The sequence below is a fragment of the Zootoca vivipara genome, chromosome 2 (genome assembly GCF_965207765.1).
Source record: "Zootoca vivipara chromosome 2, rZooViv2.hap1.1, whole genome shotgun sequence".
NCBI classification, from domain to species: domain Eukaryota; kingdom Metazoa; phylum Chordata; class Lepidosauria; order Squamata; family Lacertidae; genus Zootoca; species Zootoca vivipara.
The window spans coordinates 3148541-3430301 of NC_142584.1; the positions used below are offsets into that span (position 1 = coordinate 3148541).

Genomic DNA, 281761 nt, shown 5'->3' on the forward strand with positions numbered 1-281761 from the left:
TTGTCAGGTTTTGTGTATTCTTTTTAGGTTCTGAGAAACAGAGGAGAAGAGCTCCCAGTTACTTCCAGTACATGCCTACATCGCACCTGTGTGGTATCCTGGCTTCAAAGGTCTATAAACGCCGCCGGGTTGAGGACCCTTGGTTCGTGGAATCTTTGGAAGCCGCTAGAGAGACCAGCGGCCTACTCCAATTGAATATGACACTGGGCAATGTGTTGACCGGAGAAGAATGTCTCTTAATGACAAGACTTGTCAACAGAAGATTTGCTGTTTGAAAATATGCACATACCCCTCTGTAATAATAAAAGCAGAGATTGATTCCTGGTAAGGAAGCAAAATAAACCCGGGTTTTGTTTTGTTTGTTCTTCCTGAAGCATATGGATGTAGTGCAACTAAAATGAATCTTGCTTGTGAAAATTATGATTTCCCCTCCTCCTCCATAGGAAAAAAAGACAACAAAGATCAAGGGTAGTTAAAACGATTAAAAGTAGTCCACAAAGCTTTAGTTTAACTGTTAACATGCAATTCCACCCCCACATGATATTCCTGTGAATCACAGTTTATTTCATACCCTTGTTGTGAGGGCTATTTATATAATCCTGCAGGAACTGAAGCGAGAGAGGCACATCAGCCCAAGGGGGAATATGATGCATAGCAGATTTAAGAGGGTTCTCCTGGTTTGGGGTGGTGGAAGAGAAAGGACTGGTTAGCGGAATGGACATTGCTATGTGCTACTATGTGGACCCAGGTGGCGCTGTGGGTTAAAGCACAGAGTCTAGGGCTTGCTGATCAGAAGGTCGGCGGTTCGAATCCCTGCAACAGGGTGAGCTCCCGTTGCTCGGTCCCAGCTCCTGCCCACCTAGCAGTTTGAAAGCACATCAAAGTGCAAGTAGATAAATAGGGACCGCTCCAGCGGGAAGGTAAACGGCGTTTCCGTGCGCTGCTCTGGTTCGCCAGAAGCAGCTTTGTCATGCTGGCCACATGACCCGGAAGCTGTCTGCGGACAAACGCCGGCTCCCTCGGCCTATAGAGCGAGATGAGTGCCGCAACCCCAGAGTCGGACACGACTGGACCTGATGGACAGGGGCCCCTTTACCTTTACCTTTACTATGTGGGGGGAAACCACTTAAGGTCCATTTGCACAACCGAGTCCCTTACTTACTAGCAACAACAAGCGACACCTGAGAATACTCTAAAAGCAAAGTTTTGATTCTTGCCTGAGCGGAAAACGTTACAGCGAGTGATCAGGGAAGCGATCAGAGGCTGGAACCCAGATCTTTGTTTACACACACTTTTTATAGTCATATGAGTCAGCCGTGCGAGGCATCCAGTGGTATGGTCTAACAGTCACCCTAACCACAAAGACAAGTGTTTCCACGCACAAGCTAGTTGGCAATTTTCCTGCTCATATATCTAAAGTAAACCTTGCATGCTTCTGTAACTTTCCTTTATACACTTCTCTATTCTTTCTTGCTTGTCTCTTAAGCCTGGTTGCACCATGATTACAATAAGAATAAAAATGATTATGTTACACCAAAAGGGTGTTTGATGGGAAGAAATGCATAAATGAAATAAATAACTAATGTGATAAATAAGAACAGGGGAACTCACAGTTGCAGTGCTGGGCATTATTTTGGGAGCATCACATCCACATCCACACATTTTAGGGCATTTGGACATCCAGGCAACACTACAGCACAACAGACTTAACGAGAACCAGAGCATCCACTATATGAAGAGGGTTCATTTGTTAGGGAAAACATTTCCTGATGAGAATGATCAATTGCATCATCATCACTACCATCATTTATTTACCGGTATATGCCACCCATCTGACTTGGTTTCCCCAGCCACTCTGGCCAGCTTCCAACAAATTAATAATGAGCCAGGTTGAAATATGAGGTCCACAAACTTCAAAGGTTTTTCTTCCAAAATGCCAACATTACCCAAATACACAATGCTTACATTTATTTGAATAATTATTATTGTTTAGAGCATTTGTAGTATGTTTCCAGTATCCAAGTAGGGGTGGGGGACTGCCCCCTGTGCTTTCCTTCAGTATAGATGCAGGATCAGGGCCTCAATCAGCAGGGCTTGCTAGTGGAGAATATAATATTCTCTGCTTAAATGATGAGCAGGTCAGAAGACTTAAACAAGAAATTGCTGCTGCTGCTGCTGCTGCTGCTGCTGCTGCTGCTGCTGCTGCTGCTTCGATCACTCGTAGCCGAGTAAGATTGTCTTCCATAAACACGGTTTTAACAATGGGTCCGTAAGTGACTGTGGAGGCCAATTCTGGACCCAAACATCCTTCCACAGTGGGGACATTGGTTTCCGGGCAAGAGTTGATCATGGTATGGATTTGCCAAGTGTGCCTTCCTCTTAGCACGTTTCTCCCTTGCATTCTGAGTTTGAGTGTCTTCAAAGCCCATGGCACATTTGGTAAAGGCTGTTCTCCAATTGGAGCACTCGACGCAAGTGTTTCCCAATTGTTGGTGTTTATACTATTATTATTTTTTGCATTGAGACAGTCTTTAAACCTCTTTTGTTGACCACCAGCATTACACTTTCCATTTTTAAGCTCGGAATGGAGTAGTTGCTTTGGAAGATGATAATCAGGCATCCGTACAACATGACCAGTCCAACAAAGTTGATGTTGAAGAATCATTGCTTCAACACTGGTGATCTTTTCTTCTTCCAGTACACTGGTATTAGTTCGCCTGTTTTCCCAAGTGTATTATAAAACTATGTAGAAAAGGTGTTCTCTTATTTTTCTACTCTCTCATTCTGCCTCCATGGTGTATGGATTGTTTGTAATCTTGACAACCTCTCCAATACTCTTTCCCACTCCATTGCTTCATGGCTAGCTTCATCGTCTAGCCCCATGGCATTTCCTGAGCTGCGTGGTGCTTGTTCTATTGGCTGGACTGAGCGACATGTCACTCAGAAGCCACCTACCTCAACGACTGTTGTAGCAGAACTGGGCCTGTCTTGTTCTCAACCACCCACACTCATCTATGATGGTAGAAGCTGCCAACGCCAGAAGTGGGAGTTGGCAGTAAGTTTTTTAATGGTTGGCATTGACTAATAGAAACAGTTTTTTAAAGGTGCTATTTCTCCCCGCTTTCCTTATTTGATAGTATGTGTTTGTAGAGGGGCGTCATTGCTTTGTTTTTGTTTCATTATGTATTTTGTGTTCTCATTTTGTATTCTTTTGTTGTGAACTGCCTGTGATCTTCAGATGAAGGGCAGTATACAAATATTCATCACCATCATCAATCCAGCTGTTCAGTCCAGTATTCATTGGTATATGTGTGCAAGCCGAGAGGGCCTTTTGACCTGCCCGGCCCTTGTGTGATGGTCCAAAACAGAAATAAGCTGACCTGTCCATCCTTACACCCAAGGGAAGTGTACCCTTGTCATCCAGTGATGGGGAAGCTGCCACAGCACTTTCTGATTTGGAATGAATAGCTATGGGCTGCCATAGCACAAGTAGGAAGTTCATGAATGATGCCATGATACAAAGTGGGGCAGCTAACAGCGATTGTCACCAGTGCATCCTCCTGACATGTTTCCCATTGAGGCATTCTTATCAAAATGAAGAAGGAACATTGTTGGGTTGTTTCACTGCCACTGGAAGGGCCATTCAAACTTTGTTGTTGAGAGAGAGCCTCCGACCATAAGTTTCAGGCAGCACCTGCTCACCCGTCTCTCCCACCCTCTAGATTTATGCTTTCTTTTAATAAACACAGACGACTTGTGGCTTCCTCTTCTCTGCATGTGCTCCCCACTGTCTCTGCTTCCCTTATTGATCCATGGGCCATCTCTTTGGATACAGAAATACTAACATTACTGAAAACAACATATAAAAATTTATTAGAGGGAATTTCTTGCAAAAATTATGCATATTGTGCAAAATTGCATTCAAAAATGTTCTTCCTTGATATATTTTTTTGCAAAAATATTTTTTTCTGCAGACTTGTAATTAAAAAAAACTCACAAACTGGTGCAGAAATGGAGTGAACTGAACTGAAAAATAAGACACTGGACCTGGCAGGCTCATCCCTCCTTGCTTCTAACTACCAGTAGACTTGATTAGAATTACACTGTGAAAAGGTTTGCATGAATCCTGATTCCCCGTGACACACCCCAATGAAATTATATTCAGGTAACCATGTAAACCAAATACTTTCCACCATTAAAATTTTACAGAAACAAAATTAATAATTCCATTTAAATAGCCAGTATTGCAAAGTTGCCTTTTGAAAATCAAAGGGATGAAATTGCTAGCACTGTGCAACTGACTGCCAGAATCCCAAACAGCAAATGAGATTGGGACAACCTGTGTCGATTTGTGCCAGATACAGAATGAATTGCATTGACACAGAATGATCTGTTGCTCTCTGTTGATCAAAACAGTCTCTTGGAAAGCCCATTGTGAGCCCCGTGGAGACCTCTTGCTTGGCAGGGTTGGTCTGGGGGAGGAAGAATGTGACGGGAGGGTTGAACCTGATCTTATGGAGAAGTTGAGTGGCAGGGGAGGTGCTGCTCTGGATGTTGGCAAGGGACGTCACAGAATGTCGAGAGAGCCCTGCCTCAGTGACAGCAACAACCCCAAGTGTGGAGGAGAAGGCATCTGATCTGGCCTCAATCTCACCTCCTAGCAAGGAAGCACCACCTGCCACTAGAGAGGCATTAGGACCTAGGTCAAACAGTGAGCTGGCAATGTTAACTCTGCCTCTTAGAATGTGATGTCAGTTCCACCAATAGAAAAAAAAAACCTCAGCTTGCTCACAGAAGTGCCCACTTGCTTGCCCAGTTCAGTCCTGTGTCTCAGGAGGAACCCCATGCAAATCACTGTGCCCACCCCACTTGCACCCTTGGCAAGGAGCTGTATCAGCACACACCCCAAACACATTCCCTTCTCCTGCAGTTGATCAGGCTGCAAAAGCAGAGATGTGGTGCCACGCCCACATACATCATAGGCCCCATGGTAATTAAAGACACACATGCCTAAATTTTCTGCCTTAACAAAACAAACAAAAACACTTGGGGGCTGTTTCAGGCAGTGGCATAGCAAGGTTAGGTGGTACCCAGTGCAAAAAAATTCTTGTCAACCCCCCCCCCCCACACACACACATTGAAATTATTAAAAGAAGGAAAAAATAAGATACTTACAGTTGTAAGTGTTATTTTCTGGTTTATTTACTTAACATAAGCACTTAAAACCTATTTTTCACGATGGGAATTTCTTATGAATGAAGTTTTTTACTTAAATTTGCCGGTTTGCAGCCTACTGTTGATGTGACTGCAGGAAGCTGAGGTGTTGTGTAAGTACAACTGCAAAAAAAAATAAGCACCAGTGCGGATATGCCCCCACTCTTAAAGAGCTTACCTAGAATAGAAGAAGAGCCAGTGGCAGAGGAAGGGGGGGGGCCGCCCTGGGTGTCATCACTGTGGGGGGTGATAAAATGACAAAAATATAAGGGGTGTTTTTAAATTTTAAAAAAATTGGGCTCACGAAACTTTTTAGTTTAGTCAACAAAGAAAAATGGCTGGCACTGGGCGCCACACTGCGGGGGCCGGCACATATTGTGGGGCCTGCGGCATGCCTGAGCCACGTCTCTCCTGGGCGCCTGCAGGCTCCGTGCTGCCTGAAGCGGCAGTGTGGGGCTTGCATCTGCCCTCCACCTCTCCCTCAGATGCCCTACAGCTGAGTGGGAAGCGGCAGAGAGGCTCCATGCAACGCGCCCCACCCCCATGGGCTACAGGACGCGCGAGCGGCACCCGGCACCCGGCACCCAAGCAGCTAGGTAGGCAGCTGAGGAGAGCCCTGCTGAATCCCATCTAGAACAGAATCCTGTTCTCACAGTGGCCAGCTAGATGCCTATAGGAAACCCTCAAGCATACACCTTCCAATACATATGTTCCCAGCAGAAGGAGCTTGCACCTTCGCTAATGCTATGTACAAACATTTGAAATGCACAATATTATTGCATATAGTGGGCCATTTACGGGGCAGTGCTGGCTTAAACCCAGTGGAGGCCCCTTGGCAGTCAAAATCTGGACAGGAGGCAGGCCTCGTGTGCACACTGGAATAACATTGAACTAAGAAAGCTTGATTGTCGCTTTCTTTCAATATCATATCAATATTATTTTGATCCATTGTCACTGGACCCCTAAAAAGTGTGGGGCCCATAGACCAGTGCCTACTCTGCCTATTTGGTAATCCAGCCCAGCCCCTTTGGTTGCAGGAGAGAAAAGAAACAGAAGTTGAGGGATGCCTTCTGATGTGCTGCAGCTGTTCCCCACAATGAAGTGGAATGTGCAATATTTGGCAGGCACTTTCAGATGCTCAGCAGCCCTGTAGGGGTACAACAACCCTGTAAAGTAGAGAAGAAGAGGAAGAGGAAGAGGAAGAGGAAGAAGAAGAAGAATTTGATATCCCGCTTTATCACTACCCGAAGGAGTCTCAAAGCGGCTAACAATCTCCTTTCCCCTCCTCCCCAAGAGACACCTTGTGAGGTGTGTGGGGCTGAGAGACTTCAGAGAAGTGTGACTAGCCCAAGGTCACCCAGCAGCTGCATGTGGAGGAGCAGGGAAGCGAACCTGGTTCTCCAGATTACAAGTCCACCACTCTTAACCACTACACCACACTGGCCAGTGCTATGCGCTTCCCAAATTGCTGCTGAATCCCTCACAGGTTGGTATCCAACCTCTGCTTAAAAGCCTCCAAGGAAAGAGAGTCCACCACCATCCCAAAGAGTCTTACCATCAGAAAGTTCTTCCTAATGTTTAGTCTGAATCTGGAGCAGCAGAAAACAAGCTTGCTCCCTCTTGCAGCCCTCAGATATTGGAAGATGGCTCTCCCCTCTCCTCTCAGTCTCCTCTTCTCCAGGCTAAACATACCCAGCTGCCTCAACCATCCCTCATGAGGCTTGGTTTCCAACTGCCTCAACTGTTCCTCATGAGGCTTGGTTTCCAGACCCTTCATCATTCTGGTCGCCCTCCTCTGCTCACCTTCCAGCTGCTCAATATCCTTCTTCAACTAGCCTGCACTGACTGGCAGCAGCTCTCCAGGGTTTCATATGAGGGGGGACACATTCCCAGGCTCCCCCCCGCCGAGATGCCGCCCAGGACAGAAGACCCGCATACAAAGCAGATGGTCTAATCCTGCACTATGGAGACTCCTAGCCTGCCTTAAAGGACGTGGGGATGGTCTCCCTTTGGAAATGGGGCGGTAGGAAGAAGGATGTGAAATGCGGACGTGAATCTGCCAAGAGAAGGTGCAGCCCAGCTGCAGGCGGAACAGCAGGTGTCTCCAAGTTCTGACAGAGGAGCATCACCTCTCAGGAGGGGCCAGATCCAGGTGGGAGGGTTGCCACGGTGACAAGGACCTGCCCTCCTTTGTGACATCTCTTGCTTCTCCCTTAAAAGCCACCTACTTGCAGAGGCCATTGTGGGTTAGTAGTGAGGCGAGTGGAGGAGAGAGGAGTTGGTGGTGGTTGGAGAAGATAAGGAGGGGTGTTCATTTGATTATCTGATTTATTACTTTTATTTGATTCATTTGATTTGATTTATTTTTTAAAATTTATTATTTTACTTTTTTATTTTAACACTTTTTATTTTTTAGTTCTTTATTTCGTGCACATTTGGTAAATATTTTGTATATATTCATTTTGTGCATAGAGGAGTAGTTAGGGGTAAGTGTTGGGTTAGGGCGGGGGTTAGGCTTAGACTTAGGGCTGGGGGTGGGGTCAGTTAGGCTTGGGTGGGCATTTTAGAGAGGAGGTGGGGAATTTTTTGTGAACAAAATGTGCAGACTAAGTAGGATTCCTTCCCTTTCTCTTGGTCTCCTGGGGGTGTGGTGTGAGTCCTGGGGGTCTCTCTGGCTCCAAGGAAGACTCCATCACCTTCCTCATGTTCTGCTCCTCTTCTGGGACACCTTGATGCTTGGAGGACCCTCCTAGGGGTCTCCTCCCTCTCCAGGAAGAGCAGAGCAGCCCTTTAACAGCTGGCAATGCTTCTCTTTCCTTTGGGCTGGAGCTCTTGAACCCAGAGCACTTGGGGCCTCCTTTCTGTCTCTGCCAGCCCTTTGTGCCCTGGGCTGCCTCTCTACAGCTCTGGTGATGCCCTTTCAGGTCACTGCACTGCAGAGAGATGGAAGGAATCGGGCCAGACGCCCCTCCTCACACACAAACACCCCTCAAGAATTGGGGCTGCCGGCTTCCGAGTCGCTCTCTCTGCTCGCCTCTTCTCGGTTCAGGTGCTTAAGACACCTGATCAGCTGCAGCAACAGGGTGCCCCCCTGCAAGGCGCGGAGAAGCCCATGGCGTCAGGTGAGCAAGTGGCCCTCCTTTTGGGGACAGAGGAGGGCAGGAATGGGTTAGGGGGCAGCTAATCAAAAGATGCACAGAGCCAGACAGCTGGATCCGGCCCAAGGTCCATCTGGGTCAGCATCTGGAAACCCAGTCCCCACCCCAGCGACCACCCCGTTTTGTGGGGTCCGATGGAGGAAGCAGTGGGCTGGGCTACAGAGCAAGGCGGGATGCGGACGGGAAGATCAGATGCGGCAGTGACGCGTGAGATCCGCGATCTGCCCGTTCTGGCGCTCAAGCTCCGCCTTCGACAGCCTCTCCCTCCCTCCGCAATTGGAGCTCCTCCGCCTTCCGTTTAACCGCTGGGACGATCGCTGCCCGTGAACTCCTCCCCGTCCTCCCCCGCGATTCTTAAACCGCTTTCCGACTCGGTTCTTTTTGTTATATTCTATTTTATTTTGTAAACTGGGGAAGCGGGATGTCAAGTTAAAAGTAGATGGCGCCTCGCCTCCCCCCATAAAAACGAGACCGCCGTCACGAACAGGATTCGAACCTGTGCGGGGAAACCCCATTGGATTTCGAGTCCAACGCCTTAACCACTCGGCCACCGTGACTCTCGGGCCAAGGCTGCGCGGAGCTTCAGCTAGACCGACCCGCCAGGCGGCCTGCACTGCGCCGACCGCGGAAGCGGGAAAGAAGCCCGTCGGCGGAGACCCGAGCGCCGCTTCTCCCCTCCGCCCTCGCCGCCTCACCGCCGCCAGAAAGGACGCCCAACTCCGGCGCCTCCCGTTCGCCTCGCCTCGCCTCCTCCGCTTCGCCATCCCCAAATCCCGGGACCACAGGGCAGCGCCGGCTCCATTTTTAATACGAATATTCCCGATAAATTCAGCCGCCGCCGCTGTTCTCCGCCTCCCCGTCCGCCGCTCGCCTTCCCGCCTCAGGCCGCGCTGCCAGGAAAGCCGCGCGGGTTTCATGCTCCTGAGCATGTGCAGAATTCCCGCCTCCCAAGTTGCCAGTCTTTGAGGAGGCTCCCCGTCGCCTAATGCAGGCTCGCTCGACTGAGGTCACGACACGACACACACGGAATCTTAGCGACTCCCAGCTTGGGACGTAGACCAGCACAAGCCTCTTCCCCAGGGTGGGCTTGTTTGGTTCTTGGGGTTGGACTAGATGACCCTGCGACCCTTTCCGGCTCTATAGTTCTGCGATTCTATGTCCTGCACACCTTCGCTTTGAATCATGGGCCAGCTTTGCCACCAGGTTCCTTTGAGAGCACAGGCAGGAGATATATTCCATAAATAATGAGCCTGGAAATGGGTTCATGGGCATCACCACTAGTTAGTATTTCACATGTTGCAGAGCTAAGTCTTGGTACAGGAAAAAAGTGACCCCCAATCCTTGCACTGTGTTACCTGGACACGTCTGCTGCCACCCCTTGTTGGGTACACAAAATCAGTTGGTATAATATTAATAATAATAATAATCAACAATAATAATTTATTGTTTATACCTCAGCCACTCTGGGCGGCTCCCAACTGAATATTGAAAACAATATGGCCGGCATTAAACATTTAAAACTTCCCTAAACAGATTCTTTTAAAAGTAACATAGTTACAGGTAGGTAGCCGTGTTGGTCTGAGTCGAAACAAAATAAAAAAAATCCTTCAGTAGCACCTTAAAGACCAACTAAGTTTTTATTTTGGTATGAGCTTTTGTGTGCATGCACACTTCTTCAGATACAATGATATCTGATGGGAGGGTATTCCACAGGGCAGGCGCCACTACCAAGAAGACCCTCTGCCTGGTTCCCTGTAACCTCACTTCTCGCAGTGAGGGAACAGCCAGAAAGCCCTCGGAGCTGGACCTCAGTGTCCACTGGCTAACAATGAGGGTGGAGATGCTCCTTCAGGTATACAGGACTGAGGCTGTTTAAGAATCCGCATCTCCTATAGAAGGATGCAGTTAAAAGGCAAGGCCCCTCTTTTCATCTCCCAGTTATGATAAATGGTGGCTAAAGTGTGTTCCGGGGGTAGGGGAGAACTTCCTGCATTAAACAACATGTCCGGCACTCAAGACTGCAAGACTGTCTGATCTGCAAGCTTCATTCCTTTAGATGTGCAAGGAAGACTGACTTTGGCTGCTCACATTCTGCATTCTGCATGAAGCGTCTCTCTCCTTTAGGATTGCTTTAATTGCCTTCTAGTTTGGCCCTTAGAATAACAGAATCATAGAGCTGGAAGGGAGTACAAGGGTCATCTAGTCCAACTCCCTGCAATGCAGGAATCTTTTGCCACACATGGGGCTCGAACACACACCCCTGACAATGCTAATGATACAGTGAGGGGGGAAAGTATTTGATCCCCTGCTAAATTTGCCCTCCCTGTAATGGAAAGGTGAGGCAATATTCCCAAGGGCTTTGGTGCAAAAGAGTGAATAATGCCATGAAGCTCCCTGGGTGACCTTGAGCCAGTCCCCATCTCTTAGCCTAACTAACCTAATTCTCAGGGTTGTGAGGATGAAATGGGGAGGAGAATCCTGAGCTCCTTGGAAGAAAAAGGTGGTATATAAATGTAATAAATAAATATAATGATATAAATGCACTGTATGAAGCTGCTGTTTCTGAGATGTCATGTAATCAGAATAGTTTTAATGTAACAGACCTTAAACAGAAAGATGCTTAGATTATCTGTGGCCCCTCTGAGCACGCACAGGAGCTGTGAAGATTCCTTTGTAATGCATTTCTCAAAATGGCCCCACCTTGTCCTGACTCATGAGCTATTGAGCCCTCTCCTCCCCCCACCCCCTGTCTGAGCCCTCTGTTGTCTCCGGGGAGTGTTGTTCCCTCCCCCCTGTATCTCCATACATTGGCCTCTGCGCACACATCGTGAACATTTTTATGTGCTGTACTAGCTGGCCCGGGCACGCATTGCTGTGCCTGACTCAGGGTCCTTGTTTCCCAGGAATAGGGGAGGGTGTGTCCTTCCCCCCCTGCACTATGTGTTTTTTCCACCCCCACCCCGTTGTTGTGTCTCATCCCTGTGATTACTGTACTCCCATCCTGTAGCGACCCATGAGGTATCCCATCCCCCCACCCTGGGTCAGCCCATGACCTATTCGGGCCCCTCCTCCCACCACCCAGGGATCCACTTGGGATAGTATGTAAAGTATAGCCAAGGTCTAGTCTGTAGGCTATAAAGTAGAGGTAGTATGTAAACCCTGCTGGAGGCGTGGTCTCCGGGGCCTCAGGGATTGTGGGAGTATGTTTGTCCTTATTTTGTTGGATGTCCACTGGATGGCGCAATTTTAAAAAAAACATAAATCCAGGTTTTTACCTGTGCTAGGTGTGTCATCTGGCCAGTGTAAGTGGGTGGTTACACTCCAACATGTGACTCTGATGTTGTGGCCAAATTTGAGGGCGTTCGGGCAAGTGGTTGTGGAGAAATGTGTGGAATACAAACATGCACCTTCTACATATATATATATATATATATATATATATATATATATATAATTTGAAATAAGAACATGAGAAGCAGAAGTTTTTATTGTTTAATTTTATTTTTGGGGTTGTCATTTATTTTGGTGGGTATTGTATGATTTGGGCGTTGTTGTGTGTTTTGTGGTTTTTGTGGTTGTTTGGATTTTTAAAATTTGGAGTAGGTGTTTTGAATGTAGGATGTGGTTGTTTTTTTATTTTGATGTTGGCGATGTTTTATTTCTCTAGTTGGGGTTGTCATTTATTTTGGTGTGTAGTGTATGATTTTGGTGTGGGTGTTTTTTGGTTTTTTATTTTTGGTGTAATTTTTTGGAATGTAGGATGGGATGTATTTTGCTTTTATAATGTGTTGTTTGTAACTTTTTTATTTTTATGGTTTTTATTGTGGGTATAATTGAGGAGCATTTGGTGTTGAGGAAGGTGGGGAGAGGTCCGTTTGGGTAGAGCCCAAAGTCAGGGGGGAGAGGTCCGTTTGGGCAAAGAAAAGGATCGGGGGCGATGATGCGTCCCGGGACCCAGAGAACTACTTTAAAAATCCCAACTGGGGGGGGGGATCAAATAGTGAAGCCCCACAGCCCCGTGGCAACAGAAGGCGCATTCCAAAGCGCCCGAGCTGTTTGGTTCCCAAAAAAAAAAAATCAGGAAGTGGCAAGGGGAACGTAAGGGATTGTAAATCGAGGGGGGGGGTTGGTCACTGCAAATATCCGAGGACTTAAACTGGGGAGAGAAAGTGCATGGTTGTTGTTTTTTTAAAGACGCAGAGACTTGCAGTCATTGTATGAAGCCTAGGTTAAAAGGGGCACGACTGCCCTTACTTAAAATGGCCGCTGGAGTGACACAATGGCCGCTAAATTAAAAAGCTAAAACCCGTCGCCGTGTCCCCAAGTGCGTGTTAGGGTAAATGATGAATGACTACCTAATGCTGCCAGGCGTTTATTAAACAGAAGGCATGTTCCAAATTCAGCCCCCCCCGGCCCCCTACTTCCACTTGGCCTAGTCTGGAAAGTAGCCTAGTCTGCAAAGCCGAGGTGAGATACTGTGGAGAGGGCAGGTTTCATCCCTGTGTCTCCCCCCACCCTGTTCTGACCCATTACCTATCCCTGCCCCCTATTCGCCCCCCCCGGCAGGCCCCTACCTCCACTTAGCGTAGTCTGGAAAGTGGCCTAGTCTGCTGCGGCCTATTCAGTCTGCTGGGCAATGTTGAGCCTTGTTGGTTGCTGTTGGTTGCTGTGGAATTTTGTGATGTCATCTGGTGGTGCGGCTTTGGAGGCAGCAGTGGGCGATCTGCCTTTCTATTGGATGCTGCTGGAGTCTTCAGAGCTTCTGCTGGTGATGTCTAATTTGTGTGTCACCTTTTTGTGTTTAATCATTATTTTAGGTGTGAAAGGTGTGGTTTTTTGATATTTTTTAAATGCTAGATCCCTCCCTGATGGGCAAGGTACGTTGTGCCCAAATTTGTTGCAATGCGGTTCAGCAGTTACGGAGAAAGGCTAGGACATCTGCGCACGCAATACCTACATTTATATATATATATAGATTCACACCCCAGTCCAGCATATGGCTTGAGCCTTGCTTTCTTAATTCTCCCCAAGAGATTCCTTACTTTTACCTTCCTGAATTCCCTGATCCCACTCACACTCAACCCAATTGTTAGCTACAACATTTCGCTTTTTAACCTCTCCCCCCTCCCCCCATTTTCAGCCCTCCTCCTACATTTCCTGAACTGAAGGAAAGAAGGGAATTTATTCTTGGCTACTTTCAGTCTCAACTTCAATTCGTGTCCTTTCCCATCACTAAACAGAGCATTCAGTCCCAAAATATGTATATATTATGTTGCATGGGTGCATACATATTATACACACACACTTGTTTCCGGTGGAAGATGCGTCCCACCCCTTGCCGCTTTCCCCACCCTTCAGCCCCCGCGTCTTGCGGCTCTCCGTCGGCAGGGGGCGCGTCGCATCCAAACCGAGGCACGGCTTTCCCCGCTTCCTCCCTTCCCTCTCTGCCCAGGAGGGGTCGCTGCTCCGGGCCGCCTACGCCGCGCCGCGCGGGGCAGCCGCCGCCAGCAGAGGGCGCTGCGAGGACCCTGGCGGCGGCGGCGCACGGGGAAGGGCGAGCGGCGGCGGCGGCGGCGGCGCGGCCCAGGCCGGCGGCGCTGGGAAAATGGCGGTGCGGAAGAAGGATGGCGGCCCCAACGTCAAGTACTACGAGGCCTCGGACACCGTTAGCCAGTTCGACAGCGCGCGCATCTGGCTCAGCAAGAACTACAAGAAGGTAGCGGCCTTCCCGCCCGGCCTCTCGCCCAGGCCCGGGCCTCCTGCGTCGGCTCCGCGCTACCTACCGCCTGAGGCCGCCCGCGCTGCGGGAGGGAGGGCGAGACCGGGGCGCCCGCCCTCCTCCTCTGCTGCCTCGCCGGCTCCTCTCAGCTGCTTCCTCCGCTCCCTTCCCTCCGCGGGACCCCGCCGCGCGTGCCCCGGGCTGCTCCCCATAAGCGAGAAGGGGTTGGGGGGTGTTGGGGGGGGCGGTGCAGGACCAGAAGGGATAGGAGGAGCTGGCGGGCAGAAGAGGCGCAGCGCTTCCCCCCTCTTTTTCCACAGGGAAGGGGCATCCCAACGACCCCACCCGCACCCCTGAGAGGGTCTCTCTCTCCGGCTGCGATCCGTCTCCACCCTCCTCCGCCGGAGGACAAGGGGGACCCCATTTTGGCATCCCATTGTTTCCCTCCAGGCCGCCCAGGGTTACAGACTCCCTGATCTGACCTCTTGGTGTCTTGTCACCTGCTGCCTCGTGCATGATGCCCCCATTGTCCCTTGACGCATTTCTTCGTAATTTGATTCCAAATGGATTTCTCCCAGTCGTGTCACTGAAAGTTTCATTCACTGACATATTGACTGACCTCCCCTACCCCCTTCTTCTTCCAAACGGTTCACCCTCCCTCCTGAAGCAATCCCCAATTGACTTCAATAAATGCTCTCCCACCTGCTGAAACTGTGCTCTTTGACTTGCAGAAATGTAACAGGGCAGGAAGCATTAGTCTTCTGGAAACGGGGTGCGGTGTACTGTAGTGGTTTTCTTTCCTACCTCCAGGAGAGCTGCTCAGCTGCCCCTTAATCTCTGGGGTACTTTGCTTTGCTTTTTCAGTTTATCTGATCTGTTGTTCTAATGTGGATTCCTGTCAGCAGAAAATGGAAATGCTTTTGTGTGTTGCAGTTTACCTCTCTGCCTCTTCCTTTCATTAACAAAGTCTGCAATAAGATTCCTCTCCTCAGATTACTGAGGCTGTTTGCATGTTGCGGTAGCTTTCCTCTGTGGTCCTCTGATCAGCCAAAGGCCGAGAAGCTGAAATGAATGTTGATGGAATCTCCTCTCCAACACACATGCACAAATGTAATATGTGTGGATGGGCAATTTGAGGAAACGTGCAAGCTGCCTGGTAGTTTTCCTGTTTCAGGGTCTCTGCTGTTGACAGTTGTATCCTTTCTAGCAAGCAGCATGGGTTTTGGTTCCCATGCTGTTTACCTTTGACCTTCCAAGTGAGAATGTCTGAGTCACCAGACAGCTTTCTGTGTTTGGAGTGGCAGATTGTGACCTGATGTTCACCACTTCCCTGCAAGTTCAACTCTTGCCAGCCCTCTTGTCATTTGCAACAACTCAAGGAGCAGCATTGAATGGATTCTCATTCTAACTCCCATAATTTTGCGAACAAGCTAGCAATGTGGAACTTTAAAAAAATGCTGTCTTTAAATGTAGGTGGAATGATCCATGCATGAAACTTTGTTTGCACACTTGGCTGTTACTTGCACACCAGGCAAATCAGGGAGGCTGAGCTTCTGTTGTGTAGGGGTGCTGTTTAGCAAGGGTGGGGTGGGAACCCCCTCATCCCTTTTTGTGGTCAGTTCACTGCTTCACAGTCTGCTGTTTCACACCGTTAAATGAACCTGTGTACTAGATAGTGCATGACAAAGTCTCCAAGCCCAATGCTTAAAGAAATGTGATGGACCTGTGTTGCTAATAATGCTTCATGTATATGCAAGAAAGAGTTATAGTTATAAAAATTGTTATTTATAAGCTTTAAAAGGATTCACAGGAAGTATGCTTTAAAGCTTTAACAGACTTGACTGCAATCCTAGCTACACTTACCTGGGAGTATCTTGGAATACAGTGAGACTTATATCTGAATAATTGCATTGCTAATATTGAGTATGTCCAGACTTTTGCTGAGACTCTTGTCCCAAAATTTGAAATGGTGTCCCTGCTGTTTGCTGAGGGAGAGAGAGAGCAAATATATTCTTCTCCCTCCCACCCCTCATTTCCCCAACTAATGTGCAGAGGATGGAAGCTTAAAAGAATAGGGCAATAGACACAGCAATTAACAGGGAACATATTCTGAATGAACACTGTTACACCATAGCACAAGTCTTCTATGTTTCTGCAATGTTCACACACCGTTTGTTCCATAGAAACATTGTTGTTAGTAATTTCAAATTGTGTAGTTATCTCTTACATGCTGGGTAGTGTTCTCAGCGTTGAGACTTCAACAAACCTATTTTCTTGGGAACACAACTTTGGAGATGTGAAATGTTTGCAATTAAAACTATGAACCAGGTCACATCAGTGGTAGTTGTGTCATACGAAATCTGGAGCAGGGGTGGGGGTGGGTTGTCCACAAGAGTATTGTGATATTTTATGCCTGCAGCAGACTACAGAATGATTTAAGAATATGGTTGATGATACCCTCATCTCTGTGCCACCTGAGTTGATATGAAATGAGCTTCTGTGAAGTCTGCAGTGCACTGCAACTGAAAGACTCATTGCCCACACATGAAAATGGTTATTGTGCCGATTTGAGGCCATGATTATTTGTTTACATAGGACCTAAAATGTCCTCATTATATACTGAATGAATTGAAAATAGTCATTAGTGTTGGGTATTAGTCCAGTCCTTTGCTAGAGATCTCCCGGCATAATATTCAAGATTTCCCATTTTGACGGAAAGTTTTTGGAGGCCAGAACCAGCTTTGTTTAGTGCCCACAGTTCTTTGGGAAACTCTTGTTGCTTGAGAGTGCTGTCCTGTGCCTAGTGGATCTTTCTTATTCCATAGTGTGTAGCTTAGTGTGTAGAACTGGATCTCTTTAGGTGTGCCATTTTTTTCCTTCTGAAAAAGCATCTCTTTCAGTGATACTTGGAATCCACTTTTCATCCTAACCTGCATTGTAACACACATCTTTATCTTTATTTGCTGAACATATCTGTCTGTTTTCCTCTGTTGCCTCTTTCTCTTTTCTCTATGAAAAAATAAAGAAAAAAATTGGTTGTGTCGCTACCAGTGGTAACTCACTTTAGGATAGGGCATGTTGGTCACCATAGCCCAGTAGCTGAAGATGATGAATACTCAGTCTGTTCCTTGCCAAGGTCTCACATGTGCTTGATTGCTGCTTAAAAGAGTGATCTGGATTGGAGTCATCTAAGCCTCGGTCCTTCTTCCCGCAGTACATCCAAGCAGAGCCACCTACCAATAAGTCGTTGTCCAGCCTAGTAGTACAGCTGCTGCAGTTCCAAGAGGAGGTGTTTGGAAAACATGTCAGCAATGCACCACTCACAAAGTTACCGGTGAGTCTCACAACTGTCTTGGTTCAGGTGTGGTAGAGAAAGAAAAGCATCGTCTGCAGAGTAGGTTGCTTCTACAGAGATCTCCTGTCTGTCCGTCTGTCTGTCTGCCTAAGAACAGTTTAGTCTTCTTATACAGAATAAAATGATAGGCTGAGGTACTAGAACAGGGGTAGGCAAACTAAGGCCCAGGGGCCGGATGCGGCCCAATCGCCTTCTAAATCCAGCCCGTGGATGGTCCGGGAATCAGCGTGTTTTTACATGAGTAGAATGTGTGCTATTATTTAAAATGCATCTCTGGGTTATTTGTGGGGCATAGGAATTCGTTCATTCCCCCCCCCCAAATATAATCTGGCCCCCCACATGGTCTGAGGGACGGTGGACCGGCCCACGGCTGAAAAAGGTTGCTGACCCCTGGACTAGAAACTTGCAAAACTTGAATGTTGCAGGGGCAGAATTATTTTTAGTGGTTCCTCATGCAGAAAGCTTAGCTGATTGGACAGAGGACTAGACCAAGTCTTTCTTCCTGATGTGGTCCTTTACTACAGTACCTCAGCCTCCTAGCTCATTCTAGTTCTGAGATTCTGTAATGATAGCAGGAATTGGGCACATAAAGCACAAGCTTTTCTGGGGCTTAGCTATTTGCAGAACTGCATGGTAATTCCCTGTGTAAGCATGCAGTTCAGTGTTGTTGGGATTTTTCAGAGTATTATGCTTGGGAGAGACACATAATAAGCAGCAATTATTGCATTCCCGGAGAAACAATTGTGTCAGGTTTTGATTCAGGCTGGCACTGACGGATATTGCTCTTGCTGCGCTCTTGGTTGTTGTTCTAAGCTTTGCTAGCTTGGAAGTCAGTTTAATTTTTTATGCTGTTTATAAAAATAGAGACGAATAACATAAAACATTTACACTGATATAGATTAACATAAAAACAAATTATACTGACTATATCTACACCACCATACAAAATTCAGTGCAAATATAATTCAAAATCATTTTAAATTTTGAGGCTTATATCTTGTTGCTTTCCATGACTTCCTTGCAGCAGGGTGATTATAATGTTGCTTTGGTTGGTTCCTGAAGGATGGGTTCAATTTTTTATATTCCACTTATTTGGCTTATTGCATTGCTATTCATCCAAGGCATGTATCCCTAACTCAAGTTACTTTGCTGGGCTTTAATCACTCTTGCTTGATAGTCAGTGCTACCCTCTTTGGCCAGAGTTAAGTTCTTTAGTGTTAGCATCAGACACTTTTTCTAAGGTGCTCTGAATTATGTTGTTCTCCACCCTAACAGGTGGAGAGCTCATGAGATTTTCCATTAAGAAGGCAATTTTCTGGAGTAGATGCAGCTCATCTAACTCTGGCTATCTCTGTTATAGATAAAATGCTTCTTAGATTTCAAAGCTGGTGGTGCCCTATGTCACATCCTTGCAGCAGCCTATAAATTCAAGAGTGATCAAGGATGGTAAGCATTTTTACTTTACTATTCTCACCACATTCCATGATAGGGTAGAGGTTTTGGTTGTGTATTCGTAGGGTAGGAGTTCCTGGCTTTGTGCAGAAATGAGTTGACAGATTTAGTGCTTGTAAAAGAGGTCATTTGAATGCATCTGAATGTTGCGAACAACAGTTTCTTTGCCTTCCATCCATTTTTTTCCAGGGAGCATGGGGTTATAGAACAAGGACATTTTAGTTATTTAATTAAATTTGTCTACCTCATCCTGCTAAAAAATATTCTTGAACTTGACACTCCCCCTTTCAGAGACTAACAATGTAAGAATCTGAATATAGTTTGCAAAGTGACTATGGCACTGAGATAGTGTCATTTCACAAGCAATGTTGTGTGTAGGGAGCAACTTGCTGTTGTGGAGTCTTAAGGGCCCATCTGCATTATGCACTTAAAGCTGTATCATATGACTTTGAACAGTCATGGCTTTCCCCAAAGGATCCTGGGATCTATAGTTTGTTAAAGGATTCTGGGAGCTGTTAGGAGACCAATATTCCCCTCACCGAGCTAAAAATTCCCAGAGTTCCCTGTGAAGAGGGATTGATTGTTAAACAACTTTGAGAACTAAAATAAAAAAATTCCTTCAGTAGCATCTTAAAGACCAACTTGCATGCACACGAAAGCTCATACCAAAATAAAAACTTAGTTGGTCTTTAAGGTGCTACTGAAGGATTTTTTTTTTTAATTTTACTTCGACCCAGACCAACACGGCTACCTACCTGTAACCAGAACTCTGAGAACTGTCACTTTGTGAGGAGTCTCATAATAATAACTCTCAGCACTCTGAGCAAACTACAGCTCCCAGGATTCTTTGGGGAAGTCATGAATATTTAAAGTTGTATGATACTGGTTTAAATGTATAGTGTGGATGTGGCTGCTTGGAGGCAGTGATATGAATGAGGAGTACAGCCTTCATGTTACCATTTTTTATATGAATGTATCTATCCCCCATGATGCATTTGGGTTCACAGTACTAAATGCTGCTCTAGCTTTATCATAATCCACATTCAGATTTTCATTGTGTGCCCGTTGTGTTAAACGATAGTTAATGTTTAATTGTGTTTAACTATGCTTTCTTGTGAGTGAAATATCCTGGTGAATATATGAAGTCCCAGCTTTGCTTCTCTTGCAATGCTGACCATACTGTGCTGGGAGCAATAAGCCTTGGGCTCATGGTTTGCTTCCCCCAAAGAAACCACAAGCAATAAGCCAAGAACAAACTTTAGGTAGCACTCATGGTCTGTTTGGGGAGAAATGGACCACAGGCCCAGGTTTTCGATGATGCAATAAGCCAAGGCTTGTGGTTTGTTGCTCCTGGCACAGCCAGGAAGTGGGGGAGGAATGAGGTAGGGATTCCTGAGCAGCACACTGGCCATTTGTACTGAACTGTAGTTTAACATCAACTATAGTGATGTGTGAACCAGGCCAGCTTATTCTGTGGCCCGCTTCCACTCTTCCTCAAAAGTCTAGATTTGTAAAATGGAACATTTAAGATTTTTTTTAAGGTTGCTCTTTTCTTCCAATAAGGCGGCGTTTCGATTTCCAGAATCCATCACGGATGGACCGCAATGTGGAGATGTTCATGACGATCGAAAAATCTCTGGTGCAGGTAAGGTGATTTCCTTCCCTTTCTCTGCCCTTATATGGATTTCTGGCCACCAGGTGCTCATCTGCACTATTTATTTATCTTCCAGGGCTATTGACTGTTAACCAGGGCAATTGACTGTTTGGCTCCAAAGCACCCTCTTCGTTCTCCACGGATCTGAGGGCAATGAAACAATCGCTGAGACGGCTAGAGCGCTGGTGGCGGATAACTCATTCTGAAGCTGACCGGACACGGGTTAGAGCTCAAAGTTGAGCCTACCAAGTGGCAGTAGCGACGGCGAAGAAGACTTTCTTCGCCGCCTCTATTGCATCTGCGGAAAACAGCAGCAGGAGACTCTTTCAGGTGGTTTGCAATTTAGCAGAACCACCTGCTCCATCCGGACCCAGTACGGGCCACATGATCTCCTGCAATGATTTTGCAAAGTTTTTTGCAGATAAAGTCGCTCAGATTCGGGAAGAGGTTGACTCCACCGTGGGAGCAGGGCCGGGGCGGGGGAGTGCTAGAGTCCTGCCTAGTCAAGTTGTGTGGGATCAATTCCTCCAAGGATGTGGACAGGCTGCTTGGACGAGTGAAACCAACCACCTGTCTCCTTGATCCTTGCCCATAAAAGCTAGCCGGGAAGGGCTGGGTGATGGGTTTCGCGCGTTGGTGAATGCTTCTCTCTGTGAGGGAGACTTCCCAGACCCGCTGAAAGAGGCGGTTATTAAAACGCTTCTTAAAAAACCATCCTGAGATGCGGCCAATATGGCCAACTATCGCCCAGTCTCAAATCTTCCATTCCTGGGCAAGGTGATTGAGCGAGTGGTTGCTGAACAACTCCAGGCACTCCTGGAAGAAGTGGACCATTTTTCAGGCCTCATCATGGGACTGAAACTGCCTTGGTCGCACTGGTTGATGATCTCTGGCGGGCTAGGGACAAAGGTGAGAGCTGTTTCCTAGTCCTGCTGGATCTCTCAGCGGCTTTTGACACCATCGACCATAACATCCTTCTGGACCGTCTAGAGGGCTTGGGAGCTGGGGGCACTGTCATACAGTGGTTCCGCTCCTTCCTCTTGGGCCGTGTTCAGAAAGTGGTGGTGGGGGATGTGTGTTAAGACCCCTGGGCTCTCACTTGTGGGGTGCCTCAGGGTTCCGTCCTCTCCCCCATGCTTTTCAACATCTACATGCAGCCGCTGGGAGAGATTATCAGGGGGGTTGAACTGGGTGTTCATCAGTATGCGGATGATACCCAGCTCTACCTCTCTTTCAAATCAGAACCAGTGAAGGCAGTGAAGGTCCTATGTGAGTGCCTGGAGGCGGTTGGAGGATGGATGGCGGCTAACAGATTGAGATTGAATCCCGACAAGACAGAAGTACTGTTTGTGGGGGACAGGAGGCAGGCAGGTGTGGAGGATTCCCTGGTCCTGAATGGGGTAACTGTGCCCCAGAAGGACCAGGTGCGCAGCCTGGGAGTCATTTTGGACTCACAGCTGTCCATGGAGGCGCAGGTCCAGGGCAGCTGTTTATCAGCTCCATCTGGTACGCAGGCTGAGACCCTACCTGCCCGCAGACTGTCTCGCCAGAGTGGTGCATGCTCTAGTTATCTCTCACTTGGACTACTGCAATGCACTCTATGTGGGGTTACCTTTGAAGGTGACCCGGAAACTACAACTAACCCAGAATGTGGCAGCTAGACTGGTGACTGGGAGCGGCCGCCGAGACCACATAACACCGGTCCTGAAAGACCTACATTGGCTCCCAGTACGTTTCCGAGCACAATTCAAAGTGTTGGTGCTGACCTTGAAAGCCCTAAACGGCCTCGGTCCAGTATACACTCGTGTCCTCCCCCATCGTTCTGCCCGGACACTGAGGTCCACCGCCAAGGGCCTTCTGGCGGTTCCCTCGCTACGAGAAGCCAAGTTACAGGGAACCAGGCAGAGGGCCTTCTCGGTAGTGGCACCCGCCCTGTGGAATGCCCTCCCACCAGAGGTCAAAGAGAACAACAATTACCAGACCTTTAGAAGGCATCTCAAGGCAGCCCTGTTTAGGGAAGCTTTTAATGTTTGATGGATTTCTGTATTTTAATATTTTGTTGGAAGCCGCCCAGAGTGGCTGGGGGAACCCGGCCAGATGGGCGGGGTATAAATAATATATTATTATTATTATTATTATTCCAGAACAATTGTCTCTCCCGACCTAACATCTATTTGCATCCAGATGTTGACCCTAAATTGCAGTCCAAGCTGAAAGACATTGTGAAACGGCACCAGGTGGGTGAGATTGCAAAACAGCATTAGCTAGGTATCACAAAAATTTTCAGAGTCATGCATATCTGAAAATGGCTGAGTGTGGTATGCTTGTTTGCTTGGGAATTAAGAATAATATAGCAACACATCTGCTTGTTTGCCACAATGCTGTATGTAAGTTTTCACTTGAATAACCACAAGGCACCATTAAAATATTAAAAGTAGTAAGTCTCTCTCATGGAATGGCACATGATAATTTGGTGACCCCCTTCTACTAGTGAATTTTTGTAAAGAGGGCATTTGAAAGTTGGGAAAATACCACTGAACAATAATGCCCTGATGGTGTGGGTGCTTAAGCAATTCAGCACTCCTATAATGCCTGAGAATTTACAGAGTAATGCAAAACAAAAGGCTCAAGGAGAGAATAGTCTAAATAAGGACACTGCAGGAGATAAACGCAAGGAAAGCAAAAGATGTGTGAGAGCAGTTCCAGTTCCGCATGCATATATTTTGGTTTTGTTGGGGAAGAGAATTAAGGACTTCATGGGGAAAGTGAGTTTTGTGTGGAGAAGAGGTACTGCCATGTAGGACTTCCAAGTGGGAGTCCCTGTCATAAAGAGCTGCAAAGGAGAACAGGTGGTTCAAAGCCAGTACAGGCTGACCAAAGAGAAGGAAGGCCTACCTAAACCGCTTGCAGGGTGAGATGCTTCGCCAAACCTAAGTGGTTTGGATCCAGTGATGAGGTTTTAATAACTGTTTTAACTCTTCATAAGCAAGTTGGGCCTCTTGCTAGTGTAGCATGGCATTGAGGAAGACAGGTTTAATTGCATATAAATAAACTTTTCCAGATAGCTTTCATTCTGTAACCTGCCTCATCATGAGGCATACCCTGCTAGAATTCAGATGTTCTGGTCTTTTGATCTCTTTCCACAGGGAACAGTAACAGAAGATAAGAACAATGCTTCCCATATTGTCTTCCCTGTCCCTGGTAGCCTTGAAGAAGGTAAGGTTTCTGTCTATTTTCATTCAGTTGTAGAATTTTAACTTTCACCTTGCTGTGTGATCACTGGCATAGCTGCCAAGTTATCCCTTTTTTAAAGGGATTTTCCATTATGCTGAATAGGCTTCCTCGCGAGAAAAGGGAAAACTTGGCAGCTATGATCACTGGTTGTTGCATGCTTGATTATCCCACCCTGGGTTGCAGCTAGACATGCTGATAAAACAGTCAGCAAATTGCAGTGCTACTTGCATTTTTTCCAATAGGGGAACGACACGTGTGCAGCTGGAGTGAAAGACCACATTTAAAGCAGCAACAATAGAAAACAGCTCATTAGTAAAGGCCGAGGGGCTGTGGTGGTGGTGAAGGAAAGCGAAACATGATTTACAAATCATTTAAATCTAAAGAAGTAAAATAACACTCATATTTTCTATAGCACCGTCAGTGTTTAAAATACTTTATAGCTTTTACTCTGCATATCCCAGAATGCACCATTCTTAGGCAGGATACTTGGTCCCCATTGCAATTTTATTTCACTTGCTTCCAATATTTGTTAGCTACTTCTCTCCCATTATTTCAGGATATCTCGGCTGTATACAGCAGGCATGACTAATGAGGCATTCTATAATAATATACATTAATATAAAACAATCAATTGAAACAAAGACGTTTTTCAACAGTTAAACAATAGAACAGATTAACAACATAAACCAATACTTAAAATATTCAGGCAAATAAGGGTTATGCCTGGCACAGAAGGTATTGTTGTGTGGCACCACTCATAGGTTGTGGAGAGGATCTTCCACAACTGGGGCTCCATCACAAGGAGGCCTTTCTGCATTACCCTGCAAGAAACAAAACAAAAAACCCAACCCCATATCTGGAGGAAAGCACCTTCCTATGATCTTACAGCACAGGCCGGTTGGGTAAGCTTCCCTGGGGTGGAAATTGCTCCACTGCATGTCTCCAGTCACCACCTGCCTCTGCAGAGGACCTCAACTATTGCAGCTGCAGCCATTCTTTTACCCAACTTCCCTTACAGGGGCTCAAAGCAGATCACTTCTAATCATCCATGTTTACTTTTTCTTGTAGAAGAGTGGGTTCGCCCGATCATGAAGAGAGACAAACAGGTCCTCCTGCACTGGGGCTACTACCCTGACAGGTGAGCAGGAGCAGGGTTAGCATCCTTCCCAGTGTAGGTATAGGAAGCATGTTTTCCCCTTTATATTGTGGTTTATAACTCTGCTATTTTTGTTTTCTCCTAACCAATTCCTGTAAATTTTAAGAATGTGAATCTGGCTGACTCTAAGTTTTTCCTGTTTCTGAAAGTGGGGTATAGATGAACTTGTGCCTTAATTTCTGCACCCATTCCTTGAAACTGGCTACATTGTGCAGGAGAAGTTTTGAATCAACTGCTACCTGCTTTCTTTCATAGCTATGACACCTGGATACCAGCAAGTGAAATTGAGGCCCCCGTGGAGGACGCACCCACACCAGAGAGACCCCGTAAGGTAAAGGATTGCCTTCATTTGATGTTTGAGTACAAAAAGAACTTGAGATTGGGTCACTCAAGGCAGCTGTCACAGAATGTGAGGCTCCTAAATTCATGTTATGTCCACTGGGCCAGAGACATTCCTTTGATCCTTTCCTTGTTGCAGTTTTGGATTGGGAAGTGGTTCATTTCCCTTCTTGCTTCAAGGTGCTCAGTGATGGGTTTATTTTCTCCTCACATCAAGGTTCATGGCAAATGGATCCTGGACACAGACACTTTCAATGAGTGGATGAATGAAGAAGACTACGAAGTAAATGATGAGAAGAGCCCCGTCTCCCGCAGGAAGAAAATCTCTGCCAAGACTCTCACTGATGAGGTACGACGCTTTTAGAGAACTTCCATTTCTTTATCATACTTTTGGGATATCTTGGATATACCTATGTTCTAATGAGAGAAAAACTAAGACCGAGAACAAAACCATCTCTGGCCAAAGCATATATAGGAGCATGATTATAGGATTTCAGACCCACTGTTTCTGTGTCCACTTCTTGTATAATTTTGGTCTTTTAAATAGAGTTCCTCTATGCCCAGCAACGCTTTTTTAAACATACTGTACAAAGTAAGGCTACAGGATCAGAATCTCATAGCGCAGATTCATTTTAAGGCAAAATCAACCTGTGCTGTAAGATTCTGATCCTATAGCCTTGCTTTGTATGATGTTGTATGTAGTGTGATCCTGAATTTTCACACTTGCTCACAAATGTAAGGAGTGCCTTGCTGGATCCAACCAAGTTCCATCTGGTCCAGCTTTCATTGCAATAATTCCAAAAGCCGTCAAGTTCTATATGGTCCACCTGTGTTCCTGTGTCTTATACCTGGCTCATATTCTGGACATGGGACTCCTTTGCTCTGCCTCAATTCCTGTGCTCCACCCCCCACCCCTTTAAACAATTAGACACAGGAAGGAGGCCAAGCCACACTTCCCCCCCCCCGCTGTTTTGAATATGTGGGGAGTTCTCTCATATAAAAAAGCACCCAAGCCCTCAACTGCCATCTGCCTAGCAATAGATGATTTGAGGTTGCTTGTTGTGTATTGTGTCTCAGACTATTGACTTCCTGTGAACTGAGATCTCCCAACTGTAATGGACTTGGTGTAGAATATGAGGAACAGAAGCCTGAGAAATGTCCATTCACTGCTTCCTCAGCAGATGCTGATCATTGCTCCTTCTGTACAGTTGCCTTATTTCATCTTTCTAGGTTAACAGTCCTGACTCAGACCGGCGGGATAAGAAGGGAGGAAACTATAAGAAAAGGAAGCGTTCTCCCTCTCCTTCACCTACTCCAGAAGCAAAAAAGAAGAATGCCAAGAAAGGGTGAGGACAAGCTTTTCCTTTCCCCCCCTTTTGGGTTGACTAGATATCAACCAGCTCAGCCTTGATTTTATTAGTTCTCTTGCATCTCTCCCCCCCTCCCCCAGTTCCATAAATTACATTGTCTTTAAAGAAAGATCGGAACTTGAAGTGTTCTGCAATGAGGCCTCCTAGTACATTCCTGAGGACACAGAGTATTGGCAGATCAGCCCATCATGTCCACTCCATTGACTGATTACACTGCTGACTCCACTTTCTGTGTGCAACTGTGGATTTGTCACATGAGCACATGACACTTTCACCTAATTTTCCTTTCTTGAGAATAAGCATCCAAGTGCCTTCTTACCAGAGCTGACACTCAAGCTGAAAGACAAGCCTTTCTCCTTTTGGACAAAAACATTGATCATAAGTGTTTTCTGTGCACAACCAAGTCTTGATGCTGCCCATACATGATGGAGTCCAGGGTGTTCTGCTTGTATTAGTTTGCTCCAACAAGGCTGATGGATCTCTCTCCTTACTCCTCCCTCCACAGGCCTTCCACTCCCTACACCAAATCCAAGCGTGGCCACCGTGAAGAGGAGCAAGAAGACCTCACTAAAGACATGGATGAGCCTTCTCCTGTCCCTAATGTGGAAGAAGTCACACTACCAAAAACAGGTCAGTATCACAGTATCATAGCTATTGTCCTTTCCTACATTCCATATGTTAGGGTCACTAGGTCAAGATTGTACTAACCAGAGTCTCTCCCCCCAAATGTACTGCTGTTTCATTGATTTGTGAACCAGTTTGATGAATATAACAGTCCCCCCCACACACACTCCCTTTCAATCTCTGTGCCTGTCTGCTCCTTACAGTGCAATAGAGGAATATTTGAATCTTCCAGGAGATGTTTTTTCTTTATGACAGGGCAGGTAGGAAGATCCTTTGAGAATTTTCTCTCAGTAAAGTATTCCTTCCTTGTTCTGTCTTGCATAGTTAACACCAAGAAAGACTCTGAATCAGCTCCTGTGAAGGGTGGCACCATGGCCGATTTGGGTAATATTTTTCCTTTTGTTATCTTGCTCTTTGTATGGGAATAAGTGCATGCTCTTCCGTGTTTGTGGGATATTGGGTAGCAATATTAAACCACAATAAAGGCTCATTGAGTAGCCCCCCCCCACCTTGTTACTGTGAAGAACCACATGTTGGAGGGCATGAAATTCACTTCATGTAAGTATTGAAAACTGGTCACCACTGACTCCTGACTTGCGACTAGTGTCCTGAGATGCTATACTAAGGGCTACTTGAAACGTGACATTTTTGTGGCAGGGTTGTAAAATAAATTTGCATTATGAGTGAAGCCCACATAGGTGTTTGATTTGCCCACGTGTATGCTTCTTTGGAAGAGACTGACTGTTGGAGCTTCCACACAAGCATAAGCCAGGCAGAGTAAAAAGTGGCCTCTGTAGCTCTCTGAAGCAGGTTAAAGTAAGCATGAGTGAGATAATCTGTGTATGTAAGCCAAACTGGGAAATGCAGTAATAGTAGCATGTTATGCCTGAGTAATTCCAGTAGACCCTAAGAGCTGCCAAATTGCAACTGTCAACCAGATGTTCTAGAGAGAGGGTATAAGAAGCCAAAGGCTTATTGGCTGGAATCCAGAGAGCCTCACAGCTTGCTGTCTTAAGCTCAATGGGGCTTTAGACTTGTTTTCATCAAACAACAACCTCCCGTGCCATATGGCGAATTGCTTTTGGAACAGGAGTTCAAAAGAAAGTTTTGATATGTTATGGGAGTCAGCTGTTTAAGGAAAAAAGCAAAAAACTCCCATTTACATGCCTCCTTGTGCGAGCTTAATTAGCAATTTGGACCCCAGCCAATAAATGTATTAGTCTGTATTTAAAAATACTTGTGGGCATGTACAGAATAGATTAGTGCATGCATATGTAATACACACATATATAAAACAGGACATTAAACTCTTCTGCCACTTCCAGTTTCTAGCAGTTTTTAGGAAAAGGTTATATTTATAGCCCCATCTATGCCAAGTGCTCAGAATGAGCTGCAGTGTTTTAGCCAAGATTGATTAATATGCTAATGTGTTGTCAAGAGGGCTCACAAATACAAGCCCCAAGAAAAAAATGGAAGTTTAAACCAACAACAATAATAAATACCGGTTATAAACTCTTAATAATATTTAGAGGGTCAATGAAATGCACAAAAAACCCAAACACCAACCCTTGCTTTCTGCTCACTAAAATACCTTTATAATCTCCTCCACCCTTGTGAAATATGATTAGACACATTTAGGTATCAGCATGTACAGGAATCTCATAAATACTCAACTCAGTGTAATATTCCACATGTGGTGGGAATGCCCCAAAATCCAACTATTCTGGACAACAACCATACGAGAAATATGTAAAATAACCAAGCAAACATTAGAAATAACCCCAGAATTGGCCTTACTAAACATCTTCCAAGACAATAATGCCCACCTACATCACAAAGAACTCATAACCCACTTACTCCCAGCAGCCAGAAACACCATAACCAGACACTGGAGAGACCTGTCAGAAGAAAACATGAACCAATGGTACCAAATAGTGTGGGAAACAGCCTTACTAGAAAAATTAACCAATAAGCTGAAAGTGACACGGGGACAAATAGAAGAAGACGACTCCCCTTTATCACATACACAGCCCAACAAGACAATGACAAAAATCCACCAATAGCATACAGATCAATATGGCTAACCTGATCCAAAATACCCACCCACTCCACTCTCACATGAAACAAGGACCACCACAGCCAACCACAAATGAACAACCATATCCTAGGCCAACCCCAACATCTCTCACCACCAAAGGAACACAAGCGAACAGCAGAGAAGCTACACAAACGACGCTGACAACACACACACCCCGACATATATTAAGTAAAATAGAAACATTGTCACCCACCCCCACCCATCTTTCCCCCATCCACCTCTTTTCCCCTTTTCTTCCCAATGTCTCAACAAATGAAACTGATTTGTAAAAATGATACGAGAGACATTGCACATATTTCTGTAAACCAAGAAAATCGTTAATAACAACAATAATAACAGCAGCAGCAGCAGCAGTAACAACAACAACAACAACTCAGCATAATATTGTCCTTCCCAACTACTGTAGGATGAGTACAAATAGGTCTACATGACTTAGATTGCTTTTGCCATTTTTGCTTTCCAGATGAGCCAGAAGATGAGAACATGGAGACTGCAGGCAAGGTGAGCCAAGTCTGTCTCGACTCACAGAGCAATCCTACCCTTTAGTTATGTCTGGGGATGGGAAGGTGAGGGCTGCCACTATGGTAGCAGAACGGCCGCTGTATCCTCAGCTTGGCAGAGGAATGGAAAAACTCACAACCAGAAAATCCCTAAATGACATAAAAATGGCAGGCATGTTCTGGAAACACCACCAGTGGCAACCAATCAGGGGCTGTGTTGGTGATTCCTCCCAGGCACACAGGGAGCCAATTGAACTTGCATCAACAGGGATGTGTCCTTAGCACACCCATTGCATCACCCCACAGGCAGAATGCAAGATGACACCACAGCTTCTGTTTTTGCCTAGTCTGTTGCTCTTTTCCTCCTAAACAGGCTAATATTCTGGTTCTTCTTTCCTTGCCCTAGTTTGGCCTGGGCAGAAGTGGACACAATTCCATTGCTTCAGTGCTGCAAAGGGCACCTCCTTGGAGGCCTGTGACAGCACCCATAATTATGCTTGTGCCATAGCACTCTCTGAAACTGCAAAGCACCCTTGATTCCTCTCTCATCACCTAGCAATTTGTCTGTACACCTGCCTACTGTCATCCTCTGAGGAGGACTCAGGTTTTCTGAGTGCTGCATGAACAAGCAATTCCACCCTAGGCTCTTAAAATGAAGCTCAAGAACAAAAGTCATAAGAAAACAATGGGGACTCAGGTTGCCTACTGAGGAGCTTTCTGGTTTCAGGATGAAGAGGAGAACAATGCTGGAAACAAAGGAGAGCAGACCAAGAACCCCGACCTACATGAAGACAATGTCACCGAACAGACGCATCACATCATCATTCCCAGCTACGCAGCCTGGTTTGACTATAACAGGTGCTCAAGGGGGGGCTGGCCAGGGCTTTCCTCTCAGTACCTCCAGCCTTCCAGGATGTTCTAATGCTTCCTTTTGATTCTTCCTCAGTGTCCATGCTATTGAGCGGAGAGCCCTCCCAGAATTTTTCAATGGCAAAAACAAGTCAAAGACTCCTGAAATGTAAGATTGCTGTTATAAGCAGTAAGCTCTGTTCTGGGATAGTAAATGTGGCAAACCATTTTCCTCTGGTAAGAGGCGGGCTGGGGGAAGTCTTTTTATTTCCTAGTCCAGGGATTCCCAAACTTTCAGGTTTCATTCAAGTGGTCCATGGCGTGTCTGTAGATTTGTAGTTTGAAGCAGTGAAATGGCACATCGACTGCATTAAATATTTATATTGATTTTTACTTGTATTTTTGTTGCTTCTTTTGTTTTTATGTTGTATGTTATTATACTACAGTTTGAATTCTGTGGAATAATTAAAAAATGCCATATAAATGACAGCAGTAACAAAGTACAATTAAAAAACATACAGCATTTGGCACAGTGCATTACAATTGCTACAATGGACAGAAAAACTATTAAGTGGTCTTCCAAGACCCTCAGCAATTTTCAAGTAGTCAGTGTAAAAAAAAGTTAGGGAACCGTTGTACTTGTCCTTTTGTTGGTCTGAATAAAAGGAAAGGTCCTGAACTGGCCTCTGTAGTATATGAGAGAGAATGGGAAGACTTCACAGGGTGACATGGCTTATAAATAGTGGTTCTGACTGTCATCTTTTTCTTCCTGCTGCACTCTAGCTACTTGGCATACCGCAATTTCATGATTGACACATACCGGCTCAATCCACAGGAATACCTAACCTCGACTGCCTGCCGTCGGAACCTGGCTGGAGATGTGTGTGCCATCATGAGGTATGCTGAGAAACAGAGTAGTTGAGCAAAGCCAGAAGGAATGTATTCAAGACAGAGGCTGCCTCTAGCATTCTAGCTTTCATGCAGCGCTTAATGCAACAGGATTTTTCCTCGTTTCTTAGCTCCCATTGTGTTTAATAGTAAAAATTATTTAAAGGCGATGAAAAGGTTGACTGAACATGCCCTGTTGAAGAAGAAACAGAAGTTTTGCTCGAGAGTCTTCTTGTTTGACAAAATTGATCTTCCTTATCTGGCTGTTTGGCAGATAATTTGTCCTGGGGTGGGAGTCCAGCTCCTGATCCTCTTAATTTGCCACATGGCTGAGCTTCGGGTCCAACTCTGATCCTCTCCTGCAGAGTCCACGCCTTCCTGGAACAATGGGGACTCATTAATTACCAAGTGGATGCAGAGAGCCGGCCGACACCCATGGGACCACCACCTACATCTCATTTCCATGTTCTGGCTGACACCCCTTCGGGATTGGTGCCACTGCAGCCCAAAACACCCCAGGTAGCGTGAGAAGAAATTTATTCAGTTTCATTTAGGTTTTTTCAGTGTTGCTGAAAATCAGCTTGCTGGTTTAAAAATCTTCAAGGAGTAGCTTCCAAAACACATTAAAAGCAAAATGAAATTATACAAGAATCTAGAAACATCTGATAAAATGAATTGGTAGACATATTAATTAGACTTAGAACATCGGAAAATGGGGAGTCTTCTATGGAAGACTCTGCATTTCTTTGTTTCCTATCCTAAAAGATTGATGTACATCAGACTGGGGCTTAGTGCAAAATTGTGCTTATTCTTCAGAGTCGTCAGAGCGATAGTGATACCAAGGCTGGACGAAAGAGCAAGGAGATTGAAGACCTTGTCACTGAGACGGTGAAGGGGAAACCTGAGCTGGTAGGAGAAAGGAGAGCTACTGGAAGGGAACTAGAAATTGTCAGTGTTTCTGGGGTCTAAAAGAGCAGGGCTGCTTGGACTTTGCCCCTTCTTTCCCATCAATTTTTAGGATGCATAAGAGATGAATTGTCACATCTCTCACTTCAGGGGTTTCTTAAATGTTGTTGGTTATAGTTTCCCTTATAGGCTAACTGTAAAGTTTCATTGTCAAAGACCAAGCAAGGCACAAAAAAGAAGGCGCTTGCAGATATTTGCCACTGAAAGTCCAGACCCATCCAAGAAGTGGACAACTTCTATCTTTTCACAACAGAGGTGTATGGTTGCTGTCCAACCATTGCAGTCTGTGTTGTAAATTGGCCACAAATAAAAAGCGGTGGTGGACATGTTTTCTCTCTATGGCTGTGTTTACATCACAGGGAGCTCATTCTTCTCTTTCCCCAGCAAACCACAGCTTCCCAGCAGATGCTGAACTTCCCTGACAAGAGCAAGGAGAAGCCACCAGACATGCAAAACTTTGGGCTTCGCACTGACATGTACACCAAGAAGAATGCTCCTTCCAAGGTAAAGAGTGGGGAGAGGGTGGGTTTGCTCGCATGTGAGATATCTGTTCCCTGGTTGCCTCTGTCCACTGCCTAGATCATGCAGGGACACAGGACTGGGTAAGAGAGAAACAGCCAGCTCCTCTCCAGTTCTGGCCCAAGGCTGAGCCGGAGAGTACAGCTGAAGAACAGAAAGCCCCTCCAAGGCAGGCAGGTCAAAACCTTGCATTGAAAAAGAGAGGCCTCTAAGAACACGTGAAGGTCAGATTATGGGGCTAGAGGCCTCCAGGTAAGTGACCAGGGTTGTGTTCTAATGTGTGGCTTCCCCACAGAGCAAAGCTGCTGCCAGTGCTACTCGTGAGTGGACAGAGCAGGAGACGCTGCTGCTGCTGGAGGTGAGAGGACAGAAACATGATTATCTCCCCACAAAAGTGCCCAAGGCACTTCTTGAGTATTGCTTCCTCTCCCTGCCCCCAATTTGTGCTTAGACCATCCACACATACTGTGTGAACTGAGAAACTGAATAGATTTTCAAAAGTTGTATCTCTGACTCACAAATACATAAAATAGACAACATTTGTAACAACAAGAGCAAATTTCTTATACACCGCCCTTCTGACTGGATTACCCCAGCCACTCTGGGCGGTTTCCAACAAAATATAAAGGAAGAAAACAACATCAAATATTAAAAGCTTCCCGATACGGGCTGCCTTCAGATGTCTATGAAAAGTCATAACATTTTCTTATCTCTTTGACATCTGCTGGGATGGCGTTCCACAGGGCAGGTAGCACTACCAAGAAGACCCTCTGCCTGGTTCCCTGCAACTTCACTTCTTGCATTGAGGGAACCACCAGAAGGCCCTTGGAGTTGGATCTCAGTGTCCGGGCTGAACGATAGGGGTGGAGGTATGCTGGGCTGAAGCCATTTAGGGCTTTAAAGGTCAACACCAAACTTTGAATTGTGCTCAGAAATATGCATTTATTTAGGAACTACACTAAACATGGGCACTGAATGTGAGTCTGGCCTCTGAAAAGCTTCAGGCATGTAGAACATCTATTGTTCTGCTGTTGACTGGCTGTTCACGTCCAATGTGTTGTTTCTCTTCACTGCTTTTTAGGCTCTGGAGATGTACAAGGATGACTGGAACAAAGTTTCTGAGCACGTTGGCAGCCGCACGCAGGATGAGTGCATTCTGCATTTCCTGCGTCTTCCTATCGAGGACCCTTACCTGGAGGACTCTGAGGCCTCTCTTGGGCCTCTGGCCTATCAACCCATTCCCTTCAGCCAGTCGGGCAACCCCGTGATGAGCACCGTGGCCTTCTTGGCTTCTGTTGTGGACCCTCGTGTGGCATCTGCAGCAGCCAAGTCAGCCCTTGGTAATTAACTGGGGCTCTTCAGGACCCCCCCACCACACCACACCCTTAGGGACGGAAAGGCTATTAAGTCTGTAAATGGGTGCAGTTATAGAACAGGCCTAGGACACCATATCACTGTCCAAGAGACTCCTGGAAATTCTGTCCAGCCTTGTCATTTTAAGGGCTGATAGTGCACATATGTTAACAAGCTTTTCTCTACATACTTAAATACTTTTTTGAAAAAGGAAAGCTGTGGGTCTCAGGATGCCAGCATCTGGGCCAGCATCCTGGGAACCAGTAAGGAAATTTTTGCTGTCATTTACGTGATGCTAATACCCAGGCTGAACTTGGGTCAGAGACTCACAGATAAGTCCCCAAACAAGCATCATTCTCACTTCCCTTCCCTCACCTCTTGTTGGTCTGAGATCTCTGAGTTTGCTACTTTCTGAAGGCCTAGCCAATACTTGTTTTACAGTCTCGTCTTGTAGAGGAAATGAGGGTACTTTACACGACTTGGCTCAAGCACAATACAGGTATATGCTGCAGTGACAGCATCCATCGCAGATGGCCATCCAACCTCTGCTTTAAAACCTCCAAAGTAGGGAGACTGTTCCACTGTCAAACAGCTCTTACTGTCAGAAAGATCTTCCTGATGTTTAGTCAGAATCTCCTTTCTTGTAACTTGAAGTCATTGGTTTGGGTCCTACCCTCTGGAGCAGGAGAAAACAAGCTTGCTCCATATTCCATGTGACCCTTTATATTTTTGAAGATGGCATTCATACATGTGATGTTGGACTCAGGTGCTCTCCATAAGGTGTGAAAGTCCTGATATGTGGAAAGTGCATCCACTAGCACTCAGAAAGTGGACTGGGATGTCTTGTTGTTGAAATGAGATGCTAATTGCTGACCGAGCTACTACTCCTGATCAGGTCCAGTTCTTCAGCTCCTGTGTCCCCAGTGGACTCCTGCCCAGCTCTATTTCAGCTGCAACTCTTGGCTATCTCAGCCACTTCCTAGTGGGTAGAAGAGGTGCAATAGGATTTCTTGCTGCCCGCAGCACCTGTACTGCAATGCCCATTTTGTCCCTGTATCCTCGCATGCACCATTTTGCCACCCATTGGTCTTTCAGCTGACCCTGTGCCTCTCTTCTGCAGAGGAGTTCTCCAAGATGAAGGAGGAGGTCCCCACAGCCTTGGTTGAAGCTCATGTCCGCAAGGTGGAGGAAGCTGCCAAGGTGACAGGCAAGGCAGACCCAGCATTTGGCCTGGAGAGCAGCGGAATTGCAGGGACCACATCCGATGAGCTGGAGCGAATAGGTGAGGGGGGCGAGCGGGGCGCCTTCCGCGCTTCATCCCGTGAAGCGCCCTCGATGGACCTCGCCCAGTGTGCGGTGGGGACTAAGAAGGGTGCCGAGACGCAGGAGACCAGAGCCGGCCTGGCTTCCGGCCTGGAGCTCACAATCAATCGCCTGGCACAGGGTAAGGGATTCCCATCGTTACTCTATCTAACCCCCCCCCCTACCCCATCAGACCGGGCAGATCATGGGTTGGGCTGTGTGCCTAAAGCTTTCGCCTCCAGAAGGTTACAGTCTGGCTCAGTGAATGGCTTCTGGGGGATGCCTGGTCTTAAGCTGGAGCTGAGCAATAAGGGAAGGTGGAGGCTGGCATTGGGAGTTCTCCCTCTCTAAGGTCTAAAATACCAGCAACCTGAGAAGGGTTTATTGGGCCTTAGTCTAGTGGGTCCCTCAGCAGTCATTCCTTGTAAAGGTGCTTGAGACAGATTCTCACCCATTCAGATTCCCACTCCCATTCATTATTCCAACCAAACCCCCTTTTTAGTGGGTGGGAGGGAGCATTACTTGCAGCCTTTAATATTGGTATTTTTGTCCTTGTCTCTTTCTCCATTCCTTTGCTCAGAAGAGAGCTGCACAGATGAGAACCGGGCAGAACCTCCATCATCAGAAGAGAAGAAAGAGGTGAAGGTGCGGGAGGGCATGGATGAGCTCTGATACATGTTCAGCAAAAAATGAGTCTCCAAAATTTCCTGCATGGGGCATTCGTAGGTAGGAGAGGGAGGAAAATGAGGAGATGCCTCATAGGATCCCCACAGCATGTTTGCAGCACCAGCTTGCAACTTTTCTAATTAAAGTAAGGCACCATGTTACCCTGCTAACAACTCAGAGTCCTTCACTTCATTAATCTTCTGATCGCAATATACTTATTCTGGTCTACTTTCCTGGCCACTAGAATAATAACTGTCTCCAGTCTGGAGTCTCCAGTTCTGAGACTTTTCCAATTGTGCCTCCTATAATGTGTGTGCATGAGCCCCATGCCACAGCTAGGGGAAGGATTAGGAGGCATTAGGCAGCTGTTGGAATCAAGCCCTTCTCTCAATGCAGGAACCAAGAGAAGGCGCCCTGGAGGAGGAAGTGAAGGAGAAACTTGGAGAGGTGCCCAGGAAAGAGGAGGAGAAAAGCAAAGAGGCTGACAGCGAGAAGGAGATGGACAAGAGTGACGGGGACACCATGGGTGAGCACCACCTTCTGGGTAATGGCAAAGCTCATAAAGTAGCGAGTGAAGTAGGAGCCTGAATGGAGCTGGGATGCTGTGGTCACATGTTATGAAGCAGGGGCTCCCTCTGGATGTTGATCAACTACGTCTCATCTGTAACAATTGAGCACGCTGGTTGGGACTGATGGGAGTTGGAGTCTTAACAAACATCTGGAGGGGTACAGTTTACCCAACCCTGTTCTAAAGTCTCACCCAGAGGTCCTGTTAACTTAAATGCAGTGCAGTATGCCACTTGCCTCCTAGAGGCATAAGAACCTAATGGGAATGGGACGGCTCTGCCATTGGAAAATTGAAAAGCTTGTGGTTAGCGTTGGTTAGAGTGTTGGCTGGAAGATGAGTTAACAGAGCAGTAAAGTAAACATTCCAAGCACAATTCAAAGTGTTGGTGTTGATCTTTAAAGCCCTAAACAGCTTTGGTCTTGTATACCCAAAGGAGCGTCTCCGCCCCCATCCTTCAGCCTGGACACTGAGGTCCATCTCCAAGGGGCTTCTCACTGCAAGAAGTGAAGCTACAGGGAGCCAGGCAGAGGGCCTTCCCAGTAGTTGCACCTGCCCTGTAGAAGAGTTGAACAATCATATGACTTTTTGTAGACATCTGAAGGCAGCCCTGTTTCGGGAAGCTTTTAATTTCTGATGTATTGTGTGTTTTATATTTTGTTGGAAGCTGACCAGAGTGGCTGGGGCACAACAAATTCCCCTTCTTTTTATGATGATGATGATCACTACTACTACAGCAACTAGTACCACAAAGAAAACACCCACTCATTAATTTCTTGCTGTCCCTTCCTTTCTTTCCTCCTCCCTCCCATCCCACCTGTGCCTGATCAGCCTTTTGAGTGCATGAAGAAATGTGCAGTGATAAACTCCGGGCACTGAGGGGTTTTCCACCTCTTTCTAAGCAATAGTAGCCCAGCAGATCACACACACCCCTGCCCATAATTTGTTTTTCTCCTTCTCAGCTGATGGGGAAAAGGAAAAAGAACCCAAGGATGGCAGTGAAGAAGGGCCCAAGGATCTGGCCGAGGCCGAGGCGGAGCGTAAAACCAAAGTGGAGAGGGACATAGGCGAGGGTAATCTTTCTACGGCGGCGGCGGCAGCTTTGGCAGCAGCAGCAGTGAAAGCAAAGGTCAGTGGCCGCAGGCTTCTCCATAGGCCAGATGGACATGTGGGGTTGCCATTTGGATTGAGCTTCTAGGAAGCAAATTGCTTTTATGTAGTCGTGCAGTTGCTAGGCTGCAACCCCATGGGGAAAAAAGTGGGTTACAAATTTTATAAATGGCATGAAGCTAAACAGCAAGCAGAAGCATTAAAAAAAACAAGTCAATACAATGGATACAGTGAGGTCCCTAGTTCAGATCACACCTCAGCTGTGAGTTTCCTTGATCTCTTTAGGAAAGCTACAGAATCTCTTGGCTTCCATCCTTCCTCTGGAATATGAGGGAAATAGTTGCACTGCTATTGTTCGGATTATTGGCATATTGTATGTGACACGTTTTAGGCAGCCAACAAGTTAGCAGGCCAGTAAGTTGGTCACGTTGCCATGCATTCAGGCACTCTGTTTTTGCTGTCTCACTTAGGTGACTCGTGGGTTGGAATTCTGAACCTAGCTTCTAATCTGACAATCTCTCAGTCCTGTTTCAGGCATTAAGGCTTAAGGTGTGGGGTAACTTCTGAAGATGTAGAATGTGGGACAGGGCTATCCTCCTCTGCTGGGAAGTTTTGGTCTCTGGGTTTTTCATGGAGTTTTGTAGGGCATGCCACTTCCAGGGCTTTGATCCACCTTCTCTTCTCTTTCTCTGCAGCACTTGGCAGCTGTGGAAGAGCGTAAGATCAAGTCGCTGGTTGCCTTGCTGGTGGAGACACAGATGAAGAAGCTTGAGATCAAGCTAAGGCACTTCGAGGAGCTGGAGACCATCATGGACCGGGAGCGCGAGGCAGTGAGTACACTTGTGCCCTCTTGACTCCAGCACTGCTTACTCTGCCCAAAGCAGGTTGATCCCCATGCTGGGATGTGACTTAACGTGTGTGTGTGCCCGTGCGCTTCTGGGTTTTGTGGGGACTCCTGTTCTAGGCGCTGCCACAGCCTCTGTTTGTTTTATATCTTCCCTAGTTGATGTGGGAATGTTGTGGATAGTAGGAGAGGATATATTGATTAAATATTATCCTTTCTCACTCACGCTAGTGAGTCATATAGCAGAGCTCATTCCCTTTTACACAGCAGGAAGCTAGTTGGCAGATTCGTTTGAATCTCTTTAGCTAGGCAATCCAAACTGGCATGCCCAGATTGGAGTTTATAGTCCCCTTTTGTTCCCTCTTAAAAAGAAATAAAGACACAACAGTCTTCCTTAAAGTTTACTTACATTAAGTTCACTGTATGATCTCTGAAGGCAGGCTTTAGCTTGTAATTACAGTTCCAGAATGTGGCTTACATCCTTTGTGAGGATGGGTCCTTGTGCTGCTGGCTGAGAGCCAGCAGTGCAGTCCAAGAGAAGAAAGAGTCAAGCAAGTCCAAAAGAGAAAGATGGCTGTGTGAGTGGACCTTTTGTGGGGTCTGCAAGGGTCACACCCACCTACCTGGTTACATGCAGGGGGAGGATGCTCCAGACCAAGTGTAACAGGAAGTTCAACTGGCTGGATCAACATCTCCCTGTCTGTGTCCACTCTAGGCAAACAAAGAATGTTGTATTTGACTGCTACAAGGATATTATCCCACAGTTGACAGCCACAATTCTTCTTACTTGCAGTCAGACAGTGGCCCTTATGGGAAGCCCAGAGAATGCTCTGAAGGCACATGCCACAGTTACATGCTGGAACTAAGTAGATTTAGCTCCTGGGAACATTAGGCTCCGTGTGTAACGAAGCATGTGCAGTGGAGTAAGAATTTGTGGCCATGTTAGGAGGAGGAAAGAAACCAAGGGAAGGGAGAGCAATGCATGAGGGGGTTTAGAATAGCGAACTTGCCCAGCATAACCTGTCCCTGATCTCTCTGTAGCTAGAGTACCAGAGGCAGCAGCTCCTGGCTGACCGACAGGCCTTCCACATGGAGCAGCTCAAGTATGCCGAGATGCGCGCTCGCCAGCAACATTTCCAGCAGATGCACCAACAGCAGCAGCAGCCACCGCCACCGCCTCTCTCTGTGGGCACACAGCCCCTCCCTTCTTCAGGGGCTCCTCTGGCACCAGCCGCACACTCCATGCCCATCGCCCAGGCTTCTGTGCCGGCCACCAGCACCGTAGGGCAGCCCAGCAGTTTGGCTCCAGCAGAACAGATTGGGCAGCCAGTGGCTGCTCAGCCACAGCCCGCAGCTACTGGAGCTCCACAAACAGGGCCAGGTCAGACTGGACAGCCTTCTGCAGGTTCTCATGGTAAGTGGGACCAGCTTTTCGTTTGATCCACCAAGGGCAGAACGAAACAGGGAGAGACTGTGCTCTGCAAGGGCACACAAGCTCATCTCTCATATTGCAAATATCAGGGCTAGGAAGAGTGTGCTAAGGGTTTGCAGAGCTTCTCTAGTCAGAGCAGAAATGCTACAGCTCTGGCTCCTTCGAGGTCAGCTCCAGAGCTAAAGAGACCTGTTCCCTTGGCAAAACCAAAGAGATGCTAGATTCCTTACAGTTCAGAAGCTTGTAGCTCCATTTGTAACAAAAACTTTAAAAAAGAAAATCAGTTGATAATTATGTTCTGAATAAAGTGTATTCTGTGGTAAACCAATTCATACATAATGCACTTTATGTTCCTAAAGTAACAAAGTGGCTTTCAGTATGTAAAAACTTTTATTTTAAATTTTAAAAACGGGGGAAAGCCCAGGGTTTTTTCATGGCTTCAGAACTTCTGGAAATTTGACATCTCTACTCATGATCTAATGGAACAAGCTGCTTACAGAGCCTTTTTGTGTACTTTCCTGCCTTACGAGGCTTTCGAGAGTCTACACTGGCATTGCTGGGAATGTTTTAGGTATTTACAACAAGCCCAAAATGGATGTTTTCAGCTGAATGGTCCTCAGTAGATATTAGCCAATGGCTCTATTTCAGATGCAGTAGATTCCCACTATAAAGTTATGACGACTCCATTCCAAATTGTTTCCTGGAATGAGAATAGTTTGGTGATTGCCATAAAAGTTCATCACATGAATTGGCCAAGAAAATCTCCCATGCTGTACTTCTGGGTCTCTGGTAGAAGATGTCTTACTCCCCTGCAATTCTGACCCCACCATCATCTTTCCCACTGCCCTCCCCCCTTCCAGGGTGGAAGCAAATCACAAATCTGTTGAGAGTTGGGTGGGGATTTATACAAAGACGGACAGCTGTTCTTGCTTTCCAAAGTTCAAGGGGAGAAGGCAGTGATCTCAACTTCATTTCAAATTTGGTTAAATGAAGTGCTACTGTTTATGCTACTCTAACATGGTGGAAATAAAAAAGAGACCAGGAATCGGTGTGGAAAATGAAGACCTGAATTCTTCCAACCTAGAATGATAGCTGTCTTAAGCCCTGTTTATTTACACATTCCCTGAGCAGTAGAGAAGGGAGTTGGACTGTATCCGAATGTTGCCATGCCTAATATATATCGATTGTCATGTGGTGGGAGATCTGTTTTGTACCAACTATAATGGAAGTGAGGTTTGTCATTGGCTGCCACAATGTTATGGGAGTCAGGCGATTCCATATTTGATTGCCTGTCATTGTTTAGTTACTGATATTGCAGTTATAGTGCTGGAAAGACTTGTAATTTGTGATAGCTATAGTGTGATATTATAATGTTTCATGTTCCACTTTGATTTTAATTTATGTAAGCAACCTTACGGAATACCAGTGTTGTTAGAAAGGTGGGGTATACATTTTTATATGAAATACACAGGATTCTTGTTTTCACATGGTCCTGCTGAATGTGTGGGTGTCAAGGGGTGGGGTCACTGGGAATAATGCTGCTTCCCCATTTCATGTTAAGTGTACACATGAGGGGGTTGTATGAAAAAGCTTTAGAGATTGTACAACCCAGTAAATTGTGTGTTTGTGCTTCAGAGGGCAGATCTGGAAGATATGGATCTGGAAGATATGGGTTTAAGATGAGATTGTTAACAGCGGGCTCTTGGTTTTGAGGAATTCTGTGTCTTTTATTCTGTCTGTGAAACAGGGTTAATGCCAGCCTACGCACTTCACAGGAGATTATGGGAACTAATATGAAAGAGTAAACTTCAGTTCATATGCTACTGAAGTGGCATTCAGGCCCACTTCCCTGTGGTCTGATCCGAAGCTACCTTTGCATGAGAAAGTCCTCTGTTGAGTGCAAATGTTACAACCAGACCACAGGTCCTTGTTGGGCTCTAATCTGTGAAATGAGCCAAAGCTGCACATTCACAAGTGTCATAAAAATGTGGAAGCCACAATCATAATGTGTCAGCCTTGCTTATAAAGCCGGACATTTTATTTCTTGGACAAAACTTCCACATTTTTATGGGGTACAGTATTTCTGGTTCTGGTTCCAAATCATCTCAATAAATGTTCATAAAAATGATATATTCCAGCATCAAGTCAGTTTCCTGGGTGGGTGGTTGCTGCACATTTAGCTTCGAATAATAATTTTTGGTTCCCAGTTTGGTATACAGGCTGGGTCAAAGGTGAATGGTGTGTATTTTCCAACCATGGATGCAAATGGGTCATGTTAAGTCATTGCTTGCCTGCTTAACTGTCACACTTAATTAGTTCTTTCTGTCTCTCTCTCCCTCTGAAGCCCAGCCTCCGTTCCCCAGCCAGCAGCCATCCTCCCAGATTCTCCCTGGGGCAGTCCCAGCAACCGTTCACCCTGCCATGGCTGGTAATATCCCCTCGGCTCTGCCTTTCGGAATGCCTGCCTCCATCCCATTTAGCATGGCTAGTAACGTAACAGACTCCATCGGCATTAACTTCCCTGCTAACACGCCCATCCATCCAGTGCATGGTAACCTTGCGTGCAGCATGGCTAATCCGCCCATCGTCAACATCGCTAGCACCCTGCACCCTCCTGCCACCCCACTGCCTCACGGTTCTGCAGCTGCCCAGAGCCCTGCTATCGTGGCAGCCATGCAGGGCAGCCTCCTTTCAAACGCTGGTGCTGGATCAGGTGAGGATTGACCCAGAGATCATGGCGGGGTGGGAGAGGGGAGAGGATTTCACGTACGGAGATGCACGGTGCTGTGCAAGATCATTAGGCTCAGGGCTGCTTTGACAGACACTGTGGAAGCTTCCCTGCCTACGTTGTTGTGGCAAAATAAATGCATTACAATTCACAAGTAAATATGGTGTGCATGTGTGTTACACACACACCCCGAGAACTTGAGGGGAACTTGTGGCCTACCTTTATCTCCCCCTCCCTGCCTTAGACAGAGAAATGATGCCCATGTTTGGAAAGTGTCACATGCAGGTGTGTTAGGAGCGTCCTGGAGTTGAATAAATCAGCCTGAAGTCAAGACATACATGCATTCAATCAACTTCACCACTTTGCCCTAGGAATGTCTTGCACATGGGGAGAAAAAAGAAAGCTATTCCATAGAAAAGGAGTTACAGTTTATGCAGTTACATTCTACATGTGACCATATTTATGTACCTTTTGCTTTTCAAAGCCCAGTGTTACCTAGAGGCAGAATCTTGCCTTATACTTCATTAGTATCCAGGCATGGATTATTTCTTTCACTTTCTGCATCGGGGCAGATGTGCAAGCTATGCATATCTTTATATATTCACTTAATTAGACTTCTTGTTTTAATAGTGACATTTGAGATTTACAGTAGAATTCCATCCTATCATACCTATGCACCTCTGTCTTGGTTGAGTTAGGAAGATGGCTTTTCCATCTAGGATTAAACGTCTCTTCCCACCCCCCAAAAAGCATTCGAGAAAATAGCATGCAATGAGCTAGTGCTTGACATTGCATCTCTTATTTATTGTTTGGCATGGCTTGCTTGTTTTGAGCCATCTTGGTTTATTGAATTATTTCCACTAGAGTCCTAGATAACCATGTCATCAGTTTTGTTGTTTCTTACATTCCATTGGCATTCTGTTGTAAACAGGAATGAGACCTAGGTTCCCCCTCTGGGCAGCAGTAAATTACAGTATGCTTTAATGACAAAACCTTATCATATCTGCTATGTATGGGATGTGACAGTAAGCAGTGCTGCTAACCACTTTCTTCTCTAAACATGCCACAAAGGAAACTGACAGCACATCCAGCAATTCATTTGCTACCTCCTCACCCGTTTTCTCTTTCAGGATCTAAAGTATTTCTAATAAATTGTACTGTAGTGATGCTCTTCAGAATCAGAGGAAAATGCTCCCAAGGGATCTAAACTTTTCTGAAACTGATTTGATAGGCATTAGAGGGGGCAATATGCTCACCTACTGCCTTCCTACTAAGGGGTCTGGGGTACTGAAATATCAGATGATTCTGCAGTCTGATAGGGCATCAGGCTAAAGAGACTGCTTGGCAGTAGGAATAGGGAGGTTGATCCTTTTAAGTCTTTCCAGTGCAATGGATATTGATGTTCCAATTTTCCTCCGTTAGGGTTTTGAAGTAAATAAATGACAGCAGAACACTCATTTTTATCACACAAAAAGTGGCAGCAAGGTAATGCTTGTATTTGCAGCACTGCCAACCTCCTCTAACATCTCACTTCTCTCCCCTTTCAACCCAGATCAAGGGCCTTCACTTCAGCCGGATCCCATCGCTCCCAGTCCCAGCACGGCCACACCAGTCCCACCCACACAGTGAGAAGCTACAAGCGACGCTTCTTGGCGCTTCCTCAGTGAGCCCTGATCACTTGGAAGGACAGGAAAACCCTAAATCGTGTTAAACATGGATTCTATTTGGATGGGTTTTAAAAAGGCTTCGAAACAGTGATCCAAGGAGGAAGAGGATTTGGCTGCATTGACTCCCTTCCCCTGTGTGTCTCTGCCCCGCCTCGTGTCCTCAATGCTTTTTTTGTATCCAGTTGTACCAAGATTTTATTTAACGGTGTTTCTAATTGCGGGGGTGGGGTGGGGGGCAGAAAGAAGAAAATGTCTCCGAACAGCCACTGCTATTTATAGAGGGCTTTGATTTTAAACATGGTTGAAAAGGGAGTTTAACTCCCCCTTGTATGTGTCTGTCTCGCTTTTTTTTAAACAATAAAGAAAAATTAACAGAAATATTCTCTGTCACCTCTGCAGGGAAAACAGCAATCTACTTGAGAGTGGGCATATTTACAGGGAAGAAGCTATTGCAGCCAGAGGGGGACACGGTGTTTGTACCTGAGCAATTTTTTTTAATTCACTGATGCAGGGAAATTTTACTTATGTGTAGTTTATGCATTAAAGAGGCAGTGGTTTTCAGCAGTTTGGGCAGCACTATTTGGTGTCAGTCCCAGCTCCTGCCCACCTACAGTAGCAGTTCGAAAGCACGTCAAAGTGCAAGTAGATAAATAGAAACCGCTCCCGCGGGAAGGTAAACGGAGTTTCCGTGTGCTGCTCTGGTTCGCCAGAAGCGGCTTAGTCATGCTGGCCACCCATGAGAAACTCTTTGTTCCAATGAAGCATGAAAGCACCCTGCAAGATCTCAACATAATTTGAGGAGTGTGGAGAAATTGTTACTCAACGGCTGCAACTTACAATTGCGTATGTTCATTTTACATGTAGTCTTGTTAAGCTATAAATTACTTCCATGCCATTTCCATTGTTTTGGGGATTCCTGTGATTCTTCTCTTTCATTACCCCACAAAATAGGGCTGCCTCTCACAAAAATAACAGCGATGCCTTGGCCTTCAGGAGTGCAATGTTTATCTTTTTCGCTCTCCATCACATGGATTTCTTGCACAGGAAGGGAAGGCGTAAGAGTGGTATTCGTACAGTTGCTCAAGGCAAAAAATGTGTAGCGTTGAAATTCTTTTAAAGCCCTGTTGCTCCAAAGTGGGCTCCTCGCCCTACAAGGAGTAAACCCCTTGCAGGGCTCTGCCTAGGATGGCAAGTAACCCACTCCAGGATAAACTTCATCTGCTGTGTGCACATGGTTAAGTCCACCACTCCTTTCTGTACCTTTGTGCAACTTCAGAAGAGATAATGTTTCCACTTTTGTCGTGCTGCCCTGTATCCAGTACTTGAAACCGCCCAGCCATACCCTGCAGCTTTTTGAAGCACAGAAACCCAGCCTTACTTTGTTTAACCTTAGAGTTTAAAAATAAATCCGTCGGGGGGGGGGGGGAGATATGCAACATGCTAATTTTACTCCAGATAGAAGAACAGGTATGTGTAGGCATAAACATAACCGTTTTCCCCTTCACATCCTATGCAGTGTGGAAATAGTACCCTATATCCAGGGACTGTTACAGGGAACCCTTGTATTTTTCTTTTTTTAAAAAAAAAAACCCTACTGGACCTGTTTGGCCTTACTGCTTGCCTTCTAGACGAGACGTTTCTCCATTTAATAGGTTACATTCATTCATGTAACAGGCCTGACTGGTGCCCTACAGCTGCATACCATGAAAAAGCCACTCTTTCCGGGTTGTCTCTGCCATTACTGTCTGATTGAAGACCCCCAGTCTATTATCACAACTCTTCTTGTCACTTGGCAGTGGCGTCTGCTCTCCTTCCCTTACCACAGGCTTCAAAACCTCCCTATTTTCAAATCCTGCTGTGTAGTGCACATGCCTTGTCCAGTTGCCTTTATTTGGTGCTGCTCCAGGCACCTTTCCATATTAGGCTGCTTACAAAAGTAGGAAACGTGCCCTTCTGTTCAAAGCAGTCACATTTTGACAGCTAGGATTAATTGAGGAAAGGGCCATTGGCAATGGCTCAGGTTTTTGTTTTTCAAATTCCTGCCATTTTAAAATAGTACCCAGAACGCGACAGTAGCACTGTTTCCAAGAATGGTGAAGGAGGGCAGGCTATGGAGACTTCCTTGACAGGGCAAAGCCCACTAATGACATATGTTCTAGGGGAATCAAAGCTGTACTCCATAAATTACTGGGTTTTACTGAGCAGCAAGAAGAGGTTGCAAGAACAAACACATACCACGACCACTTTCACAGAACCTGGAACAGCAACCCAACTTTATTCAGCCGTGTTCATTAATTTCAAAGGGTCTACTCTGAGTAAAACTTCATTGGATACCACTCAGTCTTCTAGATTTATTTTATTTACACCCCACCTTTCCTTTAAGGTGACATTGTTTTCTCCCCATTTCATCCTCACAACTACCCTGTAAGGAAGGTGAGGCGGAGAATGTGTAAACTTCATGGCCAAGTGTCAGGATATGAACACTGGTCTCCCAGGATTTAGTCCAACAGAGCTTTAGCTAAAACTTAGTTCTGTGCTACCAACAGCATTTTTATGTACTGTTCCTGCCAACAGTTCAAACTGGCTCAGATGAGTATAGGTACCAGAATCACAAGAAAAACCCTGTTTGAAGATCTCTGAACTCCAGCAGCTACTTTGGTTTTCAAGAAGTAACACTGCACAGTGTTGGTAAGACATTTTTGGGAATAGTTTATTAAAGCAACCAAGAGGAAATAAGCTGAACACTTCTGGAAATAAAGTGATGCAAGACAAGCCAGCAGTTTGCTTCCCTGCCCTTCAGGAACACCCCCTTCAGACAAATGTTTTTTCTTCCTTTCCTAGCTCCCGCCTCGAGGACTAAACCAAGAGGCTGGAGAAAGAGGGAACCAAAAGTAGTTTCAGACACAGATAAAAAGGCACAAACATTTTAAGGATAAACTGGAAGAGGTTCTTGGGGGAAGCTAGAGGTGATCTTCAGCCGCTCAGAACCATCCGCACCAACTCTGGGAAGAGAAAATAAAGCTGATGTCAGACAGACAGGCACGAACAGAAGACGTAGGGCCAGGCTAAACCTACTTTTTGGGGGGGGGGGGAAGGGACTTGCCAGAACGTGGGGATTCATGGTTAGCAATGACAATGAACAATCTTTCTACTAGATGAGGAGCTTTCCTGCAGCCTTTGGCAACTTGGTGTCCTTCTGCTTTAGGACTACAACTTCCATCAGCCCCCAGGAACACAGTGAGGCTGATCGGAGTTGTACTCCAAAACTTCTGGAAGGCATCAAGGTTGGTGACAGCTGCTGTACTGTACGTTGGAATTATGGAGGAATAGCACAAAGCTAATTATATCGGCTGACAGAAACACTAAAACTGGTGTCCAGTTTCTTTGGATGCATAGATGGCTTTTGGTCACAAAATGAAAAAGGCTAGCAAAGGAAACAAACAAACAAGCACAACCGAGTTTCCTCTCTACTCCCTTCCCAACAGAGTTTTGGTTAACCCCAGTCCCTGCCAGCAGTAGAGGATCACACAAGAAGTCCCACCCCCCCTCTCCAGCACCAATGTCCTGTGGGCTCGCTCTGTGACCCACCCCAGTCCCACTCACATCTGTTAACGAACACTTCTAACAAATAATTCAATCAGGAAAAATAACTAGAGACAAGGAAACAAGAAGGCAACACGGGCAGAAGGAAGTGCGGCCATTTCTAAAACTAGTTGCCAGGCATCAGAATTCTGGAGTTGAACCTATGAGGATGCACTGCTTTCTGCAGAGTGGAGAAAGTTGGAGAGACACTCAGCTACAGCAGAGAAAGGACTCAGCTTTCCAACTGAGCCTACCTAGGCAGAGAAGAGGGGCGGGCAAGGCAGGCAGGCAGGCAGGCAGCCACAGCACAGGCCCTTAAAGAAAGACTGTCCAATTAACCTTCAGTTCAAGTGGAAACACTTCCAAGAGAGGGCAGGATGGGGGCTGAAGAGCTGGAGGGGTTGCCATGCACCCTGCACCCAATGAGAGCAGCTATGTGGAAGATTTTGCCACACCCCCCCCCAAAATGTACTGGATCCCCACCGACAATAAACATTTTACTGCAACTTTTTGTGGCATGCCACAGAACCCAATCTGCTCTTGCATTTAACATTGAAGAAAGGTGCATTTTTTCCTATTTAAGGTTGCATGTATTCTGTACAGACTTGGAAAACCACTGCAATTTGTGCTTTAAAAAATAAAAATAAAGCAAGATTAGACTTCGCTGTTCAATAAGGTGAGGAAAGGGGGCACACTGTTGTTTTTTTACTGGGCCTCCCCTGTTGCTTAGCTGTACATCTCCCTGCTTCAGTCTCCTGTTTTTTGCACTCCCTGCAACCTCAATTCTTGCAGAATTTAAGACAAATCCTTTAAATGCATGCGCTGAGGGAAAGAGCTGCACCACTAGACCAATATCAGACAAACATAAGGATTTATAGTTTTATCATCGTGATCTTGGTTTTTTTATGCTGTTTGCCGTTGAGGACAATGGGGTTTATAGGTTTAGATATAAGGCACCATTCAGAGACTTATATAGCTCTGCTATCTCAGAAAAGTGACTCAAAATACCACCTTCTATTATAAAACCAACACCATGTTGGGGAGAGAAAAGTTTGTAGCAGCACTGTGAACACAATCCGCTCTAGCCTGGAAACCACAAGACTCTGCAGCCAAAGCACCGATCCAGACCCAACTCCCAGCAAACCAAGACGAGTTTGACTAGAAGGCTTAGAGGCAGGGCTCACATCCTCCTCTGCTCCAGTACAAAAGCAGCTCCCAAAAGCCACCCAGCAGTGCCCCACCCACCCAGCTGGCTGAGCACCCCTGGGCCACGTCATTTGCAACGTCTGCTGTTGCCACTTGTGCATGTTCTCTCCCCAAAGAGATGTCGCATACAAAAAGGGGCAAAGGCAGGGCTAGAGTGGCCGGGGCCCCTCCTTTGCTGGAGGTATTCATGCAAAGGCTGGACAAACATCTCTTGGGGAAGTGCTAACTCTACGTCTCCTGTGTCAAGCAAGGAAACAGACCAGACCAGACCCGGGAACCTCTGACCTTCCACATGCTGCTGAACTACAATTCTCATCAGCCTCAGTCAGCATGGCCAAATTCAGCAACTGGTGGGCCAACAGGTTCCCCACACCTGGACCAGAACCTGACCTCCAAGGCCTCTGTCCAGCTTCACTTTTTGAGCAGAAACACAGATTATAAGTCCACAAGCTGAAAATGTCTCCAGTCTCATCTACAGCAGTATGCAAAGCAGCACCTATGTGTTCAGTACACAAGCCCTACCTATGGGCAGGAACAGATGCAGCTGGGCCAAAAGGAGGTTGGGCTGTGCAAAGGCCTTAGCCAATTGTCAGCGCCTGCAAAGTGCGATGCCTTTGTGCAGCTGAATTCAAAGCCTGTGGACCAAAACAGGACACCTGCTCTCATTGTGGTAGGGAAGGTCAAAGGAAAATGACCGCTGGACAGTTAAGTCCAGTCAAAGGCAGTCCTTCAGGCCGAGGGAGCCAGCGTTTGTCCAGACAGCTTTCTGGGTCATATAGCCAGCAGGACTAAACCACTTCTGGCTTAATACAACACTATGACAGAAGCCATAGTGCATGGAAATGCCGTTTACCTTCCCGCCACAGCGATACCTATTTATCTTCTTGCACTGGCGTACTTTCAAACTTCTAGGTTGGCAGGAGCTGGGACAGAGCAAGGGGAGTTCACCCCATCGCACGGATTCAAACCGCCGACCTTCTGATCGGCAAGCCGAAGAAGCTCAGTGGTTTAGACCACAGCGCCACCCGCGTCCCTTCCCCTCACTGTGGTATCACTTGTGAACCACCCTGAGATCTATGGATAAAGTGCAGTATACAAATTTAATAAATAATAAATATAATATCAGGCAAATTGACAGGTGGGAGGGCCCACAGCAAATAGGGAAGGTGAGAATCTGGCCAACCAACCAGATCCAGATCTCCACACCAAACAGAAAGGCATGCCCAGTCAGGGTTCAAAATTCCTCAGGCGCCAGGCATGTTTTGCGACTGGTGTCAGTCTCTGGGTGTGAGATCTGGCTGGCCCCTCCAGCTTTCTTAAGCAGGTAAGCAGAAGAGCTTATTTATTGCATTTGTATCCCACTTTTCTCCAAGGAGTACATGGTTCACCCCCCACCTCACTTAATCGCTACAACAACCCTGTCAAGTAGGTCAAGAGGTTGTGACTGACGCAAAGGTCAGCCAGTGGGCTTCATGACAAGAGTAGGAATTTGAACCCTGATCTCCCAAGGTCCTAGTCCGACACTCTAACCACTACACCACACTAGCTTCCTAGGGTACTTCTCTATGGGGCAGCTATATAAATTAAGCAGGTAAATAAATATTGGAAAAGCAACATATCAGCAAAGGATGTGAAATATTTTCTTTGAAGCTTGAAGTTTATTCTGGATTGTTTTATCTGATGTTTTATTTCTTTAAGAAATAAAGCATTATAACAATGAAAATAAAATATTACTAATTATTATTAATAATAACTCTTAACTGCAAAAAAACGGTGCCTAGACATTCCACTGTGGCAACCGCAACCTAGGTTTAAGGTGCCTTTTGGCAATTAGCTTATATAACTGAGTTTCTAACACTGAGCCTGGGGCTTGCCGATCAGAAGGTCGGCGGTTGAATCCCCGTGACGGGGTGAGCTCCCGTTGCTCGGTCGCAGCTCCTCCCAACCTAGCAGTTCAAAAGCACAGCAAACTGCACGTAGATAAACAGGTACTGCTTCGGTGGGAAGGTAAACGGCGTTTACGTGTGCTGCTCTGGTTCGCCAGAAGCGGCTTTGTCATGCTGGCCACATGACCTGGAAGCTCCCTCGGCCAATAGAGCGAGATGAGCGCTGCAACCCCAGACTCGTCCGTGACTGGACCTAACGGTCAGGGGTACCTTTACCACTGGCCCTAGTACTTGACAACTGAAAAAAACACCCACAGATCCAAGTTTGTGACTCTCACCACTGCCAACAATTAAGCTGCTCTTCCTGCTGCCACCGGCATCCCTACCCCACAACTGTGAGGTTACACAGGCACAGTCTTGCTTTAGCCAATCAGAGCTGCCTCATTTCCCCAGATCCCCTTGCTTAGATTACAGAGTCAGCTACATGCAGAGACATGCTGGAAGATGGGGAGAAACGGAGGAAGATGCTGAACAAGAAGGATGGGAAAAGTAACAATAAAGAGCGCCAACAAAAATCTTCCTTTTTTTTAGGTCAACAAAAAAAGGGAGGCTGTTAAAAATATATAAGGTAGGTTTGGAGGAGGCGTACCCCGTTCGAATTCACCCTGATAAGATGTGTCTCACAAATGCTGTAGAAAGGAAGAAACATCAAAATTGATCAAACAAATGAACAAACAAAACTGGACACATGGACATAAAACACACACACCCCAGCCCATTCGAGGCTCACGTACACAGATCTTGCAGTCTTTGTGAGTTTGAGTCTGCACAACCTGCCTGAAGTGTTCATGCAGTCAAAAGAGCCTTTGCTGCAAAAGACTCGGTCACAGACAACTCACCCCTGCCCCCAAATCACCCCAAAAAGCTAAATGGCACACATCACTCTTTCCGATTCAACAGGTTACCTGAAGATGCCCCATGACAACACAAAGCAATGGGATGCAAGCATGGCAGACGTGAACCCTCCTGAATTACATCGCAGGTGTGGGTGGGTGGATGTGCAAACATATACAGAAATGAGGAAGATGGATGGCTCACTAGACGCATCATAGAATCATAGAGTTGGAAGAGACCACAAGGGCCGTCCAGTCCAACCCCCTGCCAAGCAGGAAACACCATCAATGCATTCCTGACAGAGCAGTAAAGACCTCCACTTGAAGACCTCCAAAGAAGGAGACTCCACCACTCCTTGGCAGCAAGTTCCACTGTCAAACAGCTCTTACTGTCAGGAAGTTCTTCCTAATGTTTAGGTGGAATCTTCTTTCTTGTAGCTTGAATCCATTGCTCCGTGTCCGCTTCTCTGGAGCAGCAGAAAACAACCTTTCTCCCTCCTCTATATGACATCCTTTTATATATTTGAAGATGGCTATCATATCAACCTTCTCTTCTCCAGGCTAAACATACCCAGCTCCCTAAGCCGTTCCTCATAAGGCATCGTTTCCAAGCCTTTGACCATTTTGGTTGCCCTCTTCTGGACACGTTCCAGCTTGTCAGTATCCTTCTTGAACTGTGGTGCCCAGAACTGGACACAGTATTCCAGGTGAGGTCTGACCAGAGCAGAATACAGTGGTACTATTACTTCCCTAGATCTAGACGCTATACTCCTATTAATGCAGCCCAGAATTGCATTGGCTTTTTTAGCTGCTGCATCACATTGCTGACTCATGTCAAGTTTGTGGTCTACCAAGACTCCTAGATCCTTTTGACATGTACTGCTCTCAAGCCAAGTGTCTCCCATCCTGTATTTGTGCCCTTCATTTTTTTATTTTGCCCAAGTGTAGTACTTTACATTTCTCCTTGTTAAAATTCATCTTGTTTGCTTTGGCCCAGTTGTCTAATCTGGTCATTTTGAAGTGTGAGCCTGACCTCTGGGGTATTAGCCACCCCTCCCAATTTGGTGTCGTCTGCAAACTTGCTCAGGATGCCCTCAAGCCCATCATCCAAGTCATTGATAAAGATGTTGAATAAGACTGGGCCCAAGACAGAACCCTGTGGCACCCCACTAGTCACTACTCTCCAGGATGAAGAGGAGCCATTCAGTTTGGTCCGTCAGCCATTTACAAATCCACTGAATGGTAGCATTGTCTAGCCCGCATTTTAATCAAAGGACAGGAGTGCCTGCACAGATGTCAGATACACCCAAGTCAACTGGCCTCCCCAAGTGCATACCTGCATAGTGTTAGATTAGACCAGAGCTCTGTAGGTGATGTTCTCTTCATTGAGACATGAGAAAATGTCTAAGCGAAAGAAGCTCCAGACCAGGTGCCATCTAGTCACACCAACGCTAAGCCCTTCCTCCTCTATCTAGCATGGAGGAAGATGGCAGGGCCCCCTCCTCACAAGACCAGTGCACAGCAACCGAGAAGTCACCACCACCTCTGTCCCTCACCTTCATAGTTAATGCAGCCATTGCTGTCTTCATGGCCGGCCACAAGCATCTCTACTTCTTCCTCGGTCATCTTCTCCCCTGCAGGAAAAGTAGGTTGATCTGAGGAGGTTTGGCTAGGTTGCAAACCCAGGCAAGAAGAAGCAACGCCCTTAACAAAATGGATCACAAGCAACAAGCAGAACACACCCTGGTTTAAAGTGTCACAAAAAGGAAATCTGGGCAAGTGAGTGGGGGAGGAGATGAATTACTGGCCGGCGTAACATTTGTACAAACTATGAATGGAATGGGAATGCAAGTTTGGGAAGACAAGCAAATGTTCCCTGGAACATGCACAGCCGTCTTCTAATACTGTATTGCAGTTAATGGGGAATGCTCAAGCAGCAGCTTACATGCATAAGAGGCCCTGGGGGAAAGACACCTCTGAGGTGGAATGGGAAAACTATTCTCTAGGCGAGGCAGCCCTCTTTGTGCACTCATCCCACTAAAGGAGTCAAGTGACAAGCTCACTTTGGATCAGGGCTTCTCTCCTCTGATGCATGGCCCCAGCAAAAATACTCAACCCAATGCACAGGCACAGAGGGGGAGAGATTGTGGTAATAGCAATATGCTGCTAATAACCCAAGAGCTTTCACCCTGAAACAAGTGGGGCAAGCGATTAAAATGGAACACTAAAATGGAACACCAAGTCTTCTCCATCTATACCTAGGGTGACAAGCACATGGCGTATCTCTGCTCCCATGACCGTCCCGTTGCCCTCCTTGTCGAAGACCCTCAGCCCCTCCACATAATCCTCGAAGCAGCCTTGATCCTTGTTCTTGGCAATGGTTTGCATCATGGGGAGGAACTGCTCAAAGCTCAGTGTCTTTGCATTCATTTCTGTGAAAAGAGCACGGGGGGGGGGGAGAGAAGGCATCGTAGGTGGATTATGGCCGCAGAGGATGGGTGGGGAGTCTATGTTGGGAGACTCATTCCCCGCCTGCAGTCATAGGTTTATTGTGTATCATATGACTGTATGTGTTTTCATTCCACAGAGTGGAAGTGACGTAGACAGGATGTTTGTCTTACTGTGCTCCTAAGTGGGACTGTTGTTCCTTTGTTCTTTCTCTTTGGGGTCTGTGAAGCTAGAGAGGGAGCCATGATGAAGAGCTCCGTGTGTTTATATGTATATAAAGTCGATTAGCCAAGATGCTGTGCTACTGAGTTCTGTTATGCAACTGCGCAACCACTGCACAACCCTAAAGTGTGCTGGTGTCTTCTGGCACCAGTCGCTGTGATGTTCGGGCTGGAGAATGCTTATGAAGCTCCCGAACGATCGCCCAGGAGGGAGGAGAACATGCCAGCTGGGTATGTGTCTCTGCCAGGGTCCTACTCATAAGTAGGCCTTTTCCTGACAGTCTAGACCAGGCATCCCCAAACTGCGGCCCTCCAGATGTTTTGGCCTACAACTCCCATGATCCCTAGCTAACAGGACCAGTGGTCAGGGGAGATGGGAATTGTGGTCCAAAACATCTGGAGAGGGTCTAGACCAGGCATCCCCAAACTTCGGTCCTCCAGATGTTTTGGACTACAATCCCCATAATCCCTGACCACTGGTACTGTTAGCTAGGAATCATGGGAGTTGTAGGCCAAAACATCTGGATGGCTGCAGTTTGGAGATGCCTGGTCTAGACATTTCCCTCTCTCGCTTGCTCCTTTTCTAGGTTGGCCTCTGGCCTTCAGAACAGGTTCAAAGGCTCAGATTAGGTGCATTAAGATTATGAATGCATGGAGTCAGAGAAAGCAGATGGGGAGGTGGACATTTCCCCTCCCTCTCTGATGATACTAGAACTCAGGGCCATCCGAATGAAGCTGAATTCCGGAAGATTCAGGGCAGCCAAAAAGAAACACTACTTCACCCAGCACCAACTTGGATGGCTTGAACAGGGGATTAGACAAATTCATGGAGGATAAGGCTGCCAAGGGCTCCTAGCCACCCAACAGCCATGGGTCTCCCCTGTGGGGAGGCACTTTGCTTTTGTATTCCAACTGCTGGAAGCCACAAGTGGGAACAGGGCCTGCTTGGGTGCTCCTGGGAGTACTGGATGCTGAATGGGCAACTGGCCTAATCCTGCAGGATTCTTCTTATATTCTTGCTTCATCCAGGTGCAGGATCTGTGATAAAGAGTAGCCACATTTTGTGACCTATGTAAGTTCACAAAATTTGCTCATTTTGTTGGCAAAAGTAAACAAAGAGCTGAGGCACCAGTGCCCCCCCCCCTTGCACTGGGAGTCTTGCTCAGCTGTCTCTGAGTTGTGGGCAAATGACCAGGCAGGTTTTTGTCCACACAATTGCTAGCACAGGAAAACTGTTTTTTAAAAAAACTAGCAGCCAGGTTTGTAGTTCTACTATAAAAGCCAAGTGGTCTCTGTTTAAACCAAACCCTGATCAGGGACCCTTCACTCAGGAGAGCACAGAGACCTGTTGCCCACCCCCCAAACTGCTTCCGCAGAAGGGCCCACTCACCATCGCTCTTGGGGTTCCCCAGAACTTTCATGACTTCAGCATTGGTAGGATTCTGGCCCAGGGCTCTCATGACATCGCCACACTGGCTGTACAGGATCTTGCCATCTCCAGTTCTGTCAAAGAGCTGGAAAGCCTCCTTGAACTCTGCAGGGAGTCACAGAAGGTGAAGAGGTAAGACGCAAAAACAATTGGGGGAGGGAGTGGTCAAGACAACCAACCACATATTCCTTTCATATCCTCCACCCCACCCCAGCAAAAACCCCAAAACAAACCTTAAGATATGTATTTTCCTGTTCCTAAAGCTGAGGCCCTATCTTGTCTCTTGTGGTTGCCTCTCCTTTTTTAAAGACAGCCTACTTGCACCCACATATTTTCAGGCTGCAGTAAGATGCCCCTTTCCCTAGGCATGAATTCGAGGGACTCTCCCCTGCCTGCCTGTGCACCAAATGTCACCCCTCCCCTCAGGATGACACCCGGGGTGGGCCGCAGCCCCCTTCCTATGCCACTGCTTCCAGGAGCCTAGAATACAACCTTCCTATTAACCGGGCAACTAGATAATCTTCCATTTAAGACACAGCCTGTTTCTTCACCAAGCAGGATCTAGTTTCTTCAGGCACAAAGAAACTGGAGCCTTAAAAAGTAACAAGATCCGCATAGAAAGACTAAGATAAGAATGATCAGAGAATGGCTATATACCTCAGAAAGACAGACAGACAGACAGACAGACAGGTGGATGGATGGATATTTGAGGGGGGGGGGGAGAAAAGAGAGTCTTGCTAGCAACAAGGGATGCAACTGCCTGGCAGAGCAATCTCTCCTCTTCTCTCTCCACATGCTATTCTGAGGGTCCCGTCCCCCCAAGTCAACTGGGGGTCACGAGGGGAGGGTGGAAAGCACCATCGTGCTAACAAGAGTCCATGCACTGGCTTCTGTTCTGTTGGATCCGGCCTAATTTTATTCTGCTCTAAGAAAATTAACTTCCATAGCCTACAGTACACTTGGGTCAGATGCTGGAAAGGACTGTGCCATTGTACAATTAGTAGAGTTTTAGAAGAAAATGGAATCTGTAGCCCCTGTTGAGTCCACTCAACCATTAATTTGTTTGTATTCCTATTTCATTACATTTGTGTCCATTAGCAGCTTCTGTTATCAAGATCTCATACAGAATATTAATAATTCCATGTGCAGAGGTGAAGGAAGCTGGGTAAGTTTGAGAACATTTCTGGAGCTGCATGAAGTCCAGTTACCATAAGGACAGCTCACGAGCCACCTGAATGATTTTTCACTTTTAAGCCGAGGGGGTGACATGGGAGGGAGAGGGAGATACACATATTATCCAATCAACTGGAGATGTCAAGGACTGGTTTCATAGCCTTTCAGCACTCAGCTAGGGCCTCTCCTAATTCTGGAACACTTTTTCAAAAACTGCAGGCTTACACCTACCTTGAAATAATTCCATGCAACAGTACAACATGAGGCGGTCCTTGAAGACTACAGAAACTACAACAGGTGCAAAAATGCAGCTGCCAGAATGCAAACAAACCAAAACTATTTGACTCATATTACACCAATCTCCACTGATTCGGTTTACACTGCTTCTCTCAGGCCAGCACAGCTCTCAAGAGGGGGGGGCAGGAGTCAATTATGGGTCCACTGCCAATTGTGGGTGGGCAACCACTCTCCCCAAACACTTGAGCACCCCACTGCACCCTGTTCCCCCAGAGCGTACCTTGAGGCCGACAGAGGGTGCCACCCGTCTCTGGCAGAGTGCCTTTTACCATAGAACTAGGAGCACTTTGCTCCTAGAGAAGGGAGAAGTAGCAAGAGAAGGATCCAGAGGCAGCTACAGCTTCTGGAATTCAAATAGGGGAGGCTTGCATATGTGAGTTCCCACAAGACCCCTAACAGTGGAGGATTTTAATGGGGGGGTCCATACTTAATATATAGTTGTATGCAAGGGGACACCAGTGGGGCTTAAGGGGGAGCAAGTCAGGGGGTGGGGAGGAGACAAGAGCCACTCAGGATCAGCTATTAAGATTTTTGCATCCTGCAGTGCCTTGTCTGCCCTTCCCAGATTGAAGACCTGTTTTAGAGAGATTATCCCCATCCGCTTCCAACGATGCTTTTGCCTAGCCACAAATTCCAAAGCAGCTAATTGCTCTGGACGTTCAGCTGAAGATGCTTGCCTGTTTATTACCTCACAGGAAGTGCCAGGGTCATCCCTGCCTTTGGAAGGCTGGCAAGGGAATCAGCCAGGCAATACCACCTTGGCGAGCAGCAGGATCTCATTTGTACCAGACAAGGATTAGCAAAGGGGAAGTGTGTGACCCAGAGAGAACCACAAGTGTTGTCCTCCTTGGCAGAAGGTACCAGAAAGGATAATCACGGCCCAGGTGAAGGGGGTGGGGAAAGCTGCAGCTCAGCTTCTGCCTACAGAAAGCCCCACATTTGAACCCTGCCACCTCCCTGTCCCCTTCCTGAATCCCTGGAGCGTCACTGCCAGTCAGTGTAGGCAATGCTGAGCTAGAAAGACCAATATTCTCACCCAGCATTAAGGCAGTTTCCTATATCACTAGAGTTTCCTATAAGGGTGGCACTGTGGTGTAAACCACTGAGCCTTGTTGGGCTTGCCAATTGGAATGTTGGCGGTTCGAATCCCCACGATGGCGTGAGCTCCTATTTCTTGGTCCCAGCTCCTGCCCACCTAGCAGTTCAAAAGCACATCAAGTGCAAGCAGATAAATAGGTACCACTCCGGCTGGAAGGTAAATGGGGTTTGCGTGCACTGCTCTGGTCCGCCAGAAGCGGCTTAGTCATGCTGGCCACATGACCCAGAAGCTGTCTGCGGACAAACATCGGCTCCCTCGGCCACTAAAGCGAGATGAGCACTGCAACCAGAGTCGTTCGCGACTGGACTTAATTGTCAGGTTTACCTAGAGTTTCCTGTATCACTCAATTTTCTGGAGCCATTTAAGTGATTGTTCACTTTTAAACCAGGAAAGGGCACGAATGCTGTTCTTTGTGGGGGTGCCATCAGGGCAGTCTCGAGCAGTCTCGAGCAGGTTGAGCGCCCTGGCGCTGAGATCACTCCGGCGCCCCCGCACTCGAAGGGCGCAGCATGGCTTCCGCACGGCTGCGCAGCGCCCTGCCTACTGGCCCGGCGCCCTGCGCCAGCGGGACTCTACCTAGAGCCGGCCCTGGGTGCCATTTTATGCTCACCCACCTTCCTTTTTTCTAGTATGTGCAGAGATGGTGTGATGAGAGACACACATGCATCCAAATAACTGAAGTTGTCGAGGGTTGATCTTAGGGCCTTTTACTTGCAAATACTAAGCTACAGCCTCTCTTGATTCCGGAACACTTTTTCCAAAGCTGCAGAATCCAGATGAGACTCCTGCAACATGTAGCACAGAAGGCTGCCCTTGAAGACTGTACACAAACTGCACTAAGTGCAAAATGCAGCAGCCAGAAGGCGAACAAGCCCTCAGTCATTAGAGCCTGAGATTCTCAGGGTTGTGGGTTTGAACCCCATGTTGGGCAAAAAGATTCCCGAATTGCAGGGGTGGACTAGATGACCCTTGTGGTCACTTTCCAACTCCAGAGTTCTATGATGATGATTCTAAGCAAAAGCAATTTGAGTCCTATTACATCAAGCCATCTGAACTGACTTGTGACTTAGTTCCTATCCCTATCCTCTTTATTAAGGAATTAGAATTATAGAATCATAGAGTTGGAAGAGACCACAAGGGCCATCCAGTCCAACCCCCTGCCAAGCAGGAAACACCATCAATTAAATTAAACATTCAAGGAAAGCAGATTATAAATGCTTAGAAATAATAAACAGTGACACAGCCTATAGAAGACATAGATTTTAAATTATTTTAACTGTTATGTTATTAGTTTTGAGTTTTAGTTTTACTGTTCTCAGTTTATTGTACCAAAATGGTATTTCACTGTTGCAAAGCACCTCGGGCAAACACAAGGCAGTAAATAAAACATGTCTACAAATAAAAAAGGAAGTTCAATTTGTAACACACTAAGCTCCTGGAACATCAGGTGCAACTAAACTCCCCTCAAAACTATAAACCAGCATGGAGATGTATTCAGCTTGGATCAAAAATCTCAGAGTAAGTCTAAAATTAGGAAAACCACAGATCCCCTTGCCAGCCTTAGTCTCAAAACATGCACACACAAAACATGCAAGCATCGCTACAACCCTTGGGGGAAGGAAGCCTTGGGCTCAGAGATGCCAGGCAACTCCTCTCCAAATGCTGTGGGCTCAATGCACAACTATATTAACACTAATGGAGCCTCCCCGCTTGCTTCCAATTGGGATGTCAAGTAATACAGCCACAGAGATGCAGCTCCACCTTTAGAGTTGCAAGACTCCCTTGCCAATAGGACTCTCTCCTCATTTGCCTCCTAGCGCCTGGGATCCAGGCTGGAATGTACCAATGCAGCAGCTCCCAGCCCGGCCTGCTCCGAAATGAGTTTCTTGCCCATATAAGGAAACCAAGAGTACAGAATCCCGGCCGGCGCCCATCTTTTGCTGGTCCGCTCCTGCAAACCGGGGAGACAGCAGCGGGGTCAGAGTCTTGCTCTTGCACGGAAAGGCCTGCGGGAAAGATCCCGCTCTGGCTGAAGTCTGGCCGCCTGCCGCGCGGCGTTGGAGAAGGAAGAGCAAGCAGCCATTTCCACCCGCCTTGCTTCTGCGCGACCGGCTCCTCCTGCTTGGGGAACGGGCTGCCAGGGTCAACTCGCGCCCCTCCAGCTCCCCCTCGCCGCGTCTCTCCGGCGCACTGGCGTTTCCCAGATCCCGCCGGCGCGCAAAATTTGGCATTTGCCCCGCGCAACGGCCGGAAGGGGATCTGGGTGGGTCCAGGAAATGCATCGTGCATGAGCCACGAAGCGGGCGGGGGCGCCGAGCTGAAGTCCAAAGAATTCCCATGCAAAAGGGTTGGGCCGGGGTGGGGACAACTTTGCAGAAAGGCTCCATCCGAGCAGCCAGGTTCAGACACAAACACACACACACACAGGCCTAGCTTAACAAAGCTTAAATACAAAACTCCCGGGGGGGGGGGGGAGAGACGCGGAAGGGCGTATTAGCGAGGAGGCCGGGGAAACGTGTTAGTTAACACGGGGCTAGCTTTTGTCCACATACTAACTCACCATTGCGGGGTTGTGATGAAGAGGTGGGTGGGAGGAAGAGAGAGCAGCTAGAAGGAGAGAAAGGGTGGGGGGAAAGAGTCATAAGCCCCCAATCAGGCTCCTAAGCAGATTTAGGGCGCCCTGGTTTAAACCTTAGGATTTCGACATTTAAAAATTAAGCCCTGGCCCGCTGCCACCCTCGGGGCTCCCAAGTGCTGCCCGAAGTGGGAGCGCCCAGAAAGAGATGCGGGCACCTACCTGCGGTCTGATCTTCCGAGAAGTCACACTGCGAAGGAAATCAGAGAAAAGCCGATTACTATTTGCAGCAGCAAATAAGTTCAAGAGGCTCGAGAGAGCGCATTTCTGCTCGCAAGGACCCCCTTGACAACTTCTGGTGCGCACTTGGACTCGCTGCTGTCGGCTCCCCGCCGAGCCTGGCCATCCTCCAAGGTGACCCGCGGGTCCTTGTCTTAGAATAAAAACAGCAGTCCCCGGATCCAGGCACCTTGCTTTCGCTGGATCCTGACCGCGCAGTCTGGGTCGCCCCCCACCCCCGCCCCTCAAATCTATCACAAAGCACCCACCATGATTCCGGCTGCTCGCAGTTCCTCTCGCCTGGCGCTCTGACGCTTCCCTCCTTCCGCCTTGAACGTGTGCAAAGTCTTTCTGCTGGTTGGGCTCTGAGGTCAGCACGCAGGCACTCGCCCCGGATTGGCTGACGAGGAGCAAAAATGGATCGAGTCAGGAGTGGGCGGAGTTCCCCAGATAGGAAAGCACTCGAGCTTTTTTTTGCCTATAGATGGGCTGCTGAGATGACAGTATCGCGGGCCGAGGCTGTTGCCTTAGAGAAGGAGCTGGTGCATTGCATGTTGGGAGATGTAGTTAATTTTTTACCCCCAAAAATAAAAGAAAACATGATGTCTGCCTGTCTGAGCTGTAGCTCTGGGTTATTGGGGATTAAACCAGGCTGGGTAGATGCAAAAAGAGAGCCAGACTCCTGAAGCGTTGTAGAAGAGGAGATTTCTGCAGGTGTCACTCGCATAACTAGCCACACCTGCTGAAATTCTTCCAGACAGCTGTTAAAGGTGCAGAAGCCCTGCCTTCTTTTCCACCTGGCCACCTTATTTAAGTGCAAACTGCACGGTGCTTTGCAGTGTTTGCTTCATCATATTTCCTTACAGGACAGCAATGTGTTATTTATTTTTCTAACTAATACACAATTTAATATGCATCAGTATGGCCAGGCACCTGCCAAGGATCCAAGGACTGAGGACTTGTCACAGGTGGTGTGATGGGCTGGCCCTGCTCACCTGATCTCCAGTCAGTTGCATTGCAGCTGCTTACCAGGAGGGGTGAGCTGGCACAGTGCAAATGCTTGGTTGGAGCCAATCCAGGATTCCTGATGGTGTGTTTGTACCGCACCAACCTCCCTTCTGCCTCAACCCTCTACCTCCTAGTAAACAGCAGAAATGTTACCGCCCAAAGGACAGGTGAGCAGCTGCGCCCCACCGCACTTAGCAGAACTGTTGCCCTTGACAGAGAGGTGCAAAGTGTTTTCTCCCAAGGCTAAGCAGTGCATCCATGGGTATGCTGGAGCTGGAACCCAGCCTAAGGCTGGCTTGATCATAAGGTGGGCTGAAGGTCTCTGTTTTGGGTGGGTGGAGACTCTGAAGTGCAATGCAAGAGGGGATGCATTTGTCTGACTCCGAAATATAGTGCCCTGGGGCCCTAACCCTTCCCTAGTTCTTGCAGTATGCATGTCATGTGACAGAATGAATCCAGGAGCTTTGTAATAACAGGCCATTTAATCAACCTGAATTGTTTGCATTAACCAGTGAGGTGGCTTTTCCTGTCTTAGGGAGAAAGCAGTTCCCCCCACATGATGGAAGCCAAACCAATACAAAAAAGCAGCCTTTTATGGTTTGGATGTTTATGCTCATTCACAAAACTCACCGGTTCAAGAAAGGATATTAATTGCACCCACTCCACTTTGTCACTAGAGAAGTGAAGCGCAATGAAAATGGTTACTGGAGATTTTTGGGGCAGTGAGCTGGAGGTTGGTGGAGGGTAAACAAACAGTGAGATGAGAGTCAAGAAAGCAAGTGGGACTCAACCTTCCCATAAAGGTTAGGTATATCTGGAGTTGCTACTTTCTGAGATGAGAAGCATGGCAACCATGCTGTTTATTTGGGAAAGGATCCGGTTTGATACTGATTTTAAAGTGAACCTAATTCACACTTCCCCAAATGGTACGTGAGCTGTACGCAGCCTTCAAAATTCACAGTTCTGTGGAATTCGCTTTGCAGTCCTCTAACCAACAACTGTTTTAGAAAAAATACATGTATTAACACAAAGGGTGTTGTGACATGGGATTCATGATTTCAGCTCTCTTGACATAATATGCTGGAGATAGTTCTCTAGTAACACTTCTTTATTAAAGCAAACAAGACTAAGCTCTGAGGGGAGGAAAGCTACATTTATAGGGACGGGGGACTAGCTAGAAAGGGATACATTTTGGAGGCAACCAATAAGACAGAGGATCCAAATACAGCAGCTTAAATGAACCAATAGTAGCTGTACCTTCTGGAACCAAAAGGCAGTTACTTTACCCTAATGCAAATACAGACAATAGTAATACAGATATAAAATCCTTTGAATCAATACACAACAAAAGGTGCAAATGCATATACCGGTATCATTAATAATATTAATGATATTAATCATTAATAATATTAATGATATTAATCATTAATAATATTAATGATAATGCAGCCTTCACCAGCTTGGTGCCCTCTAACTCTCTCATCAGCCCTAACCAGCACAGCTATGGAGGGCACCTGGTTGGGGAAGGTTGACCCTAAGGTATGGTACAGGGCCTCCTTGTCGAGCTGTGATTCTGACTGGAACATCAGAGCCTCTCCAGCAGCAAAAGTCAAATCTCCAGGGCACACATGCACTAAATGCAACACATTAATACAGCTCATATATCAGCAGGCCTGGCTGTGTGCTAATGTGTCTCGTCTGCGCTAATGAGTCCAGAGTATTCCCTGATGTGGGAATGGCCTTTTCTTTTTAACCTTCTTGAATTTGACAGCTTGTCGTGAGTCTGGGCAAAGTGCGATTAGATGGTTCTTCTGTCATCACTAGGGGCTGGGGGTCCAAAGAGGGTGACAACACAATGAGTGGATGTTTATTGAGGGGACAGAGAGATATTGCAACCTGCTATAAAAATTCCAAGTCTGGTTGTGACTTTCCGCTTGCAACACTTAGAGGCAAACTGCTTAATGAGAAGTTCCCATGTTCTGAACAGGACTTACCGTGCAAGTCCTGAATGGGGGTGGCTAGGATATATGTCAATGCATCACAGGTGGAGTGGCTACAGATGTGCTGCACACACATCATAAGTCAATGTGTTGACAACTCCTTTGAATCTTGGGCTTAGTGTGGATATTGAATGGCAACAGCCGGACAGATCCAAAGACACATGTTTCTCTTGTGCCACTTTAAATATTTATTCTGGGAAGGGAGAGAGGGTCGGGCAGATAAGTAAGCGCCAATTATATTCATTGCCCTTCCTATGCAGCCATTATACACACTTTTAACATATTATGTGTGTACTAGCTGGCCCTGCCACACATTGCTGTGGCTAATCCCTGTGATTGCCCCCACCCTGTCCCGATCCATGATCTTATCTGTTTGTCCCCCCCCCCCCGTCGGCTTATCCCTGTGAATCCCCCAACTCCCTCTTCCCGGTAACCCCCACCCAGGGGAGGTGTGGTTCCCTGAGTGATCCTGGTATTTGGGGGGGAGGGGAGGATTGAGGAAAGGTGAGGTTCCTTGGCGGGGTCTTTGTATTGGTTGGGGTGGGTATTGTGGGTGGAGGGTCTTGGGGGTAGAGGGTTGTAGTGGGGGGTTGTGGTGGGGTGGGATTCCAAGGGGGTTAGTGTCCATGAGGGTCATGGGTCTTTGATTGTGGAGAGGCGTGTGAAGGGTGTAAGTCCGTGGGGTGTGGGGGTGTGGAGTGGCTTTGTTCGGGGGGATCGCGGGAGTTAGTTTGGAGAGGGTTTGGAGAGGGCTAGGGCTGTTGTGGAGGCGGCCTGGTCCGTGGGGGTGGTGTTATCGGTGGCGGCAGGATCTGTGGGGTGGGGGTGGATTGGTGTGATCTCCAGGGCAGGGGTGGTTCCCGGGAGGCGGTGGGATTGGCGGGGGTGTGATCCGTGGGGTGTGGGGGTATGAAGTGGGGGGAGGGGTCGCTGGAGGTGGCGGGATGGGGGGCGGGATCTGTGGTGTGTGTGTGTGTGTGGTGTGGGCTTGGTCGGGGGGGAGGGGGTCGCTGGTACGTGATCTCCTGGGTGGGCGCGGGTCCCTGGGGAGCAGTAAAAGGTTCCTTCTGCTTTTTTACATTTCCAGCATTTGTTTTCTTGTTTATGATATATCTTAGCAAGTTTTACTGGTGTTAAATACCAACGGTACATCATTTTCATTAGGTTTTCTCTCAAAACATTACACGCAGTAAATTTTATATGCTTCTTCCATAACTTTTCCCAATCCTCAACCATGTTATGTCCCACATCCTTTGCCCATTGAATCATGACAGCTTTTGTCTGTTCATCTTTCGTGTGCCACTCCAGCAATAAGTTCTACATTCTGGAGAGAACTTTGGTTTTAGGTTCTAATAATTCCGTTTCCAACTTGGATTTTTCTAACTGAGAACCAATTTTCCTATCCATTTTGAATAACTCATATATCTGATGATATTGAAGGCAGTCATCGAGCTGATGTTTTACTTGGCCATATGTCTTCATCTTAAACTGGCCTCCTTCTTCTACCAAGATGTCTCTATATTTGACGTTTGATTTCCCTTGCATGTGAAGACAGGCTCTAGTGGATTGGGTGGATGAGATCAAAAGTGCGTACAGTGGACAAGAAGGCAGTTTCTGCCCATGCTGTAGAGGGAAGTGAGGGGTGGATGGGGCTTATCCACCTGGGAAGGCAGCCCATCTAGGAGAAGGGAAACTCTTATTCCTAAACCTCCTCTGCCTCGCGTGATATCTTCAGGAGAAGAAAGGGCTAAGGAGTAAGCCCTACACAAATCCAGAGTGGAGTCCCTAAGAAAGTGGGATGGCATCCTGTCTGCTTCCTGGGGAAGTCACAGTGCTGCTAACGCCATGGTTTGACTTCACCCCCAGAGGCACACTCCATTATCTCTCAAGACAGATGAATGTCGAGCTGCATGATCTCCTACAACGATTGTGCAAAGTTTTTTTGCAGATAAAGTCACTCAGATTCAGGAAGAGGTAGACTCCACCGTGGGAGCAGGGCCGGGGCAGCCCAGCGGACTTTTCCCCGGGAGGCTGGAGGCTCGGCTTGGGAGTCCACTTGGCACCCCCAGAGTGGAACCCAGGGCAGACCTCCCCCATCGCCCCCCCCCATTGTGACGCCCCTGCTTACAGGTTTGACAGTCTGGCCAAATTACCCAGTGAGCTTCATGGCTGAGTGAGAATTTGAACCCTGGTCTCTCTGCTCCTAGTCCAACACTACACCACACTGCATAATGTTTGGTCCTGGGCAGACTTGAAGCATTGTGGAATTAGCATGTGTGGCACAGGCAGCCCACCTGGGAGAAGGGAACCCCATGGCAGCTCCCTTTCGATTTCAGAAATCACTTTGTGGAGTTTTGTTCTAAAGCAGTGAACCAGATTCGGATGTGTGTGCAAATTCACATGTTGTTGACGGATCCTGGCTCTCCTACTTTCCAATATGGTACGGAGCTTTTTGCCTGTCACACAATTCCCTGACAATTTGGCGTTAGGGGGAACCTCCTTGCACAAAGATGCCAAAGATACATTTTTTAATTGTGCATACTCTTTTGATGATTTTACGCTGTGAAGTGCTCTATAAAAATGTGTTTTCATCACCACCACCACACAAACTCAGAGACCAGAAAGAGCTGAAAACCAAAGACTTTATTGTCCAGGGGGTTATATGTATTGTTTTGGGAGAGTTTTTCTCATAGAGGCTGTAGCATTTGATGGTGCCCCCTTCTGGTTCTACAGAGGAACACTCAGTGATGTTCCCACGTTGCAGTATAAATGAAGCATCCTTTGAGGGTTGGGTGGCTGGTTATGTTTATACAAAGGTAGAAAAAGGGGGAAAGTTGGGGAGTGATGGGTTTAGCAGTCCTGCCTGAAGAGTGCAGCTATTCAACCCCACCTTCAGGAACTCTGTAGAGGAAAGAAGATGGTGTGTCCATTACGGTCCATATCAAAGATTGGCAGTTCTTCAAAACAAGAGCTCTGAAGAGAAGGTGAAAATTCTTGGTTCACCAGTTTGGCTACATCAAGCTCTGCAATGCCAGTCTTTGCAAACATCAGCACTAACAAATTATAGCGAACTGACTTTATATCAACAAGCAACAGCAACAATTAACTTTTCCTGGAGTGTGCACACTTGATAATAGTGGGCCTCCACTCAGGGGCAGACTATGGTAATCTTTCACAATATGTCACTGTATGAAGCTAAAAGTTGGTGACCCCAAATGGATCTTCTCAATTTTGCACCTTCACAGCTGCAAGATCCCGCACACAAACGTAAAACTTTCGAAGAGAGCTCAAGGCTCAATACTGAAAGAGGTTACAGGGAAGGAAATGTTATTTCCGGTGGGGTGGAGGAGCAACACACTCCACTCCACAGAATTAACCACACTTATTTCTGAGGCACATACCCACTCTCTTCCTCTCAGACTGCCATGATGTGTTTGACAAAGGCTGTGGGAGAGAAAGCAGAGAGTTGTTAGGAAATTAAAATTGCCTGCCACCACATTCACATGCACAGTATTTGGTCCAGTGAGCCTTTTACACCTGTTCCCCCCCACCATACATTGGTACCTCGGGTTACAAACACTTCGGGTTACAGACTCTGCTAAGCCGGAAGTAGTACCTCAGGTTAAGAACTTAAGAACAGAAATTGCACCACGGCGGCAGCAGGAGGCCCCATTAGCTAAAGTGGTACCTCAGGTTAAGAATGGTTTCAGGTTAAGAACGGACCTCCGGAATGAATGAAATTAGTAACCAGAGGTACCACTGTATATGTTTTCATCATAATATTTTCTTGGGTAACAAGAGTAAATACAGAGCCCCTGTTTCCAAGTCATAGAATCCTTCAAACAAGTCAATGAGACATTACTGTTGTAGGAAATGTGGAGTTGGTGGGAGGAAAGGGGAAGACAGTAGAATTAGTATATGAGCAAAGCTTTTGTGTCAGTGTCACGCACACAGGTACTTTTATTTTTGTTGGCTGTGCGAGAGACCAGAGGGCCCAGGTTGCAGTCGGTTGGTTGCAGTGTATTTTGTCTGTGTGTGCGGCGGGGAGGGGGGGCGTATTGCTGGATCAGGTTAACCATATGCTGTTGTGGGGGGATACACAATGAAGGAGAGCCAAACTGGGTGAAGGCATCCTCCTGTCTTAACTTTCCTAGGAAGGCTGTTTTCCATACAGTTTGGTATTGGTACCAAGTGGCCCATGTTCACTCCCAATAGATGCCTTCAGTGTCTAGCTTTGGCACTCCAGGCAGCTGAGAGTAAGTGGCTTATGAATTCTTTGTCATGCGTGTTACACCTGATATTTTAAGGTAGCAGTCAACCTTTACTGCCTCTTGTCCCTCCCTGACAGATGTTTCATTAGCAAAACTATTGCCTCAGGTGACAACTGGCCCACTTGCTCACTTGCAATCTGTTTTCCTGCCCTCACTTACTTCCCCTTAAATATTAGGAGTTTCCTTTCGGGCATTAGCAGGTCATGAAGTGCCTAACTGCCCCCTAGTTGTAGCATCGAGGCACTAATTGTGGAATGGGCCAGTTGTGGCTTCTGTTTTACTGTATGTTCCTGCGTATAAGACTACTGTACTTTATAACCCAGGAAAATCTTCTCAAAAGTCAGGGGTTGTCTTATATGCCGGGTCGTATTTCTTATACGGCGAGTATATCCCAAACTCTATATTTTAACTGGAAAAGTTGGGGGTTGTCTTATACGCCCAGTCATCTTATACGCCAGAATATACGGTACCAACAGTACTAGGCACTTACCGTAAGTGCCTCATCCACACAGTGTTGCACATTTGTTTGCATATGAAAACTGCGACAAGCAAAGTCCAGCATCCCATGTAACTTAGGAACAGAGGAAGCTGCCTTATACTTAGACGGACCAAGCTTGATACTGTCCACACTGATTGGCTGTGTCTCTCCAGGTTTTTTTTTGGGGGGGGGGATGCCAGGGATTGACCTGAGACTTTTCACATGCAAAGCAGATGCTTTACCACAACTTGTAGATAATGTGTGCAATGTTCTGTACATTACCTGCTTTTTAATATTCATTTGTAAACAGCTTAGAGGTGAGAAATAAATTTAGTTAGTTAATTGCGATATACAAGCTTGCGGGATCTACACTTTTATCACCACATTTCCCCGTGAAACTGGGAAGTGTTGCTGCTTCTCTTGAATCAAACTAAACTGTACACTCTTCTGTTCTAAGTGATCATCCATATTCAGGCTGTATTTTAGGGGGCAGAACTGAGTTATCTGCAACGCAATTGATCAGTTACTTAAGTATTTCTATTTATTTACTTGATTGGAGATGCCCCCCCCCGCCCCCCTGCCGAAGCCATGGGCTCATCCAGACTTTCTTTTGTGCCACACTTTCTAGGCACAGGTCGACGTTTGAAAGCACTCTGCCCAAGCACTCTTTTTAATTTTCCCGCCACTTTCCCTGTGAGAACCTGCTCTTTAACACTGTGTTACCCACAGATTGCCATTTGCTCTGATTCAGTGATAAAGTTTTCTCTGGGAAAGAAAGAAAAGGGGGGGGGAAGAGTGCTTGGATACAGTACTTCAAAGTGTGGCCCTGTGCCTAGGAAGTCTGGATGAGTCCACTATGAGTGTTCTGACACTGGGCCTACCTGCTCATGCAAAAACAGACCCAGTCTCTCACCTTCATAATTGATGCAGCCATTAACATCTTCATGCCCAGCTAATAGAGTGTCTACTTCCTCTTCAGTCATTTTCTCACCTGGAAACAGAAGGAGGAGGAACAGCACATGGAAGAAGGGGGCAGGTTCTTTACATTACCTTCAGTCCCCATAACCCCAGCCAACATGGGAGCAGTAGCTCAGCCCCACCTGGAGCTCACTGCAATACCAAGTACTGTAGTTCAATCTGCATCTTGCGCTGAAATAACTCCTCAAGAATGTGTATGAAGCTATATTGTTTGTTGCACTGAAGGTGGTTTGATGTAAATGGCATCAACAATCAAATCTGATTTTGAGATATTTGTGATAGACCACATTTACCTAACCTTTGTTAAATTATAATCAATTACAGTTGATCTTCAAAACAAAATGTTGGTATGTGTTGTGTGTGTGTATATATAAACAGGCATTTGATTTTGATTTTTTAGAGGGCCATACTTGGCATGGGGAGACCTGGGTTCAAATCCATGGCGTTTGCGATGCTCACAAGGTGACATTTGGTCACTATTTCTCAGTCTGACCCATTTCACAGGATTGTGGAGCAAATTCTATCATATGCCATTGTGAGCTCATTGGAAGGAGCATGGGACACAGCCGTGTAGCTGAGCTAGGATTTGAACTCAGTTTTTCCCAGTTCAAGCCTGATGCTCTAGAGTCTAGTCTATCAGCATGACGAAACCCCCACTTACCTGGGAGTAAGCCACATTGAACTCAATTGCATTATTATAGGCCTAACCCTCTTGCACTGTACATTGAAGAGTAACAGTGATCATGTATCCCTTTACTAAAATAAAATAAAAAGACAAAGGGCAGCAAAAGTATCTCTCCATTTTATAGACTTTTCACTTTTTAAATAGTTCTTTGCAGGCTGTGCACTGCACCTCCCTGGAACAGAAGCGCAAGTCCTTATTTATTAATGCATGCATTCTGTAGTGGATGAGAGGGCAACAACTCCCTACCACAAGGGCACCCAGGGCCGTCTTAAGCGCCCCTGGCGCCGTGGTGCACCGGATCCCTCTGGCGCCCTCCTGCCCCATTTCCCAGCGCGGTGGGCGGCCACAGGCGCTGCTGCGTGGTGGGCGGGCGGGCAGGCGCAGCGCTGTTGCCGTGGGTGCAGCTGCGCGGCGGACCAGCCGGCCAGCGGGTGGGCGCAGCTCGTGGCGCCCTCCTGGCGGGCCGGCGCCGTGGTGCCCTGCGCCACCCAGCCTGCACGTAGGGCCGGCCCTGAGGGCACCCTCTCTATGTAAAGGCCACTCCCCCAAACCTTAAGGGGGAAGAGGTACAATGAGTCTACAGTGGGGCTAGTGTTAGTACCAAGGTAAGGGGAAATCAGGATGCAAAACAGTAGCTGGAGAGACCAGGGCCGGATTGAGGTTTGATGAGGCCCTAAGCTACTGAAGGTAATGGGGCCCTTTATATGTCCAGCTGTCCTTTGTCATCAACAAATTGTTACTGTTTTTTATGTTGAATATATGCTGTATAGTAATTTATGCACCTAATAGGTATCTAAAGCCATTTGCACATAACAAATAGGAGCCTACACAACACAAAATACTGTTGCTGTATGTAGGTTTTATTTTATTTGTTTTTTTAATATTATATTTTGGAAATGTACATCCAGTTTTTTTCCTTTAATTTTTTTTGGGGCCCCCAAGAGGCTGTAGCTTGTGTAGCTTATACATAAATCCAGCACTGGGGGAGACAGTACTTAAGCAACACTAGCTTGCCTAAGGCCATCCAGTTCATTTATGAATGAACAATCATTTCAAACAAGGATTAATTGCAGTGTTGCCCATTGGCTAGTTTAGCACATCCACCCGCACCCAAAGCTGAAATAAGTGAATGGGATGATGGCTGTGTTGAAAATGGGATCCTTCTGGCTCTGGGCTGTAGCATGGCTTCCTCATGTTTGGTGTGCCCCCAAAGCTGCTTGGGCCTTCTGGCAACAAACTGGCGAGAAAGTTTTGCCTTTTCACTTGGCATCACTTACCAAGCGTGGCAAGGACGTGGCGCAGTTCTGCGCCCATGACGGTGCCGTTTCCCTCTTTGTCAAAGACCCTGAGCCCCTCCACGTAGTCTTCGTAGGTTCCCTGATCTTTGCTCTTGGCAATAGTCTGCAACATGGGCAGGAACTCTTCAAACTCCACCCGCTTAGAATTCAGCTCTAGTGGAGGAGGAGGAAGAGGAAAGACTGTCAACAGCAAACTAGTCTCAAGCACTTTGCGTCACAGATTTCATGTGGCACTTCCCAGCCTATACCCTCAGAAATCTGTGTCCATTGATTGTATGCATTCCATGGGGACTGCACTCTTTCATTTAGAATGTGAATCCAAAACTGTATTTGGCATCCTGAAAATTGCTTAGCATATGGTTTTTGGGGAGGATGGAGCACAGGCTCAGAACTGGAAGGAGTTGGTTATAGGTAAACTTCTTTTGCTTCAGTGTTTATACTGGGTTTCTATGTAATACTGTAAAGTGGTCTCCCAGATGCTCTACGGAGTAGCGATATGGGGCATGGATCCAAATGCTAACAAAGCCTTAGAAATAGTGCAGAACAAATTCCTCAGGAAAGTGCTCTCGCTCCCCAAAGGGACCCCAGCTGCTCTTCTCCACATGGAAGCTGACGTGACAACAAGAAGGGCTAGAACTGACTATCTGTGTCTAAACTACAGTATGTGAAAAGACTTCAATCTCTCTCGGAGGAGAGATTCCTCGCTATGTCCCACACAGAACGAGAACAGACCAAATGTTGGAAGGATGGCATCCAATATCAATTGACCCAATATCAATTCAGGTGATCCTGAAGATGGATAAGAGGCACTTAAGAGACTGTCTCTTCAGGTCCAATGCAGAAAGGGATTTAGCCACGATTGCCTCTACCAAAAGTTCACCATGCTTCCCACTTATCAAAACGGAGCACATCCAAGCTAGTTTCTGACAAAGTTCCCACTTGCCATACTAAGAATCACTTTTACAGAATTACGATTCCAATTGACGCCCTCGGCGGTGGTGGATGGTCAGTACGACAAAGTACAGTACAAGGAGAGACTTTGTCTGTGTGGGCAACCTTGCGTAGAAAACCTGTACCACTATTTATTGCAATGCCTGTTATGTATAGAACCAAGAGACCGATTTATAAAAACCCTAGTATAGAACACACTAGAACAGGGTGGAAAGGGTGAAATTGCTGCTGAGTGATACTGATGACTTCATAACTTATAAAGTAGCACTATATGCGATGGCAGCTAAGAAGATCAGGAGAAAAGAACTAGATAAAATAGCGGTCAATTTGCAAAGGTGATTTGGACATCTAAGCTAGCACATCCTACCTGAGAACCCCTTGCTATTCTATTGTATGCAACAAATAATTTTTAGGAGACGTGATTGTGGTTTATTGCATCTTCAGTGCCTGATGTTTTTATGGTCTTTATGGTTATTGTTGTTTTTCTTTTTGTTTCCTAGTGCAATATGGCTAGTGCAATAAAGTTTATGATGATGATGATGTAATGCATACTTAAATTATATAAAGTATGGAAATTATACAGAAGTAAAGAAAGAAAGCATACTATGTTTATGTTTCTACTATTGTCCTATTTTCTTTCCTTATTTTTCTCCTTTAATTGATACGTTATCTCTGTTTCTGATATTCAAGCATGAGTGCCTAGGCTAATGCAGCTAAAAGGGCACATCCATGCACACGGATCTCCTTCTTGCATGCTGGTGGTACCATTTTGGCTACATAAACATCGGCACTCCAGCCTGAATGGTAGAACTAGTAAGAATGCTGAAGCTCTAAATAGATGTCAGCCCCTTCAGGGCTGGTGTGTCCTGCACAGCTTCCCACCCTTTCCCCCATTCCTAACTAAAAATGGACAGACCTCTCAAATTTGTTTTCTCATTTTCCCAATCTTAAATACAGTTCACCATATTTCCACGTCAACTTGCTATTTTTTCTATTTAAAAAAAGTTCTCAAGAAAATTCAGCCTTTTAGCAGCCCTTTCTCCTGATATACACATTTTTGTATGTAGTTTTTGCCTACCGTACATACTGTACACATGCTTGAATTTGGAATCTATTGCCCTCAAGTGGCCATACTGTATGTTTCCCTTTTTACTTGTGAGACAAGGAGCAAGACTCACCATCCGGCTTGGGGTGTCCCAGGACTTTCATGATCTCGGCATTTGTGGGATTCTGTCCCACGGCCCTCATCACATCGCCGCACTGGCCCAACTGGATTTTGCCATCACCAACCCGATCAAAGAGCCCAAAGGCCTCTTTGTAATCTAGGGAGATTAGACCAAAGTTTTAATGTGGTTATTTTGTGATGAGGTCTCAGAACTGGGCAAGCTGCCAGGGACCGGAGGGTTTTTTGGGGGGATAAAGTGTCAAGCTTGTCATGCCAGCTGTCAACTTGATGGTTCACATAATCCCAAGAAACTAGACACCGCTGTCTGCAAGGTCTGTTTAACCTGCCCAGTTTCTATCATTCATCACAGCCAATATGAAGGGAGGGAGGGAGGGAGGGAGGGAGGGAGGTTGCTTCCTAACAAAGGGCAAGCTCTGCTTGGGATGCGTCTAAGAGAAAATGATAGTGGCAATCTTGAAAGGAAAACTCTGGCTAGTCTTTGCTCTAAACGAAAGAAGGATCTCAGGGACTTTCCTTCCAAAGGGGCATCACCTTGATCTTGGGAGGGTTTTAGTTGCCAAGGAATCATTTTTATATTTAGACAGCACCTCTAATCCCATAGCAACCTTGGACAGCACAAAGGCATTGCTAATCAGGCACACCAAGAGGAACGGCATCTCTTAAATACCCAGGTCCCCAGCGCTTCTACTAACTGAGCTAATGAGACATTCCTTCAAGTTGCTAAAGGAGGTTTCAGTGGTAAGGGCAATTGAAAGTGCAAGATAGTTAAATCAGGTACCTATAGGTGATTACAACGTTCTGTTTGTTGGAAATATGTACACTCTTTCTCTCATAATGCTTACGGCAGCTTTTAAAATAATAGAGGGGTGGTTTTGTGAGCATGGTGAGGCTTCCTAAGGACTTGCCTGAATTACAAATGTAAATGTAAAACCACTTCCTAAGTTTATTAATGGTGAAGTCCTGTATGTGTCTATTCAGAAGTAAGCCCCATTGAGTTAAATGGGACTTGTTTCTAGGAAAGTGTGGCAAGGGTTGCAGACTAAACGGTTGCTGCTCCCAGCTAAAGAGCCCACATATATTGTAATCGGCGTCAGGGCTTTTGGGGCAGAAAATCAGTTTATCGATATAAGATTTAAAAATAAGAATTAATGTTAAGTGGTCCTGGAGAAAACCATACCTCCAGAAAAAATATATAATTTATTTTGTGTCATGAGGGAAATTATGAATGCCTTTGAAATAAAAGTTTGTGTGTGCATTTGTGCATGGAGCTGTCAGATCAGAAAGCTGAAACTAAAGGTGTGACGATATTGGGTGAGTTACAAAGGTGCATTGGGGAAGAAAGGACAATTGTAATTATTGTTTGCACGGTCTGTACCTGGAGGACTGGAGTCTATGTGAGGAGGAAGCTAGGGATGGGGTAAATTGTGTGACTGTCCAAGAGGATGGACTAGGCTTCTGTGTTTCGAGTGACTTGAATCCAGCAACTCCCTTCTCCGCTGCTTATGCCATGAGACCAGCAGTAGCTATAACTCCTCTTCTCTCCCACTCCCGGTTATATCTAGTACCACAAAAATTGTGATGTGATCTCATCACCACTTCAGGTTTCCCAGCAGCCAATTAAATGAAGTGGGGGTGGAGGACCTTGCAGAACGCTGGCATCATGTTGTGCTTTTTTGTGTTCTAAATGTTATGGGGAGAGGAGAAGGTGATATGGGGCCATTGCTTTTGATAATAGCTCCCAGTCCTGTGAAATCTATTTCTGGCCTAAGAAACTAAGAGGTTTTAGAAGTAAAAAGCAAACACCAAGATGCACACAAAGCAGTTATCTTGTTTGAGGTGGGCTGTAGAAGTGAATCAAAAAAGTTTTGCCAGGAGGTGAAAGTTCATGCACTTGTGTGCATCCAGGCACACCAACTTGGCCCAGCAACTGTGGGTGCCAGGGGCATGCATGCACATCAGCATGCTGCGGGCCGCATGCCATGTCAGCGCCTCTGCATCTATCTCAGGAAAGCTTGCTCCTGGTGCCTTTGGAGAATCAAATTGGCTTACCTTCCAACTGCTCCTTAGTGAATTCAATCTAGGAAGAGGAAAGAAAGTGGTTGGAGATCATGACAGTCACAGGAAAGGGGCAAAGGTATCGAAGTGAGAGAGAGAGCCTGGGCAAGGTGATAGGAAGGTGGTCAAGCCCAAGTTGTTGATAGAAATGCCAAGTTATAAAAAGGAAGCATTAGGACTCGCAGAAAACTTCTTCAGCCAGAGATAAATGGCCAGAGCAGATGGTAAAGCTCCCAAAGAAAAACTAAAGATGGAACTGGGCAGATATGCTATGTATTTTGTCCATTTTAACATTTGATCATTCAATTTTCATTGGCGAGTAGATGTGTAAAATTCTCAGGACTCTCCCTAGGCCACCCCCTTTCTGCAGACCACGACTCCTCACCAGTCCTGCTCTGTGCCTTCGTCAAACTCTCTAAATGTGATATTGGCTCTTGCTAGCCTGGATATTGAGATGAGTGTAGAAATCTCTGGCTTTATTGTGGCTTGAATCATGAGCGTAGCCGGGGGGGAGATCCCCCCCCAAATCAAGTAAAACAATAGAAATACAGTGGTACCTCTGGTTAAAAACTTAATTCGTTCCGGAGGTCCGTTCTTAACTGGAAACTGGAAACTGTTATTAACTTTAGCTAATGGGGCCTCCTGCTGCCTCTGCACGATTTCTGTTCTCATCCTGAGGTCAAGTTCTTAACCCGAGGGCGTTTGTAACTCGAAGCATTTGTAACCCAAGGTACCACTGTACTTAACTGACCGATCACGGTGGTTCTGCCCCCCTCCAAAAGTCCTGCCCCCCAACCAAGTCCTGCTCCCCCGAACAAAAATCCTTGCTGCACCCATGGCTGGAATGCAACCTCTTGTACAAAGGAAAGAGCCACACCCATTTCTCTGGCCCTGCCTATCACTAGGTGGCCCTCAGAAGTTACCTCATGAGAGAATGCAGCCCTCACACTAAGAAAGGTTTGCCACCTGTGTGTCTATATATCACAAATGTCTCCTCCATGGTCATCTCTGAATGGTTCGTTTTTACTCCCTTTCTCTGTCTCTCTGTTCTCTTCTCCAATTTTCATTTCTCCTCAGATCTCTCTCTCAATCTTCTCAAACAAAGGGTGTTTCCAAGACAAGGAGCTCCTAGAAAGATACAATCTTGGGGTTTTTTTGTGGTAAACCAGAAGTGGAATTGCAATTGCTCTCCCCCAGGACCAGGGGTTTTCTTTTGTCACTCCACATTCTGCCGTGTTCCATTCATATCAGTGGGTGAGACACAGCTGTGTGCGACAGTTCATTCTCCTTCCCCTCCCTCCATTCTGTCACTCTCACCCCAAGACTTTTAAAGAACTTCCAAAATCCATATGAGGGTATACCATTTTTAGTCCAACTAACCTCTCACAAAAAGCATGCAAGCTTCCAAGTTCTCCAAAATTCTTCACCAGGCCAGGTGGTAAACAGTTCTGTGGAACTTGAAAGCTTGCACACTGTTTTGTGTCATTTTGGTTGGCCTCATGAAGGCATTGCCCTAAAATGGGTTTTGGATTTTTCCTTATGAGGCAACCCAGCTACTTTCTACTGTTGTCTAGGTTCTTGGGAGATGGCTGCCTTTCATAGTTGAGCTTATTAAAGGGCAGGAGTGGGGGGGGGGAGGATGGAGAGGCAGAGAGAGAGTCAACAGAGTGCTACAAAGGCAGTGCATGCCAAGGAGATTTCCACGCCCTCCCCTCCTACCCCAGCTCCAAGGTAGCTGGGGAGTTGCAATGTCATCTCTCTGAAGGGAGGCAATGCACCCTGCCCGGCTCCCTGCCCACTCAGCTCCTCTGAAGCCTTGGGCCAAGAGGTCTGCTGCTGACTGACTGGCTGGACTCCCGATGAGAGATCCAGCAGCCTTTCACTTTCTTTCCTGCCACTGAGAAAGGGCAACTTGCTTCCTCAGCCTTATAAAATAAATAAAATAAATACTCGCTCTCCTGCAGTGTTGCACAAGTACTTTGTCATTAAACAAACAAAGAGGCAAACATGTGCTTTCCATTTCTCTGCCTTCCTTCCCAACTGTGGAGAATCAGTTCCCCAGAACTTCTCCAAATTTTCTGCTAAAACCTGAATCCACTGAAGAGTCCAGAGGAGCCAGTGGTCAGGTGAGGTCACTCTCTCTCAACCGACGGTCTCTGCTGAGTCTTCACGTGCTCATTCAGAGTCTCCCAGCGCCTGCTGGATTTCTTCACTTGCCTCTTCATCTGCTAATTCACTTCCTGAGTTCAGTTGCAATGAACCACTTTGAGATTCATAAATGCATTAATGAAAAGGGTATAAGAGTTTTTAAGATAAAATAAATAAAATGAGACTGGCAGCTTTTCTAAGAGTTGTGCAAGGTAAAGCTGTTTACAATGTTACAAACATTTCACAAATTTAAAAATATACAGTTAAAAACCCACATTTTAAAGCAGCACAGAGCAATTAGATAAGATATAGGGGCTTACTGCATGTTCATTTCTAGCATGTTCATTCAAATAAGAAATCAGTGTTTTAAAATATGTGGAATGGTCTTACCAGATACAGAAGTAAGGTATGGGAAGTGGTGGTGGGGGGGGGGCAGAGTGATAGGGCTCATTTCTTGCCCCTCCCCCAATGCCACTGCACGCATAGAAGCCACACCTCTTGCACAAGTTGGAAGAGCATCTATGCCTCTGGAGACTGTGCCTCTCTTCTGGGTTTAAAATTATAATAATGAATTCTATGAATTAGGGGGAAAGTCATGAGAAAACACAAATGGATGCTGCTGCTTGTGGGCCCCTGTAAAATGTCAGTGAAGAAGGCAGGTCAATTCCAGTTTCAATGCCTCATGAAGAAGATGCAGACCAAGGTGTGGAATTGCCACTCTCCATACACTTATTTTTTACAGGACATGCATATGACACCACTGTCCTTTAATGTCTGTTCTGTCTTCCCTGCATTAGATATGCCCTTCCCCCCAAATCAAATAAAGTCTTTGCTTTTTCAGAAGTACAGAAGAGTAGAGCACTCTCTGTAGCTGCAGATTCCCTTAGCACTATCTGTTAAAGGGCAGAGTTTTCATGTGGGCAGTGACCAACTACTCAGGTGAATCTCTCACAGCTTTGCACTTTTGCACTTTCACTATAAACTTTACAATGGGTGTTATTTTATGACATTTATTCATTTTTAAATTGATCCTTTTAATTGGGCTAATATGTGTTTCTGATTTTTTTTTTAATTCATCAATTTTTTTGCTTAAAAACTGAAGAAAATGTAGCCAGAAAAGTGTCATATGCTAAAAAGATCAGTGGGGAAAAGGAGCAGGGTGATAAAAAAAGTGTTGCCCACCACAAAGGTGTGCTGAGCTTCAAATGGTGAATTGTCACTCACAGGAGCTCAACCCTGGCTTCTGCTCATCTTGCTTCCCACAGGCTTGGGAGTCGATCCTGGAGAAAGGAACTGTTTTCGCCAAGGCTACGCATACGGTAGGTGGCCATGTATGGCTGGAGATGGGACCCACCCTAAGGCTGGCTGTCTCATGGGGAGGCTTCCTTATGGGAGACTTTGGAGCACAGGGCAGGAGTGGAGGGAAACCAGGGTTTTGTGATATGTGACCCTGCAGATATTCATATTGCATTTCCTGTGGATCTGCACATTTTACAGGTACTGTACTCTTTTTTTGGTTGTTCTGTGGCCCATGGACAGTGCAAATGAGCCCTGCATATTACGTAGGACCAAGAACGGTTCTTCGCCACACATGCAGGTGCTGCTGTGGCAAGGCCTGGAACTGCTAGGCCAGACTGCCTCTTCCTGCATCAGAGGCAGGCTTCTCGCTGGCTCTTTCAGCCTTGTGACCAGCAAAGACAGGATGATACAGAGGAGATGCTTAAGGCGCCAGGGAGGCCAGTTCAGCAGGAGGTTTCTAGGACTGGAATCTACAGTGGGTTTAAATAAGGGCTCGCTTTCCCCTCTCTGTGATCACTCTCCTTATTGAAGCCCCTACCTCACTGTTTCAGGAATCCTGCAGCATTACGAGGACATGGCTGTTGACTGAATGCCCCAATCCTCCCGCAACTTGATCCTCCCAGTCTCAGAAGGTGGCATCCCAGCAAAGGGATAGAGGTAGGATTGAAATAACTGTTCCCTGTAAAAAGCGAGGAATATGCTAAGTTCCCTCCCCCTGCTGGGGGCCACCTGTCCCTGGCCGGGCTTTCGGAGAATGCAGGCCAAATACCAGGCTTTTGCGCCTGCTGTTCGGACCTGTCGTTAAAATAACAGGAGCCCTTTCAATTGCTAAATTTATCTTGCCCCTCTAACCCGCTAACCTTAGCTTCCCACTCACCATTGTCTGTTGAGATGGGGGAAATGGCTTTCTTTCCTGGCTGCCTAGAAGCAGCACTGAGACAGGGTTGCCATACTCCAAAAAGTGAAAATCCGGACACAAAGGTTGTTGAGCTGCTTTTTGAAAAATCTTGTTAAGGGAAAAAGAAAATTCGAAAAAACTACACTTCTGGATTTCCCCAGACATTTCAGCACTTTCTGCCTGGACGCTGCTTCCGAAGGCCTAATCCCGGTTATTTCCAGATGTATGGCAGCCCTACACTAAGAACAGAAGAAGCAGCTCCAGCTTTCCATGAACCCTAAAGGCCTTGAGGTCTGGTGTGGTGCAGAGATCAAGGAACTTCCTTTAAATACTGTATGAAAGACCCAGACTCAACTCTATTCTTAGCTACCTAAGTGTAGTGCAGCTTTGCGTAGGCTGATAGTCTTCAGCTTTTCAGATGTTTCACCCACTTTTAGACTAAACATGTATTAAGAGACCCATTTCTTAATTTTGTTACCCTTTATTTGTAGCCTTACCCAGCTGCATGGCAGACCAAAATCCAGCAGGTACAGCTTTCCCCCAGCACAGAGAGATAGTGATGGGGAAGCAGCACCTGTTGATTTTGTGCCTGCAAAAAGCTTGTGTCAGAAAAAAAAGATAAACCTAGATTAAGGATCTTTAAATATGAGGATATAACTATATTTATATCTCGTATGTATCATAAAACTAAATTCAAACTGGGAAAATTCACTGAATGTCAGCACAAAAGTTGGAGAACAAGGGCAATCGAATTCAACATTCTGTTCCCAATAGCAGTCAGCAATAATTCTTTGGAAGCACACAGCAGGATATTGTGCTCAAGATCCTTTCTGGTTGCATGCCCCCAGCATTTGGAACCCCAAAATATGCTGCCTCTTGACATGGGGGCTAATTATTTATCATGACTAAAAGTCCAGAGTGTGGTCAAGTGGCCAACTTAGCTTCACACAAATCCACACCTTGCACAGTCATTGTCCTGCCTTTTCTTTCTTTCTTTTTAAAACGAGAATTCATTATCAGCCTTGAAGGCACACAGTGAACTCAGAATGGACTGAGAAAGAAACATGCCTGATTTTAGACATTCTCATTTCCCATATGGAGCTCCAGTTCCCAACACAGTATCATTTAGTCCAACAGATAGTGTTAGTCTTGAACCAAGGAGACTTGGATTCAAATCCTTGCTGATGTACAATTCACTAGAGCACTTTAACCAAGCATCTGTGCTCCTTAGCTGCCTCTCTGAAAAACATGGAACAATAGCTGTGAGGGCAAATGAAACAAATCATTTTAAAGAGCAGCAAAACTCCAGCTGCCTCATCTGGAGACAACAAAATAAGTTGCAATTAAATCCTACAGTAGTTCATTCCATTTTATTTTTTGTTGCTTCCGACCCAGTGCTGACTACTTCCAATAAGAGAGGCCAGATTTCTCATGTTTTGATTCCAGCCAGAGTTAGCTAGGCAAATTTAAACACACATTTTTGCAAAATGTAAAACTGAATATGGGGACTCAGTAAAAAGGAATGAAAATAAACAGATCAGATAAGAGTTATGCATGCCATTAGCACCTTTCAATTGACACCCAGCTGAAACCTACTTGGTCCCTTGCTGTTCATGAGAGGGGCTGTTGAGCTTGGAGATGGAGATAATGTAGTAGGGTCTTGCCAGCTATTTGGGTATCCCATAGGAATGGGGTTGTCTGGTGGCCAGCTTTATAGGCAATGTGTGTGCATAAGCACACACTGCTCCATCTTTATCGAGCTGCCAATTCAGTTTTACTTTGACTTTAACTCATTCTGATCTTTCTGCCAGGGGGAAACACCTGACTGCTTTGTTGGAAAGTAGTTTACAGAAGTCTGGAAGTCTAGAGCCTGACAAGTTTTTCAGAGAATTGGTGGTCTGAACCAAGAATATCTTTTCATGGTATGTTGTTCATTCATCCCACCATTTGCCTCAAATAAAGTGGCTTTGTATTGTTTCAAAAACCTGTTTGATAAGAAAAACAGACAAATGAAACATGTGTACCATGAGAAGTGAAGCCTCTTTCAAATCTCTTTCAATTCTGCTAAAAACTATTGTCTGTCTCTGCCCAGGCTGAGGATAATATTCAAGCCCAAATGTATCTAATACTCCAAACACCTTCTGTGCAGTCGGGCTGGGTGGGTGTTTGTGAGTGGAACAGGGCTAGGCTAGGCTTCTAAAATGGTGGTGGTAGCTGCCTTAATTTATTTAGCCCCCTCTTTGCACCCACTAATACATATTAAAAAGGTAAAGGGACCCCTGACCGTTAGGTCCAGTCGTGACCGACTCTGGGGTTGCGGCACTCATCTCGCATTATTGGCCGAGGGAGCCAGTGTACAGCTTCCAGGTCATGTGGCCAGCATGACAAAGCCGCTTCTGGCAAACCAGAGCAGCGCACGGAAACGCCGTTTACCTTCCCGCTGGAGCGGTACCTATTTATTTACTTGCACTTTGATGTGCTTTCAAACTGCTAGGTTGGCAGTTCATATTAGGGTGCTCCTAATTAATTATTGTAACCTGTAACCCCCCTTTATCTACTTGTAATGCCCTGCTGCAACACTTCTCAAATTAGTTACCTCTTACAATAATATCATCCCACAAAGCACTCTGTCTATTTAGTAAAAGGATAGAAAACACTTTAGATCCAGATAAAATAGCCTCAGATCCTGGCCACAACCCCTCCTGCTGCTGCTGCTGACTTTAACCGGCTTCCTTCCCAAGGAGAAAAGGGTTCCCGCAGGTGTCCTGTCCCTTTAACCACGTCTTACTCACCACAACTTTGGAGAGGTCAATTGGAGGATCCTTGGGCTTTGCTGGTACTGCTGGTGCTGCAGGAGCTGTTTCTGGTGCTTTGCCTTTAGCTGCCGGGGTTCCTGGCTTTGCTAGAGCTGGCTTAGCTGCTGGCTTGGCAGGCGGGGGTACTGGCCGTTTCACTGGGGCATCCTTCTTTGGGGGCATGTTCACTCTGTGTCTCCTGCTGGGAGTGAAGCAGAGGGGAAGTCAGCAGGTGTAGGCAGGATCCTCAGCTCAGGCTAGCTCTGCCCTGCTGCAGTTTAAATAGCTCTGTGGATACTGTGATGTCAGCCCAAGAGGACTAGCTGGGTATGGAGTGGGAATGCATCTAAAAATGGGAGCATCAGTCACCTTCAGCAATGCTAGTTCCTCCCTCCATTCAAGACAGAGATATCTCAAAGGGCTTTGCTACAGCTAAGCATCCTTTCTGAATAGCCAGGCCTTGGACGTGCCTTTGTGGCACCAAGCCAGCCAGCTCACACAGCAAATCCTCTGGCTCTCTCTCTGCACCAGTCATATGGCCTAGCAGAAGGCAAAGGGGGGTAGGATTCACTTTCTATTAACATTGCGTCCAGCCTGGCTTAACTGCTCTTCTAAGTAAACTGCAGCAGCATAGGACCTAATCTATTGTGGGGAGGGTGCAATTAGGGCACAATTATATAGGAGCTTCTCCAGTGTGGAGTATGTTGATTCTTCTAGTTGCACTGATCTCTTCAACCTTACCCCCACCCCTTTTCTTGGCAACTCAGAATGCAGGGGCTGCACACATCACAATACAGTACAGACCCTGGGAAAAGCAATAACTTGTTTAGCTAGAGGCTGTTTTAGAATCATTGCAGCCTGATTGGCACAATAAACACAATGCTTTTCGCTCTGCAAAATATTCGGTTTGGGTTGGATGGAAATTGGAGATACAGTACTTAGACATGGATGCAGGGCCGGATTGAGGTCTGATGAGGCCCTAAGCTGCTGAAGGTAATGGGGCCCTTTATATGTCCAGCTGTCCTTAGTCAACAACAAATTGTCACTGTTTTTTGTGTTGAATATATGCTATATGGTAATAGATGTCTAAATCCATTTGGACATAACAAAATATCTATTTTATCAAAGTAATTGTTGAACTGAAATACAATTTACAGTATATTAATAGTGAAATGCAATTAATAAGAAGTAAATTAATAGTGAAATAATTATTAAGCTCTAACTGTATGTAGGTTTTATTTTATTTGTTTTCTATCTTATATTTTGGAAATGTACATCCAGTTTTCCCCCCTTTAAATTTTTGTGGGGGGCCCAAGAGAGTGGGGCCCTAAGCTATAGCTTATTTAGCTTATACGTAAAACTGGCACTGCATGGATGTAAAGAATACTTCACATGAATTAGTTGCACAGTCTTGTGATCCTGGCCTCTGTCTGTAAGAAGTGTTTTATTTGGGTGGGTTTCCCTCTGTGTGCAAATATCAACAGAGGTAAAAGCTTGAGACAGACATTCATCATAGTCCTCTGTTTCCCTTAAAGGTTGGACTAAGACCGCTTCCAAGTTTAATGAGCATTTATCCCAATTTGTTTATGGTGAGATTAAACAACACTCTATCAAGTAAGTGTTATCCCAGAGCATTTCCCCTTCACCTTCTTTATTGCAAAATAGCTGATCTTTGGAGTTTGTTTTGCAAGAGTCCTAAATGAGCTTTAATTGTGCTGCCTGAATTTGCCAGGGTGCGACTGAATCCCACCCCAAAATAGTGACAGTCTGAAAGTGCCCCAAATTCCTGGCAGCAAATGTATCTGCCTTTGTGTACATACATCTGTTTCTGGCTCTGACTCTCCCCTTCCTCTGTTTTCTCTCTCTCCCTGTTGCAATTTTAGAGTTTGAGCAGCTTGGGGCAGGCACCGACCAGTTTCACTTCCCCATGAAGGGCATTGTTGGCACACATAATAATTAGAATTAATACCTATGGTCAGGGTAATTAGTAAGAGGGTGGAGTAATGGGGGTTGTCATAGGCTCTTCCTTTCTATAAAATCTAACGCTTTCAGGAAGTGTGTGTTCTGTTGCGCTCATTGTGCCATGACTCAGCAATGGATGAGGATTAAATATTTTGGAATTACAGTACAGTATTTAATAGCTAAAAAATTAAAACTTTTAATATAAAAAAATTAACTTATGGAAGTAGCGAGACCCAGCATCTATTTAAGGTGCATTGTTTCACAATATAGCTAGTTATTTCAATGAGTTTTTTTATTTATCATGATTTAAAGTCACAGTTGCATTAAGACGAAGACAACAAGCAAGTATTATTTTGTGCCTACTTGAAACTGGCAATTCCATAACTTTTTTAAGCACGTGAAATAATTACAATTTCTTAATACATTAATTCAACAGAGTACTGTAGTGATTTCTTGTATTATCTAGTACTGTATTGATTTATTGTATTATCCAGTACTGTATTGATCTTTGTACTGTATTGAAGTACTCTGTCCTCATTATTAAGTGTGGAGTCCTATGCTCAAGATGCAGCAACGGAGGGGCTCTAAAATATTGCAGATGTTGCTCTGATGTAAATGCCTCCCCTCCCATAAATGGACTGTACGATTTTTCATGCGTTGTTTTGAAACGGGCTGGCTGCCCAACTTCCCACTGAGCTATGCAATACTGTATACAGCAGCTGAGAGCAGCCCCCTGTTATCTGTGGACTGTATATTATATTATCCTGCTGTGAATTTATTATTATGCAGATGATGTCATTACAATTTGTGCTTTTGCATCTGTTAAATTGTGATACTGATTTAGTAAAACATTAGACATTGCAATGCCACCTCCCAGTATGTTTCCGAGCACAATTCAAAGTGTTGGTGCTGACCTGTAAAACCCTAAATGGCCTTCAACCCAGTATACCTGAAGGAATGTCTCCACCCCATCGTTCAGCCCGGACACAGAGGTCCAGCTCCAAGGGCCTTCTGGTGGTTCCCTCGCTGCGAGAAGCCAGGTTACAGGGAACCAGGCAGAGGGCCTTCTCGGTAGTGGCACCCGTCCTGTGGAACACCCTCCCACCAGAGTGGCTGGGGGAACCCAGCCAGATGGGCGGGGTATAAATAACAACAACAAATTATAATTATAATAATTATTATAATAATAATTATAATAATTATAATTATTATTTATAGTATTTATGTTTATCTCCACTGCCTTGTGGCTATACTCATTCATGAGAAAGGCTTTGGGAGTAAACTCCAAGGAAAAAACTGTACCCGCTGCCTACCGGCGGAGGAAAAGGGGTGCGGTAGGTGCGGCCCACCCTGAGGGGGGTGACATTGCCGTGGCACCCCCATGGCTGGCTAGCCCCACCCTGGGTGCACAGCATGTGTGCCGCTCCAGGTGTCGGAGCAGCTAGCTCCACCCCTGCCGCTGCCTTGCAGGACATCTTCAAGAGAAGAAAAGGCTAGGGAGTAAACCCTGCACAAATCCAGAGTGGAGCCCCTAAGACAGTTGGATGGCGCCTTGAACGCCTCCTTCCAGCAGCTCCTGCAGCCCAGCTGGTGCCAGACATCTTGCTCTGCTTTCCTTTGGACCACATCAGTGAGTCTTGTCATCTGGGAAGTCACTTCTGTGCTGCTAACGCAGCAAAAACAACATGGCAGGCAGCAGTTATGAGTTACTGGTCTCTGCAGCCACAGCAGGGCTGTGATTCTCCAGCAGTGTGACTTCACCTCCTGACGTGCACTCCATTGTCTCTTCGACAACAAGCTCAATGAGATCTTTCTGGAATGCAGAAGCCACAGCTGTGCAACCCCGATAAGCTACGCTTTGGTGGGGGAGCATGACACAGAGTGCATGCCACTGGGTGACACCTTCATATTTTGCCTCATTCGGTGAAACAGGATGGACAACCACTGTTGATTGTTATTTAAGGTGGTTCTGCACCCATGAGCACTCGTTGTCTTCTCATCTTCTGTCCTGGTAGCTAGGCAGAAGCAATTTGGGTCTAAGCTGAGATTCTTGATTCTGAAGGGCTTGTACTAGAAGGAGTCACGCGAACTTTTTCATAGGCATAGTATGAAGAGACAAAGTCAGAAAAGCTAAAGCACAGAATGAACTCAGGCTTGCTAGAGAGGTTAAAAGCAACAAAAAGGGCTTTTATGGGTATGTCCGTAGCAAAAGGAAGAACAAGGAAACAGTGGGGTCACTTAGAGGAGAAGATGATGAAATGCGAACAGGGGACAGAGAAAGGGCAGAACTCCTCAATGCCTTCTTTGCCTCGGTCTTCTCCGAAAAAGAAAACAATGCCTGACCTGAAGAATATGGAGCCGATCATTCAGCAGGGGAAACACAGCCCAGAATAAGTAAGGAGGTAGTACAAGAATACTTGGCTAGTTTAGATGTATTCAAGTCTCCAGGGCCAGATGAACTACATCTAAGAATATTAAAAGAACTGGCAGAGGTGATTTCAGAACCACTGGCAATAATCTTTGAAAATTCCTGGAGAACAGGCGAAGTTTCAGCAGACTGGAGGAGGGCAAATGTTGTCCCTATTTTCAAAAAGGGGGAAAGAGAGGACCCAAACAATTACTGCCCAGTCAGCCTGACATCAATACCAGGAAAGATTCTAGAGCAGATCATTAAGCAAACAGTCTGTGAGCACCTAGAAAGAAACTCTGTGATCACTAAAAGTCAGCATGGGTTTCTGAAAAATAAGTCATGTCAGACTAATCTGATCTCATTTTTTGACAGAATTACAAGCCTGGTAGATGAAGGGAATGCTGTGGATATAGCCTATCTTGATTTCAGCAAGGCCTTTGACAAGGTGCTCCATGATATTCTTGTAAAGAAGCTGGTAAAATGCGGGCTAGACAATGCTACCATTCAGTGGATTTGTAACTGGCTGACTGACTGAACCCAAAGGGTGCTCATCAATGGCTCCTTCTCATCCTGGAGAGAAGTGACTAGTGGGGTGCTACAGGGTTCTGTCTTGGGCCCAGTCTTATTCAACATCTTTATCAATGACTTGGATGATGGGTTTGAGGGCATCCTGAGCAAGTTTGCAGATGACACCAAATTGGGAGGGGTGGCTAACACCCCAGAGGACAGGATCACACTTCAGAATGACCTTAACAGATTAGACAACTGGGCCAAAGCAAACAAGATGAATTTTAACAAGGAGAAATGTAAAGTACTACACTTGGGCAAAAAACAACAACGAAAGGCACAAATACAGGATGGGTGACACCTGGCTTGAGAGCAGTACATGTGAAAAGGATCTAGGAGTCTTGGTAGACCACAAACTTGACATGAGTCAGCAGTGTGATGCAGCAGCTAAAAAAGCCAATGCAATTCTGTGCTGCATCAATAGGAGTATAACATCTAGATCAAGGGAAGTAATAGTACCACTGTATTCTGCTCTGGTCAGACCTCACCTGGAGTCCTGTGTCCAGTTCTGGGCACCACAGTTCAAGAAGGATACCGACAAGCTGGAATGTGTCCAGAGGAGGGCAACCAAAATGGTCAAAGACCTGGAAACAATGCCTTATGAGGATTCAAACTACAAGAAAGAAGATTCCACCTAAACATTAGGAAGAACTTCCTGACAGTAACAGCTGTTCGACAGTGGAATTTGCTGCCAAGGAGTGTGGTGGAGTCTCCTTATTTGGAGGTCTTTAAGCGGAGGCTTGACAGGCATATGTCAAGAATGCTTTGATGGTGTTTCCTGCTTGGCAGGGGGTTGGACTGGATGGCCCTTGCGGTCTCTTCCAACTCTATGATTCTATGAAAAAGTTCCCGTGACTCCTTCTAGTACAAGCCCTTCAGAATGTCATCCTTCCTTTCTTTTCCCCCATCTGTTGTGGCATCAGTAGATATAGGGGTTGGAATGCTGGTTTCTATTATTGATTGATCCAAAGCAAATTATGTCAAAGAAGAAAAAAAACTTACATCTTTTGCATTCAGGTGGTATGGGCCATGTGAGTGAGCCTCTATACATATCAACAGCATGCATAGAAGATCATTAATGTGGCCTATACAAAGGTCTGACAGAGCTGGCCAGGATTTTGCTGGGGGGGGGGGGATGAGCAGCTATGATGCAGCACAGTGCTCATCTATCAAGCCATCAGGCTCAATATTTATTCTGTGGTTCAGTTCGCTGATGCTAAAGGCCAACTTCAAAGCAGGCTCTCATCTCAGTTTGTTAACTTACTTTTGTTCTCATTTTGTTTTTATCCACTGGACGTAAGCAGGTACCACATCCCTCTCCTGGAGGTGCTTGCAGGAAGTGGCAAAAGCACAGGTGCAAGCGTTTGGGGAGATTGAGGCCAACTAGGCTCCTCCTTAGTTGATTCTAGGATTTTTTTTTTTTAAAAAAATGTTGCCATTAAAATTCCACACAGCAGACACCTACCTTGGCAACTGACTCGTTTTACTCCTAGGACTTTGGTGGGAAGGTTATGAATAGGAGAAACAGGTTGCTGGCAGAACTACATGTAGGCTTGCAGTTCCACATCAGTTTAGGGAAACTGCAGAATATGGTAGGGGCTGCAGAATCCAGATCTCTCTATCCATTTAAATAAATAATGTTTCTAGCCATTATAGTGGTGAAGATACACTTGAAACTGTGCTTGAGCAATGCTTGCTGATGCAGGAGAGGTGTCTTAACAAGAGATCTAGTGAGTGTGGGCGGGGGTAATGCACCCACACAGAATAGCTCCCCCTGCCCCTCAATGACTAGCAAAGCCAGAGCAAATTTAGAGGGGGGGAAAAGGTTTTAAAAATGCAGAATAAATGGAGCCTGTAGAATTGAGTTTTTCTTGGGGCAGGATTTGCATTTTAGTTGTAACAGGGAGAATCCCCAGCCTTGAGCGTTAGCTGCTCCTACTGTAACTTAAAATGAGACAAGCCCAGGTGCGCGCAGTGCAGGGCAGTGGTGGCTAAGAGGCTGAGCTATTGACCTGGGAGTCCCTGCTTCCAGCTTATTCTCGCCCTTCTTTCACTGGATGGCCTTAGGCAAGCCACTGTTCTGTCAGCCTTAGCTTCAGCCATGCTAACACACACAACACAATCTGTAATCGAGGAATGATTGTAGCGACCTATTACACAGGCCATTTGTAAGGATTGTTGTGATAAGCCAGCTGAAGTGCTCGGAATAGCAGAAACATGCTTAAACAATTGCTATTGTATTAAGAGCAAATGCAGCCCATTGCCAAAAAAAAGCAGGGGGACCTGAGGAGCTGCCAATGGAGAGACCCTCCAGAATGCCACCCTGCAGCTGTGTCTCGTGCATGGATAGCTGGCCCACCCCAGATGTAGCTGCATCTGCTTGGTGCTCAGAAACAACTGGAAGCCAGCACTGGCTAAAAGAAGCCATTAATTCCCCACGAATGTGTTGATTTTCTGTCCAAGAGGCTTGGGGAATGCCCTTTGCAACTCCCAGATGCCCACTCCAGAACGGACACATTATCCTATAACCGCTAACAAAAGAGATGAGGAGTGACAGGGCAGCTGAGAAGCACAAGGCAAGCCTGCTGGCGGAGTGCTAAGGAGGATTGGATTGATGGCTCCAGTTGTCGTGCCAAAACTCCCCCCTCTGCACATTCCAGATACAACTTTATTAAAGGAGGTTTTAGGCTGGTGCAGAACCTCTCAACCGCCTTCCCTTTAATCAGATTTGTGTGTTTGTGTGCAGGCATGCATGCTAATTATCGCCATCCTTTAGGCTGGCTAAGATCCTAGCAGGGTTTTTTGACAGGTGACAAAGCCAATGGCAGTGCAGGCATTTCTCAGCCTGGCTGAAAGACATTACTGTATAGGCACCAAAGGAGGGTGAACTTTGAAAAGCCTCCCCTTTTGTGGCCCTGCTGGTTATCTGCAGTAACATAGCCTGCTGTTTCTTATGTGTGGTTCAGCAACTGGGGAGGCAAGACTCTGCCCCATGGACATTTCCGGCTGATTCCTGGAAATGCTGCTCTGCACAGGCCTGGGAAATCCTCCCTCCCTCCCTCCCTCCCTTAGTGGGTTGCATCTGGCTTCAGGATTGTTGGGCCAAAAATAATGGGGCCCTGCGAACTTGAGGGTTCTGGTGGCTTCGGATCCCATTGCTCATACTGGTTGTTCCACGCAAAATGAGAATACCAATGGTGTTTGGAGCGTGGATCCTTTGTTGAACTTGGACCCCAGGCAACCTGCCCACAACACATTCGAGAGCTGGCCTTGTCTGGTGAGGAAGGGAAAGGAGACATAGGCGACTAGAAAAAATATCCACCTACACTGGTTTAAGGGATGCAGGTGGCGCTGTGGGTTAAACCACAGAGCCTAGGGCTTGCTGATCAGAAGGTTGGCGGTTCGAATCCCTGCGACAGGGTGAGCTCCCGTTGCTCAGTCCCAGCTCCTGCCAACCTAGCAGTTCGAAAGCACATCAAAGTGCAAGTAGATAAATAGGTATCTATTTCCGGCGGGAAGGTAAACGGCATTTCCGTGCACTGCTCTGGTTTGCCAGAAGCGGCTTTGTCATGCTGGCCACATGACGTGGAAGCTATATGCTGGCTCCCTCAGCCAGTAAAGCAAGATGAGCGCCGCAACCCCAGAGTCATCCGTGACTGGACCTAATGGTCAGGGGTCCCTTTACCTTTACCTTGGTTTAGGGAACAGAACGACCACAAATCTCAAAACAGTAGGTGGCTTTTAAAATGCTGGTGAATTTGAGACAAGTCAGCTAAAAACAAGTCATGGGTTGACGTGTGTGTGTGTGTGTGTGTGTGTGTGTGTCACTTTTGCACAACAGATCCACTTTTAATGGTATTTTGTGGTAAGAAAGTGACTGGAAAATGGAAAGTGTGAGATAATTTCTGTTTGACGGTGATGTTGTATAACCTCCACTCAAATCTGTGAAAACAATTTCCTTGCTCAGTAAATGCTTTGTCTGGAAGTGAACCCAGATACAAAGCTGCCTTGCCAGATCTGGGGGTGGGAAGCCTGTTCCTTTTTGCCACTTAATTTTGATGAAGTCACCAATAAGAGGTGACTGCAGGAGCACAGAACACACAAATTATATTGTAGCTCAAGGCTGGAAAGAGAAGTAGATTCCAAGAGATGGAGCTTGGCTACTAGTTAAGTGATGGGATGACATGAGAAATGGTGGTGATTCTTCAGGGGTAAAGTAATTGTCCAGTAGTAGTGGGGTCTGTCTCTCTCTTTGAAGGGCAGTCCTCTTCTTTCCTTCCAGAACAGGAATCAAGTCACCTGCTTTGACTTCATGCCAGCAGAAAAGAATGCATGTGTTATCTGCTATGCCCTACATATGAGAGCTTGTCACACTCCCAGCTTGCTAAAGCACAGACATACTGTTCCCACAGGGAAATCGTTACATACTATTTTGAACTGTATCAAAGATACACTGTATATTTAAAAGTCCAGATTGTTCCCCAAGTGTGGGACAAATGGGCATGTTTAAGAAAGTGCAGCAATTGTAGCTTCAGTGTCTCTGGCCCTATTCCTCCACAATTCAGAACCACCGACTTCACCCATGCAAAATTTATACCAGCTGATTTGATGGTGCCATGCTAGTCTCACTGTCAGAATGGAGAGTCAGATACTGCAAGCTTCGGATGTGAAGACTTCAGCATGCAGGTGAACTGGAGAAGTGAGCTTCATGTGTTATTGGCTATAAAACACGCTGAGAGTGGCACAAGCTCAATATCAAGAAACAAGTTTGAAATTTAGCAAGGGATCATGGTGGTTTTTTCAAGCCATTTGAACTGCAATAACTCTTACTGAACAATGTGCAGCACTTGTGAAGGCCGTAGATTGAATCAGCTCTACTGTGCCAGTTTTGTTATTTTAAAAAGTGAAATTTTAATATCAAGCAGCACGCTTCAGGTGGGGTTGCAGGAGATGCACTGCCCTAATGGTAGTGGCAGGTCAAGCCTCACCCTATTTGCTGCCTAACACGCTTTCAGTGTGCAGTTGGTCCTCTGATTCCAGCTCCACACTGAAAAGCTACCTAGAATGGCATTAGATGCCTATGCAAGCTGTGTGGGATGCACACAGGGTGGGTGGGTGGATGGGGTCTTGTGTAAGAACCAGCCTGAAGAGATTTTAAGACATCAGCACTAGGAGGTAGCGCACCCCCAAAATACACTGGTTAAGCATGTTTCAAAATGTGAATAATGTCAGTTGCTCTTTGGACTTCATTGTCCTAATGTGCGTGCAAACTCTCAAATCTTGTGCGTGCACAAGATTTGCGTGCAAACTCTCAAATCTTGAAGACACATCTTGAAGACATGTGCGTGCAAACTCTCAAATCTTGAAGACACACTTTGAGCACTGAAATTGCAGGACCTCAAACTGATTGCATGCATAAAATCAATTTTCCTACCAAGCTTTTGATTGGTAGTGCTTGGGTAATGGCAGCGGCGGCAGCAGAAGAGTAAATAAAAACTAAAGCAAAGTCACATATTCCTCCTCTCTTTATTTGCTACAACAAATTACAGTGGCGGCTACAAGAGGCACAGGTGCCAGAAAGAAGAAGTGTGCATGCACACGAAAGCTCATACCAAAATAAAAACTTAGTTGGTCTTTAAGGTGCTACTGAAGGAATTTTTTTATTTTACTTCGACCCAGACCAACACGGCTACCTACCTGTAACCAGGTGCCAGATACACACTCGTGCAGTAAAGCCGTGCTTTCGGGAGCTTTGATTTGGCATGGAAGGCAACAAGTGATTGAGCTCTTTACAGGCACACTCAGCCACCCCCACCCCCAACCCCAAATCTTTCAACATGCTCTTGGGGGGAAGCAGGGAAGATTCAACAAGGCGCTTTTGCTGTGTCAAACACATTCACTACGGTCATACGTGTAGAAACAAGCAATTTAAAAAACTCTTCATAAATAGACCACAATTAATGGTTTTGGCTTCTTCAGAGACGAAGAGTGAGTGCACATGCGTGGAAAGGAATTGGGGGCTAGGACTTGAGAGTTCCATGTTGGTAGCTCCCTGTTGTGAAGGGAAGGAACAGTAGGAACAAGGTGAGCAAAGAGGCAAGAGTGCTCAGCAGTGGAGCTTCAGACAGAGCAGCAAATACAGTGCTCCCCCTCCCTCCATATTTTGGAGAGGCTAGAAACACGCCCTGCCGCCTAGCTGCTCTGCCGCTATGATCCTGCCCACCTGGCCCAGATTACAGGGTCTGCGGAGGCGGAATAAATCTAGCCACTTTGAGGCATCTATCAAGATTTAGCTTCCTGTGGATTTAGCTTAAATCGCCAAAGCGGTTTGATTCTTTCTCATAGCAACACTGCAGACAACAAACCTCCACAAAAGCAAACAAGAACAACCCCAAGTGCAGCTGCTGAAGAGCTCCATGAGGGGAAATCCATCCCGCCCTCAAGCCCTCTGGAAGGGGCCTCCGCCAAGCCCAGCTCAAGCGAGAATAGCCTGGGGATACGGGAAAGGCAAAGAATAAATGGAGGCCCAACCATTGGGGTCTATTTTTTTAAAAGAGCAATCAAGCCGTTTCCCCACCACTATAGTAGGACAGCACTGAAATTTACAAGCAGTGATTTATTGCTCTGAAAAAGGAGGGGGTGTCTAAGGGCCCTTTAGTCTTCATGTGTGCAATGGTCCTAAAAGCTCAGCTCTAAAAAATTTCATGCTAGCAGAGGAAACCTTAAAATCATGCATGCGGTGTATGTCAAGAGAGGCACCCTCTGTGTCCTTTTGATTCTTGAAGCAAATCTCCTTTCCAGCGCCAAAGCCTTCATGCCCGTCCTTCCTTGCAAATATATTTTCAAAGTCAGTCAGAAAATGCAAATATTGCAAGTTAATTCTGTGTACAGGTAGATAGATAAATTCTGCATATCTGTATATCTGATTTGGAGCATGGAATATGAATTTCCTGCTACAGAATACACACGGACCTAGAACTTGGTGTGGGAGGCTGGGGTGAAGGAGGTTTGACACTCCACACACCGATTCCAGGACTGGAGTGCAAGAAGGCACCAAACAACATTCGTTTTTTTAAAATAGCAACGTGAGTGGTACAAATAACAATACTTCAGGAAAGCTGTCGGTCCATTTGGACTAGCAGCATAAAGCTGGGTGGGACAAGAAGCCAAAAACAAACTGATTCAGTTCAAAGGAGCCAGAATCAGACAGAGCAGGTGACGTTTGGCAAGGTTAGCATGAACTGCTACCAGGAGGTTGTGGGTCTGCACACCACATCACTTGACAGGCATCAGCTAAATGCATAGAGGTCACGGCCATGGATTCCCCACAATGGGGAAAGAATGATAAAAAGGCAAAAAAGAAAAGAAAAAAGGCTTGGCCACTGCACTCTCCACCCCTCAAATCCTGTCACTCAAAACGACTGAATTCCATTTGAAAAGTGTTTTAGCAGGACAACTGAATTCAAGTTGCTTTTCCCAGCCAAACAAACCCAGGACGAGGGTTGTTGCAGAATGTTCCCTTTCTAGATAAAAGATCTGATGTGGAGCCCTTTGTTCCAAAGGAGGTTATTTGCCCAAGTGTTATTCCGGGGGAATATTTGGTACCTCCATGCGGATCTGCTAGTACCTCTCTAGCTAACCTCCCAGGCTCCATTCGCTCCTGGCCCTTTTAGCTTCTTCTCCAGTGGCTGCTGAAAAAGCATCGGCCTACGGTATCTGTAGAGCCTGTAAGGAACTTCATCCTCACAGAAGGATGAAAAAGGTCCACTTCTTTGGTCAATAAAAAAAAGGCAGCATGCGGTATGCAGTGTTGAGAGAATGCAGGATGCGAATCCCTCACCGCCTCAAAAACCCACCCTGGAGTCACTTCTTGGTGAAAAAGAAGATTCTAAGAACACGACACTATGATTGCTTAAAAACCAGATACAACTGAAGAGTCTGTCCAGCAGGTGGGTGAGCTTTGAATCCTCCAGCGAAAGGTGACGGTGGTAGCAGTCTCAATGGCAGCTCTTTAACTCCCTGGATGGTGAAGTTTCAAGACAGGAGGCACCGTGGAGATTAGGAGCTGGTTTTGTCATCTTTCAAATCATACCTGCAAGATAAGGAGAGCCTTTGCTGTCCTTCTGGCACAAAACCACCTCAAAGGAATGGTTCTCAGGCTATTAAGGCACTCTGAAACCCTCCAAATCACTACAATAAGGGAAACCACATCTCATACCACTTTGGGGGAGGCTGAAGGATGTAAATCCTGGCATTTGTAAGTCACTGAATGCACCCTAAAAAGAACCATGGGAGCTCACATTCCTCCAAGCTCCTTTCCTTGTCATTGGATTTACACATCAATAGACTGGGCAGCATCTGTTGCCCTTGTAATACACAGAGGACTCTCAAGAATGCCTAATTATGGCAGTGGAAGTCTGAGGGAATTTGGTACAACATCTCCTGTTCCAAATCTTCCAGCTACCCTCCTTTTTCCCACCAGAAGAAATGCCCCCATCCTGCTAGAGGGTTGTGTGCAAGGTTGTCCCCTACACAGGCTTGCACGGCAATGTTTGAAGGAGAGGGTGAATCAGGAGGTCCCAGCTTGCCAGCCTGGGTAGGTGCCTGGGTAGTCATGCAATTTGCATCACTCTGTTCCAATCACAGAATTAATGCTCAATGTGATTTTGTGACAACTGTGGCTTTACTCTAGAGATCTCAGCATCTGTGGGCTTTGGGTGTTCACAAATGGATTCTATTTACAAGAAAGGAAATTCTGACATCAGGAAGACCTTTCTGATGGTAAGAGCTGTTTGACAGTGGAACAGACTTCCTTGGGAGATTGTGGACTCCCTTCCTTGGAGGTTTTTAAGCAGAGGTTGGATGGTCATCTGTCATGGATGATTTAAGTGAGGTTCCTGCACTGCAGGGAAGTTGGACTAAATGACTCTCAGTGTCTCTTCCAACTCTACAATTCTATGATTTTTTATGAATGATTGTATATGTACTTGCAGCCTAGGCTCCAAGTTCAAGGAGAGAGTTTTACGAAAGAGCCACATTCCAGGTCGGATGGAGGGGAAAGGGATGGGTGAGTGAGGAAAAAGGAAAATAGTGGACAGTGCCTCCAGGACTAGGGTCCAATCCATATTAGCTCTGCACATTTTTGTTCAGGACTCTGGTTTCTTTTGCTCATGAGACCACCAGTACTTCTCCCCCCCCCAATGAATTCCAGACTCCTTCAGGACCTCTTTTAGCTATTGCATGATTCTTTCACTGAGTACTTTCACATAAAACAGCTGCATGTTGTTTATTATCAACAGGCGTGGCTTCACAGAACTAGTTTGGCACCCACCCCCCAACCTTCCTCCCTTGCTCCATCTTTAATACTTAACCTTGTGGGGGGGGCGTTTTATCCTCCCATTTTTCTCTGACTGGATGGACATCACAGGGTTGTGTTTTGTTTTGTTTTGTATGCTGCTCCTTTTAAAGTGCACTTGTGCAACTGTGGTTACCTTTAAAAGCCCTTTCCCCCCAAATCTTCAGTGTGAGTAGGAATGTAACGGTGGTGGTAGCTGCATTCACTCTGCAGCTGTTTCTGGGGTGCATCCTCTTGCCCCCCCATGCAAGTTCATTGAGAGTGTGACCCCCTCCATTGACATTCACAGTAGGGGAGAAAGAGGCTGGATCTCAAGAAACAGCTGCTGAGGGTGGTGCAAATCCCACCTCCTCAGCAAGGGCCCTGTCATTGCAAAGTCCTTGGTGGCAGTGGACATCTCCTCCCACCAGCCGTTTTTCAGAATTCAGCTTCTTCTTCCTCCCAGTGCAACTTGCATAAGGGAAAGAAATAAGAGGACAGAACCCCAGAAATCTTACCTCTCCTCCAACAGGGATCCTTGCGGTAAACAGGGTCTTTGCTGGGTAAGTGAAGTCCCCCCCCCCCCGATTCTTCTAGGAAGCTAGCCTCTCCTTTCCTCCTATGCAAGTCAATGGAGGGATTGCTCCATTACCTTGCTCTAACGCTCCAAGCAGGTGGGAAGACAAGGGAGGTACAATGTTGTATTCCATAGAATGTGCCCAATGAGCAGCAACTGCATTGGTGAAAACTGCAAGTGCCACAGTGGCTTGCAAGCAAAGGGGCTTCAGTGTGGATTCCACCTGGAATACTTCACTGTCCCTCAGACAGAGAAAGACCTTTATGGGACAAAAGACTAAATTTTAGAATCGAGACTCATGGAATTGTAGAGTTGGGCGGCACCACAAGGGTCTTATAGTTGAACCCCCGGCAACGCAGGAATCTTTTGCTCAACGTGGGACTCGAACCCACAACCCTGAGATAGAGTCTCATGCTCTACCAACGAAGCTATCCCAGGTCCATCCTCAGTGGCATGGCATACGGAACAATCTGTTTTCCTACCCTAGTCCCAAGAATGAGAGGATCCCTCCTTCAAACCACGTTTTGCATCCTCTATGAAAACGACGGCCCAGGTAGCAGGACCTCCTCTGCCTGCCCACTGATACTGGATACGCTAAGGGGCAATTGCCCCTCCTGCTGTACTCACCACTGGGGAGCACCATGCGACAGGTCCTTCTGCGAGAGATCGATGTGCACCTGGGAGGGGAAAGCACAGAGGAAGCAGTCACATGCCGGTTCCTCTCCAATGAGGAGCCTGAAATGACAGCTCCTCCCGAGTTCCATACCTTTCCTATCGGCTCCCCTCGGGACATGAAAGACACGCTGTTTTTGATGTAGGCCTCCAGCTTCCTCCGCTGGGCATCATCCAACGTCAGATCCCATTCAAACCTGTTGAAAGGGCAAGTGAGTATCAAGGCCTATTTAACATAGATTACCCCACAAATTTTAATTGCCCCTTTTGGTCAACAGAAGAGTTACTTAATGGTAAAGCTGTGAATCCCAACCCTCCCACTGACCAAACACACTTGATACAAATGCATACATAGCATTGGAGCAGGGAATCTAATCTGTGTTAGTGACTGCAAGTAGGGAAGCAGGGAGTAATAGTTAGCACTGAGTTAAATAACCCAAAATAAAATTATCTGATGTCACGGATAGACCCTTTCAGACACCCACCCACCCTCACACAATGGCATCCTCCCTTACTTCTCATTGAACTCAGGATTGTGGGTCTTCTTCCGCACAGTTGTCTTTCTCTTGGTGACACGGGATTTGTCAGGCAGTAGGATCAGGGAGACATAGGGGTCGGGTGTATCCTTGGTACCTGACTTAAGGTTTCTGAAATGAAGGCAGAGAGAGGTGGGTGGGTGGGAACATTCAGTGCCCCCAAATGAAATGCAAGGAGGGATTTGAAGAAGCTAATGACACATTGGGCCAGATTCAATGAAGTATGGGAGCTGGTTCAGCAGGACTTTCCCTTCCTCTCAGTCAGTTGGGGGTCAGGGTCCATACCGGTAGAATCCCCAGAACAGTGTGGGGAGAGGAGAAGGGAGATTGTTCCACCTGTCAGGCAGAAATGTTTGTTCTGATGCAACAATCAAACTAGCATGGAATTGAAATCCTCTCTAGGGGTTGTACCCAGTGCTGGTCCTTTCTCAGAGAAGACACACTGAAGTTAGTCATGTCAATTCATTGCAATGGGTCTGTTCTGAGAAGGGCTAGGATTAGATACAACTCTATGCAAACTATATGATTAGCAATCACGTTGGGATGTCTTTTATTAATTAGTATTCCAACCATGTACCAGGAAATTCAGGTTGCACAATTATAGCTGGTCTGGTGCAGCAAGCCAACTTCCCCAAAGATCAGACTTATAGCAATTAGGAAAGTGACGGGAAAATGTTCTGGAAAGTGTGGGATAATGCTTGTTTTGATGCAGCAGCATCTACATAACATCTTTGCAACTAGATCAGAATGCATGCTCATCAAGTAACCGATGTTGTCTGATCCCTCTGCAAATGAATTGGGATGAGTGCTCAATAATCAGGTCACCTGGGAGTGCCCTTACAGTCCTTTTTTTTTTACTGCCACTTGGTGTAGAAACCAAGAGTCAAAGCATACATAAAGTAAAAACCCTCTGGGTGGTAGCATGTACCCATTTTCTATGTGCAGTTAAGAAAATCTCTTTTTGGGGGCTCATGCCAAAGCCACCTCTTTGCACCCTCCAGCCCTCCAGCCCTTACCTGCAGGCGTGTATGATGACAATGAGTTTTCGTGCATCCATGTTGTACCAGACAGTGAGGCTCATCTGACCCAGGGGCGAGTTTGACAGCTCCAGGTTACTGCAGAGCAGAAAGACACAAGCACAGCTGATTATTAGGGGAATCGTGGTAGTACCAGGGGCTGGGATGAGGAAAGGGCAAGACGTTTTGACACTTTTTTGGCAGCACGTGCAGCTGGAGGAAGGAAATGTGATGGTAAAAGCCTCGTCCATGTTGTCCCCACAGATGCTAAGGGAGCAGAATGAGCGATGAGTATGTTTAGGTAGTTGGAGCTACACAATACAGCGGTGAGGGAGGGCTGGAGAAGCAGGGTGGCTAAAGATTTTCCTGCGGCTCTTATTGCTGCAGGGGGGTGGGGTGGGGGGAAGCAGACTTGCTGGTGTTCCCAAAGCCCAAATGAGAACCGTGCTGCAAGACATGGAGCAGAGTAGTGCTCCCATCTTTTAAAGTATTAAATATATTACGTACATAAACAGCAAGCGTTGTTGTTCCCTTTCTGGCAAAAAGCTCCAAGGCCACTCAGCCGATCTGCATCAACAAGATGTTATTCAAAAGCCCACAGTGTACTGGCTTTGATTTCACAAGTTGACCCTGGACCCTCAGAATTCAGACTCTAAAGCAGAAGTGGGGAACCTTCTTCGGGGCAAAGGCTGCGTTACCCTGGTGGGGGGACCCATTCCAGTAGCAAGCAGGGCCAGACCCACACACAGCCACACACAATCACACAACACAAGTTACTTCCAATGGAAACACAGGTCTATGTTTAACTCTTAGTAACTCCATGCAAGTTTCACCTGGTATTTACTCCCATAAACTTTTTTTAAAAAAACAAAGACTGTAATACATATAAACACCCTTGATCTGTCTTAACTGTGAAAGAGGCAAAAGGAACTCAGTATTCCCAGTAGAATGATGCAGATAACACCAATAAATAGATGGAAAACAAGTCCTGCATTAGAGCTATCCAAAGCGTCAAACTTCAATAAATATTTGCATCCCCCAAACTGTATACTGCTTTGGACCTATAGAGCCTTGCCCAGCTTGGTAGTCAAACACCTCAAGTGCCATCTTCCCCCATATAAACTTACTCAAGCTCAGAGATTAACATCTGAGGCTCTCCTCTGCAGTCCATCTCCAAAAGATGTTGGAGGGTGAGAACAAGCCTTTCCTGTGCCTCGCTTGAGGAATGTTCTCCCCAGGGAAGCTTTCCTGGCGCTGACTTTGCCTTCCTTCTGATGCCAGGAAAAGACCTTCCAGGCATTTGGACAGCTGTAATGACCTGGCTTTTGGCTGTTGTGGGTGGGGCACTTATTTTGTGTAGGGTGGCTTTTGTGGATGAGTACTTTTTAGTATAGATTTAGTTTTAATCTATTTTTATTACATATTTGTATCTTATTGTCTCTGCGAACCACTTCTGGTGATGTGAAACAATGCATACAATGAACTGAGACAAATTTTGGAACACAAGTCTACCTCTCTGCCAGGGCCAATGATGTGGGGCAGCCCACTCTGATACTGCTCCCTGTCTCCTTCCTCCCCCTGCTACCTCCATCTCTTCTTCACTATCATTGTTTGGCTGCTGCATTAGCAGCGGTCTAATACCCTCCCTCTGAAGAAGGGGCCCTTATTTAGAGAGAGGCATTCTAGCTGAGGATGCACCCAATACCACCTGCACGGTTGCAAATTCTGCCACAGTACTTTAAACTGTATTTGCTGCCGTCATGGCAATGCCTGGGGTGGAGACCACCTGCGCCGATGCCACGTTGCAGGCAGCTGATCAAGTGGGTGGCTGCAGCAGCTGTGGCAGGAATGAAAGTGTGAGTAAAGTAGCAGCAGCTATCAGTTGTGGCATTGGCCAACCCTGTGGCAGCACAATCCTCTTCCCCTCCCAATGCACTGCCTGGGCCACGTGGCTCAGCATGGCTCACGGTGTCTGGCCAGAGCTGTTCTCCACTTTGATCTTCTTGCTGAGGAAAGAGCTGCAATTGTGAAGTTTGTGTTGGGAATTCAGTTCCACCTTAAGGAAGCTGTGCACTTCCGTTGTATATTGCTTTTGTTCTCTACTGTGCTGATGTAGAAGGAGGGATGCGTTGTTTTTCTCTCTCCTGAGATATGATGAATAAACGCCTGTAAATATGCCAACACGTCTCTCTCTCTCTCTGTGTGTGTGTGGACGCTCAAGCTACGTGGACTCTGCAAAAGTGTATCTAGTCTCTTAGAGTCGATACCAGCTGGCTGCACCGGAGGGTTGAGACACCCAGCAGCCCGGGGGGTGGTGGTGGTGGTGACGGAGCCCTGGCGTGTATGGTGTCTGCCAACAGTTTGCATGACAGGGCTGAATGAAATCTGACAGCCTGCGAGCCAGGGCTCCCCATCCTTGTTCAAAAGTTGCCTCCCTCTAAACAGGCCTCTGGGAGATCAGCGAAGACAGGCCAATAGCAGCCATAATGGCTGTGACCCCCACCAACACCCCTCCTGCCAGTGGGACGGCAGAGCAGATCAGCCAAACATGTCAAGAAAAGTGGGCCCAAGCAAAGAAGACAGAGAGTGAGAGTCAGGTGATCAGAGAGACTGTCAGGAAAGGGATCTAATGACCCTCAGCCTCTCTTACTGATGCATCAGAAAATGCGGTATCCTTGCAGCAGAGGCACTAAGATAAAGGGCAGTGTATTTACCCTCCACAAGGAGCTAAGGCAGGGATAGAGAACGTGTGGCCCTCTTGATGTTGTTAGCCTGGATAGCCAATGATAGGAGTTGTAGTCCAATAACCCCTGGAGGACAATCCCTGGACTGAGGAGCTCAATTTTATTGTGCAAGAACAAGATCAAATTGTTTGCTGGGTTCCATACCCCACAGGGTCACCCTTCTTTACCTGTTGGCCTGTGGCAGGCGCTGGCGCAGCTCTTGAGTAGAACCAGAGTCTCCATCCTCCCGGATGTACAGCTCCGTCTCAGATCCCTTCTGGGAGCCCTCCTCATTCTCTTCTCCTGCCACAGCATGAAGGGCCTCCACACCTGAGTGCTGAGAGATCAGAACCTGTGGGACGAGGCAAACAAACATGGAAGATGATTTCCTAGGACAGTGGTACGGATTCATCCTGTGGTCAAGAACTGGGACCTCAACACCAGCTTCACCAGAACTTTGCTGGAGAGACCCGATAGGTGAAGATAAAACGACACATTCCACCTACATATTATGAAAATAAGAACAATGGCACAAAAGGTAGCATTAAGTACCAGATGAACCAGACCAGACCTGACTTCTCTGTGTTGGAATTTTTTACATATTGTTACGTACGAAAAATGATTAAAAAGAGGAAATAATCCGTAGGAAAACAGGTCAGAGTCTGTTAGACTGTTCAGAGCTGCTGTTCCCCACATGACCACTTACCCCCAGCTGCACTCGCATCAGGACCTGGATGGCAGGACCAGAGTTGCTGAGTTGGAACCAGCGGTCAAGGACAAGCCCCTCTGCTGAGAGCAGCTGCTCAAGTGGGAGTGACAGGGTACCCAGAGTATGCCCATCATCTTTCACCTGTGAGAACGACAGACAGGTGAGGACCAATCAAAATTTCACAGGTGAAGTAGGCAGGAAGGATGAGGGTCACATATGGTGTTCATTGGAATAACCCCTTTCGTACCCTACAATCTTTGATGAAACTATCAAGGGACAGCCTGGTAAAGGGTCCTCTGGTAGGAATTGGGTTCAGAGGACATGCAAAATCTCCAAGGCTTCTTCTCCCTTCCCTGCCCTGCAAGGACGTAGCTCACAGAAGAAGGAAGGGTTGAAAGGAAGCAAGTTGCAAGCCATTGGTCCCTGTCCTGGGTTGCCAGGAGCTCACACATACCCCCTGTGCTCTTGGGTTCCCTGGTAGCAAACCTGCATGGGATCTCCTGCTGAAACTCAAATGAAAAAAACTTTCATTCCTTGCAAGGTATTTGAAGTCCTGACATCAGGACTTCAAAACACCTTGCACATGATAGAATGAAAGCCACACCCACCTCTCAAATTTGGCCTGCAAACATGCTCCTGTTAAGGATCTGGCCCGTGGAGCCAAAAAGGTTCCCTGCTCTGATATACTGCATGTTAATAGTCCATTAGAATGTGTGGGGCACTGCCCCACCAAGCTTAGTCTCTCCCCAGCCAGCCCCCACCTGCCTGCCTTCTTACTTATGACAATTGGGGGCGGCTCTGCCTGTCATCAGCTCCACCTACTGTTGGCCTCCCTTGCCTTCCGCCCTACAAGTCCCAAAGGGCACCAGCTACCACTGGTTCAGAGTTCAGGGCAAGTCACCTATATTATCTCAGCAATCCTTAAAAGTACCCAGTAGGAGGGCTAAGGCTCAGAGTATAGGGACTTGTTTGTGTAACTCCATCCAGTGAGTTTTGGCTGAAGCACAGAAATCCACTCTTGCAGTATGAAGTGGTCAGCTCCCAGAACGGTTTTGACTTTCTCACCTGATGTTGTGTGAATTAGGCCATAAGCATATCTCTTGTGGCTTTTGCTGCTTCCAGATTGCCCCACTGTAGCAGGGGAGACCAGATGTTCTCCCCAACAAGGAGGACAGGCATTTTGGGCCCAGCTGACTTGGTAAACGGCTCGCTTTAGAAGAGATAGTGGCACCCAGGAGAAAGGACAGATTGACTTCAGGGGGGGGAAGAGAGGGGGAGGGAGAATGAGAAAGCGCTACCTGCAACTCCAAAGATTCTGCATGGGGCCTCTTGATAAGGAAGGAGAAAGCTTCATCCCACACTGGCTCTGCAGTCTGAGAGGAGACCTGAGGGTAGAGACACAAGGCCGTGATAAAATCTCTCAGCATTTAGAAAATACAAAAGGGAAGAAAATATCACAATTTGAGGTTAACCAGCTGTTTATAAGACAGTATCAAACAAATCCCACTAAGAATGAAGGGAAAGGAAAACTAGTTCAAACCATATTTAGATGACTGCCTTGAGATTAAGTTACAAGAATAGTTGATTGATGAAGCTATTCTTTCCCCTTGTTACAGCAATTTAACTAAACACTAGTACTTGAATTTATTTATTTTCTCACCCTCCCTTCTGAACTTTTGTGACATGTTGTTCTGGGAGCCTTTTTTGGCTGAAGAGCCAAGTAAAAATGCTTAAGATGCTCTGCTCCACCTGTGGGCTAATCCATTTATATCAACACTTCTCTATAACTGAAGGAGAGCTATCTATAGCTCAGGAAGCGTTTCCAAATACTTATTGACAAATCAAGTGCTCTTTTTTAAATTAATATTTTATTAAGATATTTTCATTTGTAAAAAGATAGAGTGAGGAAAAAGAAAGAAAAAAAAGTGAGTGAGAATAAACACACACACACACACACACACACACACTTACCCCAGCTATGCCACTGCCCTCTAATATCATGGCTTTGTCTTTTCACTCTCAACCCTCCACCTCACCCTCTATGCCCGTTTCCTTAGACTGCTTGTGTGCCACCTACCCACATCCTGCCCCAAAGCAATTCTTTACTATTCACTCCAGCACAACCCTTTCCCTATTAAAACAACCACCACCACATCTTCTCCCATGCCTTTACCTTGGTCTTGTAGGAGACCCCACGGACAGAGAGACTGGCGTAAGGACTTGGGGGTTTTGAACCCTTCCGCAGCTGGGAAAGAGAAAACGGTCGACAGTTTCTAGGATGCACGGTTATAAGTAGACATTGTGTGTATTTTAAGCATGTCTAAGCACATAAAACAGGCCAACAATTTGCTCAAGTGGGAAGCCCTATATTCTGTTTTCGAATGTGCTTCATGTATTCTCTTAATGACTGTAAAGCACCTCTCTACACTATTGATTTCACACAGGTGGAGGAAACAAGTGGCTTTCCCAAGGCCATGCAAGCGGGGGGGGGGGGGGGGGACACAGCAGTGCACAATTTTTTTTAATCCTTGTGCCTTCCCTGTTCATTTGTACAATGGAGATGGAACGAGTCTGTTTTTCGTAGCCCCCCTTCCCCAGCCTTATCTTGCTACGCCCTGTCTGGCTTTAATCAATTTCCTACCCTTCTGGCTGGTTTCCTGTATTGGAGCTAGGATGGGGGTGGGGGGATGGCTTAGGTAAGACAGGAAAAGGACTGCCTTTTGCTCCCTCCTCTAGAACCAGGAGTGGTTTGCTGGGTGGAACAGAGCTGTGGCAATACCCTCCCAGCAGCAGCAGCATCACTGTTGCTGACCAGGAGGGGGAGGAGTGAGGAAGCAGAGAGGTCTGGGCCGTGCAGGTGCTCAGGCCAATCCCATCCAGCATTGCCACTGGTAGGGCCACACAACCCCAACCTTGCTCCTTCTGGGCAGCAGCATCAGTGCCATTGCTGTGACTCTGCCCCACTGAGTGAGCCATTCAGGGCTTGCTTTTAATTTAATATGCAGTGCAGACTGCAGCAGAAGGGAGAGGGAGGCCTAACTGCACAATTGTAGAAATGTTGCTTTAAGTCTGCAATGCTGCATTTTATTTTGCATTATTATACGCTGCTTTCACGGCTTCTGGCTGTGAAGTGGTTTATAAATTTGCAAAAAAACCTGAAAACCCTGCCCTCCCCAGCCACGATCCCAGTGAAAATCACCCCGCCCCCCACCAGCATAGCAATGAGACTTAGGCTAAGAAAACACTTCCAGATTGCACCCAGTGTGTGTGTGTGGGGGGGTGATTTTAAACCATCTCAGTGCACACTGGTGCCCCCTGCTTAGTATTAAAAGAGGAACGGAATCACAAATAAAGCTGTACATTATATGTTTAATTAGGCCTGGAGTGTGCAGCTGAGCTGGGACTTAGTTAAGGTCCAATACAATATTCCACATTGGTCCTCTGCTAGACTTGAAGGAGAGAGAGCTCTTTAGGATGTCCAAGGAGTGATTGGCAGCTTCCCAGCTCTCTTGGCCTGTGAAAGGAGCTCAGAGCCCCAGCAGGGAGAGGGGATCTGTATTGCCACTCACCGGCAGGTCAGTTGCCCTGTCAAGGAAGACAGACAGCAGGGCGGATGACAGCTCCTCGCTCTTTGGTGTCTGGATCAAGCTATTCACCATCAATACCTGTGAAAAATGACACACATTAAGGTATCAATAAGATTAGACACAGCATCCTTCAAAACTATGATTGTCACATGATTGTTTGGTAATCTGCACTCATCATGTGAGCAACTCATCACAAGATGGCCTTCTCGCATCAAAGAGAGGCAATTGTCGGTGGGAAGATCCCTGGCAATGGTCACATGAATTGGCCTTGTTCTTCTAACTCTGACCCAGCCTTCCTCAACCTCATGCCTTCCAGGTGTCATTGGACTCCAGCTGCCATTAGCCTCTGTCAGCATGGCCAAGGATGGGGGGAGTTGTAGCCCAAAAACATATGGAGGCGCACCAGGTCAGGAAAAACAGCTCTGGCCTGACACACAGACACTTTGAAAACCTACCAAGCAAACAAGAGTTTGTTAAAAGGGAGATATTAAAAGCACAACTTCAGGCAATACCAATGAGACGGAAACATGGAAGGTGCCTAAAGAAGCCAGGCTGGCTATCTAAAGAACTTTTGACTGAGTTAAGATTTAAAAGGGATATGTACAAAAAATGGAAAAGGGGGGAAATCTCCAGAGAGGAATTCAAACATATAGCCAGCACGTGTAGAGACAAAGCCAGAAAAGCTAAAGCACAGAATGAACTCAGGCTCGCTAGAGAGGTTAAAAGCAACAAAAAGGGCTTTTATGGGTATGTCCGTAGCAAAAGGAAAAACAAGGAAACAGTGGGGTCACTCAGAGGAGAAGATGGTGAAATGCAAACAGGGGACAGAGAAAGGGCAGAACTCCTCAATGCCTTCTTTGCCTCAGTCTTCTCCAAGAAAGAAAACAACGCCCGACCTGAAGAATATGGAGCAGATGATTCAGCAGGGGAAACACAGCCCAGAATAAGTAAGGAGGTAGTACAAGAATACTTGGCTAGTTTAGATGTATTCAAGTCTCCAGGGCCAGATGAACTACATCCAAGAGTATTAAAAGAACTGGCAGAGGTGATTTCAGAAACACTGGCAATAATCTTTGAAAATTCCTGGAGAACAGGCGAAGTTCCAGCAGACTGGAGGAGGGCAAATGTTGTCCCTATTTTCAAAAAGGGGAAAAGAGAGGACCCAAACAATTACCGCCCAGTCAGCCTGACATCAATACCAGGAAAGATTCTAGAGCAGATCATTAAGCAAACAGTCTGTGAGCACCTAGAAAGAAACTCTGTGATCACTAAAAGTCAGCATGGGTTCCTGAAAAATAAGTCATGTCAGACTAATCTGATCTCATTTTTTGACAGAATTACAAGCCTGGTAGATGAAGGGAACGCTGTGGATGTAGCCTATCTTGATTTCAGCAAGGCCTTTGACAAGGTGCCCCATGATATTCTTGTAAAGAAGCTGGTAAAATGCGGGCTAGACAATGCTACCATTCAGTGGATTTGTAACTGGCTGACTGACCGAACCCAAAGGGTGCTCATCAATGGCTCCTCCTCATCCTGGAGAGTAGTGACTAGTGGGGTGCCACAGGGTTCTGTCTTGGGCCCAGTCTTGTTCAACATCTTTATCAATGACTTGGATGATGGGCTTGAGGGCATCCTGAGCAAGTTTGCAGATGACACCAAATTGGGAGGGGTGGCTAACACCCCAGAGGACAGGATCACACTTCAGAATGACCTTAACAGATTAGACAACTGGGCCAAGCAAACAAGATGAATTTTAACAAGGAGAAATGTAAAGTACTACACTTGGGCAAAAGAAATGAAAGGCACAAATACAGGATGGGAGACACCTGGCTTGAGAGCAGTACATGTGAAAAGGATCTAGGAGTCTTGGTAGACCACAAACTTGACATGAGTCAGCAGTGTGATGCAGCAGCTAAAAAAGCCAATGCAATTCTGGGCTGCATCAATAGGAGTATAGCATCTAGATCAAGGGAAGTAATAGTACCACTGTATTCTGCTCTGGTCAGACCTCACCTGGAGTACTGTGTCCAGTTCTGGGCACCACAGTTCAAGAAGGATACTGATAAGCTGGAACGTGTCCAGAAGAGGGCAACCAAAATGGTCAAAGGCCTGGAAACGATGCCTTATGAGGAACGGCTTAGGGAGCTGGGTATGTTTAGCCTGGAGAAGAGAAGGTTAAGGGGTGATATGATAACCATGTTCAAATATATAAAAGGATGTCATATAGAGGAGGGAGAAAGGTTGTTTTCTGCTGCTCCAGAGAAGCGGACACGGAGCAACGGATTCAAACTACAAGAAAGAAAATTCCACCTAAACATTAGGAAGAACTTCCTGACAGTAAGAGCTGTTCGGCAGTGGAATTTGCTGCCAAGGAGTGTGGTGGAGTCTCCTTCTTTGGAGGTCTTTAAGCAGAGGCTTGACAGCCATCTGTCAGGAATGCTTTGATGGTGTTTCCTGCTTGGCAGGGGGTTGGACTGGATGGCCCTTGTGGTCTCTTCCAACTCTATGATTCTATGATTCTATGATTCTATACCACCTGTGGCTGCCCCATGTTCCCTCTCCCAGCTCTAATATCCTTGGGGCTGGACCGACGCACAGTTTCCAAATGCCTGAGCTAACAGAAAGGGTACTTTCATTTATGCCTCTATGAGGGTATTGGGAGAAAACATGATTTTGCTTAAGCACACCCATCTGTTTTTTGAGGAAGGTTGTTGTGCTTAACATGGGGATGGAACAAGTTGCAGGACTCTTCACTGTTGGGATGGACAGGGCTTCCTGGAGTGACATGTGATCATGCAACTTTACATGGTTACTCCAGGAAGCTCTGTGAGACAGGAATTTTGTGCTCAAATAACCCCGAACTGCAATGAGCAAGAGAGAGGCCTTCCTAAAGCCGAAAACAAACTCTTAAAACATTAGAAAAAGCCCACATTCCCTCACAGTGGCACGGTGCTCCATCCTGGCAAGGCTTTCTGAAGTGACCATGAGACATGGCGTACTCTCACGGTACGTACTCTCAAGGCCCTGAAAGGAGCCCTATGTTCCCAAGGTAAGAGCACACATCCTGCCCTGTCCTTCAGTTGTTATTATTTTGCAAAGTCCTCCTACTTCTTGTGCAAGAAGTGAAAAGAGTACTTCTTTCACTGGAAGTGAAGTATTCTTTGAAAAACCAGCAGGGCTCAGGCCCAGCATTGGTTCCTCTAGAGGGGCAATCTGAGGAGAAGCTCTCCTTTCAGAGTGGAGTAGCCTAGCCTTAGTTTGAAAGCCCGTGGGAGGACTTGTGCTCTGCTTTTAATGCTTGTATAGTTTTTAGTAGTGTTAAGCTGCCATAGAAATTTAACAACCCCAACCTCCATCGCTGTAGGGGCGGTTTTCTCAATGCTCCTCCCTCCTTTCTCCAATTACCTGCTCCAGCTCAGCAGCACTGGGCGTGGGGGGCAAGCACTCCAGCTTCACATGGAGCCGTCCTGACTTCACATCCTCTAGGGGGAGCCACTGAAACCAAGAGCAGGGGGTAAGACCAGCACAGCTGCTGAACATTGGTATCTCCTGCCCGGCCTCTCCAGCGCCATTGGTACCACTGACTTACCTCGTCAACAAACTTTTGGCTTAGCACTCGCCTCAGAGGGATCTTACACCTGAAAGGGGATGGAGGAGGAAGAGGTGAGTGAGAAGAACAAATGGCTTTCTTTCTGTCACAGGTCCTACAAAACTGAATTAACGCCATGATCCATGTGACACGAAGCACAGGGCCTCATCCTAGTTTGCAATCCATGCACAGGTTACCAGGAATTACTAAACGTTGGCAGAAGGTGTAAACTTGCAGTCTGGCAACATGGACCACTGCCTTGTTGTGGTGAAGGGGCTTGAATAACTCAGAGAAGCTATGAGCTATGCCATGCAGGGCCACCCAAGACGGACAGGTCATAGTGGAGAGTTTTGTCTAAATGTGATCCACCTGGAGCAGGAACTGGCAAGACACTCCAGTATCCCTGCCAAGAAAACTCCATGGACAAAAGAAGACAGGAGTGCCTGGCATGCTCTGGACATGGGGTCAAGAAGAGTTGGACACAACTAAACGACTAAACAACTAAACAACAACAACAACATCATCATCATCATAGGAAACTGCCTTAAACTGAGCGAGACAATCGCTCCATATACTGTTTAGCTGCAGCTCTCAAGGATTTCAGGCAGCCTGATTCACAAAGGTGAAAGAGTGGTTTGATGCAGGGATACGAAAGAAGGATGTAAAAAAATGCCAGAGTGTTCAATTCTAGTGCTTTCTTGGAAGCGTAAACTTACAACCCAGTCTGCAAAGCCTCACATTCAGAGCCCTGGGTCCTCCAATTCTAGTATGGTGTGGAGGGCAGAGCTTTTTTCAGTCAAAACACTCTGGAACTTAGTTCCGGAACCTTCCCTGAGCATTCTGGCAGATCCTGGATGGACTGGGATTTGGCGTGGCATGCATTTTCAGCGCTTTTAAGGTTGTCGATACAGCACATGTTTTCAGTGGCTCCCTAAAACATACTCAACAACCTTGGCGCCCCCTAAAAATGAGCCCAGATCCACTGGGAGTGGGGCCTATGGAGATATCTAGGGTCCCACCTTGAATGTTCAGCTTTCTTTAAGAAAGCTAGAAGTCTAGTTGTTAAGCTAATGAAGATACAGTGGTGCCTCGACTTACGAATTTAATCCGTTCCGAAGGCACCTTCACAGGTCGAAAAATTCGTAAGTCAAAAAACGCCATTGGAAACGCAATTTCCCATAGGAATGCATTGGAAATGGAAAAATTCGTAAGTCAAAGCAACCCCATCAAAAAAAATTCTAAAAAGTTGAAAAATTTGGTTGTCAAGTTGTTCGTAAGTCGAGGTACCACTGTACAAGGACAAATGTGGAGGCAGTATTCTACCCCAGGTCTGTGTAAGGAGCAAAATCCACTCCCAATTAATGCCAATGCATAGAGATGATTGAAAAGTAGCTGAATTTTACCTATAAAGCTGTAAATTAATAAATAACTATGGGTGCATCCAGATGGGGTCTTAGTATTGCAAAGGAATGGTTCACATTTTGAAAGCAAGCCATTGGCAACGTTTTTCTTACATTTTCTGAGGAAAGTATAAATCAAGATTGGCATATTGATGCCAATGACATCATGTGGATGCTGCAAAAAACTCTGAATGCATGAAGAGCACCGATCCCACAACAAACACCCACCTGGAAGCACTTGCCTTCTTCACTCTGATTTACTAAAGCTCACCAGAATAAATTCTGTGGCTGTGGGACTGAAGACATCTATAGGAAGGGAGTGGAGTGCTTTTCTCCCTCCTCCCATCTCATGGGGGGTACTCAGGCAACCCACACACCTTCCTCCACTCCCGACTCAAAGGAAGAGAGGTGAGTGTGTTTCTGGCTTGTCCAATTTTTCATTTTGCTCCAGACTTACCTTCCCAGGAAGTCATCCTTGTCAACATCTTTGTCATATAAATCAAACTCCACCTCCTGCCCTGGGACGTTACTCACAACGACCTGGAGGATATAGCAAAGTGGGTCACAATACAGAGCCTCACAAACCACCAGCAGCAGAAATTTAGGGGACTTTAGTAGATTAAGAGTGAAAGCCAAGGTTGGTTCTGATCTTGGCTCTGGAAAGCAAACATACTCATTAGGGCAGCAATGGAAGGGGGGGGGACCTGGTCTCCTGGATTCTGTCCCCCACCACTTCGAAAGGGCCTAGGTAGGGTTCCATGTTTGGCCAAATAATTGGTTAGATTAGCCAACCAAACATTGGACAGCACTATGATGTGAATCAATTAATTAAAAAAGACCGGACAGCAGATTTTTATGAATATTTTTAAACCACAGCTTTTATGTCTTTGATGGGCCAAGTTTGTGAAACTAGGTTCATACACTAAAGAGGCTGGGTGTTAACCAAGAGCGAGAGTGAGCAATGCTTTATTGATCTGTTGCCTATTTTATCTTGCTGATTTTTTTGGAGACAATTCTCTGCTGACATCTACCTTAGACTTTTTGGCAATGGCTGTCTGTGCATGATTCAGTAAATGAATGTGTTGTATTGTGTGTATGTATAAATAACATTTTAACATTCCTGGTGACAGATCTATATCCTTTAGGGAACAAAAGATGAAGGGCATATACTTGGGACTATTGGTTTCTATCTTTGGCTCCAGCAAGAAGTAGGATTTGGCAGGAATTCATACAGAAGCTCAGTGCAAAAATATTTTACTTCAGGCTACCAGTGGCACGATGCAGATGGAAGCTGCATGCATAAGAAAGTTTGAAAATCTCTGAAGACATATCCAAGTTGATCTTTCAGATGATTTTATTATTTTGGAGGAGGGAGTTAAGAGGCAAGACACGTTGCTGTACAATGCATCCTTTAGGTGGTATGACATTTCTGAGTATTTTGGGTCTTTGTGGCATTTATACAGCACTGAGAATCCTCTATGGTAAGCTGAGATTGAAACACTGCATTTAGGCTTTATGGCCTTCCATTCTGGGGCCGTTTGTGTGTGTGTCCCCCAAATGCTCCACCCAGCTGTGAGTGAGCACCACCTGTTGATGTGGAAACCTCTATATGTAAAGAACTTCCATGCACATAATTGCTAGGCAGAAGTAAAAAAATGTTGAAACTGACTGACAGACACTCTAGACAGGGGTTGGGAGTCCAGATGCAGGTGGACTCCACCATCCCTGTCCATACTGAGTGGGGCTGATGTGAGTCCAAAAACCTCTAAACAGCCATCCTTGCTCTGTATAGAACCAAGGTAAAAACCTGAACAGGCTTCATTTGGGTTTTCTTATTCTCAGGTGTGTGTCCAAATCAGAAATATGCAAAGCTCTATTGCGTGCTTTCCTTTCATCCATCTGATTACAAGGAAGACATCTCAGGACACTATGAGTTATCAGGTACTGTATCGGTTCTGTTTCAGTTAAAACAATCTGACTCTGTTGCAGAACAATTCCCCATTAAACCCACCCTCCTCCACCACCAGCCAAGGCTGGAAGGTTTGGCAGATCCAAACTTGACATATGTGCGTGCATTCTCACCTCATAGATCTCGCTCCAACGGGGGTTGAGATCCTCTTTGATGACGCGGCTACGGAACTTCTGGCCCCCCAAGCGCACTTTGACATAAGGGTCTGATTTGCCCTTGATCATCCCACCCATGAAGTTATCCTTGGCAATCAGGTTCTCAGCTTCCAGCAGGTGAATGCGAATCACACTCTGAGGGGAGGATGAGAGAAAAAGAAGAAGAATTTGCCTGAGGGAACCGCAATCATCATCCTGCAAAGCGGCGGGTCTCTTATCTTGCTTTTCTGGGGTCCCCAAACCATCCTAGGTTTTTATGAGAGCAACACAATAATTTTCATCCCAGTAGCTGGAGGGGGCAGAAATCAACTAAGATTAGAGGTTGGAGCACCTAGCTTCTGTAATACAATTATTTTTGCTGTAATCAATTAAAATTTCATCAAAACTCAAAAAAAGCCAAGCTAAATATGAAGAGGAAAATCCATAATTTATGCAATTTATATTTGATATCTTTCATATATTTAAAATATATAAATAAAGAACATAAAACTGGTGATTTAGAAGGGTCCTCCAACTTTGTACTGTTATTTTTACTGAAGAAGCTGAACTGTTAACTGATGAGACTGTCTATAGCATTATTATTCAGCATTATTGTTTGTGACTGGTATCTTTGTTTTAGATATTTCTGTCTGCTCCTGCTGATTTTATGAACTTTTCTGTAGTTTGTTATTCTTCTGTGGTTTTATATATAACCCATCCTGGGATTGTAAAATCAATGAAGGGCAGGATGGACATATGTAAATACAGACATTATATCATGCTCAGGAAACATCAACTCTCTCAAGGAGACAACCTTTACCTCAGTGCCAAACTCAGCATCTGGGCTGGCCTGGGTGGGGCGAGGAGGCCTGTCAACACTGCTTCCAACGTAGGTACCCTCAGTGACATTCAGATTTCCTGGGGGGCATGGCCGGGGGTTGAGGCAAACCTCAGGGGCATCCAGATACAAGATCTACAGAAATATTGGCATACAGTGAAACATGAGGTTAGGAAGCAGAGTCAAAATAGTTAGGAAGCATCGGCCTGTTGAAGGAAGAGGACAAAACGTAACTGCAGGACCAGATAACATAAACACTAACACTGGATAATCAGTGAAGAAGGGGAAAGGATAGCTCAGGGGGCAAGGGACCCTCTCTCAAACAGCTGGTTTTCAAAAAAGAAAACGCAGTTGGAGATTCACTCATAGATCTCCAAAGTTTTGCCCTTAGACTCCACTTGTGTTTAATGCTCAATGCTTAGTAGCCCCATACTATATTCTGGGTCCTTTTTCCACTCCTTTGTGGCCCTGTATCACATGTCCATAAGGCAGGGGTGGTGGGCTTCTAGATATTCCTGGGCTACAACTCTCATCATCCTTGCTCTGGCTGATGGGAGTTGAACTACATCTGGAGAGCCACAGATTCCCCATCCATGGTTCCATCTCAGGGAGAAGGGAAGGAGATAAAAAGTCTCACAAGCAAGACCTAACAGTAACAGCCACTCAGAAAGCCACCTGGCCTCTACCTGCAGTCAAAATACATCCTGTGGAGCAGGCTTCCTCAAACTCGGCCCTCCAGATGTTTTTGGCCTACAACTCCCATGATCCCTAGCTAGCAGGACCAGTGGTCAGGGATGATGGGAATTGCAGTCTCAAAACATCTGGAGGGCCAAGTTTGAAGAAGCCTGCTGTAGATTACAATGGTGCCTCGATTTACAAATTTAATCCGTTCCGAAGGCACTTTCGTAGGTCGAAAAATTCGTAAGTTGAAAAGCGCCATTGGAAACACGATTTCCCATAGGAAAGCGCTGGAAATGGAAAAATTTGTAAGTCAAAGCAACCCCATCTAAAAATTTGTAAGTCGAAAAAACTGCCGCGGTTTCTGTTCAGATGTTGAGAAATTTGTAAGCATGCGACCATTTGCCCCATTCGTAAGTCTAAAAATTCGGTTGTTGAGTCATTCGTAAGTCGAGGTACCACTGTATATCGTTCCCTTCCCCACTCTTGAAGAAGAAGTTCAAAATGCTGTTTGTTTGTTGCATTTTTATATAAAGGACATTGAGCAGTAATTGTTGAGCTGGCATGGAAGGATGAATAGGTGAATCATCAGAGCCACAAGAAGACTTTGAAGTCCCCAATTTTCAAGTGTTTTACCCGCATAACGAGTTTCATGTAGATGCGGCTGTTGAGTCCAGAGTTCTCCAGCTGGAACCATTGGTCAAGAACCAGATTGTCGGCACTCAAAAGGCGGGACAGATGGATTGTGAGGGAGCCCAGGGTGGTCTGACGGTTGTCGTCTTTGACCTGCAGGAGGATGAAAACAGAGGTTTTGCATTTCTGTGCAGGCAGAACTATGGGAAGCATTTGGAAAAGGTGGGAGAGCCTACCTGTATATCAATGTCCTGTGTGGTTGGGTCTTGCAAGAAGAAACGGAAAGCATCATCCCAGACAGGAGAAGAAGTGTTATAGACAACCTGGTGGTGTGACGGGGAGAATGACAGTGAAGAGGTAAGAAACAGAAATATCACCAATTTCTGCGGAACATCAGTCCTTCATGCAGCAGTCAAAAGGAGCAGGAGGAGCAGCCAGGAGCCCATGTCCTGACCCAACTCCACCAGAGAACCCCTCCAGTAAGCAATTGTCACTCTGTTTGTGGCAATTAAAGTGCTGGTCTAGGTGCTGGGGAACCAGGGCTCACATCCCCTCTGAGGGATTAAGCTTCCTGGGTAACACTTTCAGCCTATCCCTGATCACAGGGTTGTTGTGGGGATAAAATGCAGAGGGGGCAGGGGAGACACTGTAGGCCAGCTTGATCTCCTTGGAGAAAAGGTGGGAAATAAACACAATAAAGAAATAAGGGTCTTACTTGTTATTTAATGATAATTATTAAGTGGAGGTTATAGCTAGAACTTCCCTGCACCATCCATCCTGGCCTGTGATACAGTGCACCATGCAACAAGACCTGGATTATCATGGGATGTTAACAAACGGAGGGAAGGGGAGCTAAAACCTGCCAGGCACCTTAAGCTTGCCACCTCCGTTGTGACTGTTGCATACACCCCAGCACCAGCACCCCAAGTGGTTACACCTGGAGGTGTCCAGTGAGCAATAACTAAAGACAAGAATGAATGAATTAAACCAAACCCTTACCTTGCTCTCACGGGTGACATCTTGAACGGAGAGCTGTACCATCGGGTTGGGCTCCTTACTGGGTTTTTTCAGCTACGTACAGGATGAGGTGAGAGAAATAATGGACACAGAACTTTTCCATTAACTATACAGCCCTTAACAGGTTTATCCCAACATATCTAAGAGACCCCCCTTCCCCCCCCTTCTTGGCCTAAGATGGGGCTCAATGGAACATCCAGTTCCTTGGTTAAATTGTGCCAGGTGGCAACAGGGGACCCATTGCCCGCTCCCCATATTGCTGGACTACAGGCCCAATAATGGTGGCATGCTGGCTAGGGCTCACAGGAACTGGTGTCCCACAACATTTAAAGGGTTGCAGAGTAAGAGCTGAAGGGCCACCAGCACCAGCTCCACCCTCTTGCATGAGCTGACATACAAGCAAAGGGCTCTTTCACCTTCGCAGCACCAACAAAACAAGTTAGTTTGGCAAAGTCCTTCCCTTCCTTCCTTCACTCTGAGAAAGTGCTCCTTGTTATCTCCCCACATGAACAGAAACACAGGCTCTGTCACGAGTTCTTCCCTTACGAAACTTGGCTGCTGATTTCTGAGCTCAAGTAAATGGAAGTGAACAGCACTGCTGTGTAACAAGGGGCCGGCTCTGCCCAAGCCTCTACAGTGGAACCTCGGTTTATGAACACCTCGGTTTATGAATTTTCGGTTTATGAACGCCGCGGACCTATCTGGAACGGATTAATTCACTTTCCATTACTTTCAATGGGAAAGTTCGCTTCAGTTTATGTTTTTTTTTAAAATATATTTTTATTAATTTTTCCAATTAAAACCAATTACCGTATATTCCGGCGTATAAGACGACTGGGCGTATAAGACGTCCCCCAACTTTTCCAGTAAAAATATAGCGTTTGGGATATACTCGCCGTATAAGAAATACAACCTGGCGTATAAGACGACCCCTGACTTTTGAGAAGATTTTCCTGGGTTAAAAAGTAGTCTTATACGCAGGAATATACAGTATATCACATTCATTATTTCAAATTATACACATATATATCAATCAAACCGAATGTTATGCCAAATCATCTAGAAAAAATTTTTTGGGGTTCCCATGCTTCAAGAAATTGGGGGTTCCTCGCAACCGTCCACTGCCGTCTTTTTTCTAAAGTTCAAATCGTCTCTCCGAGTTCATAATAATCCAGATCTTTCCCTTACAGTCACATAGATGTTTTCCTCTTTCAACCGATTATTTCCCAGCTGCTGAGATAAATGTCAAACAAAGTTTCACAAATGTTCTTTCTCCTGTGTGAGTTAATCAGTCCAGCCTCCCCATAAATCTTCTTGGTCTGGAGCGTCCCTATTGCGTCGACTCTCAACACGAAGCAGCGCCATCTTAAAAAAACTCAAATCACTTTCGTTTTCTCTCATAGATTAACGATCTTTATAAAATTTACAGCTTTTCCAGGCAGAAGAACCAGACCTCACACCATGCATAGACTCTTGGTAAATTAATGGATCTCCTTGCCCTATAGCTGAACTTAGCTTCAGGTCGCTGCTCCAATTCAAAGTGCGTCACAACTCATAAATCCTCCGAACGCGTCCAGGCACTCCTCCCATCCAACTAGAGGGGGGCTTTTCTCGTCAACAACTCCTCATCTTCAAAAAATATGCTCAATAACAACAGTTTATAAAGTTCAACTCACACAGTCTTTTGCTTCTCTTTCACTCCAAACAAGCCAGGACATCACGTCTGGGAAGGTACGAAGTAACTCATATGAAAAAAAATAAAAAAGACTCGCTTCCCTTATCGCTCCGTCCCCATCAATTCTTCTTCCAGATGAAATACAGCCTTTAACTCCTCACCCTCAGCAGCATAGATTTCTCGGCAGTAAACAGCGCTTCTGCCCCTCCTTCTGAAGTATGTCCATAGATTTAAGCCTAATTATCTTCTTTAATCATGGAAATCCCCGCCATGCAGATTAGCGTCCGGGAGTCCTGGCCCTCGTAAGTGCTTCAGCCCAAGCTCCCCCCACTCCATAAACAGTCGGAGTGGGTCTGGGGGCATCGCGGGCCAGCGGCCCCTCTCCGTAACCCCCGAAGAGGGTAGGGGGTTGCCATTTACTCCCCTAGCAACCGCCAAATTCCTTACGAAGGTCAGAGGGATGGAAAACAGGTCCGCCATTCCTGCAGGCGGAAACCGGAACCTCAGTTTATGAACGCTTCAGTTTATGAACAGACTTCCGGAACCAATTACACCCATGTTTCAGTTTATGAACGCTTCAGTTTAAGTACTCCGCGGACCCGTCTGGAACGGTTTAATCCACTTTCCATTACTTTCAATGGGAAAGTTCGCTTCAGTTTATGAACAGTTACTCCGCGGACCGTCTGGAACGGATTAATCCACTTTCCATTACTTTCAATGGGAAAGTTCGCTTCAGTTTATGAACGCTTCAGTTTATGAACAGACTTCCGGAACCAATTGTGTTCATAAACCGAGGTACCACTGTACTGCTACTTACACCGGGGAGGAGGGTTATTTTAAAGAGCCATTTGCCCGTGTCTCAGCTTGCATGGAAATGCCAGTTTGCACATTCCAGGCCACCAGATGCGAAGCCCACCAGTTGTTATTCTGGTGCTGCCTAATAAGAAGCCCCTAAAAACTGCCATCTGTTTATGAAGCTGGACAGCAAGAGCACACAGAAGCACATTTTTGGTGGCCCCCTCACGATGATGCAATGCTGTCTGCCAAACCCCAAATATCTAAAAGCAGGTTAAATAGGGCTGCCAAGGAACTGGAGACTTGGGACTGCTTCTCTTAAGTATAAGATGGATTACAATTTAATAAACAACAAGCTCCCACTTTTGCTGAAGGGAAAGGGCCAACTTTAATATTTTGTTCTTCATCAAATTTGGGAGTACATATGTGGTAGTCTTTTCTTTAGCTGTGCACCAAGTTGGGAGGTGGGAAAAACCTATTAATACAGTAGCATTTTCAACGTATATTATTTGGAACAGGGAATGGGAATCTGTGGTCCTTCAGATGTTGCTGGACTACAGCTCCCATCATTCCTGACTATGGGAGCTGGAGTCCAACAATGAAGCACCAATGGTTCCTCATTCCTAATCAAGAAGAATATTGCAATACTTTTTTTTAACCCCACCTATATCTGTTTTGGGATATGACAAAGTAAGACATTTAAATACACAACCAATCCACTCCAACCAGCCCCAACTAGAAGAGATCAGGAAGCCCATTACCATCGGAGTTTCTGACTACTCACTGGGAGTTCTTGTGCCCTGTCAAGATAGACAACCAAGATTGCTGCTGATGGTGGTTCTGGTTTGGAGGAGATAGTTTTGTTCCACTGGAGAACCTTTAAACGGCACGCAAGAAGCAAAACAAGCATAAAGTCAGCTCCACCATTTCTTCCTAAGATACCTTGCTATCTTTCACCTTGAAGGACATCTCCCCCCACGCCATCCCAAAAAAACAAACAAACTGGGGAGACACAAACAATAGGAGACACAGATTTTGCCAAAGGATATCTTTTTATTTCCATCTCTCTTTTACTGATTTGTTCATCTGAGCCCAGACCACACAAGAGGTCCAACTATTGATTCTGCCCCTAGGTCTTCCAAGCCAGTTTCCCACATAATCTGACCTGCCTCATGGAAACAGAGTCCCGATTTCCCTGCTGTAGTTACTATATATATGACTTGGGAGTCTGAATTTGGAATCCTCCATCCAGGGTCATTGCCCAATCCTCACATATTGCCCATTTCTGAGGAAACTCTTCTTCAAGGAAATACCTCATAGGAAAAAATGGGGGGGGGGCCTCTAGACTTGCTCAACCAACCCAAAGCATCGCCTGTTTTAAAAGGGTTCAGGATTGAAGGGGGTGGGGAGAACTTTGCCTGAGACCTTGGAAAGCTGCTGCCAATCAGAGTAGACAATACTGGGCATCTTCCTGCTTTGTCAGAAAAGAACAGCAACTCAGGCCCAGCCAACTCCAGACACATCCCCTGAGCTGAATTGGCCTCCAGGTCAAATTAGATCAAGGTTACACTCACCTGTTCCAGCTTAGAGACATCTGACATGAGGGTGTGCCACTCCAGGCGCAGGTTCACACGAGCCCGACCACCATCTTGCAGAGGGAACCACTGCCAGGTGGGAGAAAGAGGGAGAGGATTAGGAGCACAGGGACAGAGTCTGAATCTGAGGTACCATCACACTTACAGCCAATGGACTCTCCCCTCTAACTATTTTGCCCAGCTCTACATGATATGGCCCACTCTGTCTCCCCCTTCCCACCATTCTTTTCATGAGAGACTTTAACACCACCTCTTTACCAATCTATGATGAAACACTATTCTTCATTCTTCCCCACAGATCCGGTATCAAACTCAAAGGCTATCCTATCCTGTTGTCTGGCACCATGTATGAAGCAAGCCCTGTCCCCTCTTCTGCTCTCACCTCCTCTAGCACACGAGCCTTGAACACCTCCCCAAAGTCCAGCTTCATCCTGAGGAAGAAAAGAAGGTGGTGACATTTGCATAAACACTGTCTCCTTGCTTTCAAGCCCAAGGTACAGCAGATCAAGTGACCCTCATCCATAGAGATCCCATCTCCCGCCACAAAGAAAACCTAACTTCCAGAGCTGGAGATGAAACCAATGACTCCTGAACTGGCCCTGCCTAACTCTGTAGCCCCCCAAGTCCTCTCAGCATCAGGAAAAAGAGCAGAGTAGCTCCAGTTCCTCCCCTCCCCTCAGCTACTCACCCAACTAGGTCTCACTCCCCTGAAGGAGCTGGGAACAGAGCCCAGCCAGCCTCTCACCTGCCCAAGAAGTCATCCTGATCGGGGTCCTTGTCAAACAGCTCCACCTCCAGTTCCTGCCCCGGGACCTCGTGTACAATGAACTGTGGGGATAGTGAGGTGGGGGGTCAGAGCAGACACACCTATTGTGCAGGCCGGAGGGGCCCTCTTCAGACAGAGAAAGGAAAGGAATGACAGTTGTGTTGCGTGAAGAGGAAAAGCTAAGCCAGGGAGGGAGGGAGGGAGGGAGGGAGGGAGGGAGGGAGGGAGGGAGGGAGGGAGGGAGAAGAAAGAAAGAAAGAAAGAAAGAAAGAAAGAAAGAAAGAAAGAAAGAAAGAAAGAAAGAGAAGGGGCTGAGCACCCCCCTAAAATTTTGCACTCAATTTTGCCACCTCAGTTGGCAGCCAATTACCTCATACATCTCATTCCACTTTGGGTTGAGGTCTTCATCAATGACTTTGCTGGTGAAGACCTGGGTTCCCACACGCACAACGGCGTATGGGTCTGACTTGCCCTCAATCATCCCCTTGATGTACTTATCCTTGGACTGCAGGTCCTTGGCCTCCCTCAGAAAGACACGGACGACACCCTGGAGGGGAGAGGCATGCATCAGGTGCAGGGCTCTGGCCCACCCACAAGGATAAGACCCTCTCCTTCCCCCAGTGTCTGCCTTACCCTGGGAATTGGGGAGCGTAGCTGAGCCGCTTCGTGGAGATCGGGGACCAGCGGGATGAGCAGGCGGTTGGGGAGAACCAAGAAAGAGGCAATGGAGTCCATGATCATTGTGTCAGACATTGAGCTGCAGAGAAAAGCCTTCTGTTTTAACGCAGTATACACCACCCTGCCCTGCCTCTTGCCCATCGCCACTGTGGAGACTCCCCAGCAAATCCTCTGCTGCCACCATGCATCCTCTCCAATCTCCCAGAAGACCTTTCTGTCTCACTGCACCCCAGAAAGCTCTTCTCCTTCAAGACCCAGTTCTCCCACCAACCAATTTCTTCTCAAATGTTCTCACCTGTTTTCCATTGCACTTCTCACCAGTCCTATTGACTTCAGTGCAGCCAACCCCACTGGGTTTAGGATTGAAGTGTCCCCCCTTTAGCCCTCTTGCACACACACTCACTCTGGTTATCTCCAAGAGAAAAAGCACCTTGGACAGCAAACTTGAGAACACAGGAGGCTCATTCTTTTACCAGAGCAGTAAATTTTGATGGAGGAAGCAAACAAGACAACACCTTCTCCGACCTCCTACAAGAGCTGTAGTCCATAGGCCAGAGGTTCCCCATCTCTGGTTTTATAGTCAATCATCAAGCATTTACCTCAGTCCAGGAATGTCCAAGAGGTTGGTCATTCCAGTCCAGTTAATGTCCAGAGTCTGGGAAAGAAGGGAGAGGTGTGATTTAGAACCAGTTACAGAAATACTGGATACGGGGGTGAGATTTGGGTGGGGGGTTGGGAAGAAGCAATCAGGACTGAAGATATTCAGGTTCAAATCTCCATTCAGCCTTGAAGCCCACTGCGTGACCTCAGGCCCCTCGCCATCTCTTTCAGCCTAACCTACCTCACAAGATTATTGTGAGAGAGAGCATTGCTAAGCCACTCAGAGCTCCTTGGACAAATAAATAAATTCAATTAATAACAATTCCTGTGGGGTTTGTCAAAATTACTTGGGAGATCTCACAGCTGCAAAAAAGCATGAATCCTCCCGTACTTCATTTTAATAAGAGACTTTGCCAGTTGCAAACCAAGACTTCTCCTCAAGTGCATCACTTCTGCACTGGAATGACCGGCCCCTTGAATGTAGGAACTGATTCCCCTGCATGTTTTTAGGGAGACAGCATGAAAATTCTCCCTATGGTATTGTTACCTGCGACTGTAAAAGCTTTCATTAAAGTGGGAGTAGGCAAGTTTCTAGCTTTTGTGGTCTCAAGAGAAACGCTGAAAACTTACCGGACGGCGGATGAAGAACATGGTGAGTGCCCCGACAATTGGGACATCCCCAATGAGGGGCTCCAAGATGACCCGCAGCATGCCGTGCAGCTGAGAGAAAAAGAGAAGGTTGAGGTCGGATGCTCAGTCAATGCTGCTTTAGTCGTTTATCATAGTCCTGTGCTCTAATACAAATGATGAACCTACCATGCCAGCCGCTAATGCAGGTTGACAAGCAGCAGGGGCAGCCTGTCACAAATCACAGCCCCACGGCAAGATGCACCCTTAAATTCAGGGGTTGTGGGAGGCAGGGTTGCCTCCACATGTGGCTTCTTGAAGGGAAGGGGCGCCCAAAGATTTCTGCTTTTAATTACCAGGAGCTGCAGTGCTTTTCAAATAGTAGCTCAAAGGAATTAAGGAACTGGGTGGAAGTGATACCGTTTCAAGGAAGCCCATGGATAAGAAGGAAGGCCTGCGGTTGCTGGGAGGTTGGACTGATCCCGTGTCATGGCAAAGTAGAAGTTCCTTGGGTTATAAAAAAAAGAAGAAGCCAAACTGTCCCTAAAAAGACAGGGGTCCCTAATCCATTACTGGGAACCGTATCAGCCTCTGAGATTTCTGACCTACCTTTATGAAGCCAAAAATAGGGCCACCATACCTGCATGCCTTTCATCCCGGCCTTACAGAAAAATTTCTTGACCTCCACATCAATCTGGACGTCACCCACATAGCTGTGTTACAGAGAGGGAGGGAGACCAAGAGAGCAGCATGAGGCTTCCAGAAAACAAATAAAGCCATAAGACACTGCAAGAATGAAACACCAAGGCCCTAAAAGAGAACAGTTCCCTCCTTAATCTCCACCCACCCTCTTGGACCATTTTTTCCAGGGGTTGCTGATTTTGTGTGCTCTCCTGTCCCACCCTGTCCCTCTCCTTTGGCCAGGAGGTGTGTGGGGACGAGGCATGAATGAGTCTCTGGCTCTGCATAGAAAGAAACATTACCTTCACCCAAAGCAGAGCCTCACAGCAGAGCAACTGATTCTCCCATGCCTCTCCCTTGCAAGTCACTTGCCTCTTTAAAGGAAAGTCAGCTGTGACAGGGGCAGTGGGATTGCAACAAAGGAAAGGGGTCTAAGAACATAAGGAGGCCCCTGCTAGAGCAGCTCACAGGACCACCCAGTCATGTTCTGGGTCAACATTGGCCAACCTGGCGCCTCTGGGAAGCCCACAAGCAGGGGATGAGAACAATAGGACCTCACACCTTCCCTCTGCAATGCAGCTCAACCTCCACAGTGCAGGACAAGACTTGCCCTCAGATCGTCCGCTATTCCAGGAAAAGTGTAGCAAATGCTCAAGTACCAAAATGCAGCTTGTCAGAGTGCCAAGTGCTTTGTGGCCCTACAATAAAGAACAATCCACTCTCCCTGCCCCATCCCGCCTTGATTCTGCTCCATTTATGAAGCTAACACAGCAACATAAGGAAACCTTAGAACTTACCTAATGTTTAGGTCCAGCAAGATTTGCTTCTTGTTCAGGCCAGTGTGAACCTTAACTCCAATGACCTTGAGGGGCTAGGAGCAGAAGAAGAGTTGTTGTTTAAGCAAATAAAAATAAAAATAGACTAAAACAAGGGAGGCAATGCCCCACCTCTCACTCCCCAGCAATCTCTGTTAAGGCAAACTAACCCACTAATGGTGTGTGGATGTCAAAGCTTTGCCAAATATATGCCTGCCTCTGGGATAACCCTCTGATCCCTTTTCCTCTTCCAAGACACTGCTGCCACTCAGTGGGTCAACTGAGACCCACTAAGAGGTAAAATGGCTTTAGAAGGACTGAAATTAGGCTCCTGCACAGAGGGCAGCTCTGGTTCAGGCTCAGGTGCTCGGGATCGCTGGCAGGACTATTGGGCTGAACAATTTTATGTCTGGATTTTGACCTCTTGAAATACGGCAACCCCAAGGTTACAGGATCAGGAGCTAGGAAACATTAGCCAAGAGGGAGAAACACGGAATTAGGTTAGATCCCTGTAACGTGAACAATTGACAGTACTGCCCAGCCACCCCCGGGAACCTGAGCTTTCAGCAACATTCATCAAAGTCACAGAGACCAGAAAACTTCATTTAGAAATAAAAAGCCTTAGTGCATTAGCTGAAATGTTGTTGCTACTTAAACACCTTGGATACAGGCCCACGGCGGAAATTTGGATAACACTAATTAGATTATATGCATCCATGTTTCTGGGCAAATGAAACTGTGTGTTTGGGGTCTCCACCAGCCTGGAGCTTTACAGTGCTTCCAGCAAAAGGGTTTAAATAAATAAATGGAAAAGGGGCAGAAGAAGCACAAAGGACCTTGGATTTGAGGAAGGAGGCCCTACCCACCCTAAAAACACCCCTGCAAAAGGCAGTGTAATAAATGCAATGTGTACATTAATAAAACACTGGCTTCTGTTCTAGAAACTAAACCCTCCAACAAACACACACCAACCATAGAACTGCAAAACCTAAGTAGCTCTAACTCAAATGCGGAAGCTGGAAGAACATAAATAAGATAGCGATTATAAGACTAGGATGGAAAGGCAAGATATGAGATTGTGGCCCTTGGTCCATTAATAAGGAATCACCACCACCCCAGGAGCAAGTATAATGATTACACAGCAGAATGATTGGATTCACAAAATCTTATTATTGCATTTACACAGCAATACAAAATGCAAGACCACAAAATGTTCCAGCAGGATTATAATGTAAGGTTTCAAATAAACAAGAAAAAATGTACAGACTACTGCTAGCATCCCAATAGGTGAAAAAATCCATGGCACTAGCAATACATTAAAATAAATAAATCATTCAATGCTTTCAATAAGTACTAGCCCAAAGTGTGTCTGGGGTGGAAAAAAACCCTCTGCACACATATGGGATGCAATCTAATTATTTCTTTCCCCTTATTTATGGACTTGTCCCCGGGGGGATGCTCTCCCTTAATATTTTCACCAACTATTTTTCAGCTGACAATTACCTTCTCTCCCATGTCAACCTTGGTGAATGTAAAGGTCTGCAAATGGGTGTTGGAGGCTCGAATGCTTGGAGCAATGTTTTCCGCCAACAGCTTCTCCATGTACTGGCCAAAGAAGGGCCAAGCCTGGGCTAGGATCTACCATGCCGTGGGGTAAGCAGGGAGGGGGAGGGGGAGGGAGGGAGGGAGGGAGAGAGAGAGAGAGAGAGAGAGAGATGTTAGTAATGTCATGATGCTGCCATGGCTGGGCAGGAACAACTCAGCTGACTGATTCTCACCTTGTTGAGCCATTCAGCTTTTTCAACATCTGGGAAACTGACCTAGATAAAAGAAAATATATAGAGAGATTAGCTCCAGTTGCAAGAGACCCACCTGCTGTGGGTTCCTAGACACACTAGGAAATACCTCCCTCATTCCCGCAGAGAGAAAGATTTTCTCCATCACTCTTAGGCAAGATCACTTTCGCAAGAGGAATTGGTGAGACTTTACTATAGAAGAGTCAATGTGGTGTGGGGCAGGGGGGAGGGAACCTCAGGTCTTGGGGCCCAATGTGGCCTTCAGGTTTATCTGGTCCTTGGGACCCTCCTCCCCAGGACACAGCCCTCCCTGACCCACACCCTGCCTTAGTGCCTCTTCCTGGCAGGAATGGATCCTTGAACTGCAAATGGCTCTTGTTGTCTGGATGTTGTGTGTGTCTATGGGGAACACACTGAGGAGGCTGGGCTTCAGATCCTTGAAGGTCCATGAAGATCATGAGGTGCCCTGGCCTAGCCAGCATCTCTCTTCCTGATCTCTAACACAGGATTAAATGGGATGACATCATTTGTGCTTCTTGAAGGAAGGGCACATTACAACTGTGAACCATGAAAGAGAGCACAATTTGGGTATCTGGTGCTGGAAGGAGCTTTTTTAAAAAAAAGCAAGTTGCAGTATTTAGCAATGCGAGTTCTCAACAGTTGGCTACAGTATTTCAAAGTGTATGCCATAACATTCCGCCAGGAATGACAAGATGAGCCACTCACGATTTCACTTCTTGACCACCAGCTAAGAGAGGTCTCAACCCACTCTTGAAAACTTTTAAGATTATTGCTAAAACAGCAAACCTAAACTTAATTCAGCGTATTCACGCATAGAGCTCTGTAGCTGCTGACTTTGAAACCTTCAACACACCAGACCCCCTTTAGCACACACAATTCGGTTTAGAAGCCTTTCCACGAACAGACTCATGAACAAACAGGAGGGTTATCAGGAAAAATATGTCTCTGAAAATAGGCAGAGCTCCAGATGAGGGATCATGAATCCGGAGTTCAGACCCTTGGACCATATATTATGAAACAGTTCTGCACTTAGTCATTGTCCATCATGTCAGCTGTTCGGTGGAGCAATTTGGGGGGAGGCAGAACTCCAAGAGGACCACAAGGCTGGAGCTCAGACCCTGGTATGATAGGATGAGCCAATGCCACACTTAGTCATCCTCCATCCCCATGTCAGCTGTTTGGTGAAGCAATTCTATCTTTGACTGTGCATTTTCTTAATCCGCTTGCTCAGAATTGAGTGGGGTGGAATTGAAGAGGAGCGGGTGCAAGAGATTCTCTGAAATCCCGCAGGGTGGGTGGGTGATGGGTGACATAAGGAAAGCAGCTGACCTTCAGGCCACGGTTATCAAGCACACACCCTTCCTCTTCCACAGGAATCATGCTACTGGCAGCTTGAGCACAGCCTGCAGTTTCTTAGAGGGTGTGAGCCCTCTGCCCTGCGCAAGTATACATGTGTGAGAGAGAGGCCTCGCACATTACAGATGCCCTATTCAGAGCTCAGTTGTTAGTAGGAAATAGGTGAGGAGCCTGTGATTAGATTGTCACATGAAACTAAGCCGACACATATGAACCGAACCGGAGGAATTTGCCACTCACTAAGGTCATCAGTGGAGGGCTTCTTATGTGCTTCGTCAATCTGTGTGGCTGGAGTCAGGGAGAAAGACAGAGCTTCTGAGCTCCCTCCCCAGAGGGACTCACCTTGCCTCTTTTCTTTCTGCCAGGTGGAAAAGACATTTCCTTTCAAATGATAATGATGTATGCCCAGGGTTCCTGGACCTATCCGGAATACTGCAGTTGGTAGCAGTGTCCAGGCAAAAATTGGCGAAATGTCCTGAAAAATCAGGATTTTTGCTGTTTGAAATATGGTAACCCTATATATGACAAATCTAGACAGCATCTTAAAAAGCAGAGACATCACCTTGCCAACAAAGGTCCGTATAGCTAAAGCTATGGTTTTCCCAGAAGTGATGTATGGAAGTGAGAGCTGGACCATCAAGAAGGCTGATCGCCGAAGAATTGATGCTTTTGAATTATGGTGCTGGAGGAGACTCTTGAGAGTCCCATGGACTGCAAGAAGATCAAACTTATCCATTCTGAAGGAAATCAGCCCCGAGTGCTCACTGGAAGGACAGATCCTGAAGCTGAGGCTCCAATACTTTGGCCACCTCATGAGAAGAGGTGGAAAAGTCCCTGATGTTGGGAAAGATGGAGGGCACTAGGAGAAGGGGACGACAGAGGACAAGATGGTTGGGCAGTGTACTTGAAGCTACAAACATGAGTTTGACCAAACTGCGGGAGGCAGTGGAAGACAGGAGTGCCTGGCTTGCTATGGTCCATGGGGTCACGAAGAGTCGGACACGACTAAACGACTAAACAACAACAACAACCCTATATATAGAGGAACACTGGGGGTGCTGTGATGTAAACCACTGAGCCTTGGGATTACCGACTGGAAGGTCGGCGGTTCGAATCACCGCGACAGGGTGTTCGGTCCTAGCTCCTGCCCACCTAGCAGTTCGAAAGCATGTCAGAGTGCAAGTAGATAAATAGAGGAAAGGTAAATGGCGTTGGCGTTTCCGTGCGCTGCTCTGGTGCCACATGACGCAGAAAAACATGGCAACCCCAGAGCCGTTTGGACTTAACTGTCAGGGGTCCTTTACCTTTACCTTTTTAACCCTATATATGCCGTCCCTGCTCAAACCTTCTCTGATTGTGGCTTGTTAATGCTTCTTAATGCTAATGTCTTCCTGCTTTTGCTTTAATTAATCAGGACGCTAGGATCCTAATGGTCTTTCCCAGCTTCTGTTTTATGATGCCTGAGTCATTGTGAATGATATCTTATTCTACTGCTCTTGTTCTGCATCTTTTGAAAAAAATATCTGGTGTTATTTTTTTTAACTGAATTTAAACACACTAAAGTGAACAAGAAAACAAATGAAAAATTAATTTATTCCCCCAATTTTACCTTCTCCATTCCCAAAATGTGAACTTCAAAGACACAACAACTCCTCGTTCTCAATGGCTCACACCAAACAGAGCGATCTGACACTTTCATATAGCAAGTACAGTACATGTTATTTTGGGATGCAGTATCACAGGAAAAGCATATCATTTCCAACAAACTTGATACCGGTAAGTTTAAATGAGGAATCTTTTTGTTTTTGTTTTAAGCTATGGATGCATTTGAGAAGTTTCATAGAAGAATGATGAAAATACATGGCTGAGATCTGAATCAACATCGGAACTTGATGCACACACACACACACACACACACACAAACATGCATCCTCCTGCCTTTCTTCTTCAACTGTGAAGAAAAGCTTAAGTAAACATGAGTAAGATTGCACCTGATGAAATCCACAGGAATTCCAGTGTTGGAGCACGGATGTAGGAGAAGACACAGCCGCAGACCTCCTTGCCTAACACTAGAAGTCTTCCACACCCTGCCGCTATTCCACAGCGCATTTCTCTTCAAAGTCTGGCCCAAACTCCTTTTTGTCCCCCTCAGGAATTTCTATTTTTGAAAGTGCAGATTAAAATGATGAGGAACTAGTACAGTGGTACCTCAGGTTACAGACGCTTCAGGTTACAGACTCTGCTAACCCAGAAATAGTACCTCGGGTTAAGAACTTTGCTTCAGGATGAGAACAGAAATGGTGCTGCCGCGGCAGCAGGAGGCCCCATTAGCTAAAGTGGTGCTTCAGGTTAAGAACAGTTTCAGGTTAAGAACTAATTAAGTTCTTAACCAGAGGTACCACTGTATGTGGAAGCAAAGCAAATTGTACAGAATGGTAAAGATTGAGTTTTCTTGCCCATGACTACCAAGGAAGTAGAAGCTGAAGTAAAAATAAAAATAAATTGTTCCACAATTGTGACAATTACAATTAGGCAATGAAGGAGTGCAGAATACCTATTCATGCAATGCTGGAAAAATGGATTAAAAAACAACAATGGGTGAATTAAGTCTGCCTCATACTGAGAGAAGAGAACTGATGAGGTGATACCCGGAATCTGCTTCAGTGACGCGGAACAACTCCTGCCTCTCTGCAGACACCTGCTCTCTCGGACTCCCCCTCCTGTGCAGTACCTGCTGCACTGCAGCCAACTTCAGCTAAATTGCCATGGTAACTAACACAAACAGGAATGGCCTGGCACAACAAGGCCACAGCCACAAGCTCCACCACCCTTAGTCAGAAACCTACACCAAAAGAACACAAGCAAATAAAAGAGAACCTGCACAAGCAACGCTGACATCAAACCCCACATATATTAAGTAAAATAATATATCTTTCTTCCCAGTGTCTCAACAAATGCAGCTGATTTGCAAAAATGATACATGTAAAAATATGAGAGAGAGACACTGCACACACCCTTGTAAATCAATAAATCTTTAATTAAAAATACTTCAAAAAAGGAAAAAAAGAAACCCCCAGCCAGTTAAAATGAAAGCGGCCAGTTTCTCCCACCCACTCTGCTTCCGTGTAATTTCAGATTATTTTTTAGAACTAGGACTCATGAACCCTGTTGTGTCGTGGCTTAAGAAGTCCAGATATGCATCTTCAAGAGAACAGTTCTTTATTCAGGGCAAAACAGGACTAGGGATTGGGGTAAAGGGAAGCTGTATTTATAGGAACAAGGCTTGGGTGAAGGAGGATATACAACAAACCCTATATTTTGGTTTCCAAACAGAATAATGGTCAAAGTATTAGAAGCAAACCACAATGGGGGGGGGGCAGATGTTCTTAATATTCGGTTGGAAGCTGCCCAGAGTGGCTGGGGAAACCCAGCCAGATGGGCAGGATAATAACAACAACAACAACAACAACAATAACAATAATAATAATTATGTTGCCTTACTCATTCGGATTTACCTGGAGCCACCTATTTTGCACACAGACCCCAAACTCTCTCATTCTTGCTCTCTGCTTTTGATACGGCAGATATGAATAACACAAATGGGGGCTGATGGGTGAAAGACCCAGCTCAATTCCCGCCCCTCACCACAAACAAAAAAAGTTCACTGTTGGTCTGGAACACAGCTCACATTTATTCCATATTTACATTCCACTGTAGCCTTGAAGCAGCTCCATTAAGAAAGTCAAGAAAAACAAGGTCAAAAGAAGAGTTTGCCCTAAACCAGGGATGGCGAACCTTTGGGCAGCCAGATGTTGCTGGGCTATAACTCCCCACCATCCCTGGCTGTTGACCAAGCAAGCTGGGACTAATGGGAATTAAGAGTCCAACAACAGTTGAAGGGCCATGCAGCCCCCCCCCATCTCTGCCCTAAACCTTCCACAAATAGCACCCCACACCAGCAGGGCCCTCGCAGAGGGGCAAGGCGTAGAGTTTCCCGTCAGGAAGTGGTCCTCTGGTCAGTGGATGGGAACTCCGGCCTGTCCTTCAGCTCCTTCTGTAGTCAGCTGCAATGGGGGTTCTCCCCAGGAAATAAGAAATAAGAGGGAGCAAGCTCTCTTTACTGGAGAGTCAACTGGTATCTAAGGGAGTGTCGCATTTCCTGCTCAGAGGACTTAATTTATATTAGGACAGATACAGAACAGTGTGGTGATAAAGAATACAGTGCAAAATCTGTATTCCTTTTTATTTATCTTTAAATAGCTCTCATGCCAACACCTGATCTGCCTTTTTGAAAAAGCATATGGAGTGTTACTGGAAGAGGTTGTGTGGTTCTGGGTCTGATTTCCCAAAATTTCCACTATACAGTATAAACCACTGCTGCCTAAAATGTATAGATTTTTGTAAATGATGCTTTGAGGACTCCAGTTTAGGTAAACTGAATTATTGCTTGGAGAGCACGCTGATAAGGGTCAGAATAGTCCCTACTGGGCCAGATCACTGGTCTTTAACTGGTGGGTCAGAACACGCGCCCAGGTCACAGGGTGGTCTAAGCAGCACAACTACCATATGTCAAAGAATTAAGAAGGGTTCCCCCCAAATGCAGGCTTGAGTTCAAAGCAAGCCCCAGTTTGAAGACGTTTAAGACTCCTGGGCTAGACGGATGGTGATTCAGCATCAAGTAACTTCATGACTCAGTATGGGGGGGGGAGGAAGAGAATGTGAAGAGGGCAGCAGAGATTCAGTCCCATTATGTCCGCTGAATGTACAGCAGCTACTCAAGGTCAATTTGTTCTCTATAATATTGTCCAGAGGAGAACTAGGACAGGAGCAAGTCAATAGACTCCTTTATCCTCTGGACAAAAGGGACTTTATGTTCTGCTGCGTGGGTGTGAGGCCTCCAGCAGCACACAATGCAAGCAGCATGGCCAGCCAAACTTTTAAAAAGGAGACTGCATGCATCCACTTCCCTGGCTCTTATCACAGCTGCCAGCTGGGGGAGTACAGTTGTTTTTCGGGCTGCCATCTGCAGTAATTTCTCTCTCTCTCTCAGATCTATAGAGCAATAGAAGAAAACCACACTGTCCTTGGGAGGAGCCAGCAATCCTGGCTCCTTAAGCCAGAAGGGAACATCCTTGGGCAGCTGTTTCCGCTTCCTCTCTGTGCAGAGAAATAGTAAGGTTGCAGGCAGGGGGGCGGAGGGGGGTAGGAAAGAGAGAGAAAAGACCAAGGAGAAGAAAGGCTTTGTACAGCACTGCTGGTTTAAGATAACCTAACACCCTGCTGCAGACATTCAAGGACAGATGATACAACTGCAGCTCAAAGGCAAGCCATCTGCATCACCATACAAGCCCATGATGCTTATTTCTCAATAGCTGGGTGATTTATTTTAACCCAGTGGTTTTGTACCCAGTTCACCCACTTCCTCCTTCCATAGTAATCAGGGCTCTGTTATTTCTGTGCGCTCTCTCTCTCTCTCTCTCTCTCTCTCTGTGTGTGTGTGTGTGTCTGTGTGTGTATGGGCAGGAGCTGACAGGAAAATCACTTGCTGATTTGGTTTTAAGACGCATCATATTTGCATGCATGCATGCATGCCAGGTATGTGCCACTATTGGGCACAGCTAAACACACCAGAGGGTGTGCAACACCCGGAAGGGAGAGAGTGTTGAAAATATGCTTGTGTTGCAGACGGCAAAACAGGTATTAAGTGCACAGAAAAACAGGAGAGGGTCAGAGGTCTTCGTAAAGGATTGTAGAATGTTTGTTTAAAGAAAATACTGTTGAACTACTGATACAGAAGTGGGAAAAGGAGATAGGAGGGTTAGGGATGGAGGGGACTGCCAGACATTTACCCACATGCTTCTTGATAGCAGCAGGATCCTCCTTGGCAGTAAGACTAGCACTTGGGAAATAAAGCACCCAGACTTTTGCCACAGGGATGAACAGGGCCAACCTTAAAATGCCATCTCTTCTCAACAGTGGTACAGTACAAGACGATTTGCATGGGGATCATGTTTGGAGTTTGGAATGCACTGATTTTTATGTTAAATCTCAGATTATGAAACACAGTCAGGGCCGGCCCACCTATGAGACAATTCGTACCCCCTCCTTGCTCCTGATGTAGATCTTCATTCTCCTTTCTTCCCTGGCAGGAATGGAGGGGGGTCGCCATTTTGTGGTTCACTTCAGGTGCCAAAATGTTTCGGGCTCGTCCTGAACACAGGATCCGCAGTTTTTAGGTGCTGTTTGAGATGAACTGGTGGGCTCTCCAAGGGACACCCTGTTCCCCATCCGTGGCACATACAGAGGAAACCACATACAGATAGGAAACCAAGCACATGCCAACGGCTCTCTTCCATTATCTTCGAAAGCTTTCAAAGAGACGGTAACTGTCTTTCAGTGTTGCTGTAGGGGCTAAGAAAGAAACAACCCTGGATATCAAAGCCAAATCCCAACAGAATTAAAGTATCCCCTCTCCCCTTATCTATATTTATTTAGAAGTATTTATATCCTCACCTACTCACCAAAGTTCTCAAGGCAGCTGTAAACCCAATTCAATGCACTCTAAAACAGACAATGGTACAATACAATACAATACAATATGCAGAGGTGTGCATATATAAATCTGACCTCCAGTCCCCCCAGGTGGAAAAGAGTCACCCCACAGCTTAGCAAGATAAGATTTGGAGAGAGAAGGACTGTTTTCTGTCACCTCAGAGCACCTGATTAATGCGTTATTCCGATTAAACATGAGCCAAAGGCAGAAAGCACACAGAGAAGCAGCAAAGAGAAGAAGAAGGGCCATCTGCTTCTGGGAAAGGAAACTAAGCAACCCTCAAGCACAGGGATAGCAAGCAGGATGGGCAAAAGCCAGGCCTGGAGCTCCATAAACCCATTTATACCAAGATAATGCAGAATCAATGCATAATGCTCAATAAGTATAAAAAGCACACAGTTAAAATCAAGCCTCGTTCCCTTTCTCGTAACATACACACACAAAGAGTTCCCACTGTGGCTTTGAGTATCACTTGGAGGACACATTGTTCTCCAAAAGCTCACCACTTGAAAAGAGTAGGTTGATTTGTAGGCACTCCAGCCAAACATTTTAAGCATCAAGCTGCAACACCTGCTCCTAAATGGAAGAAGAAGAGGAGGAGGAGGAGGAGGTGCCACAGGGTTCTGTCTTGGGCCCAGTCTTATTCAACATCTTTATCAATGACTTAGATGATGGGCTTGAGGGCATCCTGAGCAAGTTTGCAGATGACACCAAATTGGGAGGGGTGGCTAATACCCCAGAGGACAGGATCACACTTCAAAATGACCTTAACAGATTAGACAACTGGGCCAAAGCAAACAAGATGAATTTTAACAAGGAGAAATGTAAGGTACTACACTTGGGCAAAAGAAATGAAAGGTACAAATACAGGATGGGTGACACCTGGCTTGAGAGCAGTACATGTGAAAAGGATCTAGGAGTCTTGGTAGACCACAAACTTGACATGAGTCAGCAGTGTGATGCAGCAGCTAAAAAAGCCAATGCAATTCTGGGCTGCATCAATTGGAGTATAGCATCTAGATCAAGTGAAGTAATAGTACCACTGTATTGTGCTCTGGTCAGACCTCACCTGGAGTACTGTGTCCAGTTCTGGGCGCCACAGTTCAAGAAGGATATTGACAAGCTGGAACCTGTCCAGAAGAGGGCAACGAAAATGGTCAAAGGCCTGGAAACGATGCCTTATGAGGAACAGCTTAGGGAGCTGGGTATGTTTAGCCTGGAGAAGAGAAGGTTAAGGGGTGATACGATAGCCATGTTCAAATATATAAAAGGATGTCATATAGAAGAGAGTGAAAGGAGGTTTTCTGCTGCTCCAGAGAAGCGGACACGGAGCAATGGATTCAAGCTACAAGAAAGAAGATTCCACCTAAACATTAGGAAGAACTTCCTGACAGTAAGAGCTGTTTGACAGTGGAACTTGCTGCCAAGGAGTGGTAGAGTCTCCTTCTTTGGAGGTCTTTAAGCGGAGGTCTTTACTGCTCTGTCAGGAATGCTTTGATGGTGTTTCCTACTTGGCAGGGGGTTGGACTGGATGGCCCTTGTGGTCTCTTCCAATTCTATGATCCAAGGAGGAGGAGGAGAATAATTTTGGCCTTTCACTCCCCTTAAGGAGTCTCCCAACAGCTAACATTCTCCTTTCCCTTCCTCCCCCACAACAAACACTCTGTGATGTGAGTGAGGCTGAGAGACTTCAAAGAAGTGTGACTAGCCCAAGTCACCCAGCAGCTGCATGTGGAGGAGCAGGGAAGCGAACCTGGTTCGCCAGATTACGAGTCCACCGCTCTTAACCCCTACACCATGCTGGGTTAACACAGCAGAGGGCCAACTCTCAAGCACTCAGGCAAATACATCCAAAAATGCATGTAGCTTACAAAGTGTTCTGACTTGAGCACACATCTCTGTTTGCCATTTGTCCCTTGAAAGAACAAGAGAGAGAGAGAGAGAGAGAGAGAGAGAGAGAGAGAGAGAGAGAGAGAGAGAGAGCTGGAAGCAATTCTTACTCCCCATAGGCGAGCAGCTACTTAAAGGCTACCCTCATGTTCATTCCTCCTTGCGTGCATGAATGGCGTGTGTGGCAAAAGAGCAACACAGAGGCAGGGAGACACACCCCACTTGAAGAGTCAGGCCACTGGTCTATTTAAAGCGGTACCTGCCTGGCTTTCCAAATTGTCCCAGGCATGTCAGCAATTCAAGCCAGGACCTTCTGCATACAAAGCCGGTGTTCTACCACTGAGCTACCGTATAACACCTCCTCTACATCCTAATGGAATGTGGCTGTGAACTCGGATGGCAGAGGTCTAGTTTATATGTGGAGGAGAATCAAGCAATAGAGCCTTTCCAGATTGTGCCACTTGAAAGCTGCCCCATAAAATAGAAACAATTTGCTCACAGAAAAACAATACAGTAGTCCAGGGACATTTCTCTGGAACACTCGTGTGCTATCCCCGGCTCCCAGACCAGGGGTGTACACTGGCAAGACTTTTAAGACTTTTTCATTGAAAATGAATGTGGGCCCACAATACAACCCCCGGTGGCTGCATATTATAATAGGTAGATCAGGAGTGGAAGACAAGCTGCTTTTCAGTGAAGCTTGTCTGTTAATTATCTTCTCACTGGGAAAATACCAATAAGTTTCCAAAAACCTCAGGGTTTGCCAGAATAAAGTATTAAAAAACTGCTACAGTATTTCATAAGCCGAACCTGGGAATAGACTAACATGCAGCAATTTCTCTCTTCTCTCTTCTCCAACTTAACAGCCTTCAGCCTTATGGTTGCATTCAGGCAGCAGCAACACTTGATTCTGTTTTCCCCACGTCTCCTTACCTGAACATTTTCATGTTGTGTGTGTGATCTTTCACACAACATATAAACCACTTCTGGAAAACTAGCAGAGTCTATCAGGAATTTAGCACCCATTTCAGGATATTTGCTCCTCCCCCCCCCAAAAAAAAACCCCAAACATTTGCAACCCTGTTAACCTGGAAAATCATGAGGAGTTTTTACGTTGTAATTTCAAGCAATGAAATTTTACGCAATGTTCAGCATACAGTTATTTCACACTATTTAAAACTTAAGTGTGACATGGTGGCATACATCAATCAAAGAGCTACAGCTCCATAAAGCAATAGGCTAGAAGGAAGGTTAGAATACGGGATAGAAAGCATTAGTATTATAATCAGGAAAACTAACACAATAATTCCCATGTCTAAATGCACCCACTGATGAGTTATGAGATACAACAGACATTTTGAACCAGTGAAGCCCTCCCTAACAGAAGGGGGAGGGCAATTTTATCTATCTTCCCCCCAACAGTCCCTCCTACTGCCTCATATATTTAAATGTCTATGGTCTCAACTCTTACTTGACCGGTAACTACTACAGATGTTATTCGAATGTTACAACAGAGTTTAGACTGTGACAACTGTTTTTCAAATATATTTTAACTAGTTCCCACTTTGAAATAAATACGTGTTTTGGTTTATTTTTCATTTTTTCGGATAGATTATCCAACTCCGCATATTCAACCAGTTTTTTAATCCATTCTGTCCTTGAAGGAACTTTATCACTTTTCCAATTTGATGCAATAAGCATCCTGGTAGCCACAGTGGCATAAAGGAATATGTTTTTAGGAATATCTGAATCTATGATTCCCAGTAAGAAGGTCTCTGGTTGTGGTTTTTTTGGTTGTGGTTTTTTTAAAGCAGTATTTATCCCTACTGCCTCTCAGCCCTCCAGAGCAGATTGTAATGGTAGTTGGGGGGGGGAATTCCAGGTGGGGATGCCTGTTCTACTAGTTGATTATTTAAGCCTGATGAGAGATTCCCTTGGAAATGTGAAGCATAGAAATGATCTAAATAAATAAACCTGGTATATGTAAATTGCCCACCAAATTTTGGCAACCAGCTTGGTTGCGGGGAGAGGAAAAACCCAACTAAATGTAACAGTGCAATACTGAAGATGGTTCACAAAGACTGCATCCCACCCCCCTCCTTTTAACTCTGCCCCATAGCTATTAAAATATATAGAAAATTTGCTCAGGTCCACTTCCAAACCGGCTGGGCTTGTTCTGGGGCTGAAGAAATTGTCAAGATGTTTGCTTTCCTAAATGAAGAAACTTGAGCTGAACATACAAGTAGCTTTCGAGTATGTACAGTGGTTTTACAGGCTACCACGCTTCAGCTCCTGTATTGTTCTCCTAACATTGTTCTGGGCAAGTTCTTTCTGGCCACCTCCCCATGTTGCCTTGGGACAGCGCACTGTAAGGCGATAGTAGCAAGGAGCTAGAAGCCACGTGCACTTTGGGGTCTGTGGTCATATGCCCATAGCTGCCAAGTTTTCCCTTTTCTCGCGAGGAAGCCTATTCAGCATAATGGAATTTCCCTTTAAAAAGGGGAGAACTTGGCAGCTATGCATATGCCTGCGCTGGTCACCACGGCAAGTACCACAAATGCACCAGAAGCAGATGCTTGACTCAGTCCGCTTTGCTACATGCAGAAGCAAATCAATTTTTGCAGAGACTTCAGCTGCAGTGCCACTTGACAAGATTAGATCACTGGATATGTGGTGTGGGCGGGCGGGCCTGCTGGTGGGCAAACATCTGCCTTCCTCACACAGTCATCTCACAAAGGGGCTTTCTCAAATTCAGAGAGTCAAATGACCTGAGCAGCCCATGACTAAGAACAAACAACAGACTTAAGCATATTTGCTAAAAACAGCCCATGATACTGTTGGCCGTCACAAAAATATAGACATAATGAAGAGATGTCTGATCCATGGGCTGCTAGAGGAAAACATAGAAGCCTAACAGGGCTGGCCCAAGACATTGTGGCACCCAAGGCAGACCCCGAAACAACACCGCCCTCCCTCCGTCCAGGGAAGGAAGAGTGATGGAAGGTTTACATCTGGAACAAGGAGGGAAGGAAAATTGACTTCAGGATCTGCTGCCCCTGTGGATCCTACCATCTGAGGCAGTCACTTCACTTTGCATCATAGGTGGGCCGGCCCTGAAACCCAATACAGTATAATTTATCCCCATCAACCCATAAATAACAAGCTTTCTCCCTACCATGCCATCATAAAATGAAAGTGTCTGAAAAGCCTCTTTCAAAAACCTATCCCTAGGGGAATTATACAGGGAACAATGCAGTACATAGCAAACAATATCTTCCACCCCTCCTTGGCTGCAATGCATAAACACTTTTTAGGTATTCAAACACATCTCCTCTCTGAACATGTTGTAGTGGGCATACTGTGGAACCTCAAAGAGTAAATGTTTTCTTTACTCCACTGACAGATCATTCTAAAAACATAACAATGGAACGTTGCATCGTTTGAAGATAATGTCTACTTAACAGTCCCATTACACCAACAGCCCCAGTCTAGTTTTCTTCCTTTTTTATTGCAACAGATTTGCTGCCAGAGGAGTTAACAGCCTTAATGAGGATATTGGGAATCAGTCCCTACTTAATTGTAAGGGCTTTGCATTTGTTGGTTAAATTTTGTACAGATTTATTGGAAATTTGCTCCACCCAACTATTCTCCCACCCCCACTGCATATGCTCTCATTTCAGCCAGAACAAAACGCAACACAAGATGATCTCTGGACAATACGGAAGAAAACCCACCCTCAAATCTTATTGTGGCAACAGGAGTGCCAGGTGGTTGGCTCACAAGCTGTGACAACCATTGCCCAGCTGGGACAATTATCCCCAAAAAAGATATTGAGCAGGATACGACTAACTCATTTGGTTTGCACAGGGATTTTTGCTTGTGTAATGGAACTCCCCCACCTCTCCCTCCAGATCTGTTCTGGGGTTCCCCCAACCTTATGGAGCAGATTTGTAGAGGACACAGGGCACACGTGGAGAGAAAGGGGGTAAAGATCCTTTGTGCAAGCAGAAATCTTTGCACTGATGGAATGAATTAGGTGGACACTGCCCTTTAAATGAAGGAGGCACTAAAATTACCTACTCACAAGGAAGGAAGGAAGGAAGGAAGCAACCAACTGAAATTCCCCTTGCCATGCACTCCTGGCCCCTCTACAAGATGTTTTCACCCCAAGGAGGGCCAAGGTAAAAGCAGCAAGGGAAAGGGTAGGGAAGAGTTCAACTGGAAGTGTTCAGTTCTGCCCTCCTACGAATGAATGCGCTCTGAACAGCCCCCTCCCCAGAGCACTGCAAGGCAGAAGGGGGCTTGGGGGCTCCCTACACACAAGTGGCAGTGAAATGAATAGCTTACCTCAAAGTCACTTCTGTTATACTGAGGAGGAAAAGTAAATGTGTACTCATATTCACTAAGCAAGTGTATTCTTCCTGGTCCAAACAATACACGCAAGCAACACCACCCCCACCCCCCACTGAGGGACCTGCCTCAGTCCAAGCTTGCAATTATTTAGAAAGCCATGCAAGGTCTCCTTTATTTTTTTAAAGACATTCAGTGTGTCTTAATGAAGTTACAGGAGTGTTTCAGCAGAGTGTTTCTGCTATCTGATCTTTTATTTTATATATTTATTTTTACAGTCTATCTTTACTGCCAGAGCACAAGGTGGTAGATGGGTCCCCCCCCCACCTTGTCATTTTATCCTCACAACAACCTTGTGAGGTAGGTTAGGCTGAGAGACCGTGTGACTGGCCTTAAGGTCACCTAGTAAGCAGCATGGCTGAGTGGGGATTTGAACCCTGGTCTCCCAGGTCCTAGTCCAACACTCCAACCACTCCAGCAGACAGGCTCCCTTTTCACCCTGCTTACAATTTACAAGACTAGTGCCACATTTGTAATGTTTTACATTGCAGTTTATATCAGCCACCTTGAACTTCTTTTCATCAAGCCAGGGTATAAATAGGCAAAAAGCAAAGCCTACTTGGGTCCTTCAGGCCCTGAGTCACTCTGCACTGAACTATGTTTCAAGTGGAAGTCTTTTAGGGAGGAGGGACAGGCTCGCGCGCAAAGCACAGGTCACAGTGAGACCCTTGAAGATGGTCGGCATAGTCCTAAGCCAAATGTCTCCAGTATCTGACTCCATACAGAAAGATGTGGGCACATGGTTTCGATGGGGTTCATCTAACGGCTCGTTAGTTCCCATAAACACAGCTTGCAGTGTTATTCATTTCTTCTGAAAGCTCAGCTGCAAATGGCAGGTGGTCTTCAAAAAAGTGGGAGGAAGATGCCAGACCAGCTTATATTTAGAAGCTCCCTTCGACAGCCTGCCCCAAATGCTACACCCACTATTCTTAATCATGTGGCCCCAAAATGAGCAGCAGCAGCAGCAGCAGCATATCCTGTATAGGAGAAACAGAGTGAGTAGTAAGTGGTGAGTCAGACAGAAGCATTCCCCAAATGCCGCTGCTGCTAAGGCCTGCCAAGACAGATTCCATGGCACAGAGAAGGGGATCTTTTTCCGATACTGAGAGATTTTTGATCTGCTTAGACAGGCACCTAACAAGATCTAAACTACCAGCCTTGCCAGATAATACACTCGGTAACAGCCACCTGCCTGGTTGCATGTGACCAAAATAGCCTCCAGGTAATCTGGCAGGGAGGTTCTCTCATAGAAGAGTTAAATAATAATAATAATAATAATAATAATAATAATAATAAAAACAACCTTTATTGTCACTACACTACCTGTGTGCAGTGAAATTAAATGAGCCCCCCCTTCCCCACCCCATACACTCAGTCTTGTTCGCACTCTGTGTGCTTGTTGGAAGTCAATTGAACCACTATTTTTTCCCCATGGCATTAAGTACATAGCAGACCTGGAAGTGTTTACTTCCGGGTTCCGTCGTGCGCACATGCGCAGAAGCGCTCTATCAGCGCTTCGTGCACGCGCGCTATCAACGCCTAGGTTAAGTACTTTTTGGATTATGAATGGCACCCCAGAACCAATTAAGTACTTAACCCAAAGTACCACTGTAGTTGTGCTTTTAAAACCACAATTCCTACTCATGCCATGCAACTCAGAAGGCTATAATATCAATTTTAAAAACCTTCTAACTTCCCCTAAAGTATCCAAAGGCTATTTGGAGACAGATGAGATTTTCTAAACTTCAGATAGTTGAGATTGTTTTTCTGAATTAAAATTGGAGGCACTACTCCAGGCTTACTGCTGAAAAGATTTACTTTCACAGTGCAAAAAGGTATCTGAAAAAGTGTGCATGCACACGAAAGCTCATACCAAAATATAAACTTAGTTGGTCTTTAAGGTGCTACTGAAGGAATTTTTTTTATTTTGCTTCGACTCAGACCAACACGGCTACCTACCTGTAAGTGCAAAAAGTAAGAGACCATCTGGTCCAAAGAGTCACATCTACTAAATATGCTCCCTGACTGGAAGCAAGAAAGCCCACAGAAGTGACTCATGGAAATAAGCAATATATTCTCTGCAAGGTGGGCGGGCAGAGAAAGCACAGGTAACTCAACGGACAGAGAATTGCTCTCTTCAGAAAGGGAGCCCAATTGGTGGAGGCGTGTCCAGAGCAGTGAGTTATGCAAATATACAGCAGGCAGGTGAAGCTTTTAGGAGCCTTAAGTATTAAATCAAATGCTACTGTATTGCCCCAAATAGAAGCTGCACCTGAATATAAGCCGCACTTTTAAAATTGGAAGGGCGTGGGGAGGGGAAAAAGAAAAAATACCCAAATATACGCCACTCCATTCCTTCCTGAATACCCTTCCTGGCCTTGGGGGAGAGGATGGGGGACCACTTTGCCGTGCTCCTGCCACTCTTTGCCCCGCGCTCCCGGCTGCATACTATAAAGCTGTCAATATAAGCCACACTTTAACTTTTCAGGTGAAGGGCAATATACATATTTAATAAATAATAAAACCAGGCAAGTGGGTCATTTTGGACAGACCCATGCTAATCCCAGATTAGAGGAAAAATTCATCAGAGAAAGGATGCTGTTATATCTGCAAAGGGACTTCCTGCCTAGATGAACTATTAATGCAGAAAATTCTTTGTGCAGCTCCCAGTCTCAGCACAGTTTCTTACTAGCCTTATTTTTTCAAAACATGCAAGAATGGTTTCCCTCTCCCCCTCCCACCCCACAGTAAGATAATATCTTGCCTTCTGGTGTAAACACTCTGAACCCGATCTAGCTGCTTCCTATTTGCTGCAAAGGTTCTCTTTCCTCTCTCAACAAAAAAAAAAATCACCGAGAGAAAGATAATGCATCTCCACTTAAAAACACACAAGACATTTTGCAGGTTTTAAAGCTTCAGGGTTTCTCACAAAAGTGGATCCACGAGGAAAACTGACCAAAGAGAAAGGGGGGCATTGCTATCCTAACTATTGCTGGGCCACAGGAAGTAGTACAATGAGAGAGGGGGTGTAAGAGCTGGGGAAACACAGCAGTGTGGTGTGTGGGTTCGCAGGAGACAGGCACACAGTGGGTTGATCAGCACAGTAGGAGCTATGGCGTTGAGAGCCAATAGGGGGGAAACAGAAGAGATGTAGGAAGCAGAGCCATTGAGGCTTGAGGAGGGAAATGTAGTAGCAAAACATGCTTTCATCACATTTAAGAAATGGTGTCAAGCTTCAAGTGTATGCACACTTAGCTGGAAGTGAAATTAGTGGGATTTTGCTTCCAAGCAAATCTGAAGAGGTTTGGGCTGCACAACACCATAGTCCTAAACCCTGCCCAATGACAGAGCACATGTTTTTCATGAAGAAGGTGCCGGGTTCAATCCCTGACATTTCCAGTTAAAAATACCAGATAAACACAGGAGTTTATCTCCTCATGTGGGCCAAATATGACTCTCCCCAGGTCACACCCCCTCTCTATGGCTGGAAGGCTTCAATAATGCTTCTTAGCTGCTTGGAAGGAGGGTGTGTGCAGAACTTACTGACTAGTGTGGATGAAATGTAGCCTACTGTAAAAAAAGGTAAGTGTCACCTTCACTTTTCTGTCCACTTTTCCTTCATGCCTCACCCACCATTGGAATGTGGTCCCAAGATGTCCCTGAGGGAATGAGGAGCTTGGGCTGAAAGAGGTTCTCCACTCCTGAGGTAACAGGACCCTTCTCTATCCGAGACCCTGGAGAGCCCAGGCCTTGCCGCCCAAAACTGTTTTTGTGAATTACCACTGTTTATTTAATAATTTCCACTGTCTCCATTTTCTGCATTACATTTCCTTCGACCTCACTGTTTACAATTCCTCACATCCCCTAAATACAACCTCAGGGTACCACTTCATGCAACAGACTTCATGCTGTCATAAAGGTGCCACATGACTCTATTGATTTTCCTGGAGAGTCAACTGTACTAGATAATAGTGAGTTACGTGGACCAACAATCTGAGCCAATATAAAGCAGCCTTCTCCTTTGGTGCTAAATGGTTCTTGTGCAATTGCAACATGGAGTTGGGATACCTTAAGGGCCCTTTCACAGCTTGTTCACAGAGATCATCCAGAGACATGATGTTAGCTTTTCCCCAGTTCCAAAGGCACAGCTGGCCACAACTAGAGCAGACTCCATGCTGTGGGAACATGCTTCCAGGAGAGATTTAGCACACAGACAACCTTGCTTTTGACTTTCAGACATCTCTGATAAAAGGCAAGTAAGCCAAAAGTCAATTCAAGCCACTTACTGCCAGGAATGAAACTTGGTTATTTTTAATGCAAGAGGTTTGAGCATTCCAGATGTTAGAACTGCAACCCAAAGGCCTCAGCAAATGAAGCTGGCCAAGTGCAGCAGTTCAAGTTCTGGGCATCTGTGAGCAAACTTAGGAGCCTGATGTCATCAGTGCAGCGACGAGCAAAAGCAGAAAACTCTCCATTTATGGCATGCAATGAATTGTTTTTTTCCCCCACCACTAAGTGCACACGCACACTGTAGCCACTCTTTCCTCAACACAGAAACAGCCAACCTTCTAAAGTATGGTTGGAAAAAGCTGCTTTTGACTTCTTTCTTAATCCAGAAACAAAAATAAGTTGGCTGTTTTGCACATTCATTGTGCAGCACTAATTTATTTAAAGAAGATTCTTTCAGGCCCTTTGTCTCATCTTTCCTCATCTTAAGTTAGGTAGGATTGCAGACATTCAATTTAAAGACAACTGACAGTTGTTTTAAGCACAGGATCACACTCTCAGCTAGAATGACACCATCCTTAAGTTTTGCTCCCCTTGATTATTGATTACAACAGGAAAAAGAATGAATTTTAGACCCTCTTTTTAATGTGTTGCCCATGTTTACTGCTGTCTTAGGTCAAGAGCTATTGTTATTATCCTAACAAACTGAAGTCAGCAAGTTTCATACTATATGAGTGCTTTGACAGTTTCACTACAAAATCAATTTCAAGGGACAATACGCTTTCAAACTACCTGGAACATGACCTTCCTTCTTGCTGAAAGCCACATCCAAATGGACAAACCTATTCCATCTTTAACAGTTCTGCACTCTCAGCAAGATACTAAAATATATCCACCAAGGCATTGTGGCTTCAAGAGTTTTGGTCAGCAGTTCCACCTTCCTGGCCCTGGAGTTTGTTGTGCCCCAGTAGATCATGCTCTTAGTTTCCATTTCAAGGATTCTCTGCATTCCACAGCTCCATGCAACAATTTGATTTTTTTTAAAAAGAGGGGGCAACACTGCTACCTGCACTGCATTTGACAACTTGGAAATCTCATTTTGTTTTTATAGGCTTCTAGACCTCGATCCTACAAAGACAGAGTTCAAAGTATGCAAGTTGGCAACATATGGTAACATCTTTGCATCATCAAAACTGAGCAACAGAGCAGGGCCAGGGCGGGAGAGTGCTAGAGTCCTGTCTAGTCCAGTTGCGTGGGATCAATTCCAATCTGTTACCTCCGAGGATGTGGACAGGCTGCTTGGACGAGTGAAACCAACCACCTGTCTGCTTGACCCTTGCCCACCCGGGCTTATAAAAGCTAGCCGGGAAGGGCTGGGCGATGGGCCTCGCGCATTGGTGAATGCTTCTCTCTGTGAGGGAGCCTTCCCAGACCTGCTGAAAGAGGCGGTTATTAAACCGCTTCTTAAAAAAATGATCTTTATATGCGGCCAATATGGCCAACTATCGCCCAGTCTCAAATTTTCCATTCCTGGGCAAGGTGATTGAGCGAGTGGTTGCTGAACAACTCCAGACACGCCTGGAGGAAGCGGACCATTTGGATCCCTTCCAGTCGGCATTCAGGCCTCATCATGGGACTGAAACTGCCTTGGTTGCACTGGTTGATGATCTCCGGCGGGCTAGGGAGAAAGGTGAGAGCTGTTTCCTAGTTCTGCTGGATCTCTCAGCGGCATTTGACACCATCAACCATAACATCCTTCTGGACCGTCTAGAGGTGTTGGGAGCTGGAGGCACTATCATACAGTGGTTCCGCTCCTTCCTCCTGGGCCGTGTTCAGAAAGTGGTGGTGGGGGATGAGTGTTCAGGCCCCTGGGCTCTCACTTGTGGGGTGCCTCAGGGTTCTGTCCTCTCCCCCATGCTTTTCAACATCTACATGCAGCCGCTGGGAGAGATCATCAGGGGGGTTGGGCTGGGTGTTCATCAGTTTGCAGATGATACCCAGCTCTACCTCTCTTTCAAATCAGAACCAATGCCACTGCGGGAGCAGCAACTGGCAGGGTGTTCCTTGGAGGATGGATCCGCTGCCCTGTGGATCCTGCCACTTGAGGTGGGCATGCAAGTAACACTATACATGTTACATTATTTGTACAGGTTGCACATTTTAGCATCTTTTTGCCATAGAATCTTGGCACAGAATTTTTATTCAAATGCTCCTATTCCTGCCCATAACCATACTAGTCAATAAATCTGAGGTACCCACTCACCAGGTCTTGGCTCCCCGGAGTGCAAGGAGCCTAGTACCCTCCTGCAAGTTCATTTGTTGCATCTAGACTTCAGACCAGAGAGTCCTTGCTTACCGTATAGCCCTTTAGAATCAGGTCCTCTGTTGCCACTATGCAACAAAGCCATACTCGTTGCATCAGGCTATAAAGAGAACTATTTCACTTTTCACTTTTCAGCAGCCACTGCAAAACTGGATAGCTATCTTACCCAGGGCTGAGGAAGTTTCTGTATCTCCTGTGAGATTTTCTTTTCTCCTTATCAGTAAGACACTGGGTTGAAGGGGGAGCCTCAGATCACTTCCTGCCACAACAGATTTTAACATGCTGCATCTTCAGTCCTAACCACCTTATCTTATTTTACTCCACCCATCAAATAGAAGGAGAATTGAGGCTGATGATCAGGCGCTAGAGAATTACCGTGTTTCCCTGAAAAGAAGACACTGTCTTATATTTATTTTTCCTCAAGAAGACACACTATGGCTTATTTTCAGGGGATGTCTTATTTTTTATTACGTGTCCAGCCTCGCCTCTTCCTTGGCCCCCTCCAGAACTGCGCCTATCACTAAGTCTTATTTTCGGGGTATGGCTTATATTGTGCAAATGCGTAGAAATCCTGTTATGGCTTATTTTATGTTGTTGTTTAGTCGTGTCTGACTCTTCATGACCCCATGGACCAGAGCACGCCAGGCACTCCTGTCTTCCAATGCCTCCCACAGTTTGGTCAGACTCATGTTATTTTATGGGCATGTCTTATTTTCAGGGAAACAGGGGATGTTAAGATCGGAAGGATGGAAGCTGATCAAGCAAAACATAATGGACAGGAGTTTTTTGTTTTTTAGCTTAAGTTCCAGCAGAGGAGAGTTAGAGGAGACAAGGGACAAGCCAGGTGAAAGCAAGTAAAGCCAATAATAGGAGGCAAGGTGGTTTGGGAGTTATATTTGTTAATATAACTGAACCCTGTTAGGCATCTTTTGGCCACACCTACACTTTGCAACAGCAACAGCACATTTAATTCTACCTTCCCACATTTCGGGCAATTTATCAGGGCATTCCACATTTCATTTTCTGCTGATGGAATGGCGTAGCTAGAAGTCTGAAATAAACACAGGAAAACTTGGGGTGGAATTAACCACTTCTCTTCATTTTCATAGGGCCCCCCCATTTTTTTCATACCTTGACATCTCAGGGATGTCCACAAATGCCATTCAGTTTGCACACTGGGTGTTAGAGCCGCAGGAGCTTGGCACTGAACAGTTGTTTTCAGTGTGTGATGTGCAATCCCAGTTTCAGTTACAAAAGGTCCAATTAAGATGGAATTAAGGCAAGCCAGCATGCACTTCGGCCAATGTTAGTGCCCAGCTGGAGAACTAGTTTAACCGTGTGACCCTTGGGACCAGCAAGGGGTGCAGCCCCTGAAGCAATGGGGATCTTTCAGCTTGCGCACACGGAGGTTTCAGGCTACAGTTAACCAAGGGCAAGTTCACATGTTCCATTTGACAGCAAGAGCAGAGCTAAGGTATCACATTCCAAAACCGTCTCCCAATGTTAGCTGGTTTCCTGAAGAGACAACATTCTATTCCATCATGCTGGGACCAGCTATGCACATCCATATTATCTCAGAAGAGCAGCAATTGCCACATGGAAAATGATAACCTATGAACTCACTTTAGATTAGGGTGCTAAAAGCCACATTACAGAACTGAGAGCTGAAAGATACTATCATCAATTTCCAAATACTCAGTTTCTTTGAACATCCCCTGAAACTACAACAGCACTCAAATCTGCAAATGGTTACAATCAGGGACACAGTAAAAAACAGAGGGGCGGACTTTCCCACCCAGTCGCCTGTTTTCATCCCTTTGGGCAGTCTTCTGTTCCCCTGTGCTTTTTGGAAAACAGATATGGTCCAAAAAGCACATGTGCTTCCCCCCCCTTTTTTTTTTACTTTTGGACCACAGATATGGGACTAGAAACATTCCACCATCACACCCAGATAGAGTGAGTGGGCTTAGGGGGGCAGTTGCCCCCCATCAAGTAAAACAATAAAAATACTTAATTGACCAATCATGCCATTTCTGCCCCCCCCCAACATAAGTCCTTCCCCCCCCCAACAAAAAAACCTGGCTACACCCATGTAAGGTGCCATGTAAGACACCAACGTAAGATAGAAGAATATTGTGACACACAGAGAGAGATTCCAGAAAGAAACAGAGAGAGAGAAACTAAAGTACCGCTGTTTTACTCCTTTTATTGGCTAGATATTCTACAGGGTTGCTCATTCAACTCTTCCTCAGTATTTATGTAAAGAGAGGACAGAAAAAGCCAAGAAAGAAGCAAGATAGGCATGGCAGAAGACATGAGGTCTTTAAGCAGAGGCTTGACAGCCATCTGTCAGGAATGCTTTGATGGTGTTTCCTGCTTGGCAGGGGGTTGGACTGGATGGCCCTTGTGGTCTCTTCCAACTCTATGATTCTATGATTCTATGATTCTAATGGGAGGGTGGGAAAAGGTACCCGTCTCCAGGAAGGGCATCCACACAGCTAGAGAAGCACTGTAGAGGCCAGAAAGCAGGAAAATCAAATAGGATTCCCTCAAGGGGGAGGGTTCTGGAAAGAAGTTGTAAGGGGAGCTAAATAGGGAAGCAGATGATAAAATAATGGATCAAAAGAGTTAAAGATGCAGAAAGGAGAGCCTTAGAAAGCAGGAAACCTATCAAGAGAGCAGGAGGAGTTGCAAATTGCAGGAGGGTGCTAAATGCAGCAGCTATTTTGCAAGAGGGTGTGAACATGTGCTTCTCCTCAAGCCACAACATCTAGCCAGAGGATACTGCCTTTTCCCTTCCCCTCCTAGATGCAGTTTCATTTCTTCCCTCATGCAGAGCAGTGAAACATGGAAAGTTACAGGTTGATGGCTACAAGCACCCTTCTAAGACAAAGCAGCTGCTGGAAGGTGGGCAGAGGGAGATAATAATACCACTGCTTAATAATACATAGCATTTCTATTGCTCAGAACGCTTTCCATGTCCACTGCTATACTTCCAATAGCCCTGTGACATAGGCCAGTATTATCCCCATTTTGCAGATGAAGACCGAGGCTAACTGCTTCCCTGTTTCCTTTGCCAAGGAGAAGAGGAAGGAAAAACCTGGGATGCCAGCAGAAGCAATGAGATTCACCCACAGATACCGTATTTTGCTTTCCACAGGCTTGGTAAAGGCACCCACAAGGAAACTAAGGATGGAGCAGGGCATGGAGTTAGGCGTCAAAAATGCAGGGGTGCAACAATGTATACTCAGCATCACTTTATGCAGGTTAAAAGACGCCTGATTGATTTTTGCAAGAAAGTAAGTTTTGAGGACAGTCTGGGGCCACAGCCGGTTTGGACAGAACAGTATGTATGAGATCCACCATGGAAGGAGGGTGGTGATATAAATGCGCCAGATAATAAACAGCCTCCAAGTGACCAGGCAGGGAAGATTTACAAAATCAAATATTTAGAGGATTCAGAGGCAGCTGGTGCAGGCATGTGTGGCAAGGCAGACAAACTGAGAAACCATTTGAGTGGCCAAGTAACTTTCACGTGCTTCCTTCTTGGACACTGGATCACCGCCCTGCAACTGTATTTTTACCAACAGGTCCAATATTTGCCCACTCACCCACCCCCACCCCCTTCCAAAATAAGGCTTGCAGGAGCAGGAAACCGACACCCACGCAAGCAGCCACGCATGTGAAAGCGAGAATGCGCAAATATTCCGTATGAGCGCATCCAAGGCAAGAGGATTGGGGCATGGTTGAGGTCCTGCGATCCAAAAGCTCGCCCCTTGTTTTGCCGCTCCTTTTCTTCCCCGGGGAGCTTCCCTGGGGAGGAATCCCGGAGCCCCCACTGACACCCCATGTAAAACGGCATAGCCTAGCTCTTACCCAGGCGGGCAGCTCGCTCTGCCCCAGGCTTCGGCCCAGCCCCGTGGCGCTCACCGCAGCCTCCTCGTCTCCCAGGAACAATCCGGCCGCTCGCAGCGATCGCTCCTTGCTCATCCGCCGGCCCCGCCACCCCATGTACAGGGCCACGCCGGCCACCACGAAGCCCAGGCTGAGCCCCGCCCGGCCCGCCAGGTACACGGGCAGCAGCCACAGCAGCCGCCGCCCGATCGCGCCCAGCGCCGCCAGGGCTTCCGCGGAGCCGATGCCCCCAGGCAAGCGCGAGCCGCTGCCGCTGGAGCCGGAGGAGACCCCCGTGGCCGGATCCGGCGCCGCTGCCGCCGCCGCTTCCTGCTCCGGGGCCAGCTCCATGGTGCTCCCGCCTTGGACACAGCAACCCGCGAGTCTCGCACTGCGGATAAGCGAGCAACTCGCCAGCTCCCGCGGCTGCTGCAGTCCGGGAACGAGTCTCGCTCCCTCCGCCCGCGGATTGGAAGGCGAGGTTCCGAGGGTGGAGCCGAGCTCGAGGCTGGGCGGGACGCCGCGCCCCGTGATTGGGCACAGGAGGAGGTGGAGCCAGGCGGCGGAGCGAAGCCGCGCCCCTCCATTCCGATTGGGCAGCTGCCGTTCCAAGAGAAAGAAAGTAACGAAAGCCTGGCACCTCCCCCTTCCCTCTCTCACTCTGCAGTTCCTTCGGGGCTGAGTGCTGTCCGCACGCCCGGCAGACAAAAGAATCGACCCCTTCTTTCTTTGAAGGGCTCCGATGGGTCTTGGGCCGGGAGAGAGGGAGACGTGGTAGCCCTTCTGTGGTTCCTTAGCCTCAGGGCGCAGTTCGAGGAGCTGTTGCTGTTGCTTCTTTTAATTACAAGAGGTTCCAAAGCAAAGTTTCCCAGCGCATTAGCAGCGCGCAAGGCTTCCTCCTCCCCCTATTCCAGCCCATTCAGAGAATCGTAGAGTTGGAAGGTGCCCCTAAGGGTCATCTAGTTCAACCCCCTGCAATGCAGGAATCTCAACTAGATCATACATGACAGATGGCCATCTGACCTCTGCTTAAAAACCGCCAATGAAGGAGAATTCACCACCTCTTGCGGGAGTCTGTTTTACTGTCGATCAGCTCTTACAGTCAGAAAGTCAGTTGGTTAATTTCTGTCCCGCCCCTCACCCGAGGAGCACAGGGCAGTTGACAATAAAAAAGCACAAAAATACGTAACAAACAAAAATAATACCCCCCCCCCGAATCTTCACAAACTCTACATATCAAAGCAATGCACACCTGTGTTACGGCAACAGCAAAGGTGAGGCGCCGCATGTGAATGGCTTTTGGATGTTGCTGGACTCCAACTCCCATCAGTGCCAGCCAGCAAGACAAGCGGGAGGAATGATGAGACTCATAGTCCAGCAACATCTGTCCCTGCACTGTCCCTGTGCAGTGTACAGTCATACCTCGGTTTAAATACGCTTCAGGTTAAGTATGGACTTCCAGAACCAATTACACTCATACTTTGGGTTAAGTACTCTTCAGGTTGAGTAGTACCCATCTGGAACGGATTAATCCAGTTTCCATTACTTTCAATGGGAAAGTTCGCTTCAGGTTAAGTACAGACTTCCGGAACCAATTGTGTACTTAAACCGAGGTACCACTGTAATAGTGACTACTGTGTGCAGAGTTAATTTCCCCCACTGTGATTCAATAAACCACATTCATCTTTTTTACACTTCTCTTTTCCAGTGTAGCAAGACTTCTTGCTTGCTTGCTCTTTATAGCCATTTACCAGAGCTATCCTTCTGTTTCTGGAATTACAGTATATGAAAATATAAGTGTAGTTTGGAATGTTATTCAAATTAGCTACTCAACAGTTTTAGAGAAAGGAAATGACTGAATAGGCCATTGGTATTGTACTCTTCTCAGCACCATGTGCTTATATTAATACAAATGTTTTAATTTTACACTCATTTTTTTTTAAATGAAGTCTAAATATATAGGGACTATCCATACAGCATGCTACAATTTTAAGGGCCTTTGTCACTATTTGCCTCATTTTAACCACTAGCTGTCAGCCCAAACTTTGCTATCCCCTCTTGATTTGTGAAGATGATCCTGTATCTGTAGGTATTTTAGAAATGTGTCCTCAGCACGTCCGTTGCCTTTGCATAATTCTGATGTAAATCTCATTTAGTTTTGAACCAAAACATGAAGTGTGACATGAGAAGCCTCTAATACCCTCTCTGTAAAGTTGGAGAACCTCTCCCTTTAAACAACACTTGTTTAGACTTATGAGAATTCAGTGAGATCAATATTTCTAGTTGGAGTCTGAGGCTTCATTTAAAGTCCAATTCTGTAAACTGTTCAGGAACCTTCATTACTGGGTAGCATATTTCACCGATTTTCATTAAAAAAATCAATGAAATTAATACATTCCTCTTTAAACCTCAGTAACCATATTTTTAGGCATTCAAAACTATCCATGGCAAGGTATATATTCCAATTACCTATTTGTTATTTCATTGAGAAATGAAATAGAAAATATATGATTATGTTAAATAACCACAACTTTTGTAGTAAAATTCTAATGTCATGTTGACGGGTATCTTTAATGCTGGTGAATTCTCTAGATGGGTTCCATAGACCAGCTGCAAGTTCAAGGGCTGGATGTGCAATTACAAAAAACATAGTAACATTTTATCTTTTATCAGGCAAACTGTACTGGCTTTATCTTATTTGCATGTTGCAGCTCTGCATACATTTCCTCCTCTTTCCCACTACCCCCACACCAACAACTGTGCCATTTACCACTTCCCTGCTACTTAAAGGTAAAGGGACCCCTGACCATTAGGTCCAGTTGCGGATGACTCTGGAGTTGTGGCGCTCATCTCGCTTTACTGGCCGAGGGAGCTGGCGTACAGCTTCTGGGTCATGTGGCCAACATGACTAAGCCGCTTCTGGCAAACCAGAGCAGCACACGGAAACACCGTTTACCTTTCTGCCGAAGCGGTTCCTATTTACTTGCACTTTGACGTGCCTTTGAACTGCTAGGTTGGCAGGAGCAGGGAACGAACAATGGGAGCTCACCCCATCACAGGGATTCAAACCACCAACCTTCTGATTGGCAAACCTAGGCTCAGTGGTTTAACCCACAGCACCACCCGCGTCCCTTCCCTGCTACTTACTGAAACACAAACAAACAAACACACTGTCCCTACATCTGAATTCCCAAGACTGATGCATTTGCCTGCTTGTAACACTGTATTATAAGGGACCCAGGTGGTGCTGTGGGTTAAACAGAGAGTCTAGGGCTTGCTGATCAGAAGGTCGGCGGTTTGAATCCCTGTGACGGGGTGAGCTCCCATTGCTCAGCCCCAGCTCCTGCCAACCTAGCAGTTTGAAAGCACATCAAAGTGCAAGTAGATAAATAGGGACCGCTCCGGTGGGAAGGTAAACGGGGTTTCCGTGTGCTGCTCTGGTTCGCCAGAAGCAGCTTTGTCATGCTGGCCACATGACCCGGAAGCTGTCTGCGGACAAACGCTGGCTCCCTCGGCCTATAGAGCGAGATGAGCGCTGCAACCCCAGAGTCGGACACGACTGGACCTGATGGTCAGGGGCCCCTTTACCTTTACCTAACACTGTATTATGAAGACAAACACTGTCCATGAGGATTTGTGCGACTTCTTCATGCTCTGTCAAACAAGGTTTAATTTAAGCAGTACACTGAGGCTCAAACACATTGACAATAAAGCAAAAAATCATATAAAAAGTTGTTTTTCTTACTACGAGGCACAAATGGGCAGGTCACAAGTGCTGGAGAAGAGGGCACCAAAAACAAAGGCAAGACCTTCTGAAACAGGCTTGAAGATCTGCATCTTTCTTTTCAGAAATAATCTCTCTTGCCATTCTTTAAACAGATGTGGTCCAACAGCATCCTCTTTCCATGTTTATTGCGCTCATCACCTAGGAAGCTGCCTGACACCATGCGTGTTAAACAGCTGTATGCATTCCTCTAATGCAGTGGTCCTCAAGCTTTTTTCTCTGGGCAACAATTTCAGAATAAAAATTTGCTTGCACCACACCAAATTATTTATTGATAAGAAATACATTGGAAAACAAAAAGAAACAGCTCCTAGCAGTGCTTGATTTATAACACAGAACACAACTACCTTATACTATGATCATGGGGACCTCAGAAAGTTTAAAACAATGCAGCTACATAAGAACACGAATTATTCCTAAAATACAATATTGATTGTCCTTAAATCCCCATGGCACACCAGTGTGATGCATAACATCCCTTCAGAACCACTTTTCTAGTGAATCCTCCCCTACCCCTGCAAAAAAGAAAGAAAGAAAGAAGAAGCTATATAAATGGGCAGAATTAAGTCCTACAAATTTCATAGGAGCTACACTGACCTGCTACTTGGGAGTGTTATCTTACCATTCTGCCAAGGAATGCTACAGTAATACATTTGATATTTGGGTGTCACATTACTGGGTGGGGATTTGAACCTAGGTCTAAATTGACTCCTTGACAACGATAATATACGTATTTGGTATATTATATTGCAGTTGTTTATCTGGCATGGTCCTGCCAGAGAGCTAGCCAATTTTACACGTGCAAAAGTAGTAAACAGAGCAGTTCGGAGATAAACAGACTGATCCATCAAAAACACACATTCCTGCAGGAATTGATTTTGTGGAATTCCAACTGAAAAGTGTGTGTGTGTGTGTGTGTGTGTGTGTGTGTGTGTGTGTGTGTAGCATTCGGATCTTCCATCTTAGGCAATACAGTAATGTATCTTGCTTTGGCTCTGCTGACCAGCTGCCACGGCAGCTTCTGGAATGGATTCTTTGGGCTCCTTCCTTACCTACACTAGACTTGAAGCAGGCATAGACAAACTCGGCCCTCCAGCTGTTTTGGGACTACTGACCATCCCTGACCACTGGTCCTATTAGCTAGGGATGATGGGAGTTGTAGTCCCAAAACATCTGGAGGGCCGAGTTTGCCTATGCCTGACTTGAAGTAAGGGGTGGGGGGAATGAAGGCTTTTCTCTCCATGGCTAACCTATTTGGGTTTACAAGCTGGTGCAGATCCCAGGGAAGTTCACATTTTTTACTTCGATGACCTGGAAATTGTGCTACAGAATACACAGACATTACAGAGCTAAAGAGGGCTGTGGTTTGCTCAGCCACCAAGGCTCTGCATTGTTATTGCTGTCAGAAGCAAAAGGAAAGCCCAGGAAAGGGATAGGATTCCTCCCAAGGTCACCCTGCGCATCAATAACCCTATTCTTATGCAGAGTGAGGTGTGCAGCTCGAAGGCACTGAAATCCTCATGCTGCACAGGATCAGGCTCCCTTCCCTTTTCACATTTATAGACTATTCATGTGGCGCTTGGCAGGAATAAATACTTCCTGCATTAGGTGATTACATTTCTCATAAGCTTATCTTGCTAGAAGCATTTTTTGTGCAACAGAGTAGCTGTTACTTGCCGAGCAGATATCACAGGATGTGCAAATAAGCTTTTTAATACACAGCTGACATCTGAGGCCATCTTGGCTTACCCGTTTTACTGTTTAACCTAAATTACAGACAGTCCCAGAACCCTGTTACAACACAAGAAAAAGCACCATTAATGATGCCACTTATTGAGGTCTTCATCAAATATTATTGGCACTGAAATTCAGAGTTCTGTATTAAAATGCCATACAATTAGTGTCATGGACTGGCTGGACACAGAGGAATAGTGAGAGTCACCAGCTGGGGAACCCCCAAGGGAAGAAGGCTCAAAGCCCGGGGAGTGGTGGTGGTGGGGCAACAATGAGTGGTCAGAGGAAGAAGAGGGAACAGACGGGGAGGAGGTGGTGTTGGAAGCTGAAGAGGTAACAGGATTTAGTGAGCAGGGAGAGTCTGTGGCAGAGAGAAGTCCAGAAGCAGAAGCAGAAGCAGGAAAGTGGAAGGACGGAGGCCAAGAGGCAGAGATGAGTCAGGCTGGTGAAGAAGCCAGGGTGTCTTCCCCTCCTGCTGTGACAGCCTCCTCTTCCCCCAGGACCCAGAGAGGTATGAAGTGAGAGGAGCAAAGGTGGGCATAGCAGTGGAGTCTCCAATTGGTTGGGAAGGACCTTGGGGAGCAGGAGTCAGGAGCAGGTCAACAATAAAAACACCAGTGTCAGGGATGTTAATTCTTTGTTCAAAGAAACCAAAACAATTCAGGCCTAAACATTAGGAAGAACTTCCTGACATTACATTAGGAAGAACTTCCTGACAGTAAGAGCTGTTCGGCAGTGGAATTTGCTACCAAGGAGTGTGGTGGAGTCTCCTTCTTTGGAGGTCTTTAAGCAGAGGCTTGACAGGCATATGTCAAGAATGCTTTGATGGTGTTTCCTGCTTGGCAGGGGGTTGGACTGGATGACCCTTGTGGTATCTTCCAACTCTATGATTCTATGATTCTAATGATCTCAACAACTCTCCCCAGTAGGTTGCAAGGACTGAAAGTCCCCATCTTTCCACAGGTGTCTAGGTCCCCTCTTCTCCAAAGTATTTCCAAGCAACCAAAAAATAAAAGCTAGAAGACAACTTTTTACCTGCGATCCTTTAGGAGATGCTTGCTCATGTTGCCACTTTCAATTACAACTGGGTAGAAATTATGGGAGGAACAAGAACATATTGTTATAGGGAAAGGGAAGAGCACAGACACCCACATGCCGCCCCCCAAAAGCTGGCTATGGGAGGGTCAGGAGAATCTCCAGAAAAGCATGCTGTGGAGGGGAGTTTCCCGTCTCCCACTCAATGAAGAATTCAAACTCAGGTTGCAGTGTCTACCAAAATCTTTAATGCTCAGATCAGTGTGATAAATGGGCAAAATGCTGTTCAAAGGCACAGCAGGTGCTACACATAGCCAAGCAACCAAAGACATTGATACACGAACAACACATACCCCAACTTAGGAGCTAACCCCTCTTAAGCTACTGCAATGCGCTCTACGTGGGGCTACCTTTGAAGGTGACCCGGAAACTGCAATTAATCCAGAATACAGCAGCTAGACTGGTGACTGGGAGCGGCCGCCAGGACCACATAACACCAGTCCTGAGAGATCTACATTGGCTCCCAGTACGTTTCCGAGCACAATTCAAAGTGTTGGTGTTGACCTTTAAAGCCCTAAACGGCCTCGGTTCTGTATACCTGAAGGAGCGTCTCCACACCCATTGTTCAGCCCGGACACTGAGGTCCAGCACCAAGGGCCTTCTGGCGGTTCCCTCACTGCGAGAAGGAAAGCTACAGGGAACCAGGCAGAGGACCTTTTCGGTAGTGGCGCCCGCCCTGTGGAACGCCCTCCCATCAGAGGTCAGAGAGATAAACAACTACCTGACATTTAGAAAATACCTAAAGGCAACCCTGTTAAGGGAAGTTTTTAGTCTGTGATATTTTAATGTATTTTGCTATTTGTTGGAAGCCGCCCAGAGTGGTGGGGGAAACCCAGCCAGATGGGCGGGGTATAAATAAAATAATAATAATAATAATAATAATAATAAATTAAGCCCCCTCCCCAATAAAATATTTGAAGGGGCTGGCACTGGTAGAGGAACAGGGGTGTGGGGGGAGCACACTGCCCCCGGTGGCACAATCCCAGTGGGGTGCCATTGTGGCTGCCCCCGCACTGGGCACCACACCCCTGCAGGCGGTGCACCATGCCCCCTTGACGCATGCCACGCCCCTGTGGGCAGCACGCCACGTCCTATCGTTGTCGATTTTCAGAGCTATCAGAAGCTTAGGATGAGGACAGGTGACAGTTCTCTGTACGAAGGTGTCCTCTATTTGAATGGCCCTGCATTCCAGGTCTGGTTTAAAGATACAGAAGGAAGAGCAGGGGCCCTGAAGTTGCCCATCAACAGATATCACCTTGGCAGCAGACTAAGTACAAACACAGAGGCAGAGTCTTCCCCACTAGAGTGAGATGTATAGTATTCCCTTGTAGAATTATAGGGTGACATAACACATCCGTCATAATATCATATACCCAACTAAGTTGTACTTGGAATCACTGAAATCAATGGGTCTAGTGACTATGACTTAGTAGGATATAACCTACTAATATTTTTAATTGCGCCTCTACACACAGCATATGCAAATTGGTGTCCATTCATTTGGCCAAGTGTCAATGGCCACTCTAAGAAGACATGTCCAATTTCTGCAACTGGGAGTATCTAGGGATGCAATATTGCATGTTCAGTCAGGCCCTTTTGTTTTCTCCTGATCCTGAGGATGTTCCGTCTAACTTGGGGATTTTACTCAATCCCCTTGTGGGTTTTTGAGATTTCCTACAACACCTGGCCTATCTTGTCAGCCATAAGGAGGTGGGGCCTTTCAGATATTATTGGATGGCAACTCCCTACATGCCTGATCATTGTCCATGCTGGCTGAGCTGATGGGAGTTGTAGTCCAAAGCAGCCAGAAAAGGCTCCTGTTCTTCACCACTGAGGAATCTGAAGCCAACTTACTTGGGAGTAAGCCCCAATGAATTCAATAGGACATACTTCTCTGGACACAGTTGGGATTGTGCTGCATTTTGCTTATTCAAAGCAGCTTTTTTAAAGGAGGAGGAGGAGGAAACGGGAGCAGCAGCAGCTGGAATTCTCAGGCTGCACAATATTAGAAGCCTGAATTTGCACAGAATAATTAGGGGTCAATATAAATCATCAGCTGAACAGTAAAAACAAATGTGGCTCCACTTTACATGGCGCATAAGTGTTTTTATGTACCAGGTCTGTGCTCTTTCCTTTAAAAGAAGACCGTAGCAGATCTGATTACATCTGCCTTTCCGTTAGAGTTTAAACAGAATATGCAACAAGCAAATATGGAATTGAGCCAGGTTTGTGTTATAAAATACACTGTCGTAGGCGAAAGCTCAGCTCCAGGCTCTCAATCCAACTCTTGGTAAATAAATATCACCCAGGGGCTATCGTGCCATCTAGTGGCACAAGAGTATTGCAAGACTGCCGGCTTGTTTTAATGCGAAGGAGCAGCACAGACACCTGTGGTCCCAAGGCTGCTTTAAGTCATTCATTAAGATTTCTAAACCATTATATTTCTTGTGCCCAGAGAGGATGGCAATATATCACAACATCCTCAGCATTCTTAGTTATTCCAATTAAATGTTGTTAAAAATCAATCACACCAGAGAGGCAGTTTCCCGTAGCTTAGCCTTCCCCAACCTGGTACCTTGGCTGGGGCAGATGGAGCTGGAGCTGCAGTCCATTTTCTGTGGCAGCCCCTGGGCTGTGGGACTCCCTTCCCACAGAGGCGCATCTCGCCCCTTCACCAGGAACCTTTTGCTAAATGCTGAAGACGCACCTCTTCCCCCTGGCCTTTGACACCTGACATATGCATTTTCAGGACTCACCCTATTCCTGTGACTGTAATTGGTTTCAGCATTTTTTAATACTAATTTTTAAATTGTTGTCACCAGCCATGGGATCTGCTAGTGAAGGACAGGTAAAACAACAAACAAACAATCAATCATCGCAGCACTGCAATTTGTGCTCCTCTCATGTAGCACACAGTGAGACTGAAGCATCGGATTGCACTCTAGAAAACAAAACACAATTTGCCCTCAAAATTCTCAGAGATACAATTTGTGTTTTTAAAGTGAGAGTGTATTTTGGCCAATTATACTATTGCTGCTCGGACATATTCCTTGTTTTACTTTAAGTTTTGATCTCATATTATTTAAAATACTTATTTTATATCTGATCTTTGTTGCTGGTAAAATTATGTTGAGCATTTCATGAAAAGGAGGCAAATCTATTTACTGCAGGTTAGATTCCTTGGTAGAAGAAAAACTGGTACTTGTGTTCCCCAAGCACACACTTTAGCAGTTATCAGAATATTCAGCTGTGTTTAATATTTCAGATTCACCTACTTAAAAAAATATCTGAGAATATTCTGTGCAATTCCAATCTTAGATACAGTTTATTAGTATTTAAATACTGGGTAACTGCTATAACAAGTAAAAAGAAATGTTTTAAAATTCAAATTCTGCTCAAAGAACACTCACATGATATGTTCAAAGTAAATTACAGAAACCATATATAAGTTTGTGTGTTCATCTGTATACAGTTGGTCAACCTTAATTTTCTTATTCTGATTGCAAATACTTTTTAAAAGCTGAGCAATTTATGGTTGGTTTCTAAAGCAATGTGTTAGAAACATCTGAAATATGGGTGGCTCCAGGACAAGGACAATGAATGGGTGAATTGCAGCCAGGCCTTCTTCCCTCTCCCTCCCCAGAATTGTGTTCCTGACATGGCTTGCCTGTGGCCTTCAGATCTTGCTGGGCTCTCAACTTCCTCCAGGTCTAGCCAGCAACATCCAAAGGGCCATGTTCCCCATCCTTGTCAAAGGGGCTGGAGACATGATTTTGGGACTCCCAGGAAACGGTCAGTTATTCTGCATGAAACTGAGCTCATATAGAACTGTAAAGGTGAATCCATCTGGATAAGCTGCAATTTGATACAATGGCAAATTTGGGAGGATATTCCCAGAATCACAGCACATGCTTTGATTGATTGTTTCAGCTGCCATTGCTCCTTACAAATGATCCTGAGGAACTCTTTGTTACAGATCTGCAGCCTAGCCTCCCGCAACCAAACACTGTCCCATTGGAGTTTGTGTTACAGAAGACTGGTGCAGACACTCCTCACAGAGCTGAAGGCCACCTAGACTGTCTTCATAGCAGGGAAGCAGGACCAACCAACCAACCGACTGTTAGCTGCTCATGGATCAAGCTGTAGATGATCCAGATCACATGTCACAAGCAGGGAAAGCAGGGGACGCACCTTAGAAAACAGGCCTGTGCAATGGACAGCTAAAAGCAGTGCTGGTCACAGGGCCCTATGCAAGATGCTAGAAGCAGAGAATGCTGATTGAAAGCTATAGAACGGTCCCCAATGCATGTCTACTGCATTACTCATAACTGTTGAATGGCTTAAGTTTTGAGGTTCATTACTGTTTCACAAGAATGTGTATCTCTTTAAAAGCCAGAAGTAAATGCCATGACCTAGTTTTGCAGCTGTGGGGCAGTACAGCAGGTGAGGATATGTTTGTGTTTAATTAAGCTGTGTCAGCAATCGGATATAGTATATAAGGAGGTCTGTGTACTTCTCAGTATCCTGGTGGGTGGGTCATGTTTTTGTAACGTTTTGCAGAGTTAATGTAACTTCTGTTATTTTCTTTAATTAAAACAATTCTCTTAATTATGCTCAGAACATGTAGTCTCCTCAGCATGCTTTCCGCAGCGCAGTTACTAAGTTTAAATTTGATAACAATAATACATATTACTCATGTAAAAGGAGCAATGCACCAAGGATTGGGGGGGGGGGCACAATTTAAGGTCACCACAGCCACCTCTGCATGCATGGAGGTTACATTTCCTGGCTACAGTTAAGATAAAAACCATGGTTTGCGGTACATGAGGGATTTGTGATCACTTTGCTCCTCCCCACTGGCACGTGGCGGAAACAGGGCACAGAAATGCCAGAGGTGAAAGGTACAACCTCAGTTGATCCAGGTGTGTTGCCTTTGTCAGTAACGTTCTGGTCCCTTGGAAGGTGAGGAAGCCGGGGTCCTTTGCCCAGAGATTGGCTCCCCGTCCCCCTGGAGGGAGGAAGAGGAGGAGCTTTAGAAGGTGTCTGCTGCTGCTGCCAGAGTGGCCATCACAGCCTCCAAATGCTCCCGGTGGATGTAGGCCACAAGCCCTCCTTGGTTGGCCCAGCGCTCGGCACCCAGAGCGCCCTCCACAGGCTTGTTGTAGGTCAGTTCCGGTAGCGGCTTGCGTTGCCCAGCCTGCCAGGACTTCAAGGCCTCCGAAAGGTCAACCATGCCTCCACCAAGGGCTAGCAGGATGGCGTGGGGGCCGCAGGAGTCCCACTTAAAGGTGCTGCCCTCCGAGAGGACGTAGGCGTCGGCCAGCCCCAGCGCCACACACAGCATCTTGTACCCAGCACCGGAGGCAAAGCACAACTGCTGCCCATAGAGGGGGGCCAGGGCTTCCTGCAGCCCCACTTTCTCATTGCTGCTCAGGACCACACGAGGGGAAGTCCGCAGCTGGGGCCGGCTTAGCGAGCTCAGGCGGGTGCCCCCATAGGAGATGCCCCAGTGATATTTGCTCTGCCACCTGCAAAAAAAGGGATGTGTCGGAGAAGGCTAGCCAGGAAAAGCACCAGAGAGTCACACTATACTAGGACCTGGTGGAGACAGCAACTGGTTGATGATGCTTTTCCCACCCCCAACAAGAACCTTGATGCAAGGAAGACGGATGGGGTGGTCATCAGTGCTGTGTGAGGGGAAAGCCAAAGGACGAGGCTGTAGCACACTGATTGCTAGAATAGAAAAACACAACTGGGATAAGAGGACAACCAAGGAATGTCCTTTGGACCCTGCCTTGAGTTGGGCTAGATGAACTGCAAGTACATTCCAACTCTACAATTCAACGATTCTATTATTAAGGGATGGGACAAATTGCCCTGGAATCAGCTCAGCAGGGTATTTTTTATAGCCAGACGGTGTGAGAGCTGGAGCTTTTGTGAGTGACGAGGCACTACACTCCTTGCATGTAGAATCATAGAGTTGGAAGAGACCACAAGGGCCATCCAGACGGGTCTGCACGGGTGCGGCCAGCATGCATTAAGAACACAGGAAGCAATTTTATACCAAGCCAGACACTTGGTCCATCTAGATTAGGACTGCCCCCACTGATAGGCAGGGGTTCTCCAGAGTTTCAGGCAGGTGATGCTGGGGATGGCATCTGGACCTGCTGCTGCATAAGATGCGCTCTACCACCAAGACACACACCTGGCTTGAGAGGGGTCCATATGCAGACATGGGCTAGATCAGGTGATAATGCCGAACAGGGCTGTCTTTAGCATATGTGACGCCGGGGTGCAAAGATCCACCCAGCGCCCCCAAATTTAGTGCTGCCCACGTCTACACCCAAGATATACTTCTCCGTGGTTGCAGGTGAGGCCACAGCAGCAGCAGCGGTGCCGTGCTCTTCTGATTCACGCTGCCATCGCCCTTCATGAACCGGGCACCCGAGCTCCGCAAAGGCGCGCAGCTTCACACCCAGGCACTTGTAAAAGCTCCCCAGGAGGAGGAGGAGGAAGGAGAAGAAGAGTGACGCAGCAGCCGTACCAACAGCAGGCGAGAGAGGAATGCCTCTCCATGCAGGGCGGGCTCTGGGGTGGAGAAAGTGGCCAGGGTGGAGGAGGAGGAGGCAGCCGGCTTTGAATGTCAGCTTGATCAAAATTATTTATTATTTCATAACAGGTAGTTAAGAGCTTAGGCGGCTTCAGCGGCAGGTGCCTGGCGCCCCCCAGAATTCAGCACCCAGGTGCCCCGCACCCCTTGTACCCCCAGGTAAAGACAGCCCTGATGCCAAGCCTCCCCACTTGAGCCAGTGGAATTGAAAAGCAACAACTTCTCTAGATGAAACATGGATTAAAGCAAAGCTTCACAGTAGCAAGTCTGGGTCAAGCCTATTCCCTCAGCATGCACCAATGGGTACCCAACGGGCACCTGTGCAAGAGTGCCCTGTGGTGGTGCTGTTACCTGCGTGCTGGTAGCTTTTCCTGGAAGAAGGGCTCGTTGATGATGCCTAGGACAGGCTCGCCTGAGTGACGGTTGTAGACGCCTATCAGCACCAGCGCCGAGCGCAGCCCTGAGGGGTGGATGCCATCCACAGGCAGCACATCGCCACGCCCACGGATGTACTGATTGGTGGAATCTGAGGAGAGAGAACCTGTGAGATCGCCAGTTCCAAGCCTGGTGAAGGAAGTTGAGAGTAAGGCTCAAAGAGCTCCTCCTTACAGCAGAATTCCCATTTTCTAAATGGGCAGCAGAAGGGCCCCTTCATGGTGGAAGGTCCGTAGCTCAGTGGTAGAGCACCTGCTCTGCATGCAGAAGGTCCCGGGTGTCGGTTCCCAAGCATCTAAAAGTAGGCCTGGAGAAACCCCATGCTGGAAATCAGGAGAAGCACTGCCGGCCAATGCAGACAACACTGGCTGAGATGGACTAAGGATCTCGCCCAAGTGCTGGGCAGCTTTCTCTGTGTCTGGAGCCCAGACTTTGCAGGCATAAGGTCCCAGGTTCATTCCTTAGCATTTCCAGCTAGGGAAGTAAATGAGGAGGTAGCAGGTGATAGGAAAAACTTTTTTATAGCTTTTTAAAGCTTTTTCCTATCTCTCTCTCTCTCTCTTTTCTTTTCTGTCCTTTTCCACTATGTTTTTATCTTGTTTAGACTAATGTTGGGTTAAAAAGATATTTGATATTAAGTTTTGTATTTTTCTCTATAAACTAACAAAATTGATTGGTTGATTTTTTTTTAAGGAAATCTCTCTGCCCGAGACCCTGGAGAGCCACTTTTAGTCAGAGCAGAGCAGCCATTGCCGACCTGGTGCATCACCCAGGGGCTTCGGAGGAAAACTCCCATCCATTTCAATCAGAACAGCCATGCTGGTTGAGGATGATGGGAGTGGTAGTTCAAAACACCCCCACGTAGATACATTAAAGCAAGCAAGCAAAAATCCCCATGGAGGAAGATCCTCTTGCCCAACTGAGCCCAAACTCTTATTTCCCGACCCCATGGAGTGCTCAATCCAACACCTGCCCTTGACGCATGGCTTACCTATGGGATCGATCCACACAGCCATGCTCTCTGTGGAGATAGTCACAGCTACATCATTCAGCGCTGGGTCTGAAAGCACCACTTCCTGATGAATAGCTGCAGCCAGCAGCTCGGCTGCTGCTTGGTTCCGGTCAAGGACTTTTTCCAAGAGGGCAGCAGTTTCTTGTTGTGTGGCGCAAACCTGCACCACCACCGTCTCCCCTAGAAGTCCAAAAAATAAAGTTTAGTGTGCTGGAGGGCTTTTCCTTGGACTCCTGGCTAAGAAAGAATGCTGCGCTCTCTCTCTTCTAGGACACCACTTGGGAAAGAAATATAGCTCAGTGGAAGAGGATCTGCTTTGCATGCAGAAGGTCACAAGTTCAATCCCTGGCATCTCCGGACAGGACTGGGAAAGTGCCCCCACCCAAAAAACCCAAGAGAGCTGCTAGTCAGCATAGACAATGTTGAGCTAGATCAATCACTAACCTGAGTCAGCTCCCATGGCGTACATTCTGGAACAGCAAGGACACACTGCAAATCTGCCTCTTGAGGGATCTCTCAGGGAGCAGGTTTATTTCACTCCACCCTCAGTGAATGACCTCAGTCCATGCAAGCGCAGGTCCTCTATACCACAGAAACCCCTTAATTAGGCCAAGGTTAGGGAAGCTATGACCCTCCAGGTGTTGTTGCTGGACTACAGCTCCCATTATCGCTGGCCATTGGCTGTATTGGCTGGGCTTGACAGAATCTGGAGTCCTAGAGTATCTGGAGGGCCAGATTGTTAGGCTGTGCCAACCTTAGAATAAGGCCTGCCCATCTGTGAGAGGATGGGGCAGAATAAGCCTGCCCCCCAGATTTGTAGCCCTATCTCTACCTCAAGCTCCTCACTGGTGGGAAAGACCTCCACAACCTCGTGTGACAGGGCTTGACAGAAACTCCCTACGCTCCACGCTTGTCCATGAGCTGAAGTGCACCATAGCAGCATTCAGGCTGGCTCAGTATAGCATTTTTGCAGATTTGCAGTATAGCAGATTTGCATTTAAGGACATGCTCCTGCTGTGAGAGGCTCTTCTGGTGTAGGAAGGAAGAGACTGCGAGACTAGAGTTATATTTATTGGCTTCAAACCATCTATTCTGTTCTTAGAAGCACTGGAAATATGCAGCTCTTAGGAGGCAAAGCCCCCAATTCGAGTGAAAGTCATCTGTCCTTATGTCCCATTGCTATCAATGGCATGTTAGGAACAACCCACTTTGAGTTATTTTAATTTCAGTGGGACATGAAGTGTTATGAGTATTAAAAACAAATAAGTGAATAGCCAAATAGCCATCAGTACAATCAATTAAAGGCAGTATCTAAACAAATTTCAGAGAAACTACAAGGGGTAATGCATAGGGGTTCCTCAGATGACTAGTTGTTGTGAAAAGGGTAGATTTGAAAAATATAAGGCCAATAAGAAAGGTCAAGTGCAGTTCATAAAAGTTTTTTGAGGGCACCAAAAGGGACCTGGAGGTGGAAGAACTGTCTTTAGGAATAGAAAACAGAGTCTAATTTCAATAATAAAGTATCTGAAGAAGTGTGCATGCACATGAAAGCTCATACCAATGACAAACTTAGTTGATCTCTAAGGTGCTACTGGAAGGAAATTTGTAATTTTGTTTCAAGCATAAAGTACATCAGAGTCTGCAGCAACAGAAGATGATGGATCAGCCAATGATTCTAATTAAGATAAAGTTGAGAAAGAGGACCAGAAGTTTGATAGAGCAATTACTAAAAATTTGCCCTCTCCCTGCCACTTAAGGACGCCATCACTCACCAAGGCCATTTTCAAATTTGTTGGACTCCTCACCACGGATATGATCTTGTAATTCTGGAAACTGGTAGTGCCAACAATGGAGAAGGGGAAAGGAAGAAGAGAGAGTGGCTTAGTCACACTATTGAGTCAGTTCTAAGAGAATGTTATTTTGGTCTTTCTGCCCCATCACCCCAAGAAAGAGACAACTGTGCATCAGAGCAAATCAGTGCTTGGAATCAATTAGTTCGGTTTAATGATGTTCATGGAATTAGGACAAATATCTCTAAACTGCATGTGAGAGTAGCTTCCATAATTGTCAGGTGAACTGTTCATTTTAGGACAGAATTCTGAACAATTTCTAATTCATTTTCAAGTTCATTCTCTCATATGTGTTTTTAGCTCTTTAACCCCTTAGGGCTTTTATGTTTTAAGTTCATAATTGGTGTGTGTCTGTGTTGATGGACTGGAGTATTTAAAATAACCCAGACTTTTCTCCTTAATGCACTAGCACTATTTGAATGGCTGGTCCTGCTTTGACATGTCTGCGTTCTGTAATGTTCTTAGTAGGTTGGGCAGCCTTACACACACACACACACACACAGGCTTGTGACTAGATCTAATTCTTCTCTCAATCCCAGGGAAAGAATCCTCTCTACAGGCACTCCCATGTGTCTAATAAACTGAGTTATGGCCCCAAAAATTTCCTCCCCCATTTCAAATTGTTCATCCATGATTAGATGACATAATCTTATTATTATCTTGAGCTCCAAAGAGCTCAAGCAGGCATACTTGGTTCTCTCTCCCCCCATTTTATCCTCACAGTGACTCTGTGAAGTAGGATAGGCTGACATAGGAAAACTGGTGCAAGGTCACCCAGGGAGCTTCATGGATTTGAGCCCTGGTCTCCTAGTCTAACACTCTATACCACACAACTCTTGGGCAAGCCACTGTTCTCTTGATCTAATTTGTGGATAGTAATAATGGCCTACCTTCGTAAGGTAGCCTTACAGAGTAATTTTGAGGATTACTGGGTAAATTATGCAAACACCATGCAATATATGACAAACACTTTATAGATGTGAGCTGTTATTATTCCAACAGGTGAAGAATGAAGGCACCTGGATGTTCCCACTATCACAACCATTGGGAGCAGTGTGGCTTAGCGACTGCGCATCTCCTTTACATGCAGAAGGTCCCAGGTTCAATCTCTGGCTTTTCCTGGCAGGGCTGGGACAGGAGCCTGTCTGAAGCTCATGAGAACCAAGGCCAGCCAGTGTGGGTAATGCAGAGTTAGATGGTGCGATGGTCTTCTGATAGTCTTATGGCTCCAGCTCAATCCCAGGTCCTGCTGGGTTGCAATTTAGGAGAAGTGCAGCAGCCACTATGAGCTTTTCCCCTTCTCCATTTCCCCTAGCTCTGGCCTGCGATTGCTATATAAGCCCTTCTTTATGTATCCTACAGTGATGGGGCCCCTTCCCCACAGCAGATACCTTTTGCCCCACATCATGCTTGATAACCTCTTGGATCAGCACGTCGGCCAACGTCTTGAAGTCCTGCAAGAACTTCTTGTTCTTGTCTGCTCCTCTCTTCTCCTCAATGAGCAAGCTGAAGAGCGCCTCCTCTTGACGGCAAAGCTGGGCAATGCAGGCTGCTTTCTCCGATGCCGCAAGCAGACTCTTCAGAAGAGCCACCATGGTCTGGGGCAGGGGAAGGAAGAAGGCAAAAGCAACCGTGATTGCAAATTCAAGAGTCACGTTCCTTCATCCTAAACCCCATCCTCTCGGATTTGCTACAGTGCATGGAGAAGCCCAGAGGGAAAGGTGCAGTGATGCAGGAGACAAGATTCCTAGGTTACTGTTCCATCGCTTGGGGTGTAGTGGAAGCCAGCATAGTACTGTGCTTAGAGTATTGGACCATGGAGGTCCAGGTTCAAATCCTCAGTCAGGCACCAAGCTGCCCACACCTAATAATGAGATGGCAAGATTGTTGTGAAGGATAAGGAGGGATGGGGAGAAGAACCTTGTATGTAGCCCTGAGTTCCTTGAAGGAAGGAAAGGGTTAAAATATGAACAAGTACAGCTGCAATCCTATACTCCTGGGAAGTAAGCCCTATGGAACAAGGGTGACTTTGTTCCAAGTAAAAAGGCATAGGATTGCAAAGTCACCTATGTGCAGACCAGTACGGAGCCTTTTTTGGGGGGTGGGATTCTGTGTTGCTGTTTAATTGCTCCAGTGTCACTCAGTTAGCTAGCCACCCTGAAGAGAATAAACCCAGAAAGATACAGTGCTACCTATTGAAAGTGGAGGGGCAGAGAGAAAGATTAACAGTGCGACCCTATGCATGTTTACTCATCTCCTGAGAAAGTATGCACTGATGCACTCCACAGCACTAAAGGAAGGAACATGTACTTCCTACCAAGGAGAATCTCACCTAAGAGATCTACAGCAAACTTTTTTAGAACTAAAATAACCACCTGATGAAGTTAAACAACAGATCAACAGAGCCAGACTGATACCCAGAGAGAACCTGCTGCAAGACAGACCCAAAAAAGAAAATAACAGAACACCACTAGTTATCACACACAGCTCCCAAGTTAAAACAGTACAACGCATCATCAGAGATCTACAGCCTCTCCTGGACAATGACAGCTCCCTTTCTCAAGCTCTGGGAGGAAGACCTTTCATTGCCTACAGACAGCCACCCAATCTTAAACAACTCCTCACCCACAATAATACAACCACCAGACTTAACATGGACACTGGTACCAGAGCCTGCAATAAACCCAGATGCCAACTTTGCTGCCACATACACCCGGACAACACCATTACTGGCCCCAACAACATCCAACATACCATCTCAGGACTATTTAATTGCTCATCTTCTAACATTGTGTATGCCATCAAATGCCAACAGTACCCTTCAGCTCTCTATATTGGACAAACAGGCCAAACCCTACGCCAAAGGATAAATGGACATAAATCTGACATCAGGAATCACAAGACAGAGAAACCAGTAGGAGAACACTTCAATCTCCCAGGACATTCTATACAAGATCTCAAAGCAGCTGTTTTATTACAGAAAAATTTCAGAAACAGACTGGAAAGAGAAGCTGCTAAATTGCAACTCATTACCAAGCTTAAGACCATGGAGACACCTGGTATGAACAGAGACATAGGATTCTTATCTCATTATACATGATCAAGCTTTCTTTAGCACCTCAGTCCTTGCTCCCCCCCCCAAGACCAATTGCAGTCATTAACAGTCGTTAACAGTCATCAACAGGTTTACCACTCCTATCAGCCCATCACCCATTCCCATCACCCCCCACCCTCTGAATATACATAAGGGTCTGGTTACTTCTGTTTCAGTGTATCTGAAGAAGTGTGCATGCACACAAAAGCTCATACCAAAATAAAAACTTAGTTGGTCTTTAAGGTGCTACTGAAGGAATTTTTTAATTTTGTTTCGACTCAGACCAACACGGCTACCTACCTGTAACTACCAAGGAGAGTTAGAGATGTATACAGCAGGAAGACATAGTGTTCATTCCCACCTCTGAGAACAGTGCTGGAGTGAATGACCAACAAAAGCTCTGGGATTTTGCCCAGGCTTCTATCATCTGATAAGAATAATGGATGGAAGCATAGCACTTTGCATTTTTATGAGCTCTTAAAATTCATTTCACTGGTGTTTCTTGCAATTAGCACCTCTATGCTACAGATGCCTTTTGCCAACAGCATCCAGTATCCTGACACACCTCTCTTGCTATGAAAAGCTCTCAGTTGCAACCCCAACATAAAAAGATAAAACGCCAAATATTAGGTAGTTAGGGGAAGGACACTAGGGACATTCCAGAGTAAACCCTTGGCAATATTCTTCTTGGTCCACAGCCACAGGCGACAGACACACACACAGGAGGAGGAAAAGGAGGTTAAAAGGGAGGGGGAAATGGAGCAGGGAACAGTGGATTTGAATGTCCTTTCCTATTAATTGCTAGAATCCCTCTTTATGCTTATGCATACTGTATTCAATAAAGGGGCAAGAACCTCTCTCCTAGCACAATAGTGAGAAACCTCTGGCCCTCCAGAGGTTGTCAAGCTACAATCCCCATCAGCCCTTGCAAGAATAGTCAATGACAAGGGGTGATGGGAACTGTAGTTCAGCAACATTTTGCGGACCAAAGGTTCCCCATCTCCACTTTAGAACTTTTTAAGCAGCTTTGACTACATATTTCATAGCCCATGTAAACCATGGCTCTGTGTCCTAAATTTCGACCTTCCTATTCAGCACCATCCCACTCCGATTATTATTACTGGGATCCACACACCCGCGGGACCCCAAATAAGCCCCCCCCCGACCCCAATACACCCCGGCGTCGGCCGGCGTGCCACGTCACGGAAATTAACGCCTTCGCTGCCGGATGAGAAGCCGCTCGACGTTCCGCCTGCTGCCGCGCCCCGCGCCAGTTTCCGTTCCCCGGCCGGCCGGGCAGGGCAGGGCAGGGCAAGACACCCGCAGACCTGGAGGAACCGGGGCAGCCCCGCCCTTCGATCCGCCGGCGCTGGGCCAAATCGAGGGGGAAGCCCCGCGGCGCATCTTCCCCGCTCCCGCGGCGCCCGTTTCTCACCTGTCTCCCGGCCAGGGCTCCGCGCAGCTCTAGCGCCTAAGTTCTCCAGGAGAGGAACTGCCGCCGGCTGGATCGCAGCTCGCACTTCATTGAGTCCACGCCTGCCGGGCCAGGAGGCGGATGCCCAACTCTGCCCCGACGGACCTGAAACATGTGATTCTGTGTTCGGCCCCTCGCAGGGGCGGGGAAACATCAGGCGACGCAGCGCTCCGCTCAGGATCTCCCCGAAGGCACCCTTCCTTCACCCTGACACCGAAAAGGGGGCTGTTGTGGTTTGCGTGGCTGATGGGGAAGAGCGAGGCAAGGCAAGAGCAGTAAATCATACCGAGACACGGTGCAATCAACGGGGATCAAGGCTCAAGGGAGTCTTTGATAATTGAATTCATTCATTCAGCATACCGTTTGCAAATTACTGGCACGTAGCACATTCGTCTAGAGAAGAAAGCCCCACTGTGTGAAATAGAATACAACCCCTGGGTTGTATGCAAAGAGCTGCAGGCAGCATTGACTATAGTACAATCCTATCACACTGAATTCAGTGGGACTTTGTCGCAGGTAAGCATTAATTTCTAACAGAAGTAGTGCCAAGGCTCATGCCTGCCTAGAAGTCACTGCATGCCAAGCAAAAGTTCTTGGTATATTATTCCTAAAATTTCCAGGTGCTGTAGAAAAAGTGACAGTGCAACCCTACACATGGGTTACCCAGAATTAAGTCCCACCCAGTAGCGTTTACTTCCTACTCCCAGTGATTATGTTTATGATTTTTTCCTAAAAACAACATCAGCTTTGGTCTGCACTTTAGCTAGAATATCCTAATCCCAGGTTGTAGTTTTATTTACTGCTGTAGAAAAAAGTATTCTGTAGGCACACAGACAAAGTGGTGAGTTGTTTCCTAGTTCCTTTAAAAAAATTATTAAAGATTTTCTTGGTTTACAAAAGTACATGCCTTGTCTCTTTTTCCAGGTTGTACATACAGTCTTTCTTACAAATCAGTTACATTTGTTGTGAGACATTAGTGTTGAGTACAGTATAAGGTTGGGGAAGAAGGGGGGGGAGAGGAGGGGTAGGGTGTTGAGGCTTATATTCTTTTGTATAGTGTACATGTGGGGTTTTGTGTCAGTGTCAACTGGGTAAGTTCTCTTTCTATTTGTATACATTTCCTTGGTGGTGAGAGGTATTAGTGGGGTTTGTTTGCAGTGGGGTTTGTTTGCATGGGGGGGGGGAGGGCTTGTTGGGTCAGGTAAGCCAGATTGATTCATATGCTGTCTTCTTGTTGGGCTGTGTATGTGATATCCTAGTTCCTTATCTGGCAGTTCACAGATCCTTTATCAGTTTAGAGCTGCCAATACAGTCTGAATGAAGAATTAAGGTTTATTTATTAATTAAGGAGCTCAAGGTAGCATATGTGGTTCTCTAATTTTTTTCTGAAAGATAGTGAACCATGCCTGCTCAGAAGTAAGCACTATTGAATTAAACTGAGTTTAAAAGGTAAAGGGACCCCTGACCATTAGGTCCAGTTGTGACCGACTCTGGGATTGCAGTGCTCATCTCGTGTTATTGGCTGAGGGAGCTGGCGTACAGCTTCCAGGTCATGTGGCCAGCATGACAAAGCCGCTTCTGGTGAACCAGAGCAGCACACGGAAACGCCATTTACCTTCCTGCTGTAGCGGTACCTATTTACTGTATCTACTTGCATTTTGACGTGCTTTCGAACTCCTAGGTTGGCAGAAGCTGGGACCGAGCATCGGCAAGCCCTAGGCTCTGTGGTTTAACCCACAGCGCCACCCGCGTCCCAGTTTACTCCCAGGTAAATTAGATTATGATTGCAGCCCTTGAGTGGATGTTTTCATAAAGACTGGATGCTGTGCAACTGTAAGGCAGCCTTCTCTAAAAGTGGTGCTCTCCAGCTGTTTTGGGCTACAAGGACAAAATTAGGGGATACAATTGGGCTAGAACATGGAATGTCCAAGTGCTCATCGGTCCCAGGGAGCTGGTAGTCCAACAACATCTGGATGGCCACAGCTGCCTCCTGATCCCTTGGGTGGTTGCCACAGTGAAAGTCACAACTCATATCTTAGGAAATTGAGGTAATTTTAATCCGTTTTAGATTAATTTAATGGTTTTAATTAGATTAAAATCAGGAAGTGGGGGCTTCCTGGTTACTTTTGGCACCATTCCCCTCTGGAGGCAGCTGCCCACAGGAAATAGTGGAAACATCAAGGGAGAATTTAGAAGCCAGGAGTTTATTCTCTTTCTAACTTGGGTCTTATTTTGTGTGGTAAGGATAAATGTTGTTGTTGATTAATTATTACCTTCAAAGAAGCCGGAAGCTTGTGTGGCACAGCAATTAAAGAACCGCTAGCATTGCAGGGGGTTGGACTAGCTCACCGTGAGGATCCCTTCCAACGCTACGATTCTATATTCGTAGACTTCTGAGCCTCGAGTAAGATTTGTGCACAGGTTTGTTAGGTGGAGCCATAGAAGTAGGAGGTAGGAGGCGGGCGGGCGCGGAAACCGCCTTATTTTTACGTCCGGACGTGGAGCAGCGCCCTTTTCTTTTTTTATCCTTCCGCTTCCGTTCACGTGACGCCGCGTTCTGGCGGAAGTGAGGGCAGTGATGCGTCAAGGCGGACGTCCAGGTTTATGCTTGGGCGGCAACTGTAGCGGGAGCTGCCAGCCCTTCTCCGGGGGCAGCGGCGGGGATAATGGAGGCGGTAAGTGGCAGCGGGGCTCGGATGTTTCCGTCTCGTGCTCCCTCCCTCCTTCCGCTCGGCTAGTAGGAGGGAGGGAGGTTTCCTGCTGCTGCTCCCTTTCCCCACCCTTAATAGAGAGCTCTGGGGGCCGCCCGGCATGGACTTCATTAGGTGGATGGGGGTCTTTTAAGCGAGTGGGTGAGGCTACAGAATCATGGCTGAGTTGGAAGGGACTCCGAGGGTCGTCTAGTAGTGCAACCCCTTTTGCCCAACGAGGAACTCGAACCCAGGACCCTGAGATTAATAGTCTCGCGCTCTTCCGACTGAGCTATCACATCAGGGCTAGATTGTGTGTGTTGTGTCAATATGTGTAGCTATATGTCTCCGTCTACTTTGTTTCATAAAATTTATGCGCTGCTTGATTGTAAAAAACCAGACCAAGCCTCAAAGCACTTAACAAAAAGATAAAACAGTGAAATCGAGAAAGGTTCGTGACCCTCCTAAAACATGCAGAAGTTAAGAGACTAGAACAGATTAGAATCACTTCAACTTCCTAAGCATCTGGGTAGGCTTGTCTAAACAGCAGAAGTTTCAGCAGGTGCTGGATCTTTCCAGGGCACAGTGGAGGCGCCTGCTTGAGCTCTCAATAGCCTGGGAGTTCCATAGCTGCCATATTACAAAATGGTTGAGTTCTTACAAGTGCAGAATGGGTATTACGTGGCATCTGTAGTAGTACCATATAGGCTGATCAAAATGGTCGAGTGAGCACATGTATATATTATATACTGCATGTGTATATGTGTGTGTGTATAGATATATAGGGACACAGGTGGCGCTGTGGGTTTAACCACAGAAACTAGGGCTTGCCGATCAGAAGGTTGACGGTTCAAATCCCTGTGACGAGGTGAGCTCCCGTTGCTCGGTCCCAGCTTCTGTATGTGGCAGCAAAGTTGGCATCTGGGTTTATTGCAGGCTCTGGTACCAGTGTCCATGTTAAGTCTGGTGGTTGTATTATTGTGGGTGAGGAGTTGTTTAAGATTGGGTGGCTGTCTGTAGGCAATGAAAGGTCTTCCTCCCAGAGCTTGAGAAAGGGAGCTGTCATTGTCCAGGAGAGGCTGTAGATCTCTGATGATGCGTTGTACTGTTTTAACTTGTTCCTGGTTGTCAATGCAAATGTTACTGCAGCCTGATTGTAACTATTCATGCTTAAGACAGAGCTATAGGGGTGTAAAAGAATGTCTGGGGTGTTGGCGGGGGCACATAAAAATGCTAGCAGCTATTTCTGTGACTGATTTGAAAAGCTTTAAGATGCAGTTATCTCCTCAAGTACATTTGCTGATCTGGATCACTGCTGCCTATCTTCTCTTTAAGGATACCTTGGACCACAATGAAAAAAAAACCCACTTATTTTAACTGGGTATAGGATTGCAAGTTAACTTAGCCACCTCCTTCCCTCTTTGGGAATGAAAAGGAGGCGGAACCAGTGCTGCTAACCATCCACTGTGACTATCTCAGCAAAGAAGCCATTTGCCTTGGCAGTAACTGCTGTCAGTAAAAGTAACTTCTTTGCAAAGACAGCCTTAACCTCTGAGAACTGTGTGCACTGATGGGATGCACAGCAGCAGTGTCTTCTGATTCCTCCTGGAGGGAACGTGGAGCAGGCAAAGATCACAGTCCTTTGCACAGTTAGATTAACTCCATTAGATTTACTTCTGAGTAACCATGAGTATAGGGTGCGATGTGGCCTAGCATGTTGTGGCGTTGTGAAATATCTGCACTGTCTCTGTGCTTATCCTCCTTTCAAGATACAGTAATGTGTGTTCTATTCATGGCGATGCTTCAATGCAACAAGCATAATGCAATATGCTATTAACATTCTTTTATAAAAATAGTTATGAGGCATTATTATCCCAGAAGCATCTTTTAAATCCACCTCAATTTTTCTTTTTAATATTTCTTTTCATTAAATCAAAAACATGGAATTCTATATCACGTAAGAACTAAGGAAATGGAGAGAGAAAATACAACATACCATAGTTAAAAGAAAAAATTAAACATAAAAAGGAGAGTGGCTCAAGTTTGAGTTGCTGCATTCAGAATCCTGGGAAGAAGAATACTTATTAGTATTGGAGTATAATAACATGCCCCTTTTTGTTTTGTTTTGTAAGTATCGGTCTGTTCTCCTTGGAGGTCTTGTGATATTCTCACTTTGAAGAGTTACTAATAATTCTAAGTCGTGGTGTATTTCACTGGAGGCATTTGATCTAACCTAATAATTTGCCAAAGCTTTGTGCCCCTGGAATGAATTTGAAATGTTGCCTCTGCCCTGCCAGCTTGCTTATTTTTTTTAAAAAAAAACCCTGGCTGCTGGGTGCCTCTTTCCTGTGTTGTGGAGGCTGTGGGAGAAACAATGGCATGGCAGAATTATTGGTGTGCTCAGGCGTGGTCAGGAATAGGAAGCCATAAAGCCTGCTCAGCTTGTTTTCTGGTGAGTATTAGATACCAACGGGTGAAATCATGGCCAGAAGCCTTACTGTAACAGCAAATCTTCAAGTTCTCTGAAAAAGGAGGAGGGCAATTTCTCCAGCTGCCTTTAAATCCAATTATCTATGCTCATGAGAGCCTGTCTCCTCTCTGTTTCTGTTGCTGTTTGCTACATGTGAGCCGAGGCCTGTTGCCACTGAGCCCGTGACCTTCCCTAGTCTAATCCTAATTCTTATTTATATCCCCCAATGGTGCCTCCTGCATGACGCACAAACTGGTGTGGGACTACAGCAGGAGTGACAGCCCACCAGTCCTGGACACTGGCAAGCAGAGAGAGCTGGCACACATACATGGGTGATGGGGGTTCAATAGGTTTGCAGGCTACATATGTGGGGAAGGGCTGGGCTGCAGTGAAACAGGCTTCTTTTAAATGCAGATATTTATCTGTATTGCTCACACTATGTGAGATTGCCTGCCGGAGTGTGTGTTGAAGCTAAATGTTGGGTTTATGTACAGATGGACTGTAGTTAAAGAATCCCTGCACATATGGAGGCTTCTGTAGTGGGAATTGTCTTTTTAAATGAGATACAAAACAAAAAAAGTAATACCGGTAATTCTTTTTAAAATTATAAAGGTGATTGCAATTCACATTCAAGGATTTATAGTTACAAGGCGCATGAACTTGGTGGTGGTGGTAATAATAATAATAATAATAATAATAATAATAATAATAAATTGTGCCCTGCCCATTTGACTGGGTTGCCCCAGCCACTCTTATCAGCTTACAACAAAATATAAAAACACAGTGTGAAACATTCAAATATGAAAAACTTCACTAACAGTAAAGGGCTGCTTTCACATATCTATGAAAAATGATATAGTTGTCCAGCTCTTTGACCTCTGCTGGGAGGGCATTCTTCAGGGTAGCCCCTCTGCCTGGTTCCCTGTGGCTTCAGGTCTCGCAGTGAGGAAACCCCCCCCCCCGAGGCCCACGGAGCAAGGCCCACCTCAGGGTCTGGGCTGGACAATGGGAGTGAAGAGGCTCCTTCAGGCCTACAGGGCGAAGGCTTTAAAGGTCAGCACCAGCAATTTGAATTCATAGAATCGTGAGAGTTGAAAGAGACCCAAGGGTCATGTCCAACCATGATTACTATATCTCTCATTTTTGAATGTTTGGTAATCTGCTCTAGTAAGGCATTATAAGTATTCAGTCTGGCTTGGTGGTCTATAGCAGACACCCACAGTTATGTAACTGTTGTTTCTTTCTCCTACAATTTTTACTCATATACTCTCAATCTGCTTTTCATGCTCCACATCATGGATTTCTTCACAAGTCTACACAATGTGACGCAATGTGGCGCTTCTGTGCATGCGCGCAGGTCACGGATGCGCTGAACCCAGAAGTAACCCGTTCTAGGACTTCCGGGTTCGGTGCGTCCGTAACCTGAAAAGACACAACATGAAGTGGTCATATCCTGAGGTATGACTGTATATCCCTCAATTCCTACATTTCATTCTCATCCCACCAGGTTTCAGTAATGTCTACCAGGACATATTTGCCATCCTGTATTAAAAGCTCAATTTGTTTCCCATACTGTGTGCATTTGTGTAGAGACAGACAACTGAAACCATAAGCCGTTCCTCCAGCTGCTTCCTTCCTGTAGTATCTTGCCCTTTAGCCGGTTTCTGGAGCAGCTTCAATTATGCAAAATCAAAAGAGAAACTTACCCTGTGGAAACCTTCTCTTTCTTAAAAATATTTTTCCCCACATCCTTACATGAGAGGCTATGCACAGATGATTTATTGAATTTATATTCTGCCCTATACAGTGGTATCTCTACTTACGAATTTAATGCATTCCGAACGCACATTCGTAAGTCAAAAAAAATTGTAAGTCGCATCCCATAGGAATGCATTGGAAGAAAAAAATTCGTAAGTCGAAACAACCTTATCTAAGAATTCGTAAGTAGAAAAAATCCTATCTAAACCGCATCCAAGATGGCAGATGGAGCTCCATTCGTAAGTAGAAACATTTGTAAGTAGAGTTATTCGTAAGTAGAGGTGCCACTGTACCTGGAGGTTTCTTGATTCACGTTTAATCTGGTGCCAGAGGCCATGTAGAATTGTTCTGGAGTGCCCACGTCTGTACTGAAGGCTACAAACTTCCTGCAGAATGTATGTTAAGAAAACTGTGTCATGACGCTGGAATACTGCCGTGTAAGTTACGCTTCTTGAGAACTTTTGTGTGTGTGTGTGTGTGTGTGTGTCTCCAACAATCTGGATTTTGTTTGATTTACTTACAGTCCTTGAGACTGAGAACATGGAAAAATTTTGCACACCACATTTCTGAAATAATTTTGTTCAGCACAAATTCATCTCAGAACACCTTCTTGTCACCTGCAGCAAGATGTTTGCTAGTTTTGGTTTCAACCAGTGCAATCTGCTTGGGAAGCCTGCTTTTTGGGTTATCTTTGGCTTACATTTTCTCCTGTAAACACCGTTTTGTGTGTGTGTGTGTGAGGTAGACAAACGTCTTTCTGTAGGCAGACTCCTGGTTAGACTGCAGTAAGAATCTTGGCCCAGAGTTCAGTTTAAATTGTACTGTACAGGTTTTGTTGCTCAGGTGAGGCTTGGCCACACTTCCCTTTGCTGTGGAGGCCTTTCCTATTTTAACATGGCCAGGCTCTCCGGGCAGGTTTTGAATGGTGGCGGCTTCCTTCCCAGCTTGGAAGTGGACAGCTGGGGTTTGTCATGCCCTGGAAACTCTGCTGACCATTGTGGGAGCGCAATGAAGTTTTCGTGGGAGAGGGGACAGGAGTCACCGAGGGCACAGTTTCACCCTCCCAGCTGCCGGGAAGGAGCCTGCAGAAGTGCTATTGTCAGCATTTCCCCGTGCTGTGCTCACATTCCCTGGCTTTAAGGAGGTGGGTCTCCTGAGCTGGAGGTCTTAGTTGCATCCTGGACATGAAAAATGAGTGTGTCCTCCCCCTTCACGCACAGAAGCAATCTCTGAGGCATGTCTTCCTGCTGTGCCACCATGTGCTTTGTGCACCTGTGTTTGTGCATGGGTTGTATCTGTGTGTACATAGGTTTTCTTCCTTGCACCATCCTAACCATCCTGTGAAGGAACTAGGCTGAGTAATAGCGACAAGGTGAGCTTCGATGAACCCGTTCAAATCCTGATAGCCTGGATGTCCAAGACCCTTGTTTCTTTCCTTTCTGAACTGTTCATACGATAGTTGCAGTCAAGCATCTCTCTTGCATATGTCTGTCTTTGTGTGTACGAGTCAGTCAATCTTCCCTTAGCTCAGATTTGGGGAAGCTGTGACTTTCAAGGTGGCATTCAGCTACACCTCCCATAATCCCAGACCATTGTCTGTGCTGGCAGCTGCAGGATGCTGGAGGAGTTGTAGCTAATCACCCCATATCTCCTATTTCTCTGTGTTTTATTCTTTGCAGGCCACTGTTCCTGAGAGTGGACTGGAGAAAAGCCTGCCCTCGTCAGAAGGTGAGTGTCACACCTCGGGAGGATGCTCTGGGTTGCTGAGCAGAGGATGGTCTATGTGTGTGATGACATTATGAAGATATGGCGCTTGTAATGTGCCTTTGGAGAGCACTCTTCACCTTTCAGTCAGCAAGACCCTTCTGGATGACAGGATACTCACAGGCCCTATTGCAGTGCTCCCCAACCTTTTTATCGCCGCGGACCAGTCAACGTTTGATAATTTTACTGCGGCCCGCTGAGGGGGGGCCGTTGATTTTTTCGTTGATTATTTATATTTTATTTAGATTGTTTTGATTTAATAATTTTAATTTAATTGTATTTAATGTTCCTTGGGTGGCCCGGTACCAATTGATCCATGGACCGGTACCGGTCCGTGGCCCGGGGGTTGAGGACCACTGCCCTATTGGATCGCTAAAGTTTTCCTAAGGGATTCTGACTCACTTTGAGCATGGGTTCACCAATATTTGCTTGGCTTACAAACCAGCCTCCATTTTTCCTTGCCATCACCTCCCCATCCACAAGTCTTCTGGCATCCTTAAAAGGTTTTGGGGGGAAAGTTGGGGATTTCCCTCATTCATGTTTAGGTGAGGTGGGGGAAGAAAATAAGAAACAGCGGGAGACTTTACTCCCAAGTCTTAGGTGCTCCTTTGTGCCTTCAGGGATAGCTCAGTTGGTACTAGAGCATGAGACTCTTAATCTCAGGGTTGGGAGTTAGGCAAAAGATTCCTGCATTGCAGGGGGTTCGACTTGATTACCTTGTGTGCCTTCCAACTCTATGATTGCAAGGCCTGGAGATGTGGAGTTGTATCTCACTTGCACAGAGGCTTGACTACGAAAAGGAATGAAGGGAAAGACTCACTGCAAATTTTTCTTTCTCAAACCACCGTGCACATGAGTCCCAGGCCCAGTGAAAGGGTGGATAAGGCTGTTGGGCATTCCTTTGGCTTGGGATCACTTGTCCCTGGTAAGATAGTGATTTGTGGACACTTGGCCATGGCCATAGGCTGACTCAGTCTCATGTGTTTTTGCACTTACTGAAGTTTGACATTTTTAATATATGCCTTCCTACACCCCTCAAGCTTACTCCTCAATCCCCAGAGTGGGTCACTCCAGGCAGGGGGAACCTGTGGCCCTGGGACTCCAGCTCTCATCAGCCTTTGCTAGCATGGCTAATGGTCAGAAATGATGGGAGCTGTGGACCAGCCATTGAGCCTTGCATTGCCACCTCACCAAATGTCGAGGATTTCTTCATCACAGTCTTTCTCTCCAGAACAAGCCAAAATAGCATTTTCCCACCCAAAGTGGCTGTCTGGGCAATTCAGAGCAGAGGTAAATGATGCAATTCCCGTCTTTCCAGGAATGGCCACTACCCCTTCCTGGGCTCATAGCTTCTAGTCTCTTTAATACTCTTTCTTTACCAAGGTAGGCCTTCACTTCAGGTAGTCTCCCAGCCTCTTGCTCGGTGGTATTGTGGCCTCAGCATCCTGAGAATCTCTGCTTCCAGTTTTTGAAAGCAAATGATATTTTATGGCTGTGAAGATAAGCTGGGAAGCTCAGGAGAAAGGCCTGAACCAGGGCAGGGGGGTTGGAAGGAGGCATGGGTGCTCTGACTAATTCCTTGGTGGGTAGAAAAAGCAGAATGGAAGGTGTAAAAGGCTGTACAAAGAAATACAGATTTGCTTGATTTCCACGAGTGTTATAATGCATGGCTGATTTAGTCCTGAGAATAATATAATTGCTATTCTATTGTAAGCTCCTTGAGGCAGGGCTCTCTCCCCCTCCCCACACCCTGTTTATATTATTCTGTAAAGCAATGAAGCTATAAAAAGAATAAATAATAATGAGACATAAAAGAGCTTGAAGTTCCCCATTCTAACCATTGGATGAATGGGAACTCCTGCTCTGCAGACTTCCACTCTGCACCATAGAAAACTCCAAATCTCATGCTCCTCCTTTGCCTTCTGTTCACTTTTGAGAGGGGAGGAGTGTTTTGGCAGTCTGCACTCATAGGCCCCTTGTGCTTCTTTCCACAACAGATGAGGATTCTGGCAGTGGCATCTACACTTGCTTCATGAAATCGCATCGCTGCTACGACCTCATTCCAACAAGCTCCAAGCTTGTGGTCTTTGACACTTCTCTGCAGGTGGGTAGCAGCATGTTCTTCCAGAGGGCAGAGGAGGAGGAGGAGCCTCTGGCAGGCTTCCAAGATTCCTTCTTAACATTCGGCTGGAAAGTGGGGACACCCAGGGGTGCAGAGAGAGATCAGTTTGGAAGACTGAGCAGGTGTCTGTGTGTGCGCGCATGCATGTATGTGCATATAAGTACGGCATTTATGTGCCGTAGAACCCCGGCAGCATGAGGGCAGTCATAGGCATAAACCATCCGTGTGTTACAAAAGCAGGTGGCCTGCTGCTTACTTATCTAATTTATGGGGCCTGATGGACACTAGAGAGCATATTTTTAGGGATCACTCTATTCTGCTATTGTAATTTGTTTTTTTAATGTTTTAATGTTGTATTTTGAATTGTTATGAACTTCCCTGGGGCCTTGGAGTGAAGGGTAGGTAATAAATCAAATTCTACTACTACTATTGATATTCTAGGCTGTATCCACAGAAGCTACCTAGGCTGCATCTACAGAAGTATAGTGTCCAGATCAAGGGAAGTAATAGTACCACCACTCTATTCTGCCTTGGCCAGACCACACCTGGAGTACTGTGTCCAGTTCTGGGTGCCACAATTTAAAAAGGATGTTGACAAGCTGGAAGGTATGCAGAGGAGGGCAACCAGGTGATCAAGGGTCTGGAAACCAGGCCTTACAAGGAGCACTTGAGGGAGCTGGGATGTTTAGGCTGGAAAATGATGAGCCTGAGAAATATGACAGCCATCTTCAAGTATCTCAAGTGGTGTCACATGGAAGAAGGAGCAAGCTTGCTTTCTTCTGCTCTGGAGGGTAGGACTCGAACCAAAGGCTTCAAGATACAAAAAGGAGATACTGACTAAACATCAGGAAAAACTTTCTGACAGTGAGAGCTGTTTGACAGTGGAATGATCTCCCTCGGGAGGTTGTGGACTCTCCTTCCTCGGAGGCTTTTAAGCAGAAGTTGGATGACCATCTGTCATGGATGCTTTAGTTGAGATTCCTGCATTGCAGGGGGTTGGACTAGATGACCCTTGGGGTCACTTTCAACTCTACAATTCTATTATTCTAACGGGGAGAACTGGAATTGGATGTGTGCCACTGGCAGGCTTCTGCTACAATAAATGTGTTAGCCTTGAAGTTGCCACAGGACGCCAGGCATCATTTGCTGATCAGCCGCTCCTCTGGGAATCTCCATGGACAGATTGATACTCCTGCTTCTTCACACTCCTTTCTCAGTAGCACACTGAGTTGAAAGTGCATGAAGGGGCACATTAAGCTGAAGGAGCTGCCTTTGGGTGAAGTTGAGCGGGACACAGTGGAGGTGGAAACAAAATTTTAAAAAATTCCTTCCAGTAGCACCTTAGAGACCAACTAAGTTTGTCATTGGTATGAGCTTTCGTGTGCATGCACACTTTTTCACATACACTGAAACAGAAGTCACCAGAATGGCTGGGGCAGGTTCCACAGAGGGGGGGGGTGTACTGGGACACCCGATCTCAGGAGGAGGAGTTACGCTAAGACCAGACCATGTCATTACCGAGGAGGCAGGCTTAGTCGTCTGAGGACTATACCTGCCTCCAGGTCCTGGCCGGAAAGATACTGGAATCAGCAAGGGATACCCACATGACCTGAAAGTGTTGCTGTGTAATGCCAGGTCAATGATGAACAAAACCACTGTCATCCATGATCTGATTGTGGATGGAGGATTTTGACCTGGTGTTTACCTCTATGGATGTTGGTGATCTGACATTAAGTAAAAGTGAAACAAAAGAAGTGTCATGGTCAGATCACTTCCTGGTGCAACTGGACTTCTCCGCAACCCTTCCCCTCTGCAGAGAGGTGGGACCGATTCAAATGGTCGGCCCCCGCCACTTAATGGATCCAATTGGCTTCCAGAGAGTAGTAGGGGATGTTTTATCCCATGTTGATGGCCTTTCAGCTGATTCCCTGGTGGCCCACTGGAATGTGGAGTTAACCAGGGCTATTAACTGTCTGGCTCTGAAGCGCCCTCTCCGATTGCATGGAGCCCGGACAGCCCCGTGGTTTCCCCCGGAGCTGAGGGTGATGAAACAATCGCTGAGACGGCTAGAGCGCCAGTGGCGGAAAACTCATTCTGAATCAGACCGGACACTGGTTAGAGCTCAACATCGAGCCTACCAAGTGGCAATGGTGACGGCGAAGAGGACCTTCTATTGCATCTGCAGAAAACAGCGGCAGGAGACTTTTTCAGGTGGTTCGCAGTCTTTCGGAACCACCTTCATCATCGGGGTCTGGTAGGGACCCCAAGATCTCCTGCAATGCTTTTGCAAAGTTTTTTGCAGATAAAGTTGCTCAGATTCAGAAGGAGGTAGACTCCACCATGGGAGCAGGGCCAGGGCGGGAGAGTGCTAGAGCCCTGTCTAGTCATGTTATATGGGATCAATTCCAATCTGTTACCTCCGAGGATGTGGACAGGCTGCTTGGACGAGTGAAACCAACCACCTGTCTCCTTGATCCTTGCCCTGCCCATCCTGGCTAATAAAAGCTAGCCGGGAAGGGCTGGGTGATGGGCTTCACGGGTTGGTGAATGCTTCCCTCTATGAGGGAGTATTCCCAGCCCCGCTGAAAGAGGCGGTCATTAAACAGCTTCTTAAAAAACCATCTTTAGATGCGGCTAATATGGCCAACTATTGCCCAGTCTCAAATCTACTATTCTTGGGCAAGGTGATTGAGTGGGTGGTTGCTGAACAACTCTAAGCACGCCTGGAAGAAGCGGACCATTTGGATCCCATTTGGATCCCTCATCATGGGACTGAAACTGCCTTGGTCGCACTGGTTGATGATCTCCGGCAGGCTAGGGACAAAGGTGAGAGCTGTTTCCTAGTTCTGCTGGATCTCTCAGCGGCTTTTGACACCATCGACCATAACATCCTTCTGGACCGTCAAGAGGGGCTGGGAGCTGGGGGCACTGTCCTACAGTGGTTCCGCTCCTTCCTCCTGGGCCGTGTTCAGAAAGTGGGGGGGGGATGAGTGTTCAGGCCCCTGGGCACTCACTTGTGGGGTGCCTCAGGGTTCCGTTCTCTCCCCCAATCAGAACCAGTGAAGGCGGTGAAGGTCCTGTGTGAGTGCCTGGAGGTGGTTGGAGGATGGATGGCAGCTAACGGATTGAGGTTGAATCCTGACAAGACAGAAGTACTGTTTTTGGGGGACAGGAGGCGGGCAGGTGGTCCTGAATGGGGCAACTGTGCCCCTGAAGGACCAGGTGCACAGCCTGGGAGTCATTCTGGACTCACAGCTGTCCATGGAGGCGCAGGTTAATTCTGTGTCCAGGGCGGCTGTCTACCAGCTCCATCTGGTACGCAGGCTGAGACCCTACCTGCCCGCAGACTGTCTCGCCAGAGTGGTGCATGCTCTGGTTATCTCCCGCTTGGACTACTGCAATGTGCTCTATGTGGGGCTACCTTTGAAGGTGACCCGGAAACTGCAATTAATCCAGAATGCGGCAGCTAGACTAGTGACTGGGAGCAGCCGCCGAGACCACATAACACTGGTCCTGAGAGATCAACAGTACGTTTCCGAGCACAAGTCAAAGTGTTGGTACTGACCTTTAAAGCCCTAAACGGCCTCAGTCCTGTATACCTGAAGGAGCGTCTCCACCCGCACCAGGAGATGTCAAGGCAATAAGTAACTATTTTACCTTTAGAAGACAACTGAAGGCGGAACTGTTTAGGGAAGTTTTTAATGTTTGGTGCTGTACTGTTTTTAATATTCAGTTGGAAGCCGCCCAGAGTGGCTGGGGAAACCCAGCCAGATGGGCGGGGTATAAATAATAAATTATTATTATTATTATTATTACCAGACCCTTGGGTGGCTGTCTGTAGGCAATGAATGTTTGGGGTGGTAGCTATAAGCATGTAGATATGTTTGTCAGTCAGTTGGTTTATGGTATAAGGTGGTGTCTCTACGCCCATCCTGTATTTTTATCGTAGTGTCCAAAAAATGTATTTCTTGCATAGATTGGTTCGTTGTTAGGCTGATGGTGGGGTGAAAGTCACTGAATGTCTGGTGGAAGGTGTCCAGGGTCTGTTGTCCATGTGTCCAGATAATAAAAATATCAATGTATCACAGGTACAAGAGAGGTTTGGGTGGGTAGGAGTTTAGGAAACAATGTTCTAAATCTGACATGAAGATGTTGGCATACTGTGGGGCCATGCGGGTGCCCATTTTTGTGCCGCTGATCTGGAGGAACAGGTCATCACCAAATTTGAAGTGGTTGTTGGTAAGGACAAAATGGCAGAGTTTGGTAGCAAAGTCCGCTGTGATTTTATCTGAAATGGTGTTCCTTATGGCTTGTAAACCATCGTTGTGTGGGATGTTGGTATACAGAGATTCCACATCTGCTCTGAGATGAAGACCTTTCATTGCCTACAGACAGCCACCCAATCTGAAACAACTCCTCACCCCCAATAATACAACACTGGTACCAGAGCCTGCAGTAAACCCAGATGCCAACTTTGCTGCCACATACACCCGGATAACACCATTACTGGCCCCAACAACATCAAACATACCATCTCAGGACTATTTAATTGTTCATCTTATACATGGTAAAACTATTTTTAGCCATCTCACCCCTTGCTTTTTCCTGTAAGACAATTGCAGCCGTTAACAGTCGTCAACAGGTTTACCACAGCTATCAGCCAATCACCCATTCCCACCACCCTTCTGAGTAATACCCCTCCCCACCCTCTCACTATATATGAGGGTCTGGTGACTTCTGTTTCAGTGTATCTGAAGAAGTGTGCATGCACACGAAAGCTCATACCCGTGACAAACTTAGTTGGTCTCTAAGGTGCTACTGGAAGAATTTTTTTAATTTTGTTTCGACTATGGCAGACCAACATGGTTACCTACCTGTAACTAGAGCTCTGGAGGTTGTTCCCTCAGGGCAAGCCTTTCTGCTTGCCCAACTAAGCCAGCTTCTCTTTCCTCCTGTCGCATGCTGTTCTGGGGGTTCTCCCACCCCGCAAGAGCAGATTTGGGAAAGGAGGGGAGGAAGCCCTGTTGTGCTAGCAGGAGTCCTTGAGCTTCCAGTAACAGAATCGAGTAGCTGAATCGGCCCTACTGTGTGACTGTACTTTTCGTTTGACTTTCAGGTCAAGAAAGCCTTCTTTGCGCTGGTGACTAATGGTGTGAGAGCCGCCCCACTCTGGGACAGCAAAACACAAAGCTTTGTAGGTAAGTGTTTCTCCTCTGAAGCACACAAGGCTTCAATCTTGCAAGAAGCCAAGTTGCAGGGAACCAGGCAGAGGGCCTTCTCGGTAGTGGCGCCTGCCCTGTGGAATGCCCTCCCATCAGATGTCAAAGAGAAAAACAGCTACCAGATTTTTAGAAGACATCTGAAGGCAGCCCTGTTTAGGGAGGCTTTTAATGTTTAATCGATTATTTTATTTTTCTGTTGGAAGCCGCCCAGAGTGGCTGGGGAAACCCAGCCAGATGGGCGGGGTATAAATTATTCTTATTCTTATTCTTATTCTTATCTTTTGTCTTCCTGCCCACCCCCAGTTGTCTGCTAAAGCTGAACTCTTTCCTCCCTTTTCTTTGCCATATAGGAATGCTCACAATCACAGATTTCATCAACATCCTGCATCGCTATTACAAATCAGCCATGGTAAGTACATTTGGGGCAATAAAAAGCCCCAATAAAAAGCCAATATATTGTGATGATTTTGTATGGAAAGTGGTCTTTAATACAGAATTGTCAGCTGCCATTGAATCTTGACTATTTTGAGTTTCCCAAGAGCAAGTTTCTAGCCCCCTAGGACTTCTGAAATTTTCCTTTGCAATGAGTGAGTGGAAACATACAGATTAGAGAGGGTGAGTCTTGGGCTCGACTTCAGGTTTGGTCTCAGGAGTGTTTTTCTATTCCGTTCAATCATTGTGGACACTGGTGTCACTCTCTGGAGTCCAGAGCTGTAGCCAACTGGGTCCTGCCTCTGATATTGGTGGGGGAACGACTTCTTCCATAGCTGGGATATTAAATTCCACCCTGAGTTCCCAAAGCAAGCTGGAGCTCCCAACATTTGCAGAGGTGGGCACAAAGGCCTGTGGCTTCTGTTCCGCTGATGATCTGCTCTGTTTCTGGTGTATGCAGGTGCAGATCTATGAGCTGGAGGAGCACAAGATCGAAACATGGCGAGGTGAGGAGGAGGAGGGTGATGATGTGTGGCAAATACAATATGGAGCACTTCTGGAGGGGAAGAAATAGATCCAGAAGAAAGTGTGTTGAGTGTTTCCAGCCATGGTGGAGAAGGGGTTGCTATGCATTTGGCAAAGCGCTTTTCTTTCTCCATGGTTTCCAATTCATGCCCTCCTTCCCCTGGCCAGCAGGAGGAGCTGCAGGTTTCTCTTGCTCCCCATGCATAGAATCATAGAATTGTAGAGTTGGAAGGGACCCTGAGGATAACACAGGACCTGTGTTTCCTCTGCTACCTCCCAACACTTTGGTTCCATTGCATAACTGAGACTTTCTCTCCCACATGCAGAAGTCTACCTGCAGGACTCCTTCAAGCCCCTGGTCTGCATTTCACCTAGTGCCAGGTAAGAAGCTCTGCCAATATGTGATTATTCCGTTCAATAATTTCTATGCTCCAGTCAGTTCCAGGATGGTTAGCAGTAGAAAACAGAGCATAACAAATCTAAAAATAATACATTCAGTAAAAAGAAAAGAAAAAAACACAGCAGCAATAAGCTCTTCAATCATGTCTGTTAGTCACTCATAAACAAACTTAGCAAGACTTAGCAAGATAAATAGTAGCTGCACCTCCCACTTGTGGCAGCCTTCCTTTCCAACTCTCACCTGTGCCTTCATTCTCCCTCTGTCCTCTCCTTGGGATAGGTTGAACCATCCATTATAAATAGAGCAAAACCCAGAAGTCATTCCCTCTCCTCCAAGAATCCCAGCTGCACCTCCTCTTTCTCTCTCCCTGAGCTTTTGACACGTCCCTTGTGGAGTCAGGCCCCTGAGTGTCCTTGGTGCTTCTCATCTGTGATATGCTTCCCCCAAACTTGTGACTTCCAGCCTGTATGATGCAGTCACCTCCTTGATCCGGAACAAGATCCATCGCCTGCCTGTCATCGACCCTGACTCTGGGAACACGCTGTACATCCTGACCCACAAGCGCATCCTCAAGTTCCTCAAGCTGTTTGTGAGTGACCCCTGGTGCAGGCCACTTCAAACTGGCGTTGCTGCATTCCTCCCCCCACCTCTCTGCTGTTTGGCATAGCTGTGAGGTGCCATCTTGTTCCTTTTTGTCCACAGAGTTCCAGGTTGCTATAAAAAACTGTATCTTCTTATCCTGCAGATTGCAGAGTTTCCCAAGCCAGAATTCATGTCCAAAAGCATCGAGGAGCTGAAGATTGGCACCTATGAAAATATTGCCATGGTCCATACCAACACCCCTGTTTATGTGGCGCTGGGCATCTTTGTACAACAGCGGGTTTCTGCGTTGCCTGTGGTGGATGAGTCAGGTGAGGTAGATCTCTGCAGAGAGTGGAGCTCAGCCAATGTAGACAGTTAGGGTTCAAGCACTTCTTGTCTATCAGTGGCTTATACTTTAAATCAGTCTCTTGGAAACAGCAGTATGAGCGAGAAGCTGCACTGTGTTAAAAAGAACTGGATAAGTTCAAACCTTTAACTTGAACAACTTTTCCAACGATAGAATTACAAAGTGATCTAAAATACCTTGGAAAGATTCCCCAGTCAAATGTCTGGGTAGATAGATATCTCAAGATCTAAATAACCCATCCAAATCCATTAAAAGTTGGTACCTGAAGTTAAAAGTGAATTAAACTGCTGGTCACAGTGGAATACACCTTGGCTAAAGAAAACCATGGTTCTAAATATGATAATCCTAACAAAAGTTATATTCATACTATTGAATTTACCAATAAGAGTTCTTCCTGAAATTCTTGATAACTAGCAAAAGAACTTTAAGGATTTTATTTGGCAAATGAAAAGAGTAGCCATAAAAACAGAGGAATAAAAATAGAGAGATAGCCGTTCCACCTATTACAATATATTATGAAGAGGCTATATTTGCTCACCCAAGAATGTGGTTCTATTCTGACAAGTTATTGGTCTTAGAACAGATTAATATTTTAGCAAGTTTAAAGAATAACATGGTATGGTACACAATTTAATAAAGAAAGGATTAGCTTAAACCCATGTATATCAGTGATGCAGAATAACTGGTGTAATTATAAGCAGAGTGAAGATACATTTTATAATTATTAAATAAATATCTTTTTATAACATAATTATAATTATTGTAAAGTTATAGTAAAAAGGTAAAGGTACCCCTGACCGTTAGGTCCAGTTGCGGACGACTCTGGGGTTGCGCGCTCATCTCGTTCTATAGGTCAAGGGAGCTGGCAGACAGCTTTGTCCACAGACAGCTTCTGGGTCATGTGGCCAGCATGACTAAGCCACTTCTGGCGAACCAGAGCAGTGCACGGAAATGCCATTTACCTTCCTGCTGTAGCGGTACCTATTTATCTACTTGCACTTTAACGTGCTTTCGAACTGCTAGGTGGGCAGGAGCTGGGACCGAGCAACGGGAGCTCACCCTGTCGTGGGGATTCGAACCGCTGACCTTCCGATTGGCAAGCCCTAGGCTCTGTGGTTTAGACCACAGCACTACCCACATCCCTTTTAATATCATATAGTATATTTATTATTATAATTAAATACCTTTTATAATAAATAAAGGAAGAAAAATTGCTTGGAAACCTGTATTTTTGGAAATTATGGATTTATGGAGCTTAGGAAATTATTTAAGGAAGATGATGTACTGGTGTTTTATAAAACTACTAGCTGACCTGGCCACGCGTTGCTGTGGGTTTTTTTTGTGGGTTTTTTAAGATGTGGGTGTGGTGTGTTTGTGTGTTGTGGTGTATTTGTAGTGTGGGTAGTTGGTGTGGTGTGTGGTTTTAGAGATTTTGGTATGTGTTGTTGAGTATTTTGTATGTTTTTGTTTGTGGATTGTTTTTTTTATTGTTTTGTCCCTCTCCCCACACAACCACCTTCTCCCCCCCCCCCCGGGCCTAGTGGTGGCCTGGCAGCCTAGGGGCCTACATAAAACAAAGGCCGTGCTGCGACCTGCGATCCGAGCGCTCCCCCCTTCCCCCTGGACCTAGTGGGGGCCTAGCAGCCTGGCAGGGGCCTAGGGGTCTGGTAATGGCCGCCTTGGTGGTTTCAGTTGATGATGTCATTATTTGCCTGTGGCAGAATAGTGCCTGATGATGATTCTGGTTCATCATGGGTTAGCCTATCACTCCCATAATAGGCAGGTGTTCCCTGGGAGGCAGAGCTAGACGGCGTTCTAAATGGAGGGGGAACAACCCTTGAAAGGCCGTTGGGGGTTGGCAGTTGGGGAGTGGAGGGTTAGAGAGGGAACAGGAGGTTAGGTTTGGGTGGATGGGAAGAAAGGTTATACAGTGGTACCTCTACTTACGAATTTAATGCGTTCCAAACACACATTTGTAAGTCGAAAAAAATTGTAAGTTGAATCCCATAGGAATGCATTGGGAGGAAAAATTCGTAAGTAGAAGCAACCCTATCTAAAAATTCGTAAGTAGAAAAAATCCTATCTAAACCACATCCAAGATGGCGGACGGAGCTCCATTCGTAAGTAGAAACATTCGTAAGTAGAGTTATTCGTAAGTAGAGGTACCACTGTAACTGTTATTATCAAGATGCAGGAGATGTATTAACAAGTCTGTGTTATATGAAAAGAAGATATGCACTTTTAAGAACCAGAGAAATCCACGTTTTCAAGTTAAATAATAAAAGTTAAATGTGCTTAAACGTTCACTGACTCGGCAGTGTCTCAGTACCTTCAGAGGTGTGACTAAGAGGCGAGAACAAAGCTTTCCTGTGGAAGAGGAAACTGTTTGCTTTTTCTCCTGTCATACAAAGGGCTGGTTAGTGAAGCCAAGGGAGCCACATAGTTGCAAATTGTAGCAGTAGGGGTCCATGGGAGGGAGACCCCACTGGTGGCAATAGGTTTCGAACGCAGAGCCCTGAGGTACCCTGGGGACAGGTCCAATTTGGACACTGGAGGTTCACCCCCGTTTGTATAGAAGCACAGTACAGAAGCACTCTGTTGTTAAAGCAGTGAGGGAAACTGGGAATCCCTCTCACGGCCCTTCAGAGCTTTTGCTGTTAACAGCGTGCAATCTGCCTTCCTATTGGATGCTGCTGGAGTCTTCAGAGCTTTTGGTGGTGATGTCTAATTTGGGCACCACTTTTTTGCGTTTATTCACTATTTTAGGTGTGAAAGCTGTGCTTTTTTGGAAAAAAATTTATGCCAGATCCCTCACTGATGGGCATGGAACGTTGTGGCCAAATTTGTTACATTAGAGTTCAGCGGTTACAGAGAAAGGCTGTGACCTCTGCGCACACAAAGCCTACATTTTTATATATATAGATATGTGTGGTTTCTCTTGGCTGTTTATTTTATTTTATTTTTTAAAAAATGTAGAATGCTTTACGTGCTCATTTTTGTTGTTGTTGTTGTTTTGCTGTTGAAAAGTAAGGGTTTGTACCCATGAAATAATAACTGTTCATGTTCAGGATCTGGCTACTATGTGTGGGGTCAGAAAAGAATTTCTTCCTCTGCCCAGTTCTAATTGGCTAGTGACCTAAGAGTGTTTTTCCCCTGTGTGGGTTGCTATTCTTCTCAGAACCACCTCCAGCCGTTGATCCTATAAGCAGCATTTCCTAACCCACCTGCTTTTTGCTTATAATGCACTGCAGCCAATACAGTCATTGCAGCAGAGATATGAACAACGTATGCTATCAGGGGAGGGAACTGAGTAAAATATTGAGATCACCTCACAAAACTCCTATCTCTGTCTTTCAGGCCGGGTTGTAGACATTTACTCCAAGTTTGATGTCATTGTAAGTATCTCCCCTGTCTTTGATTAATGCAGCTACGATAGCTCAATTGGTAGAGCATGAGACTCTTGATCTCAGGGTCGTGGGTTTGAGCCCCACGGTGGGCAAAAAGATTTCTGCATTGTAGGGGGTTGGACTAGATGACCATTGGGTCCCTTTCAACTGCAGTTCTATGTTTCTTTGTATGGGAGTGCATTTTGCTTTGTTTGTAGGCCCTTTGGCTCAGTCCCAGCTCCTGCTAACCTAGCAGTTTAAAAGCACGTCAGAGTGCAAGTAGATAAACAGGTACCACTCCGGCTGGAAGGTAAATGGCGTTTCCGTGCACTGCTCTGGTTCACCAGAAGCGGCTTAGTCATGCTGGCCACATGACCCGGAAGCTGTACGCCGGCTCCCTCGGCCAATAGAGTGAGATGAGCGCCACAACCCCAGAGTCGTCCGCGACTGGACCTAATGGTCAGTGGTCCCTTTACCTTTCATGACCAGTTAAAGTGGCACTGCAGTGCTTTAAATGTAGGTTGTGAATGTGGCCTTTGTGACCTAGGACTCCTATCTCTTTCCGCCATGGAACATGACTCGGCTCACTCCCTTAAATCGCCTGTGGGAATTTACTTTTGTTGACATTCTGCAATGCAGCTGTTGACTGCAGATATAACTGGGTCTAACTTGTGTTGGCATAATAGAGCACTGATGAAAGGATGATCCTGTATTGTTGCAAGGAATGTGTCTCTGGTCTTTCTGTCTTGTCTTCTGTAAATGTGCTGCAAGCAGCCTTAGCATGGAAACACATCATGCAGATTCAAATTTCACAGAGTGGGGAAAAACATTCTCCCACATTCTTGCAGTTCACACAGATGTGGGGAGAACAGACTTTGGGAGTCACCTGAAGGTCAAGTCTGCCGCCAGATCTCCTCACCTTTTCTGTCTTCTCTGTGACTAGAACCTGGCAGCAGAGAAAACGTACAACAACCTGGATGTGACGGTGACCAAGGCATTGCAGCATCGCTCACAGTACTTTGAGGGTGTGCTAAAGTGTTACAAGCATGAGACTCTGGAGACAATAATCAACCGGTTGGTGGAGGCCGAGGTAATCCCTGTTGGTAACTCCCTATCTGGAGTTAAAATGCTCAGCAAAGTTGAACTTAATACAGTAGAGGCAACTCCCCATTTTATACTGGGATTAGGTTCTGAGGCACCATGTGTTTATGTGAAATCACATATATTGAGAACACAGTTTAAAAAACCTGCAAACACTACTTGAGCCTCCTTGCTCAGACTCCAACTCTCCACAGGCCTCCTGGGATTGCACTTGCAAACGCTCACGGGCACTGTTTTCTGCCATTTTCACACGCTTTTGCCCCTTTTCATGTAACTTCCGAGTTTGCAGTGATACGTGTTTGCATGTGTATTGAATGTGCATAAATGGGGAGTTGCCTGTATTGAATCCCGATTGGAGGAGCACACTTTACCTTGGGTATGATCACACCAAGGCAATCTTGAGTTCAGGAAAATAAGAACGCGACATTACAGGGAATATATGTTTGATAGGAAAGATCCTAGTTCTTTCTAGCTGTGGTGGAGATTCCTTGAGCCATGCTTGCTCTTACATCTTCACAGCAGAGATACAAACAGTGTCTCCTCTCCCAAGTTGAGGACAAAGGAGGAGGGGGAGGAATGGAGTATCAAGCCTAGCACCTGATGGAAGGTCAGCACAGGTTAGGTCAGCAAGGACAACAGTCTAGGAAACTTGGAGGTTCCTCTCTCTGCTGCCTCCTTCCCATGCAAGCTGAGTTGTAGCACAATCCCTTCCTCTCCAACTGCTCCTTGGCAACTCTGTTTCAATAAGGCAGCTGTGGGGAACTTCTGGCCCTCCATATGTTGCTAAAGATTCCCCACTCCTGCAGTCGGGGAGCTTCAACTCCGGGTACCCATAAGTGCCAGATTTTGTATGGGTTGATTTCCCCACCTCCTGGAAAAGGTAATGATGAAATTGAAATAGTTATTTTGGTTTCTTTGTGGAAGTAGTTAAATGAAGGTGCTTCTACAACAGCTGAAATTTGGTGCACACATAATCTGACAACTGAATACGAGGGAAAGTTGGTGAGTGGGGCTCTTTTGGGGGAGAGTCTTGCCTGAAACCTGAGATGTGAGGACGACTTCAGAACAGCATTTGTCAGTTAGTGAAGTCCACACGTTATACAACCTTATGCAGATTGACAAGGAACCCAAGGTGCCCCTGACTTGCTGCTTAACCACGAAGCTGTTATGTAAAAGGTTGCTTATCACTGAAGGATGGGATTCTCATTTCCATGGAGAAACTTGGAAGGCTTTGAATAGCATGAGAGAGTATTTGCAAGTACCAAAACACCAAATTTCTTTTTCATATAGACTTGGGGACAAATAGATACAAATTTTGTACTTATGTCTTAATTTACCACATTTTCACCTCACTTTTTCCTACAAGGAGCTCAGGTCAGTATACAGTTTCTCCCCTCTGCATTTTGCCCCCACAACAGCCTGTGAGGTAGGTTAGATGACTGGCCCAGTCCAACGCTCTCTGGTCACTAAACTAGTCTGGCTCTCTAAATCACTACCACCCCATAATCTTGGCTGTGTCAAGCAAGTCCTCACAGGCCTTTTCTGCTAACCCACAGGTTCATCGGCTGGTTGTGGTGGATGAAAGCAATGTGGTGAAAGGCATCGTGTCCCTCTCGGATATCTTGCAGGCCCTGGTCCTGCCTGGCGGTCAGAAGCCCTGACTTGCAGGAGGGCTGAGCCCCCCACTGTGAACCTGAAGCGTGGAGCAGCTATCCCTTCTGCATCGCCCTTTTGGCCAACCAGCTGAAGCCCAGAGCAGGCTGTGCAGCCAGCCCAGTCATCAACCAACCCTTTGTGGGGCTACTTCCCTTGGTATTTCCCACCTCACCAGGTTGTGTGTCTCCTCCTTCTCTGTTTTGGTTGCAAAGGAGCCTTGAGGCTTGCTTGTTCCCTTGAGCTAGGTGTATTGAGGGGGCCCCTCCGGCTGCAGGCTCAGGGGAGCTATACTTGCCACACTTGGAGGGGAAGAAAAGGGAAACATGCTTCCTAGGACGAGTGCAAAGGAGATACAGTGGTACCTCTACTTACGAATTTAATGCGTTCTGCGCGCACATTTGTAAGTCGGAAAAATTTGTAAGTCGAATCCCATAGGAATGCATTGGGAGAAAAAATCCGTAAGTAGAGGCAATCCTATCAAAAAATTCGTAAGTAGAAAAAATCCTATCTAAACCGCATCCAAGATGGTGGACGGAGCTCCATTTGTAAGTAGAAACATTCGTAAGTAGAGGTACCACTGTACATGGGGAAGGGGCCACCTCAAAAGCCCAAACACACACAGACACTCAGGAGGTGAACCTCTGCAGGTGCCTTGTGGGCAGCATCAGTCATGGCAACTCTTGAGTGGGCAAACTGTGTGTTTGCATAACCCCTGTATCTCTGCTTGCCATATGTGCACAGACAGGAATTGTAGGTGAGAAGTTTCCATCCTAGTGCCACTTTGTCACTTCCACCAAGCAATACTCTTTCCCTCTTAGTCTCTGCACAGGTTGGGGGAGGGTTCTGTTTCAGAGTTGCCACCCCCTGCGCTGTCCTCCCAGCAGCAGAACCAAGCCCCATTCCATAAGCTCCTGAATGGCGCAAACGAGACCTTCGCAGGAGCTGAAAACCACTTTCCAGATCCTTGTGATGAGCCTGCGGTGGTCATTGGCTGTCCAGAGTCCCTGAATTCCTGCTGATCTGTTTGGGGACAGCCTCAGTAGCTCCTGCTCACCTTGGTCTTGAATATATTGCCTATCAGTCCTGCCTATCAACTTAGCAATGATAGGACTCTGTATCCGTGCTCAGGCAGAGAGAAATGTGGTTGTCCATAGGCATATTCAAGTTCTCCTTTTGAGGCAGAAACATGAGTGCTTTTGAGAATCAGCACCTAATTCTTCCTTACCAAATCAGAGGCAGTTGCGTAGTCTCTCCACTGCACAAGAGTATTTTTCTTGCCATAAAACTCACCTCTTTGCACATTCCTACAACTGCTCCCCTTGTAAATTGTACAACATGTATTTTTGTAAAGCCACGTTTCTGACGCTCTGTCCACACTCTTCCTGTTTTCTTTTGCTGGGAGGGTGGCAGCACTCGTTCTCCATGCTCTGCCTCAACTTGGAACTTTTAAAAATGATTTCAGGTCCATGCAGGGGATCCTTCTGGGGCCCTTCCCTTTGTGCGATGTCAATTACTATTTGTTTTATTGAGATTCTGTACTTAATAAAAAATTGAGGTATCCTATTTCAGTTTGTGTTGTCTTAAGAACAAATGAATCATCGCAAGCAACAGAAAGATTTCCCCCCAAGGGATGAAAACACTTTCCTGATTCAGGTGACTCCAATTCTAGGGCTGAGTTAAGCAGGAAATATTCAGGGCTAGACCAAGGCAGTATGTTGCCTGAGGCGACCCCCTTCCCAAATACCCAAGGTCAGTTAGGTTACTTTGGCACTGGAGACAGAAAATCCTGCAAGTGCCTCTCCCTCTCGGGCAGTAAGAATACAATTAAGAATAAATAACCATTTGTGGCCCTTTCAGCTGCCTCACTCTAAAAATATCAACCTTCCTTCCTTCTCTCACGCAAAGCAGCAGAGGCAACGGGGGTTTGTGGATTTCTTGATAGTTTGAGATCCAGCGGCCTGGCCTATACTCTCTCTTTCCCCATCCTAGCCTCTTTGTGCCATGCCCAGGACATTTTATTAATTTGCCTCTTTAAAATGTACACTGTTATGCAAAGTGCATTGTAGTTGATGGGGTCCTCATAGGGGAAGCGTTGGTCATAAATGTAGGTTTCCAGAGCTGGTATCCGTATCATAGGTGCAATACACCTTGACCTCTGGGGTGGGCAGCCCCTTCAGGAGGTCCTTTGTAGTTTTCCACATGTACCAGCCATCCTCCAAGTCAAACAGACTTGAAAGAGAGGCTGAAACGCTTGGAAACCCTTGAGAGGGACAGTAACTGCACCAGGGCTGAGCGGTTACTTAGGGCACAGGGTGCCTGGGGTGGTGCATGCCCCCTCTGTGCATCTGCCACCACTGATGTGCTCCTCTACTTGCCACTGGGCTGCCATCTTCCTCCTCCTTGCTCTCTTCGGGTTGGCCCTGGGTTGACCATGCGGCCACTGTTACCAGGGTTGAGGAGCAGGAGGCAACTGCTATGGTGCTGGCAGTGCCTGTGAGCTGGAGGTAGGCATGATGGCATAGGGAGGGGGGGTGCTGATGAGATGGGCAATGGTTAGGTAGCATGAAAGATGTGGTGTGTGTGTGTGTTTGTGTGTGTGTGTGAGAGAGAGAGAGAGCACACTATGCCTTTAGAACACATTCAAATCATGTTTCCTGCCTCAAAGAATTCTGCATACTATACTTTGTTAAAGTTGCTGGGAACTGTAACTCAGGGGTGAACTACAGTGGACGCTCGGGGTGCGAATGTTCGCAACCTGCAGCGTTTGCAACTCTGTGCACACGAGGGTCGCGATTCGGTGCTTCTGCGCATAGCACGATTTAGTGTTTCTGTGCATGCGCAAGCGCCGAAACCCAGAAGTGACCTATTCCGGGACTTCTTGGTTCGGCGCAGTACGCAACCTGAAAACACGCAACCTGAAGTGGCTGTAACCCGAGGTATGACTGTACAGTGCCCAGGATTCTTTGAGGGAAAGAAGGTGCTTAAAATGGGCATTAAAGGTATTGTGTGTACATAGTTGTAGTCTGTTTATGTTTCATACCACACAATAAACAAAGCTTATTGAACAGCAGGAAAAACTAAGGCTGTACACATTCTACATCTTTAAAGCAAATCTAAGTTTTATGAGAAATCCCCACACAATCTCTATTTTTAGCAACAATAAAAAGAGAGGGAGCTGCATGTCCCACACTCCTCATCCTCACACTCGTGTGGCCAGGATCATATCTAGATTAGTTTAGCAGAAGGCAAGAAAAGAACGTACGGTAATTCTATGCTGGAGGCCTGAGAACTCTTGTTTCTTAAAAGTGCTTTTAGGGGTGCATAACAGGCGTTTTGGGGTCTGGAGAGGCCCGATATTCTGGCCCATCTCACCCAGATACTCCAAGTGTTCCTAATGTCCAGGGACTTACTGATTTAGAGAAGCCATCCCTGTTTCTGATTTGATCCCAGAATGTCCTTAGGATGCACCTATTTTCATTGGAGAAATGTTGGAGGGTATGCTCACTTGCTGGCAAGCAACTCACCTGAGGCCAGGACCCTCATGGGCTTCACTGCTCCCCCCCAGGAGCCCCCAGGGAGATGAGGCCCTAGACGTTTCTGCTTTTCCAAGCCTGGGACTGCTGGCTGGAGGGGAAGTAAGAGGATGCAGAGGTTCCCCAGGCTATGTCCAATGAGGAAGGTCTACAACTGACCATGCTGGCTGCTGGGATGGAAGTGTTGGAGCCCAACAACATCCGGGGGGAGGGGGCACACAGGGTCCCTATCTCCTTCCTGAGATACTTGGTATGCCTACAAACCTCTGGCTTCCACTGTAGATAAAGCCTCTCTCACCCTGTTTTGGCTCAGTTTCTGCTGACCCCCTTCACCTGAGGGAGTCATTTAACAGGCTTTAAAGTGTTTTCAGCTGGTGACATACCTGGTATTGTCAATCCAACCGTCAGCCCCAAGAGGCACATCCAGTTCACCATATGGGGCTTGTCCACATCGGCCTCTGGCTGGTTTCCCAGGCAACCAGGCACTGCAAGGGGGGGCAGCCCACACAGCGATATAACAAGGAATACAAAGAACAAATTGGACAAGTACACATGGTATAATGGGGGGGGGAGCAAAATGTCAGCAGCAGCATCCTGTGGCAGATCTGGGTTGGGGGCTCCTCCTTCCTCACAGACCTGATATTTGTATGAGAGTCTCCCCACCATCTCGTGCAAGCAAGCAGTTACTTTGGCTTCCACTAGACAGGATGAACCACCTGCCCCCCCCCCTCAGCTGTGATGCAAGGACTAAAGGACGTCATCTTCAGAGGCAATCCTTTTTCTCAGAAACCCACCAGCTAACCTAAAAGGAAGCAGTAAAAGTGCCTGCTTTGTTTTGCAAAAGTGTTTTGATTATAACCCACCAAAATGTCACAAAATACTGAGCAAGCTTTTGAGTCCATTGGGTTGCATGTTTGGGGGTGAGGGGCGGGAGGAAAATGACTTGGTATCCCCCCCATAAAATTTTATTAAGGTTATTTCATAATATAATTAAAAACGAACTAATCTAAATAAAGGCACGCGGGTGGTGCTGTGGGTTAAACCACTGAGCCTAGGGCTTGCCGATCAGAAGGTTGGCGGTTCAAATCCCCGTGGCAACGGGGTGAGCTCCCGTTGCTCAGTCCCAGCTCCTGCCAACCTAGCAGTTCGAAAGCACATCAATGTGCAAGTAGATAAATAGGTACCACTCCAGAGGAAAGGTAAATTGCGTTTCCGTGTGCTGCTCTGGTTTGCCAGAAGCGGCTTTGTCATGCTGGCCACATGACCTGGAAGCTGTACGCCGGCTCCCTCGGCCAATAATGCGAGATGAGCGCGCAACCCCAGAGTCGGTCACGACTGGACCTAATGGTCAGGGGTCCCTTTACCTTTACCTAATCCAAAAAAAAGCAGAAAAATGAAATGAAATGCAGAATCCTCTCTCAAAGGTAGCTCTTAATCCTTGTCTCACACAGAAAGAGATGGACCACCCGTTCCATTTATGCTTCTTCCACTCTTTTTCCAAGAAAAGCACCAGAGGCTTGGTAGCTTTTTCCTCTGAATTCACTCATTGTACAGAGAGTCCTTGGGAAACTGGTTTAATATGTTGAAGTGATGATGTTTGCACTGGCCAGTTCATTTTTGTTGTATGGTGTGTGTGTGTGTGTGTGTGTGTTTGGGGGGTGGGTTGTCATGAAGAATTTCCCACCACATCACTGGTGTTCAGCTTACTTGGGAAGCTTCTGGGCCCTGCTGCAATACAAGGGTGTGTCACACACCTCTCTTACATGCGCTGTGTTCGAAAGCATGGCATTGAAGAGGAACTATTCAACAGCCATGTAAGGCTGCTCATGCATAGGATTTGCTCCCTCTGTGGGGCTGGAGTGACAACCGCCCCCCCCCCGGCAACTCTTGCCTTGGTGGGGTCCAAAGATCTTCCAACCTGAAGCAGTTCCACCCTCTCTTTCAAAGGTGGCCACTCTTGTTCTCACCCTGCCCTGTATCTAGGTACCAGGCCAGTATAGCTGTCTGCCTGGCCCCCGTCATTCCTCCTCTCCCTCCCTCCTCCACTGCTGCTGGGGGGGGGGCCTTAGGACTAGGAATGTGCTGAGCCAGCATCACCGCTCAGACACCAAATCCCTGTTTGTTCTGCCCGTGGCTTTTAAAAGGGCGGAAATCCTCCCAGGCACCCAGCTGGAGCCATGGGTGGTGATGGCACCGCCTAGCAGAAGGGCCAGCGAGGAAAGATGGAATCGGATGAGCTTGTGGTGAATGTGGTTGCAGCTCCCGAATGGTTTCCCCAAGTATTGAAAACGGCTGGGGACACACAGTGGGTGAATGGGGAATGGGCTGCAAAGGTTGCTATGGGAATATGCCATGAGGCCAATTGTCACAGGGAGCCTGGATTCTCAGCTCTGCCCACACAGAGCACTGGAGACAGGAATCTCTTTTCCTCCCCTGATGAGCTTCTCTTCCCCCACTAGTTTGTGTGCCCAGGGAACCCTCCACTCAAGGCCTATGGAAAGATCTTAAGGCCTGAAGACCCCAGCAGAGCTAGAAGCAGTTGCTCTAGATCAGGCATGGTCAAACTTGGCCCTCCAGATGTTTTGGGACTACAACTCCCATCATCCCTAGTTAACAGGACCAGTGGTCAGGGATGATGGGAATAGTAGTCCCAAAACAGCTGGAGGCCCAAGTTTGGCCATGCCCGGTCTAGATCTTTATGCAAGGCACCATTTACACTTGTTTCACATTGGGCAAGGGGGTGCTGCGCCCAAGCGATCTGTGGAGACCAATAATGGATTGTGTACACTAAATGGAGTGAGAAGCAGTTGAGTCGATGGCCGTGGGCCTGGCTTCTCAGAGTTAGTGTTGTGGGCTACTGTTGACCCACAATCCTTCTTTGATGGGCCAGGTATAAAAAGCGCAGAGTGAAAGGGACTCGCCTAAAAGCATTTTTGCTACCACAGAGCAAATGACATGAGAGCAGCCCTACACCATAGCTTGGCGTTGGTATCCATTCAATTCTATTGTGAGCTTACACAGCTACTTTTGAGTCCTGGCGTCCCCTCCACTCACTCCCCCCTCCATTGTTGACACAGCACATTCCCCATAGGGTGGGAGCTGGACAAGCAGAGGGTGGCTAAGGCTGCACTCGCTGGTTGGAGCTCCTTTGGCTTTAAGCGTGCTGCGCCTGAAACCGACAGAGCACAGAACTGGGATGACGTGGAGCAGGTTGGGTTCCTGAAATCTTGGGCTTGCTGGTATTGCTCTGTCTTGGATAACACAAGGGAGCTGGGAATTCGGTGACTATGGACGAAAGGAGTGGATCTAGAAGCAGATTTAGGGCTGGCTGAAGAGAATGTAAAAGATCAGGATATTGTGCACGAGATAGCTGCCCTTCAACCTCACCGACGCAAACTCATGTTGCTGTTCAATAGGTACAGTACATGATTGCTTTGATTCAGCAAGAGTGATCCGACTGTAGAAACTGGTTGTCACACCAGTTCACCTTCCTGGATACAGTCCGTGCGTGGAAAAGCATGCCGCTGGGCGGAGGGTGTCTGTGCTTCACACACCTTCCTGGATTTAGATCTCTAGGAATTGTCCCCTCCACCCATGGCTTGCTCTTGGCACAGACCATTGGATAAACACCTGGGTATGGGGAAGGTGGGGTGATGGTTGATGGAGTAGGGCTGCAATACTTCTGGATTTTTTCTGGATGTTACCAGGATTTTAAGTTCAGAATTGACGTCCGGGGGGAATTCCCAAAAGGTGGTGCTTTGTCCTGGATCTTAGGCAAGTCAACCAAAAATTGCAGGGTTATTTTTGTGTTTTTGTAAAAAGAAAAAGAAAAAAGTGAACAACTTTTGGGGTTCCTGGTTTTTACTTTTTGAAATACGGCAGCCCTAGGATAGAGTAAACTAGATCTAGACACTCTTCTCTTTCCCCCACTGTAACAGGTTATCCATGCAGTCAGGTTGTTGTTGAATACAAAATTTGTACCAAATGGCTTGTGTCTGTTTCAGAACTAGCTCTCATGTGTGAAGATTAGGTTTTTTGGGGGGGGGGGGCTATTATATGACAATGTAAACACGTGCATGTGTGTGAAAATACGGTTGTGAAAAGGCAGGGAAATGAGATAGTTTGGAGTTGCAGAACCTCATGCAACCAGCCATAGCAGCTCATTCACTTGGTTTCCTTGTTTCCATATTAGCAAACTCGTATGCTCTTCTCTCCCCCTCCCCCCACCTGCCCCCATCCATGCAAAAACTAGGGTAACTAGTTTCCTCTGTTAACTTTTGGAACGTATACAAACCTAGTGCAGAAGCACGCTCTAGATATGGGAATCATATATTTGAACACTTGCATGGGCACAAAGGCTTGGCAGAGATGTAAGCTGGCGACATACCTCCTCCGTTTGCACACTGAAGTCTTCTTTTGGTATCAGATGGAGTTGTGTTCAACATGAATACATGAGACACAGTATATTTAAACCTTGGGTAGGCTAAGCTTTTCCTGTGTGGCCTTGGGGCTCAGGGTTTGGTTAATTGATTCTGGAAGTTCACCTCACATCATAGAGTTGGATGGGACTGCAAGGATCCAGGGGTCAGCAACCTTTTTCAGCTGTGGGCCGGTCCACCATCCCTCAGACCATGTGGTGGGCCGGGCTATATTTTTTGGGGGAGGGGGGAATGAAAAGAATTCCTATGCCCCATAAATAACCCAGAGATGCATTTTATATAAAAGGACACATTCTCCTCATGTAAAAACATGCTGATTCCCGGGCCATCTGCGGGCTGGATTGAGAAGGCAATTGGGCCGCATCCAGCCCATGGGCCTTAGATTGTCTACCCTGTTCTAGTCCAATGCTCTGCAATGCAAGAATCTTTTGCCAAACATGGGTCTTGAACCCACAACCCTGAGATTATGAGTCTCATGCTCTACCAAGCTCAGCTATCCCTGTCCTTTGACACACTCCTTTTTCTTACTGGCCCCATTGTTGTGCCTTCAACACAGCCCAACCCCCAGAAATATAACAGGTGAACTCCCTCCAAGCCAGGGAAAGCTTCTGGCTAAATGTTATTGTGTGAAAAATTTTTGAATTTAATATTTGTAGTCCACTTCTCAAACAACAATGTTGAGCTCCAAGTGACTCATAATAATAATAGTGCTAAAAACAAACATTACAGTCTCTATAATCACTTCAAAAAGATGTCTCTTAAGGCCCAGGAGCAGGGCCAGTTGAAAAGAAAAGAAAGGTAAATTAATGTGTACATAGTTAGTATAACAGTACATTCAAAGCATATTTTCATCCTCAAAGACTTCTAGGCACCGTAGTTTACCCCTCAAAGAGTTACAGTTCCCAGCAATCCTTAACAAACCACAGTGCCCATAATTCTTTGAGACAGGAAATATGCCTTGAATGTGCTGTCCTTGTTGAGACAGCTCCCCATCAGTCAGACGGGAATAACAGTCACCTATCTTGGAGGATTATTGTGGGCCTGAATTCAATGAGATTTATTAAGTGCTCTGCACAGGGACGTGATATAGATCAGGGATGAGGAGCCATGGGCCCAATGTGGCCCTCCAGGTTTCTTTACCTGGCTCTCAAGAGTCTCCCCCAAACATGCACCCTCCCAAACCTGCTTTGCTTTGCCCCACCCCTGAGTGTTTTTGCCTGGCTGGAATATCTCAATGGAATCCAACGGTGCTTCTGTCTTGCCTGCATGGAGGACAGAGAGAGGTGTGGGAGCATGTGTAGAAAGAAAAGGTAAAACTTCTTATTTATCATTCTGCTCCCTTTTGCCTTTGGCTCCACCCCTCCATGGGCAGGTGGCACCTGGAAGGCTGCTTAGATTGGAATGTGGCCGTTGAACTAAAAAAGTGCTTCCAAGCCACCCCTACTATTAGATTGGATATCAACAACCCGGATTCCTTTCCCCGAGTCCATCCCTGGCCCTTTGGAACCTAGATTATGGCTGCTTCCAGGGCAGGGGGGGACAAAAGGATGCAAGGTCTAATCTCTCTCTCCCCGTTCCCCCACCCCCAATAATAAATGGGGCTGTGTCACTGGCAGCTCTGCTAACCACCCCCATTGTTGCCATCCGTTGCCAATGCAGTTGCCATGCTGGTGCTCAGTTGCTAGGTTTCACTCGGAGCTGGCGTGGGAGTTTGTACTGAACTCTCTCATTTACTGGGAAACTTGGCGGGGGGAGGCGAGGGAGAGGCTGCATTTAGCTGGGGTGAGGGGTGAATCCATTTTCCAGAGAGTAAGCTATAACGCACTGAAGGTGGGGGCTGAAGAAGAGAGAAAGGTGCCTCCCTCTGCAGCGGGGAGAGGACCAGGCACCACTTCAGCGAATAGCATCTCTGAGCTATGGGTGCAGCCATAGTTCTGGGTCAACTCCCAGCCCCTCTCTAGTCTAGGAGGCTCCGTTGGGATGGGGAGCCTGGGTCGCTGTCTTAAGCGCTGATGGACTGCAGTTGCCCTGCCACCACACCTGACCACTGGGCATGCTGGCTGGGGCTGATGGGAGTCCCAAGCACATCTGGAGGTACCACAGCAAAAGGGGGGGTCCTCTTTCTCAGGGGCTGAGCCAGCGAGGAACGTGGTGCATGTTAAGTCATGTGCTGCACCCCCTAGTCTCCCTCAAGAATGGGGAACCTGTTCCCCCTCCAATGCTGCGGGACTCCAGCTCCCATCATCCCTGGTCATTGGCCATGTGGGTTGGGGCTGCTCGGAATTGGAGTCCAACCGGTGGGCCACAGTTTTCCCATTCCTATTCCATCAGCTATTGCAGTTCCTTAACAGTTCCTCCTTGGTGTGCTGCAGTGATGGGAGACGAAGCACATGGGGAACAGCTCAGTGGCAGAGCATCTGCCTGGGGAAGGTCCTGGGTCCAATCCTGGCCATCTCCAGGTAGGACTGGAAGAGGCTCCCATCTGAAAAGCTGGAAAGCCTCCATCAGCACAGACAACATTGGGACAGGCAGACAAACAGTGTGACTTGGTCTACGGCACCTGCCTATCTGCCAACACTCCCCTGCGGCACCACTACTAATCGTGCAGGAAGCCAGTTCTAAGATTTGAGGACTCTTGGACAAGGTCCTCTCAGCGGGTCCCCCTCGTTTATTGGCTTCTCCCTTGAAGCCCAACCATCTCCCAGAGAACGGATAGCTTAGCTATGCAGAGGTTACTTTTCCTTCTCCTTGCTCTCCAAGACAGGGCAGATCAGGGCCCAACACTTTGGCCCCTTTGTGAGGGAACAAGAAAGAATAGCGTTGGGATCTGCTACCCTAGTGGATCCTGCCACCTGAGGCAGTCGCTTCATCTTGTCACATGGGGGGGGGAGACCTGGGGCAGGCAGAAATAGCAAGGAGGTGGCAAAGCAGAAATAGGCATGACCTGAAATTGGCGTGTGGGGCTCTGCAGGTGACCTTCAGTGCTGCCCTATGGTGCCTTCCCCTCCTTAGACATTGTGAGGCCTGATTCCCAAGGCATCTTTTATCGTGCAAAGTGCTTGCAGTTTGGGACCCACAAAGCGGAGACAGCCCAAAATGTTTTGGCACCTCAAGGCAGAAGATCCAAATGGTGAGACTCAATAGTTAAAACATTCACCATATGCTGCCTTTTAATGGTAACCCCAAGATTTCACCTCTGGTGTCGGGGGGGGGGGGAAGCAGCAAATGGAGCCACCCTCCCAAGTCTAGGTGATCAAGTTATTTTGGCACCTGTGGTAGAAAAATCTTACAAGCACCTCCCTCCCTGGCAGTAAAGATGCAAAAGAACAATGAAAACTTAAAAGAGCCAGCAACCTGCTGCCCAGTTATGACTCTCAGAATTAGGTGCCTGAGCAAGCTGCTTCACACTGTTTTGTGGTCAGAGGTGAGCTGCTTTATCCTGCCTAACAATCGGGCCGGCCCTACCACTGACCTGAGCAGCGACAGAGTCAAAGCCATTGGTCCACCTACCTCAGTACTGTCTATACAGACTGACAGTGATGCTCTAGGGTTTCAGACAGGACTCTTGGCCAGCCCTGCTTGGAAATGCCAGGATTGAACCTGGGACCTCCTGCACACGAAATGGATATTCCCTGTCAGCGAGCTGCAGCCTTTCCAAATGGGAGGGTTTGACACGCACAAGGTGAGTGATGGCTGAATATTTCAAAAGGGCATTCTATAGAATGTCAATGGAAACAGAGTCTAGTGACACAGACAAGGCCGTCAATTCCTGTCAGGAATCAGAGTGTGGCAAATGACCCCTTTTCACATCCCCTGGGCATCACCATGGCCTTTGGCCAGGCAGCCACAGGGGAGGGGGGAAAAGAAATGCAGTCAAGCTGCGGCAAGAAAGCTTGCAATGGATGAAAGCTGCGTCCCACATGATTCTAACGCAAGTTCAGTTCTTTATTTAAGGCACTTCTACACCCTCCTTTATAAGGGTCTAAACCACTAAACCACTGGGCCTCCTGAGTTTGCCAATCGAAGCTCAGCGGTTTGAATCCCCGCAATGGAGGGAGCTCCCGTTGCTCTGTCCCAGTTCCTGCCAACCTAGCACTTCGAAAGCATACCAGCATGAGGAGATAAATAGGTGCCCCTGCGGCGGGAAGGTAAACGGCGTTTATGTGTGCTCTGGCCTTCATCAGATTGTTCTGTGTGCCAGAAGCAGTTTAGTTATGCTGGCCACATGATGACCCAGAAAGCTGTCTGTGGACAAACTCCAGCTCCCTCAGCCTGAAAAGCGAGATGAGCACCTTTGACTGGACTTAACCATCCAGGGGTACTTTACCTTTACCTCACCTTACACCCTCCTTCATAAGGTTTACAATGAAAATTAAACTAAAAAGCAACAATGAAAGATACAGCTGAACAATTCAGATCAGTAAAGCAAATGGCACTATCAAATCATGAATAAAACAGCAAAGCAAAAAAAAATTCAGAGACAAGAAAATGTATTGCTAGCCTTCGACTTAAGAGATAACTAAATGGGAGCAGGAAGCATTTAAGAGCTCAACACTTGGCATTTTCTTTAACTCATTTTCACGTGAACAGTGGGAAGGAAGGCAGGGAGATCTACTGGTGGCTTGGGCGTGAGGCGATGCACAGATACCATGCACATCGTGTGTGTGGAACATTGTGAGAGACAGCACAGCATTTGTCTGTGTGCAATCTGGGTGTCCTTGTGTGCTGTCGTGTCTTGCGTTTCTGTTGCCGTGTAACTATTCTTGCAGCAGCTTGTTAGTTGCAGAGGTCCTCTGTGTGTGTGTGTGTGTGCTTTTCCCTCACGCACAGAAACAGTGTGTAGCAATGTGAGAAATCCTCACTGGGCAGAGCTGCTTGCCTGATATGCCTTTGCAGTGTGCACGTTTGTGTACGTCCACATTCCTCTGTCTTTCCACTGGCTTCACCTGCGACCACCTGTCCCTGAGAACCCTACTTCCTGAGTGACCCTCGCCCTGTGCTGCCGACAGCTGCCCTTCTTCTCTGCCTCTGCCAGGGAACTTGCCTGCCATGTGCTGTGGGGGTGTGTTGCCCGTGCTGCTATGGACTCCAGCGGCTGCTAGATGTCCCAGCAAGCAGGACGATGTTTGAATGCCCGGGTCCCGGAGATGCTAGACGGCTCCATGTCTGCGAGAGAACAAACCTGCTTCTTGTTGAATTTAACACAGTTTCTTGTTCCAGCCGGGATGCCATGGAAGCTGAGCTGTGGACAGGACAAGGCTGCATTGCCCCCTGGATGCACCACAGTGCGGCTGGGCAGTACACGTGAGTCCAGGACTCTTTTGTTTTTGTTTTTTAAGGGGTTCAAAAATAGGGGGCTATTTGTGGAGAAAGCTCCTGTCCTAGCTCCAATGAGCCAGCAGAGGGGGCTTAGGGGTTGGGGTCAAGGTGCTTCAGTGCTGCACCTAGTGGTTAGCACAGGGAACGGGGCATCATTTGTTTGTGTTGTAAATAATGGATGAGAGCATGATCCAAAACAATGAACATACTAGGGGTTGCATCCAGTGTTACTCAGAGCAGACCCACTGAAATGAAAGGACTTTGCTAACTTGGGTCAAAACATTTTCATGAACTTCGCAAACCCGGAAGTATTTTCGCCGCGCGTGCGTGCGCAGAAGCGCTGCACGCCTTTGCGCATGCGCAAAGCGCGAAAATAGCGCTTTGCGCATGCGCAAAACGGCGGTTCGGGCCCTTTTCAGGTTACGAACTTTTCGGGTTACGAACTGCGACCCGGAACGGATCGCGTTCGTAACCCGAGGTACCACTGTACTCTGAATAAAACATGGTTGGCAGCAGGCCTAGGAGTTTACCAACATTTATTAGAACCCTAAATAGTGCTTTTTCTAATTGCTTAAAAGGCTTAGCATTTGTTACCCGTACAACATTCATTGAAGGTAAATTAGTGTAGTATTATACCCATAGCACAGACTGGAAGGCTAAGGCTGATAGCTGAGCTGGGGTTTGAACTAAGGGCTCAAAAGCTTTTGCTGCTCTGTAGCAGAAATGCTCCTAGTACGTGTGTCAGGCTGGATTCCCTACTCCCTTAAAAGCTTGAGAGGGTGGGAGTGGGGCCACAGACTTAAACAATGAAGACAGACACTCTCTCTGCACATGCTCAGATACCAGTTTGTATGACCAAGGAAGGGGTAATTATTAATGAGAACCAAAGGCTGGGTTAGGAATAGGATATTGCTGGTCAGGATACCTTCTGGTGCTGAGGAATGTCTGTGTGTCTCAAAGTGTGAGCCTGGAGGCAGCATCATAGCTACAGGTGGGCAGGGGGGTGGGACTAGACAAGGAATTTGTTGCCCTGGCTGAAGCCCCCAGAGGCCCCCATCCTGTATGTGTGTGTTCGCAAATGTGTGTGGGATGGGTGCCAAACTGGGTCTTTAACCCGGCTGAAATAAATCCTAGTTTCCCCCCTGCCTGGAGGCCACTAGTACAAATTAGGCTCATCAAATAGTGCAAGACATTATATCCTCAGGCCTCCCTTCAACTAGTGAATAATATTAACCTGCTCTACATGAGTGTTGTACGAATTGCAGAGATAATGAATATGAAGTGCTCTGAAGACTAACAACTGCTATAGAAATGCTTCATGTTTTGTTGTTGTTTAGTCGTTTAGTCGTGTCCGACTCTTCGTGACCCCATGGACCATAGCACGCCAGGCACTCCTGTCTTGCACTGCCTCCCGCAGTTTCCTTCTCCTTCCTGGAGAAGGAACTGGCAAGCCACTCCAGTATCCCTGCCAAGAAAACTCCATGGACAAAGACAACAGGCTTCATGTTTTATTGTGTTTTAAATATTTTGTTGGGAGCCGCCCAGAATGGCTGTGGCAAACCAGTCAGATGGGAGTCATATAAACCTTTTACCTTTCAAATAAACAATAAAATTATTATTATTATTCGTTCCCACTATGCTGCTGTCTCAGTAGGGTGTCACCAAAGCATCACTTAGGGGGGGTCAGTTCACCCTTGGTGCAGCAAATATGTGCTCATAGTGTGATATCAATGTTGTAAAATGTGACACCAGAGGCCACATTTGTTGGCACTTAAGCTCCTGATCTGAAGTTTAAAACTCATCTCTATAGACCATGCCAAATGCCACCTCAGCCCCACAACTGTTAAAGCAATAAGCCATCAGCTTGCAAGTGTAATAAACTTGCAAGGGAGGAATAATGGGTTGCTTAACTCCTTCCACATTCATCAGTTCTCTCCAGCAGAAAAAAAAGGGAGTCAGGAGCTCGTTTTTTCTTCATTACATCTAGGATGGTTCTTGCCCTGTTCTCAGACCTTAAATTACCAATACTGCTAGTCAGTCAGAATGGAAATGCTAGAAAAGCCTAAATTATATTACCTACCATTTTATCCTCCAGCCTTTAACAGGAGCTTACCTGAAATGAAAGCAATAGCAATACTGGTTAGCAACTAGCTACTAGAGAAGCAACTTCAACTCACTTCATGTCACTTGAGTGCTGTTCAGATAATTCCAGTGCACTTTGAACAAAGGCAAGGTGGAGTGTCAATGACTCTGGATGTCTTCAAGAAAGCCTGGATCACTTGGCTCTTAAGGTTTCCTGGCTGCCAGGCAGGATCTGCAATGTAAAAGAAATGCTGAAGGAACCCAAACAAAGTTTGTTTTGACTGGAATGAGGTGTTGCAAAGAGGTTTGTGTGAGAGGGAAAGGGACAGGAGAGAGAACTTGCTCAGTGGTGGGGCTTGTGCTCTGCAGGCAGGTTCAATCCTGCCAGTGCCAGATGAAGCCACTGCCTCTCAGTAATACACTAGATGGACCCAATGGTCTGACTTGGTAGAAAGCTGCTTCCTGCATCCCTACCTCAGAGTCCCAGCTAAAATTAAATGCACCAATGATGTGAAAGGGTCATAGCTCAGTGGTAGAGCAACCTCTGGTTGTGCCAGAAAGACTGAAACTCTGGAGAGCCACTGCTGGTCATTGCAGGCAATACTGAAGTATTGGCATCTGACAATGGCGTTTTCCTTCTGCCTCCTTCTGGCTTCCTGGTGGACTCACTTCCGACCTCTCTCCCTCTCTCTGTGTGTCCTTGCAGGCTCTTGGAGAAGCAACTAGTCTCTGGTTTTTCTCCCGCTCGCCATGGCCTGGGCGCCCGCGTCCTGCAGGATTCAACCAACTGGCACGATACTCAACTCTTCCCGCCTCGCTGGGGCCCGCGGAGGCCGGAGGGCCACTGGTTCTCGGGGAAGGATCCGAGCAAGGCGGCCTCTTCCCCCAAGGCGCAAAGGCAGCCTCCCCTTTCTTACGACGGGCTGTCCCCGATGTGCAGGAGAGACGTGAGCAGCAAGGCGGCAAAGGGCCCCGCCGAAGGCTGCAGATGGAGCCGAGGAGCCCCCAAGAGCAAAGGCGAGCTGCTCCCTGCCCGGGCCCCTCCCAGCTACGAAGCCCACATGCTGCTGCGTTTCCGGGCCGGGCCGGGCCCCCGTAAGGAGAACTGGCCTCGCCCGCCGCCCTATATTGCTCCGCCATCCTACGAGGCGCCCCACCGCACCGTGCAGCCCAAGCAGCGCGCCAGCAAGGAAGCCTCGACGGCGAAGCAGAGCCAGGCGGAAGCCCCCAAGAAAGGCCGCCAGGGAACCAGGAGAGCCTGCGAGTCCGGACCGGCGGGGCGGAAGGCAGGGCGAAGCCCGTCGAAGCTGCCTGGTAGTTGGAGCTACCTCTCCGGAGCCACGACGTGCGGAGGAGGAGGCTTCGGGGCGCAGCCGGAGCGAGCAAGGTCCCGCTACCCTTTGGGGTCCTGCTGGGACGCGAGTCCCCAGCACCGGGGCCACACCCTGCCCAGGGCAACGAAGAGAGGCGAGCCTGGCCGACGCCACCCTGGCAGTCCCCTCCAGCACACGCTCCCTGCTGGCTGGGGCTTCAGCCACGCAGCTGGCTGGCCTGAAGCCGCCGTCGGAGGGGAGAGCAGAGCAGCGGGCGAGCAGCGCAGGTGCAGCTTCCCCAAGTGGAAGGAGCCGGGAGGCAGATCGACGCCTCGAAGGCGCGGAGGTCTGTTTGTCATCGACGCCACGTGCGTGGTGATCCAAGCCCACTACATCCCGCCCCCTCGGACGGAGCGGGTCCGCTACTTGGGCCGCGAAGAGACCGCCGCCCCATCGCCCGGCTCCCCGGCCCCGGCGTCGATGGAGGAGCGAGCTGCTCGCATCCTGGGTCTCTCCGTCAGCGAGCTGGGCTTCGCCGGGGCGGGAGGAGGAGGAGAGGCCTCGGGGCCAGGGAGCTCCGCGAGCCACGCGGCTCCTTTCGGGGATGCCCGGGCAGTGGGGCAGCCTGCCGGGCCTCCTTCCGCCCCGACCAGCCCCGCGAAGCCCTTAGCAGCCCCCGCCACCGACGGCTCCCAGGCAGGGCTGGCGTGCCCCAGCCAGAGACGGGCAGCCGCTCCTGGCCAGGAAGGCGGCTGCCCGCCCCGAGGCGAGAAAGAAGCCGAAGCAAAGCCCGCGCTGCCCTCGCCGAGCAGATCCTACATCTGGGATCTGAAGGAAGCCATGTCGAGGATCCGCCGGCACACCGCGCCGGATTCGGACACGGACGAGGAGCTGGAGCAGGAGCAGGAGGGGCAGCCGGCCTGGAAGCGGCGGCTGGGCGAAGGGGCCCCCTCCGGCAGCAGCAGCAGCAGCAGCCTCGACAGCACCAGCAGTTCCAATGCCACCGTGGTGCCCGGGAGTGCCCCCCCCCCTTGAGCCTGGCCGAAGCAGGGCCACAGCCATGAATTGAAACCCACATTTCAGAGCCCCAGCACCCCCACCCCGTCTCCCAAGTGCCTGGTATCCCTATGCCTCTGCCCAGCCGCCTCTCCTTGCCACAGGCTCAGGGACACACGTGTTCAGGGCTGTGGGGTGTGGAGGGGAAGGACATAGCCGTAGTAACACTTCCCATATCAGGTTCTGTACTCCAGTGTGGAGCCTACACATCCACTAATTACTAGATGCTAGGGAGAACCTAGAGGATAACCCTCCCTGGAAGGCCCTACAATGCACACTTCTTGGGTGCTTTTGCCAGCCTAGAGTGTGTTGCTGAATACTAGCAATGCCGCTTGCTTGCCTGGACAGAGGGTAGAGAGGGCTGCTGCCCCAGTGCACATATAAACTGGGCTCCTGCACAAAGATAAACATTTGTTGCTCCACCTACTTTTGCTGCTGACCCCGCCTTCATGCGGCCCCTGTAAGACTGCGTAGAAGGGAATGTGGCCCTTGAGCTAATAAAGGTTCCCTATCCCTGCCTTAGCTGAAGACAGACAAGAGGGGGAGAACAGGTCCCTTTGGTTTGACCAGGCAAGGCTATCCTTACATAGCAGGTATATTTACAATAAAGCTACCAAGACATTTCCCCCCTGCTTTTCTATGTCCATATGATTATTGCGGTCCATGTGTGCCAGGTATTCAGGAACTAATAAAAATAATAAAAATAGTAAACCAAACATGTCTTTCAAACACAAGCTGGATGATGCATTCTCAGTTTGATTAAGCCAAGAAATACATCAGTGCCTCCTAACACCCCAAAGAAATACAAGTTAAGATCCATACGTCAACATTAGCATGAAAATTGTTTCTCATTGTTCAGTGAGCTGCTGAGACAGTGCTTAAACAACTGGGGGGGGGGACTGTCATACAGTGGTCCCGCTCCTTCCTCCTGGGCCGTGGTCAGAAAGTGGTGTGGGGGGATGAGTGTTCAGACCCCTGGGCTCTCACTTGTGGGGTGCCTCAGGGTTCCGTCCTCTCCCCCATGCGTTTTAACATCTATATGAAGCCGCTGGGAGAGATCATCAGGGGGTGTGGGCTGGGTGTTCATCAGTATGCGGATGATACCCAGCTCTATCTCTCTTTCAAATCTGAACCAGTGAAGGTGGTGAAGGTCCTGTGTGAGTGCCTGGAGGCGATTGGAGGATGGATGGCGGCCAACAGATTGAGGTTGAATCCTGACAAGACAGAAGTACTGTTTTGGGGGGGACAGGAGGCGGGCAGGTGTGGAGGATTCCCTGGTGCTGAATGGGATAACTGTGCCCTTGAAGGACCAGGTGCGCAGCCTGGGAGTCATTTTGGACTCACAGCTGTCCATGGAGGCACAGGTTAATTCTTTCTACCAGCTCCATCTGGTACGCAGGCTGAGACCCTACCTGCCCGCGGACTGTCTCGCCAGAGTGGTGCATGCTCTGGTTATCTCCCGCTTGGACTACTGCAATGCGCTCTATGTGGGGCTACCTTTGAAGGTGACCCGGAAACTGCAATTAATCCAGAATGCGGCAGCTAGACTAGTGACTGGGAGCGGCTGCCGAGACCACATAACACCAGTCCTAAGAGACCTACATTGGCTCCCAGTATGTTTCCGAGCACAATTCAAAGTGTTGGTGTTGACCTTTAAAGCCCTAAATGGCCTCAGTCCAGTATACCTGAACGAGCGTCTCCACCCCCATTGTTCAGCCTGGACACTGAGATCCAGCGCTGAGGGCCTTCTGCGAGAAGCAAAGCTACAGGGAACCAGTATTTTGGTATTTGTTGGAAGCCGCCCAGAGTGGCGGGGGAAACCCAGCCAGATGGGCGGGATATAAATAAATAAATAACAACAACAACAACAACTTTGCCCTCCTTTGCATGTCTACTTAGAAGTAAGCTGCACTGAGTTCCATGGGAATTCATCCCAGGAAAGCAGGTGTAGAACTGCAGCCTAAGAACATCAGCTTCTTTTTGAAATGCTCCATTTAATTAAAACAACAACAGCCCAATAGTTGAAGTTGAACAATGCTTTATTAGAACTAACTCAAATGTCTCAAAGGAACGAGCAAGCGTTTGAGTTGGCAGAGTTCACCAAAGCCTGCTGGGAACAAGAAGCATGTAAGTGGCTGGTTTCTCTGTGTCTGAAAAGACAAGAACGGACAGTCCCCAAGTCTCCATTCTTAGGCAGAACACACCTGGGGTGATAGACCTGCAAAACAGTTCTTGTGTTTTAAGACACGGGGAATCGGCCAACCAGGAGCAGGGTCTATTACAGTGCTGGTGGCAAGCAAACACAAGTTTGCAAATCCCCAGCTGCCGAATTACCACTGACTTGCAGGTGAAATTTGAAGGGCAGAAGCAGTGAGCAGGGGCATGAACTGAACCTTTTCACAGCCACTTCTTCTCGACCCAACCCACAGACTTCAGATTGCCATGTCAGTGAGAAAGGCTGGTCATGGTGGTTAAAGAGGGAAAGTAGCAAGCAGGTGAAAGGCTCGGAGGGTGGGGGTGGGGGGGAAGCAACAGGAGTCTATCCAGACCAATTCCTACAATCTTAAGTAACGAAAGGGCTGGGTTGTGTGTAACAAGCCAAACAAGTTGAAAATGACAATTTTGACAGAAAGTAATTGTGCCAGAACATAATTCTGTCCATCTCTCCTCTTCCACAATCACCCTCCTGGTTTTTTTTAAAATAAGGCATTAAGTTTTCTTTATCCTTTTAGAATGCCCTTGCCTCCTCCTTTAGCTCATAAATGGAAGCCCACAAGTCCACCTGACATTCTTCCCCAAGCTGCAGTACACAGTGTTAAAGAATGCAACCCCTCCCCACCCACACATCCTGTATAAGTAGCTCTCAAGTAATATAGGCATACGTCCTATAAGAATACTTGTGTACTGAGGGGAGGCTGCGCATGGGATGAGAGGTGAGACCCAGCTGTGGTGGGGATGCAGATGGCATTGTGGAGTTTTGTGCTTCTCCACACAGTGGGGTACCTAGGTCATTTTAGACCCTGGAGTCAATGGTATTACAGTGTGTGTGTGTTTACTACAGATGTCCTCAGGAGTTGGTACCACATGGGTTCTTCAGTGTTGATGCACACAATTAACTTTTTTTTCTTTCCCCATCCACTCTGACATCCCATGCTTAGCAACTCCTTCTACATTCCGTATATATTAGAGGGGGGCCAGTTTGCCAATCCTCATAAGTAGAAAATTCTGAATGCATGCACTTTCTTATTTTAAACTCTGTTAAATCATAGCACCATCATGACTAGTATGTGAATAAAATGTGGTTTGCTTCTGCTGCCTTGATGCTAAGCACATTGATTTGGGAATAAACACTGCTTTATTGAAGATATATATATATATATATATATATATATATATATATATATATATATATATGAAACATAAAATGAGGATCTGTCACCACGCACATAATGCAGCAAAAATGGAAATCCCAAGAACAAACTAGAAGAAAGGATCAAAAGCAATGGGGTAGACAGAAAATGAGTGGTATCAGTCTTAACACATTTCAGGCCATGCTGATCTTTCTTCAGGGAAATTAAGAGAAATAAAAGGGTCAGCATTTTGATGTGCTGTCTCAGACCCCAGGCCCCACTCTAGCTGTACCACTGCCTGCAGCTGTGGGATGTATTGCTGGAGCAGTCCAGTACAAGATTTTCCTGTTGCCTAGAATGGACACACAGGGGAATGTGGCTCCAGACAGGGAGGCTTCTCCACTTGGGGGTGACCCTAGCTGACCGTGTAAAAGGGCTGGCCATGCAGCCATCTTCCCTTTCCCCCCACAGCAGTCCTGCCCCAGCCCCCTTTGGTGCTTTGCTGTGAAGTCGTGGCAACTGAAGTTTCCAGACCCATGTTTGCTGCTGAAAGCAAAGGTTGTATCCCCCACTCCGCACACAAATACCCCCAAACTTTTGGCAGTGGTTTGAGTGTTGCCTGCATAGGAGCACATTCAGAAGACATGATTTGTATTCCCCTCAAGACAAGGGTTCTAACTGCTCAGAAAAAGGATAATTGGTACAGAGCTAGTTACTGAAAAGATTGCATCCGTTCATGACTTCTAATGTGACACTGGCTCTTCCCACAAAGAACATTTGCTGCAATTGGCCTACAGTGGTGCTTTTTACAGCCTTATATTGATTATTATATTTCAGATATCTCTTCATAAAATAATCTGGAAAGTATTTTTTGTGTACAGTTTGTGTAACCAGAACTCAGAACTTTGTTTTGTTTGTCATTTTACCACTGGATGGCGCTCTGTGTCCACTATTATATTTTATTTGTTTCACCTGCAGGGCAATACTAGATCCAGAGTATTGATCATAGTATTGAACAACACGGTTCCAGCTTCATTTCCCCAAACCCCAACGTCTCTGTTCAAACATATCAGACTCTTTCCAAAGCCTGGGAGCTGTGGTTCCCAGTTGAGCTGTTAGATCCTGATCTTCAACGGGGAAGATATGGAATCCCTAAACCAGCCTTTTAGCAATCTTCCCCTTTAGGGAATGGATGGATGTGTGGATGAATCATGTTACTGATTAACGTAAGTAACTAGAATGTAATTATTTCACATGGATTCAAGGAGAGAATCCCAAATCTATAGTGAATCTGAAGAAATAAAAGAACACAAACGTAGCAATCCGTAACAAAGGGCCAGTAGAGCTGCCAACTGATCAGAAGGTGCACCTGGACCTGCTCCCATGCAGCTTGATCTCCATTATCTACTGCTAACATCCGTTAAAGGCAGAGGGCCTGAGGGAACAGGTAGAAACTCCAAGACAGGAATGTCATAACAGGTATATCTATAAGCACTTTAAAAAGAGAAAGTGTATACAAATAGAAATCGGGATGTTTTTCTCCAACAGAGAAATACCACATTCTTTCACTTCAGCAGATCAGACTGGGCAAAGATGAAGACCAAAAGCAAAATAATACAATTTTTACCTAAAAGCAACTGGTGGTAGTTGCACATTAGCATCACACTTCCACTGAGGGGTCAAGAGCAGCTGTGTGTGTTTGTGTTTGTGTGTGTCCAATTAAGATCAGGGAAATGGACCAGGGGGAGAATTAACCACTCCTCTGATCTCATTTGGAGGCCCCTGCTTTTCAATGGAAAATGGTACCTGTGAGGAAATCTGATAATGGATCTCTTACTCCTCAGCTATTTTAGCCCTTGGATTCTTATCCTTTTTGTACCGACTGGAGCACCAGGGTTTCTTGAACTTGGGTCCCCAAATGTTTTTAGACTACAATTCCTATCACCCCTGACAATTGTCTCTATTAACTGGGGCTGATGGGAGCTGGAGGGCCAGAGCTTTCCCCCCACAGGCTCGACAAGTGCAGGAGAGCGAGAGCCAACAGACCCTCTTCTAGCAAAGGTCTGACTGCCTCTTACAGCCAAACCATGCATAGCTTCCTGGGATCCTTCCTAGGAAGCAATAAATAAATGGTACATTTGGAGAAAACTGCAAGAGATCTTCAGAGAACAAAGTTCATTGCATTTGGCTGAGATTTGACCACAGCCACAAGTGAATGAAAAAGTGTTTGTCTTGAAAAGTACATACTATTTTACAACAATAGCGTACCTTGCTTCAGTCAGCGTGCTGCCCCTGACCTGTCCCAAATCCCCCCCAGTTTTATTTTTTATTTTATCCATATACTGTAATGTACAGTCTTTACAACAAAAGACTTCACATCCACAATAAAATAAAATCATATACTGTATGGCAAAACCTTTAGTCTCATGTTTTCATTTATACTAATCTCTTCTCAGGACCTGTCCCAAATCCAAAGCACTTCTTTGTGCTGTACAACCATTCATTTTGTACAAGTTAAAACTCCCAGGGTGGGTTAACAACCTGCCTTTCTTCCCAGGGAACTATGGGAATTGTAGCTCTGTGATGGGAAAAGGGGTCTCCTCACAATTCCCAGCAGCCTTAACAAACCGTACTTCCCTGACTATTAAAGTGGTATAATAGTGCTTTTAATGGTATGGATGTGACCTGTCCTGTTAAATGGGACCTTGGAGACAACAGCACAGCCCATCTCGGCCACATCATGGTACAGTAATGGGTGACATGGCCAAGGCCTGTTCATAGACTTTCATGGGGTTTTTTCTTTTTCTTTTTTAAAATATATTTATTAAAGTTTTATAACAAACAACAAAAACATTCAAACTACAAAAGACAAACTACACAATACAAAAAACTACAAAAATACAAAATACAAAAAATACATACAAAACAAAAAATTCTCTTTTTGAATCTTACTTCTATTCTATTCTGTTGACTCCCTCATTCCTCCTCTCACTGCGTTACATTATAAATCATCTTTAGTAATTTCTAAAACCTATATAACATCTATTTCTTACTTAAAATTAATTTTAATCTATACCTTTTATAACTTTAAATTTTGCCTTCCCAACTATTTCACTTCTTTTTACACAATTTCATAGTTTTTTTCTTCTAGTTTTCATGAAACCTACTTGCCCGGACAATGGGGCAAAAGAAATGTGGCCGCTGTTGTTCTAATCATTCTGATGGATACACCCAGGCCTTTTCTTTTTTCAGCTGGGACTCACTGGAACTCGGTTTGGCACCTCTCAAGAGGAGGGAGACATTGATGATGAGTTCCAGCACTTCTTTTTCTAGAAAAATAACACTGGATGCACCACAAGAAACCATGCCTCCAAAACCTATGCTCCAGTCACACAGAGATCCTTGTGAAGCCATTGCTTATAATGGCTTTATTATTGCTTTGTGGAACACATTCCAGGAGAGGGAGCCGTTCTCCTGCCTCCCATCCTCCAGGTCATTAAAAGTACTTGCAGTCTAGAGCAGGGGTGGCCCCCCTTTTTTTGCTTCAGGTGTGAAAATGCCTAAAGGCCAGGCATGGGGGTGGCAGTGGCAGTTCTGGGACTCTGCTGGCTGACTCATCCAGCGAGGGGACGTGAGCCACTTCCCATCTGGGACAGCCCCCACGGCTGAATCATCTTGCTTGTCTGGGGGTCCCAGCAGGAAGGATCCCCCCATGGAAAGACAACAAACCACACGGAGAGCATGGCCAATTTGCACATTATTTAAAACCAGCTCAGCCTCCCCCTCCCAGCGACCCTGTCATTATCCCAGTGACACGAGGTCTGGAGAGTTCACGGAAAGCCAGAAGCCCAGGCTCCTTCGTCATAAACCCTGGGCACCCTTTGGCCACCGGAGAGAGGAGAATAGAGCTGAGGAATGCCTTGGCAGACATTCTTCTCCCTCTCCAAACATTTTTTTAAAAAACAGCAACCCAGGATCGTTTGGCTCTCTGCCCCATCCTGACCCACTTTTAGTCATGCCCAAACGGCTTGCTGGGTAGGGGTGGATTAATCTGTCAATTTTGGCTTCTCTTGAGTTTCTCATTTGCCCTATCTTCACCACATTGCTGTATTAGTTTGCCGTTTGTTGTTGGAAGAAAAAGTCCTTACAAAATTTAATCAGCCTTTTAGACCTAATAGACTTTTTGTGAGCGATTTGCCATACTAGATTGCATTTTTGTATGCTGCTTCCACCAATGCGTGTGCTTTTATGCACACCTTTTCCCAATTTATGCTTCTTTTTCTGGTACACTGTTTTGTTTTGTTTTAGTTGGTATGGTTTGCAAAACTCAGAGAAGTATGAATTTTGAAGGACGGATTCACTTCACTTTGCATATGTATTTATTTATTTAAACCATAGATCACTTACTATCAAAATATTGCAATGTGGTTTACAATTGAATATGTGTGTGTGTGATGCTTTTGGAAATGCAAATTGCATAGGTTCAAACTACATTGAAATGTGAACCAAATAGAATTTATCTTCCACCCCTAATGCTGGGCAACACAAGTTGTGTGTGTGCCATAAAAGAAACTGTTGTCTGTCATGGGGTGTATTAGTAAAGAAACTATTGTTTGTTGTGCAGTAGGGGTGCCAACTTGAATAAAAAGGGGGGCAGGTAAGTCCCCCCCAATCAATCACATGATTTGAATGCAAATGTCCATTAACTTTGTGGGGGCCCAGCCCCCTAAAACATTTTATTGGGGGACCAAAGGGACCTTGGCCTCTAGGAGTTGACTCAGAATGTTGTCCAGAATGAATGTTATTGAATATTTTTGATGATACCTGTGTAAATATATTGTCAAAAGAATTGGTCTTATATATTATTTTGGCAGCACAAATTGTAATTGCCACTCAATGGGAAACAGCCCACATCTTGTACTCAATGGTTGGTATCGAATACTCTGGAATCGAGCATAATGGAGAAAATCGCACATAATATGAGACTGGCGGCGTGCTCGCGACAGAGCCTCAAGAACATCTTATAGGACGCTTATGAAAGCCTATGAGATGGCGATGAAAGCTGCAAAGAAGTCTCACTTCTCAGCTTCCATTGCATCCGCTAGCTCTCGCCTGGCACAACTTTTCAGAATAATTAGGTCTCTAACCCTAGAGGAACAGCCAAATTTAAATATGAATTTGACCCGTAGCTGTGAGGCATTTAAGAGCTTTTTTGCAGAGAAAGTCTTGATACTCCGCCGTGACCTCCCTGCCAATTTGGATACAATAACAGAACTGGAGGCCCCTTGACTGTCTTTGAGTCCAGTATTGGACCACTTCGATCGGATACTCCCTGCCGATGTAGACAGATTCCTCCGAGCTGGAAGGCCCACCACTTGCTCCCTTGACCCGTGCCCGTCCTGGCTGATTAGAGCGTGTCCAGATGAGGTACGGGCCCCCCTGGGTGAGATCATCAACTTGTCCCTTGGCACAGGGACTTTCCCAGAGGAGTTGAAGGAAGCTGTGGTGCGTCTGCTCTTAAACAAAACATCTCTAGATCCTTTAGATCTATCCAATTATCGCCCGGTTTCTAATCTACCATACCTGGGTAAGATAATTGAGAGAGCGGTTGATGAACAGCTTGGTAGGTTTCTGGATAAAACATCAGCTCTAGATCCATTTCAGTCCAGCTTTCACCCTGGTCATGGAACTGAGACGGCTCTGGTCGTCTTAACAGATGATCTCCCGTAGACAGCTGGATCGAGGTGGGTCGGGACTGCTGATTCTTTTAGATTTTTCAGCAGCCTTCGATATGGTCGATCACGAACTTTTAGACTACCGCCTTGCTGACGTGGGGATTCAGGGCACAGTCCAACAATGGCTGCGTTCCTTCATCTCAGGTCGGGGACAGAGGGTGGCGCTAGGGAGGGAGTTGTCGCCGCGGCACCCCTTGGTGTGTGGAGTCCCGCAAGGCGCAATCCTTTCCCCAATGCTTTTTAATATCTTTATGCGCCCCCTTGCCCAGATTGTCCGGAGTTTTGGGCTGGGTTGTCATCAATATGCTGATGACACCCAGATCTATCTGTTGATGGACGGCTGCCCTGCCTCAGCCCCGGACACACTCACCAGGTGCTTGGAAGCTGTGGCTGGATGGCTACGTGGGAGCCGACTAAAGCTAAATCCTTCGAAGACAGAGGTCCTCTGGCTAGGTCGGGGCGACATGGGGTTGGGGGGCCAACTCCCATCTTTTGCAGGGGCTCAATTGGTACCAGCACCTTCTGTCAAGAGTTTGGGTGTAACCTTCGACGCCTCCCTTTCCATGGAGGCGCAGGTTGCAGCCACAGCTAAGGTGGCATTTTTCCATCTCCGCGGTATCAAGCAGTTGGTCCCTTACCTCTCTCATCCTGATCTGGCCAGTGATCCATGCGACGGTCACCTCCAGGCTTGACTATTGTAACTCGCTCTACACGGGGCTGCCCTTGAAGCTGACCCAGAAACTCCAGCGGGTGCAGAATGCCGCGGCGAGGCTCCTTACGGGGTCCCGCCCACGGGATCATATTCATCCAGTGCTTTACCAGCTGCACTGGCTCCTGGTGGAGTACAGGATCAGGTTTAAGGTGCTGGTTTTGACCTTTAAAGCCCTATGCGGCTTGGGACTCTCGTACCTATGGGACCACATCTCTTGGTATGCCCCGTGGAGGACCTTAAGGCCCACAAATAACAATATTCTGGAGATCCCGAGCCATAAGGTGGCTAGATTGGCCTCAACTAGGGCCAGGGCCTTTTCAGTATTGGCCCCAACTTGGTGGAACGCTCTCTCACAAGAGACCATGGCCCTGCAGGATTTGTCATCTTTCCGCAGGGCCTGCAAGACAGAGCTGTTCCGCCTGGCCTTTGGGTTGGATTCAGTCTGACCCCTGTGTTTTCCTCCCTCATGGTTTGGATTTATGGACTACTTAAAATGAGGCTGCATTTGAAATTTGAAATTTTAATATTGTATTTTAATCTGTATTTTAATTAATTGTTTTCTTTTCTTTTATGTCTTTTTGTAATTTTATTGGTGTTAGCTGCCCTGAGCCTGGTTTTGACTGGGAAGGGCAGGGTATAGATAAAATTATTATTATTATTATTATTATTATTATTATTATTATTATTATTATTTATTATAATTTGAGACTGTAAGAAAACTAGAATCTCCAGTCACATTTTGTATGGTTTGGCATTCCTTTTCTACATAAACACTGGAACCATTATTTCCAAGACAACCCTCCCTTGTCACAAGCCTGTCAAATCTGGAATTAGACGTGATGCTCTGATAAAGTTGATGGTCTTTACATGGGCTTTGTTATTTTAACTCATGTGCAACTACCGTACTATTTTATAGTTTTGTTTTTCATCTTTTAATTGTTGTCTGTTGTTATAATGTTTCTCTCTGTTTTATATGCATTATAAAATGAAATGAAATGAAAAGAATATGAAAAAACTTTACCAAAAAAAGCCAGTCATGGGTTTGTTGGGGGAATTAAATAATTAAGTTCTCCCATGAGACCGAACTACCAGGTAGATAGAGTCTGTTGGTGGTGTCTCTGCATGATCTACTGGTCTTTGGACTTTTGCCTCTTTCTACCAGTCAGCTTATGCCAGGAGCTGGTACTTTGGGTATATCTTTGCATCGAATCACCCAACACTTCTCATGCAGAGGTGCAGCAGAATTATCTAGCATCAGATGAGTTGTCTATTCCTTCCTCAGTTGCTTCCTGGCCCCCAACTTGGACCTGTATATGCCCATCTTGACAGTATGTTCTAGATTACACAGCACAGCTAGAACATCCACATTCCCTGATTACACATCAAAACTAATCATCCTACAGATGAACATAGGAAGCTACTAATACAAAGTCAGACCACTGGTCTACCCAGTCCAGTCTATTCTATCTGTTCTGACTCCCTAGGAATCTTGTAGAGATCTTTCCTAATCAAATAGATGGATGGATGGATAGATAGATAGATAGATAGATAGATAGATAGATAGATAGATAGATAGATAGATAGATAGATAGACAGACTGACAGGGGGTATCCTTATCCAGGGTTTGTGTTTCCTTCACAATGAGGTAGGACCGGAACCAATGGATCCAAGTTACAAGAATGAACTTTCTGATGCTAAGAGCTGTTTGGCAGTGGTCTCCCTCGGGAGATGGAGGAGTTTTTAAAGCAGAGGTTGGATAGTCATTTGTATGGATGCTTTAGTTGAATTCCTGTATTGCAGGGAGTGGACTTGATGACCCTTCCAACTCTACAATTCTATTATTCTCGCAAAGGGTGGGCAAAGGGTAACAAATGTTCAAGTGAGTGGTAGCCCTTTCTGTAAGGCAGATCCTCTTCCTAAACAGCTTAGAAATAAATCCACCTTGCTAACTGCAAGAAAAATCTGTTTTCCCTTTAATATATCTCACTCTTCCACTTCTGATTCTAAACATTTTAAAGTTATGTTTTATTATGACTTTTTGTACTGGATTAATCATTATCAGGGGTGGTTCTTTGTTGTATATTTTGTTGTTGTAAGCCGCCTTGTGTACAGTAATAGAGGAAGGCAGTACACAAATAAAAATTGAAATGAAAAATGAAATGCGTTAATTGGAAGCAACAGCACTGCTATGGATGGATTAATAATCTGACCAGGTAGAAAGCATATAAAGATACACACAATCACACAAACTGATGTAGTATTAACCACACTACTATTACAGGTAGGTAGCCATGTTGGTCTGACGCAGTTGAAATATACAGCGGTACCTCTGGATGCCCCGTTCACATCCAGCGCAGTATGGAACTAAAGCGGCGAGTCTGTGCATGCTCGCCGCGCAATTCAGTGCTTCTGCTCATGCGCGTGACGTCATTCGGTGCGTCTGCGCATGCGCGAATCACCGAAACCGGAAATAACCTGTTCCGGCACTTCTGGGTTCGTAACCCATGATGTACGCAACCCACACCGAATGTAACTAGAGGTATGACTGTATTAAAAAAATGTCCAGTAGCATCTTAGAGACCAACTAAGTTTGTTCTTAGGGACATGGGGTGGCGCTGTGGTCTAAACCACAGGGCTTGCCGATCGGAAGGTCGGTGGTTCGAATCCCCGCGACGGGGTGAGCTCCCGTTGCTGGGTCCCAGCTCCTGCCCACCTAGCAGTTCGAAAGCACGTCAAAGTGCAAGTACATAAATAGGTACCACTACGGTGGGAAGGTAAATGGTGTTTCTGTGCACTGCTCTGGTTCACCAGAAGTGGCTTAGTCATGCTGGCCACATGACCCGGAAGCTGTCTGCGGACAAACGCCGGCTCCCTCAGCATATGGAGCAGATGAGTGCCGCAACCCCAGAGTCGTCCGCAACTGTACCTAATGGTCTGGGGTACCTTTACCTTTAAGTTTGTTCTTGGTATAAGCTTTTGTGTGCATGCAAACTTCTTCAGATACTATTACCGTTAGGATCAATAGCACCGCCACTGAATTATCATCAGTATTACTCAAGGCTTGTTTAAGTGACGGAATATTTTGCCTCTTTCTCTTGATCTCTCCTGGTCTTTCTTCTTCTTCTTCCACCGCCAATGAAGGAAGAGCTTCCCGCTTTCCCCTTGACATTCTGGTTGCCTTCTCCTTGCCCTAAACAACATCCATGCCATGGCTGGATGTCCTGTTCCCCCAACCCATGCAGTGTCACAAATTCCGGGCAAGAGTGAGTTCTGAGTCATGTTAGTAAATATAGCCTGTGATGCTGCTCACACTTTCTTTCTTCTTCTTTTAAAAGGAGGGTCTGGCCATTGGATGATGCACCTTACACACACACACACACACACACACACACACACACACACACACACACAACCAAACCAGTCCAGGGGAATGACAAAGCCTGAGCACCCTGCCCTGAAATTACAGTCATTATAGTCTGGACTCACCAGCTGGCTATTTCAGGACCACAGATCAGACTCTCCTTGTTACTTCTTAAAGAGACCACATCCAATTAACCGAACACATGGATCTTTCAACTTAAAATAGGAAAATCAAGAAGCTGTTGCAATTCTTCTCCCTCCTGCCCTAGTCTCCTGTCCTAGTCCTGAATCTCTGATGGTCACAAGCTCCAAGATCTCTTCTAGCTTATGCTGACATTTTTTTTCCCTGGCACCATTCTGCCCTTTTAATAGCTTGAGTCACGAGCCAGCGATCATCGTTTACCTTCATGCAATTACCTTCTGATTTCTGCAGGTTGATGTGCTCTTAAAAGATACACAGGCGCAAGCCAGAGTGATTTCATTGTCAGTTGCCCACTCCACTTTGCACACACAGTTGCTGCCAAAAGGCTGAGAGGGACCGTTTCATGGCAAAATGAAAAGGTACCATAGCAAGAGGCAGAATGTGCAATGCCTAATGGCCTTTTCATATGATTGGCATCAATTTTGCAGGACACGTGTATCCACATTTGTCCATGTGAGTGGTAGCAAGAGAAGGAGAGTGTAGCTCATGGATCAGAAGAATGTGTTGGGCTGTGCCTCAAGGACAAGTACAAACCAGTTTTATCATAGCTTTCCAATAGGCATTTGATTTGTGACAGTGATGTATCTGTCACTTGACTGTACAGCTTCAGACTGCAAATGAGGGGCTGGTTCTCCGAACACTTCCCCGTGTGCAGAGGCACTGTCTTGTGCCCAAGATTGAAGGGGCCTGGTACTCAGTGCTCACGGGTGACAGCATGCACCTGGCGTGCGTCACATGTGTGCAATGTCATGTGCACAATATCACATCGCCAGGAAGAGACCAAGAGTGGAGCCTGGCGCAGCTTCAATGGCTGGCAGCTCCTCCTTTCTTGTGCTCAGGAGAGTCCACGCCCTGCTCTGCTCCACGCTCAGCCTCTTCTGCCCCCTCCATATTGAGACAGCCTGGCCCCCTGATGACAGATATTGAGCAGCCTGAAGACACCTCAGCCTTATAGGCACAACTATTCCTTGCTAATTTGCAGAAGCCAAAATCAATGCATGTTTTGAGGTTTCTCTTAAAAGTCTTTGCAGCTTCTTTTGTTAGTAACTTCTTCATGGCCATGGCTAGTGATTTGGATTTTGGGACAGGGGGAATGTTGTCAAGGGTCTTTTGTCCCAAGAGTGTCAATAAAGACTTGCAATCCATTTCAATAGTACAATTTAGACAGTTAGGTCTAAGCTGTTCACATGACCTGGCTATAACCGCACAAGCTCTCCTGATCTAATGGAGCTTTTTGCTGCTCTGTTTCTGTTAGACTTCTTGATATAAATGCAGCTGATCCATGGATATATCCTGACTGCTTTTTGCATGGGTATTGTCCCAGCCCCTAGGCCTAGGCTGATGCATCAGCTGCCACTGTGGTTGGGAAATCTAGTGGGCTAGAATAAGCTACCATAAAAATTAAGGGGATTTTGGTGCGGGCTCTTCCATAGAAGCATATTAAGCAGATCACATCATTTAATCGGATGAGCGAAATTTGGTATGAATTTATCAAAGTTAAGTTGTGAGACTGAAGAACTTACTTGAAGTAGGACTATCTCTAGCTTCTGCAAGTCAGCAATGCTACCAGTTTGTCTGGAATAGAGCAGACTGAATTCCTTGTTTGCAGATTATGTGTCCTATAAATGTTACATGTTCTTTTCCAAATTTACATTTTTAAAAATCATTTTTATTTTTAGGTAACAAATACTATATTAAATAGTGGGTAGACAACACAGCGGTTCTTCAAGAAGCTCTTTATTCGGAAGCCAGAACAGAACAGAACTGCATTGCCGAGCCGGCCTGCTTTTATAGAGGCTGGCTCAAACAATGTATCAAACATAATTCAAAGTTCCCTCCTAAAGTTCCCTCCTAAAACAACTGTCAAGGACCTGAGGGGAAACTATATACACTAATACATAACATACTACATGAAAATGAACATCAAAAACATAGAGCGAGAGGTAGAAAGGCTCAGAGATTTTCACAGCATTGCCTAGCAATCATGTTTGTTTTTCTTCTAGATCTCAAGTTTGCCCGGAATGTTTCATTCACGACTGTGGAGCACTGAGAATTCACACTTCTCATTCAAGTTTAGGCCAGGCTGCTGGAAACATTTCAAAACTGCATGCAGCCAACCATGGTGTTCGTCATTACTGGCAGCTCCCCAGACGCAATCTCAGAGATAGGAAAAGGTACGAGAAAGGCGGGTGTTTTGGTTGCTTCCTACTTCCCCACTGTAGCCCCATAGTCTAACCCCCCACTCCCACCCCTGGTCTGGCTTGTTCGATTCCTGGAACTGTTTGAAAACCAAGGCACAGCTTCCAATTGGCTGCTGGAGCTTCCTGCACTCAATCGGAAGCCGCGGAAGCCCTGTTGGCCGTTCGGCTTCCAAAAAAATGTTCACAAACCAGAACACTTACTTCCAGGTTTGCAGCATTCGGGAGCCAATTTGTTCGGGGCCAAGCCGTTCGACAACCAAGATACCACTGTATGTGTGTGGGGCCTATTCCATTTCTGCATGATTGACATAATGTTAAAAATGTGCTTCTCTTAAGGCTTCACAATCGCATAGTTAATTGCCTTTGATGACTGGTGACGACTGTCTATTGAACAGAGACCATCTACAGGAGTACAAATCATAGCCAGTGAAAGAGAGAGAAGTCTGAGATTTATAGCTGGGTGGCAAAGAAGAGCAACAGGGGCTTTGAGGGCATTCTTCTGCTTTTAGGGATTCAGTGCCTAATTTATAGACTAGCACTGTCGTCTCAACACTGAGTTTGTAGACAAGCATGCGTCTTTAAAACAGCAACAATTCATGGACCCCAGAAATTTCTCCCCACAAGGACTCTGACCCTGCAAAAGATTACCATTCAGAATAGTGGGGGGGCATGATTTATATGACTCTTCATTCAAGAATGGACAGAGCTACTTCCTCACACCCATGGAGCTTTCTCAAATTGACATAGTCATGTTGGGTGGTGTGAACAGCCTTTAATGACCATGTGCAAAGAATTAAACAGTCACAGATTAGTAGTCTGGGCACAATTCAAATTTGGGGCTTATCTGATGTATGCCGCAAAGTAGACCCTGGCTACATTTTTTTCTTTTGATTTCCCCTCAGACGCTTGTGCAGATGCCTGGGATTGATCCTGGTATGTTCTGCATGCAGCACATGTGCTCTGCCACTGAGCTATGGCCTCTCACACAGGACCACAGAATGGCAGGGGCATTCTTGGGGGTGGGGAAAGAGAGATTGGATGCTTTGCCTAGTTATGTAAATGTGAGGCATACTGAAAAGGTAATGTGTAGTTCTGTCACACCTGTGGTCTAATGCCTGGAGTTTAGAGGAGGATGTGGATGACAGTAATATAGTTTTTCTAGAACTTCCAATACATTATTTTTTTAAAAAAATTCTTATCTCATTTAGTTTACTATGGATTCAAATTATGATTCTTTATGCATGGTGTAGGAGAGTCAGATTTTTAAACCCAATTCTACTTCTGTAAATATTGACCTGAAATGGATTCTTTCCCCTTATCTTGAGCCATGGAGGGGTGTGTGTGTGTGTGCACTTGTTATTATCTATTTCATTTATGAATCACTTCCCATTAGCCATCCCGAAGTGATTTATACTTCTCATTGCAGTCCCTTTGCAAAGGGTGACCTTCCCCTTGGTGTGTGTTCAGCGCTGCCCCCACTTTATGCCTCTTTCCTTTCCCTCCTGCTAGTGCAGTAATGCTGCTCAGTGATATTTTCTGGGGGTGGGAAGCATGACCACAGGTAGGCCTGGCCCATTGCCCAGGCCTCGGACGCTTGGTGACACCAGAGCCTCCTGCTAGCTGTTCCAACCCTGCAATTAGGACAGATCCTAGCTCAACCACAGCCCAAAATTACCACGGGGGCCTCTCGTCTGGGGAGCCCACAGCAGATACGTCACCCAGGGGCCTCAGCAGCTTCCTACAGCTGTGGGGAACAGCATGATTGCTGCAGAAGCCCTGTACCCCACTCCTCCTCACAGCCAGACTCCCCCACCTTCACCTTTGCTTCCTAGAAGTGGCGCTGCCAGGTTAAATTTAAATAACAACCACCACCAAGAGCATCCCTCCTGCTGTGCCCCAAAGTGTGCTGTTTGTGTTCCAGGTTGTCCCTGGCTTCCACAGACTCTCATGTTTTAAGCTTGGCTGCTGTCTCTTGGCTGCTACAGATCTGGGCCCCACTGGGGGAGCGTTAGGATGAGGTGTCATTTCTGTGGCGAGACAGTTGGGGGCATCCAGATGTGAAACCGCTGTTGGTCTGCATTTTGGGGACAAGTGTCCATGCGAGCAGCTGAGTCAAGGCAAAGGACTCGCCAACCCCCTTCCCCCCCTACACACAACTTGCAAAAATCTGCTTCCAATTTGTGATGGTGGCCAGCTGGCTTCTGAGCTCCCACCCATCATCCTCTTTCTCTCTGAATGGCTGAGGGTTCAAGTCATATGGTGGAGGGAGCCCAAGGCTGGGGGTGGGATGGGAGAAGAAAACAAAACAAGCAGGAGGCAAAATACTACCTCAACTTTTTACCTTGTGTGTGCCAAGGACTCGGATTGGAAAGAACGAATCTTACCTGGGGGGGGGGGGGGACTTGGGAGAGCGGACAGGATGTGGAAGCAGCCCTGCCCAGCTGCGCTCTTGCTGCCCCAGCAACTATGACACGTCCCGCCTGCTACCCTCTGCTCTTAGCTGCAACAACTGCATCATCAATATTATTATTTATTAAATTTCTATACTGCCTCTCATCTAAAGATCACAGAACAGTTTACAATAAAAAACCACAAAAACACATGCCATAACAACAAATAAAATCCACACACCCACCCCAGTTTAAAAGGCCTGGTTCCTAAAGATATGCAATGAAGGTGCCAGGCGATCCTCCCTGGTTAGAGCATTCCAGAAGCGGGGAAGTCACTGCAGAAAAGGCCCGTTCTCATGTTACCACCTCTGAATCTCTCCTAGAGAAAGCACACAAAGAAGGGCCCTAGAGGGTGATCACAGGGTCTGGGTTGGTCCATATGGGGAGAAGTGGTGCTTGAGGTATTGTGGTCATTATAGGCTTTATAGGTCAAAACCAGCACTTTGAATTGGGCCCAGAAGCCAATTGGCAGCCAGTGCAGTCTGGCTGTGATTGGTGTCTTGTCTAGATGAGCATCCTGGCCACTGACCTTTTGCATCAGCTGAAGTTACTGAACTGTCTTCAGAGGCAGCCCCGTGTATAATTGTGTTGCAATAATTCAACCTAGAGGTTACCGGAGCATAGATGACAGACGTTAGGCTATCCCCGTCCAGATAGGGGTGCAGCCACCACGCCATCAAGGGCACCTGAGCCTCAAGTGACAGCAAAGGATCCAGGCATCCCCCCAAAGCTACATGCTTGCTACTTCAGAGGAAGTGTAACCCCCTCAAGAACAGGCAACCTCCCATCCATCCAGTCTAGGGAACCATCCCATAACAGTGCCTCAGACTTATCCGGACTGAGCTTCAGTTTGTTGGCTCTCATCCTGTCCATTACTGAGGCAAGAAGATGGTCCAGCGCATCTATTGCCTCACCTGCAGATGTAAAGGAGAAGTAGAGTTGTGTGTCGTCAGCATATTACTGGCAGTGTACTCCAAAACTCCAGATAACCCCACTCAGTGGTTTCATGTAGATGTTAAGCAGCATAGGGGATAAAATCGGGCCCTGAGGAACTCCACATGGAAGACTCTATGGGGCCAAAGATGCTTGGTTCCTCAAGCATCACGCTCTGGAACCAACCATCCAAGTGGGACCAAAAGCCACAGCTCACTCATTCTGAAAATAGTGCCTTTTGTGCATATTCTATTATGTGCATATTCTATTATGCACAAACGCAATCTTGAAATTCCTTCCAAATTGCAGTGCTTTGTCTTCTGTTTATTATCATGAGTCGGCTGAACATTCAGTTCAATCTGCTTTAAGGACTTTGCTCCATCCCACAAGCGGGTACAACCTCTCTTGGTTTCCTGCTGTCACACTACAAAAATGGTTCTGCTGGACCCAGCAGGGAGTGACTCTGAAGAATCACCACCACTCAGGTCTCAGCATAGATGCAGGGTCTTGGAAATGGCTTCCAGCTCTTTTTCCTGTACTACAAGCAAGGCATGGAAAAGAGCAGGCAGGTCCTGAAATAAGACTGCATTGCTAAAAGAAGTGTATGGATGTTCTATGCATGACCTCTGCATCTTTATATAGTTGTGGCAGCAGTGTGCGCATGCACACATGCTTGCACACCTGTGAATATACTGTATAGACAAAGCTTGAATGCAAATTCAGGAGTGGGGGGTGGCCAACCGATTAAAGAATTTTTGCAGCCCAGTCCTATTGATTGCTTACTCTCGCAAAGTTAAATACAACTGTCTCAAGTAGCTGCGCATAATGCTGAACCTGAGCACGATCCTTGCACCTGTTTTTGAATGGGGACAAGGCAGATGTAAAACACAAATGCAATGGGACATCTGCCTTGAGGACTGAGATACTGTACTGTGGCATGCATGCTCAGAAAATGACATGTTTTATGATTGAACCCAAGTTCTAAGTTTCCAACAGGACTAGGAGCTTGGAAGGCTCCACACTGCGCTTCTCTTCTTAATCAACTACTTAAACCTATTAAAGCAAACTATAAAGGGTTGTGTGCGTGTGCATATATGTGGGTCAGCAGGCGGTGGGAAATGATAAAAATGGCTCCGTGCGTGATGTCAGGCTCTGCATGGTGAAGATGCATGCTTGTGGATGGATGTGTGTTTCAAGCATGCATGCTGCTAACACAGAACTTCATGTCATTCCCCTTAGACTGAACATTGTGGCCTTCCCTCACACTCCTTGCCCACAGGCCGCAAACGCCACAGGTCCTGGCACAGCACAGACCACCCAGTAATTGGAAGAGAGGTGGGTGGGCAGGTTGCCCGAAGCCTCCCCCACCTCGGAAGCTTTGCCGTCATCCTCGTGGCTTTGGCACTGGGCTGAGCAGCCTCGACCTCCCTGCTCACTTGTAGGGCTGCTTGGGGAGGGAATCTAATGGAAGAAGAAGAAGAAGAAGAAGAAGAAGAAGAAGAAGAAGAAGAAGAAGAAGAAGAAGAAGAAGAAGAAGAAGAAGAAGAAGAAGAAGAAGAAGAAGAAGAAGAAGAAGAAGAAGAAGAAGAAGAGAAGAGTTTGGCTTTGTTATCCCGCTTTATCACTACCCGAAGGAGTCTCAAAGCAGCTAACAATCTCCTTTTCCCTTCCTCCCCCACAACAAACATTCTGTGAGGTGAGTGGGGCTGAGAGACTTCAGAGAAGTGTGACTAGCCCAAGGTCACCCAGCAGCTGCATGTGGAGGAGCGGAGACACGAACCCGGTTCCCCAGATTACAAGTCTACCGCTCTTAACCACCACACCACACAGGGGTGTGTGTAGCCAGTTGGGATGGCTGAGTCTAGCCAAGGCCTCCACCTCAGTCCTTCTTGGGTTGGCAGCCCTGCTCTCTGTGGCTGGGTCACGGGGGGAACAGGAAGTCTCTCCACCCGGCCTTCTAGGTCACCATAGCAACTCAAGACATGTGTTACCTGACAATGCCTGTTCCCTGGCTGAAAATGTCTTGGTGGGAATAGTTGTGCTTTCAGCCAAGCAGCAGGCCCCTTACACCCATTCGAGAGTCTCCCTCGGATAGCTTTCCTGACCTCCTTCTTTCCTGGCAGGGAAGGGGGCACCATTTTGGGATTCATCTCTGGTGATGAAATGTCTGGGGCTGGCAATGGTTTTAACTTATTTTTATTTTGGAGGCCCTCCGGACGTGCTTTTTATTGTGCATTCATTATGCCTTGTGCTATCAGGCCAGTCACACACAATCCTGCTTTCAATACTGTTTGTGCCTGAAAATGTTTTGGCTCCTGTGCCATTCAGTGCATATCCCGCCATTTCCTGTGGAAATCATGTCACTTTTTATGCTACCATGTTCTAGTGTAGTTTTGTCCTGTTTCTGTTGTTTTGTCACCCCTCCAGACAGGCAACAATGCAGTAGCAAGTAGCGCAGAACCAGCAGAAGCAGAAAAATGCCACATGATTGTGTCAAGATGATATGCCCCCAATAAACTATTAGTCAGGTGGGGCCCTTATTGCATTGCATTCCTTGCACACTGCTTAGGAACAATTGTAGTTACGTGGTAAATAAATTGTCAAAACAAACAAACAAGCATCACCACACTTCAAGGAGCCAAGTGGACCACAGATGGACTTGCAAATGGTGGGAACGAAAGCTGCAATTACAGCTCAAATAGGATTCCATTGTTGGGTTAGCACCTTCTTGGTCGTAGGCATAAGGCTGGATTAACCATCATGGTGCATATTCTACAGAACAGGGCCCTGCTGTGTGGAATTTAATTTCTTTCTTTATTTTATTTTATTAGTGATAATTGTATACTCTGCTTCATTCAGAAGTACATTCAATGTACTGGTAGTTTACAGAGGCCTTGAACATTAGCCTCTAAATTAAAACAGCATCAAACTAGAAAGCGGTGGCAGCATGAAATCAGCATAAAACCACTAAATTGTTTTCCAGCAATTAAGTAGCCAACTGTCTAACAATGCCAAATAAACTATGTACTACTTTCCTGAATGAATGCATATAGGAGCCAGTTTGTTCTCTTTTTGTAGACGATTTTCCTAAACAGTGTGTACTTGCGCATGTACGCATGGCCCAAGAGGAAACTCTTTTCTCAGCTACATTTGGTCCAGACCATTTTAGAGCTTTATAAGTTACAAGCTGGCCCTGCCACGCGTTGCGGTGGCTCAGTTTGTTAAATGGAGCCTCAGAGTCCCACTTCAGACTCCCCTCACCTTCAGAGTCCCCCTGTGTTTCGCATCCCTGTGTCTCCCCCCACCCTGATGTTTGATGGAGAAGCTTAATCTCTGGATGGGGGGTGGGGGTCCCCAACCATTCCTGTTGCGTCACCCCTTCCCTCCCCTCCCCTCCCTCCCAAACCCAGTCTCAATTATTTGTTTCTTAAATGAATACATGTTGTCACAATTTATTCTGATTCTATCATTTCCACTTCTTCTAGGATTTGGAACTCTTTTCTTCTTCTTTGCTGTAGGGAACATAACACCCCACAATAAATGTTCAACCTAATTATGAATAGTAGCCTCGCATCAGCTCTCCATAGCATGCTTGAAACTTTGAAGGGACAGGATGCCCTTTGAGCTGATATGGAGCACAGGTTACCTGCTGAAAAGGTTCCCGTTCGGATGTTCCTTCCATGGATGCTCCGACATCACTTGACTGTTATGGTGCCTTCTACTCAGACTCAAGAATCTGTGGACAGAACACATCCGATAGCAGCAGGCAAATACCAAGATTCTTTGAAGGAATCTTTAATGCCAGCACTTACTCGGACATTAATCCATTCCACCATCACAGTTGAAAATGTCTACATCTATGGCAGTTAAAAAAGAAAATTGGCATCCTATCTATCAATCTATCCATGCATTCATCCAATTCTGAATACCATTGCACATTGGTTTCCTTTTTGGACGAACACACAGGTTTGTGGGAAGCAGACCGCTCTCCCATGATGCCATGGGATCTGTCTCCTCTTGCGGGGTTGAGGAAGCTGAGCTCTCCCGGCATGGCAGCTTTGGTAGAGTGAATGCCGCATTGTCACACCGGGCTGGAGTCACAGATAATTACCTCAATTAGTTACAATGGAAGAGTAATAAATACAGGCTTAGTGTCTTCTACCCCACTGGGTCTTCTCAGATTAATCCAGCCCGGCCGAGCAGCACTGAAAGACATGATGGACAATTCATTAAACTCCCCAAATGCCACACAACCTACCCATGAAGGTTTGTGTTAGACCCCTGGGGCTCAGCGCTTTGTCCCTAATTGTCTCTCCCAGGCATGGGCCACCTAACAGCCAGTAGGTGACGGGCTGAAGCGCCCGGGGATTAGAGGGGATGCCTGCCACGTTGCCTTGGTGAGCTGGCCAGTGGGGAGAGGAATGCCCCCGAGGAGGGTGGGGGGAAGCAGAGGGGCGTTCCGACAAGGTGGGGTACTTGCCAAACACAAAACCAGAGGCGCAAGGAGTTAATTAGAAGCCAGGCAAGGGGCCGCAGGCGGCGGCGGCAAAATCACTTCCGAGGATTAATACGGGACAGGCTCAGCTAAAGCTGACGGTGAATAATCTAGGAAGAGGAGCCCAACTCTTTCCCACACATGCCCCCCTCATCAGCTTGTTCTCGGGAGCCTGATCCTAAACACTTTTCTCCCACTAGTCCAAAAAAGATAAACAATCACTTAAGCAACCGGTGCCAGTAAGGATGGCCCTGTTCCTTTGGCCTCCATACCAAATTGACACTTATTAAAGTGTACATTCTACCTGAGGAACAGTTCTGTGAGGCTTGAAAGCTTGCATGCTCCCCAAGCAAACAAGTTGGCCCAGTTATACATATTGCTTCATCTGCTTTGCATCTCATACACTCTGGGACCAGCATGGCAGCCACCACCTTTCAAACTGCTGGGCAGCTGGGCATATGCAGCACAGATCCACAGCATCCTTCCCAGGCCAAGGCATTGGGTTCATTCGCTCCCCGATCTCCACCCTAGGGGGAGCCCAACTCAGTTTCATGGCACCAAAGTGTCCTCCGCCGCAGAGTGCCTGGAAACACCTATAGCTTGGCCAAACCACAGCAGAAGCACCTCAAAAGCTGGATTCCCATTACTACCATCTCCATATTTGATATGATTCCTTCATTTAATTCAGTAACTGTTTCTTTTCGCAGGCGTTTGTGGTAGGTTCATCTTGAAAACGGCTTGAATACAGAAATCATATTGAATACAGAAATCTTGTCTATATTCAAAAATACACTGTGGTGCACTATTTGTGTCTGCGAAGAAGCTGTTCTGAGGCGGCTCTGCTGCTTATCAGGCTCACAGCATGACAAAAGGTGAAATTCTCCAGAGGCAATAGGTAGCCTAAGGTCTACTGGCTATTAAAAGCAGATCAAGTGCCAATGATACATTTCATCGGGAATAATGGGCACCAGGCTTTGGTTGTGAACACCACAACCACAAGACTGGGATTAATCCTTTGGCTGTCTTCCACTCAATTGTACCTTCCCTCCCAGTGGAGTACAATGACTTTACCATAGTCCGTTCAGACTCCCCGAACCAAGGAGATAAGTAACTATACAACCTTTAGAAGACATCTGAAGGCAGCCCTGTATAGGGAAGCTTTTAATGTTTAATGTTTTATTAAGTTTTTATATATGTTGGAAGGAGCCCAAAGTGACTGGGGCAACCCAGTCACATGGGTGGGGTATAAATAATAGAATAAATAATGAAGATGATGACGGAAGAGGACATCCCTATTTTCACTGGGGAAATGTGGGAGGATATGCTTTATGTAATAAATATTTACTGTATTTACAAACTCAGCCTGGGAGAGCAGACTAGCATCCATACTATGGAAGTCTTTAGGGCAACACCTAAACAAACAGCGTTGCATTAAGAGCCTCCCATACTTGCCAGCTCTGCTCCTATGACGGCCTCTAAGGTGCTACTGGAAGGAATTTTTTTTTTGTCAAGACTTCTGTGTGAGGTTTTTCTCAATTTATTCAAACTGATGGTCTCTCTTTCTCATGGCTTCATCCTTAGCACGAGGTGCTCTAATTACTAGCTGGCAGCTATCAAAACCAATGAGGCCCATCTATGCAAAGGTCTCATGGAGGAGATGAGAGTGCAGTTGTTAGTATAGATCATTTGGAGCTGCCTTGAGAGGTGCCATCCTCAAAAGCAGCCTAAAGAAGAGAAAATAAGCAGTTACCTAATAGCTAAACAAGCCTTGAGAAAAGAACATGCCAGACACAAAACAACAGCATCCTCGTTATACTACCATATACCATGTAACAAAGACTCCAAAGTGCAAAGCACAAGTTCATCATATTTGCCAGAACCTGAAAATAAACTATTCCATATAAAAACACTTCATATAAGTCACATATTACAGTTCATCATGTAAGATACACCAGTCCATAAAGGAAGGAAGATATATGGGTGAAATCATCATCATCATCATCATCTATCTGTGTTGTGTCATCAAATTCATTATATTCTATCCAGTCATTCACAATGAATTCTTTCAGACAGGGGCTTAATTTGCAGATAGGTCATATGGCCAGTGGGATGTTGGCACCAGGTTTTGGGAGATTTTTTTTGTACAGAATTCTCCCTGGGTGGGGAAAACCAGGTTAAATGGGGGAGAAGCACAGGCTGGCATTTTGATGCCAATGACATTAGGAACATGGGAACCTGCCTTCTACTGACCCTAGGTCCGCCTAGCTCCATAATGTCTGTGCTCACTGGCAGAGGCATCCAAGGTTTCAGGAATCCAGGGTTTCTCCTAGCCCAGAGGCTGCAAAAACGTGGCATGCTAGAGGAGTGCCCATTCCACAATAAGTACCCATCTGGAAGATCTCATATTCCAGTAGTGTTCATGCTGGGTTCAAGCTTGGACAACCCCCTGTGTGCCATCACTCTCCATTCCCACATTAAGAAAATTCTGCCAGCTTCTCTGACACTAAGTCCTTGGTTTAAATCATTGGTTTTTATTGTTATTTATTTTATTTTAAAAATATTTATAGGCCAACTTTCTGAGTTACACTTTCTTGGGGCAGCAGCATACATAATAAAAGCTAAAACTACAGCTTCAACCCCCCCCTGCAGTTTCTACAAGACATGCACATTATTTTATATGACCTTCCCTTCTAAGGTTTAAGGGCAGATTAGGTTTCTTCAAAGTTGGCTTGTTTTACTTCTAAAGGAAATTATGAAATTCTAGTCTAATTGTTATAAAGATTGAAAAGTTGTGAGATCTGCTGAAGCACTGAGACTAGAGCAGGACTCTTAGTAGGTCAGGCTTTCTCTGCCATGACCTAATCCATATTTATGTCAGAATCCTGGGAAATATTACAGGGTTATGAAAATTAGTTAAAGTGTGTGCATGCTGTTTAATGTTTTCTAAGGATATTATCTGGGTTCCAAAATGTTATGTGGTCTGAAGTACACCATGCCTGGTCTTTAGCTTCCAGTTGCTGCTTCACTGAAATAGCAATGAAGAGTTAAATTCATGAACACAGACTGAATAAACTGAAAATGGGGAACTTTCTTCTTCTTCTTCTTCTTCTTCTTCTTCTTCTTCTTCTTCTTCTTCTTCTTCTTCTTCTTCTTCTTCTTCTTCTTCTTCTTCTTCTTCTTCTTCTTCCGGAATCATCTTTCTTTCTCCCCCCCTCCCCTCCTCCCCTTAACCAATCTCCTCAACCAGAAAAGTGCAGTTTGTGGCTAAAGAATCCAGATGTTGCTCAGCTTCCCAGATGTGATGGGTCTTTCCATTCCAGGCGGGGCCAACTGTGCCTCTTATAATGAGGCAAAGGGGGTGGGGAACGAGCAGGACTATTTTAAAAAGCCCTCTTGGCTTATTTATAATTTGCACCCACCGTGTCTGAGTCTCCCAGCGGGGTGACTGTGAAGAAGGAGGAAGAAGGAACCATTTGCCAAAGATCTGAGATTATTTCAACCACCCCACTGGAAAAGCTGCGTAGCAGAGTGACTTAGGAGAAAGTCATTATCTATATTCTTAACTCCCCACCACCACAGGGGAAAAAAGCTATTTATTTTCCCGTCCGGGATTTCGTGATAGCTCCTGGCAGACAAAGGTGATACACTGGTTATTTTCGAGCATTTGCGATGCTTCTCTATTTCCAGGTTCTATTTTTCTTTGGCTTTTCTGGTTCTTATTTTACCTCACGATGATTCGTTTGCACCTTGGCATGGAGGGGCCATGGAGGCTCAGTTTTTCCACGGTGATATTTCTGGAAGCACGTAGCAAGTGTTTGATACTCAAATACCACAAACACCCTAGATAAGCTCCATTGGCTTTTTCAACCTCTGAGTCACCAGAAAAGCAGAAACCTTTTGCATTTCCCACTTTCCATATCCCAGCATCACTATTATTATCTAGATTCCAGTTACCTGGTGGTTCTCTCTCAGCTCACCGTCTTTACTATTTTTATCCTCCACAACTGAGTGTCTGGACAGGTTTATTGAGCCTCCTGGACACAGACAGATACATGTCAAAGGTGAGAAGTTAGCTTCCCAGTTGACCAGAAAGGAAAGTGAGATGGCGAAAGAACTGCATGAGCTGTGCCTGTGGCTTTAATGGATGTTCAGAAATCAGCAGGTGAAGCTTTTCCTGGTGTGGAGATAAGCATTACTATCACCTGCTAATGGAAAGGTAGGGAACCGGTGGCCCTCCAGAGGTTGTAGGACTCCAGCCAGCATGGTCCAATGATCAGGGATGAGAGGAGCCATAGTCCAACAACATCTGGAAGGCCAAAGGTTCCCCAGCTCTGGGCGCATGTCTGGAAAATGAGCAGTTGTTAAAAGCATGGAAACATCGTCTGGCCAAAAAGAAAGAAAGAAAGAAAGAAAGAAAGAAAGAAAGAAAGAAAGAAAGAAAGAAAGAAAGGTTAGCATGGGAAATATAACATGAACTGGAGTCCAGACAGTAGCTTAAAAATAGATGCATGTTATTAATATAATTTGCTTTGTGATTATTGCAAATATGGCAGGAGAAGAGCATAACTGATGGTCATGTTTTTCCTGTCATTTTCTTATTCAGAAAGAGCATGCTCCCAAGCAGGTCATAAATGAAATTAGGGGCATTCTTGTGTACCTGTAACAGTCCCATTCCTACACCAAAGGCAATTGCCTTCCACCACCACCACCCCTCCATTATTACACTTTGCTGAAACGTCTCCTTTGCCTGCTACATTCTGTATTATGCAATTGCCCTCCTTCATTGATTCACTTTTTACAGAGAATCCAGAGAAATATCATTGCTGATCCATTGCACTCTAGTGTTTTCAATTTTCCTATCTTTTTCCACACCGGATGGTTACTTCCACAGTGTGATGGTTTGACTTTTAATTAGTCACTTCCTGTTTCAGGGGGAAAGGAGTGTTAGTTACTAGTTCCATCTCATTTCTCCTTGTTATTGCAAAATAGTGCTATTTCACTTTTTTAAAATGCAAAAAAGGTGAGTGGATGCCAGCAAGTAGGCTCTCTCCATCTCATATTATTATTATTATTATTATTATTATTATTATTATTATTATTATTATTCCCCGCCTATCTGGCTGGGTTTCCCCAGCCACTCATGGGGAACAAGAACTGACTAATTAAGGAGCAATTTGGTTCTAATGCATCATTACAGTGGTACCTCTTGTTATGAACTTAATTCGTTCCGGAGGTCCGTTCTTAACCTGAGACTGTTCTTAACTAGAGGCATGCTTTCGCTAATGGGGCCTCTTGCTGCCACTGCGCCACCGATTTCCGTTCTCATCCTGGGACAAAGTTCTCAACTCGAGGTAACTCTTCCAGGTTAGCGGAGTTTGTAACCTGAAGCGTTTGTAACTCGAGGTACCTCTGTATATGGAATATGAAGCAATTAGACGCTACAAAGAGGAAGCTTCTAGTGAAAGAGACAGTAGCCCTGAAAGGCATCAGCTAGTGCTTTGCCTGTCCACTCTGGACAATTGCACTGTATTATAAGTGAAGATGGGACGCAGGTGGCGCTGTGGTCTAAACCACAGAGCCTAGGGCTTGCCGATCGGAAGGTCGGCGGTTTGAATCCCTGTGACGGGGTGAGCTCCCGTTGCTCAATCCCAGCTCCTGCCCACCTAGCAGTTCAAAAGCACATCAAAGTGCAAGTAGATAAATAGGTACTGCTACGTCGGGAAGGTAAACGGCGTTTCCATGTGCTGCTCTGGTTCGCCAGAAGTGGCTTAGTCATGCTGGCCACATGACCCGGAAGCTGTCTGCGGACAAATGCCGGCTCCCTCGGCCAGTAAAGTGAAATGAGCGCCTAACTATCAGATGTACCTTTACCTTTATAAGTGAAGACAATGGTCACAAATCAGTTTTTTGGAGGGAAATACCCCCACAAAAACCACAGAAAACACTGAATGCAACAGGGTGGCAATGACATTGTCTGGGCTCTCTGCTAAAAATGAACCACCACCCCTGCTATTGCAGACTAAATAACCAATATAGATGAAACTGAGTTGAGATGCTATTTTTGCACGCAAAATCCAGTTTTTAGGGGGGGAAACTGCATTGCACCATGATATCATGGTTGAAGAAAGTTCCCCCTTAGGCCTGAAGACTTAATTGAAAGCACTATGTGTGGATTTAGATCCTACCCTGTTTCTCCTAAAATAAGACATACCCATAAAATAAGCCATAGCAGGATTTCTAAGCATTTGCGCAATATAAGCCATACCCCGAAAATAAGACATAGTGATAGGCGCAGTTCTGGAGGGCCCCAAGGAAGAGGCAAGGCTGGACACGTAATAAAAAATAAGACATCTCCTGAAAATAAGCCACTGTGGGGGGGGGTAGGAAAAATAAATATAATACGGTGTCTTATTTTCGGAGAAACATGGTATTATTGAGAATCAGGGCTCAAAAGTTGGCAACTCTGACTAGAAAGTATAACATGAGTGAGAGCTGGAGGCACAGCTAATTTTGCATGTCTTGATGCTTATCTGCACATCCTCTGGCAACTCCCACTTTCAAATCTTTCCCTCTCTTAACATGGCAGTGACACATCACACTATTGGGGCTGAATCAGGGCTAGCTTAATTCTAGCCACAAAGCTTGGGGTGGGTCTCCCCTAGGGATAGGAGATTCAGTAGATTCAGTTCACAATGAAAGGTGAGCCCACCTAGTCTGCACTTTCTGAAATAATACACAAACAAAATTTTGCAATGCAGCTCTCCAGCCAATTCATGTAAACAATAAATACATCAAGTGGGGTTATGTGTCCAGAGAAATGCACATATTAGTAAAAATAACAAAAAATGAATTATATGACTGAAGCTGTTTTGCAAAAATGTGTATATTAAGCAAATCAGATAAAATTATGTGTATATTTTGAAAAATTTGCATTAAAATGCTGATGAATTTTCATGAGGGATTTTTAAAGGGGGGAAAACACAAACGGATATAGAAATCTGTAGAACTGAACTTGAAAATGGAAGAATGAGAAGCTAGGGAAAAACAAAAGTGACAGACTTGCCTGTCCCTGGTCCCTCCCCCAACTTTACTTTGTCTAGAAAGGTCCCCCGATTGAATAGGACCTCATGTTTGAATCTTTGATCTGGCAACTTTATCTCTCATTGAGCTTGAATGTGGACAAAATGCTGGAAATCTGTGGCCAGCTCTCTTGTCTATTTCAATTTGTTTTAAAGCTGGGATCGCCCACGGGTCATATTCGGTTGAACTGGTGAGCAGGGGGAGGGGGTGATGTTCCTCTTCATCATGGTTGCACAGAGAGATTTCCATCCCTCCATCTGATGACACCTGCTTTGCACTATACCCAGTGTCTGAAGGGAGGAAGAATCTTTATCCTCTGCACATGTTGGGGAGGCGTTGCTGTGTCCCTTCAGGTGTTGCTGGACTACAACTCCCATCATTCCTGATCATTGGCCATGCTGGCTAGGGTTGAGGGTAGTCCAACAACATCTGGAGGGCCATATGTTCCTCACCCCAATGTATATCACTTGCTTTTGCAGCACATGATGATGCATGGTAGCTGACTGAATGAACCAAGTCCATGGAAAAGGCACCTTTTGTTCAAGGTCATTTGAAGTGACGTGAAAGTTCTGCCTGTGGTGCTAGGTCTTTGAAGGCCCATTCACACATGTGAGCCTCCGCTTAATGTTGCAGTTACTGAATGAAGATGAGGCATGTGTGAACCAGTCAGTATGAAATGCCAGATGTGACTGGGGAGACTCTCCAGTCCTTCTCTGAATAACTCTGCTTTGATACTTCCAAAAAATACTAGCTTTGTGAGGAAAGCAGAGGTCAAGTTGCCTGGGTCGAGGGTCAGCTCAAAACCACCTGCATGGGTCCACCCACTTGAATTCAAAGCCGCCTCTCCCATCCCATAATGAAACACTTGGAGATTTTTTAGTTCCCTGCTGTTATGGGGTTTGAGCTCTTGATGCACCTCAAAAACCACAGCTCATTTGGCTCAAGAGGGAACCAGCCCTGCAGGCATCCCTCCATGCTTTGCTTAGGCTGTGTGGGGATTAGCAAGGTAAATATCCTGATTGAAAGCAGGCAGGAAACAGCCGAACCAGAGAGCTTTGATTTTTGGGCGCAGCACCCTGGCTCTTGAGCGCCTGCTGCTGAGGTTTATATAACAAGGCTGTGGCGCATGCAAAGCTCTTGAGCTCCTGCCCACAAAGGCAGTGGCAGTTGACAGCTGTGATGACCCAACTGCAGCAGAGACCACAAGGCCATGGGGCATGGTGGAAAGAGAAGATGGGAGGTGGAGTGAGGCCTGGTGAGTCCTCCCATCCAGTCTATCCATGTTACACTCCATCCACGTGCCAACTCTACCACTGGGTAGCATGATCAGCTGATTTTTGAGTGTCATAGAAGGGCAGCAAACTGCCTCGTATCAATCCTGGCTCCATGCTTCTGCTTGCCTAAAGAATGTGACTCTTTAATGAGCCAGCCTCCTGGGCTAAGGCAAACCACTTCTCTTTCTGTAGTCTTCTAGCTCCCTGCAATGGTGGGGCAGGCAGGTGAGCTGAGCTCAGGGACTTGGGTTTTGCAGGCTCCTGACCCAACCACCATTCCCAATCCCAGCATCAGGAACCTGGTCCAGCCCCTCAGCTGGAGGTACAGCAGAGCCAGACTCAGGTTGACTTCAGGTGAAGTTTTTAAGTTCATCTGCACAAAGTTAGCATGGAACTTATATGAAACCCACTCTTTATTGAGCATTCATTCCAATTCGTTTGGAGGGAGGTTATGCAATACCGCATCAAGCAACAGTCACCCCACACTTTCCAGGACTTTCCTTACTACAAAGAGTCCGTTTGTGTGTACGGAAATGGGTCTGCTGTACAAGAGTAATAATAATAATAATAATAATTTTTTTATTTGTACCCCGCCCATCTGGCTGAGTCTCCCCAGCCACTCTGGGCGGCTCCCAATCGAATATCAGAACAATACAGCAATAGTACAATTACAAAAGTCACAAACAATACATAACCACATCAAAAAATACACAACCAAATGGAAAACAATTTCGACATGAATCAAAATCTAAGACAAAGAATACATGCTTAATACAGTTTAAAATAACATAGGTAAAAACAACAGGAATTTAAACCAAAACCAAAACCAAAACAAAATGGAGCCCTGGTGGAGGTGGTGAGTGGCAGGACTGGGGCCTTCATCCACTTTAATTGTGCAATCTGGATTTGCCAGCTTGTGATGGAATCCAATCCACAGAATAGCAAGTCTGGAAGCGGCTTGAACTCCATGCCTGGACCATGACAACAGTCTCCTACAATTACAGGGGATGCCTTGAGGTTGGAGAACAATCCAGGTTCCATCTGAAAACAACGGACACCTGCCTCCTTGTTTTTACAAATGATTTGGCTACTCCAGATGCTATAGGGGATGCTTTATCCCATGTTGATGGCCTCTCAGCCGATACCCTGGTGGCCCGCTGGAACATGGAGTTAACCAGGGCTATTGACTGTTTGGCTCCAAAGCGCCCTCTCCGTGGTTTTCCCCAGAGCTGAGGGTGATGAAACAGTCGTTGAGACGGCTAGAGCGCCGGTGGCGGAAAACTCATTCTGAATCCGACCGAATATGGGCTAGAGCTCAACTTCGAGCCTGCCAAGTGGCAATGGCGATGGCGAAGAGGACCTTCTTCACCATTTCTATCGCATCTGCAGAAAACAGTAGCAGGAGACTTTTTCAGGTGGTTCGCAATCTATCCGAACCACCTTCGTCATCAGGGCCTGGTAGGGACCCCAATATCCCCTGCAATGCTTTTGCAAAGTTTTTTGCAGATAAAGTCACTCAGATTCGGAAGGAGGTAGACTCCACCCTGGGAGCAGGGCCGGGGCGGGAGAGTGCTGGAGCCCTGTCTAGTCATGTTTCATGGGATCAGTTTCAATCTGTTACCTCCGAGGATGTGGACAGGCTGCTTGAACGAGTGAAACCAACCACCTGTCTCCTTGATCCTTGCCCATGCTGGCTAATAAAAGCGAGCCGGGAAGGGCTGGGCGATGGGCTCTGCAGGGTGGTGAATGCTTCCCTCTATGAGGGAGTATTCCCAGACCCGCTGAAAGAGGCGGTCATAAAACCACTTCTTTAAAAACGATCTTTAGATGTGGCTAATATGGCCAACTATCGCCCAGTTTCATATCTTCCATTCTTGGGCAAGGTGATTGAGCGAGTGGTTGCTGAAGAACTCCAGGCACACCTGGAAGAAGCGGACCATTTGGATCCCTTCCAGTCAGGATTCAGGCCTCATCATGGGACTGAAACTGCCCTGGTCGCATTGGTTGATGATCTCCGGCAGGCTAGGGACAAAGGTGAGAGCTGTTTCCTACTCCTGCTGGATCTCTCAGTGACTTTTGACACCATCGACCATAACATCCTTCTGGACCGTCTAGAGGGCTTGGGAGCTGGGGGCACTGTCATACAGTGGTTCCGCTCCTTTCTCCTGGGCCGTGTTCAGAAAGTGGTGGGGGGGGGATGAGTGTTCAGACCCCTGGGCTCTCACTTGTGGGGTGCCTCAGGGTTCTGTCCTCTCCCCCATACTTTTTAACATCTACATGCAGCCGCTGGGAGAGATCATCAGGGGGTTTGGACTGGGTGTTCATCAGTATGCGGATGATACCCAGCTCTACCTCTCTTTCAAATCAGAACCAGTGAAGGCGGTGAAGGTCCTGTGTGAGTGCCTGGAGGCGGTTGGAGGATGGATGGCGGCTAACAGATTGAGATTTAATCCTGACAAGACAGAAGTACTGTACGTGGGGGACAGGAGGCGGGCAGGTGTGGAGGATTCCCTGGTTCTGAATGGGGTAACTGTGCCCCTGAAGGACCAGGTGCGCAGCCTGGGAGTCATTTTGGATTCACAGCTGTCCATGGAGGCGCAGGTCAATTCTGTGTTCAGGGCAGCTGTCTATCAGCTCCATCTGGTACGCAGGCTGAGACCCTACCTGCCTGCAGACTGTCTAGCCAGAGTGGTGCATGCTCTAGTTATCTCCCGCTTGGACTACTGCAATGCGCTCTACGTGGGGCTACCTTTGAAGGTGACTTGGAAACTACAACTAATCCAGAATGCAGCAGCTAGACTGGTGACTGGGAGCGGCCGCCGAGACCATATAACACCGGTCTTGAAAGATCTACATTGGCTCCCAGTACATTTCCGAACACAATTCAAAGTGTTGGTGTTGACCTTTAAAGCCCTAAACGGCCTCGGTCCAGTATACCTGAAGGAGCGTCTCCACCTCCATCATTCTGCCCGGACACTGAAGTCCAGCACCAAGGGTCTTCTGGCGGTTCCCTCGTTGGGAGAAGCCAAGTTGCAGGGAACTAGGCAGAGGGCCTTCTCGGTGGTGGCACCCGCCCTGTGGAACGCCCTCCCAACAGATGTCAAAGAGGAAAACAACTACCAGACCTTTAGAAGACATCTGAAGGCAGCCCTGTTCAGGGAGGCTTTTAATGTTTAATAGATTATTTTATTTTTCTGTTGGAAGCCGCCCAGAGTGGCTGGGGAAACCCAGCCAGATGGGCGGGGTATGAATAATAAATTTATTATTATTATTATTGGAGTAGATGAAAGTGTCCCAGTAACCCCCCCTAGCTATTCTGTGCCCAAAGCATTTTGCTTTCAGCACCATTGACAAGTGGACAGGTCCCTGACTCAAGACTCCACCTGCTAAGGTGCATAAGTCCATAGTGTCTGGGTTGGTTCATATGGGGAGAAGCAGGTATTTGCAGTTATGAGCCATTTAAAGCTTTATAGGTCAAAACCAGCACTTTGAATTTGGCTCAGAAACTAATTGGCAGCCAGTGCAGTCAAGCCAGGATTGGCGTTATATGATCACACCATCTTGCCTGGTGACCTGGCCACCGAATTCTGCACCAGCTGAAGTTTCCAAATCATCTTCAGAAGTAGTCCCATGTATACCCCTTTAATTCAATATAAGTTGTGTGGAAGCTTTATCATAGATTATGCTCCCCATAGTAACATGTCTTCATTTCCTGCTTTCATATAACCCTGCAATGAGGTGGCTTTTTAACCTAGCAGACCAAAGCCTAACAAATTCCAGCGTCTGGAAGCTTGCAGTTGGATGAATTCAATCTGGAAGTGAGATGTGGCTTCTTAATAGGGCGGGTAACATTGGAACAGATTAGCAAAGGATGTGGTAAATTATCCAACACTTGGAGACATTAAGTGAGGATTGGCTGAGTTCCCAAAAGATACGTTGTCACTCAGCTGCAAATAATTCGGTTTAGTGTGAGGATTGCCAGGCCAGATGCCATGTCCTGTGTGGAGAGGAGGTCAAATTAGAAGCGAAGGTGATCTGCATCCATCTCAACAAGGATGCCAAGGAAGCTTGCACAACTGATGCAGAGCGTAGCTCAGATTCAGGCACTTCCATTCGTGGCCTTTTAGCTTAATGTAGCAAACCCATTAAACTCAGTTGAATTGATAAAAATATATACTTTATTCTTTTCTAGAGTGCCAGAAACAGGATTCAGGACACATAAATCTAGGAGCAGGAACCTTGGTCCAGGCCTACAAGAATATGAAACAGGCAACAATAAATATTTTATTTACACACATATGTAAAATTGTCGGCAATCCCAACCACTTCTTCAGTGCATATTACTTACAGGTTTATCTGGTGAGTGGGTGAGAGCAGAGTGAAATGAAGGGGAGAAAAAACACAACTTTTTCTTTAAAAGCCAGTACTTTCTCCAAACACATTTTCTTGGCAAAGTAATCAAAGGCCAGAAGGCACATGAGTGTGTGTGTGTGTGTGTGTGCGTGCATGCAGGCGTGTGTGTGTGTGCGTGCATGCGCGCGCACACACACACACAAACACACACTGCATCTGGGAATAGTTGTAAACACATGTAACAACCTGTAATTTGGGGAAACTGCCTGCCTGCCTGCCTGCCTTTGAACTTGACAAGCACTTGGCAAGTCAACACCAGGGACCTTTGACAGATCAAGCCACTGTATCACCACTTTGTTGTGCACAGATGTGACACTCGGGGAGAGAACCAAGGGATTGGTGTGCTAAGCCCGTGATGTTCTCTTTTGCATCTCCCATCTAAAGAAATGAAAACTGCCCGGAGTGCAGTAGGACTCTTGCTCAGTTCCAATTCATTTTGATGGGGCTATGTAGGCACACCAGATCTATTTGCCCCCATAGGTTATAAAATTGTGGCTCCACAGATTGCTTAGAACAGACATGCCCCAGTAGTGGAGCATATGCCCATGCTGCCCAGGGTGGGGTGCGGAGGGTCCCCTCCTCCCACACACCACAGTTCAGGGTAGGGGAGGGGTGGGGAAGCTGTTGCTCACTCTCATCCTGCTCTCCGCAGCCGGGTCAGACATGACCTGGCAACGGAGCTGCTGCGGCTGGGTGTGCCTCGCCATGACTGAGGAGAGCTGCTCTCTGCCACTGGGTTAGAAGAGCTGCCGCTGCTGGGCGTTAGGTATGCCGCCCACTCGTCTGCCATTTTGTCACACACACACCCAGTCATGACACCGGGGCGGCCCACACCTACTGCTGCCCCCTTCCTACACCTCTGACTTCCCGAACCTGGTGCCCTCCAGAGGATGGGGGGACTACAACTCCCAGCATGCCTTCCCACTGACCATGCTGGGAGGAGCTGTAATCCAAAACATCTGTAAAGCACCCAGCTGGGGAAGGCTGGCCTGGGATTGGTGCCCCAGTGATGCTTCATGGAACTGGCACATTGGGTTGCATCCCTCATGGGATGGGGGATACGAAAATGCAAAGTATTAAATAAAAGACATTCACTCCAACACCCAGTAATCTTATACAGTGTCTCATCAATGAGAAAGAAAGTCCACTGAGGTCATGTTTAATTTGTGAAATGAAAGGTGCCTGGAAGATGCTCCCTGTAATCTGGACACTCCTAAACCTTTCTTCACAAGCTCAGAGGTATTTTCTCCCTATTCTGACCACTCTGCAAGAATAGGAACAACAGCAATGACAGCAACGGCAACGGCAACGGCGGCAGCAGCAGCAACAACATCAACAACAGTTCCAGCTAGTGGGAATATAGCTAATACACTGGGAGATACAAGGCCAAGTGTTGAAGTCTTCTGGGGTTCTTCCCTGATGAAGAAATCTGGTTCAAATTAAAGCCTGTATTGAGAATCTTGACAAGCAGGCAGGACCTGAGGGGCTGCCTAACAAGCAGAGAGTGGGGACTTGGGTCTGGCAAGCATATTTACACACAAATGTCTCATTTCCTCCCAGGCTTCTTTCAGCCATCCAGATTGTGCTGAGTCTGTGGACAGCAGAACCTTGCTTGGGGCAGGGGTGGCTGGGTGGAGGTAACTCAGCTTCCTGTTTGCTGGACCCCAAAGGGTGCGGAGACAGATGAAGAGGTGAGGTGGCAGTGGCGGCAGGCAGGGTTGTTTTTCTTGGTGGAGTGTGCATTTTTTGGATCCCCTCTATTAAGAAGTGTTTTGTTTTCGCTTTCCTTTCTTTGCTCACAAGCACTCGTGCAACACTTGCATGTTGGTGCAGTTCAAGCAGCTGACATGGCAACACCAGTGGAAGGTGCAGTTGCAGCGCTCTGTCACCCGCTGCGTCCGGGTCCGGTACCCTCTCCCACAGCACAGCAGCTCGCAGCCATCCAGGGCAGGAGAGGAGCTGTTGCAGGAACGGCCCGCGGTCCCCGCTGTCCCTGTCTTGCCATTGTAGGTGCAGAAGTTGGGCGACTTCTCAAAGTAGACCAGGTCATGCGGGGAAGGGGGCTTGTGGGCAGGATTCTCGGGCTCCAAGTGGTGCAGCTCCACCCGGGAGGCCCGGTTGCTGCCTTTGTTGCCGTAGATGACCCGTGAGGCACCATCAAAACGGTCCTTGAGAAAGTCCCCCACGGTCCGGAAAGTGGGCAGCCGCATCCAGCAGGTCTTGATCGTGCAGGAACCAGACATGCCATGGCACTTGCACTCCTGGCGCATCTCGGTGAAGACCGTCTGAAGGGGAACAAAGGACAGACATGCCTGTTAGAAGACACCAGAGCAGCAGGGTTCTGAGCCAGCCACACCATAGAACAGGCATAGGCAAACTCCGGCCCTCCAGATGTTGGTCCTGTTAGCTAGGGATGATGGGAATTGTAGTCCCAAAACATCTGGAGGGCCTATGCCTGCCATAGAATCATAGAATTTTGTGGCTTCGAAGGAACTCCAAGGGCCATCTAGTCCAATGCCGTGCAATGTAGGAATCTCAACTAAAACCTCCCTGACAGATGCCCCCCAACCTCTGCTTTACAACCTCCAGTGAAGGAGAGTCCACCTCCTTTCCAGGGAGTCCATTCCACTGTTGAACAGCTCTTAATTGCCAGAGTTCTTTCTGTTTAGTCAGAATCTCCTTTCTTGTAACTTGAAGCCATTGGCTCAAGTCATAGCCTGCAGAACAGGAGAAAACAAGCTTATTCTCTCTTCCATGTGACAGCCCTTGATATATTTGAAGGTGGCTCTCATATCCCCTTTCCATCTCCTCCCTTCCAGGCTAAACATACCCAGCTCCCTCAACTGTTACTCATAAGGCTTGGTTTGCAGACCCTTGGTCATCTTGGTTGCCCTCCTCTGCACACGTGCCAACTTGTCCAGATCTAAATTCATGCCTAAATGCTTGACTCCTAGAGCTGTATACTTTTCATAGCATAGTGGAGCAGCTAAGTCATATGGTTCAAATATTGCCCTGGCCACAAACTCACTTTGTGACATTAGGCGAGCAAATATCTCTTACCCTCAGTCTTCCCCCTGCCTCATCTGCAATAGGGGGATAACAGTTTTGAGTAGCAATGGCCACCACCTTAAGTGACTTTAAAAGAGGATTAGACAAATCCATGGAGGATAAACTATCAACAGCTTCTAGCTACGAGGGCTACCATCCGCCATCAGAGTATGCCTCTGAAAGCCAACTGCTGGGAATCACAAGGGATGGAGAGCACTGATGTTCTCAGGACCTGCTTTTGAGCTTCCCATAAGGAAGCTCATCAAGCAGGACTTGTCTTATAACCTACCTTACAGGCAATTGTGGGGATTACGTGGACCATGTACTGTACATAAAGTGCTCTGAAGTGCCTTATTATCATCATCATCATCATCATCACCATCATCATCATCAAGATCATCACTGTTGTTATTAATTCCAACAGAGGAGCAGAGGCTGCTAGAGTATGTGCTTCTCACTCGCTCTGCTTTGCTGGGAACCCCTCCTCCTACCAGACCCATCTCCCCCACCCCTTTGCTTGCAAGAGGGAGCTGTTCCCTTGGCGCACTGTGGGCCCCCCTCCCACCCACGGAATGTGGATGCGTCTTTCCAAGCCCAGAGCTTTCCCTTCCAAACGGGTTTTACTGCAATTAGAAGAATTGGAACCATTTCCTTCCAGATGTGTAGGAGCCCACATGGCAGCCGGGCTTGTGGTTCTGGGCTTGACTAGCATGCCTGCTTAAGGGCTGCTTTCTCCCCCTTCTCCCCCCCTTTTTTTGGCCATCGCACCACCACTGCCCACCCCTCCCATGCTGCCTACTGCCACCCTCATCGCCCATCCTATAACCTACTTCTGAGAAGTCAGCACACATCCCGATGCACAAGTTCACACACATACGTGGATGCACAGAGATTGTACACAAATAGCTCCTGCACAATTCCATTCATGAGTGTAGAGGCCTTGCCATGAGGTCAGGGATCAGATTTTATGATACCAAAAAAAACCTTGTTTTGATGAATTGGAAGAGCTGCAAAAAGATTCCATTGAGCACATGGATTGATAATCTGGACAGATTCATACGAATGAATTGCATGTCGATGCAAAATAAGAATGGATAAATATGAAGAAATCTGGAGCGAATATTTAAGCGATGAGGCAGAAAGTGGTGGGAAGTAGGAAGGAGAGAGAGGTGGGAAAATATTGTTAAAGGGGTGGGGTCATAGGTATATATCAGCATGCTCAAATCTGAAATGTCGAAGTGTGTTGTGGTGGTGGTTTCTGTTGTATGTGTTTTTTGCAATTGTTTGTGTTGAAGAAATAATTAAATAAATAGAATTTTTTAAAAAAAAGATTTTATGATACCATGAGTGGCAGAGAGGCAGATTTGATGCACTGGGTACATAATGCACCAGGAAGTTCTCCTGTGCAAGCCCTACTGTGCAGAGTTGCTACTGCAGAAGAGCAATTTGATGGCTGTGTACACACCATACCTTAAGAGCACATTGCTTCCCTAAATAATACTGGGAAGAGTCATTTATGGCTTACAAAACTGCAGTTCTCAGCACCTTTAACAAGCTACAGTTCCCAAGGTCCTTTCAGGGAAGCAATGGGCACATTGTATGGCGTGCACATACAGGCTAAGACCTTGCACACCTAGTGTTCATCCCAATTAGGGTCATGCAGGGGGAATTGTGCCTCGTGATAAATTGTGGAAGGCAAAGTGAGGTCCATTTAGGTTTCCTGCCAAGCACAACTTTAAAAAGTTAACAGAGCAGCTTTTATTCTGATTTCTGGGGCTTTTTAGGATGATCAATTTCTTAGAGATGATGGTGTAAATATTTTAGGTCCTCAAACTGGGGATTGGATAGAACTTGACAATGAGCACCCAGACGGCCGTTTGAAAGAGAGAGAAATTTTTATGAGAATAAAAACTGCAAACAAAACAAAGGCCCTTTGGAGAAGGAGCAATGCCTAGATGTGTACAGGCTGATAACGGAAGCCTCAAAGCCAAGATGGCAGAGCTGGAATGCCATATATAGTGGCCATTTCAGAAACCTGGTGGAACAGTGGAAGCCAGTAGAATATGGTTATATTTGGATATAAAATCTCTAGAGAGGGCAGGGAAGGCTGTGCTGGAGAGCCAGAATAGTGGGGGCAGGACCAGGACTTGCATGTATAAGGCCCACTGCCCATCTCAGCCAGTGGACTGAGGGGCTTGGCCCTTCAGAGAAGGGAGGGGGCAGGAAACATGGGAAGCTGCCACCCCTGAGTCACACTCACTGAGTCACACTCATTGCTCCGTCTTGCTCAGGATTTTCTACACTGACTCAGAAAGACTCTCCTGGGATCCCTACCTGGAGATGCTGGGAATTGCATGAAAAGCAGGTGCTCTGCCCCTGAGCTATGGCCCTGCCAATGACCTTAGAGGTGGAGGAGGGTTCATTTACTTAATAAATAAACAAAATTAAGAAGGGGCTGGTGTCACTTGCAGCGCTCCATCCCCCTAGACTTCCTAGAAGGGCTTCAGAGTGTTGCAACGCAATAGGGTGCCATGTTACTCTGGAGCCACTCCAAGTCCTGTGTGGCAAGAGGGAAACAGCCAGCCCACGCTTCCTGGAGTGGCTCCAAAGTGGTGAGACATATAGGTGGCGGGATCTGGCAAAGAGGGGGCTGTGCTACTGGGAGTAGCAGGAGCCCTATCTTTTAAGAGTTTTTTTAAAAAATAAAAAGGAAGAAAGAATACTTGAGACCAATAATGCTAGCAAACAGCATCTCCTGGTGATATTCCAGAATACCCATGAGATTGACACTAGATGGTGACATACCATTACTCCCAGGGGCGTGGGAAACATGGCTGGGAGGCTGCCAAATGCTGTGCTGCTGCTCAGAGTGGCTGGGGGGCCTTTTCTCCTTCCAATTGCAGAAAAAGAGAAATGCAGCTGCCAGTACCATATTGCTTTTATTAAAGTCCGGGGGGGGGGCTGGATTAAGAATACTAGATATGGTTCTTGGTGGGATATGGTCCCTTGGCAGGAACACGGGAAAGGGCCTTTTTGGTGGCTGCTCCCAGACTCCAGAATGCCCTCTTTGGAGAAGCCAGATTGGCTCCCTCCTCGTTTTTTGGCCGGCAGGTGAAGACCTTCTTCTTTCAACAGGCTTTTGGGAACTGACTGCTTTTAATGAAAGGGCAGGTGCCCTGCTGTTTTCAGTGTAATTATTTGTATGTTTTAAACAAATCTTATGTAAGTATATAGTTTTAATTCTATTATTATTTATTATTATTATTTTTTCTATATTTTAGCTGCCTTGAGTTCCATTGAGGAAAATAAGATGAAGAAGAATGCAAGGAGGATCCTGCTGGATGAGGCCAAAGGCACATCTAGTTCCAGCCAACCAGATTCTGCCTCTGGGAAGCCCACAAACAAGTCAAGAGTGCAATAGTGCTCTGCCCACTTGTGATTCCACATTCAGAGCACATACCCCACCCCAAAGAATCATGGGAATTGTAGTTTTAAGTGTGCTAGGAAGTGCAGCTTTGTGGTGGACAAAGCTGCACTTCCCAGCACACTGAAAACTACAGTTCCCAGGATTCTTTGGAGTAAAAAAAAAAATCTGTTTTAAATGTATGATGTGTATGCAGCCAGAGTTAACTGTTTTGGTGGAGTTTAGTATAGTGAGCCAATCTTGTGAGTACTTGGACACTATTCAAATCATTACACATCCGCTCTTGATTGAAAGCCATTTTTCCAAGTTTTTTGGTGGGGTCAGGACAGAGTGAATTATGGTCTAGAGTCTAGACACATGTTGAAACACTCACAAAAACAGTTTGATAGTTCAGATCACAGCAAAAGTCGGCTGTTGTTGACTTCACCATGTGAAAAATGGGTAGGTGAATGGCATCCTCTAGTCTACACACAATAGGTTGTCATTCTTTCTGTGGTATTACTTGGATTTTTGTTTGCTTTTCAACATGTTTAAAAAAATCCTGCCAATACCACTGTGATCCATTATCCCCATCGTGGGGGGGAATGGCTTACAATGGCCCAGCCCAGTGTTAATATTGCAGCTGAGATGTGGGTTTCTGCACGTGCTGTAGTGCAGGTGAGGCTCATCAACCTGGGAAGGTAGCCTGTCTAGAAGAAGGAAAGCTCTGATCCTAAACTTCTGCTGCCTTGCAGGATATCTTTGGGAGAAGAAAAGGCTAAGGAGTAAACCTTACACAAATCTGAAGTGGAGTCCCTAAGACAGGTGGATGGCATCTTGTACACCTCCTTCCGGCAACCCAGGACCTCCATATACCCCCCCCCCCCGGCTTGCACCCCGGGGAAGTTGGTTTGGTGCTGCAAATACAGCAATCTACACCCACCCACACCCACGACTGCAAGCACATATAAAGCTTTGTCTCCACTTCCTCGCCCACATGCTCTCTCACTTCCTACCAGACGTCCTGCTTCATTGTTGTGCAAATTCATCAGGAAACGCAGGTCCCGCCCCTTCTCATTGGAGTCCACGAACTCTCGTCCAAAGACCCTTCCGAAGTCCACATTGTCACTACAGCCACCCCAGTGCCAGTCAGGACCTCCTGGGCCCCGCCGGCGGTAGTCACAGGTGCAGGATTCGATGGAGCCCTCGGAGCAAGAGCGGGCCACAGAGTGAGTGACGCCAGCGCTAGTGATGGCGAAGATGAAAGCTGTTTCTCGGCAACCTGGAGGTGGGAGATGGGAGGGGGTGATATGGCATGTCAGCAAGCAGCGTCAGAGTCCACAGTTCATTTCTCCCCATTCAGAACAAGGGCCACCCCAGCACATGTCTGCCGAGATCAACATCACTGCTGGCACAAATAACAGCTGCTGCTTCATTCATCAAGTATCCCCTGGGATAGCTCAATTGGTAGAGCATGAGACTGTTCATCTCAAGGTTGTGGGTTCAAGCCCCAGGTTGGGCAAAATATTCCTGCATTGCAGGGGGTTGGACTAGATGACCCTTGTGGTCCCTTCCAACTCTACAATTCTTTGGTTCTAAGTATCTTCTCTCCCTCTTCACATTTGGGAAGATGGAAGCAACTTGCGAAGTGAACTTTAATTTAAGCAGCCGGAACAATACCCATAAAAATCAGAACTCCAAAAAGAAACTGTTCATAGAATCATAGAATCACAACATCCTGCCTTCCATCCCTGCCCCACAAACTGGAAGGATCCCAAGACCCTGCTTTTGCCCTGCCCTGTTCACAAGAGACAATTACCAGCAGGGAAAAAACAGCCATGAGAGTCTCCTTGCCATCACCATGCTTGTGAGGTGGTAGTTACATCCAACTGCCAAACTCCATCCACAGTTCACCTTGCGTATCCAACCAAAACTGTCATAAACTGATAGTAGGTAGCCTGCAGAACTACAGAGAGAGAGAAAAATTCATTCAGTAGCACCTTAAAGACCAACTAAGTTTTAATTTTGGTATGAGCCTTCGACTCAGACCAACACGGCTACCTACCTGTAACTAGAACTATGGAAGGCACCACATTGAGCCGCATGAAATGGAAGTCCAGGTATCTGATGAAGTGTGCATGCACACGAAAGCTCATACCAAAATAAAAACTTAGTTGGTCTTTAAGGTGCTACTGAAGGAATTTTTTTATTTTGTTTCGACTCAGACCAACACGGCTACCTACCTGTACATTGAGAGAGGTTATTCATAAAGGCAAATTAAGCCAGATGTTGCAAGGAACATGGGGGAATGCTTGGGGTTACAATCCAGTGTGCCTACAGTAGGGGTGCGGTATTGTGTGGCATTCCAGATGTTGTTGGACTCCAGCACCTGTCAGTCCAGCCAGCATGGCCCAGTGGTCAGGGATGATGGGAGTTGTAGTTTAGCAACATCTGGAGTGCCTCAGGTTCCCCAATCCTTGCTGTACAATCTTGATTTTGTGGTTACAAGGTGTGTGTGATGGTACAATCTTAGAAAAGTCCCCCCTTTTTCTTATACAAGAGGACAGCCACTTGTAAAAATCTGCTTCCTGATTAATTGGGAGCATCTTTTCGAATTAAAGAATTGAAAAGATTGATTGGCTAAATGCTGCAACCCATTAAAAAATTCTTTAGCTGGGAAAGGAGAGCAAGAGGAGGCATGCTAAAGAGTCTGAGAGTTTGTGGGAAAGGAATGTCTTTCCTCTTCGTGTGGAGAGGAAAATAATAACATTTACTGACTATTAAAAACCAAAATAATACATGTTGCCTGGTGTACAAATCCCAGCTGTGTGCTGTGTTTATGCGCTGATAATAGAAGTAAACTTTTTGCACACAGGAGCTGTGCAGTTAGGCTGCCTCCTCTGGGCAACACAAGCACATTTTGCCTTTTCCAAGCGTCTCTCTGTCTCTGTCTCTGTCTCTGTCTCTCTCTCTCTCTCTGTCTCTCTCTGTCTCTCTCTCTCTCTCTCTGTCTCTCTCTCTCTCTCACCAGCATAGAGCACCACTGTGGCACCACAAGCCATCCTAACCAGGATGAGGCAGAGATGATAGCCAAGGTGACATGGTTAGTGTGTCAGATTAGGATGGGGGAAACTCAGGTTAAAATCGCCAGCTGGGAAGGAAGTTCACAAGGGCCAGCTGCCCTCTGTTAGAGCAACCTACCTCAAAGGGTTGTTGCAAAGACAAAATAAGGGGTCTTGCATGCTACCCTACGCTCCTTGAAGAAATGGTGGGGCAATAATGTAATCTGCTATACATTTTGGAAAATAGTTTCTCTGTTCGCTATGCATTTGGACTCCTCTTAAGAGACTGAACCTTTCAAAACTGTACTGATTTTAATCACTGATTCCAAAACTGAATTTTGGTTTCTTAGAATTCCTGAGCAACTGTGAGTACAAGGTTGTTGGTTAACAATAATGAGAGGCAACCACAAGACACTTTCAAGAGAAGAATTGGGAGCCCATGGTAGGTTTCCAGTGCTTCATGGCACTTCCCAACTCCACACACTGAATAAATTCAAGGCGACTGTGGTGCCTCCTGACATCTTGTAGTGCTTCATTTGTGTGCAAATTCTCCCAGTTTCCCAAGGACCAGAAAGTTCTGGGGCAGTTGTACGAGTGCCTTCTTATGAGGGGAGAGAACGAGAGACTACTGAGATATTTTTCATTTTAAAATATCTATTTAAAACATGGTAGCTAATCTGACTTTGAGGTCTTTAAGCAGAGGCTTGACAGCCATCTGTCAGCAATGCTTTGATGGTGTTTCCTGCTTGGCAGGGGGTTGGACTGGATGGCCCTTGTGGTCTCTTCCAACTCTATGATTCTATGATTCTATGAATGCAAATATTTGTGCTGCTGTGTGGATTTATAATGTTTTTAAGCAAAAAATGAAAAGAAGCTCTGATTGTGAAAGTGGAGGGAAGAACAGTCAATAGGGCAGCAGTGGTGCAAAAGTTTATCCTTGGTTAATGAGTCGCACAAGCTTGCATCACACATACAAAACACTGGGAAGTAGAACACAAATAATGACATATCATGAAATGCAAAGTAGTCTGTACACTTCCTTGCATTACTTCCTGTAGCAGATTGCATAAGATATCCGCTCATTTGGTTGTAACAGACTTTCATTTCTACCAGGGGTGGGAATCCATGGCCCTCCAGGTCTCCTTAATCCCAGCCACTATGGCCAAAGGTCAGAGATTATGGGAGTTGAGAGTCCAGCATCTGGACAGCCCTGGTCTAGACTGTGGGAGACAGATGTCAAAGAGCACAAGCAGAAGAAGAGAAATGGAGCCTTTCCGATTGTGGTGAATCAGTCACCTGGGATTCTTCATTTTCCTGTTCCAATGGGTGGGCAAGAACACAGTCTCAGCTGCACCAGGCGCATTCTAGCTAAGCGAATGGATCCCACTGCCCAGTCTCCGTCTCCTGTCACCTCCTTACCTCTGTTGACAATCTTGCCAAAAATGTTTGGCCCTGCTGTGGTGGGGCAATTCCAGCGGCGGTTGCGGAACTGCCACTTGCACTCCTTGATGGCGCTCTGCAGGCCGCTGCTGATGCTGTGCAGGATGCCTGGGTTCTGGCGGATGAGCTTGCGCTGCTTGCGGCTCAGCAGCTGCAGAGAAGGGTCCAGCACCAGCTGCACATTCTTGGAGTCCGTCAGCAGGTTGGTGGACGAGGCCACATTTATTATTCCCCTGCAGTCACAGAAGCAGGAAGTTCACATTCTGACACACAAATTTTGGAGTGGGAAATGGCACATTGAACATGGATGTTTACATCAGCTGAGTGACTTATTGGCATCTTCTGACTGTTTTCATAGGCATCAAACGTAAAAAATCTCATTCACTGCTACCTGTCAAATACTACAGTAAATAAGATTGCTTGTGAACTGTTGAATGCTGTGAAATGCTACAAACCACTGCATGCTTATTTAAAACAATTGTGGGGAACCACACTCCATAAAGGATGATTGAGGTATCTGACAATGATTAAAATCAATAATAATAACAATAATAACGAACAGCAACATGAAAGGAGCACCGGTAATATTCACTATCAAGAAGCATAAAAGTGGCATTACAAAATAATTTTTAAAATTTGGAATTAAAACTTCCTACAGAGAAGTTTCCTACACAATGTGGGTGGTGCTGTGGTCTAAACCACAGAGCCTAGGGCTTGCCAATCGGAAGGTCAGCGGTTTAAATCATCGCAACGGGGTGAGCTCCCGTTGCTCAGTCCCACCTCCTGCCCACCTAGCAGTTCAAAAGCACGTCAAATGCAAGTAGAGAAATACCGGTAGGTTTGCCTTGGTACCAAAGTATGTTTGCCTTGGTACACTCTGACCATTAAAACATTGCTGATGAAGAATTGGCGAAACGGGGCCTTGTCCTGGGATTTTTTCACTGGAATTAATTTTTATTTGCCTTACTATCATACTGGAATTGATTCCTATTTGAATTCATCCTATCATTACATAAATAAAACCTTTTGAAGACTTACTTGAAATTCATCTTCCTCCTGGCCCGAGTTCTTGCCATTTACTGTTTATTTCTGGACTTCCCCAAGAACTCCAATTTGTACAGCGACTATGATTTAGAACAGAGCATGAGAGGCAGGGGGTGCCAAATTCTGGTGTGGCACAGGGTGCCACTGAAATTTGAGACCCCACAGTCTGCCCCTTGGCAGGGGAAAAGATGGATGTGTATGTATGTATGTATGTATGTATGTATGTATGTATGTATGTACAGTGGTACCTCGGTTTATGAACACAATTGGTGTTCCGGAAGTCTGTTCATAAACTGAAGCGTTCATAAACTGAAGCGAACTTTCCCATTGAAAGTAATGGAAAGTGGATTAATCTGTTCCAGATGGGTCCGCGGTGTTCATAAACCGAAAATTCATAAACCGAGGTGTTCATAAACCGAGGTTCCACTGTATGTATATATGTATGTATGTATGTATGTATGTATGTATGTATGTATGTATGTATGTATGAAATATTAAAAATGGAAACAGCTCCTGAAGTCTAGAGATGATTTATTTATATTTTTAAAAGAAAGAATTGGATGTGTTACAGAGCCATTGATACTGAGTCATGTAGTTGGGGACTTAGTCTAGTTCTCCATCAGCCTCAGACAACAATAATGTCAGGGATTCTCTAAGTCGGGGTCTCAAGGCCACAGGTTCCCCAGTCCTGGTCTAGCTATTAAACATGAGGGAGGCAGGGTGTTCCCATTTCTAACCAGGGACACCTTAGATGCATAGCTTAAGAGCAACCAAAAGGAAATGCCATCCATGTTTGCCATTGGGGCACTTTGCATGCTTGAAATGTGATAAATATTGAGCGAGAATTTCCTTCCTTTCCTTTCTGTTTCATCCAAGGAGAAAGAAGACTACAGAATTACCTAGCAAATCCCACAAAAAACACATTGGCAACATATAACTCACTAGCCCAAGTGGCAGTCAAGGGTCCACATAGCAGGATCAGTGCAGAGTTGTCCAAGGTTTCTGCACCTTTCTTGCAAGTACGGTACTCTACCTCCTCCTTCAGCCCCAAGCAGTGGATTAGTTCTACAACTATTAAAAAGGTAAAGGGACCCCTGACCATTAGGTCCAGTCGTGACCGACTCTGGGGTTGCGCGCTCATCTCGCATTATTGGCCGAGGGAGCCGGCATATAGCTTCCAGGTCATGTGGCCAGCACGACAAAGCCGCTTCTGGCGAACCAGAGCAGCACATGGAAACGCCGTTTACCTTCCCGCAGTAGCGGTTCCTATTTATCTACTTGCACTTTGACGTGCTTTCGAACTGCTAGGTTGGCAGGAGCTGGGACCAAGCAACGGGAGCTCACCCCGTCACAGGGATTCGAACCGCCGACCTTCTGATCAGCAAGCCCTAGGCTCAGTGGTTTAACCACAGCGCCACCTGGGTCCCTTCTACAATTATTAGTGATTCCATTTAGCTGCCATGACTAATACACACTGATATAACAATCCTCCATTAACTTGCTCTCACACTTTAAAATAAAATTTAAAGCCAAATAATCTAGTTGCTATCACTACATCTTGTGGTGGTGAGTTCCCCCACTTAGTGATACACTGTGTGAAGCAATTCCTTTTCATAGAATCATAGAGTCAGAAGGGACCCTGAGGATCATCTAGTCCAACCCGCAGCAATGCAGGAATATGCAGCTTGTTGGCTGTGAACCTCCCACTGCCAATCAACTTTCCTAGGTAATGCCAAGAATCAATCAATTTCTCTCTCTCTCCTCACTCCATACCATTCATGATTTCATAATTCTCTATCATGCAACACTAATCTGTGAAGCTGAATAGAATATATGTTTGTTTGTTTGTTATTAATCGGAAATAATAATAGCAACATAATTACAGATCTATGCTGCATATTCTAAGGGTCAAGCTGTACATCATGCCCCATCCAGTGGAGGAGACTGCAAACAGCGCCTGTGTGGTGACTTCTCCCCACCGTGGCCACAATTTGTAGTGCTTCTTGCCACCTGGATCTTGTGCCTCATGTGCAGAGCACAACATACCACACATTCCTGGCAGTGGCTTGGGCTGGCGCTGCTACTGACCACAGGATGAAGAGCATCTACATGGTAAGAAGTACCACACACATTGTACACATGCCATTTGCAGCAGCCTCCCGCTCAACGTGTTGAGTCTGAAAAGAAGGGAAGCTGTAATATGTCACAGCACCAGCTCTGTGGATTAAGCTTCCACAAGAGGCGATGTTCCATGAGACCTTATGCAGGTTTCTTCAAGGACCGTCCAATTACAGAAAGCATTTGGCTGAATGGCTGATCTGGTATGAATTGTTGGTCTGTATTGCTGCTACTGATTATAATTTTTCTTGCTTAAGCTATTTTATATTTTAAAATGCTGAGGGGGTTGCTTTTGTACCTGAAATGCAGGATAAAAACAAAACAAAATTAATGGAGCTAGCTGTGAACATTCCTAAGTATTGTGTAAAAGTAAACAGCAAGCAGCCCTATGTGCCTCCTGCTTTCAGTCTATAGATTATTCCTGATATCCTTAACATTAAATCAGATTTGTTGCTCTGTTAATTCTCCTTTGTGATTTATTACTAACCAGTGTCTCACATAGATAGACAGATCCAGTGAATGACTCACAGATGTATTAAAACTATTAGGATACTTCCTGATGAGTTACAGTCCTAAAAATTTGATACACCTGGTGAAAGAGACCTCGATTGCTAGAAAAATTCCCAAAGTAGAATTGATAGAACTCTGTCACAAAACGGTGTTTTAAATAGACCCACACAATAATAAAGGTTATTCCAGGAAGTTCGAGCAAACCTAAATTTGGTTCACACAGCCCAAGACATGGGAATTACTAGAAAAGCATCTAGTAAGGGGAAGCAAGACCCTTTTTTGTACCTTATGGTCAAAGCTTGGGGCACAGAGTTTCCTTCTCAGAAAAGACTGGAATTCTAACTTAGATCAAGCCAAGCCGCATGCTTCATTAAGACAGGCTTTTGGTCTGTAGGACTTCCATGGCATCCTCAGATTTGGATGTGGGGCTTGCAGAGGGCTTATTAACAAGGGACATATAGCTATGCTTGAAGAATGCAGGCTTCATTTACTAGTAGTATTAAAGACTCACACACTCTCCTTCAAAGCAGGGAGTTGATGGTGCATCCCCAAATAATTATGGTGCTTCAAGTTGACTGAGAAAATGAACCTGTCAACACACACAACCCATCATATGCTGATTACTGTGAAAGTTGTAAGGGCATTTATAAGTCTTTCACTAATGGTGGGAGGCAAGAAATCTGTGCCTACAGCTTTAGGTACCAGTAAACAACCCAGAAATGTGAAAGTTGGTACTTGTGCAGCCCAAGATACACAGATTACTAGGGAAATCTGAAAACTGGGCATTTCCCAACTGTACCGTCAACTTCTGATGCTTACCTCCTAGTAGGGGTCAGTATTTCAGCACACAGCAAGCTATGTGGGTGGAGTTTTCGGAGCTGGGCATTCTGTTAACTGTTCAGGTTTCCATTTAGTGGAGGAGGCTTAGAGCTATCCCAGCAGAATACACACTTTATTTTCATATCCATAGCTATAGATATGCACCAAGCAGCTGCCCTTGGTGCATAATTCTGTATACATGTTACCAACTTAAAATCAGGATAGATATGGATTGTGACTAAAGCTGTGTGTCTACTGCTTCGCAAACCAGTGGTAGGAGTGCGCTGGATGCCGAGTAAATGGGCATGTGCGCACAGCCTCAGATTCCATGCACCTGATACCTGCAACATTGCCAAAGATTCTAAAGTGCTCCATGGTCTGAGGCCATGCACTGCTCTTTAATGCCTCTGAAAATGCTGGTGTTCTAAGCAACTAGCTTGGCAAGCTGTACAACAGAGTGAGCCAGTGATAACTAATACACTGAACAAATTATACAGATTAGAGCTAGACTGGGGTGTTCACACATAAGCCTTAACACAACAGAGTTTTTAAGAGTTGTAAAGCCTAAACAGGCCAGAATGCCCATTCACATTGCAAATGCCTCTACTCACATGTAAAACGGTCAGAAGCACATGTGGACCATGCTAAAGAAGTGCAAGCTTGTTATTGAATTCTGATTTAATTGGGAATTCATTTAATTCTTGCAGATTTGAGAGTTAATTCTCAAGGACACCCTTAAGCAGCCACCCCCCCTCCCAGGAATGGTAGCGGTAATGGGAATGATCTTTCTCCCAGGGCTATGGTTAACGATTAATGGGGTTGCAGTACCTGCTCCTAAATAATGTTATGGGGAGACTAAGCATCTAAAAGTAAAAATGAAAGTAGTAGTATAGGAAGAAATATTAATATAACTCATAGTAATTATGCAACGATAAATGAAGTAACATATAGCTGTGCCACAGCACCAGTGCAAACTGTACAGTAGATTATTATTACTGTATGTACTGTATTATATATGTATTTGATACCCCACCTTTTGCCCCTCACAGGGACTCAAGGCAGCTTACAAATGATAAGACACACTTTCCTGCCCTTAATTAACCATCATTGTAGCTGTAGCAGCAGCAGCAGCAATAGCATCATCATCGTCATTTTTCTAAAAGAAACTGCTACAGCACACCTGTACCCCACCACACTTCCAAATGAGACCCACCCGCTGATCTGGGGGTCAGTGAAGGCTAGCTGAAGCCCTGTGTCTTTTCCTGCCCTATATGTCTTGTACCACGAGGATGCCTCTCTCAGGCGCATGCAGATGCCCTGGTCTTTAGCTAGATCAGGATTCCACAGTAAAGGGCCAGGCGATACAACGTGCCTGCGGTCGGGAATCTTACAGAGCAAACCAGGTCCGGGCGGCTCGCCGAGCGTGCGCCCCCTTTGAGCGCGCCTTGGGTTCTGCTCTGCTCATCCACCTGGGCACTTGGCGCAGCTTCCCGAAGCTCTGCCTGCAACACTCAGGAGTGGGGCGGCGCAGGTCACCTCCGTGGGAGCCAGGCCAAGGCAGATTTGATTCCCCTCTCCAGGCTCTTCAATTTGGAAAGGCTCCCCAAAGGCGCACAGCGCGTAAAGCGCACTTACCACCATCGGCCGCTGTTATTCACCGCCAGCGTGTTGGAAAGAGAGGAAAAAGCCAAAACCCACAAGGTCTTCAAGCCTAACATTAATGCCACGGGGCTCATCGCTTCGCCTGCCCAGCTTGCCTGCTCCGCTGAACCGCCAAAAAAAAAAAAAAGCAGCGGAGAAGAGATGGGTGGGTGGAGGGTTGGGGTAGAGAATCCGTCTCCAAAGACTTTGCTGGAGAGGCGTGCACTGTGCGCCCGGGGAAAGGTCCTCGCTTGTGGAGAGTAGTTTGAGCCCCAAAAAGTTGTTTTTTTAAAATAATAAAATATAATAATAAAATAGTAGTAGTAGTAGTAGCAGTAGAAAGAGAGGAGCAGCCGGCGAAAAGTCCCGCGAGGAACAGCTCTCCGCTACCGGCTGTCCTGGATGGCGACGCTTCTCTCTGCAGAGCAACTAAGGCGCAAGAGGGGGAGACTTCGCGCGTCCTGCTCGCTGGGGACCCCTCGAAGCAAATCTGACATCCCCTCGCCAGGGCCGGCTTCTTATAGAGGCTGTGAGGAGGGTCGCCCTGGAGTGAGCCATCGAGCCAGAAGGACCCGGCGCGGTGCGCTACCGCGAACAATGCGCCTTTGCGCAAAGAAGACGCATCACAGCCCGACGGGGAGGGAAGGGAGGGGGGAAGCCAAGCGCCTTTGGACGGGCCGCTCCCCTTCCCGTCACATTAAATTCCAGGAGACCCGAGATACAGAAAACCCTCTTTCTGCAGGAGGGGAGGCTGCTTCTTGCTTGTCACTCAACTCCCCCAGCCCTTCACCCCAGCCCAGCCCAGGACGGGGCCGCGTCCAGTCATTCCCTCCGAGGGACCTCTAGCCAGGCGCTGGTCTCCGACGTTCATGATTCAAGTGAAGAAGGAGCAGGAGCCAGAGGGGACGCTCGGTCGCAGGAATGAGAAGGCTTGCAATGAGAACCCGGCAGAAGATCGCTTGGTCCTGCTCAGTAGTAGGAGCAGCAGCCCCATCCCGCAGGATCGCCTCTTTCCGTGGGACTCCAGTCGCCACATTTGGCCGCCGAGGCTTTGCGGTGGCCTTGTTCCTCCTCTCCGGAGTCTTTTGGCTGCCGCTGGCCAGACGTCATCCCCCCGCTTGGGCTTGGCCTGGAGAGTCCTCAGCGCCTCCTTTCATCCCGCGGTGGCGGAGAGAGAGACAGCAGCAGATGGAGCGAATTAAGCTGCTGCCACTCGCGCGCTCGGCTCCGCCGGTTCCAGTTTGGGACGCAGCCACTGGGAAGCTGCAGAGAAGGGGAAGCATGGGGAGGGCAAGGCTGGCGCATGGGGGGCAAAAGTCCCCACGCAACTGAATGTGGTCCTCAGTAGCTACACATACAAGGCGCTCCCGGCCCTGTGCAGGATTGATACTTTCAATCATCCCAAATGGCTGATTATGGCGCGGGCGCGCACAAACAATTTTTGTATAGGATAGTGCAGCAAACTTTTCTACATTGACCAAAACTCTGGTCTGCCTGCCTGGGATTATACGTTAACAATCGAGGTCCAAAATCACATAAGTTTATTCCTGCCTGAAAAGCTCTTTGTCCCTGGAAAGGTTGTAGCCATTGACAAGCTCTACTAAGAGCATTCCTCCCTTAATATCTGCCTTCATACAATTGATCTTGTCTTTATGCAATAAATTCATAAAAAGAAGTTTTACATTACCCAGCCTTCTTGACCCATATGCACCCATCCAGACATTGTGCATATACACTGTTGCTCATCTTTCCGTGTATATGGACTGTTCACACATGCAGGCCATCACTTGATTGCTGCCATGATATGTGAACGACATATCACAGATCAAAGACCACAAATCAAGTGCATATTATTGCCAGACATAATGTTTCAAAGGAGTCAGTGAATGCAGTCAGGCCTCCATAATTCAAGTGTGGAGAAAGGAAATGATGTCCTGGATGCGTGATGCAGGTATTGATGAGCGGCAGCTGAATGCTATAGACTCCAGTGCTCTAGATTGTATTTGAAAACCTGTAGTGTTACCTTGCTGGTAGCCCTTTCACACATACAAATCATCCATCGATTTTACAATCATCAAATGATTGCATGTGTGAACTATGGGAATGTTAGGGATGTGGATTAGGATATATTATTAGATAGATCCTATCCAAGCTTGTGTTAGCAAGCTTCCAATATTAGCAGAGTGACATTCCCCTTTTGTGCGCAGCAAAGCATGTGCGTTAGATTCGCTAGAATCTCTATAACAATATTACACTTTATAGTTCAATATTACACTTCCTGGCAAAGGTCCCCTTTGTCCCTCTTAAAAGAAATACACAACACAGTGTTTATAAAATAAGATAGAGTTTACTTACAGTTTCATCCTGAGTTACAGCATAATCTCAGAAAGGCAGGCTTGCTTAGAAAAGTTACAAGTATATATATATCTAGAGACTACTTAGTAAAGTAAGACTCCATTTGGTCTCACTCTTGGCTGCAGGCCTAGAGTGAGAACCATGCTAACTAGAGATTCTCTGAAGATGTGTCCTCATCGAGGGAGGAAGTAGCTAAGAGAGAGAGTGATTGCAGGCTAGGGCTTTTGTCTAATCCAACTCATTTGCATGTCTGAGGGAACAGGAACTGACCTGTAGTCAGGTGTCCCTCCAGGTGAGTTCCTGTTAGTGGACACTCTAGGAACTGTTGTGACTTGTCTGCCCCAGTGTTCCATCCCACAAACCCCTTCTCAGGCAATTCACAACATTCATTACATACAAAACAAAACATAAGCAACTTTATTCAACCACCCAAGAGTCCCAGCTTGACACGCAGGTTCTGGAAACTCTGTCTTGGCAGGGGTTTTGTTAGGATGTCTGCTGTCATCTCCGATGTGCAGCAGTACGACAGTTCGACAAGTCCATCTTGTATCATCTGGCGAACGTAGTGGTACCTGACCCCAATGTGTTTTGAGCGTGCTAGGAACTTCTCATTCTGCGCCAGCTTTAGACAGCTTTGGTTGTCCTCCAGCAGGCTTATAGGTTCCTTTCTCTCCACGCCAAAGTCTGTTAGGAGTTGGTCCAGCCAGGAAATCTCTCTGCACGCTTCTGTAGCCGCAACATATTCCGATTCTGTAGACGATAAAGCTATACATTTTTGTTTATAACTGCCCCATGTGATAGCTCCGCCCCCATACATAAAGACATGCCCGCTTGTGGATTTATAATCAGAATTATCACCCGCCCAGTCAGCATCAGTGTACCCAATGAGCTTAGGGTCACTGACAGCTGGTAACTTTAATTTACAATCCATTGTACCCTTAAGATATCGAACCACCCTCTTCACACCAACCCAATCATGCTCAGTGGGACTACTCACTTTCCTGCTGAGAATCCCTACTGCATTGGCTAAATCAGGTCTGCACGTGGTAACTAAATACAAAAGTTTACCAATTGCTGAACGATACTCTGTGTTGTTTGGCAGCAGCTTCGAATCCTCTTGGTTCTTTAAGAAGTCTGTAGCCATCGGGGTGTCGACGGGTTTTGCATCCTGCAATTGCATACTCTCCAACAGTTCAATTATCTTTTGCTTCTGATTAAGTAGAAATGAACCATCCTGTTCTCTTTCCACTTGAATCCCGAGGTAATACTCAACTGGTCCTAATTCCTTCACTTGCACTTCCTTGTTGAGGTGCTGGACTACATTTTTATAATCCCTGTCATTTGACGTTGCGATTAAAAAGTCGTCAACGAAGGCAAGAATATAAGAAAATTGTCCATTACTCTGCTTAGTGTACAAACACTTGTCAGCTTCACCTTGCTTGTACCCAAGTTTCACCAGCATTCCATGCAATTTCAAGTTCCAGGCTCTGGCTGCTTGTTTTAAACCATACAGTCCCTTTTGAAGCTTGCAAACCAAATGTGCCTCATTTGGCTTTATAAAACCTTTAGGCTGCTTCATGTAAATTTCTTCAGAAATTTCCCCATGCAAAAACGCAGTAGCTATATCGATGTGTTTCACCTCCATCCCTTTAGATGCTGCGATGCTTAAAAGTAATCTTACGCTACTGTATCTCACTGTGGGTGCAAAGACTTGGTCATAGTCGTGGCCATATTGCTGTGAAAAACCTTGTGCCACTAGTCTTGCTTTGTAACGTTGCACCTCCCCTTCTGAACCCCTTTTAACCTTGAACACCCATTTGCTCCCAATTGCTTTCTTACCAGCAGGTAATTCTGTGAGTGTCCAGGTCTTGTTCTTGTGCAGCGCGTCAATCTCCTCCTGCGCGGCTTTCCTCCAGAGACTGGCTTCGGTGGCTGGCATCTGCTCTACCTCTTCCCAAGTGGAAGGTTCTGGTGGAGACGCCGACCCTGCAAAGTAGGACAGTCGTAGTGGCGGAACGCCCTTGTTGGTTCTGGATGAGCATCTGACCTCTGGTTGTGCAACCGCATCAGCATCCTCATCCTCCTCCAACGCTGGCATGTCCACGTACAGCTCCTCCTCTTCGTCTCTGGTGCCGCCAGGGGTCTGGACCTCTGCGTCTTCTGGGGTGTCGCCTGTAGGGGGTGTTGTGACACTAGAAGGTGTATTAGTTCCTTGTGCTAAAGGAAAACTTATAAACTCTTCATCTGGTGACTCTCTAGAACAGTCAATAACAGTGTTCTTTGTATCAAACTTTCCTAGTTCATCAAAATGAACCACATGGTATGGGTCTACTCTGCCACTCTTTGGATCTAGAACTCTATATCCCTTTCCTCCAGGAGCATATCCAACCAGGATACCTGCTTTTGCTCTGGAGTCAAGCTTGTGTCTGCGCTCTTTGGGCACGTGGTAATAACAGACACTTCCAAACACACGTATGTGCTGCAGACTTGGGACTCTCCCGTGCCAAAGTTCAAATGGTGTGCGTTCTGCACCCTTTGTAGGCAATCTGTTTTGCAAATAAATCGCCGTATTCGCCGCTTCACCCCATAGCTTCTGTGACAAGTTGGCCTCTTTTAACATGCACCTTGTCATCTCCATAATAGACCTAAACTTTCTCTCAGCAATGGAGTTCTGTTGAGGCGTGTAAGCAACTGTAGTTACATGTGCTATGCCTTCTTGTGCCATGATGGCCTTCATCTGCCGTGAGCAGAACTCTCCACCATTATCCGAAATTAAGGTGGAAGGAGCTCTCTGGAATTTGTTCTTCACCATGTTTAAGTACAGTTTGAACAATTCCGGTGTCTGACTCTTTTCCTCTAGAAAATATCCAACACAATATCTTGAGAAGTCATCTATAAATATCAGAATGTACTTATTGTTTCCTAGGGAAGGTACATTCAGCGGACCACATAGGTCAGTATGAACAGTGTCCATGACTTTTGTGCTTCTCTTCTCTGTACAACGTGGGAAGGAAGGCTTGACTGCCTTTTCAGTTATGCAAGTTGTACAGTTTGGCATTGGTGTACTGCAATTCTTTACCTGTAGACCTTTTACCAGATTTTCCTTCTGCATTTTCAGGATAACGTTGGTGTCCCTGTGTCCAAGCCTTTTGTGCCAGAGTTCCAGATCTGGTTGATCCTTTCTGCTGGGTTGTGCAACCCTTGCAGACTCATTCTCTGAAATATCAATCTCATACACATCATTGATTAGTTTGGCTTGAATAAACACTTCACCATCTTTTATCACATTGCATTGTCCATTTTTAAATATAATTTCAAAACCTTTCTTGTCCAAGCTAGACACACTTATTAGATTACAGTTCAGCTTTGGTGCATACTTAACATTACTCACTGTAGTATCAAAAGACTCATTGTTCACTTTGAAATTCAAGTTCAAAGATCCTGCACCTATTGACTTTATAACATTTCCATCAGCAATTTCAATCTCAGACTGTTTATTATTGTCTATTTCATTGAAATATTCCCTTTTATAACAGAAATGGCTGCTTGCTGCACTGTCCAGAAGCCACTTATTGCGCTTTCCTTCACAGCTCTGGAAAGCTACATTTCTTTCTTGCAATATCATTGCACGCCCACGACCCCCCTTCTTTTCGCCTTTTGGTGGAAAGGGGCGGGATTCATTCTTTGTAGATGCTCCATACTTGCGCTCAATATCCTTTAAGATTTGCGCTGCATCATCTCTGCTATTAATTGACGTTAGATGCTTATTGCGAAGTCCACTCAAAATTATGTGTCTCGCCTCGCTGTTCATGCGTTTCCAAGTTGCTATCTTTGCTAAATCCTCTTCTGTTTCGCCAGTAGGCATAGGATTTTCAATGGCATCCAAAACATTCCTTGCATCTAAAAATGCTATCAGGCGTTGTTTCCAAAATACGTAATTGTGGTCATCTAAAGCCATTAATCCTAGGTTAACTCCACTATCAAAATCTGCAAAAGCCATCTTGGAATCTCAAAATTCTAAAAATTTCTCAAAATTCAAAAATTTGCCAAAAATTCCAAAATCAAAATCTCTAAAAATATCTCAAAATGCAAAATAATCTTCACTGCCACTGAGTTCTCAGTGCTGTAAACTCTGAGGGAGGGGAGGGGTAGCTAATCCCCTAGGCACACTGGAGAACAATAGACCATGTGCTTACCAGGAAGTTCTAACTGAAAAAATCCTACTCAGTTCAAAATCACAATCCAAAGCAATCCTTCAAAAATACACAAAAATACGCAGTCCTGGGCCGTAATAACCCTTTATGGGAATGTTAGGGATGTGGATTAGGATATATTATTAGATAGATCCTATCCAAGCTTGTGTTAGCAAGCTTCCAATATTAGCAGAGTGACATTCCCCTTTTGTGCGCAGCAAAGCATGTGCGTTAGATTCGCTAGAATCTCTATAACAATATTACACTTTATAGTTCAATATTACACTTCCTGGCAAAGGTCCCCTTTGTCCCTCTTAAAAGAAATACACAACACAGTGTTTATAAAATAAGATAGAGTTTACTTACAGTTTCATCCTGAGTTACAGCATAATCTCAGAAAGGCAGGCTTGCTTAGAAAAGTTACAAGTATATATATATCTAGAGACTACTTAGTAAAGTAAGACTCCATTTGGTCTCACTCTTGGCTGCAGGCCTAGAGTGAGAACCATGCTAACTAGAGATTCTCTGAAGATGTGTCCTCATCGAGGGAGGAAGTAGCTAAGAGAGAGAGTGATTGCAGGCTAGGGCTTTTGTCTAATCCAACTCATTTGCATGTCTGAGGGAACAGGAACTGACCTGTAGTCAGGTGTCCCTCCAGGTGAGTTCCTGTTAGTGGACACTCTAGGATCTGTTGTGACTTGTCTGCCCCAGTGTTCCATCCCACATGAACAAGACCCATGTCATGCCAGCACACAGCACACTACTCATTCCTGTCTGTTCCACCCTTTCCCCTTCCCCACATGCACACCTTTTCTAAGCTTTAATCTATAGATCTAGTTCAGGGGTGAGCAATCTTTTTCAGCCATGTGAAATATATTTTTTTTGGGGGGGGGGGAATGAACGAATTCCTATGCCCCACAAAAAAACCAGAGGTGCATTTTAAATAAAAGCACACATTCTACTCATGTAAAAACATGCTGATTCCTGGACCATCCGCAGGCTGGATTGAGAAGGCGATTGGGCCGCATCCGGCCCACGGGCCTTAGGTTGTCTACTTCTGATCTAGTCAGCCAGTCATATAAATGTACTGTACCATTGCAGAATTCTCCAGATCAGGTCTGTAATATTTTATGTACAGGAACACCCAATTCAAGACCTATTTAGATTAAAAACAAACAAGTAAACAACAAACCATTTTTCAAATTAGTTTTTTTTTACAATATTTTGGCTGTTCAAAAAAAAAAGCAGTGTACAGAAATTCTAAGCCTAATCACAGAAAAACTCAAATATCAACTTACCTATATAAGCATTTATCATAGTCCCTATAACATTTAAATGTAGCTGATGTGTCCTCCCTCCAGTCCACATGTGCCAGTTCATGCATATAGATTAGCAGCCATGATAAACACATTGAAATGGGGCAAGGACTGCTTACACAAGCCTTTTCCCTATGATCTGCATCATATTTTAATCCAGCCTTGGACCCTCATGCATCCTAAGTACTGTTAGCATTTACCATTTGGACCAGAAATAGCCCAGGTGTTGTGCAGTTGAGCTGCTTAAAACCTCTGAAGTCAATTAAAGTTAAACAGTGTAAATTATCATCTACAGTCATTGGAGAAGCCAGGGAGGGATAGAGAAGTCAGGAAGAAAGGAGGTGTGTGAGAGCCAGATGATGATCAGAGTAATACAGTAGGTGGAGTAAAGCATGGAGGGAGCAAGCTTTTTTATCCTTTGGTGGGAGAATATACATGAGGTCTGTATAACCCCCCCCCCCACTTCCCCAGTCTGCAGGCCTACTCCAGACTTTGCAAGACAAAGAAAATCTACAAGTCTGTGTTGAATGGATTGATTGATCTCCTACTTAGAGCCCAACCCACGCCAAGGGCTCAGAAATAGACTTCAGAAGCATTTCTATCAGGATGATCCTCAGGGATCATTCCAACTCTACAATTCTATAATTCTATGACTCTTTGCATGACTTTGATTTATTCCACCAAGCTCTACACCCTCCCACAGCTGGTCCTATGGCAGAGGAAGGCAACTGCCTCCGGTGGCTGACGCTGAGGTGCGGGGCATGGACAGAGCTGTGTCATGTGGCCTCCTGCCCTGTACCCACTGTGCTCGCCTGCTGCCCTCAAGTGCAGTGGAAGAGCCTGTCCTTTCACCATTATTGGAGTAAGATCTACCTGCCATCCAACTGGCTTCTGTATGGGCCTGTCAGTCCCAGAGAATGGACTGAAAGTCCATGCGACAGTTCCACTGTGAAATGCTTGGACGAGAGATCAGCTGTGAATTACATGTAGGGTTGCCGTATTTTGAAGAGCAAAAAAGAGGACACATTTGCCGACTTCTAATTATAGATCTCTATGACGATTCTCAACATGAAAAAGAGGACATGTCATGGAAAAAGAGGACATATGGCAATGCTGCCCTAAGCTCCTCACAGGCAGTCAAAGTAATAAGTAGGAAACTTTATGAAGATCAAGAATAATGGCACAAAGGTGTCCTCCATTTGGGCCAATACCTTCTAAGGCAGCCTGGCCAACAGCATCTGGGTTACCCATTCCTGCTTTAAATGCCAACCGGTTCAAGCGTGACTCCATCCAGTCTCTCTTGCCAGCACCATCTATGTGTGAATCTCCCTTTCTGTAAATCGAGGGTGGCAAATAAGACCCTTCAGTCCCCTCTATATGATCCTTGGGGCTCTCTGCAAGTGAAGTCCTCCTTGAGTGCTTTTACTTGGCAGGAATGTGTCTGTAACCAAACATAAGGATGTCGAATTCTACTCCCACCTGTCCTTTGCTACCCTTCTCTCTCCTTTCCCCTCCTGTTGTTTATTAAGCTACTTGGGAGCAAGTGCCAATATTTTTCTTGTGTAAATGCAAAACACAATCGATGCTAATGGTACTGTATAAACAAAAGTAAATGAAATTATTACTGCTACCACCATACACATTAAAATATCACTTGGAATGCACTATTTTTATTTTTCTATTAAATCTCTAAGACTAAAATGAATCTCTTGATTGTGAATCCTTAGTCCTGAGGTTGTAATAAACCACCAGATGTTTCCTTCTTTCTTTTTGGAGAGGAGGGATGGAAAGGGCTAAAGTACTGGGTGGGGGAGCCCTGGGCCATTCTGTCCCTGGGGAACTCTCCTAAGCCACACCCCTCGCCTGACCTACTTCATGTTCCCCTGAGTGCTTTTTGCCAGGCTGGAATGTGCCCTTGGACCTTGGTAATGCATCTTGGCATGTAAAAAGTTCTTCACCTCTGAACTGAAGTTCCCCCGACACTGAAATTGGTTTCGTAGTTCAGTGCCAGGCCTGGCCAGCAGGGGCTGTTGCAGGATCAACTATTATGACTTACGTCTATGATATAGAGGTGTTTGCATATGCACACACACACACACACACACACACAGACATGCCTCTGGCCCGAGAAATTCACAAAGTGCTCCTTACGCGTCAATGCATGCCATGTTGGTCTGTTTGCCCCTTGAAACAAAGTGCTTTCCATCCGCAAAGCTCTACCTGCCATCCAGAGCAGAAGCCCATAGGGGGCTCCCCTTTTGTCTCTTCACAAGTGGGCAGACAGCCCTGTGGGGCCGGCGCCATGTTTTTCACACAGTCCAGCATCCCTTCCCCTTCTGTTGATTCCCTTAAATGTGTTTATAGCCTGCCTCCTCTGCCAAGGGTGCAGCAGGATAGATCTTTGCTAACTGTGCTCAATCAATCAAACAAACAAACAAACAAACAAAGAAACAAAGCTGAAAACACCTTTCTCTTTTCCACATCCAGGCTGATCCAACCAGGCTTCCGTTATTCATATCTGATGAGCACTCACTTCGCCACAGGTTCAGGTGTGTCTACGTGGCTTCTGCTACTGCCGAGGAGCCCAGGCCAGGTGTTTGCTGGGAAATGGATAATGGTCAGCTCTGAGATACCACTTTTCTCTTAAACACACATGTATTTTGGGTGGTGGTGAGTACTTTACATTTCTCCCTGTTAAAATTCATCTTGTTTGCTTTGGCCCAGTTGTCTAATCCAGGGGTTCCCAACAAAATTTTCTCGAGGACCCCTCATCGAGCCGCTATTGTGACAAGGACCCCCATTAATTCCTAATCCTAAAATTAAAAAGTGAGAGCCAAATTAAGAGTTTTGCAAAGAGGCATAACATCCTTCTGGACCGTCTAGAGGGGCTGGGAGCTGGGGGCACTGTCATACAGGGGTTCTGCTCCTTTCTCCAGAGTCGTGTCCAGAAAGTGGTGTTGGGGGGGATGAGTGTTCAGACCCCGGGCTCTCACATGTGGGGTGACTCAGGGTTCCGTCCTCTCCCCCATGCTTTTTAATATCTATATGAAGCTGCTGGGAGAGATCATCAGGGGGTTTGGACTGGGTGTTCATCAGTATGCGGATGACACCCAGCTCTACCTCTCTTTTAAATCAGAACCAGTGAGGGTGGTGAATGTCCTGTGTGAGTGCCTGGAGGTGGTTGGAGGATGGATGGCGGTTAACAGATTGAGGTTGAATCCTGACAAGACTGAAGTACTGTTTCTGGGGGACAGGGAGCAGGTGGGTGTGGGGGACTCCCTGGTCCTGAATGGGGTCACTGTGCCCCTGAGGGACCAGGTGCACAGCCTGGGAGTCATTTTGGACTCACAGCTGTCCATGGAGGCACAGGTTAATTCTGTGTCCAGGACAGCTGTCTACCAGCTCCATCTGGTACGCAGACTGAGACCCTACCTGCCCACGGACTGTCTCACCATAGTAGTGCATGCTCTGGTTATCTCCCGCTTGGACTCCTGCAATGCGCTCTACGTGGGGCTACCTTTGAAGGTGACTGCAATTAATCCAGAATGCAGCAGCCAGACTGGTGACTGGGAGCGGCCGCCAGGACCACATAACACCAGTTGGCTCCCAGTACGTTTCCGAGCACAATTCAAAGTGTTGGTGCTGACCTTGAAAGCCCTAAATGGCCTGTATACCTGAAGGAGCGTCTCCACCCCCATCGTTCAGCCCGGACACTGAGATCCAGCGCCGAGTGCCTTCTGGCGGTTCCCTCACTGCAAGAAGCAAAGCTACAGGGAACCAGGCAGAGGGCTTTCTCAGTAGTGGCACCTGCCCTGTGGAACGCCCTCCCATCGGAGGTCAGAGAGATAAACAACTACCTGACATTTAGAAAATACCTAAAGGCAGTCCTGTTTAGGGAAGCTTTTAATCTGTGATATTTTAATGTATTATAATGTGTGTTGGAAGCTGCCCAGAGCGGCGGGGGGGGGGGTATAAATAATAATAAAAAATTATTATTATTATTATTAAACTGAAGCGTACGTAACCTGAAGTGAACTTTCCCATTGAAAGTAATGGAAAGTGGATTAATCTGTTCCAGACGGGTCCGCGGAGTACTCAACCTGAAGCGTACTTGGTTCCAGGAGTATAATTGGTTCTGGGAGTCCGTACTTAACTTAACCTGAAGTGTACTTAACCTGAAGCGAACTTTCCCATTGAAAGTAATGGAAAGTGGATTAATCCGTTCCAGACGGGTCCGCCCATCACTTGCCAGAAGTCCATCTTCAAGAAACTGCAGACCATGATCTAAGAATATTGCACCATTTGCGAAGCAAGTTGTTCACTTCCCCTATTTTCCCCTCTCTCCCTGT

At 46.5% G+C, this 281761-nt stretch overlaps 8 protein-coding genes, 3 long non-coding RNA genes and 1 other non-coding gene across 41 annotated transcripts in view; 5 read left to right on the forward strand and 7 right to left on the reverse strand.

Annotated features, from left to right (window-relative positions):
• The window catches only part of LOC118076428 (uncharacterized), a 13830-nt gene extending 12139 nt beyond the window's left edge, over window positions 1-1691 (reverse strand). The window contains exon 1 of the long non-coding RNA XR_015948349.1: window positions 1612-1691. This is a non-coding gene — a long non-coding RNA (uncharacterized LOC118076428). The remainder of the gene's footprint in view (window positions 1-1611) is intronic.
• A 7156-nt stretch (window positions 1692-8847) lies between these two features.
• Window positions 8848-8929, reverse strand: TRNAS-CGA (transfer RNA serine (anticodon CGA)). Its single transcript has one exon. It is a non-coding gene; the product is annotated as a tRNA-Ser (tRNA).
• A 4979-nt stretch (window positions 8930-13908) lies between these two features.
• Window positions 13909-45140, forward strand: SMARCC2 (SWI/SNF related BAF chromatin remodeling complex subunit C2). 19 transcript variants are annotated; one of them, XM_035102742.3, is made up of 29 exons: window positions 13909-14088; window positions 17306-17425; window positions 18807-18892; window positions 20462-20543; window positions 22697-22789; window positions 23699-23768; window positions 24855-24924; window positions 25198-25273; window positions 25499-25630; window positions 26512-26627; window positions 27157-27281; window positions 27600-27659; window positions 29837-29874; window positions 30601-30731; window positions 30820-30891; window positions 31506-31619; window positions 31976-32129; window positions 32427-32519; window positions 32961-33080; window positions 33391-33453; window positions 34177-34435; window positions 35569-35892; window positions 36331-36395; window positions 36813-36942; window positions 37944-38110; window positions 38787-38921; window positions 39977-40349; window positions 42712-43080; window positions 44648-45140. In XM_035102742.3, the coding sequence occupies exons 1-29, from the start codon at window positions 13978-13980 to the stop codon at window positions 44722-44724; spliced, it is 3825 nt and encodes a 1274-aa protein (XP_034958633.2). In that variant the 5' UTR covers window positions 13909-13977; the 3' UTR covers window positions 44725-45140. The 19 variants fall into 19 exon arrangements, with proteins under 19 accessions (XP_034958633.2, XP_034958660.2, XP_034958648.2 ...); XM_035102769.3 differs by having other exon boundaries at window positions 42712-42795; XM_035102757.3 differs by having other exon boundaries at window positions 36331-36389.
• A 2307-nt stretch (window positions 45141-47447) lies between these two features.
• Window positions 47448-62160, reverse strand: MYL6 (myosin light chain 6). The gene is made up of 6 exons (XM_035102787.3): window positions 62120-62160; window positions 61794-61821; window positions 56389-56532; window positions 54588-54761; window positions 53886-53963; window positions 47448-47764 (listed from the first exon to the last, which is right to left on the reverse strand). The coding sequence occupies exons 1-6, from the start codon at window positions 62120-62122 to the stop codon at window positions 47736-47738; spliced, it is 456 nt and encodes a 151-aa protein (XP_034958678.1). The 5' UTR covers window positions 62123-62160; the 3' UTR covers window positions 47448-47735.
• A 5322-nt stretch (window positions 62161-67482) lies between these two features.
• On the reverse strand, window positions 67483-84199 carry LOC118078799 (myosin light polypeptide 6). Of its 4 annotated transcripts, none has more exons than XM_088662863.1 (7): window positions 83898-84199; window positions 76755-76782; window positions 74698-74841; window positions 72548-72721; window positions 70521-70598; window positions 68264-68302; window positions 67483-67759 (listed from the first exon to the last, which is right to left on the reverse strand). In XM_088662863.1, the coding sequence occupies exons 1-6, from the start codon at window positions 84081-84083 to the stop codon at window positions 68274-68276; spliced, it is 639 nt and encodes a 212-aa protein (XP_088518989.1). In that variant the 5' UTR covers window positions 84084-84199; the 3' UTR covers window positions 67483-67759; window positions 68264-68273. The 4 variants fall into 4 exon arrangements, with proteins under 4 accessions (XP_088518989.1, XP_034958699.1, XP_088518991.1 ...); XM_035102808.3 differs by having other exon boundaries at window positions 68260-68302; XM_088662865.1 differs by lacking the exon at window positions 70521-70598 and having other exon boundaries at window positions 67662-67759; window positions 68260-68302; window positions 83898-84185.
• On the forward strand, window positions 75314-117548 carry LOC148686694 (uncharacterized). 2 transcript variants are annotated; one of them, XR_015948353.1, is made up of 6 exons: window positions 75314-75443; window positions 80759-80864; window positions 82917-83027; window positions 85436-85514; window positions 114825-114923; window positions 117429-117548. It is a non-coding gene; the product is annotated as an uncharacterized LOC148686694 (long non-coding RNA). The 2 variants fall into 2 exon arrangements; XR_015948352.1 differs by having other exon boundaries at window positions 75351-75479.
• Window positions 94347-153413, reverse strand: ESYT1 (extended synaptotagmin 1). Of its 2 annotated transcripts, XM_060272151.2 has the most exons (32): window positions 152936-153413; window positions 128262-128303; window positions 127987-128121; window positions 126466-126539; window positions 125628-125700; window positions 124991-125080; window positions 124360-124415; window positions 123716-123839; window positions 123453-123629; window positions 123062-123144; window positions 122699-122747; window positions 122296-122385; window positions 121506-121598; window positions 118234-118305; window positions 117471-117557; window positions 117238-117387; window positions 115906-116058; window positions 115065-115241; window positions 113440-113522; window positions 111583-111631; window positions 111399-111488; window positions 107976-108071; window positions 106580-106651; window positions 105705-105791; window positions 104404-104547; window positions 103886-104049; window positions 101482-101541; window positions 100975-101073; window positions 99938-100069; window positions 99517-99619; window positions 99378-99427; window positions 94347-96931 (listed from the first exon to the last, which is right to left on the reverse strand). In XM_060272151.2, the coding sequence occupies exons 1-32, from the start codon at window positions 153302-153304 to the stop codon at window positions 96898-96900; spliced, it is 3357 nt and encodes a 1118-aa protein (XP_060128134.1). In that variant the 5' UTR covers window positions 153305-153413; the 3' UTR covers window positions 94347-96897. The 2 variants fall into 2 exon arrangements, with proteins under 2 accessions (XP_060128134.1, XP_034958712.1); XM_035102821.3 differs by lacking the exon at window positions 101482-101541 and having other exon boundaries at window positions 152936-153412.
• A 9454-nt stretch (window positions 153414-162867) lies between these two features.
• Window positions 162868-176446, reverse strand: INPP1 (inositol polyphosphate-1-phosphatase). Of its 2 annotated transcripts, none has more exons than XM_088662868.1 (6): window positions 176315-176446; window positions 170865-171071; window positions 169396-169456; window positions 167603-167803; window positions 166528-166702; window positions 162868-165094 (listed from the first exon to the last, which is right to left on the reverse strand). In XM_088662868.1, the coding sequence occupies exons 2-6, from the start codon at window positions 171066-171068 to the stop codon at window positions 164599-164601; spliced, it is 1137 nt and encodes a 378-aa protein (XP_088518994.1). In that variant the 5' UTR covers window positions 171069-171071; window positions 176315-176446; the 3' UTR covers window positions 162868-164598. The 2 variants fall into 2 exon arrangements, with proteins under 2 accessions (XP_088518994.1, XP_088518993.1); XM_088662867.1 differs by lacking the exon at window positions 176315-176446 and adding an exon at window positions 174003-174142.
• Window positions 174281-200079, forward strand: PRKAG1 (protein kinase AMP-activated non-catalytic subunit gamma 1). Of its 3 annotated transcripts, none has more exons than XM_060272149.2 (12): window positions 174281-174557; window positions 182639-182687; window positions 184721-184827; window positions 189962-190043; window positions 190418-190476; window positions 190960-191005; window positions 191351-191405; window positions 191887-192013; window positions 192170-192335; window positions 195731-195768; window positions 196703-196849; window positions 198417-200079. In XM_060272149.2, the coding sequence occupies exons 3-12, from the start codon at window positions 184756-184758 to the stop codon at window positions 198519-198521; spliced, it is 897 nt and encodes a 298-aa protein (XP_060128132.1). In that variant the 5' UTR covers window positions 174281-174557; window positions 182639-182687; window positions 184721-184755; the 3' UTR covers window positions 198522-200079. The 3 variants fall into 3 exon arrangements, with proteins under 3 accessions (XP_060128132.1, XP_034958737.1, XP_088518995.1); XM_035102846.3 differs by lacking the exon at window positions 174281-174557 and adding an exon at window positions 176601-176716; XM_088662869.1 differs by lacking the exon at window positions 174281-174557 and adding an exon at window positions 179107-179183.
• A 5143-nt stretch (window positions 200080-205222) lies between these two features.
• On the forward strand, window positions 205223-216974 carry DDN (dendrin). 4 transcript variants are annotated; one of them, XM_088661194.1, is made up of 3 exons: window positions 205223-205465; window positions 211709-211792; window positions 214596-216974. In XM_088661194.1, the coding sequence occupies exons 1-3, from the start codon at window positions 205449-205451 to the stop codon at window positions 216235-216237; spliced, it is 1743 nt and encodes a 580-aa protein (XP_088517320.1). In that variant the 5' UTR covers window positions 205223-205448; the 3' UTR covers window positions 216238-216974. The 4 variants fall into 4 exon arrangements, with proteins under 4 accessions (XP_088517320.1, XP_088517318.1, XP_088517319.1 ...); XM_088661192.1 differs by lacking the exon at window positions 205223-205465 and adding an exon at window positions 207560-207798; XM_088661193.1 differs by lacking the exon at window positions 205223-205465 and adding an exon at window positions 208236-208582.
• Window positions 216975-228523: 11549 nt separating this feature from the next.
• LOC132591767 (uncharacterized) lies at window positions 228524-238241 on the forward strand. The gene is made up of 3 exons (XR_009557230.2): window positions 228524-228594; window positions 231621-231791; window positions 236441-238241. It is a non-coding gene; the product is annotated as an uncharacterized LOC132591767 (long non-coding RNA).
• Window positions 238242-252325: 14084 nt separating this feature from the next.
• WNT1 (Wnt family member 1) lies at window positions 252326-269643 on the reverse strand. Its single transcript, XM_035107933.3, has 4 exons — window positions 269543-269643; window positions 263396-263649; window positions 259931-260196; window positions 252326-254748 (listed from the first exon to the last, which is right to left on the reverse strand). The coding sequence occupies exons 1-4, from the start codon at window positions 269641-269643 to the stop codon at window positions 254260-254262; spliced, it is 1110 nt and encodes a 369-aa protein (XP_034963824.1). The 3' UTR covers window positions 252326-254259.
• Window positions 269644-281761: the final 12118 nt, after the last annotated feature.

Excerpts from the sequence above, each read along its gene's own strand:
- WNT1 (XM_035107933.3), bottom strand. The coding sequence starts at position 269,643 with ATGAGCCCCGTGGCATTAATGTTAGGCTTGAAGACCTTGTGGGTTTTG. Across the intron at positions 263,650-269,542 it reads AATAACAGCGGCCGATGGTG|GGGAATAATAAATGTGGCCT; the intron begins GTAAGTGCGCTT and ends CTGTGACTGCAG. Across the intron at positions 254,749-259,930 it reads ACAATGAAGCAGGACGTCTG|ACGGTCTTCACCGAGATGCG; the intron begins GTAGGAAGTGAG and ends GTTCCCCTTCAG.
- MYL6 (XM_035102787.3), bottom strand. Across the intron at positions 56,533-61,793 it reads CTCGGAAGATCAGACCGCAG|AGTTCAAGGAGGCTTTCCAG; the intron begins GTAGGTGCCCGC and ends GACTCCCTGCAG. Across the intron at positions 53,964-54,587 it reads CCATGTGCTTGTCACCCTAG|GGGAGAAGATGACCGAGGAA; the intron begins GTATAGATGGAG and ends CTTTTCCTGCAG.
- INPP1 (XM_088662868.1), bottom strand. The coding sequence starts at position 171,068 with ATGGTGGCTCTTCTGAAGAGTCTGCTTGCGGCATCGGAGAAAGCAGCC. Across the intron at positions 166,703-167,602 it reads TGTGTGGATCGATCCCATAG|ATTCCACCAATCAGTACATC; the intron begins GTAAGCCATGCG and ends CTCTCTCCTCAG. Across the intron at positions 165,095-166,527 it reads GAAAAGCTACCAGCACGCAG|GTGGCAGAGCAAATATCACT; the intron begins GTAACAGCACCA and ends CTTTTTTTGCAG.
- PRKAG1 (XM_035102846.3), top strand. Across the intron at positions 191,006-191,350 it reads CAAGATCGAAACATGGCGAG|AAGTCTACCTGCAGGACTCC; the intron begins GTGAGGAGGAGG and ends TCCCACATGCAG. Across the intron at positions 192,336-195,730 it reads GCCTGTGGTGGATGAGTCAG|GCCGGGTTGTAGACATTTAC; the intron begins GTGAGGTAGATC and ends TCTGTCTTTCAG.
- SMARCC2 (XM_035102742.3), top strand. The coding sequence starts at position 13,978 with ATGGCGGTGCGGAAGAAGGATGGCGGCCCCAACGTCAAGTACTACGAG. Across the intron at positions 17,426-18,806 it reads CACCACTCACAAAGTTACCG|ATAAAATGCTTCTTAGATTT; the intron begins GTGAGTCTCACA and ends TCTCTGTTATAG. Across the intron at positions 38,922-39,976 it reads TGGACCGGGAGCGCGAGGCA|CTAGAGTACCAGAGGCAGCA; the intron begins GTGAGTACACTT and ends ATCTCTCTGTAG.
- LOC118078799 (XM_088662863.1), bottom strand. The coding sequence starts at position 84,083 with ATGCCCCCAAAGAAGGATGCCCCAGTGAAACGGCCAGTACCCCCGCCT. Across the intron at positions 74,842-76,754 it reads CACTAAGGAGCAGTTGGAAG|ATTACAAAGAGGCCTTTGGG; the intron begins GTAAGCCAATTT and ends TAATCTCCCTAG. Across the intron at positions 70,599-72,547 it reads CCACGTCCTTGCCACGCTTG|GTGAGAAAATGACTGAAGAG; the intron begins GTAAGTGATGCC and ends TTCTGTTTCCAG.
- DDN (XM_088661192.1), top strand. The coding sequence starts at position 207,596 with ATGGGCCCAATGTGGCCCTCCAGGTTTCTTTACCTGGCTCTCAAGAGT. Across the intron at positions 207,799-211,708 it reads AGCATGTGTAGAAAGAAAAG|CCGGGATGCCATGGAAGCTG; the intron begins GTAAAACTTCTT and ends TTCTTGTTCCAG. Across the intron at positions 211,793-214,595 it reads AGTGCGGCTGGGCAGTACAC|GCTCTTGGAGAAGCAACTAG; the intron begins GTGAGTCCAGGA and ends GTGTCCTTGCAG.
- ESYT1 (XM_060272151.2), bottom strand. The coding sequence starts at position 153,304 with ATGGAGCTGGCCCCGGAGCAGGAAGCGGCGGCGGCAGCGGCGCCGGAT. Across the intron at positions 113,523-115,064 it reads GTTGGAGCGAGATCTATGAG|GTCGTTGTGAGTAACGTCCC; the intron begins GTGAGAATGCAC and ends TATATCCTCCAG. Across the intron at positions 96,932-99,377 it reads TCGCATGGTGCTCCCCAGTG|GTATGATTTGAAAGATGACA; the intron begins GTGAGTACAGCA and ends CTTATCTTGCAG.